The 260,634-nt window shown below is 43.5% G+C and overlaps 5 protein-coding genes across 12 annotated transcripts; 4 read left to right on the forward strand and 1 right to left on the reverse strand.

The window, feature by feature from the left end:
• Positions 1-19,456: 19,456 nt before the first annotated feature.
• Positions 19,457-41,920, forward strand: LOC311126851 (CMP-N-acetylneuraminate-beta-galactosamide-alpha-2,3-sialyltransferase 1-like; the record flags this gene model as incomplete). The annotated part of the gene is made up of 6 exons (XM_084158570.1): positions 19,457-19,747; positions 22,416-22,609; positions 35,337-35,516; positions 37,858-37,903; positions 38,127-38,246; positions 41,747-41,920. The coding sequence occupies 6 exons, from the start codon at positions 19,457-19,459 to the stop codon at positions 41,918-41,920; spliced, it is 1,005 nt and encodes a 334-aa protein (XP_084014696.1).
• Positions 41,921-55,542: 13,622 nt separating this feature from the next.
• Positions 55,543-80,417, forward strand: LOC311126805 (protein mono-ADP-ribosyltransferase PARP10-like). The gene is made up of 12 exons (XM_084158564.1): positions 55,543-55,583; positions 57,870-58,045; positions 58,291-58,533; positions 69,956-70,186; positions 70,458-71,503; positions 71,767-71,982; positions 77,464-77,602; positions 77,808-78,483; positions 78,976-79,370; positions 79,568-79,701; positions 79,802-79,976; positions 80,107-80,417. The coding sequence occupies exons 2-12, from the start codon at positions 57,871-57,873 to the stop codon at positions 80,403-80,405; spliced, it is 3,729 nt and encodes a 1,242-aa protein (XP_084014690.1). The 5' UTR covers positions 55,543-55,583; position 57,870; the 3' UTR covers positions 80,406-80,417.
• Positions 80,418-82,579: 2,162 nt separating this feature from the next.
• Positions 82,580-102,952, forward strand: LOC311126780 (cleavage and polyadenylation specificity factor subunit 1-like). Of its 3 annotated transcripts, none has more exons than XM_084158563.1 (35): positions 82,580-82,648; positions 83,204-83,365; positions 83,521-83,548; positions 83,843-83,976; positions 84,169-84,249; positions 84,349-84,497; positions 84,783-84,929; positions 85,144-85,283; positions 85,404-85,514; positions 86,515-86,608; positions 86,827-86,914; positions 87,912-88,064; positions 93,677-93,728; positions 93,883-93,977; positions 94,088-94,162; positions 94,351-94,431; positions 94,932-95,165; positions 95,380-95,521; positions 95,689-95,867; positions 96,081-96,223; positions 96,424-96,619; positions 96,924-97,130; positions 97,260-97,349; positions 97,488-97,643; positions 97,812-98,172; positions 98,297-98,381; positions 98,540-98,681; positions 98,910-99,062; positions 99,348-99,524; positions 101,257-101,323; positions 101,440-101,487; positions 101,650-101,805; positions 102,015-102,144; positions 102,326-102,464; positions 102,658-102,952. In XM_084158563.1, exons 2-35 carry the CDS (start codon positions 83,222-83,224, stop codon positions 102,703-102,705), a joined length of 4,425 nt encoding a protein of 1,474 aa, XP_084014689.1. In that variant the 5' UTR covers positions 82,580-82,648; positions 83,204-83,221; the 3' UTR covers positions 102,706-102,952. The 3 variants fall into 3 exon arrangements, with proteins under 3 accessions (XP_084014689.1, XP_084014688.1, XP_084014687.1); XM_084158562.1 differs by lacking the exon at positions 82,580-82,648 and adding an exon at positions 82,679-82,747; XM_084158561.1 differs by lacking the exon at positions 82,580-82,648 and having other exon boundaries at positions 83,112-83,365.
• An 85-nt stretch (positions 102,953-103,037) lies between these two features.
• On the reverse strand, positions 103,038-110,945 carry LOC311126816 (putative aarF domain-containing protein kinase 5). 5 transcript variants are annotated; one of them, XM_084158568.1, is made up of 15 exons: positions 110,863-110,945; positions 109,189-109,274; positions 108,815-108,960; positions 108,622-108,697; positions 108,098-108,298; positions 107,734-107,874; positions 107,443-107,556; positions 107,172-107,303; positions 106,847-106,930; positions 106,674-106,755; positions 106,382-106,460; positions 106,123-106,214; positions 105,742-105,994; positions 105,487-105,603; positions 103,038-103,950 (listed from the first exon to the last, which is right to left on the reverse strand). In XM_084158568.1, the coding sequence occupies exons 2-15, from the start codon at positions 109,234-109,236 to the stop codon at positions 103,848-103,850; spliced, it is 1,668 nt and encodes a 555-aa protein (XP_084014694.1). In that variant the 5' UTR covers positions 109,237-109,274; positions 110,863-110,945; the 3' UTR covers positions 103,038-103,847. The 5 variants fall into 5 exon arrangements, with proteins under 5 accessions (XP_084014694.1, XP_084014693.1, XP_084014691.1 ...); XM_084158567.1 differs by having other exon boundaries at positions 110,774-110,938; XM_084158565.1 differs by having other exon boundaries at positions 108,811-108,960; positions 110,774-110,938.
• Positions 110,946-111,901: 956 nt separating this feature from the next.
• LOC311123077 (RNA polymerase II subunit A C-terminal domain phosphatase-like) lies at positions 111,902-223,445 on the forward strand. 2 transcript variants are annotated; one of them, XM_084158138.1, is made up of 14 exons: positions 111,925-111,942; positions 112,081-112,409; positions 117,963-118,046; positions 118,196-118,289; positions 118,467-118,595; positions 118,773-118,923; positions 120,767-120,857; positions 121,720-121,886; positions 131,885-133,063; positions 146,621-146,762; positions 146,889-147,113; positions 152,990-153,152; positions 179,447-179,700; positions 222,768-223,445. In XM_084158138.1, exons 2-14 carry the CDS (start codon positions 112,108-112,110, stop codon positions 222,922-222,924), a joined length of 3,138 nt encoding a protein of 1,045 aa, XP_084014264.1. In that variant the 5' UTR covers positions 111,925-111,942; positions 112,081-112,107; the 3' UTR covers positions 222,925-223,445. The 2 variants fall into 2 exon arrangements, with proteins under 2 accessions (XP_084014263.1, XP_084014264.1); XM_084158137.1 differs by having other exon boundaries at positions 111,902-112,409.
• Positions 223,446-260,634: the final 37,189 nt, after the last annotated feature.

Raw genomic sequence — 260,634 nt, forward strand, 5'->3', positions numbered from 1 at the left:
CAAGTAACACTGAAACATGCATGAGAGCATCAGCTGTTCCAGACGGCTGTGTGATCACGCTCTCCGTAGCCGATGTGAGTAAGACCTTTAAACAGGTCAACATTCACAAGACGGATTACCAGGATGTGTACTCCGAGCATGCGCTGACCAACTGGCAAGTGTCTTCACTGACATTTTTAACCTCTCCCTGTCTGAGTCTGTAATACCAACATGTTTCACCATAATCCCTGTGCCCAACACTAAGGTAACCTGCCTAAATGACTACCGACCCGTAGCACTCACGTCTGTAGCCATGAAGTGCTTTGAAAGGATAGTCATGGCTCACATCAACACCATTATCCCAGCAACCCTAGACCCACTCCAATTTGCATACCGCCCCAACAGATCCACAGATGATGCAATCTCTATTGCACTCCACACTGCCCTTTCACACCTGGACAAATGGAACACCTACAGTTGAAGTCGGAAGTTTACATACACTTAGGTTGGAGTCATTAAAACTTGTTTTTCAACCACTCCACACATTTCTTGTTAACAAACTATAGTTTTGGCAAGTCAGTTAGGACATCTACTTTGTGCATGACACAAGTAATTTTTCCAACAATTGTTTAGAGACAGATTATTTCACTTATAATTCACTGTATCACAATTCCAGTTGGTCAGAAGTTTACATACACTAAGTTGACTGTGCCTTTAAATAGCTTGGAAAATTCCAGAAAATTATGTCATGGCTTTAGAAGCTTCTGATAGGCTAATTGACATAATTTGAGTCAATTGGAGGTGTACCTGTGGATGTATTTCAAGGCCTACCTTCAAACTCAGTGCCTATTTGCTTGACATCATTGGAAAATCAAAAGAAATCAGCCAAGACCTCAGAAATAGATGGTAGACCTCCACAAGTCTGGTTCATCCTTGAGAGCAATTTCCAAATGCCTGAAGGTACCACGTTCATCTGTACAAACAATAGTACACAAGTATAAACACCATGGGTCCACGCAGCCATCATTCCGCTCAGGAAGGAGACGCGTTCTGTCTCCTAAAGATGAACGTACTTTGGTGCGAAAAGTGCCAATCAATCCCAGAACAACAGCAAAGGACCTTGTGAAGATGCTGGAGGAAACAGGTACAAAAGTATCTATATCTACAGTAAAACGAGTCCTATATCGACATAACCTGAAAGGCCGCTCAGCAAGGAAGAAGCCACTGCTCCAAAATCGCCATAAAAAAAGCCAGACTACGGTTTGCAACTGCACATGGGGACAAAGATCGTACTTTTTGGAGAAATGTCCTCTGGTCTGATGAAACAAAAATAGAAATGTTTGGCCATAATGACCATCGTTATGTTTGGAGGAAAACTGGGATATTGCAAGCCGAAGAACACCATCCCAACCGTGAAGCACGGGGGTGGCAGCATCATGCTGTGGGGGTGCTTTGCTGCAGGAGGGAATGGTGCACTTCACAAAATAGATGGCATCATGAGGAAGGAAAATTATGTGGATATATTGAAGCAACATCTCAAGACATCAGTCAGGAAGTTAAAGCTTGGTCACAAATGGGTCTTCCAAATGGACAATGACCCAAGCATACTTCCAAAGTTGTGGCAAAATGGCTTAAGGACAACAAAGTCAAGGTATTGGAGTGGCCATCACAAAGCCCTGACCTCAATACTATAGAACATTTGTGGGGAGAACTGAAAAAGCATGTGCGAGCAAGAAGGCCTACAAACCTGACTCAGTTACACCAGCTCTGTCAGGAGGAATGGGCCAAAATTCACCCAACTTATTGCAGGAAGCTTGTGGAAGGCTACCCAAAACATTTGACCCAAGTTAAACAATTTAAAGGCAATGCTACCAAATACTATTTCAGTGTATGTAAACTTCTGACCCACTGGGAATGTGATGAAAGAAATAAAAGCTGAAATAAATCATTCTCTCTGCTATTATTATGACATTTCACATTCTTAAAATAAAGTGGTGATCCTAATTGACCTAAAACAGGGAATGATTACTAGGATTAAATGTCAGGAATTGTGAAAAACTGAGTTTAAATGTATTTGGCTAAGGTGTATGTAAACTTCCGACTTCAACTGTATGTGAGAATACTATTCATTGACTACAGCTCAGCATTCAACACCATAGTGCCCTCAAAGCTCATCACTAAGCTAAGGATCCTGGGACTAAACACCTCCCTCTGCAAATGGATCCTGGACTTCCTGATGGGCCGCCCCCAGGTGGTAAGGGTAGGTAACAACACATCTACCATGCTGGTCCTCAACACGGGGGCCCCTCAGTCCCCTCCTGTACTCCCTGTTCACTCATGACTGCATGGCCAGGCACGACTCCAACACCATCATTATGTTTGCCGATGACACAACAGTGGTAGGCCTGATCACCGACAACGACGAGACAGCCTATTGGGAGGAGGTCAGAGACCTGGCCGTGTGGTGCCAGGATAACAACCTCTCCCTCAACAAGACAAAGGAGATGATTGTGGACTACAGGGAAAAGAAGAGGACCGAGCACGCCCCCATTCTCATCGACGGGGCTGTAGTGGAGCAGGTTGAGAGCTTCAAGTTCCTTGGTGTCCACATCACCAACAAACTAACATGGTCCAAGCACACCAAGACAGTTGTGAAGAGGGCACGACAAAACCTATTTCCCCTAAGGAGACTGAAAATATTTGGCATGGGTCCTCAGATGCTCAAAAGGTTCTACAGCTGCACCATCGAGAGCATCCTAACTGGTTGCATCACTGCCTGGTATGGCAACTGCTCGGCCTCCGTCCGCAAGGCACTACAGAGGGTAGTGCGTAAGGACCTCTATACCAGGCGATGTCAGAGGAAGGCCCTAAAAATTGTCAAAGACTCCAGCCTCCCTAGTCATAGACTGTTCTCTCTGCTACCGCACGGCAAGCGGTACCGGAGCACCAAGTCTAGGTATAAGAGGCTTCTAAATAGCTTCTACCCCCAAGCCATAAGACTCCTGAACATCTAATCAAATGGCTACCAGACTATTTGCATTGCCCCCCCTCTTTTACGCTGCTGCTACTCTCTGTTTATTATCTATGCATAGTCACTTTAATAACTCTACCTACATGTACATATTACCTAAATTACCTCAACTATCCGGTGCCCCTGCACATTGACTCGGTACCGGTACCCCCTGTATATAGCCTTGCTATTGTTATTTTTACTGCTGCTCTTTAATTATTTGTTACTTTTATTTCGTATAATTTTATATTGTATTTTTTTGTGTGATCTGTTTTGGTATTCTTTCTTAAAACTGCATTGTTGGTTAAGGGCTTGTAAGTAAGCATTTCACTGTAATATCTACACCTGTTTTATTCGGCACGTGACAAATAAAATTTGATTTGATAAACTTTGAAACTTGAAACTATGTCCTGGTGCTCCCCAATGTGGCCGTCTTCCACCTCTCTGTCCTGCTTTCTGTTGGTAGGTTTGTTAGAAAAAGGCTAATTGTCATGCCTCGCAGGTGTGTTGTTAATTAGGAGTTATCCCTCTCAGCTCCCAGCTCTTCATATGGTCACAACTTTAATTGACAGTCAAAGCTGAGCACCACCTGTCCTCCCCTTTAAAACCCATGGTTCAGCCAGATGTTCCCCTTTAACACCCCAGCCCCAGGTGCTTCCCCAGACCTAAAGGTTCAGAGCAGATGCTGTTCTTTATATAAGGACAAATTATTAAACATCACATGCCATATCTGCCAACTGCCTCAGAAAGATGATACAAAACATGGTGGTTTCACACTGTCTCCAAACCATGCTGCCTGTGTACAAGCCATACTGCTGCCTGTGTATCTGTCTAAACCAGGAGTGGTGTGAAGCTGATGGAACAACCACTGCTGTCTGAGAGATCAATGTAATCCTATTGGTTCATCATCAAATACCTCTTCTGTGAGCTCCTATTGGTTACACACATCAAATACCTTTTCTGTGATCTGCTATTGGTTACACACATCATCAAACCCCTAGTCTGTCAGCACTCATGAAGTTAGTTTTGTGAGACTAGTTCAACTCACATGGCTGTTACATGTTTTCTGAATGGGTTGGTGACGCCCATGATAAGAACGTCTGTATTACATTAGAGTCTCTAGGCTACAAGCATGACATCCATCTGATCTGAATATTGGGTGTGTTCTATACAGCAGGCTGCAAGCAAAACCTGTTAGTTTGTGTTTGGAAGATCTGCCATTGTTTGGTTTTGTGTGGAACAAAACAGAACAAATGTTGAAGGATTTGGTAATAATGATATTATGGCTTTGTTGTCTTCGTTCTCTGTGTCAATGGACTTCACCCAAAGAAACTCAATAGGGAGCTTTGTGTCTGGGTCTGAATCCAGTGGCTTGGATCAGCAGCATCCCAAATTATAGGCCCCTATAGGTCCTGGTCAAGGAGTGTACACTATAAAAGGAATAGGGTACCATTTGGGACAGAACCCTAATGATTTCTCATCTCTCTTGCCTCTGGCCTTTGTTCTTTCCTCTTACTGTATAAAGCATACCTGGCTAACTGAAGTTTTAGGTTTGAAAAAGTAGAGACATTCAAGTAGGCTAGTTTAACTGACGCCTAGTTTTAGTTTTACACTAGAACCAGATTATGATTGATAAAAACATGTTTGGCAGAGCCCCATTTCTAAAGATCTAATGACTATTGGGGATAAAGGATTTCAGAAGTCAGACCAAGGAAGCTGACGGTGGAATCCCTATGGGTGAAATAGAGGCAACCTCCTGAACGGATCGGTCCATTGCTGTTGTCGAGGGCCTTAGTGTTGTTGTAGATTGGCCCTGTGAAGCTAGGCTGCAGCTGTTTTGGGCCCCATGGTTTGGCCCCTGTGCTGTACTACCATGTGTTTTCTCCATCTCAGACCACATACGCAGAACAAACATTCCTACCCATTAGGAGGTTTTTGTCCCAAATGGCACCCTATTCCCTATATAGTACTACTTTGATTATAGCCCTAACAAAAGTAGTGCACTATATAGGAAATAAAGTGAATAAAGGACGTAACCTAGGAGAGCAGAGGGTTCACTACCTTTCGTGGAAGGAGAAGAAAATGCCAACTCGGCACAGTACTTTTACTGCGCTGCCATGGAGTGGAGGTTGCTGTTAACATGACTTGCTTTACAACATTTACAAGATGTATTTTGCAACATTGCAAACCAATTACACAGACAACAAATGCTGAAATAAAAAAAGAGTTCACAAGAAAGGCATTTCACTGTACTTTACATTTATTATGTTCTCTTTGGTATGACTCCCAACATTCCAATCTCAGGGCAGACACTCTAATCACAAGGCCACTGAGTTGCTGCATGTTATATTATACGTCCTTATAATATGGGAACAGGTAGGAATGTATAGACCCATATGAAACAAAGTAGAAATATCAATGTCAGCAACAGCATAACGTACCGTACAATCAAAAACCCACCAACAAAACAAAACACAGTTGGTCTTCAAAATGAATAATAATAATAATATATGCCATTTAGCAGATGCTTTTATCCAAAGCGACTTAGTCATGCGTGCATACATTTTACGTATGGGTGTTCCCAGGAATCAAACTCACTATACTGGTGTTGCAAGTGCCAAAGCCAGTCTCTACCAACTGAGCTACAGAGGACCACTGTATTCAGTCAGGCTAAAACAAAACACTCACAAAGGTAAATCAATTAAAAACAAAATGAATACAGGCAGTTTACTGCAGAGTAGAGGGGAATTGCACCGTCTCTACATAATTGAAGAAAGGCTGCCACATTCGGTAGAATGTCCCATATAGTGCACTACTTTTGACCAGAGCCCTATGGAGAATAGGGGTTTATTTGGGGGACACACATAGATACTATCAGTTACTCATTATGTACAGTCTCTTGATTTCATATCCTGATTAAGACTCGTATTTTTTGTTTATCAGTGGACAAACTACATGACTTCATACTAACGTAATGGAATACTAGCATGCTAAACTCCCACAAACATTACACTACATACCTTTGGTTTTGCAACCCTCTAGGGACAATTAAGTTAGACATTTCTGTCTTTCACTCTGTTCAGCACCCTATCTTGCACAAGGTGTTACCTAAATGGCTGTTAAGCAGTGAATGTATGATACGTCTTAACTTGCTGCACTTGTTCGTTCTTTTTTGTATGGTAGCCTATCCATTGTGAACAGCAAACTTGGTTTAAAAAAACTAATAAAGCAACACCTCACGGCACAACGCCTCTGTATGTACTGACATGTATGTGTAACTGATAGATGCACACACACTACATGTTAATGTTTTTAAATGTATGTAAATTGTAAAGTATTTTGTCTGTAATGTCTTTTCGTTATGTGTCGGACCCCAGTAAGACTAGCTGTCGCCATTGGCGTCGGCTAATGGGGATCCAATAAAATAAAATCAAAACCATTATCTGACAAGATGTTTGTATTGACTGCTATGTGGGTGTAATTACGATACCAGTCATTTTAAAAGCATTACACAATGCTCTTGGGTAATTCCCAAACAACTACCATTCCAAAGTAAGCAGGTGTTCGCACTTTATGTTCCAAAGACTGAAAAAAATTCTCAAAATGTAATGTTGCCCAACAGGTTACGGCGTTAGAGTCATAGTCATCACATTAATGTTTTTAACATTGTCACTGGGAAAACGTGCTAGGCGGCCTGTAGCTGCCTGAGTAGATGTCATTCCTAAATTCTGCTCTTTCACGTCGATTACTCGTTCATTATGCAGTTGCTCTAAACACCTCCTGCTGTGTGCTGTTGGACTAAAAGAAGCTGCATTTCAGCGGGGTCAGTAATTTGATTATCTGTCAGAGCTGTATTAGCCCTGGTGTGAGGGGTGAGTGAGTGAGTGAGTGAGTGAGTGTGTAAATGTAATCTGATATAATCAAATCAAATTGTATTGGTCACATACACAGACGTTATTGCGGGTATAGCGAAATGCTTGTGTTCCTAGCTCCAACAGTGCAGTAGTATCTAACAATTCACAACAATACACACAAATCTAAAAGTGAAAGAATGGAATTAAGAAATATATAAATATTAGGACGAGCAATGCCTGGGTGTCATTGACAAAAATACAGTAGAATAGAATACAGTATATACATATGAAATGAGTAAAGCAGTATGTAAACATTATTAAAGTGACTAGTGTTCCATTATTAAAGTGACCAGTGATTCCATGTCTATGTATATAGGGCAGCAGCCTCTAAGGTGCAGGGTTGAGTAACCGGGTGGTAGCCGGCTAGTGATGGTTATTTAACAGTCTGATGGCCTTGAGATAGAAGCTGTTTTTCAGTCTCTCGGCCCCAGCTTTGATGCACCTGTACTGACCTCGCCTTCTGGATGGTAGCAAGGTGAACAGGCTGTTGCTCGGGTGGTTGATGTCCTTGATGATCTTTTTGGCCTTCCTGTGACAGCGGGTGCTTTAGGTGTCCTGGAGGGCAGGCAGTGTGCCTCTGGTGATGCGTTTGGCAGTTACTAGTTCCCTGTCCAAAATTGTAATCAGTAACATATCTTTTGGATTACCCAAACTCAGTAACGTAATCAAATTACTTGCAGTTACTTTTTCCTTTCCCCTTAAGAGGGATTAGAAAGTACTAAAATACTTTCTACTTCAATACAGATAATAAAACGAGTAGGCTATGTATTTACATTGTCAGATTTCCAATCATTCCAATTAATTAAATACCCCTTGATCTTCAATAATATGACTTGGAAATATGGAAATGTAGATTATTCTAATTGTTAATACCTGAAAATAACCCCAAACCTAAGGACTTTTTGTCATGGAGGAATGATTGGGCTCATTGCTTCAAAACATGGTTGAAAAATAAATGCTGCTCTCATGGATTGGCATTTTTTTAGCACTACTGAAAAGTGCTATTTGCATGACGTGAAAAATGAATGCCATATGCTGCATTTAGGCCTATTGTTTACGTTTTTGTTGGTGACACCATAGAATTAGGAATTAGAATATCTAATATAATAGGATCTCTATGGGTGATACTTTGATATCTCAGTAATTTGCAGATGTTGAAGTCTATCAAAAGTGCGTATGTATGGAGCACAGTACCACAGAGGAGTTTACAACATTTATATTAAATTACAAGTGCTAGTGTTAGTTCACAAAAAGCAATCTTTCTTTTTTTATTTTTTTACCTGGGAGGAACTCCCTCAAACTTTTATTCCATAGGCTGGGATCTGCACTATGCAGATGCTGCAAGAGCACATTTTTCACTAGGTGTCAATGGGTTGTAAAAACAATGATTGATGGGCAACTTAGCATACACTTCTTCAATTCAACCATTATTGGGGTAAAATACACCTATACATTTGTGAACAGCCACCCACAACAACTACAATCCCGTAAGGCGCGAATCATTGAGAGCAGCAGTGTGATTCACATAGGTAATTGCTATGTAGATATCAATAATAAGCCTAAGTGATTCCATATCGCACGTAGGCTGCACCACTGCTGTCGTCGTTACCTCAAAGCATTTATTCAAGTTGGTCGTATAGTCTTTGATGCCGACAGCAGTCGCACCATTGGAAGACATAGCTTGCACTGTAGCCTACAAAAACCTATTCCTGCTCTTTTCCCGTTTCCTGCGATCCATCAAACACATTTGATGTGTCATCATAGTGGTCTCTGGCTTGTGGTCAGACTTGCTCAGGCGGAACAAACGTACACTTTTTGTCAATGCGGATTTGAATGTCATTGAGAAAACAGAAAGGTGTCAAAGTTCTCTTTTGCAAACATCCTTTCTGAATTTAAAAGTAATCCCAGAAGTAATCATCTAGGTTTTCAAAAGTATCTGTAATCTGTTTACACTATTTTTGCTGGTAATGTAACGGATTACAGTTTTTTTGTAATCTGTTACTCCGCAACCCTGTGATATAAATACTACCCACAGTGCACAGACGTTAATTCAACGTCTATTCGACGTTGGTTCAACTTAATTTAATTGAAATAACATAGAAACAACGTTGATTCAACCAGTGTGTGCCCAGTGGGTAGGGTGTGTTTTTATGTCATTTTCTTTCCAACAGTCACCAATGTTCTGTAAATTGAAAGTCTCTTTTGGTTAACTGTGCTGCAACTGTCACCTAATGATGAAATATATAACTGTGTATTTTGTATATTTGAAGTTGACAAACGCTGGCTCATTCACAATAGGCTGCGTATGTGTAGAGCGCTGTCATGTTGCACAGGGTGGTTCAACCTCCCAGCTATGCAAAGTTCTGCCAACACCAAGCATACTCCCCCTTTCTGGGCAAAAACCTGATGAAACCTAAAATTAACATCCAATTTTGAGTTGTCAACAAACGTAAATTCAACATGATTTAAACTAACCCTTTAATTGATGTTGATCTGTGGTTTAAATCTGGTTAAAGTGACAAATAAACTGTGTATATTGGAGGTTAACGTCAGTCTGATGAAAATAACATTTATTTTTGCCCTGTGTGAAAAGACTGTTGACTACCACTCTCTAAAATGAGAGGTGTTCTCTACTCCCCTCCCTCCCAAAGATTAATCGGAAACATCCATCTTATCCTGTGTCTAAGCTGCGTCTCAAATGGCTGCCTATTCCCGATATAGTGCGCTACTTTTGACCCGGGCCCATAGTAGTGCACAATAAGGAATAGGGTGCCATTTGGGATGCAAACCTAGATCACATGTTTGGGAGGCAGCCATCTTGCTTGGTCTAAACGCTTTAACTTTGGGCAATGCTTATCATTCCTCAAACTGACCAAATTTGAATTAGCTATCAAAGCAGAAAGCACTGGAATTTTGACGGAATGTAAAAACGACCTGATCAAAGTATTGTAAATGACTGTAAGAGAATTTCATAAATCTGAATGTAATTTCCGCGAGTGAGGAAACTCACTACATACTATGTAATGTGTGTAATAGCTTTATGTTTAGGTGGGGATTATTTTTTTTATCTTTAATGTTCTGTACAGTACAGATGTGCTGTCAGACAAGTAATAAAAAAGGGATTCAAGTACTCATCTGCAGAAGTTTGAGAGCTGAAAATTGTTCACAGGAAGCAGGAGAGAAAAAACTCTCAGGACACAACCCAGAGCACTTTTCTGTTGCTCCATCCTGTAAAGTTGATGACTTGTATAAACCTGAGATTAGAGAGGAAAAGCTATAGAACTCCTCAGCCTTCCCTCCCTCTCTCTCCTGCTCGCACACTATCATTTCTTGTTTTTTTTCTCTCACTTGCACCCACCCACCCTCTCTCTCCCTCCCTCCCCCTCTCTCCCTTCCTTCCTCTCGCTCTGAAGTTTACACCACAGATGCTCTGCCGTTTCAGCTTTGGGAACTTTGATCAATGCAAAGCTGCCAACCTCCAGCAGGACAAGGTCAGGAAACTAGATGACGCACACCATTGTCAAACACAGCCAGCCACCATCTGTTATAGCATACAGCCTGTTCAGTCTGTCATCTACAGTACCTGGCCTTATGCCTCCAAGGGCTCCCAGAGTTTAATAAACCACCTCTCACATTAAAGTGTCCATTAACCCCACCACACACACCCAACTCACACACACATTAACACACACATACACACACACACACTCTTGCTCAAATACACACACACTTCTTCTGACCCACTGGAATTGTGATACAGTGAATTATAAGTGAAGTAATGTGTCTGTAAACAATTGTTGGAAAAATGACTTGTGTCATGCACAAAGTAGATGTCCTAACCAACTTGCCAAAACTATAGTTTGTTAACAAGAAATTTGTTGAGTGGTTGAAAAACCAGTTTTAATGATTCCAACCTAAGTGTATGTAAACTTCCGACTTCAACTGTACATATTACCTCAATTACCTCGACTAACCGGTGCCCCCGCACATTGACTCGGTACCCCCTGTATATAGCCTCGCTATTGTTATATATACAATAAGTCTCCCGAGTGGTGCAGTGGTGGCGCACAATTGGCCCAGTGTCGTCCAGGGTATGGGAGGGAACGGCTGGCAGGGATGTAGCTCAGTTGGTAGAGCATGGTAATTGCAACGCCAGGGTTGTGGGTTCAATTCCCACGGGGGGCCAGTATAAAATAATAATAATAATGTATGTAAGTCGCTCTGGATAAGAGCGTCTGCTAAATGACAAAAAAAAAATTTAACAAAAAAAAATATATATATAAAAAATAAAAAATATATATACAGTAAGGGGAAAAAGTATTTGATCCCCTGCTGATTTTGTACGTTTGCCCACTGACAAAGAAATGATCCATCTATAATTTTAATGGTAGGTTTATTTGAACAGTGAGAGACAGAATAACAACAACAAATCCAGAAAAACGCATGTCAAAAATGTTATAAATTGATTTGCATTTTAATTAGGGAAATAAGTATTTGACCCCTCTGCAAAACATTACTTAGTACTTGGTGGCAAAACCCTTGTTGGCAATCACAGAGGTCAGACGTTTCTTGTAGTTGGCCACCAGGTTTGCACAAATCTCAGGAGGGATTTTGTTCCACTCCTCTTTGCAGATCTTCTCCAAGTCATTAAGGTTTCGAGGCTGACGTTTGGCAACGCGAACCTTCAGCTCCCTCCGCAACATTCCTCCTCCTCCAAACACGGCAAGTTGAGTTGAGGCCAAAGAGCTCGATTTTGGTCTCATCTGACCACAACACTTTCACCCAGTTCTCCTATGAATCATTCAGATGTTCATTGGCAAACTTCAGACGGGCCTGTATATGTGCTTTCTTGAGCAGGGGGACCTTGTGGGCGCTTTAGGATTTCAGTCCTTCATGGCGTAGTGTGTTACCAATTGTTTTCTTGGTGACTATGGTCCCAGCTGCCTTGAGATCATTGACAAGATCCTCCTGTGTAGTTATGGGCTGATTCCTCACCGTTCTCATGATCATTGCAACTCCACGAGGTGAGATCTTGCATGGAGCCCCAGGCCGAGGGAGATTGACAGTTATTTTGTGTTTCTTCCATTTGCGAATAATCGCACCAACTGTTGTCACCTTCTCACCAAGCTGCTTGGCGATGGTCTTGTAGCCCATTCCAGCCTTGTGTAGGTCTACAATCTTGTCCCTGACATCCTTGGAGAGCTCTTTGGTCTTGGCCATGGTGGAGAGTTTGGAATCTGATTGATTGATTGCTTCTGTGGACAGGTGTCTTTTATACAGGTAACAAACTGAGATTAGGAGCACTTCCTTTAAGAGTGTGCTCCTAATCTCAGCTCGTTACCTGTATAAAAGACACCTGGGAGCCAGAAATCTTTCTGATTGAGAGGGGGTCAAATACTTATTTCCCTCATTAAAATACATAACATGCATTTTTCTGGATTCTTTTGTTGTTATTCTGTCTCTCACTGTTCAAATAAACCTACCATTAAAATTATAGACTGATCATTTCTTTGTCAGTGGGCAAACGTACAAAATCAGCAGGGGATCAAATACTTTTTTCCCCTCACTATATATATATATATAATTTGGACACACCTACTCATTCAAAGACATCAAAACTATGAAATAACACATAAGGAATCATGTGTTAACCAAAAAAGTGTTAAACAAATCAAAATATATTTTATATTTGAGATTCTTCAAATAGCCAGGACCCCTTGATGACAGCTTTGTACACTCTTGGCATTCTCTATACCAGCTTCATGAGGTAGTCACCTGGAATGCATTTCAATTAACAGATGTGCCTTCTTAAAAGTTAATTTGTGGAATTTCTTTCCTTCTTAATGCGTTTGAGCCAATCAGTTGTGTTGTGACAAGGTAGGGGGTGTATACAGAAGATTGCCCTATTCGGTAAAAGACCAAGTCCATATTATGGCAAGAACAGCTCAAATAAGCAAAAAGAAACCACAGTCCATCATTACTTGAAGACATGAAGGTCAGTCAAAAACCATCAAGCGCTATGATGAAACTGTCTCTCATGAGGACCACCACAGGAATGGAATACCCAGAGCTACCTCTGCTGCAGAGGGTAAGTTCATTAGAGTTACCAGCCTCAGAAATTGCAGCCCAAATAAATGCTTCACAGAGTTCAAGTAACAGACACATCTCAGAATCAACTGTTCAGAGGGAACTGTGTGAATCAGGCCTTCGTGGTCGAATTGCTGCAAAGAAACCACTACTAAAGGACACCAATAAGAAGAAGAGACTTGCTTGGGCCAAGAAACACGAGTAATGGACATTAGACCGGTGGAAATTTGTCCTTTGGTCTAGAGTCCAAATTGGAGATTTTTGGTTCCAACCGCCGTGTCTTCGTGAGACGCGATGTGGGTGAACGGATGATCTCTGCATGTGTATTTCCCACTGTAAAGCATGGAGGAGGAGGTGTTATGGTGTGAGGGTGCGCCGGAGAAGATGGCTGCCGTTTTACAGCCCTCTAACCAATTGTACTATTATGTGTGTTTTTCCGCGTTATTTGTAATTTATTTTGTACATAATGTTTCTGCCATCGTCTCTTATAACCAAAAAGAGCTTCTGGATATCAGGACAGCGATTACTCACCTCGTATTGGACGAAGATTTTTTCTTCAATGAGGCGGCCGCGAAGGATATCATACAGACACCCGACAAGGCCCAAATCCCCGTCATTCGCGTGAGGAAGAAACTGAGATATCGTGGACGTAGATCGGGGTGCCTTGTAAGGATCCGACGGCGAGTGAGTAAACTGCCTCTTCCATCAATCCTATTAGCCAACGTTCAATCATTTGAAAATAAATTGGATGACTTAAGATTACGGTTATCCTACCAACGGGACATTAAAAACTGTAATATCTTATGTTTCACCGAGTCGTGGCTGAACGACGACATGGATATCATACAGCTAGCGGGCTATACGCTACATCGGCAGGATAGAACGGCTGACTCCGGTAAGACAAGGGGTGGCGGTCTGTGTATATTTGTAAACAACAGCTGGTGCACAAAATCAAATACTAAGGAAGTCTCGAGGTTTTGCTCGCCTGAGGTAGAGTATCTTATGATAAGCTGTAGACCACACTATTTACCAAGAGAGTTTTCATCTATATTTTTCATAGCTGTCTATTTACCACCACAAACCAATGCTGGCATTAAGATTGCACTGAATGAGTTGTACAAGGCCATAAATCAACAGGAAAACGCTCATCCAGATGCAGCGCTCCTAGTGGCCAGGGACTTTAATGCAGGGAAACTTAAATCCGTTCTACCTAATTTCTACCAGCATGTTAAATGTGCAACCAGAGGAAAAAAAACTCTAGACCACCTTTACTCCACACACAGAGACACATACAAAGCTCTCCCTCGCCCTCCATTTGGCAAATCTGACCATAACTCTATCCTCCTGATTCCTGCTTATAAGCAAAAACTAAAGCAGGAAGCACCAGTGACTCGGTTAATAAAAAAGTGGTCAGATGACGCAGATGCTAAGCTACAGGACTGTTTTGCTAGCACAGACTGGAACATGTTCCGGGATTCTTCAGACAGCATTGAGGAATACACCACATCAGTCACTGGCTTCATCAATAAGTGCATCGATGATGTCGTCCCCACAGTGACCGTACGTACATACCCCCAACCAGAAGCCATGGATTACAGGAAACATCCGCACTGAGCTAAAGGGTAGAGCTGCCGCTTTCAAGGAACGGGACTCTAACCCGGACGCTTATAAGAAATCCCGCTATGACCTCCGACGAACCATCAAACAGGCAAAGAGTCAATACAGGACTAAGATTGAATCATACTACACTGGCTCTGACACTCGTCGGATGTGGCAGGGCTTGAAAACTATTACAGACTACAAAGGGAAGCACAGCCGCGAGCTGCCCAGTGACACAAGCCTACCAGACGAGCTAAACCACTTCTATGCTCGCTTCGAGGCAAGCAACACTGAAGCATGCATGAGAGCACCAGCTGTTCCGGATGACTATGTGATCACGCTCTCCGTAGCCGATGTGAGTAAGACTTTTAAGCAGGTCAACATTCACAAGGCCGCAGGGCCAGACGGATTACCAGGATGTGTACTCCGAGCATGTGCTGACCAACTGGCAAGTGTCTTCACTGACATTTTCAACATGTCCCTGACTGAGTCTGTAATACCAACATGTTTCAAGCAGACCACCATAGTCCCCGTGCCCAAGGACTCTAAGATAACCTGCCTAAATGACTACCGACCCGTAGCACTGACGTCTGTAGCCATGAAGTGCTTTGAAAGGCTGGTCATGGCTCACATCAACAGCATTATCCCAGAAACCCTAGACCCACTCCAATTTGCATACCACCCCAACAGATCCACAGATGATGCAATCTCTATTGCACTCCACACTGCCCTTTCCCACCTGGACAAGAGGAACACCTACGTGAGAATGATATTAATTGACTACAGCTCAGCATTCAACACCATAGTGCCCTCTAAGCTCATCACTAAGCTAAGGATCCTGGGACTAAACACCTCCCTCTGCAACTGGATCCTTGGACTTCCTGACGGGCCGCCCCCAGGTGGTAAGGGTAGGTAACAACACATCTGCCACACTGATCCTCAACACGGGGCCCCTCAGGGGTGCGTGCTCAGTCCCCTCCTGTACTCTCTGTTCACCCATGACTGCATGGCCAGGCACGACTCCAACACCATCATTAAGTTTGCGGACGACACAACAGTGGTAGGCCTGATCACCGACAACGATGAGACAGCCTATAGGGAGGAGGTCAGAGACCTGGCCGTGTGGTGCCAGGACAACAACCTCTCCCTCAACGTGACCAAGACAAAGGAGATGATTGTGGACTACAGGAAATAAAAGAGGACTGAGCACGCCCCCATTCTCATCGACGGGGCTGTAGTGGAACAGGTTGAGAGCTTCAAGTTCCTTGGTGTCCACATCACCAACGAACTATCATGGTCCAAACACACCAAGACAGTCGTGAAGAGGGCACGACAAAGCCTATTCCCCCTCAGGAGACTGAAAAGATTTGGCATGGGTCCTCAGATCCTCAAAAAATTCTACAGCTGCACCATCGAGAGCATCCTGACTGGTTGCATCACCGCCTGGTATGGCAACTGCTTGGCCTCCGACCGCAAGGCACTACAGGGGGTAGTGCGTACGGCCCAGTACATCACTGGGGCCAAGCTTCCTGCCATCCAGGACCTCTATACCAGGCGGTGTCAGAGGAAGGCCCTCAAAATTGTCAAAGACTCCAGCCACCCTAGTCATAGACTGTTCTCTCTGCTACCGCACGGCAAGCGGTACCGGAGTGCCAAGTCTAGGTCCAAAATACTTCTCAACAGCTTCTACCCCCAAGCCATAAGACTCCTGAACAGCTAATCATGGCTACCCGGACTATTTGCACTGCCCCCCCACCCCATCCTTTTTACGCTGCTGCTACTCTGTTAATTATTTATGCATAGTCACTTTAACTCTACCCACATGTACACATTACCTCAACTACCTCAACTAGCCGGTGCCCCCGCACATTGACTCTGCAACGGTACCCCCCTGTATATATAGCCTCCCTACTGTCACTTTATTTTACTTCTGCTCTTTTTTTTCTCAACACTTTTTTGGTTGTTGTTTTATTTTTACTTTTTTTGTTAAAAATAAATGCACTGTTGGTTAAGGGCTGTAAGTAAGCATTTCACTGTAATGTCTGCACCTGTTGTATTCGGCGCATGTGACCAATACAATTTGATTTGATTTGATTTTCTGGTGACACTGTCTGTGATTTATTTAGAATTCAAGGCACACTTAACCAGCATGGCTACCACAGCGATACGGCATCCCATCTGGTTTGGGCTTAGTGGGACTGTCATTTGTTTTTGAACAGGACATTGACCCAACACACCTCCACACAGGTGTGAGGCGTGTGTGGCCACACAGTCATGGGTAAACAGGGAGTACAGGAGGGGGCTGAGCACTTAATGATGAGCTTGGAGGGTACTATGGTGTGGAAGACTGAGCTGTAGTCAATGAACAGCATTCTTACATAGATATTCCTCTTGTCCCGATGGGATAGGGAAGTGTGCAGTGCGATGGCAAATGCATAATCCGTGGATTTATTGGGGCGGTATGCAAATTGCAGTGGGTCTAGGGTATCAGGTAAGGTGGAGGTGATATGATCCTTAACTAGCCTCTCAAAGCACTTCATGATGACAGAAGTGAGTGCTACGGGGCGATAGTCATTTAGTTCAGTTACCTTACGAGAGGGTGATGTTTTTCTCAGATTAACCCGTCCACAGAGCAATCATGATCCCTCCCACACAGCCTCAGACATCTCTCCCTTCACCCACCATCCTCCATCTCTCCCAGACACCCTTCACCACCCCTGCTCCTCCGTCTCTCCCTGCAGGGCAGACCCAGGGTTTCCTGGTCGATTCCTCATTTCACGAGTTTAAGGACCAGACATGAAATGGGTTTAGAATATTTATTGAGGAAATGGAATGGATGTGAGAATGAGGATTCAGTGGGGAAATGAGAATGGACTGGATGAAGCCGGGGGCTGCTGATGAAGGATCCGGAGGGGAATGAGAATGGACTGGATGAAGCCGGGTCTGCTGATGAAGGATCCGGAAGGGTTGACTCTGTAGGGTTTGGCTTGGAGTCTCAGGTAGACATCACCGTCAGGCCGTGGTAGTTAGGATGCTGTGGTAAAGGCAATCCCCCCCAGAAGATCCTTGAACGAAGGTGGGGAAAGGGGGGGAGAAGGGATGTGAAACAAAACAGAGAGGAGGAATGACTGTTTGGTCAGATTTAAGTAGGATGGTAGTGGTGATTAATTCTTAGAAAGTCCAATCCGTTTGGGGGGGGGGGGGGGGGGGGGGGGGGCGTGCTTTTTGTACTACAATAGCCCAGCATTGAACAACATTCATAAATGACAAAAAAGTCCAAAAATAAATAATAATAAACAAGGTTTTGAAGTGTCTGTCCTATATCTAGCAGATATAAGAAAGCTCAGGATATTTTTTATTTTTTATTTTTTACATATTTAACTACCTTCATACTTCCATAAAACATTTCTTACCGGTACCAGTTACATTCAGATGAGTCCCGTGACACTTGTGGGGGTTGTAGAGCATCTCCGTGTTCGTGAGAGTCTCCCCTTTCCATACAGTAGTCATAATAGTTTGTAGGTCAACCCATTCAGACGCTACAGACGTTTTCGTGAGAAGACTGATTTTGGGGACGTCTCATGGTCTGACAAACACCGCTCTAGCTCTGCCACCTTTCACCGCAGATGCGGAAGTGCGACATCGATTGAGACGCATCCAATGCAAGAAAACTTAGGCTGATTAGCAGTTAGTAGCAGCTGGAGCTTGTTTGAGGAGTTACGTTCAAGGCAACTAGTTAAGTGTTGCAAACAGTCGTTGAGGCTGATTGGCAATGGTTAGCGGCTGATTGGCAATGGTTAGCAGCTGCTGCTTGTTGAGTTGCTAGGGAGCTGCGTTCAAGGCAACTAGTTAAGTGTTACGTTCAACTCTGTTCCTTTCTCTTGAATTTTTGTTAATCCTTAACACCATTTAAAAAAACACCCCCAGCCTCTGGTCTCTGTGTCCCTTAGTATTGGAGATCTGCACTACATTGACATGCCACAGATTGTAAAGAGCAAAAAGGTGAAGTTAGTATGTTTTTGTGCTAATCCCTCATTTTATCACCTTGGCCTATAATTTGACGAGCGTTTTTTGGTGTGGAAAATGGCAATAGACTTGCCTTGGCTGAATGTGAATAATATTGTGAAATGTTCTGTGTTTTTGTGCATTTAACAGCCTTTCTGTTGGATGATGGAGCTCTGATGTCCTTCCATGTAGAAGTAGATCCCAGGAGGTCTTCCTGCTTCTCTGTTTTTAGCTTTTGAAGGGAAATGTTTTATCACATATGATCATTAATTTACCCAGCAATGTGTGTATTTTTTTAAAAAATTTCTTCCATTTGTTTGCTGTCTAGGTAGATGATTGACTGGACAGGCAGAGAATGCTAGACGCACCAGTCACTGATCTCACACTGTCAACAGCAGAAGAACAGCTGGATGTAGTTACCGGGCCATTGTTAAATTGACAGGACCATCCTGGATTGTGTACCACAGTGGAATTACTGTATTATTGGTCAGCAGACGAGTAATGGACATACACAAGGATTCCTCATCTATGTGATTTTTGTCTGACCTAACATTTTTCTACAGAATGCCAAGGCTTTCCTTACAAATTATAAGGAACTAGTATTCCGGTCAGCTTTTTACTCTGAGATGTTGTTGTTTTCCAACAGTGTGAAGGGGAGCCTGTAATTGTGATGAGGAAGACAGGGACTGTTTCTGTTCATCAGAGGAACCCAGCATTCAGCCTGTTAGTGCCACGAAATCTCCAGGGGAGGAAATATTCTCAGATGTCACTTGGAAATTGGAATTTTCAATAAGGGGCTTCTCTCTGGTTTTCCCTTCCCTCTACCTCCCAGACAACTGAGTTTTTAATCTACCACTACACCATGTCTCTATCGAAGTGGAGGAAGATCAGGGCATTTACTGTGTTTTCCTGCATTGTAACGTTCACCACGTTCCTCTTCAGTTACACGTTGAGAGATCCCTCTCTGTACTTCTTCAAATACGCCATCCGCAAGTCGGACAGCTTCTTCTCTAAGGGCCAGTGTGGCTGTCGACAGTGTATGACTGAGCTGGAGGACGACCCCTGGTTCACTGAGCGGTTCAACCTGTCGGTCCACCCTCTGATGTCTAGGAGGAACAGCCTGCTGACTGACGACACATACCGCTGGTGGCAGGTGAGATGTTACCACTGCAAGGGTTAGGGTTGAATTGGGATGTGGACTTGAAGCTAGGGTTAGGGTTGTGCTAGGGTTAGGGTTGAACCGGGATGTGGAAATGAAGCTAGGGTTAGGGCTGAACCAGAATGTGGACATGAAGCTAGGGTTGAACCAGGATGTGGACATGAAGTTAGGGTTAGGGTTGAGGCTAAGGTTAGGGTTGAGGTTAGGGTTCAACCGGGATGTGGACATGAAGTTAGGGTTGAGGCTAGGGTTAGGGTTGAACCAGGATGTGGACATGAAGCAAGGGTTAGGGTTGAGACTAGGGTTAAACCGGGATGTGGACATGAAGCTAGGGTTCAGGCTAGGGTTAAACCGGGATGTGGACATGAAGCAAGGGTAGGATTAGGGTTGAGGCTAGGGTTAGGGTTGAACTGGGATGTGGACATGAAGCAAGGGTTAGGGTTAGAGAGTTTGGATTAGTCCACCCTCTGATTATCTGGAGGAACCGTCTGCTGACTGATGACAGGTACAGGTGATGGCAGGTTCTGAGACTTTCAGGTGAATAACCACACAGGTGAGTTTGGTTCAGTCACATCAGGACAAGGAAGAAAACATTTTGTCCATGACATGGTTATTCATGATACTGTACCTACCAATGCCCATGAACTTTGAGGTGGCTAATTTCTAAGATTCCACCAGAAAGAACTGAATGACTACTTAATGAATACCATTCAACATTGCTAGAGAAGTCTAGATCCAATAAATATTTTTAAAAAACGTTCCACTCCCTGTTGCTCAGTATTTCAGAGATATTCTATTTTTGAACCTAATCTGTGGTATATTGAGCTCTTCATTATTCTAGCCTCAAAACCACTGCATCACAGTTTGTCAGTTTGTTCTTGGTTTTTCTAAAGCAAGGTCATATACAATGAAGAATGAGCTGCCAATCACTTAGGAACAGCCCGGTTCAACGTCAAATGGTATGCCGTCGCTCGTTTCAATTCAAACATCAAAAGTCCCCTCTTAGAAGTCAGTTAGGAACACTTTCTTGTAAATTAGAATTGATTCTGGGGCTGATTACAGGAGATACACCTTGGAGGTGGAAGGATCACATGCCCTGAGACGTGACATCGACAGCATGTCGTGTCCAATCAGAGGGTTCTATGGAGATGAGGTTATCACATTCACCTTGGCCAATTAGATGGAAGAGTAGATGGAACAATAACTAGGTAACCTCCTGTTACTCACAACTTGTTTCATAAGAGGTGAGGCTTGATGAGCACTGTCTAGGTCCAACTACTGGCTCTGTCAAAAAAAGTGTCTTGGTGTGTGCTAGGGTTGAATGGCGGGAACCCGGTTACCGAGATTTACCGGGTAGCCAGGTTTTTCCCTGAATAAATAACTGAGAAACTGGTAAGTTATAATAAATTATTTATATGAACAGCATGGCGTAAAATGGAACTATTAAATTATATGCAATGTTTAAATCGGGCTTCTCTACGGCCTCTACATGATGAATCATCAACGCTCAGGGTCTGGACAGACAGCCCATCTCAGTATGGAACGCAGTTCAGTAAGGTTGCTGGATCGAATCCCCGAGCTGACAAGGTACAAATCTGTCATTCTGCCCCTGTTTCCCGGGTGCTGAAGACGTGGATGTCGATTAAGGCAGCCCTCCGCACCTCTGATTCAGAGGGGTTGGGTTAAATGCGGAAGACACATTTCAGTTGTACAACTGACCTTTTCCTTATCATGGTAACTTTTTTTCTTGTGACAGGTAGGCCTGCATTTGCTGCAGCATAGTCTATGCTACAGTAATATAAAGACCGAATGCACGTCTAATTTATCCATCTCCATCTGGCTTTTGGGGGTCACCTTGATTTTTAATTGTAAAGATTATTTTCTTTTAATTGCAGCTGCAGAGTTTTAAAACGGCCTATTACTCAAATATTGTTGCTTTAAATCAGTGCATGCGCTAGCCCTCTCTTGCAGTCTTTCTCTATCTCCAGCAACTACAATGATGCCCTTTATCTACTTCCCTAGAGTCAGATGAACTAGTGGATACCATTTTTATGTCTCTGTGTCCAGTATGAAGGAAGTTAAGAGGTAGTTTTGAGAGCCAATGCTAACTAGCATTAGCGCAATGACTAGAAGTCTATGGGTATCTGCTAGCATGTTAGCCGACTTCCAGTCATTGTGTTAATGCTATATAGCAATTGCGTTAATGCTTCTTAGCAACTTACTTCAAACTGCACGCAGGCATACAAATGGTATCCATGAGTTCATCTGACTCTGGGGAAGTAGATAAAGTATCCCTTTAACAAGATAGAGGATACAGTTTTTTTATGCTGAGAACGGAAAGTATGTCTTAAAATAACTTTCTTAGAATGTTCTTTGAACCTTACTAACGGTTTCTTAATGTTCTGAGAACATACTTTAAATAGAACCATGAGGAAACCTGTAGGAAATGTTATGGGAAGTTTGTATGCAAAATAACCATAAGACCATCACGCTCACACCAAGCTCTAAGAAACATATGGTTCTCAGAACGTTATGTGCTAGCTGGGCTGTCTCTGCTGTGTTTCTACCTCTTCCCTGTCTCTGCTGTGTCCCTACCTCCACTGTCTCTGCTTTGTCTCGAGTGGTTGAAGACCGAGCTAAAGGCTTGACGGTCTCTCTCCAGTGGTTGCAGGCAGAGCAAGAGCCTGCCAACTTCAGCGAGGTGGTGGAGAAGTTGTTCCAGGTCATCCCTGATGCTGACCTTTACATGGACGCGGGCCCTGAGCGCTGTAGGACCTGTGCTGTGGTGGGGAACTCAGGGAACCTCAAGGGCTCCCGCTACGGAGCCCTCATCGACTCCAATGATGTCATAATCAGGTGACTGATCAAGCTTGTTTTTTGTTTATGAGTTACATATAGTATGTTGTTAGGAATGGAACTGCAAAGACAGATAAGAGTGATTTTGTTCTGTATAGCATTCATGCCTGACCAATATCTAGGCTTTGTGATGTTATTTGCAAGTGCAATCATTGTAGTCCAGTTTCTTGAGTCCCACCCCCACCTTTGATAAGATTACACCTGAGCCGGGATACAAACGGTTTTGTTCTATCAAGGCGTTTATAGCCTACAATTATCATCACAATACCTCATGAAAGGTGAAAACAAGTTTGTTCCATCGAGGTGCTTTTATATGCTATGAATATCATCTCACCTGTTGAATTATACTGTGATCTGATCATTGTGGAATGTAGGTGTGGATGCCCCATTTGGTTTGATGTCCTCAATATAATTTCACCCTAGCATAGACAGACATTCCTCCCATCATGTCACACCTGTCAGCTGCCCTACCTGTTGTTCCCATGTCAGTTTGTCTCATAGAATTTGATATGGCCCAAAGTCAAAGCCACTTGGCCCCAAAACCTGATTTAGCATGATGTGCCGCGCGATTGATTTTGTAGTAGTCAACTGGGTGGGATTTGATATAGGTTAAGGAAGGATCACAGAATTCCATCCAGGTCAGCAGAAGGGGTCAGCTAATCACCCTTGATTTTATACGTGTTCAGACTATACACACTCCAGCACATAGATGGGGGTAGGAACCTTTTCAGTTTATTTACCAAGTGCCAATTAGTCCCTCCAGGATTTTGCAGGGATTTCTTGTGATATTTGCGGGCAAAAATGCTTGATTTTGCATGGCAATATGCAATGGTTTTGGCCAATTTGTCGCAAAAATGTGCTGATGAGGGAAAAAGTTTGTTTATGTGTGGCTTGATTGAGCCATATTATGTGGTAAATGTGCAGTGATTGGTCTAAATTGCATGCCCTCTTTTTGTATTACGTTGATGGGTCGGTTTGATGCGATACCCGCGATGATTTGACTGTTTTATGCTGAAATAGTGCAGTGATTGGTCAAATTTGCAAGCCCTCACATTATATGCGATCGCAGAATCATGGAATCCTGGCGGGACTGGACAATACACTCGGAGAAGAAGAAATAGGGTGTGTTCGAGCAGTAAGTATAATGAAGCCGACTGTAAACGAAGGTTGGAGAGTGATGCCGAAAGTTGAACACTGGTGGTTTTCCAACAGCAAGGCTCAGATCAACTTGGCAGTGTCAACATACACTATATGACCAAAAGTATGTGTACACCTGCTCCTCCTTATTCTAAAATCATGGGCATTAATATGTAGTTAGTCCCCCTTTTGCTGCTATAACAGCCTCCACTCTTCTGGGAAGGCTTTCCACTAGATGTTGGAACATTGCTGCGGGTACTTGCTTCCATTCAGCCACAAGAGCATTAGTGAGGTCAGGCACTGATGTTGGGCGATTAGGTCTGGCTCACAGTCGGCGTTCCAATTCATCCCAATGAGGTTGATGTCAGGGCTCTGTGGAGGCCAGTCAAGTTCTTCCACACCGATCTCGACAAACCATTTCTGTATGGACCTCGCTTTGTGCACGGGGGCATTGTCATGCTGAAAAAGGAAAGGGCCTTCCCCCAACTGTTGCCACAAAGTTAGAAGCACAGAATCGTCTAGAATGTCATTGTATGCTGTAGCGTTAAGATTTTCCTTCACTGGAACTAAGGGGCCTAGCCCGAACCATGAAAAACATCCCCAGACTATTATTCCTCCTTTACAAAACTTTACGGTTGGCACTATGCATTGGGGCAGGTACAGTTCTCCTGGCATCCGCCAAACCCAGATTCGTCAGACTGCCAGATGGTGAAGTGTGATTCATCACTCCAGAGAACGTGTTTCCACTGCTCCAGAGTCCAATGGCATCGAGCTTTACACCACTCCAGCTGACACTTGGCATTGCGCATGGTGATCTTAGGCTTGTGTGCGGCTGCTCGGCCATGGAAACCCATTTCATGAAGCTCCCGACAAACAGTTCTTGTGCTGATGTTGCTTCCAGAGGCAGTTTGGAACTCGGCAGTGAGTGTTACAACTGAGGACAGACGATTTTTACACGCTACGTGCTTCAGCGGTCCCGTTCTGTGAGCTTGTTTGGCCTACCACTTCGCGGCTGAGCAGTTGTTGCTCCTAGACGTTTCCACTTCACAATAACAGCACTTACAGTTGACTGGGGCAGCTCTAGCAGGGCAGAAACTTGACAACTTGACTAATTGGAAAGGTGGCATCCTATGACGGTGCCACATTGAAAGTCACTGAGCTCTTCAGTACGGGCCATTCTACTGCCAATGATTGTCTATGGAGATTCCATGGCTGTGTGCTCGATTTTATACACCTATCAGCAATGGGTGTGGCTGAAATAGCCTAATCCAATAATTTGAAGGGGTGTCCACATACATTTGTGTATATATTTATATTTATATACAGTGAGGGAAAAAAGTATTTGATCCCCTGCAGATTTTGTACGTTTGCCCACTGACAAAGAATTGATCAGTCTATAATTTTAATGGTAGGTTTATTTGAACAGTGAGAGACAGAATAACAGCAAAAAAATCCAGAAAAACGCATGTCAAAAATGTTATAAATTGATTTGCATTTTAAGGAGGGAAATAAGTATTTGACCCCCTCTCAATCAGAAAGATTTCTGGCTCCCAGGTGTCTTTTATACAGGTAACAAACTGAGATTAGGAGCACGCTCTTAAAGGGAGTGCTCCTAATCTCAGTTTGTTACCTGTATAAAAGACACCTGTCCACAGAAGCAATCAATCAATCAGATTCCAAACTCTCCACCATGGCCAAGACCAAAGAGCTCTCCACGGATGTTAGGGACAAGATTGTAGACCTACACAGGGCTGGAATGGGCTACAAGACCATCGCCAAGCAGCTTGGTGAGAAGGTGACAACAGTTGGTGCTATTATTCGCAAATGGAAGAAACACAAAATAACTGTCAATCTCCCTCGGCCTGGGGCTCCATGCAATATCTCACCTCGTGGAGTTGCAATGATCATGAGAACGGTGAGGAATCAGCCCAGAACTACACGGGAGGATCTTGTCAATGATCTCAAGGCAGCTGGGACCATAGTCACCAAGAAAACAATTGGTAACACACTACGCCGTGAAGGACTGAAATCCTGCAGCGCCCACAAGGTCCCCCTGCTCAAGAAAGCACATATACAGGCCCGTCTGAAGTTTGCCAATGAACATCTGAATGATTCATAGGAGAACTGGGTGAAAGTGTTGTGGTCAGATGAGACCAAAATCGAGCTCTTTGGCATCAACACAACTCGCCGTGTTTGGAGGAGGAGGAATGCTGCCTATGACCCCAAGAACACCATCCCCACCGTCAAACATGGAGGTGGAAACATTATGCTTTGGGGTTGTTTTTCTGCTAAGGGGACAGGACAACTTCACCACATCAAAGGGACGATGGACGGGGCCATGTACTGTCAAATCTTGGGTGAGAACCTCCTTCCCTCAGCCAGGGCATTGAAAATGGGTCGTGGATGGGTATTCCAGCATGACAATGACCCAAAACACACGGCCAAGGCAACAAAGAAGTGGCTCAAGAAGAAGCACATTAAGGTCCTGGAGTGGCCTAGCCAGTCTCCAGACCTTAATCCCATAGAAAATCTGTGGAGGGAGCTGAAGGTTTGAGTTGCCAAACATCAGCCTCGAAACCTTAATGACTTGGAGAAGATCTGCAAAGAGGAGTGGAACAAAATCCCTCCTGAGATGTGTGCAAACCTGGTGGCCAACTACAAGAAACGTCTGACCTCTGTGATTGCCAACAAGGGTTTTGCCACCAAGTACTAAGTCATGTTTTGCAGAGGGGTCAAATACTTATTTCCCTCATTAAAATGCAAATCAATTTATAACATTTCTGACATGCGTTTTTCTGGATTTTTTTGTTGTTATATTGTCTCTCACTGTACAAATAAACCTACCATTAAAATTATAGATTGATCATGTCTTTGTCAGTGAGCAAACGTACAAAATCAGCAGGGGATCAACTACTTTTTTCCCTCACTGTGTGTGTGTATATATATATATTAGTGTAGCTCCTATTGTTTATAAAAGTTCCTTTAGAGGGTTTGCAGTTTTGTCACAAATCACCTAGCAACCGCACCAGGCACTGTGTTGGAAGACCAAAGTCAGTCTATTGGAAGTCCTCCAATCGTCCACATGGCTGGTTGCGTTTTGCTACCACCGGAAACTTCGGGAAGATTGCCCATTATTTAGTTTTTCTAAGGACCCAGAAAATGGAAGCAGTGATAGAACCTATTCAAGTAAGTATATATATTTTGAAAATGATCAAAAATAGTGTTATTAGCTACCTTGCTACAGAAACGTAGTGTGTAGGCTGACTCAAATGAGCTGCTAATGTAATGCTCGCTAGTTAGCTAACTTTACATTTACATTTTAGTCATTTAGCAGACGCTCTTATCCAGAGCGACTTACAGTTAGTGAATGCATACATGTTTTTAATTTATTTTTTATTTTTTTCATACTGGCCCCCCTTGGGAAACAAACCCACATCCCTGCCGGCCAAACCCTCCCCTACCTTGGACGACGCTGGACCAATTGTGCGCCGCCCATAGGTCTCCTGGTCGCGGCCGGCTGCGACAGAGCCTGGACTCGAACCAGGATCTCTAGTGGCACAGCTAGCACTGTGATGCAGTACCTTAGACCACTGTGCCACTCGGGAGTCAGGGACTGGAACTTACAAACTGTATAGCTAGCTAGGTTAATTAAATATCACCAGCTTGCTAACTTCATATTAGCTAGTTAGCTATCTTGATGTATTTATCGTTTTAACTAAATGCATTTGTAGCTAGGTAGGTAGCTATGGAAGAGGGTGAAAGGATTAGCTATCAATTCAAGCTGTCAGAGATGGGAGAGTAGGCTACTCTGGATAGGGCAGGTACCTTTGTGGGAGGACATTATGAAATTATTATTCAGTTCCAGTCCCTAGCAAGGAAAAACTGAGGACAGAGAGATATAGTAACATAATATTCAGTGCTGTCTAATTTGAGTATAATGCAACCTGTTTCTTTAGAATGTTTTCTGTTCTCAGATACAGAGAGCTGTGGAACCCTGTCTGCATATGAAGATGACGCAATGAATGTCCCAAGAGAATAAGGGTACATCCTTGTATACCATGGCTTATATGTGTACCTATGTTAGCACATTTTGTGAACAGAAATACAGTTTAAAAGTCACACAATGTGATGCGTGATTTGAAGGAGTCAGGCGCAGGAGAGTAAATCACAGTATACAGAGTTTATTCCGTAATCCAGCGCACTGGAACAAACATGCACATGGGGAAAATACCCCGGCAATACAAAATACTGAGCTCAACCGAGCTACTAATCCTCACAATAAATAATCACCCACAAGGACAAGGGGGCAGAGGGAACACTAAAACACGTACTAATGAGGGGAATATGAACCAAGTGTGTGTAATTGACAAGACAAGACAAATGTATTGATGAGATATGGAGCGGCAGTGGCTAGAAGGCTGGTGACAACGAACGCCGAAGCCTGCCTGAACAAGGAGGGGAGGCAGCTCCGGAGGAAGTCGTGACAGACAATGTATAAACCTATTACAACAGGAGCAGGCCAACCTGGGTGTGCAGGCTTCTGTTCCAGCCCAGCACTAACACACCTGATTCAATGTATCAAACCTAATTATTTAATAATCAAATGTGCTATTGCTCGGCTGGAACAGAAGTCTGCTCACCCAGTAGATCAGGGATCAGTGGAGCGAGGTTGGCCACCTCTGGTATTGACTTCTTTTTTTTAACCTGAAATTATGCTTATTTGTACACTTTTAAATTATATGAAATAGTCTTGATTCTTTGAAGTTAAGTGTTTAAACTTGTTTTAATTGTTTACTGAACTATTACTCAAGATGAACTAGTGTCAATGTTGATTAATCACAGATCACAATCCTGCAATAAAGAGGGGAAGGGAATCTGACATTTGTTTGTGTTTCTGTGTTACCTTTTTGTTTAGTCATAAGCTCTCCAATTAGTTTCATTTGATTGTCATCATTTTTTTCAGGATATCAGCCATGTGAACCCATTTTGCAGCTGATAATGGAATGCAACGCCAATGCAGCCATAGGCCTACAGCAGTGGTCCCAACTGCAGTCCTTGAGTACACCCAACAGCACACATATTTGCTGTAGCCCCGGACAAACATACCTGATTTAAATCAGAGGGCCTGATGATTAGTTGACAAGTTGAAATAGATGTGTTTAGTGCAAATCCAACCCTTGTAATCTAGGTGGTGAAATGTCTGGAAGCAGGAGAGGATGGGATCCTTCGCTTAAAACATACACACAACTGCTACCACCAAGTTCAATGCCAGAAACTTTCATCCCAGAAGGTCTGAGTGGCACTTGGAGGGGCTACTGTGATAATGAAGATGGTTTTCCTAAGACTACCACAACAATTACATTGTCTATGCTAAATGTGTTTAAATTGTAAAAGTAAGAAAATAGTTGGGCTATAAGAAATACTTTTTATTCAATGGGGCTAGGAAAAGCAGAGATGACAATACTTTTCATTTCACCCATACAACAATATAGCATATCATGTACAGTATGTTTACAATATCATAAACAATAGTATTTTACACATTCCAAACTACGTTTTATATATTCATATGGTTTAAGGGGGCACTTTTGTCATGACAAGGTGAAGGTTCTCTCTACTCAAATTGCACAACAGAATCATTGATTGACCAAAGCACAGCATATGACAACCATCTCGTATAACTGAGGAATGTCTCCTTTCATATCTGGAAAAGGACAAAGTAGTATAAGTAGAAACTGATGCTGCTGCAGCATTGCTCATCTTCACAGTGGGAATGCAGTCCAGATGGGTGTCTTGACAGAGGTCAGTTGGTGAACCTTCAGTAGTACATAAACAAATTAAAAGCACACCTGATGTTTGAATAGCACTTCTAACAGGTCACTTATACCATCAGGTCTCTTCATTTTTTGGTTGTGTTTAATTCATTCAAGTGTTTTAGTGTCATATAAAGATTAAATATATTGTTGGGCTGGAACTACCAATAGTCAACACAGCAGGTTGACCTATCCCATTGAGGCCTTTGTCCTATGCTGTATTCTCCATACATTTTCCCTCCTCTTATGAATAAAGTTCTCAACAAATTATCAATGGGTTATCATACAGTTGAAGTCAGAAGTTTACATACACTTAGTTTGGAGTCATTAAAACTAGTTTTTCAACCACTCCACTAATTTCTTGTTAAAAGAATATAGTTTTGGCAAGTCGGTTAAGACATCTGTTTTGTGCATGACACAAGTAATTTTTCCAACAATTGTTTACAGACAGATTATTTCACTTATAATTCACTGTATCACAATTCTAGTGGGTCAGAAGTTTACATACACTAAGTTGACTGTGCCTTTAAACAGCTTGGAAAATTCCAGAAAATGATGTCATGGCTTTAGAAGCTTCTGATAGGCTAATTGACATAATTTGAATCAATTGTGGGTGTACCTGTGGATGTATTTCAAGGCCTACCTTCAAACTCAGTGCCTCTTTGCTTGACATCATGGGAAAATTAAAATAAATCAGCCAAGACCTCAGAAAAAAATGTGTAGACCTCCACAAGTCTGGTTCATCCTTGGGAGCAATTTCCAAACGCCTGAAGGTACCACGTTCATCTGTACAAACAATAGTACGCAAGTATAAACACCATGGGACCACGCAGCCGTCATACCGCTCAGGAAGGAGACGCGTTCTGTCTCCTAGAGATGAACGTACTTTGGTGTGAAAAGCGCAAATCAATCCCAGAACAACAGCAAAGGAACTTGTGAAGATGCTGTAGGAAACAGGTACAAACGTATCTATATCCACAGTAAAATGAGTCCTATATCAACATAACATGAAAGGCCGCTCAGCAAGGAAGAAGCCACTGCTCCAAAACCGCCATAAAAAAGACAGACTACGGTTTGCAACTGCACATGGGGACAAAGATCATGCTTTTTAGAGAAATGTCCTCTGGTCTGATGAAACAAAAATAGAACTGTTTGGCCATAATGACCATCGTTATGTTTGGAGGAAAAAGGGGATAGCTTGCAAGCCGAAAAACACCATCCCAACCGTGAAGCACGGGGGTGGCAGCATCATGCTGTGGGGGTGCTTTGCTGCAGGAGGGACTGGTGCACTTCACAAAATAGATGGTATCATGAGGAAGGAAAATGATGTGGATATATTGAAGCAACATCTCAAGACATCAGTCAGGAAGTTAAAGCTTGGTCGCAAATGGGTCTTCCAAATGGACAATGACCCCAAGCATACTTCCAAAGTTGTGGCAAAGTGGCTTAAGGACAACAAAGTCAAGGTATTGGAGTGGCCATCACAAAGCCCTGACCTCAATCCTATAGAAAATGTGTGGACAGAACTGAAAAAGCATTTGTGAGCAAGAAGGCCTACAAACCTGACTCAGTTAAACCAGCTCTGTCAGGAGGAATGGGCCAGAATTCACCCAACTTATTGTGGGAAGCTTGTGGAAGGCTACCCGAAATGTTTGACCCAAGTTAAACAATTTAAAGGCAATGCTACCAAATACTAATTGAGTGTATGTAAAATTCTGACCCACTGGGAATGTGATGAAAGAAATAAAAGCTTAAATAAATCACTCTCTACAATTATTCTGACATTTCACATTTTAAAATAAAGTGGTGATCCTAACTGACCTAAGACAGGGAATTTTTACAAGGATTAAATGTCAGGAATTGTGAAAAACTGAGTTTAAATGTATTTGGCTAATGTGTATGTAAACTTCCAACTTCAACTGTATAATAAATACTGGAGTTTTGTCCTCCAGGCTATGGACGTCATATTGTACAATTTGCGCCTCCCCTTTTCATGGTCATGGCTAGAAGGGATCCAGCTTTTGTAAAATGAATGTCATATTCTAGATTACATGGTTGCATTCAAGACAAGGTCGTTTTTAATTATCTGTTGTCAGTGACAGTAGAGTAGGCCTTATCTACCATCGTATTAAAAAATAATCTGCTAATGTCTCCAGTCATATAAAGTGTAGTAGAATTGCATCAAATGTTTATCAAAGGCCACATTTTTCCTGTGCAAAGGAAAGAAACCTCTCTGATATAGCTTATAAACCTATGCCACTACGCTCTTATTAATAGCGTAAATTATCACTATCCAATCTACTCATCACATTAGGAATAGTAGGCTTACATTAGTCTGCAAATGCGATGATAGAGGCATGCAATCATTTGTTATAAAGGTGCCTTTTTATGGTGAAAAAATTGCTCGACACATGCTAATAGCTAGACTACAAGCTATCTAGATAGCTAATTTAGTGTTGTTGTTAACACCTGGTTAGCATAACAGCTAAACTAAACTCGAAATCGATCAGACTTGACTTACCAGTTAGGAAATGATCGTAGCAGACGATCGGGTTCAGGTCTTGACATGCAAAAAGGTTTATTTGCTTTTCTGACAGTTCTCGAGTCTTATCTTATTGGTGTCACCAATGGTGTTTCATGATTGCGGGGAATCTGTAAACATACTTTTTCCCTGTTGTCTTTCCTGCCTTGTTAGAGCAGCCAAATAATCCACAGAAAATGACTGTGGTGATGAATCAACTAGTTTTAGGCACTGTTATCATGCAGTTTGGGGAAGAAACTCGGCTGTTGTCGGAAGAATTAATGCGGTGGTCTTCCAACATGGCCGCCAGGAGGCGTCGTACATCAACTGCAAGCCCTCTATACCCCTATATCAGTAGGAAAAAAATGTATGCACTCACTAACTGTAAGTCGCTCTGGATAAGAGCGTCTGCTAAATGACTAAAATGTAAAATGGAAATGGAAATATCACACAAACTGAAAACATAACGTGTGTAGGCTACAATTAATTGGTTAGACAGATGACTCAAATATCACTTTCATTTGTATCCCCTGTAGCTTTAGAATCACGGCAACGTTGGTTCCTGTTTCAGTCACTTCTTTGGCCACGTTCGCGTGGGTCAACCAAAAGCAGCCTAATGATTGGTTGACAAATAGTGCATCCCACAATGCTGGTAATGGCTGCATGGTACAGTTGGTGAGAAGCAACCACAGCGACTTGAAGGCGACTTCATAAAAAACTGCATGACCTTTGCTCATAAGGTTTTTGTAAAGTTTATGCAGTCGACATGTAGGCGCAAGTCGGACAGTTTTTATCCCCATAATGCAACACACTGTATCCGCTCGAAGGTACCCATTGACTACTTCAAAATGGAGATAGCCCTCAATGGTGCTGGCCATGCTGTCACAGAAGCAGCCATTGGAAATGGTTCGAATCTCTGCGCTGACTAGGTGAAAAATCTGTCGATGAGCAATGCACTTAACCCGAATTGCTCCTGTAAGTCGCTCTGGATAAGAGCTAAAATGTAAATGTATGGTTTTTCTCCGCTCACCAGCAGTTCTGTACAATTTCTCCTCAATGTAAAGCTGTATTTCTGCACTTAACTTCTACAACATCCCCTGCTGTGGAGCAGCATGTTTGGTGATTTAATTACGCAGAGACTGGGACAAGAAACGCAAGACTTATTGCTTTTCTTTTAACACAATCCTTCTCTGCAGTAGAGGCTTACAAGCACAGGAATGATGTACAGTTCATATCATTCTGCATCCCCTATGGGCCCTGGTCAAAAGTAGTACACTATAAAGGGAGTACAGTGCCATTTAGGATGGAGCCCATGTGCTGCTACTACAGTATGACTTACAATTGACGCTCGATTGCCAGATCCGACACTGTAAATGAGAAACATGTCGTATGTGCTCTGCATCAAAATTATAGTACCCATCACGTTCTATGTAATGAAAATGAATATTTACCAGTAAAATCCATCACTCTTTTTTTTTTCAAGGTAAAAGCCTATTTATTCTGGTTCTATGAGAGCTGCTATATCACAGGTGTCAAGGAAGCACAGGAATATTTTATTCAAACATGACTAGCTCGTCTGGAGAATAAGATGCTAACAGCGTTGACTCACTGCCAAGCATAGCCCAAAGTAATGTAAAATCATAGTACCCATCCTGTTCCATGTACAGACCCTTACAGCATTGACCCACTGTCAAGCGCATAGCCCAAAGTAATGTAAAATTATAGTACCCATCCCGTTTCATGTAATGATAATAAATATTTACCAGCAAAACCCCTCACACTTAAAAAAAAATAATCTGGTTCTATGAGAGCTGCTATATCACAGGTGTCAAAGATGCACCAGGTTCATTTATTCAAACATAATTAGCTTGTCTGGAGTATAAAACGCTTACAGCGTTGGATGAGCGGTGGATTAAACATCAATCAACTTCTGATCCATGTATGATGGGGTAAAGCCTCAGCAAGTAACTTCATTAGGTTGGATCCTAGAGCCCAACAGATGTAGTGATAGTTATGCACCTCACATCTGTGAGTGAAAAGCCCAGCTTTAGATTGGATTTCTGCACTGTTTTTCAATGAGGAGCCAGACCAACTATCAGTGTGTAAATGAGGAGGAAAGTTCTTGTCTGAAATTGATTATACTGCTCACCCCACACTCACTTAACACACAGACACACACACATATACACACACATACACACACACACACACACACAGATCCCCTCTTGGAAGAACAAACTAACTAGATTAATTAAACGGGCAGCTAAAGCTTTGCCCTCAATGTACTCACTGTAACTGGGACACAAATATGAACTGTATGATCATGTGGAGAAGCAGGAATTACACAGACTGCCACGTGCCATTGCACTACTAATCAAATCAAATCAAATCTAATTTGTATTTGCCAAATGCATCAGAATACAACAGGTGTAGACATTACCGTGAAATGCTTACTTACAGCCCTTAACCAACAATGCATTAATTTTTTATAAAAAAGTAAAATAAAACAACAGCAACAAAAAAGTGTTGAGAATAAAAGAGCAGAAGTAAAATAAAATAACAGTAGGGGGGCTATATACAGTGTACCGGTGCAGAGTCAATGTGCGGGGGCACCGGCTAGTTGAGGTAGTTGAGGTAATATGTACATGCGAGTTAAAGTGACTATGCATAAATAATTAACAGAGTAGCAGCAGCGTAAAAATATGGGGTGGGGGTGGGGGGGCAGTGCAAGTAGTCCGGGTAGCCATGATTAGCTGTTCAGGAGTCTTATGGCTTGGGGGTAGAAGCTGTTGAGAAGCCTTTTGGACATAGACTTGGCGCTCCGGTACCGTTTGCCTTGCGGTAGCAGAGAGAACAGTCTGTGACTAGGATGGCTGGAGTCTTTGACAATGTTGAGGGCCTTCCTCTGACACCGCCTGGTATAGAGGTCCTGGATGGCAGGAAGCTTGGCCCCAGTGATGTACTGGGCCATACGCACTACCCTCTGTACTAGGATGTGGATATTCAGTAGATATTTACAGGAATGTCATGAAGACGGTTAATCCCAGAGCCTGATATTGAGAATATACAGTAAGCCTCTGATTCATCACCACATTCAAGTTCCAAATGACAGAAATGTAATTTCGATAAAATTCCAGTTTTGTACCTCCAGGCATCCCACCTTCAACAAAGCAGCTATGTTGATTAGTTTGTGAAAGCATTATCATCCATATGTTATATTACAGAACTAACCGTAAACCGAACCCTGCTCCTGCAGAATGAACATGGCTCCTACCTCTGGCTTTGAGGAGGATGTTGGGAGCCAGACTACGCATCACGTCATGTACCCAGAGAGCGCAATAGATCTGGACAACACCACCAGCCTCCTGCTCATCCCCTTCAAGACTCTGGACCTGCAGTGGATCACCAGTGCCTTGACCACAGGCTCCATCAAACAGTGAGTGATCAATGACCATGCACATTCACTACACATTCATCAAGTTCACATAAGAAAGTATGTAAGTACACCTTAGCAAACCTTCAATATGAGCTGTAGTTAATGCCTGTGGAATTGTTTGTAATGAATGAGGTCTGGTATCCTTTACGCTGTGTAAACATTATTTGTAAAAGTGCACCCAGTGCCTCCTTCAGGGCTGTTTGCCATAACCACAAGTATCCACATGTTGGCACATAATGACATAACTGTTTTTTTTGTTTTTTTCTTTTTTCTTTTTTTTTTCTTTCTTTTTTTTTCTTTTTCTTTTTTACTTTTCAACCCCACCATCCTTTCCCTACTTGGAGTAAATTAGTGAACAACAATGCCCAGGCCTCTACTTCCGGTCTATACTTACTATCTACACCTTATGGACAGAGTTAATTTTACAATAATTCTATTATATATATATATATATATATTATTTATTTTTTGCTCCTGAACTTCTTCTACTCTCAACCTCTCCGATCATTTTCATGATGTCCATCCGGTTTGCTTCTATATGCCATATCTTTCTAACTGTGCTCTTTCCCAAAAGCTCCCAACATACAACCTATATACTTATTATGGACACAGTATGCTTACATTATTAGCTATCTTTGTTATTATTTGTTGTTATTTGTTATTAGTCCCATCCTTCAACTCTATTCAATACCTCCCATCTATCTCTTAACACCATCCATATAGGATTTCTATTTGCCATATATATTTCAACCGTACTGTGATGTTTTACAAAAGTTCTGAACCTTTCTATTCTCATTGCTTCTACAGATTGTGAATTAAAAATAAACATTTTTGCTAAAAGTATTATTATATTATTGATTGATTGACTATGACTTTTCAGATCACCCAGTAATGCTATCTGCAAGGTTAGATCCAGGTAAATATTGCAATCCTTTAGCCATTCCTGGACCTGTGTCCAAAAACAAGCTACAAATGGACAGAACCAAAACAAAACAAATAATGACATAACTGTTTGCCATAACCAGAAGTATCCATATGTTGGCATATAATGACATAACTGTTTGCCATAACCACAAGTATCCACATGTTGGCACATAATTACATAACTGTTTGCTTCTAAGCATGTGGATTCTAAGTGTGTGGATTTTTAACACTCTCCTTCAACTGGGTCATAAATGTGGCTTCAGCTGGAACGCTTTTGACAGTTACATCCTTATGGTTATGTTCCTATGTTAATTATCTAATGACTGCTGAGGATGAGGAAGATGTGAGGAAGGGGAGGAGGTTGTGGAGGTGCTTAGCTGCCTGCAGGAATCTTTACTGGCACCTGGAGTATCAGCAGGGGTGGGCTGGCCCATTTTCTGCCCAGTGGGCCTGTCTAACTTGGGTTTTCTGCGCAAAATTATTATGATCTTGGTAATAATGGGGGCCTCAAGGAAGAACTGGGCCGGTGTGGGGTCCTCGAGGGTAAAAATGGGCTGGTGTGGGGGCCTCAAAGAAAAAAATGGGCCTGTGTGTTAGAAATGCCAGGGCCGATTTCTGGTCCCAGTCCAGCCCTGAGTATCAGGGTTGAACTGTAGCTTAATAATGTTATGGGTCAGATGGTCAATAATTCTTAGAGCTCTAGTTATATCACAGTACAGCTTGAATCCTGAAGAAGGTAGCATAGCTGTAGAAACGTTGGTATCTATTACACTGTGCAGCTTTTCTTTTCATACAGTCTACCCTACTGGTGGTGAATAGCCTACATGTAGTACAAATCAAATCATTCCCAAATCAACATTGGTTATATGACCTTACACCCAGCACATCATAATAGCATATGACCTTATGCACAACCCTTGACCTTGACCGTAAACAAGCCTCTGCTGTTTGCATCTGTATCTGGTCATCTTCATAATTAGTACAGCTTTGGGGCAGTGACACTGTGATCATCTGTAAAAACATAAATAATGTGACAATAGTTTGCAAACTGTTACCGTACCAACACAAACATAAAAAAAAAGTATCGAAACGGTAACTAAAACAGTATCAGTGTCAGTGTAATGTACATTTTCTAACCTAAAATCGGGTTTCTTTTCCAGACGTGACAACTTTTACTGATCATATTACTGGTATAGGCTACTAGTTTGTCGTGAGGAGCTCATAGTCAGTAGGCTAATGTTAGCCAATGCTGATAGCCAACCGGATGGCCACCACAAAGTAAACAAAGATGGCGGCGCCTGAATTTTATCAACGATGGTGGTTTATACTGACAGTACCAAAGATACTTTGGTTTCCCCTTTTATCTGTGATAATACTTTGATATTTCTTATATTATATCTTATTTTGTTTCTTGCAGCACGTACATTCCTGTCCAGTCCAGGATTAAGGCAAACAAGAATAGGGTGAGTGAACCCTTGGCTGCTTCCGAAATGGCACCCTACAGTAGAGTATTACTATTGACCAAAGCCCTATGGGTCGATCTGCTTTAGTTTACCTTACCTGGAAACAAAAGAATGCAGATTTTGAAGAGCTAGTGATTGGTTGGTTGGTTCATTGATTGATAAATGATCAAGATTAAATTCTTTCCACTTCTCACAAGGTCAAAGCTGTTGTTATGTTTTTCAGGTGTTGATATACAGCCCGACCTTCTTTAAATATGTGTATGATGCATGGCTGGAGAGTCATGGCCGGTATCCCTCCACTGGCTTCCTCAGCCTGTTGTTTGCCATTCACATCTGTGATAAGGTGAGTCCACCCACCTTCACAAGCTTTACACTTCCTTTTGTGTTTGTCTGCCAAAGTTCTGTACACTATGAGTGTGTTCTGTGACTGCAAAGCATGCGCTGGGTTTGCGTTGAGTTTGCACTGAGGTCTTACAGAGTTTAAAGCTGGAAAAAGTGTCCCAAGTGCCCAAATAATTTAACCGCTGATGGAAGTGAAGTAACCGCCTGCGTCGGTGAAATGGCCACACGCTGTGCAGTACTGTATTAGCTACCGACTGCTGCTCTACAAATAAACACATTTTGGGCGAGAAAGAGGGGCAGAGCGCCGAATGTTATGCTTATTATCGGCATCTAAACGGGAGGTGTGAATTGCAGGCAATTACCACGTACCACGTCCTACACTCTTAGAAAACAAGGTGCTATCGAAAACCCGTTTTGGTTCCAGATATAACCCTTTTGGGTTTCGTGTAAAACCCATTCCACAGAGGGTTCTACATGGAACCCAAAAGGGTCCTACCTGGAATCAAAAAGGTTCTACCTGGAACCAAAAAGATTTCTCCTCAGTGGCGATTTTAGCATGTCAATCTTGGTGGGGCAAACCCCCAAAAGAATTGGGGGATGCATGCTAGCAAAGCCACTACACTACACAACACAACACTAAACAATACATTAATTGCACTACAAACAGTGCCCACAAACTGTTAGGGCCTACATAACGCTGTCCCAACAGCAGAGTCCCAACAGCAGTCCCAACACCTTACCACTGCTAAACCTGGCTATCAGCGGAGCCTTGTCTGGCAGCGAAACAGTTCATTCAGCCTCATTTACTGCCTTTTTAGAAAAACATAGGTGATATGGCTGACTTGCTTAAACAAATGTGGTTTCTACTGACAATTGAGATGTACAAACTATGGCATAAGCGGACGAGAAGGCGATAAGAGGCAATCCGTAATTTCGATTAAGACATTAATGAGCGAGCTAGGACGGACGTAGTCAATATAACTATTTGTTCAGCACTTTTGAAATGTACAGCGACAGAATTCAAAACATGGGCCGTTCTTACAGTATTCTCCCAGCTTACTACAGTATTACTTTCTTAGCTACAGTATACATATCTCCCTGGCATATTACATAATTTATGCAGCAGCATTCAATACATTTTTGTACTCACCTTGTTGTGCTGTGCTCACTTGAACAGGAAGGTGGCGCGGCGGTCCTTCGTGGGCAGATTTTGTCATCAAACTTTGTCATCAAAGTCTGTCATTCTCTGGATTTATGGTGCTTTCAACACATCTGGGAACTCTGAAAAAAACTAGTTTGAATCATGATGACATCAGTGATCTTCAGGTCGTAGCTCTAGAAAGAGGCCCGAGTTCCCGACGTACAATTCCGAGTTGAATGACCGTTCAAAACGTATTTTCCCAGTCGGAGCTCTTTTTTTCCTGAGTTCCCAGTTGTCTTGAACTCACTGAAGTCAGATTTTAACAGTTGTTTTGAGCGCGGCAGAAATCATGCTAGATTGACAGCATGGCCCATGTTGAATGTTTATCATTTTAAGCTTGGAAAAGAGAACCTTAAACCAAGAATTGGGATCTCACACACACTCCACTGAATAGCAGGCTACTGATTGCTTTGCAATGCTTGCAGTTAGCCACTGATCCCTTCCAAACCACTCATTGTTGAATTTGCGATTTCCAACTTGTTGTGTTATGTTCAGTGGCCGAGGAGCACCAATACATTTTATCTATAATTTCTCTTCATTATTTCTCTTCATATGACAAGGATTAAAAAGGATTTGCCAGTAGATTGTCAACTTGATTCATGATGATTTTGAAAGTATGATGTTGACATGATCAGTCCAATCAAAGCTACTGTATATATAACGTGATTTGACGTAATTTTATCTGTGGCCAATGACCTTGAGCCTTCTTGGATGGGCACTTCTAATGTAACTCTATGGCAGCACCCAAGGCTCTTGAATTTTCAGCTCTACCCTTAGATTTGTCAGTGACGTAGTGTCCCCATGAGTGACAGAACACTGAGCCAATCACGGCGCAACTAGAGAACATTACCAACACCTACGCTCCGTATTTTCTGCTGGCTGCCCCACCACCACAGAAAGCACTGAGCTAGGCTGAAACACCTGCATTTTGGAGCTGCCTTACTCAAGAAAGCAAAAAAGAGACCATGTTTGTATGGAGGCTTTATTAACTCAATGATTATTTGTTTTACATTGTTTGCAAACTGATATGTGACACGTATTTATGCCAAAATAACATGCCAAACAGGCTACCCCATTTTATTTTGTTGCTAAAAATGTGGGGCTCTGCCCCACCTGCCCTGAATGACGGGTCACCACTGGTTCTCCCATGGGGACAGCCGAAGGACCCTTTTGGAACCTTTTTTTCTAAAAGTGTAATAGCTACCCACTGCTGCTCTACAAACACATTTTGGGAAGCCATTAGCCCAAACAAAGAGAAACATGTTTCAACGTTGATACTGTACATGTGCCTCCAGGTATGCTTATGTGGGTGACTGAACTTATTTTAATGACATTTATTTCATATTATTTAATACATGATTTTCAAAAAGTGTGCTCCATTTGAAGTAGAAATTGAAAATCTACTTTGTTACAGGAAACAAAATGTTTAATCATTTTAAGAGTTCAGGAAATAGGTTGACAGCAATGTAAAAAAAACAAAAATGCGGCCATTTTTGCCTTAGTTTTCAACAGCCCTTTGGCTATTAGTCTTTTGACTGTAGAAAAACAGGAATCTCTACAGTTGCCCCAAGTGATGCAGACGGCATGGGTGGGAGGGGCAACTGTGCCTGTTTTTGAACTAGACACACCGGAACAGTCCCAATGTGCTATAGTATAGCTCAACCGAGTCAGTTAGAAGAGCAAAACATTTTTTTCTAGTAACTGTATAATTAAGTTTTTCTAGTAACTGCATACTGTCATCTAGAGTTAAAGCATTGTCCTTATCAATAGGCCTATGTTTTGTACGTTTCACGAAAAACAATCTGCAAATGGATAAATTAGCTCTACAAAATCAAGTGTATGTGTCACAGTACCCGAACATCATATTACATTGTAGTCATTTAGCAGACGCTCTTATTTTTCATACTGGGAATTGAACCCACAACCCTGGTGTTGCAAACGCCATGCTCTACCAACTGAGCTACATCCCTGCCGGCCATTCCCTCCCCTACCCTGGGCCAATTGTGCGCCGCCCCATGGGTCTCCCGGTCGCAGCCGGCTACAACAGAGCCTGGATTCAAACCAGGATCTAGTGGCACAGGTAGCACTGCGATGCAGTGCCTTAGACCACTGCGCCACTCGGGAGACTCATATCAACCCATCAATCAGTACAGCAACATTCCACCTCATCAATTCTGTGGCACATGGCATTAGGCCAAAGCACATAAGTATGTGACTATAAGTCACATAGAAGAGTCAGTGCCAGTGGCAAATCCAGGGCGGACTAGTATCTCTGTATAATGGTGTATTGTATTATTTAGGTCAATGTGTACGGGTTCGGAGCGGACCAGTACGGAAACTGGCACCACTACTGGGAAGAGAATCACCAGGGAGGAGCATTCCGCCACACCGGGGTGCATGATGCGGACTATGAGTACAACGTCACCCTGCTTCTGGCCGAAAAACACAAGATCAAGATTTTCAAAGGCTTCTGATGTCTGGAGATGTCACTGGCCTGAGACCATCAAGCCACTTGAACTAAATCCTGTCCACTCAGAGGTTACCCACTGGGCATAAACTGGTTGAATCAACATTGTTTCAACGTAATTTGTCAACATATTGTGACGTGGAATCTATGTGTAAGATTAATTGGTTTGCAAAAAGTCAACGTAAACTGTTGTTTTGAGGGAGAAATTTCAACCACAGGATTATGTCATCATGGTAACCAATTTTCAACATAGACAAAGCTTGTATAAAATATGTTGAACCTTTCAAACAACGTCAGATCTTCAATGTTATATCCACTATCAGGAACAAAAGCACCTCCTTCTGGAAAATTCTACAGCTATCTATAGCTATCTCTTTGGTCTCCAATCCAGGGTTTTAACCCAGCCCTGCTTAGCTTTGATATTTGTCACTGACAAAGCCCCCCCAAAAAGCCTTTTGTGAACTAACACTCGCACTATACTCCCCCCCCCCCCTACTAGCTCCGACTTTGATGATAGCTACTTCATTGAGGATAAATGTACATTTACATTACATTTTAGTCATTTAGCAGACGCTCTTATCCAGAGCGACTTACAGGAGCAATTAGGGTTAAGTGCCTTGCTCAAGGGCACATTTACGTCATTTAGCAGACGCTCTTATCCAGAGCGACTTACAAATTGGTGCATTCACCCTATAGCCAGTGGGATAACCACTTTACAAATTTTTTTTTATTTTTTTTTTTTTTATTTTTTTTTATTTTATTTTATTTTTTTTGGGGGGGGGGGGGGGGGGGGGGGTAGAAGGATTACTTTATCCTATCCCAGGTATTCTTTAAAGAGGTGGGGTTTCAAATGTCTCCGGAAGGTGGTGAGTGACTCCGCTGTCCTGGCGTCGTGAGGGAGCTTGTTCCACCATTGGGGTGCCAGAGCAGCGAACAGTTTTGACTGGGCTGAGCGGGAACTATGCTTCCGCAGAGGAAGGGGAGCCAGCAGGCCAGAGGTGGATGAACGCAATGCCCTCGTTTGGGTGTAGGGACTGATCAGAGCCCGAAGGTACGGAGGTGCCGTTCCCCTCACTGCTCCATAGGCAAGCACCATGGTCTTGTGACGGATGCGAGCTTCAACTGGAAGCCAGTGGAGTGTGCGGAGGAGGGGGGTGACGTGAGAGAACTTGGGAAGGTTGAACACCAGACGGGCTGCGGCATTCTGGATGAGTTGTAGGGGTTTAATGGCACAGGCAGGGAGGCCAGCCAACAGCGAGTTGCAGTAATCCAGACGGGAGATGACAAGTGCCTGGATTAGGACCTGTGCCGCTTCCTGTGTAAGGCAGGGTCGTACTCTCCAAATGTTGTAGAGCATGAACCTGCAGGATCGGGTCACCGCCTTGATGTTAGCGGAGAACGACAGGGTGTTGTCCAGGGTCACGCCAAGGCTCTTCGCACTCTGGGAGGAGGACACAACGGAGTTGTCAACCGTGATGGCGAGATCATGGAACGGGCAGTCCTTCCCCGGGAGGAAGAGCAGCTCCGTCTTGCCAGGGTTCAGCTTGAGGTGGTGATCCGTCATCCATACTGATATGTCTGCCAGACATGCAGAGATGCGATTCGCCACCTGGTTATCAGAAGGGGGAAAGGAGAAGATTAGTTGTGTATCGTCAGCGTAGCAATGATAGGAGAGGCCATGTGAGGATATGACAGAGCCAAGTGACTTGGTGTATAGGGAGAATAGGAGAGGGCCTAGAACTGAGCCCTGGGGGACACCAGTGGTGAGAGCACGTGGTGCGGAGACAGCTTCTCGCCACGCCACTTGGTAGGAGCGACCGGTCAGGTAGGACGCAATCCAGGAGTGAGCCGCGCCGGAGATGCCCAGCTCGGAGAGGGTGGAGAGGAGGATCTGATGGTTCACAGTATCAAAGGCAGCAGACAGGTCTAGAAGGACAAGAGCAGAGGATGTACTATGTACTATCATACTTACTATGACTGTGATATGAGGTTGTCCCACTAGCTATTTTAAGATGAATGCACTAACTGTAAGTCGCTCTGGATAAGAGCATCTGATAAATGACTAAAATCTAAAAATGTACAAACTAAATAGATTCACTTTTGGTATCGGAAGTCATTCCAAAGGGTAGGTTTAACAAAGCAAATGAAATGTAACCATACTTTATCAATCATATACCATCAATGATGCTATTTAGGCCTATATAGCATTTGTGAAGTCATCAACAGCTATTGTTTCAATTCGACTCAGGATTCAACAAAAAATATACAATACATACAGGCATAGGGTTTAAAGCTTTGGTTGATTTTAAATTTCACCTAAAAGTTAATAATGTACTGTATATGTTGGATTCACGTCTCCATCTCAACCAAAAATCTAAGTTAAAGAATAGGACTAAATCAAATCAAACTTTATTTAAAGTGCACTTACAGTTTGATTTGATTTTGTCCTATTCTTTAACTTGGATTTTTGGTCGAGTTGGAGAAGTGAATCCAACATATCAATTATTAATGGAATTAAAGCCTGACTAAGTCAGTGGGACAGATTAAACTATTCAAGCAGTAGATACATCTCTTTTAAATGCTGATTATTTGTTGTGTTGTCAACCAAACACAATTCAATGTTACTTTTGTAATACAGTAGCCTAAAGGTAAGGCTAACTTACAGACTAATGTAACAGTATTTATTCAACCTTAAAATGAGTAACACATCCATGGCCACATTTTGACGCTGATGTAACTATAAATGTCTTATCATAAAAAGAGTGCATGTTCAAGATCGCAGGTCTGTGGAGATCTTCACAATTTTTATAATAAATGCCTATAATAAACGGCATTGATCACTTGCACCATGTACTTTTAAGGTAATCTCAACTGCAATCCAGTTCATTTGGTTCTTCTATTAGATGAAGAACAGGGATAACACATTAAGTTGTATAAATAAACAAAATATCTGACATTGTATTCCCATTTGAACTTTGTTGCGCTATTCAATTGTCTTAGGTGCAGTGATACACATTTACAGTGCCTTCAGAAAGTATTCACCCTTGACTTTTTCCACATTTTGTTGTTACAGCCGGAATTTAAAATGAATTATATTTTGTGTCACTGATCTACACACAATACCCCATAATGTCAAAGTGGAATTATGTTTTTAGAAATGTTTAAAAAATGAAAAGCTGAACTGTCTTGAGTCAATAAGTAATCAACTCCTTTGTTATGGCAAGCCTACATAACCTCTGGATTAAAAATGTGCTTAACAAGTCACAAAAGTTGCATGGACTATCTCTGTGTGCAAAAATGGTGTTCAATATGAATGACTACCCCATCACTGTACCCCACACATACAATTATCTGTAAGGTTCCTCAGTCGAGCAGTGAATTTCAAGCACAGATTCAACAACAAAAAATAGGGAGGTTTTCCAATGCCTCGCAAAGAAGGGCACCTATTGTTAGATGGGTAAATATCAAAAACAGGCATTGAATATCCGTTTGAGCATAGTGAAGTTATTCATTACACATTGGATAGTGTATCAATACACCCAGTCACTACAAAGCTACAGGCGTCCTTCCTAACTCAGTTGACGGAGAGGAAGGAAACAGCTCAAGGATTTCACCATGAGGCCAATGGGGATTTTAAACCAGTTACAGAGTTAAATGGCTGTAACAGGAGAAAACTGAGGATGGATCAACAACATTGTAGTTACTCCACAATACTAACCTAAATGACAGAGTGAAAAGAAAGAAGCCTGTACAAAAGGGTTACCCAACTGGCGGCCTGTGGGACGAATTTGGCCCGCAGCTGATTTTATTTGCCCCCCCAAGTAAATAAAAATAAAAAGCTAATCAGCTCCTTGTGATTTTTATTTTGGAAATCTGTTTGGAATTATTCCCATGCATAATAAATCGATGTGATTGTACACAAATGGAAGCAAAGTTTGAAATGAATATGTTTGAGTCAAATATATCTGTTTGGGCTTCTTGCGGTCAATTTGCAGTCTACAAATTATTTGTAATTATGTTCCGGCCCGCTGACCATCTGCTCAATAAAAAAAATCGGCCCGCGGCTGAATGTAGTTGATGATCCCTGCTGTACAGAATAAAAATATTTAAACACATGCATCCTGTTTGCAAGAAGGCACTAAAGTAATACTGCAAAAAATGTGGCAAGTAAATTAAGTTTTTGTCCTGAATACAAGGCATTATTGTCAAGGCTGAGGTGTATGTGGTGTGGGAGTCAGGCGCAGGACACCGAAGCTTAATCCAACAAAGTTTACTGTGAAACCACTAGGCAAAGATACAGTAAACGGCCTCAAAACAAAACAGAGGCGAGCAATACGCAAACTATGCGTATTACACTAAACAACGAAACAGATACAAAAACACGCAGCACTACGGACAGGCGAAAAACAACACACAACCTAACCAATACAAAACAGGCAACTTATAGGACACGTAATCAGACACAAACGGACACAGGTGTAAAAGACAGACAAAAGCAATCAAACATAGAAACATTCAACGGTGGCAGCTAGTACTCCGGGGACGACGAACGCCGAAGCCTGCCCGAACCAGGAGGAGGAGCAGCCTCGGCAGAATCCGTGACAGTACCCCCCCCCCTTGACGCGCGGCTCCAGCCGTGCGCCGACCCCGGCCTCGGGGACGGCCAGGAGGACGCGGACCCGGGCGCGTGGGATGCCCACGGTGGAACTCAGTCAGGAGGGATGGATCTAGGATGTCCCTCCTAGGCACCCAGCACCGTTCCTCCGGACCGTACCCCTCCCACTCCACGAGATACTGGAGACCACTCATCCGGCGCCTCGAGTCCAAGATGGTCCGGACCCTGTACGCCGGGGCCCCCTCGATGTCCAAAGGGGGCGGAGGGGTCTCTCTTATCTCATCTTCTTGGAGTGGGCCAGCTACCACCGGCCTGAGAAGAGACACATGGAACGAGGGGTTAATATTCTTGTACTCAATAGGCAGTTGTAACCTGTAACACACCTCGTTCAATCTTCTCAGGACTTTAAAGGGCCCCACAAACCGCCGACCCAGCTTCCGGCAGGGCAGGCGGAGGGGCAGGTTTCGAGTCGAGAGCCAGACTCGATCTCCCGGTGCATATACCGGTCCCTCACTGCGGTGGCGATCGGCGCTCGCCTTTTGTTGACGGATGGCCCGCTGCAGATGGACATGGGCAGCGTCCCACGTCTCCTCCGAGCGCCGAATCCACTCATCCACCGCAGGGGCCTCGATCTGGCTCTCGTGCCATGGTGCCAGGACCGGCTGATACCCTAAAACACACTGGAAAGGTGTTAAATTGGTGGAGGAGTGGCGGAGAGAGTTCTGGGCCATCTCTGCCCAGGGGATATACCTAGACCACTCCTCCGGCCGGCCCTGGCAATAGGACCTCAGAAATCTACCCACATCCTGGTTGACTCGTTCAACCTGCCCATTGCTCTCTGGGTGGTACCCCGAGGTAAGGCTCACCGAGACCCCCAAGCGTTCCATGAACGCCCCCCAGACTCTGGAGGTGAACTGGGGACCTCGGTCAGACACAATATCCTCGGGGACCCCATAGTGCCGGAACACGTGGCTAAATAGGGCCTCAGCGGTCTGTAGGGCAGTAGGGAGACCCGGCATTGGGAGGAGACGACAGGCCTTGGAAAACCGATCCACAACGACCAAAATGGTGGTATTCCCCTGGGAGGGGGGTAGGTCGGTCACAAAATCCACCGAGAGGTGGGACCATGGTCGTTGTGGAACGGGCAGGGGATGTAACTTTCCCCTGGGCAAATGTCTAGGCGCCTTACACTGGGCGCACACCGAGCAGGAGGAGACATAAACCCTCACATCCTTAGCTAACGTTGGCCACCAGTATTTCACGCTAAGGCAGTGCACTGTCCGGCCAATACCTGGATGTCCAGAGGAGGGTGATGTATGAGCCCAATAAATAAGGCGATCACGAACCTCGAGCGGAACGTACGTCCGCCCCACAGGACACTCGGGGGGAGTAGGGTCGGTACGCAGTGCCCGCTCGATCTCCGCATCGACCTCCCACACCACCGGAGCCACCAGACAAGACTCCGGCAGTATGGGAGTAGGCTCAATGGACCTCTCCTCTGTGTCATACCGCCGGGACAGGGCGTCTGCCTTACCGTTCTGGGACCCTGGGATGTATGTGATCTTAAAAACAAACCGGGTCAGGAACATGTTCCACCTAGCCTGACGAGGGTTCAATCTCCTAGCTGCCCGGATGTACTCCAGGTTACGGTGATCAGTCAGAATGAGGAAAGGGTGTTGAGCCCCCTCAAGCCAATGCCTCCACACCTTTAGGGCCTGGACTACAGCTAACAGCTCCCTGTCCCCTACATCATAATTACGCTCCGCCGAGCTGAGCTTCTTGGAATAGAACGCACAGGGGCGGAGCTTAGGTGGCGTGCCGGACCGTTGTGACAGGACTGCCCCAATACCGGCCTCGGACGCGTCTACCTCTACTTGGAATGGTAAAGAGGGATCCGGATGCGCCAGCACCGGAGCCGAGGTGAACAGGTTCTTCAGTTTGACAAATGCCCTGTCCGCCTCAGCTGACCACTGCAAACGAACCGGACCCCCCTTTAGCAGGGACGTAATGGGAGCTGCAACCTGTCCAAAGCCCCGGATAAACCTCCGGTAGTAATTAGCAAAACCCCAAAACTGCTGCACCTCTTTTACAGTGGTTGGAGTTTGCCAATTACGCACGGCCGACACACGGTCAACCTCTATCTTCACACCAGACGCGGACAACCGATAACCCAAAAAGGAGACTGACTCCTGGAAGAACAAGCATTTTTCTGCCTTGACATACAAGTCATGCTCCAACAGTCTCCTCAACACTCGGCGCACCAGGGCTACATGCTCGGCTCGTGTAGAAGAGTACACTAGGATGTCGTCGATGTATACTACCACACCCTGCCCATGCATGTCCCGGAAAATCTCGTCAACAAAGGATTGGAAGACTGAAGGAGCATTCATTAACCCGTATGGCATGACGAGATACTCGTAATGACCCTAGGTGGTGCTAAATGCTGTTTTCCATTCATCCCCCTCCCTAATGCGCACCAGATTGTACGCGCTCCTAAGATCCAACTTTGTGAAGAACCGCGCTCCGCGTAATGATTCTGTCATAGTCGCAATCAGTGGAAGAGGGTAACTGTACTTAACCGTGATCTGATTGAGACTACGGTAATCAATACACGGGCGCAACCCCCTGTCCTTCTTCTTCACAAAGAAGAAACTCGAGGAAACCGGGGAAGTGGAGGACCGTATGTATCCCTGTGCAAAGGACTCGGTTATGTAAGTCTCCATAGCCGCTGTCTCCTCTTGAGACAGGGGATACACACGGCTCCGCGGAAGTGCCGCTCCTGTTTGGAGATCTATCGCACAATCCCCCTGTCTATGAGGTGGTAGCCGTGTTGCCCTCGTTTTGCTGAACACCAGTGCTAAATCCTCATATTTAGGGGGAATGCGCATTGCGGGCACTTGGTTCGGACTCTCTACCGAGGTCGCCCCTAAGGAAACCCCTAGACATCTCCCTACACACTGGGCAGACCACTCCATAAGAGCCCTCTGTTGCCACGCAATGGTAGGATCATGGGCGCTTAACCAGGGAAGCCCCAGCACCACGGGATACGCAGGAGAGTCAATCAGATAAAACTGAATGATCTCCTCATGACCCCCCTGCGTCGTCATCTTAAGTGGTGCTGTGACTTCTCTGATCAACCCCGACCCCAACGGCCGGCTGTCTAGGGCATAAACAGGAAAGGGGGCTTCTACCGGCCGAAGGGGAATTCCTAACCTATAACAAAATGCACGATCAACAAAATTCCCAGCTGCGCCTGAATCTACTAGCGCCTTATGCTGGGAATGAGGTGCCACCTGTGGAAATCTCACAGGTATACACATGTGACCAACAGAGAGCTCTGGGTAAGTGGGGCGCCTACTCACCTGAAATGACTCCCCAGTGCGTGACCTGTTGTCCCCTCTCCCAGGAGACCCTCCCCAGCACCTGGCCGCGGTGTGTCCTCCACGGCCACAGTTGGTGCAGGGGATGGCCCCCCTCGGGTTCTCTCTCCTCCTCTCTCTAGCGCCAGCACCTCCGAGCTCCATGGGAATCGGCTCGGAGGTGCTGGAGGGTGGAATGGACGACCCCCACTCGGGACGTCCGCGGGTAGCCAGCAGGGTGTCGAGACGGATGGAGATGTCCACCAACTGGTCGAAGGATAGGTTGGTGTCCCTGCAGGCCAGCTCACGACGAACGTCCTCTCGTAGGCTACACCGGTAATGGTCGATGAGGGCCCTCTCATTCCACCCCGCATCCGCCGCTAGAGTCCGGAACTCCAGGGCGAACTCCTGTGCGCTCCTCTTCCCCTGTCGGAGGTGGAACAGACGCTCCCCCGCCGCCTTCCCCTCAGGTGGATGATCGAAGACAGCCCTGAAGCGGCGGGAGAACTCCGCGTAGGTGATGGTAGCGGCGTCCATTCCCCTCCATTCGGCGTTGGCCCACTCCAACGCCTTGCCGGATAGACAGGAGATGAGGGCGGAGACGCTCTCGTATCCCGAGGGCGCTGGGTGTATGGTGGCCAGGTAGAATTCCACCTGCAGGAGGAACCCCTGACACCCGGCTGCAGAACCATCATATGCCCTCGGGAGCGAGAGCCGAATGCCACTGGGTTCCGGTGCTGAGAGAGGCGGACTGGCCGTTGGTGATGGGATGGTGTGAGAAGGCGTGGGCACCTCTCCCGTAACCAACCGGCGCAGAGTGTTGGACACCTCGTTCATGGCGGCCCCAAGTTGCCGGATCATGATGTCTTGGTCGCTGATCCGCTCCTCCAGCGACTTGGGTGCCGCCACTGCTCCTGCTGACTCCATACTGGTGTGTTGTTCTGTCAAGGCTGAGGTGCATGTGGTGTGGGAGTCAGGCGCAGGACACCGAAGCTTAATCCAACAAAGTTTACTGTGAAACCACTAGGCAAATATACAGTAAACGGCCTCAAAACAAAACAGAGGTGAGCAATACGCAAACTATGCGTATTACACTAAACAACGAAACAGATACAAAAACACGGAGCACTACGGACAGGCGAAAAACAACACACAACCTAACCAATACAAAACAGGCAACTTATAGGACACGTAATCAGACACAAACGGACACAGGTGTAAAAGACAGACAAAAGCAATCAAACATAGAAACATTCAACGGTGGCAGCTAGTACTCCGGGGACGACGAACGCCGAAGCCTGCCCGAACCAGGAGGAGGAGCAGCCTCGGCAGAATCCGTGACAATTATGTTTGGGCAAATCTAACACAATACATCACTGAGTACATGGTGGTGCCTGCATCATGTTATGGGTATGCTTTCATCGGCAAGGACTACAGAGTTTTTTAGGATGAAAATAAAATAAATAGAGCTAGGCAAAGTCCTAGAGGAAAACCCGGTTCAGTCTGCTTTCCAACAGACACTGGGAGACAAATCCACCTTTCAGCAGGACAATAACCTAAAACGCAAGGCCAAATATACACTGGAGTTACTTGCCAAGACGACATTGAATGTTCCTGTGGCCTAGTTACAGTTTTGACCTAAATCGGCTTGAAAAGCTATGGCAGCACTTGAAAATGACTGTCTAGCAATGATCAACAACCAACTTGACAGAGCTTGAAGAATTGTTTTAAGAATAATGGGCAAATATTGCACACTCCAGGTTTGCAAAGACCTTAGAGACGTACCCAGAAAGACTCACAGCTGTAATCGCTGCCAAAGTTCTAACATGTATTGACTCAGGAGGATGAATACTTATGTAATCAAAATAATGTATTAGAGATTTATTTTCCATGAATACAACTTTTTTATTGACAGTATTATGTGTAGGTCATTGACAAAAAATGACAATTAAATCAATTTTAATCCCACTTTGTAACACAACAAAATGTGGAAATAGTCAAGGGGTGTGAATACTTTCTGAAGGCACTGTAGGTGACCACTCAACCAAAAATCAGACATTGTTTTTCCATTGGAATTTGGTTGTACTTTTAGATGATTGAAAGCATAGTGATAACACATTGGGAATTCAACAAACTTTCTGCTGTCTTTTTGAGAGAGTGAATTTAGGTTCACCATATATTACCTAATTTACCACGTTGAAATGATGTGATGTGCCCAGTGGGTATGGATTTGATACAGAGCTGATGCTGGTTGACACATACAGATGACTGAAACAAAACAATTTTATATTCACATTTAGCCATGTCATGTTTTATATACAGCAGTAAGCCCAGAAAACAGAAGTGTGTTTTTTTCAATGAAGTGACCTTCTGTAATGTGTTGATCCAAAACCAAAACTTGCACCCGCAAAATTTGGAAAGACAGACTTCTCCCCTCGCCCCAACCACCCCCACCCCCCTGAGACCACAGACACCTGTCTGGGATGTCAGGTCCAATGATCACAGGGATGAGAGAGGTCTCTAGCACGTTGCCTTGCAGCCCTGGCCGAGGCGAACTTCTCCAGATGGCAGGTGGTGGGAGCGTCTGTCATCTCTGTGTTGAGCTACCCTTCTAAAGTATATACAGTATTCACATCTTAGTTGGCTACTGGTTGTGGCATTGACTGAATGGCCATCCTATGAGGGAATAATGTGCAACAACCACTAGCAGTCTGCTTTATTATCAAGGCATCTTTGCTGCTCAAAGAACCAATGTCTGGTGGATCTTACAGCGTATCATTCTACAGAGTAGAAGGACTAAACGACTGACTAATGACAATGTGTCCATTTTAAATTAAGTGTCTTTTCCATGATATTCATATTACTACTTAAGCAGGTCTAAAGTGCCTATGATATTCTTGAGAGGGATCAGTGCAATATTCTTTGATAAATGATTTAACATGTACAGTATTACAAGTTGCTGCTCATGCCAGCTCTGCAATAACTCATGACCAAATACAGTATTATGTTTTATTAAAGGCTTTTCAGATGTTTGGGATTTCTCAAAATACAGCTCTACTAGTTGGACTGATACAGAGAGATGTATCAGACCTTTAACGATGATGGGAAACTGTAGTGACCTATCACTGAGGGGAATATTTGTTTGAAGTTTATTCAATGTGATATCATTGAAGGCAGTTAGATTCAGAACCACTCAACCTTTACTTTTACACGGGGTGCTTGAATCTTATGTTATTGCACTCATTCATACATTTAAAATACATTTTACACTTCTTTCTCTTGTTTACTTTCATTTAACCTTTTAGCAGCAAAGAAAATTCTCACAGAAGAAATGACATGGTAAGATAATTGATATTCCTGCATTATTGTATTTAAAGTATCATGAGATAAACTGAAGGATGCCTCTGTGATTGATTTATGTTTTGGGACATTATTACTTTAAACAGTATTTCTGTGTTATGTGCCTTGAGACAACTCGGCCAGTCAATGGATATTTCCATTGCTCCAAAGTCTTATTTCTTCCCCCCCCCCCCCCCCCCCCCCCGATGTTGGGCGATTAGGCCTGGCTCGCAGTCGACGTTCCAATTAATCCCAAAGGTGTTCGATGGGGTTGAGGTCAGGCCTCTGTGCAGGCCAGTAAAGTTCTTCCACGCTGATCTCGACAAACCATTTCTATATGGACCTCGCTTTGTGCACGGGGGCATTGTCATGCTGAAATAGGAAAGGGCCTTCCCCAAACTGTTGCCACAAAGTTGGAAGCACAGAATCGTCTAGAATGTCATTGTATGCTGTAGCGTTAAGATTTCCCTTCACTGGAACTAAGGGGCCTAGCCCGAACCATGAAAAACAGCCCAGACCATTATTCCACCTCTACCATAAATGGTTTTGAGCTGTGGGAAAGATCTCAATTGGATACTCCTCACGTCCTCTCTCCTTGTCTCCTTCTCAAAACCCATTGGATAAGAAAGCCAGAGGTCCTTCCCCTCTGACCTTCTCCTCCAATGGGTTTTGAGAAAGAAATGCGGAGCGAGGATACGAGGAGTATACAATTGAGATCTCCCCATGATTTATTTTGCACGTTTTGAGAACCTGTAACATGTTTCATTTTAATAAAAATGTGTTTGTTTAAAAAAGGAGACCAGGAACACTATGTATGAGTATAATTATTGATGATCAATTAATTGAATATCAGTGATGATTACATGCTCCACATTTTTTTTAACACACACACACAGACACAGATCACGTAACAGTACATTAGAGGACACTGTCACCTAGTGGATAATGGATAAACTGTATTATTTGCCAATGGTTCTGCTTTACAAGATCATAATGAGAATACCATCTTTGTTCTCCTGAGTCTCTCTTGTTGAAGGTATAAACATGTATGGATACATACATGAGGCTACAAATTATAGTGTAGGACTACATTGCAGTCATGAACAGACCTACTAAATAACCTAGCTAGAATCATAAGTGTCCTCTGACTCTCACCCCTCCATATGACCTCATGTTCCATGAACATTTGCATATTTAGCAAAACCGATTAGGATATTCTGACTATTTAGGCCTACTTATTCAAGTGGCCTTGCTACTGAAAATGTAATGCCAAGAGTGTGCAAAGCTGTCATCAAGGCAAAGGGTGGCTATTTGAAGAATCTCAAATATAAAATATATTTTGATTTGTTTAACACTTTTTTGGTTACTACATGATTCCATATGTGTTATTTCATAGTTTTGATGTCTTCACTATTATTCTACAATGTAAAAAATAGTAAAAATAAAGAAAAACCCTTGATTGAGTAGGTGTGTCCAGACTTTTGACTGGTAATGTATGTCAGTAGAAGTGCAGTATTTTCATAAGGAGAGTTATACTTGGAATACGGAGGAGGAATGGAGGTGAAAAGAGAGGCAGAGGAGGTCTAAGAGAGAGAGGGAGGAAGAGGGGGAGTTTGAGTCGGTTAAAAATGACAGAAAAAAGGGAGATGGTTTGTTAAAGAAGATGGGGAAAGTGGTGGTATGTGTAAATTGTAGTGGTGCCCATGTGGCTGGGGATACGAAATGTCCGGTGCGAGAGAGGCAGGTTGAGGTTTCCAGGGTTAGAGTAGTGCAGAAGTTGTCATATGCTGAGGCAGTGAAGAAAGTAGAGGAAGATGGGTCAAGTGGGAGGGATCCTGAGAGGAATGGTGTGAGTAATATATATGTACCAGTACAGAGGGATAAACCAACAAGTGATATATGTTTCAGTAAGATTGGATTTTTGGCATTTATAGCAATGGTTATCAACTGTACTGCAGGGATGGAACGTAAGTCGCAGAAAATATAGGTTGTGGTGGCAGTTGCAGAGAGGTATTTGGGTGTGCAAGACTTGACATCAGAAGAGTTACAGGGTGTGTTAAGTGGTGGTGTCCCATCCTTTCAGGCTGTTGGCCTGAAGTAGGAATAAATATATTTAAATAGGGGAGTATGGTAGATATTATTATTTATTTATTTATTTTATTTTATATGTGAGTGTAGTTTTAGATGGTAGGGTTTTGGTTGTATTATATTTTGTATTTTTAAGCGAAGTATAAGGGAGTTATACTCCAGTCTAGTAGGCGGCAGTAATGCAACATGTATTGGATGCCAACCGCCGTTAAACCTCATCGAAGAAGAAGACATTTCTGTGGTTCGTGATGAGAATGCTTGTATACCAGGTAAGTTTTCCCTATAAACTGCGAATAAAGGTGTGTTTCAAAGCTTTTTTCACCCGACAACTAAGGAGGAGCTCATATTTATACCCAGTGAGAGTTATTATTATGCAATTGTGTCATTTGCTCTCAGTGCTACTTGCAATGTTGTACGTCGAAGATGGTTTCAGTTTTGTTTCTTCCGTAATGAGTACAAATGTACAGAAAAATCCCCCACATTCTATTATATTCAGCGAAGTATTTGTTTTATTTGTATTTAAGTCAACTTAACTCATTACTTTTGTAGCCAAATAGGACACATTTTGTGATCAATGCACATTACACAGTCAATACACACCTGGCTGTAGATGTGCTCATACTAGGCCCAGTCAGTGCTGGCTATGGTTCAGTACTTGCACTACATGACCAAAAGTATGTGGACACCTGCTCGTCGAACATTTCATTCCAAAATCATGGGCATTAATATGGAGTGGGTCCCCCCTTTGTTGCTATAACAGCCTCCACTCTTCTGGGAAGGCTTTCCACTAGATGTTGGAACATTGCTGTGGGGACTTGCTTCCAGGCCTCTGTGCAGGCCAGTAAAGTTCTTCCACACCGATCTCGACAAACCATTTCTATATGGACCTCGCTTTGTGCACAGGGGCATTGTCATGCTGAAACAGGAAAGGGCCTTCCCCAAGCTGTTGCCACAAAGTTGGAAGCTCAGAATCGTCTACATTTTAGTCATTTAGCAGACGCTCTTATCCAGAGCGACTTACAGTGCATACATTATTTCATACTGCCCCCCCCGTGGGAATCGAACCCACAACCCTGGCGTTGCAAACGCCATGCTCTACCAATTGAGCTACATCCCTGCCGGCCATTCCCTCCCCTACCCTGGGCCAATTGTGCGCCACCCCATGAGTCTCCCGGTCGCGGCCGGCTGCGACAGAGCCTGGATTCGAACCAGGATCTCTAGTGGCACAGCTAGCACTGCGATGCAGTGTCTTAGACCACTGCGCCACTCAGGAGGGAATGTCATTGTATGCTGTAGCGTTAAAATTTCCCTTCACTGGAACCAAGGGGCCTAGCCCGAACCATGAAAAACAGCCCCAGACCATTATTCCACCTCTACCAAACTTTACAGTTGGCACTATGCATTAGCGTTCTCCTGGCATCCGCCAAACCCAGATTCATCGGAATGCCAGATGGTGAAGCGTTCTCTAGAGTGATGAATCACGCATTTCCACTGCTCCAGAGTCCAATGGTGGCGAGGTTTACTTTACTTTACTGACTTTATTGTTCCCATGGGGAAATTTTGTTGCAGTATCATGTACACGTTTAAAGTGGCCTTTAAATTCATTCCGGGTACAGGGGATGGCTTGGGTCTAAAATGATTTCGTGAGCCTTGCTGAGGATCTCATCCAAGCCTGTCTGTTTGACTCCAAGTACCTGACTTACTGTGGTCATAATCCTTCTCAGCATATTTTTCTGGCTGACAGTGGCATTGCCAAACCAACAGACGATACAAAAAGTTTAAATACTCTCAATGAAAGATTTGTAAAACAGTCAGTATAGTAAAGTCAACATTAAAAGATCCCAGCATTTTGAGAAAGTACAGTCTCTGCTGAAGCATATTGTAGATCAGGTCTGTACATTTACTCCACTGAAGCTTATTGTCCAAAAGGACACCCAGATATTTGTATTACACCACTCCAGCCGACGCTTGGCATTGTGCATGGTGATCTTAGGCTTGTGTGCGGTTTCTCAGCCATGGAAACCCATTTTATGAAGCTCCCTAACAAACACTTCTTGTGCTGATGTTGCTTCCAGAGGCAGTTTGGAACTCGTTGGTGAGTGTTGCAACCGAGGACAGACTATTTTTACGCGCTTCAGTACTCAGCGGTCCTGTTCTGTGAGCTTGTGTGGCCTACCACTTCGCGGCTGAGGTGTTGTTGCTCCTAGACGTTTCCACTTAACAATAACAGCACTTACAGTTGACCGGGGCATCTCTAGCAGGGCAGAAATTTGACGAACTGACTTGTTGGAAAGGTGGCATCCTATGACGGTGCCACGTTGAAAGTCACTGAGCTTTTCAGTAAGGCCATTCTACTGCCAATGTGGGTCTATGGAGACGGGTGTGGCTGAAATAGCCAAATCCACTAATTTGAAGGGGTGTCCACATACTTGTGTATATATAGTGCCTTGTACTTTGCACTACAGTAGTCTATACTCTTCCGAAGAGAAAAGTTGTAAAGATTGTCTATCAATCAATCAATCCCATTGATTATTCCTGTGCTGTCTGTATGTCAGGATGTCTGTTGAAAGCCAAGAGAACCGGACAGTGGAGGTGCTGGGAGTACCGGAGGAGGTGGAGTATGAGCTGCTGTATTTGTACTTTGAGAACAAGCGTCGTTCTGGAGGAGGTAGTCTGGTGTCTGTGAAGCTGGAAGGGAGCCGGGCTTTACTGCTGTTTGAAGAGGCAGAGGGTAAGGATAGATTCAGTCTGTGTAATTATTGTGATCTGATATAATGTTGAAGGCCAATAAGTTTCACTTTATGAACCTACACATCAGAATCTATGATTTTTTTGTTTATCTGGATCCCCATAAGCTGATGTCTTAGCGACAACTAGTCTTTCAGTGGTCCACAAATTCATGATATTATTGTACTAAAAAACTATTCATGTATTGCCATCCATGGCATGCTGATTATGTCTGTCTTTGATTGACAGTCGCATCAAGGGTCCTGTCTAAAAGACCACATGTCCTGAACAATGCTGAGCTGACCGTGAGGAAGCCTGCGTGTAAGGATCCACGGAGGTTGTTGCTGCGGGGGGTTAACCCAACCACCAGTCAGGATCTGGTGGAGCTGTATGTAGAGAACATGATGGGGATGGACATAGACGACTACACTCTCTACCCCTCACCTGGCAGGGACCTGGTCCTAGTACACTTCCATCAGGCCTTCAATAAAGGTTTGGGGTTTTCCTATTAAGTTTAACCCCCTAGAGTCGATTTCGGCAGCCCAGCGGAAATTTAATTAGCATAAACAATTAATCCCCATAAAAATCTGTCAGTTTAAGCTAGAGATGTTTTTTTGCGTTGGAAGCGTCTCAATCCACCGCATCCACCGATGTCGCATTTCCGCATCTGCGGTTAAAGGTGACAGAGCTAGAGCGACGGTGTTTGTTAGAACATGAGACCAATGTTCCCTCTAAGCTGCGCGGGCGCAGAATAAATATCAACCCGTGCAGAGAAGCACTGAACTTTCTAGAATTTTCTCCCTTAACACTATAAACGTTTCCCTTTACTGTGTCAATTGTGATCTAATCAATGCAATATTATCCACTTTCAATGCAACATATTGAAACAAAACGAACTATGCAAGAGATTTTGTAGGCAGAACGCATCTGAGTAGGATTCTATTGCATTGACACGCACGACTCAGCCTGTACTCGACACAGTCCGTTGCGACATAACCAATCAAAACTGCAGTAGGCCTATATGCAAATATACCATTGCTATATATGGATCTGTGCCATTCACTTTGAACTGGACTGTGTTTACAGCATGAGCGCTCATGAGTAGACACACTTGCTTTTAGCGAGAGCTACATGTAGCCACGTGCAGGGCCGGTCCTTGCCGTTCTGCCGCCATAGGCGAGACCAAAAAATGCCAGCCCTCCCGAAACTTGAAAAGTCCCAGTAAGCAAAATGACGTTGAAAAGACGTCTAAAATAAGTATTTTCCAGACGTTGAAGTTAGGTTCAATTAGGTTCTGAATGAAAGGTGAAAAGGTATTTTCGGTATGTTTAAAATACATATTTTCCAGGACTTTGAAAAGGCATATTTTCCTGATTTGAAAAATACTTATTTTCCTTTTTTTTTTTTTTATGAAAGTTGAAAATAAATAATTTATAGACGTCTATGTTTTGTCCAAATCAAGGCTGGTCCAGACCGGACAAAATCTGAACCAAACATAGACGTGGATGTGGAAACTGAAGTGGTCCGGAACTGCACCAAGAAGATATGTCCAAAAAGAGCCTTGCTTACTGAGGTGTAGCCTACAGTGTTGCCTGAAATTGTATTTTATGAATGCCCATCTACAGTGGGGAAAAAAGTATTTAGTCAGCCACCAATTGTGCAAGTTCTCCCACTTAAAAAGATGAGAGAGGCCTGTAATTTTCATCATAGGTACACGTCAACTATGACAGACAAAATGAGAAAAAAAATCCAGAAAATCACATTGTAGGATTTTTAATGAATTTATTTGCATATTATGGTGGAAAATAAGTATTTGGTCAATAACAAAAGTTTCTCAATACTTTGTTATATACCCTTTGTTGGCAATGACACAGGTCAAACGTTTTCTGTAAGTCTTCACAAGGTTTTCACACACTGTTGCTGGTATTTTGGCCCATTCCTCCATGCAGATCTCCTCTAGAGCAGTGATGTTTTGGGGCTGTCGCTGGGCAACACAGACTTTCAACTCCCTCCAAAGATTTTCTATGGGGTTGAGATCTGGAGACTGGCTAGGCCACTCCAGGACCTTGATATGCTTCTTACGAAGCCACTCCTTCATTGCCCGGGCGGTGTGTTATGAATGCCCATCTACAGTGGGGAAAAAAGTATTTAGTCAGCCACCAATTGTGCAAGTTCTCCCACTTAAAAAGATGAGAGAGGCCTGTAATTTTCATCATAGGTACACGTCAACTATGACAGACAAAATGAGAAAAAAAATCCAGAAAATCACATTGTAGGATTTTTTATGAATTTATTTGCAAGTTATGGTGGAGAATAAGTATTTGGTCAATAACAAAAGTTTCTGTCAGGGTTGAGTGTAGAGGGAACGTGGAATCACACGCAGGACACAGAGATTCGAAGACAGATGTCTTTAGTGAAGTCCGTTAGTACAAGCCAAACACGGCAACAGGCCACAGGCGAAAACAAACGCACACCGGACTGTCCAAAGTAAGTACGCACAACGTGCAGGACTCTCTAAACAAAACGAATACAGAGAGCACAAAACAGAGGACCAACAACAACACGTGACATCGAACAATTACACACAACACCTGACCAAACACAAGAGAACTAAATAGGGTGCCTAATGAACACTTAACAATAAACAGGTGTAACAAACAGACAAAACCAATCAAACATGAAACATCGAACGGTGGCAGCTAGTACTCCGGAGACGACGACCGCCGAAGCCTGCCCGAACAAGGAGAAGGAGCTGCCTCGGCCGAAACCGTGACAGTACCCCCCCCTTGACGCGCGGCTCTAGCCGTGCGCCGCCCCCGGAGGACGCGGAGCAGGGCGCGTAGGATGACCACGATGGAACTCGGTCAGAAGAGACGGGTCTAGAATGTCCCTCCTCGGCACCCAGCACCGCTCCTCCGGGCCGTACCCCTCCCACTCCACGAGATATTGGAGACCCCCCATCCGGCGTCTCAAATCTAGGATGGCCCGAACAGTGTACGCCGGAGCCCCCTCGATGTCCAACGGGGGCGGAGGAGTCTCTTCTATCTCAAAGTCCTGGAGTGGACCAGCTACCACCGGCCTGAGGAGAGACACATGGAACGAGGGGTTAATATTTTTGTAATCAATGGGCAGTTGTAACCTGTAACACACCTCGTTCAATCTCCTCAGGACTTTAAAAGGCCCCACAAACCGCCGACCCAGCTTCCGGCAGGGCAGGCGGAGGGGCAGGTTTCTGGTTGAGAGCCAGACTCGATCTCCAGGTGCGTACACTGGCCCCTCACTGCGGTGGAGGTCGGCGCTCGTCTTCTGTCGACGGATGGCTCGCTGCAGATGGACGTGTGCAGCGTTCCACGTCTCCTCCGAGCGCCGCACCCACTCATCCACCGCAGGTGCCTCGATCTGGCTCTCATGCCAAGGTGCCAGAACCGGCTGGTACCCTAACACACACTGGAAAGGGGTTAGTTTAGTGGAGGAGTGGCGGAGAGAGTTCTGTGCCATCTCGGCCCAGGGCACATATCTCGCCCACTCCTCCGGCCGGCCCTGGCAATATGACCTAAGAAACCTACCCACATCCTGGTTGACACGTTCGACCTGCCCATTACTCTCCGGGTGGTAACCCGAGGTAAGGCTCACCGAAACCCCCAACCGTTCCATAAACGCTCTCCAGACTCTGGAGGTAAACTGGGGGCCTCGATCAGACACTATATCCTCGGGTACCCCGTAATGCCGGAAGACGTGAGTAAATAGAGCCTCAGCGGTCTGTAGGGCAGTAGGAAGACCCGGCATGGGAAGGAGACGACAGGCCTTCGAGAACCGATCCACAACGACCAGGATGGTGGTATTCCCCTGTGAGGAGGGAAGGTCGGTAACAAAATCCACCGAGAGGTGAGACCAGGGTCGTTGTGGAACGGGCAGGGGTTGTAACTTACCCCTGGGCAAGTGTCTGGGCGCCTTACACTGGGCACACACTGAGCAGGAGGAGACATAAATCCTCACATCCCTGGCTAACGTTGGCCACCAGTACTTAGTACTAAGGCAGTGCACCGTCCGGCCAATACCTGGATGTCCAGAGGAGGGTGACGTGTGAGCCCAATAAATAAGCCGATCCCGGACCTCGAGCGGGACGTACGTCCGACCCACCGGACACTGTGGAGGGCTAGGGTCGGTGCGTAATGCCCGCTCGATCTCCGCATCGACCTCCCATACCACCGGTGCAACCAGACAAGACTTAGATAGTATGGGAGTGGGCTCCACGCACCTCTCCTCTGTGTCATACCGCCGAGACAGGGCATCTGCCTTCCCGTTCTGGGACCCAGGGATGTAAGTGATCTTAAACACGAACCGGGCTAGAAACATAGTCCACCGAGCCTGGCGAGGATTTAGTCTCTTGCTGCCCGAATGTATTCCAGGTTACGGTGGTCAGTCAGAATGAGAAAAGGGTGTTGAGCCCCCTCAAGCCAATGCCTCCACACCTTTAGGGCCTGTACCACGGATAACAGCTCCCTGTCCCCTACGTCATAATTCCGCTCCGCCGGACTGAGCTTTTTCGAATAAAAACCACAGGGGCGGAGTTTAGGTGGTGTGCCGGACCGTTGTGAAAGAACAGCCCCGATACCGGCTTCAGACGCGTCCACCTCCACTTGGAATGGTAAAGTGGGATCCGGGTGCGCCAGCACTGGAGCCGAGGTAAACAGGTCCTTCAGTCTCCCAAAAGCCCTGTCCGCCTCAGCTGACCACCGCAAGCGCACTGGACCCCCCTTCAGAAGGGACGTTATGGGAGCTGCCACCTGTCCAAAACCCCGGATAAACCTCCGGTAGTAATTCGCAAAACCCAAGAACTGCTGCACCTCTTTAACCGTGGTTGGGGTTTGCCAATTACGCACGGCTGACACACGGTCAACCTCCATCCTCACCCCTGACGCAGACAACTGATAACCCAAAAAGGAGACCGACTCCTGGAAGAACAGACATTTCTCGGCTTTGACATACAGGTCATGCTCCAACAATCTCCTCAATACTCTGCGCACCAGGGCTACATGCTCGACCCGGGTAGAACTGTACACCAGAATATCGTCGATGTACACCACTACTCCCTGCGCCTGCATGTCCCGGAAAATCTCATCTACAAAGGATTGGAAGACTGATGGAGCATTCATTAACCCGTATGGCATGACGAGATACTCGTAATGACCGGAGGTAGTACTAAATGCTGTCTTCCATTCATCGCCCTCTCTAATGCGCACCAAGTTATATGCGCTCCTGAGGTCCAATTTTGTGAAGAACCGTGCCCCGTGTAATGACTCCGTCATAGTCGCAATCAGCGGGAGCGGATAACTATATTTCACAGTCACCTGATTTAGACCGCGGTAATCAATACACGGGCGCAAACCTCCATCCTTTTTCTTCACAAAAAAGAAGCTCGAGGACGCGGGTGAAGTGGAGGGCCGTATGTATCCCTGTCTCAGAGACTCGGCAATGTATGTCTCCATTGCCCTCTTCTCCTCCTGTGACAACGGATACACATGGCTCCGCGGGAGCGCAGCTCCTGCCTGGAGGTCTATCGCACAATCCCCCTGTCTATGAGGCGGCAACCGTGCCGCTCTTGTCTTGCTAAACACGAGTGCCAAATCCTCATACTCAGGTGGAATGTGCAGTGCGGGCATCTGGTTCGGACTCTCCACCGAGGTCGCCTCTACGGAAACACCCAGACATAGCCCCTCACACTGAGCAGACCACCCTTTAAGAGCCTTCTCTCGCCACGAAATAGTAGGATCATGGGTAATCAACCAGGGAAGCCCCAGTACCACCGGATACGCAGGAGAGTCGATCAGATAGAGCTGTATCGTCTCCTCATGACCCCCCTGCGTCTTCATCCTAAGTGGCGCTGTGACCTCCCTAATCAACCCGGATCCTAACGGACGACTATCTAGGGCATGTACAGGGAAAGGATTATTAACCGGAAGGAGGGGAATCCCTAACTCTACACAGAATTTGCGATCTACAAAATTCCCAGCTGCGCCTGAATCTACTAGCGCCTTATGCTGGGAACGAGGTGCAACCTGTGGAAAACAAACAGGTATAGTTATGTGTACGACAGAAAGCTCTGGGTAAGTGGGGCGCCTACTCACCTGGGAGGACTCCCCAATGTGTGGTCTGCCGTCTCCTCCACCAGGGGACCCTCCCCAGCACCTAGCCGCGGTGTGCCCTCCACGGCCACAGTTGGTGCAGGGGACGGCCCCCCTCGGGCTCCTTCTTCTCCCTCCTCTAGCGCCAGCACCTCCGAGCTCCATCGGGCTCGGCTCGGAGGCACTGGAGGGTGGAATGGGCGACCCCCACCTGGGACGTCCGCGGGTAGCGAGCAGGGTGTCCAGCCGAATGGCCATGTCAACCAACTGGTCAAATGAGAGTGTAGTATCCCTGCACGCCAACTCTCTGCGGACGTCCTCCCGGAGGCTGCAGCGGAAGTGGTCTATGAGTGCCCGCTCATTCCACCCTGCATCTGCCGCTAGAGTCCGGAACTCCAGTGCAAACTCCTGAGCGCTCCTCATCCCCTGCCGGAGATAGAATAGACGCTCCCCCGCCGCCTTCCCCTCTGGTGGATGGTCGAACACTGCACGGAAGCGGCGGGAGAACTCCGCATAGGTGATAGTAGCGGCGTCTATTCTCCTCCATTCGGCGTTGGCCCACTCCAACGCCTTGCCGGTGAGACAGGAGATGAGGGCGGAAACGCTCTCGTGTCCCGAGGGCGCCGGGTGTACGGTGGCAAGGTAGCGTTCCACTTGTAACAGGAACCCCTGACACCCGGCAGCGGTGCCGTCGTACGCCCTCGGGAGCGAGAGCCGAATCCCACTGGGTTCCGGTAGTTGGACGGGCGGGCTGACCGATGGTGATGGTGCGGTAGGTGGGGGTGTGGGTACCCCGCTGGTCTCCCATCGATGGAGGGTGTTCATCACTCGGTCCAGGGCGTGCCCGATTTGGTTGATTCTATCCTCCTGACCACGAAGGCGCTCCTCCATGATCTCGGTGGGTGCGGGTGCTCCTGCTGATTCCATATAGATGGTGTGTAATTCTGTCAGGGTTGAGTGTAGAGGGAACGTGGAATCACACGCAGGACACAGAGATTCGAAAACAGATGTCTTTAGTGAAGTCCGTTAGTACAAGCCAAACACGGCAACAGGCCACAGGCGAAAACAAACGCACACCGGACTGTCCAAAGTAAGTACGCACAACGTGCAGGACTCTCTAAACAAAACGAATACAGAGAGCACAAAACAGAGGACCAACAACAACACGTGACATCGAACAATTACACACAACACCTGACCAAACACAAGAGAACTAAATAGGGTGCCTAATGAACACTTAACAATAAACAGGTGTAACAAACAGACAAAACCAATCAAACATGAAACATCGAACGGTGGCAGCTAGTACTCCGGAGACGACGACCGCCGAAGCCTGCCCGAACAAGGAGAAGGAGCTGCCTCGGCCGAAACCGTGACAGTTTCTCAATACTTTGTTATATACCCTTTGATGGCAATGACACAGGTCAAACGTTTTCTGCAAGGTTTTCACACACTGTTGCTGGTATTTTGGCCCATTCCTCCATGCAGATCTCCTCTAGAGCAGTGATGTTTTGGGGCTGTCGCTGGGCAACACAGACTTTAAACTCCCTCCAAAGATTTTCTATGGGGTTGAGATCTGGAGACTGGCTAGGCCACTCCAGGACCTTGAAATGCTTCTTACGAAGCCACTCCTTCGTTGCCCGAGTGGTGTGTTTGGGATCATTGTCATGCTGAAAGACCCAGCCACGTTTCATCTTCAATGCCCTTGCTGATGGAAGGAGGTTTTCACTCAAAATCTCACGATACATGGCCCCATTCATTCTTTCCTTTACACGGATCAGTCGTCCTGGTCCCTTTGCAGAAAAACAGCCCCAAAGCATGATGTTTCCACCCCCATGCTTCACAGTAGGTATGGTGTTCTTTGGATGCAACTCAGCATTCTTTGTCCTCCAAACACGACGAGTTGAGTTTTTACCAAAAAGTTATATTTTGGTTTCATCTGACCATATGACATTCTCCCAATCCTCTTCTGGATCATCCAAATGCACACTAGCAAACTTCAGACGGAACTGGACATGTACTGGCTTAAGCAGGGGGACACGTCTGGCACTGCAGGATTTGAGTCCCTGGCGGCATAGTGTGTTACTGATGGTAGGCTTTGTTACTTTGGTCCCAGCTCTCTGCAGGTCATTCACTAGGTCCCCCCGTGTGGTTCTGGGATTTTTGCTCACCGTTCTTGTGATCATTTTGACCCCACGGGGTGAGATCTTGCGTGGAGCCCCAGATCGAGGGAGATTATCAGTGGTCTTGTATGTCTTCCATTTCCTAATAATTGCTCCCACAGTTGATTTCTTCAAACCAAGCTGCTTACCTATTGCAGATTCAGTCTTCCCAGCCTGGTGCAGGTCTACAATTTTGTTTCTGGTGTCCTTTGACAGCTCTTTGGTCTTGGCCATAGTGGAGTTTGGAGTGTGACTGTTTGAGGTTGTGGACAGGTGTCTTTTATACTGATAACAAGTTCAAACAGGTGCCATTAATACAGGTAACGAGTGGAGGACAGAGGAGCCTCTTAAAGAAGAAGTTACAGGTCTGTGAGAGCCAGAAATCTTGCTTGTTTGTAGGTGACCAAATACTTATTTTCCACCATAATTTGCAAATAAATTCATTAAAAATCCTACAATGTGATTTTCTGGATTTTTTTTCTCTCATTTTGTCTGTCATAGTTGACGTGTACCTATGATGAAAATTACAGGCCTCTCTCATCTTTTTAAGTGGGAGAACTTGCACAATTGGTGGCTGACTAAATACTTTTTTCCCCCACTGTATGTGGTAAGCCTATCGTTTTGTAAAACACCAAAAAACGACGTCCAGATAGGACCAAAAAAAAAGACATCAGCTCGTGCTACCATGTAGGCCCGCAATGGAATTTTATGAATGCCTGTCCATGTGCTAGGCCCACCGTTTGTAAAACAGGCCATTGCAACTGCTTTATTAGTCCTGATTCCTGTGACTAATCAATTTGGCTATTTAAGCTCTGAATGTCAGCTACCCAACTTTATCAGGAGTTGCCACAAGCCAATTAGCAATGTGTTTACACAGCGGGAAATGCAGAAGTATTTTATTTTTAGCTATGATTAGCTTGTCAAAAATGTAGGGATACAAACTTGAAACCACTGATCATGACAATGGGGTGAAACTCCTGAACAACAGTTGTGATTGTCAATTCCATATTTATTCTCGGATGTAGGACATACACTTTTTGGGACTATCTGTTGTGCCATGTAGTGAATCTGCTATTTAATGCGTTTGTATGGGCTAATAGCAGAAAGGCCCAAAAAAGAAAATACTTAAAGGGGTCTTTAAAATTCTAGCTAAAGTAACCTTGGTATGACCTTCTTAAAACAATTCCATGTAGCTTAGTAGAACCCCCCTCCGGCTTAGACTGTACAGCGTTAAAGATGGAATCCGCAGTAGGGGAAACAGCGCCACTGGCCGCCCTACCACCCTTGTTCTTTTTTGTTGTTGCCGAGCTGAGGAGTGTCGCACAGCATGGTAAAAACACGGTAGTACATATTGTGTTCTTCTATTGCGTGTGCAATGATGTCCGAGGGGGGGAAAAGCAGTGTTCGTTGTTTGCAGTAACTTCTTTGTTGTAATATCGCAAACGTACGTGCAGAGAGCGAATTACACCATGATATTTGGGGGGGTCATTGAGTGCATGCACTTGCTCAAAGCTATTTTATAGGCCTTATAATAAAGAAGTCATTTAAACGGTAAAAATGAATTCCCTTTTTTATGTGGCATGAACACAACCAGTTATGATATTTTCATCTGATTGTCAAACAAATCACTTCAAAAGTAGGCATGTTCGTCCACTCCAAAATAACTCCAGCATCCATGTATATGCCTACTGTTACAAAACACCAAAAAGTGTGCCTAATGAAATTCAGCGATTGTCATTGATTAGGCCTACATTAATTGATGCGTCTTGCTGACTAATTGACATTTTTTGTAGCTTGAAAAGTCGGGACACCTGAAATGGGCTGAAACTGTCCCGGGAAAAATGGGATGGTCACCCTAACACACAGGGTCAACTTACTAGACTACAATGTGTATTACCATGAACTTCAAATAGGCCTACCGGTAGCCAGTGATGTAGTGTTTAACAAAATTGGTGGGGAAACTCTGATTGCCGGTTGTGGTGAAAAAAGTAATGCTCCCTATACTTTCAATGAATTTCTTTTTTTAAAAGGTGGGTAAACAGCGCTTATTTGGGTTTACCCTCCGCTAGGCCTATACCACTGACGGTAGCCTACCCTCTCAGCCAAGGCCATTGTAAACACATGAACACATGCAGAATAGGTAGCCTACATTCAATATAATACATGATTTGAATCAAAACATGTTTTACACCCTAGTTCTTGAGTTGTCCATAATTAATAGTCTTCACAGATTGTCTTCACAGATTGTGACATAAAACACTACCTTTCTTTCCTTACATTAATGACATTTGACAGTGTTATTTGTCATTATTAATCATTTAACAATTGAATTAGAAGATTGAACTTAAACCTTGTACGACTCATGGAGATCTCGGAAAATGCACTTTTAAATGTAACTATGCCTACGTAACATTTCATCCATGAAAACAGTTCTCATGGGCACACAAATCCAAAATAATGTAGGCTTATGCCATTGCAAAATTGAATGCTTCTAACCGAAAGAGTCAACCATAGGCCTACTGTTATTAACGTATAGCCTACTTGTTGGATGGATTGGATGCGCACTTCTAGCCACGGATGGCACGGAGAACACCAGTACTCACGCGCACCTGAAAGTGAGCAATGAGTGCTCTAAACAGCTGACTGACAAAAGCTAAACAATATAAATCAACGGATAAATCTAATGCATTGGAATAAATGCTATTTTTATCAAGGACGCATGGCAAACAAATGGCGAAAATGAGGAAGTACAAAGGAAAATCTATGCGTTAACATGCTGACTAGACCGGGTGCGCGCATGTTGATTTTGTCCACCCACACCAGACGACATCAGGACACGCAGGTTGAAATATCAAAACGAACTCTGAACCAACTATATTAATTTGGGGACAGGTCGAAAAGCATTAAACGTTTATGGCAATTTAGCTAGCTAGCTTGCTGTTGCTAGCTAATTTGGCATGGGATATAAACATTGGGTTGTTATTTTACCTGAAATGCACAAGATCCTCTACGCCAACAATTAATCCACAGATAAAAGGGTAAACCGAGTTCGTTTCTAGTAATCTCTCCTCCTTCAGGCTTCTTCTTGTTCTTCTTTGGACTTTATATGGCGGTTGGCAACCAACTTTAAGGTGCATTACCACCACCAACTGGACTGGAGTGTGGACCTCTGTTAATTTTTGGGTATATGCTCCTAAAAATCTATGAGGAGATGGGAGAGGTGGGACATGCTAGCAGATACCCATAGACTTCCAGTCATTGCGCTAATGCTAGTTGGCATTGGCTAGCAAAACTACTTCTAACTTCCTTCATACTGGGTAGAGAGACAAATGGTATCCACAAGTTCATCTGACTGGGGAAGTAGATAAAGAGCCTCATTGCCAAAATCCTGAAGTATGCCTTTAAGGATTCTAGCTTTAAGCCTGTCAGTATCACTTTAAAAACCTTTTTAGAAAGTTTGAAATTTGGATAAAAGTTAAGTATCATCACAATTAAACCACAGATTTTAAGTAATTGAGGACGGCTCATGATTTGGCAAACAATATAATTACAAATCTATTGTAAGTGGCTATGCTTTTGCATACAATATAGTTAATGTGTATATTCTTCCTTATTTTGCATGCACAGACTTCCAGAAGCTTTGCACAAAGATCTCTAAGAAGCCTCTGGATGGAGCGCAGATCGTTCTGGAACAGATCGATCAAACTGACTCCATCCTAATGGAGAACCTGCACCCCAGCATCACAGCAGACATGCTTAATCTGTACCTGGAGAGCCAACGGGGCGGGCGCGGTGAAGTTAAGGAGGTCACCATGAGGTCAGAGGGGGTTGCCAGGGTCTCCTTCCTGGACTTTGACTGTAAGTTTTGAACATAGACTTTTTTAATGTACTGTATCTCTACCAACTTTTTGTTTGGATGTAAGTTATGTTAAGGACATCATCATAAGGGCTTCATCTGTTTGTATACAAGCAATTCCGTTGTAGCTGTTGTATCCGTTTAAAGTAATTATGTTGTTAGATGTTGTATGTCAATGCAACATAAAAGCTATAAAGCAGAGGTATAAAGCATGCGAGTTCTATGCAGCTATTTAATGTATTTTATTCCCTTCCTTGTTATTGCATCTAACAGCAGTGGAACGTGTCCTTAACCAATCACACAAGATGGAGGAGACAGATCTAACAGTCAGTCCTTACTTCTCCTTCCTCCAATCAGAGGACAGATCCTCCTCACCTCTGACCTCTCCCCTGACCTCTCTGAATGGAACATCAGATAGTAGCACAACGAACACACAGCAGACAGTCAGTGGTGGTCAATCACAGACTGGTTCTCTCCCTGCAGCCAGTACCAGTGACCGTTCTCAGTCCTCCCACCAGGCTACCTCTGAGCCTTTGGTCCCCACTCTGTCCCATGCAGCAGCAGCCCAGGGAGGCATGGATGACCTAACGTCGACCCCAGAGCCCATGTCTAGCCACATCTCCGTCCCAGACCCCGTGAAACTCACCCTGCTCCAGCTCAGTCCCCTGCCCCAGAGCCTCCAGCTGGCCCACCAAGGCTGTAGCATCCAGATCAGGGAGGACGGGGTCCACATGGCCGGGCCTGACCGGCTAGTGTTGGAGCAGCTGAAGAATGCTGTGTTGGAGTTCCTTGGGGGCGTGACCCAGGCTCATCTCACCTTTGACCCCGAGAAGGCCCACTTCCTGGCCAAACAGGAAGTGAAGGACAGGCTGCTGCAGACGTTGAAGGAAAAGGGGCTGCCGTCCATGTACACCGTGTCGGACTGTGTCATCGTGGTAACGTCTCTGTCTCTCAGCTTGGTGAGCCAGGCATGTAGCATGTTGAAGACCCTGCTGTCTGACTTCAGTATCCCTGTGGACAGAGAGTATGAGTGTATGTTATACGCCCAGGAGTGGACTAGCTTCCTCCAGTCTCTGGGTCTCTGCTCAGCTAAGGTGTCAGAAAGAGGACAGATAGATGTCCTGACTCTGAGAGGGTTGGAGGAGGAGAAGCAGGCTAAAATAGTAGAGTTCCTCAGTACACCCATTGAAACGGAGGCTATCATCTCTATGGAGCCAGGCATGTTGAAGTACATCCAGACCCACCGTCACCAGCTACTGGCTGATATGAACCAGGTGTCTATCTTCCCTTTGGACGCACATGACATCTGTGGACTCAGAGTAGGTGTTTGACGTTTTAGAATAATCATAAAAGCATGCATTCCATTATATAAATTCTCTCATACCCTTTTCACACTACCGAATCAAGCTAAACTATACTGGTTACACATGCTGGAGAGGACAATGTGAAAAGAAAATATCTCAGTCAGCATAGTACGGCTAAAATGTGCATGCTGTCGTGAAAAGGGTATCAGATGTCTTGGTAAATGATGGTCTTATAAACTTTCCACCTCTTTAATCATCCATGTGACTGTGATTGGTAGATCCAAGGCAACGCTGGGGCATGTCAAATGGCTGATGAGGTTCTGAGGGGCGTGGTGTCGTCCACCGAGACCAGAACCATCACGGTGAAACAGCCGGGCGTGGCGCGGTTCCTCATCCAGGAGGGGGAGGGGACCAGCATCCTCAGGGAGATGCAGACTAAGTTCCAGGTCTACATAAACATGGAGAAGGTGCACTGGGAACCCCTGGAGAACGAGGTAGCTGGCTCAGTGATAAAGACATTAATATAGACTGTACCATTACTAATTAACTAGCAAATGCGGTAGCCGAATTGTAATTATTTACCACTCAGTAAAAGGCACATGACAGCCCGCTTGGAGTTTGCCAAAAGGCACCTAAAGAGAAACAAGATTCTCTGGTCTGATTAAACTAAGATTGAACTCTTTGGCCTGAATGTCTAGAGGAAACCTTCCCTACGGTGAAGCATGGTGGTGGCAGCATCATGCTGTGGGGATGTTTTTTAGTGGCAGGGACTGGGAGACTAGTCAGAATCGAGGGAAGGATGAATGGAGCAAAGTACAGAGAGATCCTTGCAGAGAAGAATGGGAGAAACTCCCCAAATACAGGTGTGCTAAGCTTGAAGCGTCATACCCAAGAAGACTCGAGGCTTTAATCGCTGCCAAAGGTGCTTCAACTAAGTACTGAGTAAAGGGTCTAAATACTTATGTAAATGTGATATTTCAGAGGGGGGAAAAACAACTTAATCCATTTTAGAATAAGACTGCAACGTAACAATGTGGAAAAAGTCAAGGGGTCTGAATACTTTCCGAATGCACTGTATACTGTATTTGTCTCTATATGTCTCTCTCTCATATATATATATATATATATACACACACACACACAGTGGGGAGAACAAGTATTTGATACACTGCCGATTTTGCAGGTTTTCCTACTTACAAAGCATGTAGAGGTCTGTACTTTTTATCATAGGTACACTTCAACTGTGAGAGACGGAATCTAAAACAAAAATCCAGAAAATCACATTGTATGATTTTCAAGTAATTCATTTGCATTTTATTGCATGACATAAGTATTTGATACATCAGAAAAGCAGAACTTAATATTTGGTACAGAAACCTTTGTTTGGAATTACAGAGATCATACGTTTCCTGTAGGTCTTGACCAGGTTTGCACACACTGCAGCACGGATTTTGGCCCACTCCTCCATACAGACCTTCTCCAGATCCTTCAGGTTTCGGGGCTGTCGCTGGGCAATACGGACTTTCAGCTCCCTCCAAAGATTTTCTATTGGGTTCAGGTCTGGAGACTGGCTAGGCCACTCCAGGACCTTGAGATGCTTCTTACGGAGCCACTCCTTAGTTGCCCTGGCTGTGTGTTTCGGGTCGTTGTCATGCTGGAAGACCCAGCCACGACCCATCTTCAATGCTCTTACTGAGGGAAGGAGGTTGTTGGCCAAGATCTTGCGATACATGGCCCCATCCATCCTCCCCTCAATACGGTGCAGTCGTCCTGTCCCTTTTGCAGAAAAGCATCCCCAAAGAATGATGTTTCCACCTCCATGCTTCACGGTTGGGATGGTGTTCTTGGGGTTGTACTCATCCTTCTTCTTCCTCCAAACACGGCGAGTGGAGTTTAGACCAAAAAGCTCTATTTTTGTCTCATCAGACCACATGACCTTCTCCCATTCCTCCTCTGGATCATCCAGATGGTCATTGGCAAACTTCAGACAGGCCTGGACATGCGCCGGCTTGAGCAGGGGGACCTTGCGTGCGCTGCAGGATTTTAATCCATGACGGCATAGTGTGTTACTAATAGTTTTCTTTGAGACTGTGGTCCCAGCTCTCTTCAGGTCATTGACCAGGTCCTGCCGTGTAGTTCTGGGCTGATCCCTCACCTTCCTCATGATCATTGATGCCCCACGAGGTGAGATCTTGCATGGAGCCCCAGACCGAGGGTGATTGACCATCATCTTGAACTTCTTCTTTTTTCTAATAATTGTGCCAACAGTTGTTGCCTTCTCACCAAGCTGCTTGCCTATTGTCCTGTAGCCCATCCCAGCCTTGTGCAGGTCTACAATTGTATCCCTGATGTCCTTACACAGCTCTCTGGTCTTGGCCAATGTGGAGAGGTTGGAGTCTGTTTCATTGAGTGTGTGGACAGGTGTCTTTTATACAGGTAACGAGTTCAAACAGGTGCAGTTAATAAGGGTAATGAGTGGAGAACAGGAGGGCTTCTTAAAGAAAAACTAACAGGTCTGTGAGAGCCGGAATTCTTACTGGTTGGTAGGTGATCAAATACTTATGTCATGCAAATTAATTACTTAAAAATCCTACAATGTGATTTTATGGATTTTTGTTTTAGATTCCGTCTCTCACAGTTGAAGTGTACCTATGATAAAAATTACATACAATGGGGAAAAAAAGTATTTAGTCAGCCACCAATTGTGCAAGTTCTCCCATTTTAAAAGATGAGAGGGTCCTGTAATTTTCATCATAGGTACACGTCAACTATGACAGACAAAATGAGAAAAAAAAATCCAGAAAATCACATTGTAGGATGTTTAATGAATTTATTTGCAAATTATGGTGGAAAATAAGTATTTGGTCAATAACAAAAGTTTCTCAATACTTTGTTATATACCCTTTGTTGGCAATGACACATGTCAAATGTTTTCTGTATGTCTTCACAAGGTTTTCACACACTGTTGCTGGTATTTTGGCCCATTCCTCCATGCAGATCTCCTCTAGAGCAGTGATGTTTTGGGGCTGTCGCTGGGCAACACGGACTTTCAACTCCCTCCAAAGATGTTCTATGGGGTTGAGATCTGGAGACTGGCTAGGCCACTCCAGGACCTTGAAATGCTTCTTCTTGAGCCACTCCTTCGTTGCCCGGGCGGTGTGTTTGGGATCATTGTCATGCTGAAAGACCCAGCCACGTTTCATCTTCAATGCCCTTGCTGATGGACGGAGGTTTTCACTCAAAATCTCACGATACATGGCCCCATTCATTCTTTCCTTTACACAGATCAGTCGTCCTGGTCCCTTTGCAGAAAACAGCCCCTAAGCATGATGTTTCCACCCCCATGCTTCACAGTAGGTATGGTGTTCTTTGGATGCAACTCAGCATTCTTTGTCCTCCAAACACGACGAGTTGAGTTTTTACCAAAAAGTTCTATTTTGGTTTCATCTGACCATATGACATTCTCCCAATCCTCTTCTGGATCATCCAAATGCACTCTAGCAAACTTCAGACGGGCCTGGACATGTACTGGCTTAAGCAGGGGGACACGTCTGGCACTGCAGGATTTGAGTCCCTGGCGGCGTAGTGTGTTACTGATGGTAGGCTTTGTTACTTTGGTCCCAGCTCTCTGCAGGTCATTCACTAGGTCCCCCCGTGAGGTTCTGGGATTTTTGCTCACAGTTCTTGTGATCATTTTGACCCCACGGGGTGAGATCTTGCGTGGAGCCCCAGATCGAGGGAGATTATCAGTGGTCTTGTATGTCTTCCATTTCCTAATAATTGCTCCCACAGTTGATTTCTTCAAACCAAGCTGCTTACCTATTGCAGATTCAGTCTTCCCAGCTTGGTGCAGGTCTACAATTTTGTTTCTGGTGTCCTTTGACAGCTCTTTGGTCTTGGCCATAGTGGAGTTTGGTGTGTGACTGTTTGAGGTTGTGGACAGGTGTCTTTTATACTGATAACAAGTTCAAACAGGTGCCATTAATACAGGTAACGAGTGGAGGACAGAGGAGCCTCTTAAAGAAGAAGTTACAGGTCTGTGAGAGCCAGAAATCTTGCTTGTTTGTAGGTGACCAAATACTTATTTTCCACCATAATTTGCAAATAAATTCATTAAAAATCCTACAATGTGATTTTCTAGATTCTTTTTTTCTCAATTTGTCTGTCATAGTTGACGTGTACCTATGATGAAAATTACAGGCCTCTCTCATCTTTTTAAGTGGGAGAACTTGCACAATTGGTGGCTGACTAAATACATGTTTTCCCCACTGTACCTCTACATGCTTTTGTAAGTAGGAAAACCTGCAAAATCGGCAGTGTATCAAATACTTGTTCTCCCCACTGTATATATACACTGCTCAAAAAAATAAAGGGAACACTTAAACAACACATCCTAGATCTGAATGAATGAAATAATCTTATTAAATACTTTTTTCTTTACATAGTTGAATGTGCTGACAACAAAATCACACAAGAATTATCAATGGAAATCAAATTTATCAACCCATGGAGGTCTGGATTTGGAGTCACCCTCAAAATTAAAGTGGAAAACCACACTACAGGCTGATCCAACTTTGATGTAATGTCCTTAAAACAAGTCAAAATGAGGCTCAGTAGTGTGTGTGGCCTCCACGTGCGTGTATGACCTCCCTACAACGCCTGGGCATGCTCCTGATGAGGTGGCAGATGGTCTCCTGAGGGATCTCCTCCCAGACCTGGACTAAAGCATCCGCCAACTCCTGGACAGTCTGTGGTGCAACGTGGCGTTGGTGGATGGAGCGAGACATGATGTCCCAGATTTGCTCAATTGGATTCAGGTCTGGGGAACGGGCGGGCCAGTCCATAGCATCAATGCCTTCCTCTTGCAGGAACTGTTGACACACTCCAGCCACATGAGGTCTAGCATTGTCTTGCATTAGGAGGAACCCAGGGCCAACCGCAACAGCATATGGTCTCACAAGGGGTCTGAGGATCTCATCTCGGTACCTAATGGCAGTCAGGCTACCTCTGGCGAGCACATGGAGGGCTGTGCGGCCCCCCAAAGAATGCCACCCCACACCATGACTGACCCACCGCCAAACCGGTCATGCTGGAGGATGTTGCAGGCAGCAGAACGTTCTCCACGGCGTCTCCAGACTCTGTCACGTCTGTCACGTGCTCAGTGTGAACCTGCTTTCATCTGTGAAGAGCACAGGGCGCCAGTGCCGAATTTGCCAATCTTGGTGTTCTCTGGCAAATGCCAAACGTCCTGCACGGTGTTGGGCTGTAAGCATAACCCCCACCTGTGGACGTCAGGCCCTCATACCACCCTCATGGAGTCTGTTTCTGACCGTTTGAGCAGACACATGCACATTTGTGGCCTGCTGGAGGTCATTTTGCAGGGCTCTGGCAGTGCTCCTCCTGCTCCTCCTTGCACAAAGGCGGAAGTAGCGGTCCTGCTGCTGGGTTGTTGCCCTCCTATGGCCTCCTCCACGTCTCCTGATGTACTGGCCTGTCTCCTGGTAGCGCCTCCATGCTCTGGACACTACGCTGACAGACACAGCAAACCTTCTTGCCACAGCTCGCATTGATGTGCCATCCTGGATGAGCTGCACTACCTGAGCCACTTGTGTGGGTTGTAGACTCCGTCTCATGCTACCACTAGAGTGAAAGCACCGCCAGCATTCAAAAGTGACCAAAACATCAGCCAGGAAGCATAGGAACTGAGAAGTGGTCTGTGGTCACCACCTGCAGAACCACTTCGTTATTGGGGGTCTCTTGCTAATTGCCTATAATTTCCACCTGTTGTCTATTCCATTTGCACAACAGCATGTGAAATGTATTGTCAATCAGTGTTGCTTCCTAAGTGGACAGTTTGATTTCACAGAAGTGTGATTGACTTGGAGTTACATTGTGTTGTTTAAGTGTTCCATTTATTTTTTTGAGCTGTGTATATATATCTGTTGTGGTATTCTAGCTTTGTCATCTCCCTACAGGACATCTTTGAGGCTGCGTGGAATATGTCGTCCCATCAGAGCTTCCAGAGAAGTTCCTTAGATGATTCCTTACAGGCCTCAACATCAATTCTGACTCACACTATCCAGACCTCCAACAACCTCTCAGCTTCAGACAGAGGTGCATACTTTCATTTTACTATTCTCATATCAATCAAATGTATTTGTAAAACCCTTTTTACAACATTTGTCACAAAGTGTTGTACGGTAACACAGCCTAGACCCTAAAGAGCATATGGAAGCACAGTGGCCAGAATAATGTTCAGTTATTCTATTGGGATTGTTGTTTTGCAATTCATCACTGAAAACGTATGTACTGATCCCAGGTCGTATAGAGGAGGCAAAGAGGCTGTTCTCAGCCATAGATGAGACGGTGGACTCTGGCCTCTCCAGTTTGACCAGAACCACTGGCATGGAGGAGGATCTGTATACGGCCAGGGAACCCATGGCCCTCAGCACTTACCAGGGCCCAGACAGAGACAGCGCTAACATCAAGGTGGAGGAAGAGGCTCCACTGCCCATGGTGGAGGGAGGGGGAAGTGACGATGAAGCTGAAGCTGCTACTGCTCCTGTGGTGACTCAGGATGGAGAGCTGTCCTGGGCCATGCAACTCTCCACTACCCTGGAGGAGGAGGCCCAGATGTCCCTGGCCATCCAGTACTCCATGGAGACCACCAAGAGGTCCCTGGCCGACGAGGAGGAGGAGCTGCAGAAGGTTCTGGAGCTGTCCAGGAAGATGACGAAGATGACTCGGCATGATGGTGATGGTTGTGCCATGCCTATCGTTTCCCTCCCTGCTGCTGGCTCCCACCTCGATCAGGCTGTCCAGGTGTCTCTGCAGGAGGCCATCCAGTCTGCCAACACGGCAACAATCTTTGTGTTTGCTGGCTACAGTTGTGACCTGATCAGAGTGGACATTGCCCTGAACAAGAGGATCACTATTAAACAGCATGTGGAGAAGCTAGAGCACCGCAGCCTGAGGAGCCTGTCTCAGTATCACAGGTATGTGTGTGTGTACAGTTATGTGTTTTTTGTAGTGATGGGCACCGATATGGAAAATCTGTATAGATTTCAGTTGCATTTTTTTAACGATTCGATATCAATATCATATCGGTTTGTAGAAAATACATTGCAACAATGTGAATGTTTACTTTTTTTGTGAAGTACAGACAACTGCTTGCAGATTGCCCATTGGGCCAGGTGTGAATATTATTGTAGCATAAACCTACAAAACCAGTTTGAATACAATGAGAAGCCCATCCACAGTTGATGGCCCATCAGCAAGAAATTCAGTATGGTAACTCTGAGAGGGTTTTGTGCATGCAGAAACAGTCAAGTATGCTTTTTACAGAATAGTGTAGGTTAACAGGAAGAATAAACCTCTATTACGATATGCCTGCTCATATCGATTATTAAACGACAACGATATCATATGGAATTTTCAATATTGGTGCCCGCCACTTTAATTTATTGTCATTTAAATCAATCAATCAGGTGGTGTCTGGACCTCATCAAGAGGAAACACGCTGTGGAGATCACCATCCAGGGAACTACGGCAACCATCTCTGGGTTCAAGGACTTTGTTATCGGGGCGATGCCGGACATGAAGCTGCTACTGAGGAGGATCTCCACGACGACATCAGACGCTGACATCCTGCGGACAGTGCAATGGGTGTGGCACGATCCGGTGTCGTCAGGGATGGAGATCCCGTATGCTCCGGAGGCGACAGTGTTCATGGAGAACGCCTGGAAGATGAGGCAGAAAAAGATTGACATCCTGCTCAACAACCAGCTGCACTTCATCAACTTTGAGAAGATGCAGGAGTACAACGTGGCCTCTGGGAAGTCAGTAACCATCTCCAGGAAGATGCTTAGCTCAGATATACAAGGTAAAGAGGACTTTGCAAATACTGTATGTGAGCTTATTGTTATGGGGGGGGATAAGAATTACATTTGTGAGATGCTATTTAATTACTGGTGCAATATCCCTGTTATCTTCATATTAACAAAGCTATTTAATATGTTGCAATGTTTTCTTTCAAGCTGTATTGCACTTATATTGTTACAATATGTTGCTGTTATTCAGATGAGGACTACAGTCTACTGTCCAACCTGCCTGAAACGTCCAGAGTGAACAAGGATTCTGATGAGTTCAAGGATGTTTTGAAAGACTTCTACGACTCCATACATGAGTACCACAACGAAATCAGAATCATTAAGGTATGTAGTATCTATCGATGTCTACAGCAACTAACCATTAACTTTGTATTGTATCAGTGATGTCAGAAGCCATTCTTCTAATGTTAATCTTATTTCCCAGGTTGAGAAGCTGATGAATAGGCTCCTGTACAACCAGTACAGACTGAAGAAGGCTAGTATAAATCAGAGTGCCACTGACCCAGAAGTGGAGCGGACTTTGTACCACGGCACAAGCGAGACCAGCATGAAAGAGATCTGTGTTCATGGCTTCAACAGAAGCTTCTGTGGAAAGAATGGTAAGGCCTTCTAATAAAACATATTTAAGTCTCAGTAGCTCATCAGCATTTTCATTTCAATTCATCATTATTTTCATTGTAGACTGTTGTAATAATGTGGCCTCTCTTGTATATGCTGATCTCTCTGCAGCCACTGTGTATGGTCAGGGGGTCTACTTTGCTGTGAACTCGGCCCTGTCCGTCCAGGATCAGTATTCTCCCCCCAACGCAGATGGACACAAGTTTGTGTTTGTGACCAAGGTGCTGACTGGGAACTTCACTCAGGGCAGTCATTCGATGAAGGCTGCTCCTCTGAAGGAGAGTGCTGACATACCACTCCGATACGACAGCGTGGCAGATAAGACGGACAACCCCTCTCTGTTTGTTATCTTCAACGACACACAGGCCTACCCTGAGTATCTCATCACATGTCAGAAGATTCACAGCTGAGGGAGTGGGAGATGATGATTGATATCCAAAGAAAGGCTAAGCACTAACTGTTTTATTAGTTATCTCCCTATTGAGAAAATAGGATTAATGGGAATTCTATTTGAAAAAGGCTTCTAAGAATATATTGTGTTACTTTAAGTGATAATGCCAGAGAAGCCGGTGTTCGGAGGATATATTGGCACGGGTTTTGCATTTGGTGCAAAGTATCCACATTTTGTTACATTACAGCATATTCTTTTTTTCCTCCATCAATCTACACACAATACCCCTTAATGACAAAGCAAAAACAGGTTTTTAGACATTTACTTAGTACTTTGTTGAAACACCTTCGGCAGCAATTACAGCCTTGTCTTCTTGGGTATGTCGCTACAAGCTTGGCACACCAGTATTCTTGGAGTTTCTCCTATTCTCTGCAGATCCTCTCAAGCTCTGTCGGGTTGGATGGGGAGTGTCGCTGCACGGCTACTTTCAGGTCTCTCCAGAGATGTTCGATCGGGTTCAAGTCCAGGCTCTGGCTGGGCCACTCAAGGACATTCAGAGACTTGTCCTGAAGCAACTCCTGCGTTGTCTTGGCTGTGTGCTTGGGGTCATTGACCTGTTGGAAGGTGAACCTTCGCCCCAGTCTCAGGTCCTGAGCGCTCTGGAGCAGGTATTCATCAAGAATCTCTTTGTACTTTGCTCCGTTCATCTTTCCCTCGATCCTGACTAGTCTCCCAGTTCCTGCTGCTGAAAAACATCCCCACAGCATGATGCTGCCACCACCATGCTTCACTGGTTTCCTCCAGACATTATGCAGGCATTCAGGCCAAAGAGTTCAATCTTGGTTTCATCAGACCAGAGAGTGCTGCAGAGATGGTTGTCCTTCTGGAAGGTTCTCCCATCTCCACAGAGGAACTCTGGAGCTCTGTCAGAGTGACCATTGGGTTCTTGGTCACCTCCCTGACCAAGGCCCTTGTCCCCCGATTGTCAGTTTGGCCGGGCGGCCAGCTCTAGGAAGAGTCTTGGTGGTTCCAAACTTCTTCCATTTAAGAATGATGGAGGGCACTGTGTTACATTTACATTTACATTTTCGTCATTTAGCAGACGCTCTTATCCAGAGCGACTTACAAATTGGTGTTGGTGTTCTTGGGGACCTTCAATGCTGCAGAAATGTTTTGGTACCCTTCCCCAGATCTGTGCCTTGACACAATCCTGTCTCGGAGCTCTATGGACAATTCCTTCGTCACCTGTGGGACCTTTTTAATAAGACAGGTGTGTGCCTTTCCAAATCATGTCCAATCAATTGAATTTACCACTGGTGGACTCAATCAAGTTGAAGAAACATCAAGGATGATCAATAGAAACAGGATGCACTCGACTTCGTCTCGGGCCTAACAACACCCGTGCCAATATATCCTCCAAACACCGGCTTCTCGTGCATGATCAAATCAAAATTTATTTGCCACATGCGCCGAATACAACACTGTACAACATTACAGTGAAACGCTTATTTACAAGCCCAAAACCAACAATGCAGTTTAAGAAAAAAAATTACCAGTAGGGAGGTCACTTAATTAATCATGCATCTTAATAACTTGTGTGTTTAAGCCGCTACTGTTTATTTATGAGACGACAATATAGCCTTCTTCTACAGTATAATGATTACAAATACTAATTATTATCCATACCAAAGCGTGCACTTCAATTCAATCATATGAATTAGACGAATGTAATGGATTCGAACCATATTATTTCCAGTATAGTTATGTTTATAATCAGTGAAACATAACGCACCTCCAATGGTATGACATGGAATTTTACCTGTGAAATGTATGCATTTAACTGGTAATGTGTCTCGTAAAGCCAAACAATTACTTTACTTATCATGATTTTTACATTTACTTTTTGTAACAACTTTTCCTTTTGTAAAAAGGTGGCAGTAATTGAAGATTTGTTAAATTAAACGTGTCCTGTCTTATTTTTATGTACACAACTGCAATGCACACATCATGGTGCGATTTCAATCTGAACACACATTTTTCTATAAAGGTAGGAACTATTGTTGTGTGGTCGCTTTTTCTTGCCGAATTCAGTTTTAGCTGCTCACGTGGGGCGAACGGCGGTATGGGAAATGATTGAATGAAAAGAATAACTTCAGACAGTTATTTATAATTTTAGCAATTGGAGCGTATGAATTATGCTGTAATAAAAGTGAGAGAAAGGCAAGACCCAAACTGGAAACTATCGTAGCTTGTTCATAATAGGTAGGTTTATGTGATAAAATACTGGAACACCTAGAAGCTAAGCTAGCTAACGTTGTTAGCAAGCTGTCCAGCTAACCGACGGGAGTGGAGCATTGGCAAGTGAGACAAACTGCTATGCTAACTAGCTAGCTAAGCTACGTTATTTTAAAATATGTAGCTATCTAGATACGTAACTCATTGGAAATATACTGTAGCTAGTATTCTCCCAAATAAAGTAACAGCAAGTAGCAGACTTGCTTTGTCCCAAAACGATACATTGTTTGGCTCGTTGCGGGACGAAGCAAGTAGACACGCGAGCCAACTAAAATCATAATTGACCCGTAAACCACTGTACTACTAGCTTGCTAACAATCATCCCTGCCTGGGTTGTATTCAAGCCTGACACCAATATGTTGATCCACGGTGTATAAAGTATCAACGTAGTTATTTATTCTAACTAGCTAAGTAGTAACGTTACTGGTGCAATATCCATAGACGTGTCTTCTAATATAATGCTTGTCCAGATTAATATCGAACGTTAGCTAATAACAGTGTGATCTCTGCTGTAACGTTAAGGTGCTGGTGGCTTGCAGGATGTATGCCGTGTACCGCCAAGCTCACTCCCCCACCGCCATCGAGTTCTCTGTCTACTGTAACTTCATCTCCAACGAGGAGAAGAACCTGGTCGTCGCTGGAACATCTCAGCTTTACGTCTACAGGATCATTCACGATGTGGAGGTAAAGTAACTCTTAGCTATGTTCATCTTTCATTCCTCGATCACTGATAAAAAGTACAATGAGAGCAATTTAAATAAAGATTGTAGCTACCTGTCGTGGGCAACTTTTCTTCTTGAAATCCAGCTTACATTCACATCTTTCTCTTCATATTTCAGAATGCTTCAAAGACAGACAAATCAACAGGTATGTCCAAAACTGCCTTGCACTCTAGCAACATTCTGATGAGAAGAGCTATTCTGGTGGAAATCCGAGACCTAGGGGCCGGGCAACAGCACTATGCTAAGTTCCACTATACTGGAACATTGGTAACATTGTGGGAGCCAACATGTCTGTCTTGAAAGACTAGTGAACCACTGACTGTATGCTATTATTATGTTGTCAGCCTTCCTTAGACATGCACGTGTCAACATTACAGACCATCTCTGACACCTGATTTCTTATTTGACACTTCCTTGATCTCTTCCTTGTCCTCTGCAGGTGTCAAGAGTCGTAAGGAGAAGCTGGAGCAGGTGGCCTGTTTCTCCCTGTTCGGTAACGTCATGTCCATGGCCTCTGTTCAGCTAGTAGGAGCCAACAGAGACGCTCTCCTGCTCAGCTTCAAAGATGCTAAGGTACCTGAGACATCTTGATTGATTGTTATACTAATCCTAAACTCACAGCTTTCATATTCCAGGTTACTTTGGCCTACTTTATTCTTTCAATATCCATTTATCATGTGTCAGTAGCAGTACGTAGTAGGTGCAAGCAGTCTACCCTATAAAATGTCTGACTGCTGTTTACAATGTCCTGGTTGTTTACTCCAGCTGTCAGTGGTGGAGTATGATCCAGGAACACATGATCTGAAGACTCTCTCGCTTCACTTCTTTGAGGAGCCAGAGCTGAGGGTAAGAGGAAATTAACTGTGCTTGAAAAACATTCAAAGACATACACTGCAAATCACTACCAAAATGAGCATATATGAAAAATTATTGTTGTATCTTCAGGATGGGTTTGTCCAGAACCTGCACATCCCCATGGTCCGTGTGGACCCAGAGAACCGCTGTGCTGTGATGCTGGTGTATGGAACTCAGCTGGTGGTGCTGCCATTCAGAAAAGACACACTTACTGATGAACAGGAGGGAGTAGTGGAAGGGTATGTAGATATATTGAATTTCATTGTTTGATTCATTTATCTAGGATAGTCCACTGAGTAACATCTGCTACAGTTTTTTTCCCAGGGAGTCCTACAATCCATAGCATCTTGTAGTGATATTTAGGATACCTATAGCAATGCACTTAGGTTATTATCAAATAAAATCAACTTTTATTATCAAATAAACTAAACATTTGAGTTGTAATAACAGTTTTTTGATGTTTTGGATTTGATAATTTCTTATCAGCCATCTTGCCTCGTGTTTTTCTTTTACCACCCATGCAGGCCAAAGTCCAGCTTTCTTCCCAGCTATATCATAGATGTCCGTGAGCTGGATGAGAAGCTTCTGAACATCGTAGATATGAAGTTCCTCCACGGTTACTATGAGCCCACATTGCTCATCCTGTATGAGCCCAACCAGACGTGGCCTGGGTCAGTACACCACAACAGCACCTGTCCTCTCTGTTCCTCCTGTCTGTCTAAGGAGACCTCCCACCCCGAAACAAAGGTCTGCTGCCGAGTTAACATGAAGAAGGCTATTGAACTTAGCCGCTTGTTGGAACTTAGCCATGTCTTGTTCAGACCTGTTTATGACTGGTAATATTGTGGTGTGTAACTCTAGTCTGACCATGTCCTCCTCCTCCAGGCGTGTAGCAGTGAGACAGGACACCTGCAGTATTGTAGCCATCTCTCTCAACATCATGCAGAAGGTTCATCCTGTCATCTGGTCCCTCAGCAACCTGCCTTTTGACTGCACACAGGTCATGGCTGTGCCCAAGCCCATTGGTAATCCCTCACTTACTGGGTTCATACTGTATGTTCAGCGTTACAGATGGAGACTTGTATGATCAGTTTATAGATCATATCATGACTCAAAATATGAATTTATTCCTGTTGTGTTTCTAGGTGGTGTGGTGGTGTTTGCTGTCAACTCCCTGTTATACCTCAACCAGAGTGTTCCTCCATATGGCGTGTCACTCAACACACAGACCACTGGGACCACCGCCTTCCCCCTGCGTAAGTACTGACTGAGGACTATAGTACACATTGTTCTCAAGCTCACTCCATATAGAAAGCAAAGCAGCCTAGTTAATATTCCTAAGAAATGTATACCATGCCTAGGAAAGTAATTTGGTCAAATCAAATATTATTTGTCACATGCGCTGAATACAACAGGTGTAGACCTTACTGTTAAATGCTTACTTACAAGCCCTTAACCAACAATGCAATTTTAAGAAAATAAGAGTTAAGAAAAGATTGACTAAATAAACTAAAGTAAAAAAGTAACACAGTAAAATAACAATAACGAGGCTATATACAGGGGGTACCGAGTCAATTTGCGGAGGTACAGGTTAGTCGAGGTAATTGGGGTAATATGTACATGTAGGTAGAGGTAAAGTGACTATTCATAGATAATAAACAGCGAGTAGCAGCAGTGTAAAAACAAAAGGGGGGGGTCAAATGTAAATAGTCCGGGTGGCCATTTGATTAATTGTTCAGCAGTCTTGTGGCTTGGGGGTAAAGGCTGTTAAGGAGGCTTTTGGACCTTTTGGAGCAGTTGCCATACCAGGCGGTGATGCAACCGGTCAGGATGCTGTTGATGGTGCAGCTGTAGAACTTTTTGAGGATCTGGGGAACCATGCCAAATCTTTTCATTCTCCTGAGGGGGAATATGCGTTGTCTTGCCCTCTTCACGACTGTCTTTGTGTGTTTGGACCATGATAGTTTGTTGGTGATGTGGACACCAAGGAACTTGAAGCTCTCGACACGCTCCACTACAGCCCCGTCGATGTGAATGGGGGCGTGTTCGGCCCTCCTTTTTCTGCCAGGTCTCCGACCTCCCTATAGGCGGTCTCATCGTTGTCGGTGATCAGGCCTACCACTGTTGTGTCGTCAGCAAACTTAATGATGGTGTCGTGCTTAAGCTGCAATATACCTGCAGGTATAAAGCTTTATAACGTGTTGTAAGCATGTATGAGCCTTTGTCTTCTAATAAGGCTGTGTGTTGGTGTTTCAGGTATACAGGAGGAGGTGAAGATCACACTAGATTGTTCCCAGTCCACCTTCATCGGCTCTGATAAGATGGTCATCTCTCTGAAAGGAGGAGAGATGTGAGTAAAGAACAGAACAGTTGCGATGGGATTTATTAGCTATATTTATTTTCCAATAATGCTTTATTAGACCTTGTTAAAGCTATGTTCTGTGCCCTCAAATCAGTGTGGTATAGTAAAAATAACTGCATTGTGTAGCTACAGCTAGAACGGCATTGTATTTAGTCATGACCTTGTAAGAGTCATGCCTTGACTATGTGCCTGTCTCCTCTCTGCAGCTATGTGTTGACCCTGATCACTGATGGCATGAGAAGTGTCCGGGCCTTCCACTTTGACAAGGCTGCTGCCAGCGTCCTCACCACCTGTGTAAGTAGCAAACAGTAGCTGTGTGTGTGTGTGGCAGCATGAGTTTACTGTGAGGACAGTGTGCTGACACAGGCCTCTGGCCCTCCAGGGGAAAGTCTTATGGACAGATGCCGTTCCAGACGCATTACACACACACACACACACACACACAGAATATGTGCTGACAGCAACCCTTACTTGACAGTTTAATGCATTATGCGCAAACTTATGTACAGCGGGAGGGGAGAGAAAGCGGGAAGAGAGCGCATTATTGAGAGAGTTTTTGGCATAGAAGGACTGGTATACACACACAGACACACACACTTAGTGTTGAAGAGAGCAGTGCAGTGATATTCTCAGTCTGCTGCCAGCCGTTGGCAAAGAGAGAACTGGTCATGGAGGAGCTGTGGAAACATAGAGGTTCCCCACCTATAACCCCTGTCTCTGCTCCTCCTCTCACCCCTGTCTCTTCTCCTCCTCTCACCCCCGTCTCTTCTCCTCCTCTCACCCCCGTCTCTTCTCCTCCTCTTCACCCCCGTCTCGTCTCCTCCTCTTCACCCCCGTCTCGTCTCCTCCTCTTCACCCCCGTCTCTTCTCCTCCTCTTCACCCCCGTCTCTTCTCCTCCTCTTCACCCCCGTCTCTTCTCCTCCTCTTCACCCCCGTCTCTTCTCCTCCTCTTCACCCCCGTCTCTTCTCCTCCTCTTCACCCCCGTCTCTTCTCCTCCTCTTCACCCCCGTCTCTTCTCCTCCTCTTCACCCCCGTCTCTTCTCCTCCTCTTCACCCCCGTCTCTTCTCCTCCTCTTCACCCCCGTCTCTTCTCCTCCTCTTCACCCCCGTCTCTTCACCCCCGTCTCTGCTCCTCCTCTTCACCCCCGTCTCTGCTCCTCCTCTTCACCCCCGTCTCTGCTCCTCCTCTTCACCCCCGTGTCTGCTCCTCCTCTTCACCCCCGTGTCTGCTCCTCCTCTTCACCCCTGTGTCTTCTCCTCCTCTTCACCCCTCTGCCTCGTCCCCCCAGATGATGACCATGGAGCCTGGGTATCTGTTCCTGGGGTCCCGGCTGGGAAACAGCCTTTTGCTGAAATACACAGAGAAGTACCAGGAGAATCCAGAGAAACCAACAGTGGAGGAGGACAAAGAGAAGGAAGAGGAGACCGATGAGGAGAAGCAGGTGAGTTGGTTTGGATTTTAGTTGATATGTAGATATTCTCTTCCGTCTGGTCCCTGTGGCATATTGCTGTGAGTGATTCTGTCAAAAATGTAAAGATTCCATAGATGTATAGATTCTAGTTGAGGCATAAGTGATCAAATTGAGCATCAAAATGTAGCCAATTGTAAAAAAAAATATTTTATTTCACCTTTATTTAACCAGGTAAGCCAGTTGAGAACAAGTTCTCATTTACAACTGCGACCTGGCCAAGATAAAGTGCGATAAAAACAACAACAGAGTTACATATGGGGTAAACAAAACAACATATGGGGTAAAAAATGCAACAGAAAATATATATACAGTGTGTGCGAATGTAGTAAGTTATGGAGGTAAGGCAATAAATAGGCCATAGTGCAAAATAGTTAAAATTTCGTATTAACACTGGAATGATAGATGTGCAAATAGAGATACTGGGGTGCAAATTAACAAAATAAATAACAATATGGGGATGAGGTAGTTGGGTGGGCTAATTAAAGAAAGGCTGTGTACAGGTGCAGTGATCGGTAAGCTGCTCTGACAACTGACGCTTAAAGTTAGTGAGGGAGATAAGTCTCCAGCTTCAGAGATTTTTGCAGTTCGTTCCAGTCATTGGCAGCAGAGAACTGGAAGGAATGGCGGCCAAAGGAGGTGTTGGCTTTGGGGATGACCAGTGAGATATACCTGCTGGAGCGCAGACTACGGGTGGGTGTTGCTATGGTGACCAGTGAGCTAAGATAAGACAGGGATTTTCCTAGCAGTGATTTATAGATGACCTGGAGCCAGTGGGTTTGGCGACGAATATGTAGTGAGGGCCAACCAACGAGAGCGTACAGGTCACAATGGTGGGTAGTATATGGGGCTTTGGTGACAAAACGGATGACACTGTGATAGACTACATCCAATTTGCTGAATAGAGTGTTGGAGGCTATTTTGTAAATGACATCGCCGAAGTCAAGGATCGGTAGGATAGTCAGTTTTACGAGGGCATGTTTGGCAGCATGAGTGAAGGAGGCTTTGTTGCGAAATAGGAAGCCGATTCTAGATCTAACTTTTGATTGGAGATGCTTAATGTGAGTCTGGAAGGAGAGTTTACAGTCTAACCAGACACCTAGGTATTTGTAGTTGTCCACATACTCTAGGTCAGACCCGCCGAGAGTAGTGATTCTAGTCGGGTGGGCGGGTGCAAGCAGCGTTCGGTTGAAGAGCATGCATTTAGTTTTACTAGTGTTTAAGAGTAGTTGGAGGCTACGGAAGGAGTGTTGTATGGCGTTGAAGCTCGTTTGGAGGTTTGTTAACAGTGTCCAATGAAGGGCCAGATGTATACAAAATGGTGTCGTCCGCATAGAGGTGGATCCGAGCGTCACCAGCAGCAAGAGCGACATCATTGATATACAGTGGGGGAAAAAAGTATTTAGTCAGCCACCAATTGTGCAAGTTCTCCCACTTAAAAAGATGAGAGAGGCCTGTAATTTTCATCATAGGTACACGTCAACTATGACAGACAAATTGAGAGAAAAAAATCCAGAAAATCACATTGTAGGACCTGTAACTTCTTCTTTAAGAGGCTCCTCTGTCCTCCACTCGTTACCTGTATTAATGGCACCTGTTTGAACTTATCAGTATAAAAGACACCTGTCCACAACCTCAAACAGTCACACTCCAAACTCCACTATGGCCAAGACCAAAGAGCTGTCAAAGGACACCAGAAACAAAATTGTAGACCTGGACCAGGCTGGGAAGACTGAATCTGCAATAGGTAAGCAGCTTGGTTTGAAGAAATCAACTGTGGGAGCAATTATTAGGAAATGGAAGACATACAAGACCACTGATAATCTCCCTCGATCTGGGGCTCCACGCAAGATCTCACCCCGTGGGGTCAAAATGATCACAAGAACGGTGAGCAAAAATCCCAGAACCACACGGGGGGACCTAGTGAATGACCTGCCGAGAGCTGGGACCAAAGTAACAAAGCCTACCATCAGTAACACACTACGCCGCCAGGGACTCAAATCCTGCAGTGCCAGACGTGTCCCCCTGCTTAAGCCAGTACATGTCCAGGCCCGTCTGAAGTTTGCTAGAGTGCATTTGGATGATCCAGAAGAGGATTGGGAGAATGTCATATGGTCAGATGAAACCAAAATAGAACTTTTTGGTAAAAACTCAACTCGTCGTGTTTGGAGGACAAAGAATGCTGAGTTGCATCCAAAGAACACCATACCTACTGTGAAGCATGGGGGTGGAAACATCATGCTTTGGGGCTGTTTTTCTGCAAAGGGACCAGGACGACTGATCCGTGTAAAGGAAAGAATGAATGGGGCCATGTATCGTGAGATTTTGAGTGAAAACCTCCTTCCATCAGCAAGGGCATTGAAGATGAAATGTGGCTGGGTCTTTCAGCATGACAATGATCCCAAACACACCGCCCGGGCAACGAAGGAGTGGCTTCGTAAGAAGCATTTCAAGGTCCTGGAGTGGCCTAGCCAGTCTCCAGATCTCAACCCCATAGAAAATCTTTCGAGGGAGTTGAAAGTCCGTGTTGCCCAGCGACAGCCCCAAAACATCACTGCTCTAGAGGAGATCTGCATGGAGGAATGGGCCAAAATACCAGCAACAGTGTGTGAAAACCTTGTGAAGACTTACAGAAAACGTTTGAACTGTGTCATTGCCAACAATGGGTATATAACAAAGTATTGAGAAACTTTTGTTATTGACCAAATAGTTATTTTCCACCATAATTTGCAAATAAATTCATAAAAAATCCTACAATGTGATCTTCTGGATTTTTTTTCCTCATTTTGTCTGTCATAGTTGACATGTACCTATGATGAAAATTACAGGCCTCTCATCTTTTTAAGTGGGAGAACTTGCACAATTGGTGGCTGACTAAATACTGTTTTCCCCCACTGTACACAGAGAATAGAGTCGGCCCGAGAATTGAACCCTGTGGCACCCCCATAGACGGCCAGAGGTCCAGACAACAGGCCCTCCGATTTGACACATTGAACTCTATCTGAGAAGTAGTTGGTGAACCAGGCGAGGCAGTCATTAGAGAAACCAAGGCTATTTAGTCTGCCAATAAGAATGCGGTGGTTGACAGAGTCGAAAGCCTTGGCCAGGTCGATGAAGACGGCTGCGCAGTACTGTCTTTTATCGATCGCGTTTATAATATCGTTTAGGACCTTGAGCGTGGCTGAGGTGCACCCATGACCAGCTCGGAAACCGGATTGCATAGCGGAGAAGGTTTGTTAACTTGGCTTTCAAATACTTTCGAAAGGCAGGGCAGGATGGATATAGGTCTATAACAGTTTGGATCTAGAGTGTCACCCCCTTTTGAAGAGGGGGATGACCGCGGCAGCTTTCCAATCTCTGGGGATCTCAGACGTTACGAAAGAGAGGTTGAACAGGCTAGTAATAGGGGTTGCGACAATTTCGGCGGCTAATTTTAGAAAGAAAGGGCCCAGATTGTCTAGCCCAGCTGATTTGTAGGGGTCCAGATTTTTCAGCTCTTTCAGAACATCAGCTGTCTGAATTTGTGTGAAGGAGAAGCGGGGGGGGCATGGGCAAGTTGCAGCGGAGGGTGCAGAGCTGGTGGACGGGGTAGTGGTAGCCAGGTGGAAAGCATGGCCAGCCGTAGCAAAAAGTTTGTTGAAATTCTCGATTATTGTAGATTTATCGGTGGTGACAGTGTTTCCTAGCCTCAGTGCAGTGGGCAGTTGGGAGGAGGTGCTCTTATTTTCCATGGACTTTACAGTGTCCCAAAACTTTTTGGAGTTAGTGCTACAGGATGCACATTTCTGTTTGAAAAAGCTAGTCTTTGCTTTCCTAACTGATTGTGTATATTGGTTCCTGACTTCCCTAAAAAGTTGCATATCGCGGGGGCTGTTCGATGCTAATGCAGTACGCCACAGGATGTTTTTGTGCTGGTCAAGGGCAGTCAAGTCTGAGGAGAACCAGGGGCTATATCTGTTCTTAGTTCTGAATTTTTTTGAATGGGGCATGCTTATTTAAGATTGAGAGGAAAGCACTTTTAAAGAACAACCAGGCATCCTCTACTGCGGAATGAGGTCAATATCCATCCAGGATACCCGGGCCAGGTCAATTAGAAAGGCCTGCTCGCTGAAGTGTTTTAGGGAGCGTTTGACAGTGATGAGGGGTGGTCGTTTGATCGCGGACCCATTACGGACGCAGGCAATAAGGCAGTGATTGCTGAGATCCTGGTTGAAGACAGCGGAGGTGTATTTGGAGGGTAAATTTGTCAGGATGATATCTATGAGGGTGCCCATGTTTACAGATTTAGGGTTGTACCTGGTAGGTTCGTTGATAACTTGTGTGAGATTGAGGGCATCTAGTTTAGATTGTAGGTTGGCCGGGGTGTTAAGCATATCCCAGTTTAGGTCACCAAGCAGTACGAACTCTGAGGATAGATGGGGGGGCAATCAGTTCACATATGGTGTCCAGGGCACAGCTCGGGGCTGAGGGGGGTCTGCAGCAAGTGGCAATAGTGAGAGACTTATTTCTGGAAAGGTGGATTTTTAGAAGTAGAAGCTCAAACTGTTTGGGCACAGACCTGGATAGTATGATAGAGCTCTGCAGGCTATCTCTACAGTAGATTGCAACCCCACCCCCTTTGGCAGTTCTATCGAGACGGAAAATGTTGTAGTTGCATCCTAAGCCAGGATTCAGACACTGCTGGAACATCAGGGTTGGCGGAGTGTGCTAACGCAGTGAATACCTCAAACTTAGGGAGGAGGCTTCGGATGTTAACGTGCAAGAAACCAAGGCTTTTACGATTACAGAAGTAAACAAATGATAACCCCTGGGGAGTAGGAGTGATACTGGGGGCTACAGGGCCTGGTTTAACCTCTACATCACCAGAGGAACAGAGGAGGAGTAGAATAAGGATACGGCTAAAGGCTTTAAGTACTGGTCTTCTAGTGCATTGGGTACAGAGAAAAAAAGGGGCAGGTTTCCGGGAAACCTAAGAGTTGGGTAACGATGAAAGAGATAGTATCACTGGAGGCATCGATTGAGTCGGTCTCCGCGTGCATGGGGGGTGGGACAAAGGAGCTATCTAAGGCAGGTTTAGCTGGGCTGGGGGATGGATGTTGACGTCGCCAAAAGAGGATGATTCATTTTGTGGTTTAAAAAAAAAGTAGCAGTCGTTGTCCTTGAATAGCTTCTGTGCTCGTGTTCCACCTATAAACCACCTTTTAGCACTTCAACTGCTGTTGTGACTATACTTTGACTATCAGATGTGGAAATATGACACTTAATATGTGATGTTTTATTGTCACATACACCGGATAGGTGCAGTGAAATGTGTTGTTTTCCAGGGTCAGCCATAGAAGTACGGCCCCCCTGGACCAAATTAGGGTTAAGTGCCTTGCTCAAGGGCACATCGGCAGATTTTTCACCTTGTCGGCTCGGGTATTCAAACCAGCATCCTTTCGGTTGCTGGCCCAACGCTCTTACCGCTAGTCTACCAGCCACCCATTGTCCATTTTGTAAATAAAAATGCTAAATGAATTGCTGATACACATTCCTATGTATGTATTCTGATATAAATTGCATAATGAACTTGATAATAATTCCAGGAGGAACCTCCGAGTAAAAAGAAGAGGGGTGATTCCTCTACCAACTTGACAGGTATTTGGACAGTTGGTGTATTACAATGTCTTGGTTGTGTGTTGCATATTACCCTTCTTTACATATGTATGGAACTAACTGAGGTGATAAGGTCACCTATAATAATGTTTTTATATTTATAAATTACGTGTTTCCTCCCATGTCCTCTGTCCAGCTGGTAAGAACCAACTGCCTGATGAGGTAGATGAAATTGAGGTGTACGGGAGCGAGGCGGCGTCTGGCACTCAGTTGGCCACCTACTCCTTTGAGGTAGGACCCCTTGTTACCCCCAGCTGAAGCTTTATCATTTCATTATTCATATTCCTCTAGTCTTGGTTATTGCAGACTTTACAATATGGTTTTGGTATGTTTGGCTCCAGGTGTGTGACAGCATATTGAACATCGGACCTTGTGCTGGTGCATCCATGGGGGAGCCAGCCTTCCTCTCTGAAGAGGTACTAAAACACTTTAACTTTCATTCCAGATCGCCAGTCTTTCCGGTCATGATGTCCATCATGGCTGTGTTGTATTTCTGAAAGCACTGATCAATATCTAATACCTCTAGCAAGGTATTTTCTCAAGCACTTGCTATGCAAACAGTAAGACCCACTAAGCCCTGTGTCTGGTGTTTCTGTGTCCACAGTTCCAGACCAACCCAGAGCCTGACCTGGAGATAGTGGTGTGTTCTGGCTTTGGGAAGAACGGGGGTCTGTCTGTGCTTCAGGTAAATACTCGACTTTTTGTATTTCTGTGCAAGTGCATGCGTGTGGCTGCACTGTTCTAAGACCTGTGGTGGCGAGGCCTATCTACCTCAGGTTCAGTGACGGTGCTACAGAGAACAACCACTCTGGGTTTACCAGGGCTGCTGCCTCAGAGATCAATGGAGCAGCTTATAAACCACCCAGACACACTTATACATGCATTCAAGTAAAGAGCATTGTGAAGAGTTATAGATTACTGCACTGATAGTTCATGGCAACGTGGCGCATTAGCATGGCGTAGCTGCCGGAAAACAATGGGAAGAGCTAATATTTTCAGAGTCAGCTTTGAGAGTGGATGATTCAGTTATTCCTTCTGGCCATTGTTCTGTAGTTATTGATGACTGTTTTGTCTGGCCCATTCCCATCCCAGAGGAGCATCCGTCCCCAGGTGGTCACTTACTCCTAGGGGTCATAGTTCTGTTATTGATCATTGATGATCGTTTTTTGTCCTGGCCCCTCCCAGAGAAGCATCCGCCCCCAGGTGGTCACCACCTTTGAGCTGCCAGGTTGCCATGACTTGTGGACTGTCATCTCCAATGAGGTCAAGGAGAAAGACAAGGAGAAAGACAAGCCTCCTGCAGCTGAGGGAGAGGGTGAGACCCCTGAGGAAGAGGAGGAGAAGACGGAGCCTGTGCCAGTGGAGGACGACAGGAAAAAACATGGCTTCCTGATTCTCAGCAGAGAGGACTCCACCATGGTACACCCACACCTCCCACCGCATCTCTACACAGTACAGTACACACGCTGCACCCCGAGACACACTCTGCTCTACACAGCAGTCTGAAAGGGAGCTTGTTCCTCTCTTACAGTGCTCCAGCATGTTTAGATTGAGCCTGTAATGTTGATTGAGTTAAGGGTAATGATGGAGGTTTATTGACGTTAACTGGAACCCCTCCTGTGTGGTTCTCTAGATCCTGCAGACGGGTCAGGAGATCATGGAGCTGGACACCAGTGGTTTCGCCACCCAGGGACCCACTGTGTTCGCTGGGAACATCGGAGACAACAAATACATCATCCAGGTCTCCCCCATGGGTATACGGCTACTGGAAGGAGGTAGAGAGATCTGTCCGTCTTTCAATAAAAGAAGAAAATAATCCATGATACTCTGTGTCCCTACCTCTAACTCATCCTCTCTTTAACTGACTGTCAAGCACTTTGTGACAACTGTCAATGTAAAAAGCGCTTTAGAATTGCATTTCATTGATTGACGTTCCTTCCAGTGACCCAGCTGCACTTCATCCCGGTGGACCTGGGTTCTCCCATAGTGCAGTGCTCCGTAGCGGACCCCTATGTGGTGATCATGACGGCCGACGGAGTGGTCACCATGTTCGTCCTGAAGACCGACTCCTACATGGGCAAGACCCACCGCTTGGCCCTGCAGAAACCCCATATAGCTTCTGTGAGTCACGGTACAACACTACGTAACACAACACATTACACTACAGCCTGGCCCTGCAGAAACCACATATAGCTGCTGTGAGTCACGGTCATATCCTACACTGTACAACTAAGTCAGGCAGTATTACAACACAACCTGATGGATGAATTAGTGAAAAAATATGATTCTCAGACCGGTGACAGACAATCTCTCTCTCTCTCCCCGCCCGTACAGCAACCCTGTGTGATCACGCTGTGTGCGTTCCGTGATGTCAGCGGGATGTTCACCACAGAGAACAAGCAGACCTGTCACACCGAGGATCAAGACACCATGTTCAAGAGCCAATCAGAGACCGAGACCATTATACAGGACCTCAGGTAAGAGCCAATCATATAGGACCTCAGGTAGGATGTTTTTGAATAAAGTATATCGTTTTGAACTGAAGAATGAGAGCTATACCAACTTTCCCTATGGACACTTTTTTTGGGGGGTGGCTGCATCTCGTCTCTTAGTCAGTGGAAGCACTGTCTCACCTCAGAGTTTAGCAGTAAACCTCTCTCCCATGTCTCCTCTTTAGTAACACAGTGGATGATGAGGAGGAGATGTTGTATGGAGACTGTAACCCAGCAGGCATCACCCCCACCAAAGACGAGTCCCACCCCGGGTACCGCCTGTCCTCCTCTGGGGCCCTGGGTGGGGGGTCCGAGGGGACGTCGGGACGAGCTGAACCCACACACTGGTGCATGATGGTCCGCGAGAACGGCGTCATGGAGGTCAGGATCAATGTCGCTAGTTTATCAGCATAATATTAACAATAGCTGTATCAATACACATTGTATTGTAATCATTTAGTTTACATACTTTACACAGCTGTTAAAATTCTAATACTGTTTAATGCCAACATTTATACTATACTATACTAGTTATTTAGAGGTTGGATAAAAGCCTGGGAACTTTAGTCTTATGCTCAGAAATCCACAGGAACTGTGGCCGTAGCAATGAGTGACACCACAACCGACAGGTGAACTTTTTCTACAGGATAGAGCTATAGTAAAACAACTTCTTCCTGTTCTCTAGATCTACCAGCTACCTGACTGGAGACTGGTGTTCCTGGTCAAGAACTTCCCTGTTGGCCAGAGAGTGTTGGTTGACAGCTCCGCCGGCCAATCAGCAGCCCAGGGGGAGGGGAAAAAGGAGGAAGTGACACGACAGGGAGAGATCCCATTGGTCAAAGAGGTGGTCCTGGTGTCGCTCGGCAACAACCACTGCAGACCCTACCTGCTGGTGAGTTTTCAGTACGGGTATTAAAGTAGAATGACTGAACACCAGAATATGTAGCAGTAGTACTTCATTGATTCCAATTTGGGAAATTGCTTTAGACATATGAGGCTGTATGTTCCGTTTCTTTCCCAGGTCCATGTTGAACAGGAGCTTCTGATCTATGAAGCGTTCCCATACGACCAGCAGCAGGCTCAGAGCAACCTGAAGGTCCGCTTCAAGAAGGTAAGAAGAGCAAGGTCATTGGACAAGAAAAGTCAACAACTTTTAGGACTGCTTAATCTGTGTCTGGGAAACCAGTCCCAAAATGTCCATTCAACACTGATTATTATGTCTACCAACTGTTCTCCTGTCTCGTCTCAGATGCCCCACAACATCAACTTCCGGGAGAAGAAGTCGAAGGTGAAGAAAGATAAGAAGGCTGAGGGTCAGGCTGGTCTCAGCGAGGAGGGGCCAACAGTGGTCAAAGGTCGCGTGGCCAGGTTCAGATACTTTGAGGATATCTCTGGCTACTCTGGGGTAAGAGGTTCTCTACTTACAAGACTATATATACATCATGGGTAACGAGGGGTACACTTTTGGATACTCAGGTTCCCTGCAAGATGCATCTTGAAGGAGAGGTACTGCTGTGTACACAGACTTTATATATCTATACTGTAGTTCTGTGTTTTCTTGTTTGTATGTCAGGTGTTCATCTGTGGCCCCTCCCCTCACTGGATGCTGGTGACATCACGGGGGGCAATGAGGCTCCACCCTATGACGATCGACGGACCAATCGAGTCATTCTCCCCCTTCCACAACATCAACTGCCCCAAAGGCTTCCTCTACTTCAACAAGCAGGGCGAGCTGAGGATCAGTGTTCTACCCACGTACCTGTCGTATGACGCCCCCTGGCCAGTCAGGAAGATTCCTCTGAGATGCACCGTTCACTATGTGTCCTACCATGTAGAGTCCAAGGTGTATGCAGTGTGCACCAGCGTGAAGGACCCCTGCACTCGCATCCCCAGAATGACCGGAGAGGAGAAGGAGTTTGAGACCATAGACAGAGGTGGGACTAGTATATGCATTAGTCTGTCTCCATGACGTGCATTTCACTTTCTCATTGGTTTATATCTTTGTTTCTTCATTCATTCTTCCACCATTAAAATTCCTTGGCGTTGTGTTCTCCTCAGACGAGCGCTACATCCCACCTCAGCAGGAGAATTTCTCCATTCAGCTCATATCTCCTGTCAGCTGGGAGGCCATCCCTAACACACGGTAACAACTGTAGCTACTGCAGCTATCTGGAGCATAGCCTCGAACATGAGGCATGTTCATTATAGATCTGATGCATATTTCTAAAGATTGATATAGATATCTATATTTAAGCATCTAGGGCGTAGTAGTGGATGTCTGACCTCCCTGCTATTAAACAGGATTGACCTGGAGGAGTGGGAGCATGTGACCTGTATGAAGACGGTGGCGTTGAGGAGTCAGGAGACCGTGTCTGGGCTGAAGGGATACATAGCTGCCGGTACTTGTCTCATGCAGGGGGAGGAGGTCACCTGTAGGGGCCGGGTGAGTCACCAACACTACTCTGACCACTGACTAGAGCCAGGACTACCTTTGGGCCCAAGGTATGTCCTCTAAGTTATAGTCTAAAGTAGGGTCCAGAGTTTTTCCTAGTCGGGTCAGGTGGTCACGAAACTCAGGACCTATTATGGAGTCCGACAGATAGATTATGCCATTTGAAATCATGATGTTGATTTAGTCTGGACTTATTTCTCTCTCTACTGTTGTGTCCAGATCCTGATCCTGGATGTGATTGAGGTGGTCCCAGAACCCGGTCAGCCCCTGACGAAGAACAAATTCAAGGTTCTGTATGAGAAGGAGCAGAAGGGACCGGTCACAGCTCTGTGTCACTGCAGCGGATACCTGGTCTCTGCCATCGGACAGAAGGTGACAGACCCACCTCTGACTATACACTATAGATGTCCCAATCTATATGTATTTCCCACCCACCTCTCGAAATAATTCTGTTCCGATTTACATTGTTTTCATTGTGTGGCCAACATGTTGCAGTTGAATGTATTTAGGATATTATTGAATTAGCCATTATTATAAGAACTGTTCAGAAAGCCCTTTTAAGGAGCACAAGTACGGTACGTCAACCATCTCTCCTGTAACCCTGAGACAAAGTCCTGGTTGTGCTTACTGCATCTGTCTATTCTGCTCTCTGTCTAGATCTTTCTGTGGAGTCTGAAAGACAACGACCTGACAGGCATGGCCTTCATCGACACCCAGCTTTACATCCACCAGATGTTTAGCATCAAGAACTTTATCCTGGCAGCTGACGTCATGAAGAGCATCTCTCTGCTCAGATACCAGCCTGAGAGTAAGACGCTGTCGCTAATTAGCAGGGTAAGACAGCAAGGCTACAGGACTACTTTAGTAGTAACACTAGGCTAAACAATGGAAGGTGCGCAATCCATTGCTACAAAGCTAGCTGGCTAGTTAGCTATAGCTATTCTGTAAGCTACCTTGACGTACTAGAAAGTAATATAAACAAGTTGAGAAGAAAGTAACTACAAGAAACATGGTTTATTATCATCTGAAGCAATTTGGTTATCCTGTCTTGATTGTGGAAGTAATATTTTGCTATCTCACAACATGAAAGTAGTCCCGTGTAGCTCAGTTGGTAGAGCATGGCGTTTGCAACGCCAGGGTTGTGGGTTCGTTTCCCACGGGGGACCAGTATGAAGAAAAAAAATGTATGCACTCACTAACTGTAAGTCGCTCTTGTATAAGAGTGTCTGCTAAATGACTAAAATGTAATGTAAATGTAAAATGAGATGTCAAACCATCAACTTCAAAGTACTGTGTTCAAGTAACACGGGATTTAGTCTCTTCTGATTGTCATTCTCTGAGGGGTTTTGTTCCATGTTAGTTTGTTGTTTATGGATTTAACTGTACATCCCAGATGAGTGTTTCTGTTCATGAATGAAAGAAAGCACCATCTGTTCTTTCCTGTGTTCCCTTGTGGGATCCCAGGGTTTCTTGTGTGTTGAGCTTATCTTCTAGAGAGCAGTGCTGTGCTGGAGGGGATATTTAAATGATCAGGGTCGTTCATGTTCGTTCCTCATGCCAGTGTTTGAGTGTCTTCTCTTAATGCAGGGTTCTTCAATATTTACCCCGCCCCCCCAAGAAAGAGGCGCAGCCATGGGTGGGTTTGGGAGGGCATAGGCCCACCCACTGGGGAGCCAGGCCCAGCCTATCAGCATGAGTTTTTCCCCCAAAAAGGGCTTTATTAAAGACAGAAATACTCCTCAGCACCCCCCCCCTCCTCAGACGATCCCGCCGGTGAAGAAGCCGGATGTGGAGGTCATGTGCTGGTGTGGTTACATATGGTCTGCGGTTGTGAGGCCGGTTGGACGTACTGCCAAATTCTCTAAAATGACATTGGAGGCAGCTTATGGTAGAGAAATGAACATTCAATTCTCTGGCAACAGCTCTGGTGGACGCTCCCTCAAGTTGAGACATCTGTGCCGTTGTGTGACAAAACTGCACATTTTTGAGTGGCCTTTTATTGTCCCCAGCACAAAGATCATGCTGTTTAATCAGCTTCTTGTTATGCCACACCTGTCAGGTGGATGGATTATCTTGGCAAAGTTGAAATGCTCACTAACAGGGACGTAAAGACATTTATGCACACAATTTGAGAGAAATAAGCTTTTTGTGCGTATGGAACATTTCTGCGATCTTTTATTTCAGCTCATGAAAAATGGGACCAACACTTTACATGTTGCGTTTATATTTTTGTTCAGTGTGTGTGTGTATATATATATATATATATATATATATAATTTTTTTTTATTTTTTCTTGGACGTAAGACTAAAATCACCAGGAAATGAGCTCTAAGCTATTTTATTTATTTTATCCAAATGTATCCCAATGTAATCAAGGTTTGAAATTATTCTGATTTTGTCAAATACTATATCTGTTTGGGATTCTTGCGGTCAATTTGCAGTGTACAACTTATTTATAACTATGTTCCGGACCCCCGACCATCCGCTCAAGGAAAAATCAGCCCGCGGCTGAATGAAATTGGGGAGCCCTGTCTTAATGGTTTTGTTTCGGTGTTTGGTTCCCTAGGATGCCAAGCCTCTGGAGGTTTACAGCGTAGAGTTTATGGTGGATAACAACCAGCTGGGATTCCTGGGTAAGGTTATATAACTTTGGTAGCTAATCAGGAGAACTCTACCAGGCTAACTCTTTGGATAGAGCCTATGTATGCCTAGACCTCGAAGTAAACCTTCTGTTTTCTCTACGTTTTAGTGTCAGACCGAGACCAGAATCTGTCGGTGTACATGTATCTGCCTGAAGGTGAGTTATAACGTAAACGTGGTAATACTTCTCCTACAAGCATGAAGAATATTGAATACTCAGGTTAACCACAAATGTTGTGATACTTATCCCACAAACATCTGAATATCAAATAAGTATTGTGTCATGATCACTGATCTGGTACTTTGTGTCCTGCTGTAGCTAAGGAGAGTTTCGGAGGCATGCGTCTCCTGAGGAGGGCAGACTTCAACGTGGGAGCTCATGTCAACGCCTTCTGGAGGATGCCCTGTCGAGGGGCACTGGACACAGCCACCAAGAAGACCCTGGCCTGGGACAACAAACACATCACATGGTTTGGTACGACACAACTTTGACTTTGTATTGACAGATACAGGGTAGGAGTAGTTGTGAAGAAAGAGTTGTCTGATGAATCTTCTTTCAATATGTCTGATCAAATGCTCCTCTTGGTATGTTGCGCCCAGAATGATCAACATGTTATAGTTAATAGCTACAAATAGGATTTACAGGCGATTTAGCAGTAACTCCTCTTCCCTCTCTCCCCACAGCAACTCTGGATGGAGGCATCGGGCTGCTGCTGCCCATGCAGGAGAAGACCTACCGCAGATTGCTGATGTTGCAAAACGCTCTTACCACCATGCTGCCACACCATGCAGGATTAAACCCCAAGGCATTCAGGTAACTCCCCACACAAGGTCACTGATAACTTTTGTGGTTTGTTATCAGTATTTTTCCCATAAATTTAAAGTTGGCTACACTTAAATACTTTTCAGGCTTTCTGATGCAACAAAGTGGCTTTTTAGAAATGTGACACTTTGGGTAAAGACTAATGCTATGTTTTTGGATCTCGTTCCACCAGGATGTTGCATGCTGACCGGCGGCAGCTCCAGAACGCGGTGCGGAACATTCTGGATGGAGAGCTGCTCAACAAGTACCTGTACCTCAGCACCATGGAGCGCAGTGAGCTGGCCAAGAAGATCGGTACCACCTCTGATATAGTGAGTATTAAGTCCCTTCTTTGGCCTAGTTCTCTCGACAAAACTAGCTACGCAAGCCAAGGCAGATGCATCTTAATAATGTAGCTAAATCCAATCTATAGTCCCCATCTTAATTATGTGGTCTAAATCAACTTGGCGCAAATAACTATTAGTTATGAGATATTTGAATCAAGTATCCCTCTGTCCATTTTAGGTCTTGGATGATCTTCTTGAAGTTGACAGGGTGACTGCTCATTTCTGAGAGCAGCATCCTTGATCAGACCCCCTCAGCATGCGCGAGACCCAGGATCTTCCCCCATTTCTATTTTATATGAAATGAAGAGGCTTTTTGTATCTATTTTCTGTATGGAAATGTGAGTTGTGTTTAATCAATTTTGTTCAGTCATAAGGAGCTTGTAATCATGTTTCTTAAAATATTTTTTCTACAAAATTGATACAATCCAGTGTTCAGAATGTATGTCTTTTTATAAAACGTTAACCATCTTGGTCTTTTAGGCTCAATAATTTTAGATACACACATGTAACTCACAAATCTGTCATGGACATCAATGCATTTACACAAGCGGCAAAAAATTCCAAGGAGAGGTAGGGCACTTTATTTAGTTGACAAACTCTTTAAAAATGATTTATGAAAGTAATTTCTTCAGCAGCGTTAGCTTTTGTTTTCGCAGTTGGAATATTGTAGCATTTTATACATTAGATTAAATTATGCTCCCAATATTTCCTAAAATTGATGAACATTTTACTTGTTAAATGACTTGACTAAACTACATACCTGCAGTAAAAGTAATCTCAGAATCTATAAGCGCTATGATCCAGGTAATGCAACATAAGGTTAAAAAGCCTGAATGTTCTATTAATAATTCTAAATATCAATCTGAAAAGGCAGACAATCAGTCAATGATGGAGCAATCTGATTTGAATCTCATTCGTAAAGATCTTGACTAAAATGAATCACTTTCGGGCTGTTTAACTCCACATACTGGCGTCAAATAAAACCCCCCAAATAAATGGCTGTGTTTAATAAAATAGTTAATGTTGTGCCAGTTGACATATTCCTTGGCAGCACGGAGACCGTGCTCCTCAATTTTTATTTCACCTGCTGGTGAGTCACGTCCTTGGCTTGGAGCTATATTTGGTGCTTTTTGTCCTCTGACTGATTAAGACAATTGTACATAAATCTTCATTCTGCCAAAGCAGATTTGGTATGTACTGTAGATGTGGGAAATGCATAGCACTATTGTGGCAGCCCATCTATCCAGATATTAAAATACTTATTCAGTAGTTATCCTCCTGTAAAACGGGTTGCATTTCTTGAGCTTTAAACAGGAGTCACTAGTATCAGGTATGCAGCTGAGGTATGGTGTGTCAGGGTGTCAGCCTCTACTTCAGGTATTGGTAAACTTCCTCGTCCAGCGATATGAGGTTAAAGTAAGACAACAGAGACAGCAGGGATCGTGTCAGACTCATCATCGCCATCTCTGACCTGGGAAGATACAATGATTGAAGTTAATGTTTTAGGCAAATCTTTGTAACTAAAAATGCTAATTGTATGTATTTTGGGGAACGTCTGAAGACCTACCCAGCTGGGTCTACTGCTATACACTGTGGCCAGTTTGAGGTACACCACCCCATTCACAGAAATGGTTTGTTCCTACAGACAGTGAGTCACGTGGCTTGGTATATAATGCAGGCAGACGGGCATCCAGTTACTGTTCATTGAACATTTAGAATGGGCAAAACGAGTGACCGTGGGTTTGATTGTTAGTTCCAGTATCGCTGAAAAGGCTGGCCTCCTGTGCCTTGCACGCACAACAGTTTCCAACAGGCGGGCCACAAATTGGGAAATAATGACGCAGTACAACAGTGGTGTGCAGAACGGCATCTCGGAACACACAGATCATTGGTCCTTGTCAAGGATGGTCTATTACAGCAGACTACCACACCGGGTTTGACTCATATCAGCTAAAAACACGCAATCACCAACACTGGACAATTGCCTGGTCTGACGAATCGCTGTTACGTTATGCTGATGGCAGTCAGGATTTGGGGTAAGCAGCATGAGTCAATGGCCACATCGTGCCTGGTGTCAACGGTACAGGCTGTTGGCGGTGGTGTAGGGGATGTTTCCTGGCACACGTTAGGTCCCTTGATACCAATTACGCAACATTTCCATGTCCCGAAGAATACAGGGTGATCTGGAGGCAAAGGGGGAGTGGGTCAGACCCGGTACTAGATGGGTGTACCTAATAAACTGATTTTTGTGCAAATATTCTATAATCTGCATAAAGAAAATATGCATTTTCCTACCAGTGGTGTGTTTCCAAACTGACTTGTTGCGAATAAAAATCAGTATGTGATGTAGTGCACATAATGTACTTTTTCACTTAAGTTTTCATGTACCGAATAAAAAGTCTGAAGTTCAATGTGTTTCCATCGCATTCAACTCTGACAGTTGTCACAAACTTGTTAAATAGCAAATGCGCCTAAACTGGTCTTGACACTTGCGCTCTAGCCAACAGCTTGCAGATACAGTGCGGTTAGGCTAGTCTACATGAGATTTATGGATAAGTGCGAGAATATTTGTCAAATGGCAGTCAAGCATCGATTATGTCACCAGAAAAGGACCCTTGATATTCATTGGAAAGGAGCATCAAGATCACCGTGCACTTTCACCACCCTGTGAAGTTAATATTTTTTCCCATCTGTAGCCTAATAAACTGCATGCTTTCCCGAGTCGTAGTGGGTAGAGCACACACACAATATCATCGCGTGACTCCAAGTTTACTTCGATATGATGGTTCAGTATTTTCACAAAGGTGTTTCCACTGCCATTTCATAGACAAAGATCCCACCACGTCGAACGAACAAATTCTGTCGCCATTTATACAATTGTACAAAAACGTCCCATTTCAATCACAGCTGTCGTGATTTATTTTGTATACTGTATGACTTTACTTGCATAAAAACTGTGGATGGAAACGTGGTTACTGAGTGTATAGTGTTGAGGATAATTCGTTACCTCAGGGCACACTCGAACTTAAGGCTCTCCCAGGTGGTCCGCACCCATCGCAACACCCTGAACCTGGGAAGAACTCCCGGCCTCTCTGCCTGGAGCCGCCCCCAGCATTGCACAGCGCTGGAGACAGGACAACCGGTTAGTAAGCACCTACAACTGCTGCTATGTGAAACAGTCGTCTGTTCACCTCTTAGCCATCACACAGTATCTGTCCACCGGAGCCCCCAGCCTGATGTTGCTGCTGATACTAATACTAACCTCTTGGCCATGACACAGTATCGGTCTACCGGAGCTCCCAGTGTGATGTTAATGCTGCGGACCGTGTTGATGTTCCTGAACACCAGCAGCATGGGGCGTGGCATGGACTTGAGCACGGCCATGATGTTGTCAAAGTGATTGACAGCCATGTCCCTCATATAGGATGTCTCTTCACGACTCAGGATGTTGGACAGGCCCACCTTCCGCATGTTGATTGGCCGTTGTAGCAGCATCTCAGAGAAGATGAAGTAGTCTGATAGGAATCAGGATATTGTAAGCAGGTTTTTATTAGTCTGTTGTGAGACTGGATTTGCTCAAGGCATGTGACTTCTGCTTAAATTAATGAAACAGTTTGAGCTTAAATGACAGTTGTCCTCGCACCTTTGACCCCCAAGATGTTGGAGTACCTCTTCATGGCAGCGTCATCTCTCAGGACTATGGACCTCCACAGTTTACACAGCGCTACCCTGTCACTACAGGGCCAAAGGTCAAGGGTTAGAGCTGATAGTAAAAGTTGTATCATTAAATATATACAGGATTACATTGCAAGGTTGTAGGATGTAAAATGTATCCACACACTACTGTGAGTTGCTTTGGATAAAAGTGTCTGCTAAATGGCATATTATCTTATGAACCTTACATTTCACTGAGGTATTCATACAGGCCGTGATCCAACAGTACTAGCTCTGCCTTCTTGTCTGGACCTCTTCTCACAAGCACTGTGACATGGTACAGATAACATGCATTCAAGGTCACCAAGTCATTTTAAGCAAATATTGTTGTACTGTACAGTTATTTGTTGTTATCAACTTGACCTATTTAAAAAGTTCTCTGAAAAACCTATTGTAAACTGGCCTGGTACAAGTTACACAAATCAATAAATGAGCATCTTAACAGTTCAGTAGAAACTGTAAACATGCCCCCTGATCTACCGTTGCCAGGGTGAGGGTCAGCGTGGATGAAGCCAGTGTAAAATATCTGCTCTGCAAACGTACGGATCAGCTTGTCAGCAGTCTGAAAAGCCAGGGAAAACTGTTTACACATTTATCTGAGTACTAATGATCATAGACAAAGGTTATTCTATTGTGTCACGATAGGCACTTACATCTCTCAAGCTAAGTCCTTGTCTTTTGATTTCTTCCAAATTGTTGATTTTGCAGCCTTCACAGAACTCTGCAGTCAACACTCTCTAAAGGAAAATGGTTTGTTTATTACAGTACAATAATACAAAAGTGGTCAAAAAGGTTTCAAAGGATGCGTTTAGACAGGCAGCTCAATACTGATATTTTTTTCACTAATTAGTGTTTTGACCGATCAGATCAGCTCAGAAAAAGATCTGATGAAAAAAGATCTGATGTGATTGGTCAAAAGATATGGAAATTGGGCTGCATGTTTGAATGCAGCCATTATGATTTTCAGCAGTCTCTCACCTTGCTGGTTTGGTCCCAGTACACTTTTGGCACGACAACAAATTTGAAGTGTTTCAGTTCCTCTGCACATCTCTCAGAGTTCCTGGCCTCATTTTCAAAGTCCAGCTCCTGAGCCAATGTCCCCTTCAAGTCCTAAAATCAGAGAATGCCAACATTAGGTTAGTTTAGGGGACAATGTCTAGGGCTGTATCTAATCATGCTCTGCGGGGTATTATCTGATGAGAATGTCCCATAAAAGTAAGACAGTTTCTTACCAAATTTGAGCCCTTACCTTGAGGACCCATCTGAAGCCGAAGCTGGGGTGCATGAACTTTATAACATCCAGAAGGATCTCCAGAGTCCTGATGTCACCATTGAACCGATCCCGGATGTCTATGTACTGCACCTGGGGAAGAGAGAGTGGTTATTATTCAGAATCAGGAGAGCTACACCTGGCCTGGTTTAACCAAAGTGTACAGTTTGGTTTAACCAGTCGTGGTGACCCCTATTTAAGAGTGTAAATCATACACAGTATACTATTAATTCTGTGGCTGAATGTGTTGTACAGTTAACCTGAACTCACTTTGACCGCAACAGGAGTCCCATCCTGCAGCTCTGCCTTGTGGACCTGGGCCAGACTGGCTGCTGCGATGGGCTCATAGTCAAACTTCTTAAACATCTTGTCTGGAGTCGTGTTGAAGTCCTCTATGAACAGAGCATCAACCTGGTAGAACGTGACAGATCATTTAATGTAAGAATGTTCCTTAACGCTTTTCATTATAAAATGGCTAGTTCTAGCCTCACATTATGAATGGTGAAGAGGCATTCAAAGCTGTGACAAAACTACAAGAATGGCTCTTTTATCACTTTCACTACAGCCTCTTGTATCTTATTTCTTCATTAACTGTTCTTCAATGTTTGACAAGACAAAGTACTGCAGGTCTCACCTCCTTGTATCTCCTGTTGAGAGCTTTATCCTCCAGGACCTGCAGTGTCTTGATGTACTCAGGAGGCAGCAGGTGATTGAACGCACACAGGCCCTGTCCCAGTTTAACGTATATCCCCCCGTTCTGCACCGCTCCCTCCACCATGCCGTCTGCTGCCCTCTGGTGGCACAACGACATCCCTGCCACAAACGATGGGCTGCTCTGGCAAAACCGGGAGGGGAAGATGATGTGATTGTTCTGACTGAACTACTGAGATGGTTTCCGACTCACGCCATTGTTTAGCAGACATACACGGACAGACAATTAGGCCTGTCACAATTCATAATGGTCGCGTTCCCCTGCTCAGACTATGCATGCGTCAACCAATGGTTGCGTGCCACGTCATCGACTGTGCCGTCGGGCACCAGATTGCTATAACATGTGGTTAGCTGATACGTAAAATACCTATCCAGGCGTTGTAATATCTGGAATGCTTCAGCAATGCCTGGGCAGAGGAACGCACCCAATATTTCTGTCAAACTTACCTCGTCCATGCCACATAATGTCACATTGGAGGTCCACCAATAATCTACTGAGATATAGAGTCCTACATATATAGACCTGTAGGGACAGAGAGAGACATGGTTTGAGTGTAACTCCAAAGGAAATTATTCAAAACATTTGATCACATGCAAAAAGGAAGGTGATATTATTATTGTGATGATGGGACCAACCTACAGAAGCGACCGACTCCCTTCACCAAGATCTTCATCTTCCGTCTCTCTCGAGGTTCCGCAAAGGCGTACTGGACCCCCACCACCGCGGGAACACCCACCACCAAGCCCAGAAACATCTTCCTGAACAACCCTTGACTCTTCCTTGGCCTGACGGAAAGAAATGTACACAGTACACACACTGTGTTGCTGAAATGCCCATGTCTTCTCCCATCTTGCAGTTGCTTTCTGGAAGTTTACAGTGTTTAAGTAACAGCATGTATAGTTCAGTGTCCTGTCCAGGAGGTGTACTTGTACATCAAGCTGACTCACACAATAGAAACAGGAGATGGACCATTCTGGCTCAGACAAGGCGTACTTGTGTAGTTAGTATAGTACCTTGGTGAGCTGAAGGATCTGTACAGTTGCAGCTGTGGATGGGGACATCTTCCCAGCTGGGCCAAATGACGCCGACACAACCTTAACTACAGAATGACAAAAACACCAACCACAATCAGTGTCACTTTGAAGCATCAACTTCAAACTAATCCACTGTTTTTGCCAGTTACAGTAGACTTGCTGGGAAAGACCTTCATCCCTAGAAAACTAGAGAAAAACAAACAAACAACAACATTGAGACTGGTGGAGGGGACTGCATCAAGGCCACTCTCCCTAGGCCAGAACACGCTGTTGTTTTCCTTAGCTGTCTATCACAGGACAAACTGTTTCCAGACTAATAGATTTACAGATAGAGCCTTTCTATGTCAGGGCCCTGACCACATACACTAGGGCCGGTCCTGGCTGTTCTGCCGCCCTAGGGTGAGACAAAAGAATTGCCGCCGCACCGCTTTTTCGCTATGATCAGCTTGTAAAAAATGTACAGATACAAACTTGAAACCACTGATCATGACCATTTAGCCCACGGGATGAAACTCCTGGACAGCAGTTGTGAGTAGCCTGATTGTCCATTCCATATTGTCCATTTTACTTTGACCTGTCCTGTTTTTAGGTTATGTTAACATGTCCGCGCATTTCTTATTTGATTGGGCGCCATTTAGGTTAGGCTATTTGATCAGGGAAACCTGCATGATGTAAAAAGTGTCATTACTTAGTCATAATTTTTTTCCTGCACCCTGTAGGCTTCATTAAAGGCCACATACTCTTTCTACCATATGCTATATCTGCTACATGATTTATGTTAGATATATATTTTTAAGGAATGTTGGTGGAGCGCTGCTTCTCTCCAACAGCACCCTGGAGAGGCACGCTGGGAATGGACAAGATAAATATTTTGCATCCCTGACTTTGACAAAGTGGGCACTTCTTATCACAGGGCGGCATTAGCGCTCACCTAAAAAACTCATATGCCACTGCTTGAGAAAAATTGACATTGTTTTGGGGCAGAATTATGTGAGGTTTTATGTCTTGGTCAGTGTAGCTCAGAAAATGCTGCCCTCATCAATGCCTAAAGAGCGGGCCAGCCCTGCACAAACACACACGTTTTCCATGGCATTGAATAAAACACGTGACAACTTAAATAATGGAGGGTAAGCCACTATCTCAAAAATAGGGCACACCACACGATCTCTTGATGTCTTTTAGCGAGATTGTACATCGATCTCTGATTTTAGTATGAAAGTTATACATTGCATCAGGGGACTTTAATGTTGTGTGTCCACGCTCATTGCCAAAGCGCATATCCTGGGAGTCAGAGAGTATTTCATGGAATGAGAAGTCTTGCTAGTGTGATCTGTAAATAAAAATGTAGCAATATACTATGCAACATTATTAACATACAAAGCGCGCACACATACATCTAGTTATTACTTTTATTACATTTAAGCCATACATGCATAAACTGTTCAAATGTCAGGTGTCGATTTTGATTGTACGGATACGCATATTTGAATTTGCTGTGGCTATATGCTGCTAGCTAGCCTAGCGGGCAAGGCAAAGATAACATTTAACAAACAGTTCAACTCACGGCTTTGAAGGTCTTCCCTGCCATGTTCAGCCTATACACACTCACTGTGATCTCTTCTCACTAATATGGAGTTAAAAATGTGTAGTCACCATTCTAATGTAACCTTGTACGTGTCACCTCCTGTTTCAGATCATTCTTGATTTCCTGAACTGCTACTGGCTAAACAGACAGTGCACGAAATTGATCACGTGACAAATGGTCCAACTCGATGTGATCAAAGCTTCTCTAGTGAAAAGATTCATGACTTGACTCGATATCCTCTTCAGGGACCGTCAATTAATCAACCCAAGTAATGACTTTTTTAATTGAAATCACAAATGTACAGAATAATGCATGTATTTGTGTGGTTGAATCAGAAATGGAAGTTGTACATTATTAATTAATGTGGCTAGTTACATTACATGTAACGGAAACGATTAAAGTGTGCCATCTCTGTACAACCTTGTTTACAGTCAGGTTTACAGTAGAGTATGGTCTGTGGAATTAAAACAATGTTGCTTTAAATGATAACGATAAAATACTACTGACTGCATCTTGACTTGAACATTTTGAGTTTAATAAACAAATATAAAACAGGCACATGTGTGATCCTCCTTCCAAGCCTCTCACCATCACATCACCAGCATAGCCTAAATAATATTTATTATAGATAACTGTTTACATTAACATCAATGTGCGAATTACTGTGATCAGGCCCTCATGTGGCTTTAGATCAGTGGTAGCAACTCTACTAGTTGTCACCAGGAGTAGATGCATGATTTATACATTACATCATCTTACATCATATCAGGTAGAGCCCATCAAGAGATGTCCCCAGAGCTTTCAAGTGGAACAAAACAATGTTTGAGTGGAAAACAAAACAGCATGATGTTTCATCTTCCATTTGATTTTTTTAGCATCTTGTTTACATGATCATCCCAACTTCAACTTATCTTTAACATGCTGTGTATGAAACTCAAACTGACACATTTATTTAAACACAAATGGATGCTAGCTGTTCCTTCCATTGATCAAAGTATTTTAATCGACTTAAATTAATGTTGTGTGGAACTCAGTGAAAGTAGAGAGGACCTCTGTCATCAGAGCCACCGGAAGCTGTCTGATTGTCGTCGCTTCAGTCTTGTGTTTCCTGTTTACGGGCGGGAAGAGCGAAAGAAGCTGAACTATCGGTCTGTGTTCTTGCGTCGTTGTGTTTTCAAACATCAGCGGCACGTTTGTTTTTGTTTCTTAACTCAGTTTCAATAATTTATGATAAACCGAATTCTACGCGACTTGGATATATATCTTTGCTTGATCTGTGCCTACAGTTTAAAGGGATTTGAAGCACGAAACCGATGGAGGAGCCCGCAGATTCCGGCGGTGGCGGGGCAGCACAGGGCCCCACGGCGCAAGTGGCGGAGATTCGCTGCCCAATAGCAGCGCGTCCTATGCGGCTGCTGGAATGGAAAGTCAAACCCGGGTCCCTCGTCAATGTGGACTCGGTGTTGGCATTATGTGCTCCCATCCCGCCGGAGAAAGAGGCCGGGTCCCATCCACCAGAACAGCCCAATCGGCTGTCAGAGAAGAAGCTGAAATCGGACCGAGCTGGAGTGGTGAAAGAGCTATGCTGTCAACTTGGACAAGTCATATCGCCTGGGTGAGTCTGCAAGCTAACCAACGTTAGCTATATAGCTTATGTTGCCTATGTCAGCAATGTTTTATACTGTGTTGTGTACTATGTTCGTTAGCTAATGTTGTTACTCATGGACCAGATTCGTAGTAGCATAGCTAACTAGCCTAGCTAATAAATGCTAACGTTAGCTAGTTATGCTAACCCAGTGCGTGTGCTGGAGCGCCAATCTCTACAACAGCTGGATGGAGCATGTAAACGGGCGAGTTCGTTTTACATGGCTCGGTGCCCTGGGTAGGCAGAGTTTGTACATTTTAGTCCATTCCATTGGTCCTTAAGTGGAATATCCACCCACAACAGGCACCGGGCCATGCAAAAAAATCGAACCCAATATTGTAGTACCACGCACATGACATCATCCAGATGGTATCGAGTCGTCGAATTTGCACGCTCGAGCGCTTTTGGGGGAACAAGAACTAAGAATACTTTGTTCCACTTGAGCCTCAGAAAAGATTTTGGTGTTATGAATTTGTGTAACAAGTAACAAAAACGTACCCAATTGTCATACTTGAGTAAATACTTGAGTAAAAGTAAAGATACCTTAATAGAAAATGACTCGAGTGAAAGTCACACAGTAAAATACTGCTTGAGTAAAAATATTTGGTTTTAAATATGCTTAAGTATCAAACTTAAAATTATAAATAATTTCAAATTACTTATATTAAGCAAACCAGACGGCACGATATTTTTGTTTTAAGAAAATTACGGAAAGCCAGCAGCACACTCCAACACTTAGACAATCATTTACAAACACAGCATTCGTGTTTAGTGAGTCCGCCAGATCAGAGTCTGTAGGGATTACCAGGGATGTTCTCTTGATAAGCGCGTAAATTTGACCATTTTCCTGTCCTTCTAAGCATTTCAAAATAAACGAGTACTGTTGGGTTTCAGGGAAAATGTATGGAGTAAAAATTACATTATTTTCTTTAGGAATGTAGTGGAGTAAAAGTTGTCAAATATAAATGATAAAGTACAGATACCCGCAACAACTACTTAAGTAGTACTTTAAATTACTTTACACCACTGTATAATAACATGACAACATTTATGGACAACTGAAAATGGCCAAATATTAACTTAGAGCTGAAGAAGACACCCCTTCTTGTTGCAGTTTTTAAAGTTTGAACGTGTCAGTAGAGTTGTCATTCTGATTTTGTAGTTCTGAAACTTATGACAGTTTATGCCCTGGTGCTTTTCAATATGGAGGCACTACTGTAGTGTCTTATAGAGAAGTGTGAGGGGAAGTTGTGTTTATGTTTAGATATAGACCTACACATGTTGGAGAGACAGTTGCCATTCTATCAGGCACCTGCACTGTAAAGCCCCTTTTTAATGGTGTTACACATGATTTGTTTTGAGTTTTGTGTTGTAATTTCAGATAATGTCCATAATAAATATATATACAGCACCAGTCAAAGTTTGGACACCTACTCATTCAAGGGTTTTTCTTTATTTTTACTATTTTCTACATTGTAGAATAATAGTGAAGACATAAACTATGAAATAACACATATGGAATCATGTAGTAAAAAAAGTGTTACACAAATCAAAATATATTTTATATTTGAGATTCTGCAAAGTAGCCACCCTTTGCCTTGATGACAGCTTTGCATACTCTTGGCATTCTCTCAATCAGCTTCACCTGGAATGCTTTTCCAACAGTCTTGAAGGATTTCCCACATATGCTGAGCACTTGTTGGCTGCTTTTCCTTCACTCTGCGGTCCAACTCATCCCAAACCATCTCAATTGGGTTGAGGTCGGGTGATTGTGGAGGCCAGGTCATCTGATACAGCACTCCATCACTCTCCTTATTGGTCAAATAGCCCTTACACAGCCTGGAGGTGTGTTTTGGGTCATTGTCCTGTTGAAAAAGAAATGATAGGCCCACTAAGCGCAAACCAGATGGGATGGCGTATTGCTGCAGAATGCTGTGGTAGCCATGCTGGTTAAGTGTGCCTTGAATTCTAAATAAATCACCAACAGTGTCACCAGCAAAGCACACCCACACCATCACACCACCTCCTCCATGCTTCACGGTGGGAATCACACATGCGGAGATAATCCGTTCACCTACTCTGCGTCTCACAAAGACACGGCGGTTGGAACCAAAAATCTCACATTTGGACTCATCAGACCAAAGGACAGATTTCCACCGATCTAATGTCAATTGCTTGTGTTTCTTGGCCCAAGCAAGTATCTTCTTCTTATTGGTGTAGTGGTTTCTTTGCAGCAATTCAACCATGAAGGCCTGAATTTTATTTTATTTTATTATTTTTATTTAAATGTAACCTTTATTTAACTAGGCAAGTCAGTTAAGAACAAATTCTTATTTACAATGACGGCCTACACCGGCCTAACCCCCGGACGACGCTGGGCCAATTGTGCGCTGCCCTATGGGACTCCCAATCACGTCCGGTTGTGATACAGCCTGGAATCGAAACCAGGGGGTCTGTAGTGACGCCTCAAGCACTGAGATGCAGTGCCTTAGACCGCTGCGCCACTCGGGAGCCCTTATCACGCAGTATCCTCTTAACAGTTGATGTTGAGATGTGTCTGTTACTTGAACTCTGTGAAGCATTTATTTGGGCTGCAATTTCTGAGGCTGGTAACTAATTGACTTATCCTCTGCAGCAGTGGTAACTCTAGCTCTTCCTTTCCTGTGGCAGTCCTCATGAGAGTCAGTTTCATCATAGCGCTTGATGGTTTTTGCGACTGCACTTGAAGAAACGTTCAATGTTCTTGAAATGTTCCGCATTGACTGACCTTCATGTCTTAAAGTAATGATGAACTGTCGTTTCTCTTTGCTTATTTGAGCTGTTCTTGCCATAATATGGACTTGGTCTTTTACCAAATAGGGCTATCTTCTATATACGCCCCTACCTTGTCACAACACAACTGATTGGCTCAAACGCATTAAGAAGGAAAGAAATTCCACAAATTCACTTTTAACAAGGCACACCTGTTAATTGAAATGCATTCCAGGTGACTACCTCATGAAGCTGGTTGAGAGAATGCCAAGAGTGTGCAAAGCTGTCATCAAAGCAAAGGGTGGCTACTTTGAAGAATCTCAAATATAAAATATATTTGGATTTGTTTAACACTTTTTTGGTTACTGCATGATTCCATATGTTATTTCATAGTTGTGATGTCTTCACTATTATTCTACAATGTAGAAAATAGTAAAAATAAAGACAAACCCTTGAATGAGTAGGCGTGTCCAAACTTTTGACTTGTACTGTATATATATGGCGCAAATAGTGTAATGATAGTGTTTCACAGTATTACTTACCTGCCAGTGTTGTGATTGGCTGTGATATTCACCTATTGATTTCTCCTGACGGAGCAGCTACTGTTGTCAAACTGGGAAAGCTGTTCTGACTTTGTGGCTGTGTTAACTACTGGAAATTTGCTCTTTCATTTCTTGGTTGCTAAAATTGTACACCGTTAGCTCAATTTCAGTTTTTGAAAAAATAAGCGCGGCATAGTGTAAGGAATCATTGTACCATCTATGATTCAAACAGAGGTTTTGGTCCACCAGCTTCAAACAGCTGTAAAAATGATATTCTTTGTTTAGATTGTACAATGATCAAATTGAGCAAACAGTGTAGAATTTTCTCAACCAGGAAATGAGCAACAACAGTACAATAGGAAATGATTAACAACAGTACAACCAAGCACATATCCACATCAGAGGTGTAGTGGAGCGCATGTTTGGTGTATGGAAGAGTAATTTCTAGTCTCTCAGAAACACATTACGCTTTCAACCAAGAAGATGCTGCATTGTCATAATTGCAACAGCAGTGCTTCACAATTAACTCAAACAGCATGGTTTTAATTCACTAATGGAAATGTCAGGACCCAAACTGGTTTGAGAAGAACATTGGTGCTGCTTCATGTTTCTCTCCTCCTCCTTCATAGCCAATTCAACATGAAGGATTTGCATCTTCATATAATGCTCCTCTTTTAAACACATTTAGTTTGCTTTCATGAAATTCCATGGCCAGTTTCTCCTGCATGCTCAGCCACTTTGTCTTTGTCCTCCGGCCTGGGTTAGTGACACAATCTTCCCTCCTGGCTGCTGCAGATGTAGCGGGCTGAACTTCACCCTGTCTTATCCCCTCCAAGCTATGGTAGTCATCTGTCTCTAGAAAATGATTACATTGCTGCATTTAAAGAACATTATTTATTAAAGAGTTGAGTTCATTACATAATTTGTATTATGGGAGTACAAGAGATGACTGACAACATTACATATTCCCTGCAGTGCTGGGATGGCACATGTTGAATGAATGTGTCCTACCAAATAAGGATTGGAACTGGGGGTCCGCCACCTGTCTTGAAATGCTCCCTACAAGCAACAGCATTTGTCTTCTTTAAGTAGATTTTTATGTTTTTCCACAGGACCTTAGAATGACAAGATGATATAGAAATTATATTAGTAATTATGTATGATATTGTTTCTGCCACACATACATTTAGGCCCCACTGTGTTGTGACTCAGATTTGTAAAAGTGGGCCAACAATAAATACAGTATCTTACCTGAAGTTGTTGTAGCGTCCTTTTGGTTTACTTTTTCATTTGAGTTGAATTCATTACCAATGGTAGTCCAGGCATTCTTTTTCTTGTTTTCTGTTGATGAATCATACTGTTTGTTCTCTCTAATTGGGTGGTTTGACACAATTTGCTTCAAGAGGGTTTTTTCAAAGTCACTGAAATGATTTGAAAATTTTATTTTACCTCCATTGTTTGGTTTAGGTGACTTGCTCCAATTCCACACAATGCTTATCTATTAGTGTCCCATCCCTGGTTTTTAAAGCGTCCTCAGTGCACATCATTAATCTAATTAGGCTTCACAAAGATTAATTGGTTAGTCCGTACTTACCTTAGTCTGGGACTCCCTAGTCTAGAACTAATTAATCTGAATTTAAGCAATGTCTCAGAAAGCCATTTTTTAAATCTGGATTAATTTAAGTAAAATTAGCCTATTCCTGATTTAACTTAAACTCTGTCAGGGAAACGGCCCATAAAACTCTTAGCTTTTCTACTAAGTTACTAAGCTAACATATGGAATTGTTTTAAGATGTCCATACCATGGATCATTTAGCTATTTGATTTTGAACTTTAGGACCTCTGTAGGTATCCCAAGAAAATACATAAAAAATATTGAATTTGGCCTTTACGACTATAGCCCAAAGAAATGCATTGCATAACACATTCATAAATGGCAAAACAGACAGTCAAAAAATAAGGAATAAGGTTTTGAAGTGTCTGTCCTACATCTAGGAGATCTAAGAAAGCTCAGGAAATAATTTGGGTTTTTTGGACAACGGAGAACACTGTGTTCGTGAGAGTCTCATCTTTGTGGTATATTTCGTGAGAATAAATTTTTTGGGGATGTCTCCTGGTCTGATCAACAGCGCTGTAGCTCGGCCACTTCCACAGGTGCATCAATAGACTCTTAAGGATTTTAAGGGGGAAACCCATTATGCTGCTGTCTGAAGTGCCTCTTCTCTTCCAGTGGTGTGATTGTCAGAGTAAAAGAATGCAGCCATCCCATTGTGATGAAGGGGCTGTGTGCTGAATGTGGCCAGGACCTCACACAGTAAGTACACACACAAACCTATTCCATGCTACAATTTCAATTGGCATATTCACAAAAAAATTAAATAGGCCTAACTCTTAGTTGTAGGTTACCTCTTATCCATTGAAGATGCATTGCTAAGTAGATTTTTCTCGCTCTCTCTTTCTCAGGATGCAGACCAATAATGGGATGCAGCAGGCTCTCATCTCCACGGCAAATGTTTCCATGGTGCACAGTGTCCCCGAGTTGATGGTCAGCTCTGAGGTGAGGCTCGGGGTGTCATGGCACTAGAAGATGAGTTTCCTCTGACGATAATGTGACCTTGTAGAAATACCTCTGTGTCGTTGGAATGCAACTTTTCAATGTAGTAGAGACAGTTTTGTTGAAGCCATGGCCCCCTTTTTATGAATGCCGGGTCTGTGTGATTTGCCCATCACACAGCAAGCAGAGCAGCTGGGCAGAGAGGACCAGCAGAGACTCCACAGGAACAAGAAGCTGGTTCTGATGGTTGATCTGGACCAGACCCTGATCCACACCACCGAGCATCACTGCCAGCGCATGTCCAACAAGGTATGTGTATCTGAAATCCTTTTCGCTGGCCTATGAAAATAGGTTGTTTGGTATTTCTATGCCCCAGGCTTTGCTGAGGGTTTGGTATTGAAAAGAGTAGATAATAAACCACTGGTGGTTATGTAGCTAGAACAAACCAATGATGGTTTTGCCCATGCCTCTGCTCTTGTTCCACAGGGAATCTTCCACTTCCAGCTGGGGCGGGGGGAGCCCATGTTACACACGCGACTGCGTCCGCACTGCAAAGACTTCCTGGAGAAGATCGCCAAGCTCTACGAGCTGCATGTCTTTACCTTCGGAAGCCGCCTCTACGCACACACCATCGCAGGTACACACACACACACTAGCAGGTACATAACATTCTCTGATAATTATCCCTATGTTGAATCACTATATAATTAGATTTACAGCAAGTAATGCAAAAAGTATCAAAAGTGTAAAAAAACTAAACAACAACAATCGCATACATGCCAAAAGTGTGAGTGCACAGACTCTAAATGCCAGGTGAATTGAAACACACGTAATCATCTAGGAGAGGGAAAGGAAAAGGTGGATACCTGGTCACTTGTACAACTGAATGCATTCTACTGAAATGTGTCTTCCACATTTAACCCAACCCCTCTGAATCGAATCCTTGAGCTAAGGTAAACATCTGTCATTCTGCCCCTGAGCAAGACAGTTAACCCACTGTTCCCAGGCCCTAGATCCTCTGTAAAATCACTACCTAATTATAGATCTAGACTTAATGCCTGAGTGCTGTCTGCATTATAGGTGAGAATTTTAATCAATACACTCCCCAGATTGAGAAATTAGACACCAAACAAGACTAACAGACATGCCTCAATGTGATTGGTCTCAGCATTTTGGAGGCAAATCCTGAGCTTGAAGTCTGAGTGGCCACTAGAGGGCAGCATTTACCTTCAGTTTGTGTCTTAGGTTCATTCTGTACTCAGATTTTCTGGGCTGCGTCCCAAATGTCACCATATCCCCTAGATAATATGGAGGTGCATCTTTCCCTTTCAAGACGATTCGATATGTATCTAGATACATGGGCTCCGATACGATATAGGAACGATTCGGTTTGATTAGAAGAACGAATCAGTGTGATAATATTCGATGCACTAACATTTGTTGCATAAACACATTTGTTTTCCATTCTAAATTAAAACCGACCGCCAGCAGCATGAACCATTCCGACCGCGTCGCACACTTCTCTGTTGGCTCCTGCGGGTAACTCGGTAGTCCCGCTGTAATACAGTGCTCTACTGTAGTTGTTTTCCAACAGCAAGGCTCAGATAAATCTCACTTTACAGTAAATTATAATGCACGTTTGAGCATTTTATAAATCTAATTATCCGCATATGGCCCGTCAAAGTTTGGAGACGATCTTTCGCTACCAATTAGAAGTTATTCTATACTGAACGTTGGAAGCGAATGAATAGGTAATGTAGTACTTAGTCTGTGGAGCAGAGAGGTCACCGTGTTTCTGACTGTTTCTCCAGGTAGATAGGTTTGCTGTTGTGTGCTTTGGTAGACGCCTGCCCACCTGTCTGCTCTCTCTTCTCTGTGGTTTAATAGCAGCCAGGTAGCGAGGTGTTTGTTGTGCAGTGGGGATGTAGCTGCTCCATCAAACCAGTCTTTGTTGCTCCTCCAGACACGTATTATTGTACAGCTTCTAAAGAGGAACTGATAAGACCCAGCCTGCATTTAGTTCTCATCTCAAAGCCTTGATGTTTTAATGAGCCCACTGAGTATACAGAGACGCCCCCCCCCCCCACACACACACACACACCGATGCCAGCAATTTCGTTTGAGATCAAATTGAAAACCTCCAGATAAAGGCACAGCAAAGGGAGAGAACTTGAGAATTGGCTCTAAATGGACTCAAAAGCTTTGTTGTACAGCTACTCTGTGTAGCGCCAGATGGCTGGAGAGTAATGGAGATTGTCTGTTTGGCAAAACGGCACCTTCACTTTGCTGAATACATCCTACTTTTCCACAGTGGTCTTTTAAATAGGATGTTTAATGCAGTTGAGTCTGCTCTCTGCTGCGGCCCAGCGTGCGGAACCGAACCCCCTGCCACACTATTAACCAAGCTCTCTCTGTCTCTCTCATAATTTATTGAGTCCATTTTAAGATGCTTTTCTTGTCGCCTGTTTCTGTGACTGCAGGCTTCCTGGACCCTGAGATGAAGCTGTTCTCTCACAGGATCCTGTCCAGAGACGAATGCATCGACCCCTTCTCCAAGACAGGGAACCTAAGGTGAGACCTGGGTCTCTGTCTCTTTGGCAGAGCTGGTAGCACATACCGCTTTGAAGCCCACACATCACACTTTGACACTCATACCAATAGCAATTTCAGCCAGGACGTTTAAGAAGAATCTGTCCAATATGAAAAGGACATAGCTGATATGTTATCTTTCATTTCGACACTTTGGAGAAAAGGCATTAATTCACTCAAGGGAGATATCCTGTGGAATTGGGAGAAATGTATTTCCGCTCAGCCACTACTGCTGAAGAATTCAACAGAGGGAATTCCTGTAATGATTGGAACTACTAGACCTTAGTGTTGATTAAAACCTGGCAGCAGTCAAGTCATCTGAAGTCACTTTTTTGCCCCCTCAGACAATACAGCACTATAAAACTGAGCCTTCCAGCTCTAGCATGACAGTGCTAGAGATGAGCAGAGGGAAAATAGCCATGCAGTATTTCTTCTAATCAGTGACTCCTGTTATAGGAAGCGTACTAGAACACCGTTCTCAAAGTCCTAATGGTAGAAACTGTGGTTCTTGTATAGTTATGATGTTCAGATAATTATTGGTAAGAGTGAGAGCCAGAATTCAGTTCTACCCTGGAGGCGTAGTCCTTCCCAAATGGCAGCATGTTCCCTTTAAATGACTTTTGACCAGGGCCCATAGGTTATAGGCTGCCATTTGGGACGTAGCCTCGGGCTGGGTAATGATCGAGAGAGAGCATAGCATTTTGCTCTGTTACTGTGGGACTTTGTTATTCCCTAAAGACACACTGCCTAAGGAGTTACACATGTAGAGGAGAGGAGAGGGAGTGCCAGTTTAACTTATATCTAACTCTCTCTCGCGCTCTCTTTGTCTCTCGCTCTCTCTCAGGAATCTGTTCCCATGTGGGGACTCGATGGTGTGTATTATAGATGATCGGGAGGATGTGTGGAAGTTTGCTCCTAACTTGATCACTGTGAAGAAATACATCTACTTCCAGGGGACAGGAGACATCAACGCCCCACCCGGGTCTAAAGAGGCTCAGCAGGGAAGGAAAGGTATGGTATATAGGGTCTGAAGACGATGAGCTTAACATGGTACAGTGGACATTGTTGTGAAGTGGTCAATAAATGATAAAGCACAGTGATCTATTAAAACAACTCTTATAAGGGCATTCAGTGCTTTGTCAGTGTTACAAACACTAAACAAAAAATTACTTCAAACTTAAACCCTCTGGTGACCAAAGTTCAGAGAGGAAGAGGAGGAAGTGGTTTGATGAGCACTTAAGGGATGTGATCTCATCCTGGTACTCTGGCTGCAAATGAAGTTCTGGCCACAAGATACCCCTCATCACGTCTCACTGTTTTGATTTCATTTGCATCAACCAATGCACCACTTTCCTTTGTGGCAGACTGCAGCTCCGCAGTGGGAGGGTGAAGCTTTTAAGAGAAATGTTTGTGATTAGTTTTAAGTTTGGTAGTTGTGATGTGTTAAGTTATGATCCTCTCAACACCGAGGGAGAGAGAGTGAGGTGACTGGGGAACACTTGGCAATCTTTCTGTGAGAATACCGTTAAAATCTAACTTTAGAACCTTTTTAGAACAGTCAGGAAAAGTATCTATCCCAAAGGCCAGGGTTGAGCAGAATCTAAATACTTTTTATCAGCTTTCTGAATTAATCGATCTGATCTGTTATAAAGATGGAATTAGAGCGACCAAGCCTTAACAAAACCCAATCATCAACACTGTATTCATACTCCGACACCAAGCCTGGGTAGCCATAATGAGATGGGTTCATCTGAACCGTTATTACCATCTCAGGCTTAGTCTCAGGAGGGAGTAGAGAAGGCATTGGGTTCTTTTCTCACAGAGAGCCTCTCATAGAGGAGATCTGTACAGAGATTTTTTGATTAGCGGTAGCGTTAAAGAGGACAAGCAACAAAGGAGGGAGAGTGCTTCTATGGGCTCCCAGGATGAGAATGACACACACACAGGCTGTTAGATCAATTAGGGAAGTGCTGCTGATTTCTGTGACATCACATGGACTAGGGTTGAATATTTTTCCTGTATTTTACAAATGTTCCATCCCGAGAATAAGTTACTTTTCTCCCGGGTAACCCGGTATTTTCCGCCAAAACAGGAAGTGTCATTCAAAAGCATTATAAAGCATATAAATACACTATATATACAAAAGTATGTGGACATCCCTTCAAATTAGTGGATTCAGCTATTTCGGCCACACCCATTGCTGACAGGTGTATAAAATTGAGCACACAGTCAAACAATCTCCATAGACAAACATTGGCAATAGAATGGCCTTACCGAAGAGCTCAGTGACTTTCAACGTGGCACCGTCATAGGATGCCATCTTTCAACAAGTCAGTTCGTCAAATTTCTGCCCTGCTAGAGCTGCGCCGGTCAACTGTAAGTGCTGTTATTGTGAAGTGGAAACGTCTAGGAGCAACAACGGCTCAGCCGCGAAGTGGTAGGCCACACAAGCTCACAGAACGGGACCGCCGAGTGCTGAAGCGCGTAGTGCGTAAAAATCATCTGCCCTCAGTTGCAACACTCGCTACCAAGTTCCAAACTGCCTCTGGAAGCAACGTCGGCACGAGCTGTTCGTTGGGAGCGTCATGAAATGGGTTTCCATGCCCGAGCAGCTGCACACAAGACTAAGATCACCATGTGTAATGCCAAGCGTCGGCTCGAGTTGTGTAAAGCTTGCCGCCATTGGACTCGAGCAATGGAAACGTGTTTTCTGGAATGATGAATCATGCTTCACCATCTGGCAGTCTGACGGACGTATCTGGGTTTGGCGGATGTCAGGAGAAAGCTACCTGCCCCAATGCATAGTGCCAACTGTAAAGTTTGGTGGAGGAGGAATAATGGTCTGGGGCTGTTTTTCATGGTTCGGTCCAGGCCCCTTAGCTCCAGTGAAGGGGGGAGGGGGGTGTTTCACTGGCCGACTGGGTTTGCAGGGACTTCACCCATCCAGGAGCAGTGCTGGTCTCTATGGAAACAAAGCCGAAGGAAAGAAATTCAGATGTTTTTAGAGATGACTTCCACAGGTTTATTGGGATGAATTACTTCAGAATCTCCGGGTGAACCAGATTCAAGTCACTTCAGGCTACATTTATTTTCTCTCTCATCACACCCCAACAAGTCTTGCATCAGCAGGAACCCCGATGCAGAGAGAGGAATTCATTAAGTTGTGGTATTTAACGCATCGCTGAGGCCCTAAATTAGATGCTTCTCTTTAAAGGATTGTTTATCAAGGTTCACTAAATGACATTAAATACAGCGCAATTAGCTGTGGAATGTCGACAAAGAAAAAAACAAACAGGTTGGATATACAGTGAGGGGGAAAAAGTATTTGATCCCCTGCTGATTTTGTACGTTTGCCCACTGACAAAGACATGATCAGTCTATAATTTTAATGGTAGGTTTATTTGAACAGTGAGAGACAGAATAACAACAAAAAAATCCAGAAAAACGTATGTCAAAAATGTTATAAATTGATTTGCATTTTAATGAGGGAAATAAGTATTTGACCCCCTCTCAATCAGAAAGATTTCTGGCTCCCAGGTGTCTTTTATACAGGTAATTAGCTGAGAGTGCTCCTAATCTCAGTTTGTTACCTGTATAAAAGACACCTGTCCACAGAAGCAATCAATCAATCAATCAGATTCCAAACTCTCCACCATGGCCAAGACCAAAGCGCTCTCCAAGGATGTCAGGGACAAGATTGTAGACCTACACAAGGCTGGAATGGGCTACAAGACCATCGCCAAGCAGCTTGGTGAGAAGATGACAACAGTTGGTGCGATTATTCGCAAATGGAAGAAACACAAAAGAACTGTCAATCTCCCTCGGCCTGGGGCTCCATGCAAGATCTCACCTCGTGGAGTTGCAATGATCATGAGAACGGTGAGGAATCAGCCCAGAACTACATAGGAGGATCTTGTCAATGATCTCAAGGCAGCTGGGACCATAGTCACCAAGAAAACAATTGGTAACACACTACGCCGTGAAGGACTGAAATCCTGCAGTGCCCGCAAGGTCCCCCTGCTCAAGAAAGCACATATACAGGCCCGTCTGAAGTTTGCCAATGAACATCTGAATGATTCAGAGGAGAACTGGGTGAAAGTGTTGTGGTCAGATGAGACCAAAATGGAGCTCTTTGGCATCAACTCAACTCGCCGTGTTTGGAGGAGAAGGAATGCTGCCTATGACCCCAAGAACACCATCCCCACCATCAAACATGGAGGTGGAAACATTATGCTTAGGGGGTGTTTTTCTGATAAGGGGACAGGACAACTTCACCGCATCAAAGGGACGATGGACAGGGTCATGTACCGTCAAATCTTGGGTGAGAACCTCCTTCCCTCAGCCAGGGCATTGAAAATGGGTCGTGGATGGGTATTCCAGCATGACAATGACCCAAAACACAGGGCCAAGGCAACAAAGGAGTGGCTCAAGAGGAAGCACATTAAGGTCCTGGAGTGGCCTAGCCAGTCTCCAGACCTTAATCCCATAGAAAATCTGTGGAGGGAGCTGAAGGTTCGAGTTGCCAAACGTCAGGCTCGAAACCTTAATGACTTGGAGAAGATATGCAAAGAGGAGTGGAACAAAATCCCTCCTGAGATGTGCAAACCTGGTGGCCAACTACAAGAAATGTCTGACCTCTGTGATTGCCAACAAGGGTTTTGCCACCAAGTATTAAGTCATGTTTTGCAGAGGGGTCAAATACTTATTTCCCTCATTAAAATGCAAATCAATTTATAACATTTTTGACATACGTTTTTCTGGATTTTTTTGTTGTTGTTATTCTGTCTCTCACTGTTCAAATAAACCTACCATTAAAATTATAGACTGGTCTTTGTCATTGGGCAAACGTACAAAATCAGCAGGGGATCAAATAGTTTTTTCCCTCTCTGTACTTGGTAAAACTTCCTGTGATGAATCTTTCATGGGCCATTGACTTTGTTTATGACAACAGAAAAAGGACAATTAATTCTGCAGCAATAATGTCTTGTTTTAATCTTCTTATTCCAACACAGATTTTTACATCAGTATAACCACAGCTTCAGCTGATGAAACAATCCCCTAAAATGTGGCACTTTCCAATGGCACCTTCAAGTCTTAAAACTGACAGAATGCAGCTCTGCGTAGCGAGGGTTAAATAATTAATACAAAGCCAAATTAGATCTCAGTGAACTACTGTCAGCCACAATACTCCTCTTCATGATGCATCATCACACTAAAACTTTAATCAGTTTAATTCACGAGAATGTTCTGAACCTCAAAACAGGAAACATTGTGACTATTGGTGGATAAGAGTAAAACAAACTCTTACGAAACCTTTTGAGAAACTATACACACTGAACAAAATTATAAATTCAATTTACAGCAATTTCAAAGCTTTTACTGAGTTAGTTCATATAAGGAAATCAGTCAATTGAAATGAATAAATAAATAAGGCCGTAATCTATGGATTTCACATGACTGGGAATACAGATATGCATCAATTGGTCACAGATACAGTACCAGTCAAACGTTTTAAATAAGGTATTTCAGTTTTTTGTTGTAGTTTCTTTTGTGCAAAAATGTCAACCTGTTTTCACTTTGTCATTATGGGGCATTGTGTGTAGAATGATGAAGGAAAAAAATATATTTAATCGATTTTCGAACAAGGCTGTAATGTAACAAAATGTGGAAAAAGTGAAGTTGTCTGAATATATTCCGAATGCACTGTTTGTGTGTATGTACAGTGGGGAGAACAAGTATTTGATACACTGCCGATTTTGCAGGTTTTCCTACTTACAAAGCATGTAGAGGTCTGTAATTTTTATCATAGGTACACTTCAACTGTGAGAGACGGAATCTAAAACAAAAATCCAGAAAATCACATTTGTATGATTTTTAAGTAATTCATTTGCATTTTATTGCATGACATAAGTATTTGATCACCTACCAACCAGTAAGAATTCCGGCTCTCACAGACCTGTTAGTTTTTCTTTAAGAAGCCCTCCTGTTCTCCACTCATTACCTGTATTAACTGCACCTGTTTGAACTCGTTACCTGTATAAAAGACACCTGTCCACACACTCAATCAAACAGACTCCAACCTCTCCACAATGGCCAAGACTAGAGAGCTGTGTAAGGACATCAGGGATAAAATTGTAGACCTGCACAAGGCTGGGATGGGCTACAGGACAATAGGCAAGCAGCTTGGTGAGAAGGCAACAACTGTTGGCGCAATTATTAGAAAATGGAAGAAGTTCAAGATGACGGTCAATCACCCTCGGTCTGGGGCTCCATGCAAGATCTCACCTTGTGGAGTTGCAATGATCATGAGAACGGTGAGGAATCAGCCCAGAACTACATGGGAGGATCTTGTCAATTATCTGAATGCAGCTGGGACCATAGTCACCAAGAAAACAATTGGTAACACACTACGCCGTGAAGGACTGAAATCCTGCAGCACCCGCAAGGTCCACCTGCTCAAGAAAGCACATATACAGGGCCGTCTGAAGTTTGCCAATGAACATCTGAATGATTCAGTGAAGAACTGGGTGAAAGTGTTGTGGTCAGATGAGACCAACATCGAGCTCTTTGGCATCAACTCAACTCGCCGTGTTTGGAGGAGAAGGAATGCTGCCTATGACCCCAAGAACACCATCCCCACCTTCAAACATGGAGGTGGAAACATTATGCTTTGGGGGTGTTTTTCTGCTAAAGGGACAGGACAACTTCACCGCATCAAAGGGACGATGGACGGGGCCATGTACCGTCAAATCTTGGGTGAGAACCTCCTTCCCTCAGCCAGGGCATTGAAAATGGGTCGTGGATGGGTATTCCAGCATGACAATGACCCAAAACACACGGCCAAGGCAACAAAGGAGTGGCTCAAGAAGAAGCACATTAAGGTCCTGGAGTGGCCTAGCCAGTCTCCAGACCTTAATCCCATAGAAAATCTGTGGAGGGAGCTGAAGGTTCGAGTTGCCAAACGTCAGCCTCGAAACCTTAATGACTTGGAGAAGATATGCAAAGAGGAGTGGAACAAAATCCCTCCTGAGATGTGTGCAAACCTGGTGGCCAACTACAAGAAACGTCTGACCTCTGTGATTGCCAACAAGGGTTTTGCCACCAAGTACTAAGTCATGTTTTGCAGAGGGGTCAAACACTTATTTCCCTCATTTAAAATGCAAATCAATTTAACATTTTTGACATGCGTTTTTCTGGATTTTTGTTGTTGTTATTCTGTCTCTCAATGTTCAAATAAAGCTACCATTAAAATTATAGACTGATCATGTCTTTGTCAGTGGGCAAATGTACAAAATCAGCTGGGGATCAAATACTTTTTTCCTTCACTGTACACTACCAAAAGTTTTAGAACACCTACTCATTCAAGGGTTTTTCTTTATTTTTACTATTTTCTACATTGTAGAATAATAGTGAAGAGATCAAAACTATGAAATAACACATATGCCGTCAGAACCGCCTCAATTCGTCAGGGCATGGACTTTACAAGGTGTCGAAAGCGTTGCACAGGGATGCGGGCCCATGTTGACTCCAATGCTTCCCACAGTTGTCAATTAGCTTTATGTCCTTTGGATGGTGGACCATTTCTTGATTCACACAGGAAACTGTTGAGCGTGAAAAACCCAGTTGCATTGCAGTTCTTGACACAAGCCGGTGTCCCTGGCACCCACTACCATACCCCGTTCAAAGGCACAAATATTTTGTCCTGCCCATTCACCTTCTGAATGGCACACATACAGTGGGGGGAAAAAAGTATTTAGTCAGACACCAATTGTGCAAGTTCTCCCACTTAAAAAGATGAGAGAGGCCTGTAATTTTCATCATAGGTACACGTCAACTATGACAGACAAAATTAGAGAGAAAAAATCCAGAAAATCACATTGTAGGATATTTTATGAATTTATTTGCAAATTATGGTGGAAAATAAGTGTTTGGTCACCTACAAACAAGCAAGATTTCTGGCTCTCACAGACCTGTAACTTCTTCTTTAAGAGGCTCCTCTGTCCTCCACTCGTTACCTGTATTAATGGCACCTGTTTGAACTTGTTATCAGTATAAAAGACACCTGTCCACAACCTCAAACAGTCACACTCCAAACTCCACTATGGCCAAGACCAAAGAGCTGTCAAAGGGCACCAGAAACAAAATTGTAGACCTGCACCAGGCTGGGAAGACTGAATCTGCAATAGGTAAGCAGCTTGGTTTGAAGAAATCAACTTTGGGAGCAATTATTAGGAAATGGAAGACATACAAGACCACTGATAATCTCCCTCGATCTGGGGCTCCACGCATGATCTCACCCCGTGGGGTCAAAATGATCACAAGAACGGTGAGCAAAAATCCCAGAACCACACGGGGGGACCTAGTGAATGACCTGCAGAGAGCTGGGACCAAAGTAACAAAGCCTACCATCAGTAACACACTACGCCGCCAGGGACTCAAATCCTGCAGTGCCAGACGTGTCCCCCTGCTTAAGCCAGTACATGTCCAGGCCCGTCTGAAGTTTGCTAGAGTACATTTGGATGATCCAGAAGAGGATTGGGATTTGTCAGATGAAACCAAAATAGAACTTTTTGGTAAAAACTCAACTCGTCGTGTTTGGAGGACAAAGAATGCTGAGTTGCATCCAAAGAACACCATACCTACTGTGAAGCATGGGGGTGGAAACATCATGCTTTGGGGCTGTTTTTCTGCAAAGGGACCAGGACGACTGATCCGTGTAAAGGAAAGAATGAATGGGGCCATGTATCGTGAGATTTTGAGTGAAAACCTCCTTCCATCAGCAAGGGCATTGAAGATGAAACGTGGCTGCGTCTTTCAGCATGACAATGATCCCAAACACACCGCCCGGGCAACGAAGGAGTGGCTTCGTAAGAAGCATTTCAAGGTCCTGGAGTGGCCTAGCCAGTCTCCAGATCTCAACCCCATAGAAAATCTTTGGAGGGAGTTGAAAGTCTGTGTTGCCCAGCGACAGCCCCAAAACATCACTGCTCTAGAGGAGATCTGCATGGAGGAATGGGCCAAAATACCAGCAACAGTGTGTGAAAACCTTGTGAAGACTTACAGAAAACGTTTGACCTGTGTCATTGCCAACAAAGGGTATATAACAAAGTATTGAGAAACTTTTGTTATTGACCAAATACTTATTTTCCACCATAATTTGCAAATAAATTCATTAAAAATCCTACAATATGATTTTCTGGAGAAAAAAAATCTCATTTTGTCTGTACCTATGATGAAAATTACAGGCCTCTCATCTTTTTAAGTGGGAGAACTTGCACAATTGGTGGCTGACTAAATACTTTTTTTCCCCACTGTACTCACGTGTGTGTATGTACAGTATATGATATAGGCTACTGCACTTTACGCACGACAGAAAAACATAAAAGCCCATAGATGTAGCTTGCTATATGTTTTCTTGGGTAAATAAATGAAACTAGCTCCAGTAGGCTAATTATTTTGAGTGTGAACTGTATTACTGTACAGTATTGTATTATACTGTATTATATGGACTGGAATTACGCACATCGTTCAAACCATGATAAAGCAGGAGAGAACATGCGATTCTGGTGCAGCACATGCGGCCTACAAAGTTACAAGTATAGGCTAGCGAATTTGATTTTAATTTTGAAATATAATAGGGCCTATTTGTATATTTAGTAGGCTGACGCGTATATACCTTTCATAATATTTCCCCTAATGTTATTAGCCTTCCTCTTTCTCTCTCTATTGTTGCTTCATTCCTTCCTCGCTTTCAAATTAAATTAAATAAGTTTCGATGTCCTTATCTTCATCATTCTAATGACATCCTTGAATAATATTTGACTAGAATTAGATGCAGAAGGCTTTCACTTCCCTTCACGAAGATTGATTGAATGGTTATGGGTCAGAATAAATAATTATTTAACTGTTCTATTGGCTGCTCTATTTAACATTCAGCAAAAAAAAAGCGCTTGTGGCCCTCTTCGAATATATTGGCCCAATAAAATGTCCAGCAAGCTATTCTAGTCTAGCTTTTCCTGCATAGGACTAAGGACCATTTTTTTTAAGGAAAGGCCAGTGGAGCACAGGTGCGTGCGTATTGCGCAAGAGACAGAGGCTATAAGTTAGATGCTTATTATGCATAACCCATCATTAATTTTCTAAATATAAGGCTAATACGGCATTGAATTTATTACCTGAAAGAGGTCAGCTAGGACATCTCTATATATTGCTATCAATCTAGATCAGGATTAACTATTTTGGATGCAATTTGAATAGAGTTGATGGAGAGAGAGAGAAAGACTGCGAGAGTGCTTGCGCCTGCAATGATGATTTTAAAGCAACGATATTCGAGTGATGGGCTGTTTTAAAATTTGTATTTATTTTTTTAAAACAAGGTGACCCCCGAAAGCCAGATGGAGATGGATAAATTAGACATGCATTCGGTCTTTATGTTACTGTAGCATAGACTATTCTGCAGCAAATGTAGGCCTACTGTCACAAGAAATGTTTTTACCATGATGAGGTAATACTATAGGTCTACATGCATTGTGAACTGCGCTCCATACTGAGATGGGCTGTCTGTCCCCACCCTGAGCGTTGATTCATCATGCAGAGGCCGTAGAGAAGCCAGATTTCGACATCCAATTCACGCCATACTGTTCATTATAAATAATATATGATAATTTACCGGTTTCTGCTGCCAGACCCAGTGATGGGCATATTTATGTTTTCAAAATAGTTTCAAAATAGTGAGTAGATTTACTGAGAGGATAAAGTGCTATGGAGAACATTGTCTTGTTGAGGCATGCACTTTAACCATAGTTTTGAAGCAGACAATGTTCTCAATGCTGTGGTTTAATACCTCAGTGGCCACAGGTCAGCTTGCCTTCATTCAGTTACACCTCCTAAAACAACTTCAATGAAAGGTGTTCACAGACACCTAGTAGTCTAGCGATTTAAGTTGCAAAATGTCTGTGCATGTTTTTTAATGTGCTTATGGGTCTGCCTGTGATGTTGTTTTACCCTAGCAGGCAGCCAGGCCAGCCGACCGGCAGAGGCCTCAGAACCAGCAGTAACGTCAGGGACAACGGGGCCTACAGCAGGGCCATCTGGGGGGTCGTCGGCATCAGAGGAGCAGAGTAACGGTCTTAAGAAACAGCGGACCAAAGACTACAACAATGGAGGAAGGGAGGAGTCAACAGCCCCTTCAGTCACTCAGGGAGCAGCAGCCAATGAACGGACTCAACCGGACGGTGGCGAGGCTGTGGAGGAGGGGCGGGGTCAGGGCGAGGGAGCCGAGGCCAGCACGGCAGCACAGGTGAGCGACAGGACGAATGTGAAAGATGAGGGGAAGGATGGCAGCAGGACATTGGGCTCAGGGGAGGAAGCTCCCCTTCCGGGTGGGCTGAACTCATCCACTCCTCGTCCTCAATCCTCCACTCCTCCAGACCTCCATGAGCCCAACAGCAACCTAGACTTTGACCTGTCCAGCGACAGTGACTCTGACTCTCTTAAGGGTAAACCACCCTCATCAGACAACGAGAGGGAGGGGGTGTCCAGCCAGACCAAGAAGTCCAAACAGGAAGGGGCGGAGCAGGCGGCAGTAGAGGAGCCTTCAGGCGGGGCTGGAGGAAAGAAGGGGGAGAGTAAGGAGAAGAGCACTGGGGAGAACAGCTCAGCGGTAGTAGGGGTGACCTCAGAGGAGACGTCAGGGTCAGGGGTTGTCTTCCCTCCAGACCCGGAGCAGGAGAACGGGCGTTCAGAACGGAGGGAGGCTGAGACAGAGTCCCAGAACAGTGAACAGTCAGGAGTCACCATGGGGGAGGAGTCTCTGGACCCGAGCATGGAGGAAGAGGAGGAGGAAGAGGAGGAGAAAGAGGAGGTGGATGTGGACAAGGATGACCACCTCATCTACCTAGAAGAGGTGTTGGAGCGTATCCATGGAGAATACTACGCCCGCTACGATGCCTTCCTCAGGAAGGAACGCCAAGAGACGCCTGACATCAGGAAGATCGTCCCGGAGCTGAAGGCCAGGAGCCTGGAGGGCACCACCATTGTTTTCTCTGGACTGTACCCCACCAACTACCCCATGGAGAGAACCAGGGAGAACTACCACGCCAAGGCCCTGGGAGCAAAGCTAGGCAAGGGCCTCCTTCTCAGCTCTAAAGACCCAGGCAGAACCACGCACCTCATTGCTGCTAGAGCAGGTGAGTTACTACCTACAGTGCCTTCAGAAAGTATTCACACCCCTTGACTTTTTCCACATTTTGTTGTCTTACAGCCTGAGATTTTGTGTCACTGACCTGCACACAATACCCCATAATGTCAAAGTGGAATTATGTTTTTAGAAATGTTTACAAATGAATTAAAAATGAAAAGCTGAAATGTCTTGAGTCAGTAAGTATTATACCCCTTTGTTATGGCAAGCCTAAATACGTTCAGGAGTAAAACTGTCTTTAACAAGTCACGTAATAAGATGCATGGACTCTGTGTGCAATAATAGAGTTTAAAATGCTTTTTAAATGACTACCCCATCTCTGTACCCCACACATCTCTAAGATCCCTCAGTCGAGCAGGGAATTTCAAACACAGATTCAACCACAGACCAGGGAGGTTTTCCAATGCCTCACAAAGAAGGGCACGTATTGGTAGATGGGTAAAAATATAAAAAGCAGGCATTTAATATCCCTTAGATTATGGTGAAGTTATTAATTACACTTTGAATGGTGTATCAATACACCCAGTCACTACAAAGATACAGGCGTCCTTCCTAACTCAGTTGTTGGAGAGGAAGGAAACCGCTCAGTGATTTCACTTTGAGGCCAATGATGACTTTAAAACAGGTACAGAATTTAATGGTTGTGATATGATAACTGAGGATGGATCAATATCATTGTAGTTATCTCACAATACTAACCTAAATGACAGAGTGAAAAGAAGGAAGCCTATACAGACACAAAATATTCCAAAACATGCATCCTGTTTGCAATAAGCCACTAAAGGAAAACTGCAAAAAAAAATGTGGCAAAGAAATTAACTTTATGTCCTGAATACAAAGTGTTATGTTTGGGGCAAATCCAACACAACACATAATTGAGTACCACTCTTTTTTTCAAGCATGGTGGTGGCAGCATCATGTTATGGGTATGCTTATAATCAGCAAGGACTAGGGAGTTTTTTTGTTGTTGATAAAAAGACACAGAATAGAGCTAAGCACAGGCAAAATCCTAGAGGAAAACCTGGTTCAGTCTGCTTTCCAACAGACTGGGAGACAAATTCAAGAGCAAATATACTCTGGAGTTACTTACCAAGATGACATTCAATGTTCCTGAGTGGCCTAGTTACAGTTTTGACTTAAATCGGCTTGAAAATCTATGGCAAAACTTGAAAATAGGTGTCTAGCAATAATCAACAACCAACTTGAGAAAGCTTGAAGAAGTTTAAAAATAAACATTAGCAAATATTGTACAATCCAGGTGTGCAAAGCTCTTAGAGACTTACCCAGAAAGACTCACAGCTGTAATCGCTGCCAAAGGTGATTCTAACATGTATTGACTCAGGGGTGTGAATACTTATGTAAATGAGATATTTCTGTATTTCATTTTCAATGCATTTGCCAAAATTTATAAAAACATGTTTTTACTTTGTAATTATGGGGTATGGTGTGTAGATGGGTGAGATTTTTTATTTTTAAATTAATTTTGAATTCGGGCTGTAACACAACAAAATGTGGAATAAGTCAAGTGGTATCCAGGCTCTGTCGTAGCCGGCCGCGACCGGGAGACCCATGGGGCGGCGCACAATTGGCCCAGCATCGTCCAGGGTAGGGGAGGGAATGGCCGGCAGGGATGTAGCTCAGTTGGTAGAGCATGGCGTTTGCAACGCCAGGGTTGTGGGTTCGCTTCCCACGGGGGGCCAGTATGAAAAATAAAAAAATGTATGTATGCACTCACTAACTGTAAGTCGCTCTGAATAAGAGCGTCTGCTAAATGACTAAAATGTAAATGTAAATGGTATGAATACTTTCTGAAGGCACTGTAAATACACTGAATATACAAAACATTAAGAACACCTGCTATTTGACAGACTGACCAGGTGAATCCAGGTGAAAGCTATGATCCCTTATTGATGGCACTTGTTAAATCCACTTCAATCAGTGTAGATGAAGGGGAGGAGACAGGTTAAAGAAGGATTTTTAAGACTTGAGACAATTGAGACATGGATTGTGTATGTCTGCCATTCAGAGGGTTAATGGGCAAAAAAAAGATGTAAGTGCCTTTTTGTTAGGTTCTAAATAAACAGAGTAAAATTCACGGACGAATAGGAAAAGCTCAAACCGAGTTTGTTCACCCACTGGGTCAAACAGCTGCATAAGACAAAGACATGTTTACACAAGCACGTATATTTATACCTTCCTCCTATGCTGAGTCTTCTCCTTGCACATCTGGACAGCCAATACATCTCTGTTGCTAGACAGGACTTTAGTGATGCCTGTACTTTCTCACTTCACCTGACCTGACCTCGGCCCAAATTCCTCACTCCTCCCCAACTCACGGCTGTCCTACCTTATCTGTTGACTGAAACCAGACTGTGGCCCTTCTCCTCTCCAAAGGACACCTGAGATTTAACAATAACATGTTCATCCTGCACTCCCCTTTCTCAGTAGATTCCATACCCTCAGTTCTAATATGGTAACGTGAATAACGATATTTCATATTTCAAGTTTAGAATTTAGTACCCAACACTTTGAATGGGGTATGGTAGTAGGTGCCAGGCACACCGGTTTGTGTAATGAACTGCAATGCTGCTGTGTTTTTCACGCTCAACAGTTTCCCGTGTGTATCAAGAATGTTCCTCCACCTAATGGACATCCAGCCAACTTGACACAACTGTGGGAAGCATTGGAGACAACATGGGCCAGCATCCCTGTGGAATGCTTTTGACACCTTGTAGAGTCCATGCCCTGACGAATTGAGGCTGTTCTGAGGCGGGGGGGTTATACTCTGTGTACCTGCATACCTACCCGAGTACCTTCCTGTCTGGTAAAGGCACCGTTTTTAAATGACTAAGTCTGTATCAATCATTGTAACAAACATCAACAGCCTGACTTGCCACTTTGTTTGGTAAGCCAAGTGGTGGGGCTGGGTAAGTGCATGTAGTTGTTTTAGAGCGTAGGCCTATTTGTGGTCCCCTCAGATTTGGGGTAAGCTTTTTGTATCCTATCTGCATAGAGACAGGTACAGGGATTCATGGTTTGTCCTCTGCTGAACTCTTGCCTACAAAGAAACAAAGTTCAGTTACAGCTTCATCAGTTTGACATAATGAGGGGAAGTCAGATCAGTGACCTGAAAACTAATAGAGGAAAGTCTGTATTCATTTGTTAAAGTCAATACTCTGCTCGTTGAGATGCAGCCTAATCAAACTTTATGATTTATCTGAACAGAATTAGATATTCAATCCATAGCCTTGGATATTATTTAATAAGAATAACAAAACCTTATTCTGAACTTTGGTTTATTGCATTTTAATCAGATTTCTCATTAAGTTTATTTATAATAGAGAAACATAACTCTGTTTGGGGAAAAGCAGGACATCTCTGAAGTGTCTCGAGGCTCCACAGTAATCTGTGTCTGTGGTCCGACAACACAAATCTTCATCTCATTCTGCAGACTTTCTCTGGAGTCCAGTTATTATAGCTGCTCATGTCCAAGCAGGGCTTATCCTCTTTACAGAAACACATCTTTAACAATTCCATTCAACTGTTATTCTGTGTAATAGCCTAGGCCTAACTAGAAATATGCGTTTTTGATATCCAACATGATGTAGCCTATCATTTATTCCTTATTTTAATTAAGGTTGAATCCATTAACATATTTGGCTTTTGTATAATCAGATATTGTTCAGTGATTATTCCACAGGGATGTCTAGCGGAAACAGAAGTGATGGATGCTCATACATAATGTTGTGGTAGAGAGGAGGTAGGGTCAGGTGAGACCGGGTCAGGTGAGACCGGGTCAACGTTGTGTTTCTTTCTGCTCTGCTGATTAGGGCTTTGGCTGTTATGGTATTTTGGGTAACGATTAATTGTCATTTTCATAATTGAAATGTTTGTTGATTTAAAAACAATATTGTGATGCATCATAATGCATATTTTTAAAATTAGCTACAACTTACTTAATGAATACAACATACAGCTTTTGTGACACCCCTGTCTCAAAAACAAGTGGTTTTGACTGGTTGGAGCTTTTGGAAATGAAGCTTCTCCTCCCGACCTTGCCGTTTGTAAAATAATTACCAACTTTACCCTTTTCATGTAACAATTTAAAACTGCTATTGGGTCAACTATATGCCCCTAAGTCACTCAGCACAACCTGTTGATTCAGGAGCTCAGGTGACACCATACGTCCAAAATGACACAGTCACCTCTCAACCACGTCACATCCTGTCCCCGGTGCATCAGAGCTGGTCTCCTTTTCACCTGGTTCACCATCCTCTCCACCGCATCAGAGCCAGTTCACTGTCTCCAGTGGTTGTCAACCTTCTGTTTATTAGTGATGGGGAGAAATAATTACATATCGGGATATTATTTTTGACGATATATCGGATCATTTTGACAATATCGCAATATTATTTTTGCTCTAGTTGGCTGTACCTGCACCAATACTCCAGTATTTTTCCTCCATAGCTTGTTCTCCATCTTTTTAAATAGGGAGACAATTTGTTTCCAGCACTTTTATTTCAATTACTGATCAAAGCATGTTTTCTCATGGCTTTCTTGTCCATCTGCAGCAGACATGGTGAGCAATATGTTTGGAACATCGAATCGCAATATAATCACAGTATCGAATCACAATACATATGGAATCGCAATACATATCCTATCGGCACTATAGGATCATGATAATATTGTATCATGTGGTCCCTAGCAATTCCCAGCCATACTGTTTATGCCGTCGTTAATTGAAGTCTGAGTGGTGAGGTAAAATCATAGGCGGAACACAACGCAGATGGATTAAATGATTAGTTGGAAACATATTGACTCTCTTGTCAACAGTGGAGGTCAGGTTACCGTCAACACAGGGAGAATCTCAATTGCATACTCCTTGCCTCCTTCTTAAAGGCCATTGGAGGAGAAGGTCAGAGGGGAGGGATCTTCCCCGTAGCCTGTTGATGCAGCATGTCAGATCAGAGTAGCACTACAGGGCCAGCCGTGTCAGACTCATTTACGTCCATAATGACATGATGATCACCTCTCAAACGCATCTGAGCCTGACCCCGGTTCACAACTCAAACACATTAGAGCCCGCCCCCCTGGTCCATAATCCTCTCAAACACATCAACCATCCCCCGCCCCCTGTTTCACTGGTCCAGGTCATTTCAAACGTCTGTTTATGCGGCTGTTAATTGCTCTTTTGGTAGAATAAAACAGTTGGCTTGTTCATAATCACCATCATTATCAGGTAGTGACTGGACTAGTGAGCGAGAGGACCGTTGGGTTCTGAGGCCAAACGAACAAGAGAAGAGCATAAAAAGCACACAAACTGCCTAAAGTAAAAATGTTTTCACTGAAAAGTCAAGTGATTTTCCTTCGCTAAGTAGATAATAATTAGCAAAGGAAAAAGCTGCTAATATCATTGCAAGTGTGTTTGTCTTTGTTAGGAAACATCAGGAGGAAGAGCACAGTATAATGGTTGTTGCTCACTGAGTCAAATCACATTTAAACAAGGCAACAGCAAACATGTCGGCCCCCACGAATGAGGACGATTGAGATATCGCGTGTGACTGACTTAACAAACTTCAGTTAATTACTATAGCGCCAATCAGTGTAATTTTGTAAATGCCAGATCTCTATGGCAAGACGCATCATTCACCCAAGTTTTGACAAAATCGTGCAAGTGCCATCTGAGATATCGCAGGTGACTAACGTACAAACACACTAACGTACTAACGTACTGAGACAGATCCACAGTCATCGTGGGGGGACAATTATGGTTGGAAACTACACTACATGACCAAAAGTATGTGGACACCTGCTCATTGAACATCTCATTCCAAAATCATTAATATGGAGTTGGTCCCCCGTTTGCTGCTATAACAGCCTCCACTCTTCTGGGAAGGCTTTCCATTAGATGTTGGAACATTGCTGCGGGGACTTGCTTTCATTCAGTTGGGCGATTAGGCCTGGCTTGCAGTCGGTGTTCCAATTCATCCCAAAGGTGTTCAATGGGGTTGAGTTCAGGGCTCTGTGCAGGCCAATCAAGTTCTCCACACCGATCTCGACAAACTATTTCTGTATGGACCTCGCTTTGTGCACGGGGGCATTGTCATGCTGAAACAGGAAAGGGCCTTCCCCGGACTGTTGCCACAAAGTTGGAAGGACAGAATCGTCTAGAATGTCATTATGTGCTATAGCGTTAAGATTTCCCTTCACTGGAACTGAGGAGCCTGAACCATGAAAAACAGCCTCATACCATTAGTCCTCCTCCACCAAACTTTACAGTTGGCACTATGCATTGGGGCAGGTAGCGTACTCCTGGCATCCGCCAAACCCAGATTAATCGGACTGCCAGATGGTGAAGCGTGATTCATAACTACAGAGAATACGTTTCCACTGCTCCAGAGTCCAATGGCGGCGAGCTTTACACCACTCCAGCCGACACTTGGCATTGCACATGGTGATTTTAGGGTTCTGTGAGCTTGTATGGCCTAGCACTTCGCGGCTGAGCCGTTGTTGCTCCTAGATGTTTCCGCTTCACAATAACAGCACAATGTTCCATTATGGTATCAGGTTTCTAATGGAGAAAGCAATGCTGTGTTGATGACTGTTGATGAATGCCATGGATGCATCCTTAATGGTACCCTATTCCCTTTATACAGTACACTACTTTTGACCAGAGCCCCAAGGGCCAATTTGGGACTCAGGCCATGTTGGGAAGAAACAGGCTGGAATAGGGGGCGAAAAGATAATGGCACTTCTAACTGTTCCAGGAACATCATCTGATCGACACCTTCAACCTCAACATCTAGCAGAGAGAAAGGTTTAATGTGATGGTGAAGTGATACTATGATGTTTTCTCTCTGTTCATCCCTATTAGCCTATTAAACAAGCTAACTGTAAGTCGCTCTGGATAAGAGCGTCTGCTAAATGACTTAAATGTAAGCTATAAGACTCATCACTGTACATCTAGATTATGACGTCTCTCTCTAGCGAGCTAAGCCATCATGAATATTAGGCCTACTTAAAGGAAAATGTCACCCCAAAAATATATTTTGACATTTGTTTCATTAGTCCATTGTTGATATAGCCCCAAAATGTTTTGCATGTTAGTAATCAAGTTTTCAAGATGTATAACTTTCAAAATACCGAAATACAACGGTATTTCTCTATTTTGAAAGTTAGATATCTTGAAAACGTGGTTGCTAATGTCGTAGAAATATTTGACTCAAAAGACTGGAGCTTGTGAATCCAAAAATGTGACTTTATTATTTGCGTAACAAAGCCGAGCCACTCCATGGAACGGCTGTCTCTCTTTGGCTTAGAGCTCCCTTTTATACACATGCATAATCATGTTACATAGCATATACAGTCACTCCCCTTAGGGCAAATGATGAACTTATTTTAGTGTCACTCTACCCTTATCTTTCAACGTCCAGATGTCACATGTGGTTTACTCCAAAAAGCCATTGGCGCTTTTCCATATGAGGCCTCTCTCATATCTCATTATATTGGTGGCAGACCCCCTCTTAAAAATAATGCACATACATACATTAAGGCATGGTTACACACTGTATTGGCTATTTCCTTATTTAAACATGCATCTGGATTATAGAATGTCAATCATGTTTACTATATTTTACCTTTGACATTTCCCAACATTTTGCCTTAATGATACATCATCATTTATTAACATACTAACATGCAAAACATTTTGGGGCTATATCAACAATGGACTAATAAAACAAATGCCAAAATATAGTTTTTGGGTGGAGTTTGCCTTTAAGTGATGAACCCAGAGAGCCATATAACCTACAGTACATATTCTGTTCTGAATTTAATCAACCGAACAGAGAATAGCCTAAGCTGTTTCTTTATTGCTTTTCTCAGCTTTAACATTAGCATATTCTGGTCCCTAATGGGCATAGAGGCTATCATACTAGCCTCTTTGAGATATTAAACTGTCATTTGGATTGTGAAATGGATTCTAGTGTAACCGATCATCAGCATGAGGGTCTTGGGCTATTGAATCTGTTCATGGCTAGTTATGGCTTGCACAGTGAAGACACTGTGACCAAGTAAGCTGTACAATTACCAGGTGTTACTGATTGATGAACACATACATCTATAAGACAGACATCACTAGCTTGTTGTTCCATTAAAATCCTGTCACGATAGCTGTGGTTTCAATTTGGTCTAGCTAAGCACTCTGTTGGCGTTCAATCAAATGGCACTATCAAAGTTCCTACTGACTGAAATGAGGTTTGGTTTGTATTGCTAACATGGCCAAGCCTTCTAAAGATAGAAGACCAGTGTTCTCTTTTCAATTATAAAGGTGTGAAGATTCCATTAACAAGACAAGCAGGCCTGGACAATGAATACAACTTTGTTTTTAGATTATCCTGGAACATTCATGTACTTTAAGATGGGAGACTGGTTTCACATGTCTAGTATGCAGGGAGGTAGAGGGGCAGACGGACCCTTTCAGTCCCATTTAAAAGTAACTCACATAGGCACCTCTTCAGCCATTACAGAGACACGTGAACAACCTTTCTCTGCAGGTCTGAGAGACACAGGCTTTATAGAGCCACCTCACCTCCTGACTCTACAAATGTCACAAGTACCTTCCTGCTCTTGGAAACACATTGACTTCAATGGTGCTACTCTGAAAGAGGAGCAGGGAAGAATAGTCTGGCTGGGCCAACCAGCCAAACAGATGATCTTCCTTCTGGTCTTTCGATGTAGCATCAATGTGGCTGGCTGGCTGACTGACAGGCGGATGTCATGTCTCTAAAGGAATAATAGCCCAGCATGATAATGTTGTTCCTCATCCAATCCAACGTGCCCTCAGACATCATCAAGCACAGGAAGTGGCAGGCAGCATTGCCGTCAGCTGCACTTTGCAATCAACTGTATCTGGAGGCTCAACAAGCTCTGTACGTCAGAACTGGACAAAATCAACCACAGAGAGGAGGAGGGAGAAGAAGAGAGAGCACGTAGGGCACAGCAGCATACAGGGGCCCACTTCATGTGAAGAGGAAATGTTAAGAAGATGCCACTGTGTGGGCTGTCGGTACAAGGGCCTGAGTGACACAGTCATTGTGTGGGCTTTCGGTACAAGTGCCATTCATTGTACTGGGATTGATATAGCTTATTGATTAGGTGATTGGTTATTTAATTGCATCTTAAGACACTGGTCAAGACCACCATGCCATGAAACACAACAATCCAGACAGGGCAGGGAGACACACAGAGCAGACGGGCAGGGAGGCAGACTGGGTAGGGAGGCAGGGAAGGGTGCTCTGGAGCAGGCAGCTGAGAGCATGCACCGCATGACTAGAAAAGCACTGCCAGGCCTATGGGAAATGGTTTATTTTGTAGTGATTTAAATAAAAAAGAAGGGAGAGATTCTGCTGTAATTTTGAGAATGGTTGACCTCTTCTGATTTCCATGTAGTCCATGGGCTCGGGCTCACTCTGGGTGACAATGTCTCATAGTGATTTTCTTGAAGGTCTATGTCGCTAGAGTTGGATGATGTGTAATAGCAGTGTAGCAATGGTACTTTTCTCTGTTTTCACTCTTTCTTTCATTCCTCCATCCCATTAACTTTTCCCATAGGGATTTTCCCATATGACAAACAATGTCAGTATACAACAAGTTATTGCTCATTTAGTGCCTTCAGAAAGTATTCACACCCCTTTACTTTTCTACATTTTGTTGAATTTACAATGGCTACAATTATGATTTTGTGTCACTGATCTTCACACAATACCCCATAATGTCAAAGTGGAATTATGTTTTTAAAATGAAAAGCTGAAATGTCTTGAGTCAGTAATTATTTAACCCCTTTGTTATGGCAAGCCTAAAGTTCAGGAGTAAAAGTGTGCTTAACAAATCGCATAATAAGTTACCGGAGAGGAAGGAAACTGCTCGGAGATTTCACCATGAAAGCCAATGGTGATTTTAAAGCCGTTACAAAGTTTTTAATGGTTGTGATATGAGAACTGAGGATGGATTAACAACAATGTAGTTACTCCACAATACTAACCTAAATGACAAAGTGAAAAGAAGGAAACCTGTACAGAAAAAAAATATTCCAAACATGCATCCTGTTTGCAACAAGGCACAAGTAATACTGCAAAAAAATGTGGCAAAGAAATTAACTTTTTGTCCTCAATACAACAGCGTTATGTTTGGGGAAATCCTAGAGGAAAACCTGGTTCAATCTGCTTTCCAGTAGACACTGGGAGACATTCACCTTTTCAGCAGGACAATAACCTAAAACACAAGGCCAAATCTACACTGGGGTTGCTTACCAAGACGACACTGAATGTTCACGAGTGGCCTAGTTACATTTGTCAAAGTTTAAAATGTATCAGGGTTTCCATTTTAAAGCAATTTATATTCTGATATGTAAAGAAGTCAAAGTTCTGTTGACCTCAACATTCTGTAATTGTGTCTGATGGATACTGTAAATCTAAGCTTTCCAATGATATATGATTAAAGGGTATACATGAGCAATAACTTGCTGTATACTGACATTGTTTGTCATATGGTAAAATCCCTATGGAAACATGGAGGGATGAAAGAGGGTGATAACAGAGAGAGCTGCCATTGCTGCACTGCTATCACACATTTTCCAACTCAAGGGACAAAGACCTTCAAGAAAATCGTCACCCAAATTGTGGGGTCTGGCCCATGGGCTAATTGTTTTAGCTTCCTTTTTATAATTTATTTTGTTCAGCAATCTCAAATCTCAGCATTGGCAGTCAGATCATATTCAGAGGATTTGGCTGTCTGGCCGCTCTTGCTATGCAGTCTCAAGGCTGACCTCTTGTTGTTCTGGATTACTGGCTTATAGCTAGCTACACAGTCAGTATTAGTTTGACACACCTAATCAATTTGGGGAGAATATATGGCAAAAAATAAAAGGCATTCGATGTGCAGAGCAGAGTCAGTATTTGCTGTTGTGGGATGGGCTAACCTTGTGTTAATTAGGTACGGTGCTCTGATGATGTACAGTGCTGCGCTGAGATGCAGGTCTCTGTCTCTGTGTGTCAGACAACAATAATCCGTCTGAACTGACTTAATGCCAATAAAACAGAAACTGGTTGTCAGTGGAACCTAATGGATTGGTGAAAAATGAAATTCTTCAGGACAATTGTTAATTGGCTTTGAATGTATGGTTGAGGTTACACCCCGAAAGTGTTGGTTTTAACAATAAAATCGACTTCCATTTGCATCCGAGAGTTGCTGTATATTTCTCTTTTCAGTTTGCTCCTCTGTTTATGCAGCTTGGTTGTTAAAGTGGAACTGACAGCATTGTAACTACTTTGCAGATATGAAACAAACAGAATCATATTAGTCAAAAATATTAAATTCCCAGTTTATGCTTCGAAACCAACTTTCTAAGAGGGTTTAAAAATAGGTTATACATTACTCAAAATTCCATGACCTGTGCAGTAAGGCATTGTTGGCAGAATAAATGAATGCAGTTCAATGCATGATTAATGTAATTCACCAATACATTTCTTGGTAGTACCAAAAATATTGCTTTCAGGTTGTAAATCACAGCTGGCCTGGTACATTGTTTGCTGCCTCCACCCATTCGGGATGCACCGTTTCAGTTTCAATGACTCAATATTTTGAACAAAAGTGGACGACTGTAACTAAGGCTGGGAATGTCAATACAATCAAACTAGCAAGGCCAATGATCACAAGTCAGTCATAACGTGGCTAGTAGTCTAGCTCATGCGTCAAACCCAAGGCCCGCGGGCCGAATAGGACACAATGAGTCAACATTACAGCCTGATGGGCTCGCATTGGTGAATTCAACTTCAATTGCGCTGCTTTCGTGTGTCCTGTTTACAGTACGCAGCGGAGGGAAAGTGTACAGACCCGTGCCACAGTCCTAGCTAGGCTACTAACATGTTGCAGTCTGGCTTCGGTTTTTAAAGCTTGACAATGAATAACCAAAAACCAAAACCTGCAGCAAAACACCATTCAAAGGAGAAATATGTAGGTCTATTACAGCAACATTTGAGCAGCAGGCTACTCAACTACAATACATTTTGAGTGCACCATCCAGCAATGCTGCATTCAATTGCACAGGTGATCCATGCAGTGCAAAAAACATGTTACAACAACCTATAACTACGTTTTTGTTATGCACATCTGCAAGCATAGCAGCAAAGGCTGGACAAATATTGTTTATCTCTTTTTGTTTTAATATGTTCAAATGCTATATACAGCATCCTATGTACTTAAGTGGATGTTATAAAACCATATATTTTCTAATAAAACAATGCCCAGTTTGGGTCGCAGTTGCAAGTTCTTTTTGTAAAATCAAATAAGCTATGTCTGGCCCGCAAATTAGTTTAGTTTTTTCAATATGGCCCGTGCGCTGAATGAGTTTGACACCCCTGGGCTAGCATATCTATTTATGTAGCTTTTTATTTAGCAAGTTAAAAACACAGAGCGTAACTTTTGCTAGCTAGCTATGTCATGCCACCTCTTTAAGGAACACCTGGGATAGGATAAAGTAATCCTTCTAACCCCCCCCCCCCCCCCCTTACCCCACCCCAAAAAAAAATATATTGTATTTGTAAAGTGGTTAGCCCACTGGCTATAAGGTGAATGCACCAATTTGTAAGTCGCTCTGGATAAGAGTGTCTGCTAAATGACGTAAATGGAAGAGTGAGTGAGTGACTAACTTTTTCCCCTCATATCGTTTTTGGGTGGCATTTGGTTAGCTAGCCAGAAATGTGAATCGCTTTGCTAGCTAGTTAGCTATGCTGAACTTGAACTCTCTCTTAGTTGTCAATCAAATGTATTTTGCATCGATCAAATGGGCGGGCAGGTAAGTTCCCATTCAGTTGTCAGAACGTGGGTTGGGACAAGCATGCATTGGCAAGCAAGCTGAACAAGTTTGAGAGGGTTTAGCTAATGTTCCCTCGTTAGATTTTAGCTCATCTCGCTCTGGCTAGCATTAGTTGTTGATCTTGTTGTTGTTGATGTGCATAGGCAACTGAGGGAGAGAGAGCCTACCTTTTCATGGTTGTTTCATCAATAGGACTGTGAAGTTCCCAAATGTAAGAGGACTCCTGTGGTATTTACATATTTGCAGAAATCCATTTGGGTGTGTTTTGTGGCTCTTGGTGAATACGTTTGTAATGATCTAAAGTCGCGCTGTTGCTACTGCTTGTAAACACACAGTCCAGTTCAAAGTTAATCATGTCCGGCCCATGTGGCAAATGGTTTATTTGCATATAAGCCTACTGTAGTGCTCTGATTGGCTATGGCGCAACGGTCTGCTTTGACTCCGGTCCTGGACAAAACCTATGTTTTTATTAGGTTTTATTTACTGCAGGGTCTATTAATTGTTCAAACACACGCCCGCTTTCCCTCTCTATATTGCTACAGAATTTTCACAAATGCCTTACCATACACTTTAAGTTTGGTATCTAGCAACAGACAGTATCCTGTTTTCTCTTCTTGATTGACTGATTGGTTGATTGACCCTCTCTCTCTCCTCGTCTCTCTCTCTCAGGTACCGAGAAGGTGCGTCAGGCCCAAGGCTGTAAACATCTACATGTGGTGAATCCTGACTGGCTGTGGGGATGTCTGGAGCGCTGGGAGAGGGTGGAGGAATCACTGTATCCACTGAAGGAGGACTACACCAAAACCCAACGGTATACAGACACACACACACACACACACACACACAAAGTCTCACACACACACACACACACACACAAAGTCACAACAGTACACACACTCGCACATTTATCTGATGGTGTTTGTCTTTCTGTCTTTAGGAGCAACAGCCCAGCCGCGTTCCCTGACCTCCAAGGGACCTTCCAGAACCCCCTGTTCCCCCCCGCTCCCCTCCACCACCACCGCCCCTCTCCAGCTGCCCCTGAGGTGCGGACGTACGACCCGGTCACAGGGAAGCTGATTCGCCGCGGGCCTCAGCCCTCCAGACCACCATCTTACCTCCAGGCCTCCATGTCTGCTGCCCACTGCGACCAGACCTCGCTCAGGTACTGACCTGGCAATTCAACTGTGTTCACAACTGTGCGTGGTGTGTACTTTTTGACTTTTTAACAAAGTGCACACATCAGCCATGGTGATCACAGATGATGATGGATGACATGCGTGTTCAGATCTGTCCTCTTTTTCTGTGGTGCTCCATCAGATGTATTGATATTTGGGATCGATGGTTGGCTTTTCAGTGATTCTAAGTACCTAGTAAGTCTTCTTGCCCCCGTCATGGCTAGATGAGCAAGGACACCGGGTCTCGTACCAGTTACAACGTTCTGGAACGCAGCTTGTGTCTGACCTGTCTGTCTGTCTCTTTGCTCTAATGGCTGCTATAGGACGGCAGGTAGCCTAGCATTTAAGAGCGTTGGGCCAGTAACCGAAAGGTCGCTGGTTTGAATCACCGTTCCGAATAGGTGAAAAATCTGTCTATGACCTTGAGCAAAGCACTTAACCCTAGTTCAGCGTTTCCCAAACTCTGTCCTCCGGACCCCAAGGGGTGCACGTTTTGGTTTTACTCTAGCACTGAACAGCTGATTTAAAATAATCAAAGCTTGATGATGAGTTGGTTATTTGAATCAGCTTTGTAGTGTTAGGGCAAAAACCAAAACGTGCACCCCTTGGGGTCCCGAGGACCGAGTTTGGGAAACCCTGCCCTAATTGCTCCTGTAAGTCGCTCTGGATAAGAGCATCTGCTAAATCAAGGTTTCACAAACTCAGTCCTGGGACCCCCCCTGGGTGCACGTTTTGGTTATTGCCCTAGCACTACACATCTGATTCAAATAACCAACTCATCATCAAGCTTTGATTATTTTAATCAGCTGTTTAGTGCTAGGGCACAAACCAAAATAAGTGCATCCAGGGTGGGCCCCAGGACCAAGTTTGGGAAACCCTGTGCTAAATGACTAAAATGTAAATGTATTGCCTTACATTTAGTAGACGCCGGGCCCTGTAGACAGACGAGCTCTGAAAACTCTGTCAGCGTTCAGAAGCTGTAACACTCAAAACGACAACTCTGGCAACGACAACTCTGGCAGCGCTTACAGCTGTAACGTAGAGAACAATGTCTGGCCTGTTAATCATATTTCTATTAGGAGGCCGGGAACCACCTGTCTGTCTAGGAGCCGAGCAGCAGGTGTTTATGCTGCACGGCGGCTCCCCGACCGACCAAACCAGCCATCTCTGAGCATTAATTTAGAGTTGTGTCGAAAGTGAGAATATATTTTCTGTTAGAGGGAGAAGTGCCTACCAGTCAAAAGTTTGGACACACTTACTTATTCAATGGTTTGTCTTTAATTTTTTTACAATTTCCTACATTGTAGAATAATAGTGAAGACATCAAAACTATGAAATAACACATACGGAATCATGTAGTAACCAAAAAAGTGTTGAACAAATCAAAATATATTTTAGATTTTAGATTCTTCAAAGTAGCTACCCTTTGCCTTGATGACAGCTTTGCACACTCTTGGCATTCTCTCAATATATATATATACAGCCCTGGTCTGAGAGGCCCACAGCCTGTATGCTGTGTGTGCTCTTTTCCTTCTATTGCCAAATGGGATTTTCTCCTAAAATCCATCTATACATGAATCTCAGGCTCTAAATACAAATCTGAGCGTCGTATAGTCAGGTGGGCGTTGGCAGCTTTGGGATTGTTCTCCTGGAATTAAATGATTAGACGATTCCTGCTGGAGTTTCTGCCTGTTCATTATGTTCTACAGCTAGAGGTGAAGATAAATTCACATGTTAATGCTGGAATGGTCTGTTTTGGCGGAGAAATAAAACACTGGGGTTATGATGAATGTGAGGGGAAACTGCTCATAAGTCAGCGAGCAGCTACAATAAGTTTTAGTTGTAATAACAGATTTTTACTTCCCAGTCCAACGTAAAGGTTGTGTATTACTTGCGGTATTTGCATGTATTTCTGTTTTCAGTAGTGTAGGTAGCTTCTTTACCCATAGTTTGTCAAGATTCAATCTGTCTCACTTTAGAAAACCCTCTGTCCCTCCTATGTGAGTCACCAAAAGCTTCTCTGTCACCTCAATTGGCAGGTACAAAATAGTTAACATCCTAGGCTTGGTGTTGATGGTCAAATGTTTTCCTTTGAGCTGGCTTCAAATGTTGTGAAAAGTTTTCATCTCTAAATTGGCTGGCATCTGTTTACCAGACGGTCTCTCCCGGTGTCTCCTTAACTTTCTGCTTTGAGACAGATATGTCATGTTAATAACATCATAATGAAACTTCGCAGCAGAGCATGGTGCTGTATTATGCATGCTGAGTCACAGGGAGGCAGAGTTTTAGTCACACACATACACACACACACAGTGAGGCACAATGCTGAATTTTTGTTACATAAAACCCAAATTAGAGTGAAATCATCAAAGAAGCTCAGCGCCCAATTAGAGACTGCCAGGAGGAAGTGCTGCCGCCTGCAGTGCATACTGGGTGATGTGGAGTGTCGTTCCCCTCTTAATCGCTCAATACTTTCTTGGTTTCTGAACTAAATGTTCCTCTCTACATCACCACTCAGTGGGACCAGCCAGTCTCGCCTATTTATCCTCAGCTAGCTACACCCCTGTTCTCAACAAGGTCCTCTAACCAGATCTAACATGACAGTAGTGAGACGTGCCAACCTCAGGGCTGTCTACCCTATCCCAAACAGATATTATTTTTAGAGCCCAACCTATATTTTTTTGTATCCGATAACGATTCCGAATTTTACGGGGGACTAACGTACCGATATATCTGCCGATTTACTTTGGGGATTTGAAAAAGTTTTGTTTTTCAACACTAAATTCTCATAAATTGCCATCTAAAAGAGCAATTGCCAATAACTATGCTTCAAATGTTGATGTCATACATTGTGACAATAATGACACATCGTGAGAATGGCCGCACGTGTTCAGATCAGCATGAGATTCTCTTTTTGCATCCTATTTATTGAATATCGGTTATCGGTGGAATTATTGGCCGATACCATTATATCGGTAAAAGGCCAATATCGGCCAATTTAATATCGGTGAACCGATTTTATATCAGTCGGGCTCTAATTATTTTCCTAGCCTCACCTTGGCTCCACACACACAGCCTCATATTGGCCGTCCTCAGATATCCTATAGCCTAAACATTCTGCCAAACATGCTTTCTAAGCCTCACTCCTTAGGAGCTCCTTGTAGCGTATCCAAGGACGCTTCTGGGTTCTCCTTCATCTGTAAAATGCTAAACAGTAGCAAATACCAGTCATGTGGTCCTCTGTAACTCAATTGGTACAGCATGGCGCTTGTAATGCCAGGGTAGTGGGTTCGATCCCCGCGACCACCCATACGTAAAAATGTATGCACATATGACTGTAAGTCGCTTTGGATAAAAGCGTCTGCTAAATGGCTTATTATTATTATTATTATTATTATTATTATTATTATTATTATTATTGGGAGAAGTGTTGTACAAACATCCTTCACAATGTGACTGGACAGGAGGAGTTTGCTTAAAATAGACTAATCAGATTCGTCAATGAAGGGCAATATTATAAGTATTTTGAGTAGACCTCATTTAGAACGTGTTATGTATCCTGTTTGGCTTTAAATGAAGGGAATATATCTGTAATTTCCTACTATCCCAGTCGATCTCTCTCTGGTCTGCAAACCACTGGGAAATGTCTAATTTTCACAGCGTTTAAAGGCCCGGAAGTTGCACCCCTCCTCCCGTCTTCCCTCCCTCCCTCCTCCTCCTCTCCCTCAACCCTCCTCCTCTTTCCCTCCTTCCCTACTTGTTCTCCCTCTACACTCTGTGGTACACATCACAGATGCGTCCTGCTACGGGTCGACGTTGTCCTAGATTAAAAACGGACAGTTTAATACGTAACACCATATCTTTGAAAACACACACACACACAAACTTGGAGATTACTGTCCGCTCCAGCCTCAATAATGTGTTTGTGGCCAACCACATTTCACCTACCTTTTTAACAGGACTTTTATATACACTACCGTTCAAAAGTTTGGGGTCACTTAGAAATGTCCTTGTTTTTGAAAGAAAAGCACATTTTTTGTCCATTAAAATAACATCAAATTGATCAGAAATACAGTGTAGACATTGTTAACGTTGTAAATGGCTATTGTAGCTGGAAACGGCTGATTTTTAATGGAATATCTACATAGGTGTACAGAGGCCCATTATCAGCAACCATCAATCCTGTATTCCAATGGCACGTTGTGTTTGCTAATTCAAGTTTATCATTTTAAAATGCTAATTGATCATTAGAAAACCCTTTTGCAGTTATGTTAGCACAGCTGAAAACTGTTGTGCTGATTAAAGAAGCAATAAAACGGGCCTTCTTGAGACTAGTTGAGTATCTGGAGCATCAGCAATTGTGGGTTCGATTACAGGCTCAAAATGTCCAGAAACAAATAGCTTTCTTCTGAAACTCGTCAGTCTATTCTTGTTCTGAGAAATTAAGGCTATTCCATGTGAGAAATTGCCAAGAAACTGAGGATCTCGTACAACGCTGTGTACTACTCCCTTCACAGAACAGCGCAAACTGTCTCTAACCAGAATAGAACGAGGAGTGGGAGGCCCCGGTGCACAACTGAGCAAGAGGACAAATACATTAGTGTCTAGTTTGAGAAACCGACGCCTCACAGGTCCTCAACTGGCAGCTTCATTAAACAGTACATGCAAAACACCAGTCTCAACGTCAACAGTGAAGAGGCGACTCCGGGATGCTGACCTTCTAGGCAGAGTTGCAATGAAAAAGCCTTATCTCAGACTGGCCAATAAAAAGAAAAGATTAAGATGGGCAAAAGAACACAGACACTGGACAGAGGAAGATTGGAAAAAAGTGTTATGGACAGACGAATTGAGGTGTTCGGATCACAAAGAACAACATTTGTGAGACGCAGATCAAATGAAAAGATGCTGGAGGAGTGCTTGATGCCAACTGTCAAGCATGGTGGAGGCAATGTGATGGTCTGGGGTGCTTTGGTGGTGGTAAAGTGGGAGATTTGTACAGGGTAAAAGGGATTTTGAAGAAGGAAGGCTTTCACTCCATTTTGCAACGCCATGCCATACCCTGTGGATGGCGCTTGATTGGAGCCAATTTCCTACTATAACAGGACAATGACCCAAAGCACAGCTCCAAACTATGCAATAACTATTTAGGGAAGAAGCAGTCAGCTGGGATTCTGTCTATAATGGAGTGGCCAGCACAGTCACCGGATCTCAACCCTATTGAGCTGCTGTGGGAGCAGCTTGACCGTAAGAAGTGCCCATCAAGCCAATCCAACTTGTGGGAGGTGCTTCAGGAAGCATGGGGTGAAATCTCTTCAGATTACCTCAACAAATTGACAACTAGAATGCCAAAGGTCTGCAAGGCTGTAATTGCTGCAAATGGAGGATTCTTTGACGAAAGCAAAGTTTGAAGGACACAATTATTATTTTAATAAAAAAATCATTATTTCTAACCTTGTCAATGACTACATTTCCAATGCATTTTTCTATATTTCCTATTCAAACTCATTTAATGTATGTTTTCATGGAAAACAAGGACATTTCTAAGTGACCGCAAACTTTTGAACGGTAGTGTATGTCTAGTAGGGTTGTATATTAGCTGTGTACTCCTGCTAGCACATAAGGCTGATGGGCTGTAAGCCTGAGCCTCTACTGAAAGTTAAGAACATAATGGAAAAGTATAGCTGTTTTGGAGGCTGAATGTAACGATAAGACACACAAAGGCAGTTTCTCTTCCTCTTTCACACCATCGGTGATAACAAGGCACCGGTTTTCTCATGGTGAGTCACAATGAGTTTATGGCTAAATAGGTAATAGTTGAATATGTTTGTGTCTGGCTGATGGTTGTTTGTTGTGGTGTGACCAGGGGGGGTCAGAAGGACCAGCAGGGGGAGACGGCGGGTCCCTCCAGTCGAGACGAGGAGCAGCCTGGACCCTCCTGCCGCCGGAGGGAACGCCAGCCCAGCATGTCAGAGACCAACCCCCTCTACACATTCTGTAAAGAAGACCTGGACAGCATGGACAAGGAGGTGAGGAACACACACACATACATACATTTTAGCTACTAAACATTTTAAAAATATTTATGCATACTGAAAGAAATACTAACTGATCTGGTTGGAAGGACCATGGAAAATGCATTATGTCACAAACACAATACCTTTATATGTGTCTCACATGGACTCTGTGTGAATACAGATACTATACACTCTCCTGGCAGGGTTAGAGCAGTACGGTGGACTCTCTGCGTCATGTGCTATTTTGAGCTCCTAATATCTGCCGTACACAGACAGAACTACACACACACACACACACACAGAACTAGACAGAACTACACTCAGACATAAAAACATCAGTACATCCTTTGATGTTCCATCTCTCTCTTCAAGGAAAGTATTCTGAGAATATAATCATTACACACACACGCGTTCAAACAAACACACACGCACAAACACAAAGTGGTTATAGTGCTATTTTTCCTAGCACATCCACTGTGTGCAGGCTGTGCACCTTCAGCCTCCAGGCTAGATAATGGTGTTTAATGTTGTTTAATGGTGATTAATGACGTCTGAGGGCTGCTAATGTGTCAGGGGACAGACTCCTGGGTCCTCTCCAGCAGCCTCTATTTGTCTCAGTAGGGCTGTCAAGAGTATGCCTGACTGGAAAAGCTGTCAGTTCTCTGCTTGTTCAGAAAATGACAATGGACAATAAAAGTATTCTTCTAAGTCAAGTTCCTCTACCTCCGCCACTCAGTGTTGATGATTATGTTCTCTGCTCTCTCACTCACTGGTCTTACGTGTTGTATGACTGTGCTCTTTGCATTGTTAATGAGGATGATGGCACCACATAGTTTGAATTCATTCCCCAGGGAGCCCAACTCTTTTTCCTCCTACATCTGTCTGGCTGCTAAGAGAAGTTCCTCGTCACACAACACGCTCTAATTGACAGGGCTGGTTAAATGGAGTCTGAGTGATGCCTCTACGTCTGTTTGAGGTTGAGCTGTCTCGCTTTCAGCCATGCTTATTATTTACCCAGACACGCACTGAGACACACACACAGACAGAAATAATTTGTATATATAGAGCTGTTTTGAACTGTATTCTGTCCCCTCTCTAGTCATTTTGTGGACATGTGGATTTTTAGGGGTTTGGAGAGCGACGAGGTGAAAGAAATTAGAATCTGACGAATGATGGCTGAATAAAAACGGGAGCAACACTCATTACAGAAATCTGTGTGATGTCTTCTCTCTCCTCTTCCTGACCTGGAAGATTATTATTGACATATAGAATATGACTGAAGGCACTTTTATGATACTCTTCTTTATGACCTCTCTCTCTCTCTCTCTCTCTCTCTCTCTCTCTCTCTCTCTCTCTCTCTCTCTCTCTCTCTCTCTCTCTCTCTCTCTCTCTCTCTCTCTCTCTCTCTCTCTCTCTCTCTCTCTCTCTCTCTCTCTCTCTCTCTCTCTCTCTCTCTCTCTGTCTCTGTCTCTATCCTTCTCTCCACCTCTCACTCTCTCTCTGTCCCCTTGCCACCAGTAAAGGTCAACACAGCTTGTCATGGAAAATGGGTTCCAGTTATGAGTTTTAATCTAATGATTTAGATATCACTGTGACTGGTCACACTATGATTGACGAAGGGCTTGTTTTGCAGAAATGGATTATGGCTGTGTTTAGAATAGCACCCTATACCCTTTATTGAATTTGCCTTTAGGTACATCATTGAGAACACATTCTCTTTAGAGGGGTACCATGAGCTCTGGTCAAAAGTAGTGCACTGCATAGGGAATAGGGTGCCATTTCAAACACACATTAAGAGAGACTACGGGCTACGGTTCTGCACTTCTGCTGTGGCTCAGAGAAACTGCTGTGTCAGGATCATCCATGAAAAGAGACATTTATTATTTATTTATTGTCTTTGGTCCTTTTTAGTTTTAAGTGTTGATGGGAGAATGAAGTCTCAGGCTGCACCACGTGCCCTTTTTTAAGAAAGAAATAAAATGCCAAAGCAAAGCCTATAGCCCTTGTTACTTCTCTCTTTTTGATTGGTAACGTTACCCCTCTATCTTTCTGTTTTCCTGTTACTGTCTACAGTATATCTCTGTTCTGAGTAGGTGTTCAGAATGGCTGTGTGTGGATGAGGATAACTGTTTTAGTAATGTTAATACATTACGTCCATGAACCATGAGATGCCTTCCCATCGAAGTACAATTTGCAACTTTTGCCACATGCTTTTTATCATTGACCACACGTACAGGGGTCAATAACATAACTAGATGTTTAATGGTATATTTCACATCCCATGTCCAATATCATACCATGTTCATTCATCTCCATGTCTCTGAAGTAATTTCAGTATGTATGGTGTTATTAACGCCTGTTTTAACCTATCTCACTGTGTTGTTATAAACCATCTCTGTTGTCCCATTTTACAATTTTCCCATAACGTCCTTGAACTGTTGTTGTAGGTCTGTTATCTAACATCACCCAGCCTGTTTTCAGTGTTCTCTCTTATCGGGTGTCTGAACCAATTGGTTTGTTCTTATCAAGCTTCACTGAGCCCGTGTTAGAATGGTCATTAAGCCACTCCCATCCTTCTTTAATGTGGCTGTTTTCTTTAACATACCTGTTTTCTCATTCAAAGAAAAGAACAGCCTCCCTACAATCAAACATAATTTGATAATGCTGTGGGCTTGCTTTGCTGCCTCTGGTACTGGGGGCCTTGAACATGTGCAAGGCATCATGAAATCAGAAGATTATCAGGTGTTTTGTTGTCCAATGTTCAACCCAGTGTCTAAAAACTTTGTCTCAATTGAAGGTTGTTGGTCTTTCAGCAGGACAACGACCCCAAACACACAGCAAAAAGCACCCAGGAATGGTTAAGAAGAGATGCTGGACTGTTCTGGAGTGGCCAGCAAAGAGTCCATATCTGAATGACATCCAAAACCTATGGCGAAATCTGAAAACAGTAGTTGGTGGAGGGAACCCCTAAAATATTGAATAATTAGAGCAGTTTGCTGCTAAAAAGGTCGGTCAAATTGTCAGTAGAAAGGTGCAGCAACCTCATTGATGGCTACAAAAAGCTTTTGTCTGCGGTTATCTTGGCCAAAGCATGTGCAACCATGTACTTGCTCCGGGGGCCTTTCTTTTCTTAATTAAAATGGTAAACTTAAGTTTACAAAAATAAAATTGGTTCCACAAAGTTGAAAATCCAATAACAAGGTGTGGTGACCAAAAGTTTTTTTCAATTTAAACTTATTTTAGAAGAAATATGGAATTATTTTTTAAAAAGTGCAAGGGTGCCAATGTATTTGGCCGCAACTGTAGGCCTACATAGCTTTATTTATGCATTTGCCATTAATACTGATTTGAATATCTCCCTCCAGTATTTGGCAGACGGTTAGTGTTTTTAAAGCAGGTAAATGAGTGGTCATGTCAACATCAATATATCACTGGGTCTGGCTGCCCTGTCACTCACTGAGCTACTAGCCATTTCATGACTGTCAATAATCTGCCTGCATTAATGTGTTAAATATTAGTGGTTGGCTTGCAGAAAGTCAAATCATTAATAATAAAGTAAAATCTTACCTGATTTGACTAGAGTTGATGTTGCCAGGGAAGCATGTTAAAATGTATGGATTACTACAGCCGAACCGAGAGGAGGAGTGTTTTATTAACAGTCTGTTCTCAGCAGCATATGGCATCAGGTCTGTCAGACAGGCTGAGGAATGGGCTGACTACTGTGGTGATCACTGTACGCTCCTACAGAGTGACAGGTACTGAGCTCCTATGGAGATGGAAAGAGGACTGAGAGAGGAACTGGGCTATCCATCTAACACCTATCGTTCCATAACATGGTAGAAGATCAGGTAGCAGGGGCTGGTTACATGTAACAGACAAAACAAGTGAATGAGCTAAGGACGTAAGGTTAATTTGCAATTCATTTAATTCTGTCTGTCTCAGACATAAGACGTAGGCTAACGTCCTCATGTGTGACTTGGGTGGAATAAAAGGTTTTTCCCCCTTTATCTAGCATTCTGGGGCTTTTTGGCGCCTTGGCGGTCAACTAAAGGTTGTTTCATGGTAATCGATTCCATGGCCATATTAAAACACGTGCTCAAGACGTTCAGACCGGCCATTGATTTTCTATTGTGACTCAAAGCCAGTCTTCTCTGCTCACAGACCTCAGTTATCACTGTAGATGGAGTGCTGTGATTGGTTGTGTGATGGACCATGAACTGGAAGGAATGCGGACGCTGGATATTGTGGGTATTGTTCCCTAAAGACCAGCAGTGTTGTTGTGTAAATGTGACATTTTGGATGGTAGGACTTAAAGCTCAAAAGGCTTCAGGAGCCAAAAGCCAGAATTCGAGCAGACAGATGCATTCTCCCAAAGTGTAGCTGCTTTGAGATTATACATTCATCAGGATTCCACGATTTTTGCGATCGCATAATTCTATGCAAAATCAACCACTCCACGTATATGTGAGAGCTCGCAATTTTGACCAGTCACTGCACTTTTACCGCATAAAAGGGTCCAATCAAAAGAGGGTTCGCAATTTCGACCGCTGTTACCGTGGAGAACATCCCAATCAAACCACACGTGAATAAATGTTTTTTTTCCCCCTGTCAGCGAGTGAAGCTGAAGGTTGATGACTGACAGATTACGACTGACACAGGCAGAACAATGAAACGGAATCCATCTCATTTACCCCCCAAAAAAAATCACAGCTAAAGACCGTGCAAACTATTTCCAAATGTTTTACATCAGGGATGGGCAACTTGGGTGGGGGTGGGGTCCACAAAAAATATGGACTCATGAGGGTGGCCACAGTGGCTCGTGGGTCTGCAATTCTACAGCGTTGCAGTTTTAAAGCAAGTTTGCTGCGGTTCTACACATTTTGCCATAGGGTGGAGAGAAATGTTTGTAATCGGAGTGACTAACAAAATCGGTAATTTGACCATTATTACTACAACTGCTGATGCACAACCAAGTTTGGAATGTGTACCTGTGCTACCTACTAACAGTAAGTTCAGACCCCGACCTGAGTTTCGAAATCGATCCGCGGGCCTGCAAAAGGTGGGCCGCCAGTTGCCCATCCCTTTTTTAAACTAAACAAAAATATGAATGCAACATGCAACAATTTCAACGTTTTTACTGAGTTACAGTTCATATAAGGAAATAAGTAAATTGAAATAAATGCATTATCCCCTATTCTATGGATTTCACATGACTGGGAAGGGGTGCAGCCATGGGTGGGCCTTGGAGGGCATAGGCCCACCCACTGGGGAGCCAGGCCCATCCACTGGGGAGCCAGGCCCAGCCAATCAAAATGAGTTTTTCCCCACAAAAGGGCTTTATTACAGACAGAAATACTCCTCAACACCCACCCCCCCCTCAGACGATCTCGCAGGTGAAGAAGCCAGATGTGGAGGTCATGGGCTGGTGTGGCTACACGTGGTCTGCGGTTAGAAGCAACAGCTCTGGTGAACATTCCTGCAGTTAGCAAGCCAATTGCATGCTCCCTCAACTTGAGACATCTGTGGCATTCTTGTGTGACTAAATTGAACATTTTAGTGGCCTTTTATTGTCCCCAGCACAAGGTGCACCTGTGTAATGATCATGCTGTTTAATCAGCTTCTTGATATGCCACACCTGTCAGGTGGATGGATTATCTTTGCAAAGGAGAAATGCTCACTAACAGGGATGTAAACAAATTTCTGCACAAAATTTGAGAGAAATACGCTTTTTGTGCTTATGGAAAATTTCTGGGATTTTTTATTTCAGCTCATGAAACATGGGACAAACACTTGTTGCGTTTATATTTTTGTTCAGTGTACATGAAAGTGTGGGCAAATTGTTTTGCAGTCACATCGAATCAGCAAAGTGAAAAGAATGTCTGAACAGCCACCGCAGCAGCAGTCAGCAGATCACCGTGACCGACGCGATAGCAGGGAAATCTGTGGTAGTGATTTTCAGTTTGCAAACGATTAGTTATTTTTGAACTACTCTTTACTGACTCAAAAAGAATCGTTATTCTTTTTTTGTTTGAACTGCTGGCCGCAATGAATCAATGAATCGCAGTGAAGGGTTGATACACACTCCTGCGGCTCAACACAGCAGCTCCAGAGACGTGCTCAAACCAACAACTGTCTATCATATGTGTGTGCTAGAAAATAGATCAAGCTGCAGGCAGCATAGAGACATATTCTGCTTGAAGTCGTACTATAATCTAGCACATGCTTTCTATTGCTTTATTTGAAATTAACATGATAAAAAAATATATATAAAGCCGCCGCAAAATCAAGCATTCTTGGCTGCAGCTATCACCCCCAAAAATATGGCAGAATCCTGTAGAGATTCATTGTGTGTCCGTGCGCACTTCAGAAAGAGCATATAGATTTACATTTTAGTCATTTAGCAGACGCTCTTATCCAGAGCCACTTACAGTTAGTGATTACATATATATATATATTTTTATACTGGCCCCCCGTGGGAATCGAACCCACAACCCTGGCGTTGCAAACGCCATGCTCTATCAACTGAGCTACATCCCTGCCGGCCATTCCCTCCCCTACCCTAGACGACGCTGGGCCAATTGTGCGCCGCCCATGAGTCTCCCGGTCGCGGCCGGCTGCGACAGAGCCTGGATTCGAACCAGGATCTCTAGTGGCACAGATAGCACTGCGATGCAGTGCCTTAGATCACTGCGCCAAGATTGAGCGGTTAGCCTAACTAATGATCTCTTCAGAGTCCCCTCGCCTCTCAGTCCAATGCTTATTCTGTCCCCTGTGTTTTAACAATGTATTTATTCTGCTCTGTATTGGATTGGTGTCCCTTAGGAGGTACTCTGTAGAATGTGTCTTTCATGGTTCAGTGGTATTCATTTGTTTTAAGCAATATTTCTTTTACTGGATTTCAGTAGTTCTATGATAGTTCTGTGGTCTTTATGATGATGTGATGGTGGTTTAGTTGTTGGGGGGGATTAGTTCTCTGTTATGCAGGACGGGAGCATCTAGGATATGCTGCATATCAATTAATCTGTCCACTTTAATTGGTGCATTATGTACCCAATGGGTTTAAAAGTTAGCCTATTTGGCAACTGCCATGATTAGGCCATGAAGTGAAAATAGACTGTACCCTTTAATGCGTGCTTCCGAAAGAGCAATAGCATTAGGCGGTTGAGTGACAAAACCAACCACTGGGGTCCCCTGTAATAATGTTTTAAATGTCATCCTCTTCACTCTTCCCACTTCTCTCTCTCCTCTCCTCATTTTCCTTTCCCTGCCTCTTCAAAAAGGCCTGCTCATGACATTCTTAAACATCTGAAAACTTTGGAGGAAGAAACACATTAGGTGGTGTTGGCCTTGCGTCCCAAATGGCACACTCTTCCCTATAGAGTGCACTACTTTTGAACTTGGCCATAGGGCTCTGGTCAAAAGGAGTCCAGTATATACAGGGAATAGGGTGCCATTTGGGACGAAGCCTGAGTCCTGTCTCAGTCAGGTTGTCTTGATGCTGGCTCACATTTAAATGTCAGGGCTGGTTCCATCCCTGGATGTGTCAGTTTACGAGGAGTAGCTAAATGTGTACGGTTGCCTGGTGACGTGTTGTAGCGGTGTATGCCAACTGGGTGACCTTTACTTTTGAACCCATTCAGCCTTGTTAGCACTGTGATTACAGAGCCTTTAGCATTCTGCCATAAACCACTGCTAGCAGTTATGCTAACATCTGCTTTAGCATATCTGGTATAGGTGACATTTATTTTATGTCCTTTGACCATTCAGCCTTGTTAGCGTCTTAGCAGTGTAGTTACCCAGCCTTACGCCACCATTTCATTGGCCTTGTGGTTTGTGTTCGCCCTGAGATTGGAAGGTTGGGCGTTCGATCCCCGGCCGAGTCATACCAAATACTTTAAAAATGGGACACAGTAAGTCTCTGCTTGGCACTCAGCTTTTTATTTTTTTTATTTAACCAGGTAAGCCAGTTGAGAACAAGTTCTCATTTACAACTGCGACCTGGCCAAGATAAAGCAAAGCAGTGCGATTTAAAAACAACAACAAAACAGAGTTACATATGGAATAAACAAAAACAAAACGTACAGTCAATAACACAATAGAAAATCTATATACAGTGTGTGCAAATGTAGTAAGTTATGGAGGTAAGGCAATAAATAGGCCATAGTGCAAAATAATTACAATTTAGTATTAACACTGGAGTGATAGATGTGCAGAAGATGATGTGCAAATAGAGATACTGGTGTGCAAATTAGCAAAATAAATAACAATGTAAATAACAATATGGGGATGAGGTAGTTGGGTGGGAGATAGATTGGGGGTAAGGCTCTGCTATAGACTAGCGTCCTGTCCAGGGGGTGGACTTTGTACATCAAGCTGCCTCACGCTACAGAAACAGGAGATAGGTTCCTGCTCCAATGAGCCGTTCCAGCTTGCCCAAGCCAAGGCTCGTGTAAGGCTACTTAGCATTACACCATAGGACACTGCTTGCACCTCCCGACCATTAAAACTCTTCTAACCCGTTTGGCATTGTGCACCTGATCAATCCTACACTGCCTGCGGTCATCCTAACCCCTGTGCTATCTATTCGATCTGAGCAGACATTGTTTTATGTGTCTGTAAAAGCATAGGACAGACAGGATTCATCCCCCTGTCTGTTATTGGTTCTGGAGGTATTCTGCTGAGCTGTAAACATCTCATCAGTACAGATCAGATTAGAACTCCTGGGCTGAGTTCTAATCAGATTTGACTGGCCACAGCAGCAAGATTTCGAATACGATTTGAACCCATGTCTTCTTCCTCTGACGAATTAGAATGGTTCTGGACTGAGTTGCAGTATATCCTATGTTCTCACCCAGTCAGCACCTTCTCCTGGAACATCCTGCACTAATGAATGCTAACGAACTACGCTATGTCGTTATGTCCTTCAAGGCCAGGGTTTTTTTGACTTAGTGTTGACTCCTTCAGGAGAATTGACTGTTACTGGTGTTCCCGTAAGGTTGCACCGGAATCACATCAGAGCTACACAACGGTGAGACAAAGACAGTCCAGCTGCTCATTAGTCTGATCCCTGGGTAGATGGTTGGTTTTACCCTCCCGGTAAAAACATGGCCCACCCTGCCGGTAATGACCACCACTGTATAGTGCTACCTCTGATCTGGAGGGAAGGGAAAATTATGCCACAAGCCACTTTTCCCCTCGTTTATGCATTTTGTTCCCCTCCCCTTCCATCTTCTTCACACAACAAAAGTATTTCCGACGGTCTTGAATAATTCATGAAAGGGAGAGCCAGAGAGCCGAAGGGTGTAAATCTGCTCTGTTCCCAATAATCAGAATGTTTAGATTATTCAACCCCCTCCATCTAGCCATGTGGACAAATAAGGGCTTAAACCAATTAAAGGAGTAGTTCACTATTTTACAACATGATGTTAGATGGTTCCTCACCCTGAAAGTAGTCTATAGGTCAGGAGAAATTGTAATCCGTGGTTCGGTTTTCTTTAAACAGCCACTACAAACTACGAATATCTATAGCCACTGCTAGCAAAACATATATGGTAATGATTGGGGCATGTGAATGTGTTTTTTTTAATTTTTTTATGGCCACGAGTTCATCTGACTCTGAGTAAGTACAGAAATGGCTTCATGCAAATTGTCTCGGGAGCTATTTGATTAGATGTTCAGGAATCTTATGGCTTGGGGGTAGAAGCTGTTTAGAAGCCTCTTGGACCTAGACTTGGCGCTCCGGGTACCGCTTGCCGTGCGGTAGCAGAGAGAACAGTCTATAACTAGGGTGGCTGGAGTCTTTGACAATTTTTAGGGCCTTCCTCTGACACCGCCTGGTATAGAGGTCCTTACGCACTACCCTCTGTAGTGCCTTGCGGTCGGAGGCCTAGCAGTTGCCATACCAGGCAGTGATGCAACCAGTTAGGATGCTCTCGATGGTGCAGCTGTAGAACCTTTTGAGCATCTGAGGACCCATGCCAAATCTTTTCAGTCTCCTTAGGGGAAATAGGTTTTGTCGTGCCCTCTTCACGACTGTCTTGGTGTGCTTGGACCATGTTAGTTTGTTGGTGATGTGGACACCAAGGAACTTGAAGCTCTCAACCTGCTCCACTACAGCCCCGTCGATGAGAATGGGGGCATGCTCGGTCCTCTTCTTTTTCCTGTGGTCCACAATCATCTCCTTTGTCTTGATCACGTTGAGGGAGAGGTTGTTGTCCTGGCACTACACGGCCAGGTCTCTGACCTCCTCCCTCTAGGCTGTCTTGTCGGTAATCAGGCCTACCACTGTTGTGTCATCGGCAAACTTATTGATGCTGTTGGAGTCGTGCCTGGCCATACAGTCATAAGTGAACAGGGAGTACAGGAGGGGACTGAGCACGCACCACTGAGGGTCCCCCGTGTTGAGGATCAACGTGGCGGATGTGTTGTTACCTACCCTTACGACCTGGGGGCGGCCTGTCAGGAAGTCCAGGATCCAGTTGCATAGGGAGGTGTTTAGTCCCAGGATCCTTAGCTTAGTGATGAGCTTTGAGGGCACTATGGTGTTGAACGCTGAGCTGTAGTCAATGAATAGCATTCTCACATAGGTGTTCCTTTTGTCCAGGTGTGAAAGGGCAGTGTGGAGCGCAATAGAGATTGCATCATCTGTGGATCTGTTGGGGTGGAATGCAAATTGGAGTGGGTCTAGGGTTTCTGGGATAATGGTGTTGATGTGAGCCATGATCAGCCTTTCAAAGCACTTCATGGCTACAGATGTGAGTTCTACAGGTCGGTAATCATTTAGGCAGGTTACCTTCGTGTTCTTGGGCACAGTGACTGGTGGTCTGCTTGAAACATGTTGGTATTACAGACTCAGACAGGGAGAGGTTGAAAATGTCAGTGAAGACACTTGCCAGTTGGTCAGCGCATGCTCGGTGTACACGTCCTGGTAATCCGTATGGCCCTGCAGCCTTGTGAATGTTGACCTGTTTAAAGGTCTTACTCACATCGGTTACGGAGAGCGTGATCACACAGTCGTCCGGAACAGCTGATGCTCTCATGCATGTTTCAGTGTTACTTGCCTCGAAGCTAACATGGAAGTAATTTAGCACGTCTGGTAGGCTCGTGTCACTGGGAAGCTCGCGGCTGTGCTTCCCTTTGTAGTCTGTAATAGTTTGCAAGCCCTGCCACATCCGATGAGCGTCGGCGCCGGTGTAGTACGATTCGATCTTAGTCCTGTATTGACGCTTTGCCTGTTTGATGGTTCGTCGGAGGGCATAGCAGGATTTCTTATAAGCTTCCAGGTTAGAGTCCCGCTCCTTGAAAGAGGCAGCTCTACCCTTTAGCTCAATGCGGATGTTGCCTGTAATCCATGGCTTCTGGTTTGGGTATGTACGTACAGTCACTGTGGGGACGACTTCATCAATGTACTTATTGATGAAGCCAGTGACTGATGTGGTGTACTCCTCAATGCCATCGGAAGAATCCCGGAACATATTCCTGTCTGTGCTAGCAAAACAGTCCTGTAGCTTAGCATCTGCTTCATCTGACCACTTTTTTATTGACCGAGTCACTGGTGCTTCCTGCTTTAGTTTTTGCTTGTAAGCAGGAATCGGGAGGATAGAATTATGGTCATATTTACCAAATGGAGGGCGAGGGAGAGCTGTGTACGCGTCTCTGTGTGTGGAGTAAAGGTGGTCTAGAGTTTTTTTCCCTCTGGTTGCACATTTAACATGCTGGTAGATATGAGGTAAAACAGATACATTTCTCTGCTGTAAAGTCCCCGGCCACTAGGAGCGCCGCCTCTGGATGAGCGTTTTCCTGTTTGCTTGTGGCCGTATACAGTTCATTGAGTGCGGTCTTAGTGCCAGCATCGGTTTGTGGTGTTAAATAGACAGCTACGAAGAATATAGATGAAAACTCTCTTGGTAGATAGTGTGGTCTACAGCTTATCATAAGATACTCTACCTCAGGTGAACAAAACCTTGAGACTTCCTTAGATATCGTGCACCAGCTGTTGTTTACAAATATACATAGACCGCCACCCCTTGTCTTACCAGAGGTTGCCGTTCTATCCTGCCGAGGATATTCGTGCCTGTTGTTTGTCCACTTTATTATCAAGCAATTGTAAATTGGCCAATAGTATCGATGGCAAAGGCAGATTAGCCACTCGTCGCAGGCTCCTTACTAAGCACCCCGATCTCCTTCCGCGATATCTCCTTTTCTTTCTACTGCGAATGACGGGGATGAGGGCCCTGTCGGGTGTCCCTCTCGTCCAACTCATTAAAGAAAAATTATTTGTCCAGTTCAAGGTGAGTAATCGCTGTTCTGATGTCCAGAAGCTGTTTTCGGTCATAAGAGACCGTAGCAGCAACATTATGTACAAAATAAGTTACAAACAATGCGAAAAAACACACAAAATAGCACAGTTGGTTAAGAGTCCATAAAACGGCAGCCATCCCCTCCGGCGCCATCTTAAAGTAGTGTAATGCTGGTGTTGATGCAAAGGGACTCCTGTGAGACCTAGTAGCACATCAACATCTAGTAGAACTCATCAGTCACCATGGTGATTCATGCTCACCAAATGTTCTCTCAATGCTACAGGCTATTGATCACATGTATCCATATCCATCAGTGGGGTCCGACCCTAGTGGACAGTCTGGCCTGGAAGAGAAAGTAAAATGTTGCTGCCTCGCAACCAGAAATAACCCGATGAAGGCTAGACGCTGAGATGGGTTGTTATTAACAAAAAGAGGTTTAAGTGGAGAAATGTTTTAACACTGCTGCAGTGCTACGCGAGGGAATGGACACGACACAGCTCTTTTCTTTACCTTGATTGGTAGAATCACATTATGATTGAAATTGGACAGCTCCATCTTTCACAATAGAAATGCCAGCTCATTCATGCTCTCTGCTCTCCCCTCAACAGCTTTCTGAGAAATTAATGCTCTACCCACACACTTTCCGTGTGTGTATGTTTTTCATATAACTCATTTTGTCAGTGTGAATCTGTCGGATGTTTGGGGTGATTACACAACCAGAAGTGATGATAATTATTTAGAGTTCGTCCTTGTTTCAATGGACGGCCAACTCCGCTTTTCAGCTTTCAGCTCTCGCCTCTTCAAACCAGCACAAAAGCCCAGCATCACTAAGAGCAGAGCCTTCTGAAAAAGAAATGAAAAACATGACCAGCACTCAGAATGCTGTGTCCCTGAAAAACGTTGAGACACATCATCTGGCTCCAAGCGAATGAGAAGCCTTTATCTTTGAGATTAGAGTCTCATTGTATCTCCTCTCAGTATGGAACAGAAGGGAACGGGGCAGTCAAGGTATCTCTCCCCAAGAGTGTGTTGTAATGAGATGGCCATTGTGTCTCTCTGCCTTCACAGATAGAGGATAGAGACAGAAAATCTTTGGCGATTGGGCTGCTGTGTCTTCTGCAGATTACAATGACTAAGCCCCCTGCTTCCCCTTCTCACCTCCCCTCCTCTCCACGCTACCAACTGAACGGAAAGGAGTCTGCTTGAAGAAGACATCATATATAACAAGAGCCAGTGGGTACAAATTATTCAGCAAAAGAATGGTTCGTCCAAGATTTCCATGTTTCTACAATATAGGAAGAAAAAGTGTCTGGCAAGCTTTTTGTCTCTGTGAAAATGTGTTGTTTCTAGCTTTCTGAGTAAGCTCTGTGATCAGACAGTATGAATACCTGTGAGTGGCTCTCCTTCCTCTGCCTGGTTGGCTCTGTCCCAGCCGGACAAGGTTAAGCTGAGGCTTGTTCCTAGATTGTTCCTAGATTGTTCCAGTATTGGACTGTGTTCTGAGTTCCGGTCTGGGGAACAGGCCAGGCTGTACCAATCAGCCAGCCACGGGCGAACAGACCAGACCAGACCAGCATATGCCAGCCAACCAACCTGCCAAACAGGGAGTAGGAGAGCCTTGATCACTCAGGGTGCCACTGCCTGGGGCGTATGACTGAAACAGTTCCCAGGTTGTGGGTGGGGAATCACAGCAAAGCAGAGGAGTTTCCCGTCTCCCCCACCTTCACCAAAATGGCAGACGGTCCAGAGACCAGTCACCTGCCTGTGATAATGACGATGATGATGAAGAGGTTATAGAAAGGTTTGAGGCTCTGTTTATTTGGTTTATTTGCCTGCATGCAAACAGGCTGTTAGATTTATTTAGCTGCCGGTCTAAAGCCTCCCTCTGAGCTCACCAAGGTGCCGGGGCCAGATAAGAGAGGATGCTATTCGATGTGTGATTCCAAAGGCTCAATAATCAATGGGTGTCCTTAATATGGAGTTGTGGCTATGGGTAGCGTGAACAGTCTTATGGTTGGCTATGCAGTGATGTGGAGTGGATTGCCATGCAGCTTAAGAGCAAGCAGTGGGTGATGTTTTTCTCCATTTTGAGAGCTTAGTCCTCACTGTTGGGTTTATAACTAGCAAATAAATAGTCTATGGGAAAAGTTGACTGATTTTACAAAACACCAACCACCTTGTTTAATTACATCCCATCACCAATCTTTAAAAGGACAAACTCAGCCGTGACAGTCTCATGTTGACCCTTAACATCAAGCAGACAGACATCACAGTGGATTAGAGCAGAGCCGGTGCTAAAATGCCACACCGCTGCAGGACGTCACCCTTTCCTCTCCCAGGGTACACCTGGGGCAATTGCCACAGACCACCTACAGACACAGTTCTTCATCTCACCCCATAATCCTTTGTGTCTGATCAGATTAAAGTGATGGTCATTGCTGCACTGCTGACTTCATTGCTTGCTTTGTCCCTAGCTCAGTCTGTTGACCTTTTTCCTTGGTCCACGTCAGAAATCATATGTCCTTTTCAGGAGTAGACTTGTAGAGGTTTCACTTCCAATCACTTTGATCTGTTTCCCTGTAGGAGTTCTTCACTTCTATTATGTCTGCTACAGAGAGTATAACTATTACTCTCTGATGACTGCTTAATATCCCTGTCAAGGTGCTGAAACAGGCCACACAGGGTTAGCTGTCCTCTCACAGATTACTTTCCCCACAGCAGTCTGAGTTATGTGAGGTCTGTACTGTAGGGTCAGTTGCTGTCAGTGATCAGTAAATTACAACTGTCCCTGGCCCATGCCAGACCACTCCATCACCAGGTGTGCGACGCCATCATCTGTCCCAAAACCTGGAACCCTGAATATTCCCTCTGATCAGTTCCTCATTTACACAGAGTCCTTGGCAACCTGACAGCAACACTATCAGTCACTCAACTGTCTGTCTGGAAAAGCTACCAGGACGGGGGACTGTTTGGAGCTGTACCCCTCTGTTCTGTTTCTTGTGAGGAGGGAGAGGAGATGGGTTTGGAAAGATGTCCTCTTTCTATACTTCAATGTGCATATTTGTATCTGTTTTAGTTGGTATTAAATGTCAAGTGAATGAATCCTTGTCGGTTACTTATCTTTTCTTTTGATTTCCTACAACTTTTCACTTTTGCCAAAACACAGTATTTTTTGGTTAACCTATAGTACTGCAGGTGCATTCTTATTTATCTTGGTAAGATGGAGAAAATAAGTTGTCCTGTCCTTTGCTGTTCATATGTGCCTCTTAACAGTGTAAATGTTAACAAAATCTCAGAGTCAGAGTTACATGCCCTTTGATTTTAGATTTTTATTTCTCTACCTGAGAGCAGAATGTTTCCTGAGGGTTGGGCTGGGTGGTATACCATATTTTACGATATATCAGTATTGATGCACGGACCGGTTTGGTGTTTTAACTTCACCTTCTATAATGGTATTTGAATGTTTGGTTTGTTAAATGTGATACACCGTGTGTAAAGTCCATTTTTATAGTTTACTCCGCTACTTGAGATTTCTCGCTCCGCTTTCTCTCTCTCCATGCCGCTTTCCTCACAGACCTAGCCTCACTCCCTGTCATTCAAGGAGCGCATTTGTTGTTCCTCAACCACGAGACACTTGCATTCAGTCTGCATGGTCAATGCAGCACATGCAACAATGTTGATGACAACTATGCTGTTTTCTCTTTGCTTCTTAATATAAATCCATTAGCGTTCTACAATTACACTATTCGTTTGTGTTTCTTACATCTGCAAACAACTAGTTTGTCTTTTCTTAGTAAGTTGGGCCTAAATCGTGTTAGCCGCTAATGCTAATCACTAGTTAGCTGGCTGGCAAGCTAATAAATGTCAGAGCAAACGTAACTACCTATACAGCCTGATAATATCAGTGATGGTGTAGACCTAAATCAGCATGTTGTTTGTGCAACAGTATCTCCTAAATCAAAGATGAATATGCGAAGCATGAGTATGTTAGCTACATGAAGTAGCTACAGTAAGAGAAAACATTAAATGTAGCCAAAGATTATAGGGTCCCCTAGGAAACACTTATCAACACTTTGGTTCCTACCCTGTCACAATAACTCCTCCCTGGCATTTTCCCAAGGGTCACGCACTACTCATAAAGCAAATGTAGAACTTTTATTATTCTAAAACATACCGTCATAAATATTTAAATGCCCTGATATGATATTTTGGCCATATCGCCCAGCCCTAGGTCGGGCTAAGAGCAGACAGACAAGATGAGACTGAGCTGCTTTGAAGATGTATCTTCCTTCTGGGAAAATTACTCCTATCAGAATAGGACTGGCTCCTGGCTGCTGTTGGCTGTGTGACAGAGGAAGGATATGGTCTTCGATCTGGCCCTGGCCCCAAGGAGCACAGTGAATGGACTGATGGAGAGAGAAGTGGCAGTGTAGCTCTCTGTCTGTCAGAGAGGCTCAGTTGTAGCGTGGGTGTCTGTCGCTTCACTAGTCTCACTCTACCTCAGGTACATTTTCTTCTTCTCTTACTTTCCCCAGTATGTACTTGTCATTCTTGTATTTTAGTGTTTATTTATTGATGATATATCCATGAATTTCATGGTGTGACTAACATGTGGTATTGATAAAAAAAAAACTTTTCTGAGTCTGGGGAAGTGGACTTGCAGTGAAATCCAATAAGCACCCTGGTAGTGTCAAGTGTGATGTCCCTGCTAGGAGAAGCACTTCTCTGTGTGTAATTTGGGAGTGAACTAAAAGAGCTAAACAGAGAGACTGTGGGAGATTGTTTTAATGAGTTTACGCTGCATGAAAGAGTTTGATTATCTACAATAATTGTCTAAGCTGGCGACTTGCCCAAAAAAACAAAGTTGAATTCATGGACATGATAAAAAGGTACTGATTTTTTGTTCTTTGCTCCCAGTATTTAGTGTTTTCTTTTCAATCAATAATCTTCTCGTTCACTACATTTGGGCTCTTCCCTTGCTCAAGCAAAGCAGCCAATCATCTGGGCAGCCAGTAAAAATGGTAAATCCCCTCAAGTATGTCAGTGTGTACATTTCCCTTTAGACTGCTCAGGTCTGAATTTCTCTCTCCAATAACCTAGAGCAAACAGCAGTGGTTCAGGAAGTTGAGCTCTGATTGACTGACCCTCTGAACTCCTGAACCTGGGCAGTGGGAGTAAATCTACCTCTATCCAGTCAGTCTATCCACCTTACTCTGTCTGAAGGAGAGAGTTCAATCTACCTCTACGCAGTAAGTCTGTTTTCCTGTGTCTCTGTCAGTTCGCCTCATGTTGACTTCACCTCTGCCTCTAGCAGCAGTATGACCCAGTCTGTGGGTAAATGGCTGAGCCTGTCCAGTCTCTTAACAAATAGCAATGTTTTTTTCTTTCTCAGCCAGACTCCACAGTACTTAAGATGACATCCTGGAGATATTTAAAAAGTTTCCCTCCACCTGAAACGGTTTATTTTCAACTCCAAGGACAGAGTTTTTAAAGCTAGTTTTGCTATTGATTTGAGCCCCATTGTGAAGGAATCTCACCAGCACTGAGCTGGTGAATGGATAATAATTTGACATGCATTAACAATGTGTCATCTCCTCTCTCTGTGGTGCTATAGAACTGTGCTTTCTTCCCTTCAGCACACTGTGCTGCTCACTCACCCCCTCACCCCTTCAGGAGTTGAAGTTAGACTTCAAACTTTAAAAGTCTTCACACTCTGCCGTCCTGAAGTTTATCTCAACAGTCATCCATATTTATATCTTAAATATAATGGTAATTCATTCACTTATGCTTCTTTGTAAAGCAAAAGTCTGCCAAGACAAAAACTGAGCCAGGGCTTCTGCCTTAAAGAGACAGACCATGTGGGACTCAGAGACACGCGGTACAGTACAATAGCTGCTCCGTCCTATCTGGTTCAAGACAGTGAATGATTAGGACGAATGTTTCAGGTTCCTGTTCTCAGATTACTATCAAACACATTTCATGGTGACACCTCACCAGTTCTGCTTTCAAACAGTACTACAGGTGACACCTCCCCAGCTAAAGGCATTCATCACAGTGATAACACTGAACCTGGAGTTCCCTGCAGCTCCCTTGGGATCCACCTGTGCCCCTGTTGAGCATCATGACCCATCATATCACATTCACTTCTTCCTATAGCAGAATATTGTATAAAGCCATCTAATTATAAGCCTTCAAATCAGCCTTATAAGCCTTTTAAGGCCTTCTTATAAGCTCTCTTATAAGCCTTCATTCTTCTTCTTAAGCTGAGTCACTGTACTGGTAATGTAATTCAGCCGTGATGTCCAGATATGAATAATAAAGGTGCATTATGGGTAATGAGGTCAAACCAGAAGTGAAAGGTCTCATAACTCTTTGTAAAGCCATGCTATTTCCAACTCCAAGGTTGTGTAGCTGTTTAGACAGCTTAGGTCACAAACTCAAGATCTGCATGTAGTTTCCTATGAGGAATATGCATTGAATTTCATATCAGGTTTTTGCCTTGGGTGAAAATTTCAATTTCTGCCTCCTAATTTGACTCTTAAGTATATTTATAGCTCTCATGTCTAGGAGTAAACTCTGTGATACTTTTCCTCTCAGTTCTGGGTCTTTTGTTTCTGACAGCCATGTGTGTCTAAGCTGGCTCTCGTCTGCCTGTCTGTCAATCACTCTGATTGACATGTCCTCTGACCAATAGCTGTGTCACTGTGTCTCCCATTACAGGTTTGGCTGTGAGCCTTCCCATCTTTCAAGCCCAATCGCAACAAAGTAGTAGACTGTGGGTGGGTGTAAAATAGCACCCTATTCACTAGGTGTGTCCCGGTCAAAAGTAGTGCAGTGTATAGGGAGGAGGGTGCCATTTCAGACACAACTAGTGTCCTCTAAGGGATGGATTAAAGCTATGCAGTGTTGTCTAGAACATATTGAGCTGATGTTGTTCTCTTATTATGGACATTGACAGATCCAGCTGATCTGTTCTGCTTGTGTTTCATCAATACACATCCATCCACACGTCCACTGCTTTTCATCCATGTCCTTTCATTAGAACTCAAGCAGACAGAAGTGAATTGACTGAAAGGAAATCGTGTTGAGTCCGAGGGAGAATGATAGACGGGAAGAGCTGTACATCTCTTTGTCTGTGTGGGCGTCAGATCATTCTAAAGTCCTGCTGTCAATTTTCATGACTGTCTCTGTCTGGATCGTTGCGTTTGAAGTGGCCAGTAACCAAGGTAACTTATGAAGAACAGATTTAGCTTTAGGGGTGTGTGTGCCTGGCTCATGGTAAAGGTAGCCAGACTGAATAGAGTCTGAGATGCAGTCCAACAAGTGGATCCAAACTACAATCCAATCCACCTAAGTAAACCTTCAGAACGTTTTCTGGCTCTGTTAAGCCAGAGTGGGCTCCCGAGTGGCGCAGCGGTCTAAGGCACTGCATCTCAATGCTAGAGGCGTCACTACAGACCCTGGTTAGATTCCAGGCTGTATCACAATCCGGCCGTCATTGGGAGTCCCATAGGGCGGCGCACAATCGGGTTTGGCCGGGGTAGGCCGTCATTGTAAATAAGAATTTGTTCTTAACTGACTTGCCTAGTTAAATCAAATTAAAATAAATAAAAGCCAGGCATTACTGGAACCATGTCGTCCAAAAATCTGTCCATAGAACATTCTTCCAAGAGTCTTGATGATCATCCAGGTGCTTTTTGGCAAACTTGAGTCAACTTTTTGGACGAGATGGGTCCCATTATGCCTGGCGAAAACCAAACACTGCATTCCACAGTAAGAACATCATACCAAAGGTCAAGCATGGTAGTGGTGGTGTGATGGTTTGGGGATGCTTTGCTGCCTCAGGACCTGGACGACTTGCCTTAATAGAAGGAACCATGAATTCTGCTCTGTATCAGAGAATTCTACAGGAGAATGTCGGACCATCCGTCTGTAAGCTGAAGCGCAGCTGGGTCATGCAGCAAGACAATGATCCAAAACACACAATCAAGTCTACATGAAAATTGCTAAAAAGCAACACATTTGAAGTTTTGGAATGGCCTAGTCAAAGTCCAGACCTAATCCCAATTGAGATGTTGTGGCAGGACTTGAAACGAGCAGTTCATGCTTGAAAACCCACACGTCACTGAGTTAAAGCAGTTCTGCATGGAAGAGTGGGCCAAAATTCCTCCACAGCGACGTGAGAGACTGATCAACAACTACAGGAAGCATTTGGTTGGAGTCATTGCAGCTAAAGGTGGCACAACCAGTTATTGAGTGTAAGGGGGCAATTACTTTTTCACACAGGGGAATTGGGTGTTGCGTAACTTTGTTTATGAAATAAATATGTAATTGTTGTGTTATTTGTCCACTTATGTTCCCTTTATCTAATATTAGGTTTTGGTTGAAGATCTGATAACATTCAGTATCACAAATATGCAAAAGTAGAGAAAATTAGAAAGGGGGCAAATACTTTTTCATAGCACTGTATATTCCGGCCTCACTGCTCCTCGTAATGGCGAGGCCTCCGGAACACTCTGGCTCCCTGCAGCCTCCATGCAGTGTTCTGAGAGGCTGTGCTGCTGCTGCGGCATGTTTCTCTCTGCTTGGGCCCTTATTACCGACAGGAACATTACATTGTGTGAAGTGAAATGCCTCTATGTGGAGAAGACCATGACTGCACCTTAAATGATACCATATTTCCTTTGTAGTGCACTGCTTTTGACCAGGGCCCATATGGTCGGGTCTAAAGTAGTGCACTATGTAGGGAATAGGGTACCATTTCGGACACACCCCATGCTGGTTCTGGGGATTGCCCCATGCTGGTTCTGGGGATTGTTAAATGACTGCCACTCTGCAGGAGACCGATATGAACCACTCTGACGTTCTGAACTGTGTTCTGTCTTCTGGTAGGGTAGTGATTTGAGCCTATCACTAGGCAGGCCTCAGGGCACGGCCACACTGCCCACTGCAGTTTCAGAGATGGGTTAAGCTGAAAGTATTCAAGTTAGGCCTATGTTTTTGCAAACAACAGGTGGTGGTGGGTGAAAGGGGAGCATGTTTGGTCGTCTGTGTCAGTCTGTTCAAGGATTACAGTGGTTGTGTTTCTGAGCCATTTTAAGAAAAGCCAGAGACCATTGTATTTGTTTTATCAGTCCCTGTAATCCCTATTGATCTCAGCATGACTCTCCTTGGAGATTTGGGGGTTTATTTGTCTTCTTAGTCTTGCCACCGAGGGACCCACAAACAGCCAGAGGGGATGACTGTTCTTATTGACTCAGTGCAGTGTGTGGAGATGATTCTGTGATGTGAGGGCTTACATTGATTTTAAGTTGTCAATAATATGTGTTGCTGAAATGTGCTTTAGGGGGTCATAGAAAGACTTGTTGATTTGTGTTGATGGTAGTTTATGCTTGGTTTGATATTGAATATCTGTAATATACTGCATTTCACTGTCGGCATTCATTTCACACCATTTCACTGTTGGCATTCTTTTTATCGGCAGAATTAGAGTGCATGGATAAGGTAAGTACTATTTATTTTACATAAGCACATCCCAGTGCCTCTTATATTGATAGATTATAACTATTAAACTGTCTGGAACAAGTCAGCTGAAACACCAATACCCTGCTGCCATTATGTGATGCAGAGCTCTCCTATCTGAATACTGGTGCGTTGTGATATATCGGCTACACTAGTTTAAAGTCCCACTCTGTGATATATACAGTACTTTAACATCATGTCTGACAGAAAGATGGCCCCTGCCTTCTTGAAATGCATCAGGACCTGCCACAGCCCCACTAAATTCACACCGTTATCGATCATGTGGGAAAAGGGAGAAAATACTGCTCGTCAAGAGACTCCTGAGGTATTCTGCAAAGTGCTGTTAAAAAGCAAACTTCTTCAAAGACAGAAACAGGCAGGCCAGTGTGTGTTTGGGAAACATATAGTTGTTCTGCAACAGGAATCCATAGGCTTACACTTGGTGTTAGGCTACTTTCTTTCAATGAGAAAAAAACACAAAACCCTTCTACCAACAGTCATTTCATCTACATTCCCAATTCACAGGTGCCTTAGGGGCTTGAGCTAATTGTATTAGATTAAAACACCTAATAGCAGGCCAGTAAACATATAACATTTTGATTGTTTCCTTCTGGTTCCAGATCAACACCATGCCTCAGGCTATTCTGTATTTGTTCTCTGGCTGTCAACAACAACAACAGTTGGTACCTTAATGAACCTGGCCAGACCCCAAAAATTAACCCAGCTCTGGGGATGTCCCCTTTGCCGTTATCTGAGATCTCCGCTGCTCTGACAGTGTAGCGCCATGCTAATGAGTTAAATGATGAAAGTCTACATGTTAGTTCTTCTGGGACTAAGACGTAGACTCTCCATCCGTTTCCAAATCAATTTAGTTTTACCTCAGGTTAATGTGGGAGGGGTCTCACCTTATTTTAATTGGCCCAAATGGCCCTCATGGTACAGGGGATAATGAAGACTAGAGGACTGCTGTAATAGGAGGGCACTAGGGGTGAGGGGGGAGGGCATCTGTAAATGACTCATTTGATTGTCCTTTTCTAATTTGTGTAGGTCACTCCTGTGTCCAAGGCCTGGGTTTCAGTTTGTAGCCTAAACGCTGGCTTCTCGTTGAGGTGTACTCTCTTAGGCTGAGTCCCAAATGGCATCCTGGTCAAATGTAGTGCACTATATAGGGAATAGGGTGCCATTTGGGTAATTAACCTTAATCTATCTGCATCCAGGTTAGGAGTATAATTCTTCATGACATCCACAGATGGCTATTTTTTATTTTATTTTTATTTAACCTTTATTTAACCAGGTAAGCCAGTTGAGAACAAGTTCTCATTTACAACTGCGACCTGGCCAAGATAAAGCAAAGCAGTGCGATTAAAAACAACAACAACACAGAGTTACATATGGAATAAACAAAACGTACAGTCAATAACACAATATAAAATCTATATACAGTGTGTGCAAATGTAGTAAGTTATGGAGGTAAGGCAATAAATAGGCCATAGTGCAAAATAATTACAATTTAGTATTAACACTGGAGTGATAGATGTGCAGAAGATGATGTGCAAATAGAGATACTGGGGTGCAAATGAGCAAAATAAATAACAATGTAAATAACAATATGGGGATGAGGTAGTTGGGTGGGCTAATTACAGATGGGCTGTGTACAGGTGCAGTGATCGGTAAGCTGCTCTGACAACTGATGCTTAAAGATAGTGAGGGAGATGGGTGTCTCCAGCTTCAGAGATTTTTGCAGTTCGTTCCAGTCATTTGCAGCAGAGAACTGGAAGGAATGGCGGCCAAAGGAGGTGTTGGCTTTGGGGATGACCAGTGAGATATACCTGCTGGAAAGCATGCTAGGGGTGGGTGTTGCTATGGTGACTAATGAGCTAAGATAAGGCGGGGATTTGCCTAGAAGTGATTTATAGATGACCTGGAGCCAGTGGGTTTGGCAACGAATATGTAGTGAGGGCCAGCCAACGAGAGCGTACAGGTCACAATGGTGGGTAGTATATGGGGCTTTGGTGACAAAACGGATGGCACTGTGATAGACTTAGATAGTTTTGGAAGCTATTTTGTAAATGGCAGCGCCGAAGTCAAGGATCGGTAGGATAGTCAGTTTTATGAGGGCATGTTTAGCAGCATGAGTGAAGGAGGCTTTGTTGCGAAATAGGAAGCCGATTCTAGATTTAACTTTGGATTGGAGATGCTTAATGTGAGTCTGGAAGGAGAGTTTACGGTCTAACCAGACACCTAGGTATTTGTAGTTGTCCACATATTCTAAGTCAGACCCGCCGAGAGTAGTGATTCTAGTCGGGAAGGCGGGTGCAAGTAGCGTTCAATTGAAGAGCATGCATTTAGTTTTACTAGCGTTTAAGAGCAGTTGGAAGCCACGGAAGGAGTGTTGTATGGTATTGAAGCTCGTTTGGAGGTTTGTTAACACGGTGTCCAATGAAGGGCCAGATGTATACAAAATGGTGTCGTCTGCGTAGAGATGGATCTGAGAGTCACCAGCAGCAAGAGCGACATCATTGATATGCACAGAGAAAAGAGTCTGCCCGAGAATTGAACCCTGTGGCACCCCCATAGACTGCCAGACACAGGCCCTCCGATTTGACACATTGAACTCTATCTGAGAAGTAGTTGGTGAACCAGGTGAGGCAGTCATTTGAGAAACCAAGGCTATTTAGTCTGCCAATAAGAATGCGGTGATTGACAGAGTCAAAAGCCTTGGCCAGGTCGATGAAGACGGCTGCACAGTACTCTCTTTTATCGATCGTGGTTATTATATCGTTTAGGACCTTGAGCGTGGCTGAGGTGCACCCATGACCAGCTCGGAAACCGGATTGCATAGCGGAGAAGGTACGGTGGGATTCGAAATGGTCGGTGATCTGTTTGTTAACTTGGCTTTCAAATACTTTCGAAAGGCAGAGCAGGATGGATATAGGTCTGTAACAGTTTGGATCTAGAGTGTCACCCCCTTTGACGAGGGGGATGACCGCGGCAGCTTTCCAATCTCTGGGGATCTCAGATGATACGAAAGAGAGGTTGAACAGGCTAGTAATAGGGGTTGCGACAATTTCGGCGGCTAATTTTAGAAAGAAAGGGTCCAGATTGTCTAGCCCAGCTGATTTGTAGTGGTCCAGATTTTGCAGCTCTTTCAGGACATCAGCTATCTGAATTTGGGTGAAGGAGAAGTGGAGGGGGCATGGGCAAGTTGCAGCGGAGGGTGCAGAGCTAGTGGCCGGGGTAGGGGTAGCCAGGTGGAAAGCATGGCCAGCTGTAGCAAAATGCTTATTGAAATTCTCGATTATTGTAGATTTATCGGTGGTGACAGTGTTACCTAGCCTCAGTGCAGTGGGTAGCTGAGAGGAGGTGCTCTTATTCTCCATGGACTTTACAGTGTCCCAAAACGTTTAGGAAGAAGCCTTTCACTGTCAAGTACTGATTGATACTATTCCCCCTAATAAATATGGTGCTGTGTCAATGTATTCATACGATTCTCCACAATTAACTGTGATGATCGTCGTAGCAACAGTTAATCTCCAAGGTATAGGCTATATCCTCTTTTAACCAATTTTGTTATCAAGTAAAATACAGTATGCAAATGCTTTCTGATAGAATCGAATATTCATAATTAAATTATGTAGTGCACTAATGGAGTTCTCCTTCATACCTCCGAGGTGTAAATTCCTTCTTTATAATAATCTCTGTGAACGTTATGTTATTTTAATATAACATTGATCTCATTAGATAATAATATATCAGATTAAATTGAAAGAAAAGTTTTACTCAGCCATTTTGTTCAGGAATATAAAGCCTTTGCCTAATGTGCATTATTCTCAGCTTGGATAGCCTACATTCCTGTAGACCACGTGTCAAACTCATTCCACAGAGGGTCGAGTGTCTGCGGATTCTCGCTCCACCCTTGTACTTGATTGATGAATTAAGGTCACTAATTAGTAAAGCACTCCCCTCACCTGGTTGTCTAGGTCCTAACTGAAAGGAAAAACCTGTGGGGACACGGCCCTCCATGGAATGACTTGGACACCCCTACTGTAGACTTTCCACAGGTTCATTTTCCTCTCTGAATAACGCAGCTCCAAACAGCACGTGATTGGTGTTCCCTGCAGGCAGAGAGGCATCTGATTTGGTTATTCCCTGGAGAATAGACAGTAACTTGGTAGCAGGCAAGAACAATCCATATGTGAAGAGGTGGCATGTCATTTTCTGCTGGGCCATGTTAACTGCTGTTGTTGGGCCATGTTAACTGCTGCAAATTTGATTTGATGTGCAAGAGAACAAACTGAAAGTAAATAGTTAAACTAAGGGGTTGGTTCAGTGTGTACTCTAATGATCTGATGGGATCTAGGTGAAAGGTTGAGGTGTTGTCTACTGTATGTAGCACTCTGGTAGACAATGAGAGACCTACTGTACTGTATTGACCACCCTACCCTGTGGGAGCCAAGCCTCACCGAACCACTTCTCTGTTGACAGGTGGACGACATGCTAGATGAGGAGAGCGATGAGGATGGAGAAGGCCGGGGGAAGAAGACAAGGGAGATGGAGGAGGAAGATGAGATGGAGGACGAAGAAGAGGGGCAGCGGCCACAGGGTAGCAGACAGAGCACTGAGGGAGAGAAGCAGCACCACCACCAGCAGCAGGGTCTGGCCACCGTCGTAGAGGAGGCAGAGAAGACACAGACGCCCCCTAGTGACCAGGGCGATATGACGCTGGGCAGCGTGCAAAGGTAAGGCCACCAGCGCACCATCTTTAAACCAGGCAAGGAAGTGTTATGTAACCCATTACCAGATTAGCAGTTTTCTAATGGAAGTGTAGAAGTGTTTCATCAACCAGCCTTATGATGAGAGCTTAAAGACGTCTGTAGCTAAAGGTAAGGAAGGACTATGACGATACAGGGTAAGGACTATGAAGTGATGCGGTCATATTCACGGTCGCAGGTTTGATTCACCACAGAACCACCACAGTGTAGGGGTGGTAATACCTAGGTAGCCATCCTCTCCTTCAATATTCCAGGCTTGGTCTGTTCCCATGGTGATGTTTCCAAGCTGTGAACAGAGCAGCCAGATGGAGAGGGTTAGGGTTACAGTCTCCTACTGCTGCGGGACAGGGTAGCGAGTCTAGACTTCCAGAAATGTGCCTCCCAGATGCTTGTCCTGCCCTGCTCTGACGCTGCCCAGTTTAGAGCCTGGAGACAGGGTGGAAAGACCTCCGTCTGTGTCCTCCACCTCTACCACAGGAAGGCCAGGTGGGACAGGAAAGCTCCCTGGTCCTCAGTCATATGGTGTCCCGCCTAGGGATGTGCACGATTTTTCAAATATCCAAAAGGAGGTTAGTTTTTAAATACTTGTGTGAGTATATTTATTTGCGAAAATAAAATGATAGGCCTATGTTAACACTGAAAAGGCTTTTTCTAAATTAGCTAAATGTGTAGCAAGTGGAGTGAGAGGGAACTAATGCAATGTAGGATGGAATAAAATTATGGAATTAAAGGTTTGCAAAATGAGAAGGAGTAGGCTACAACGAGCAACCAAAAGGAGGTAGGCTATTGTTTTATCTGAATGGGGTTGGGGAGAAACGCAGCATGTAGCCTTAATTAGCCTAGCTAGCTTCTCTCGGCTACTCCAGTCAAGATGGCCACTGTTATATAGGATATGATGAATAACATTGTGGCTGCTACAAGTGAGCTAATATTGGCTGTAGCCGAGTTGTCTTGGTTAGTGGCTACTGCGTCTCTCTCTCTCAGTCTGCTCGCTCCCATCTCTCACGCCGCAGCTGCAGCAATGGAGCGCCAGCCTCTCTCCCTCGCGCAGCAGTGCTCAGGTTCTTTAAAAAAAATACGTATTTCGATATCCGACAAAAATTCATGATACTATTCCAATAGAGAAATTATTTCAAACCCCTATCCCATATGGGTTAGGGTTAGTGTGTGTGACTGCCTGGCTCTGTTAGCAAGCTAACGTTAAGAGAGAAAAAAATATTGTTAGAACAACTCTGATGAAAAGGGGATGAATTACACCGGCAGAAGTGCCCTCTTTTTCACCCCTTTTTTTTGTCACGGAGGTCCGTGCTCTCTGATTGGCTCAAAGTGAAGTTGTCGGGCGATGACTGGCAGGCCGATTCTACATGTAGAAATGCCTGATTCGACAGTACCAGGTCGGTACCCAGCAGGCGGTGTCTTTTGTTATAGGCCGCAGATTGTTTTCACCCCGCCCCTCTGGAAACCTCTTTCTCAAAGCTAAGGATCCGGATCACGTTCTGTGCATGTTATTTACCGCACAAAAACAAACAGCGTTTTGTGTGATAATGTAGGCTAATCTTTATAGTTGCTGCCATATCGTAGCCACTAGCCAGAGTTCCTGAAAAAAGAATACTACTATGTTGACTGCCTGTGTGCCTCCTAGACCATTTTTTGCAATGATGAGTCACTCCATTTGTTCTAGCAAGAAAAGGAACAGCCTCCTACTGTGCTAAGTACCTATCGGCCGTTAGTTTTCTCAGGGTGTCTGACCTCTTAGGTCTAACAAGGAGCAGCATATCTTATCACAGCAGCCCTAATGCTCCACCTCCTATCCTCTTCTATTTGTCCTATTTTTCTGGCCATCAGTCTCCTCATCCTGCTTCTGTCTCTGGGTCCAACCTGGCAGCTCTGATTGATAAAGTTACATAAAATAGTTTGTCTGCTGGTTCTGTGTGCTTATACACAGGCAGGCAGTCACATTATGGTGCCTTAGCCCCTCTGTTTTCTCCTTCTTCCTGTTTCTGTGCCCGTCTCTCTTTCCATCCCATGTCTAATCTCCACAACAAATGTACTGTTTGTTGAGCTGAGTCAACTACAGGATTTTGAACGGTTTAACACCAGGAGAAAAGCTAGTGGTGGAGAACCCCAGCTAGTCTGGAATACATACTTCAAGTGGAACAGAACAAAATTCTGCTTGACGTTCAGGCTACCAGTCAGCTGCCTGGTTCCGGCTCTCATGATCTGGGTCTTTTCTCCCCATGTCTGCCTGAGCACTGCCTGTTTGATTTGTTCCTCATGGGTGGATGGGGCACTGGTCTGTTGGGGGACCTGGCCCGTGTTCAGCAAGGCACAACATTGTGGATTGTTCAGAGAAATATATTATGTAGAACAAACATGCCTCTCTGACATGTACATTAGCTCTTTTCATAAAAGAGCATTCTATCAGTGCCACATCTGGCAGACTATGCTACAGTAGTTCACTCCACCAGCGTCTCCTCAGAGCCCTGACACTGCTGGTAGACATGCAAATGAAATCCACGGATGAAAAGCAGCTTGCCTTGTTAACGCTAGCTTTCTCTCTCTCCCCATCTATCCATCCACCCCTCTCTCCATCTCTCTCTCCTCTACTGATTTAATGTGTAAAGATGTCTGTTTCCAGGGCATTTAAGGTAACATCGGGATACAATACCTCTGAATACAACACCCTGGTGAAACAATTAGCTTAAAAAGTATTTGAAGAAGCCTGTTATTTATATATGAGTATTTATTATAAAACATTTATACAACATTAAATATCCCTCAGTGATAGTCTAATAATGTTGTGGTACTGTTAAATAAATAAGGAAAGTGCGTCAGGCAAAGTGAATATGATTGTTCCGTGCCACTTTACCATCTACGGAATGACCGGATGGATGTACATGGGACTGGTTGTATTTGGGACTAAGAGGTGACCACTTTTCCATTTTAGCCTCTAAACTGACAGGAAACTGTTGCTAAGCTACAGTAGCACTAGAGAGCCATAGAACCAACATTTCTGTTCTCTGAGACTTCCAGCCCCTCTGGCGTCCTGGTCCCCTGAGAAGTTATTTTAATTAAAGTAATTTTTTTCATTTTGTATCTATGGCAATACCCCTCACCCCAGCACTATATTTTCAATATAATTAATGACAGCTGATGTTTACTTCAAAAGCTCCCTGTAGGGATACAGAAGAAAATAGTTTTTCATCCAAGTCTGACAACAACATCAAAAACACATTGATGAATTGAAAACTCTGTTTCTCACTCTATTATCTTGAATGAAGGTCAGTGTTTGCCCAGTAATTTCTTGTCTGTGCAGCTTTTCATTCAGTTGAATGCACACAGGCATATGTGGAATGCCAACAGACCTGAAAACGAAATAAAGAATGCACCTTGCCTTCCTCCCCTCCTGTTGGTTATTCTCCTTCACCACAGGAGTAGAATAACAATTATCAGAATCCCTGTGGGATATAAGCCGACTGTGCACTCTGTTTACTAAATGGTTATTCAGAAAGATGCCATTGACTGGGACTTTTGTGATCTGCGATATTTAGACTATACATTTTTATTTCCACCAGTTTGTCAGAACTGTTTAATATTGTTCTGTGATTGATGTGGATGATTGAATGTGAATGGCCGTAGTAAAAACAAAAAACAAACAGCACTTACAGTTTCAAGTAGTTTTTTTGTCAATGAAAGTACAGCACTTTCACCTCTGCGGGAGATGGTCCATCTTGGGAAGAGGTGAGAGGCAGCCTGGGGGGAGGAGGGAGGTGGGAGGCAAGAGACAGGGGAGTGACTCGCCCTCCTCTACCCCCTCCACTCTTCATTATGCCATGATTGCAATCAGCCATCACTCCAGGTCATGTTATGTTGCTCTTGTCATCTGGTGGTGTGGTCTGATTCTTGGTTTCCGCAGCGGCTAAGAGCTTTCTTCACTAAGTCAAGGCGTTTTCAGGATAATAATAGACTTGTGATTGGCTACTAATGCCGTCACGGTCCCTAGCTGTGTTGATGTATCAGATACAGGAAGGAACCAATCTCTGGCCATGAAGTTGATGGTAGTTGAGTGGCTGTAATAGTGGGTTATGATGGAAGTGACGCCCAGAATCATCAGCACACTCTTCTAGACAATGAAGAATTTTCCCCTCACACTGCAACCGAACGGCCTGAGCAAAATGTATGTGATATATAGTATGTGACATTGTCACAAAGTTGAGCTTTTTTAACTTGAAGCACTGAGGGACGGAGATCCATTGAGCTAGCACCACCATACATTGGCTGAATTCTTCTCCAACTCTCTGTTCGTGTTCTGACTCTCCAACGCTACTTTACTGGGCAGGGTTTTGACCTTTCTTCCTGGCACGCTCTCTCTATTTTCTTGTGGTTGAAAATGTCACTTAAGCTACCGTCTAAACTGGAGCGAGTAACGTGAGCGATTTTCCCGCCATGTTGCTGTAATTAAGTGTGTGTTTTCATTCCATTAAGTTCTGTTTTGTCTTGGCACCACTGCCACCCATTTCTCTCAAGACAAATGGAGGAGAGCAGAGTCCTTTATCATGCTGTTGAGTTTGACAACTCTGTTTTAAAGTCTAGAACCACTATATATAAAGTATATAAGCACTGACTCTGAGCTTCAGAGGTTTCAGACATGCATAGCCACCACAGTGATGACCCTGCTGTGACCACAAACACTGATAGGAAACCAAACAAATAATTTGCGCATGACAATTACAATACTTGCCATTTCCCAATCAATAATGGTTAATAGGAATTTGTTTTGGTGCTCAGCACTGTTACAGACATGTGGGAAATTGGAATCTCAGTATAGAGCTGCTAGACAACCCAGTCATTGATGAATATCACACATCTCCATGTGGGGCTTAGTGTCGGTCTGTCTGGCGCTGTCAGAGACAAGTCATGCCTGGCTGTATGCCTCAGGGTAGCGGGGATGCGATGAGTAAGATGACGTGTGTCCGTGTGGCGGGTGCCTGTTTGTTTGTATAAACTGTCAGTCGACATCAAAGAGCTGACGGCCTGCCGCTGGTTCTCTTTCTGGTCTGTGTTATGATGACCTGGAGACTCAGCATGCCAGACGGGGATCTCAATAGTTCCTTGGCGCTTCAGCAATCAGGAATATGCATTAATATGTGTAATAAGTCATGACTGAACTTGAGCTCAACGTGGAAGAAATAACAGCTCGCTCTTGCATTTTCTATCTCACCCTCTTCCCTTTTCCTTTGTCTCACTCTCTCCTTCCTCATACTTTGCGTGTATTGTATGTCATACATTGACTTTTGGCACATGGCTTTTACAACAGTTAGGCTAACCTTATTCATTTCCTAAATGCTACAGCCTGTTGTCTGCTGTCCTCTCTCCTCTCTCTCTCTCTCTCTCTCCTCTCTCTCTAATGTTCCTTCTGTCCCCGGCTGCTCTGTGTGATTCTGTAGAGTATTGCCAAAGTGGAAGTAAAACTGGGGAGTTGTCAGCTAGAGTGAGTGTATGATGATATTGTCAACTAGAATGAGCCTGTTACTATATGATTAGAATGGGGTGATGTGGAGGGAAGCGGGAAATGTTCTTTTTTTTTTCTAACTCTGGTATCACAGTGGGAGATTCATCTGGATGGAGTAGGCCTGTTTCTTTAGCTGATAGCCTCTCTTTTCCAAAGATGTGTTAGATGCTTATTTCCTATAGATGTAGCCTGATGTAGCCTAATGATGCTTATTTCCTATAGATGTAGCCTGATGTAGCCTAATGATGATGTGTCTGAACAGCCACATTCCCATTATGGATTATTTACTGTAGAATGAAGTCATGGGTGTGAGAGTCTCTAAAAACTGCAGTGATGGTCTGTATCTAGATTAGTTCTTAACACGTAGCACTTTTCATTTAGCCCTATGCACTGTAGCAACCTCCTTAGATATAGTCAATGTAACCAAGACTATCCATATTCATACAGTGAGGGGAAAAAAGTATTTGATCCCCTGCTGATTTTGTACGTTTGCCCACTGACAAAGACATGATCAGTCTATAATTTTAATGGTAGGTTTATTTGAACAGCGAGAGACAGAATAACAACAACAAAATCCAGAAAAACACATGTCAAAGATGTTATTCATTGATTTGCATTTTAATGAGGGAAATACAGTAGGGGAAAAAAGTATTTAGTCAGCCACCAATTGTGCAAGTTCTCCCACTTAAAAAGATGAGAGAGGCCTGTAATTTTCATCATAGGTACACATCAACTATGACAGACAAATTGAGATTTTTTTTCTCCAGAAAATCACATTGTAGTATTTTTTATGAATTTATTTGCAAATTATGGTGGAAAATAAGTATTTGGTCAACTACAAACAAGCAAGATTTCTGGCTCTCACAGACCTGTAACTTCTTATTTAAGAGGCTCCTCTGTCCTCCACTCGTTACCTGTATTAATGGCACCTGTTTGAACTTGTTATCAGTATAAAAGACACCTGTCCACAACCTCAAAAAGTCACACTCCAAACTCCACTATGGCCAAGACCAAAGAGCTGTCAAAGGACAACAGAAACAAAATTGTAGACCTGCACCAGGCTGGGAAGACTGAATCTGCAATAGGTAAGCAGCTTGGTTTGAAGAAATCAACTGTGGGAGCAATTATTAGGAAATGGAAGACATACAAGACCACTGATAATCTCCCTCGATCTGGGGCTCCACGCAAGATCTCACCCCGTGGGGTCAAAATGATCACAAGAACGGTGAGCAAAAATCCCAGAACCACACGGGGGGACCTAGTGAATGACCTGCAGAGAGCTGGGACCAAAGTAACAAAGCCTACCATCAGTAACACACTACGCCGCCAGGGACTCAAATCCTGCAGTGCCAGACGTGTCCCCCTGCTTAAGCCAGTACATGTCCAGGCCCGTCTGAAGTTTGCTAGAGTGCATTTGGATGATCCAGAAGAGGATTGGGAGAATGTCATATGGTCAGATGAAACCAAAATAGAACTTTTTGGTAAAAACTCAACTCGTCGTGTTTGGAGGACAAAGAATGCTGAGTTGCATCCAAAGAACACCATACCTACTGTGAAGCATGGGGGTGGAAACATCATGCTTTGGGGCTGTTTTTCTGCAAAGGGACCAGGACGACTGATCCGTGTAAAGGAAAGAATGAATGGGGCCATATATCGTGAGATTTTGAGTGAAAACCTCCTTCCATCAGCAAGGGCATTGAAGATGAAACGTGGCTGGGTCTTTCAGCATGACAATGATCCCAAACACACCGCCCGGGCAACGAAGGAGTGGCTTCGTAAGAAGCATTTCAAGGTTCTGGAGTAGCCTAGCCAGTCTCCAGATCTCAACCCCATAGAAGATCTGCATGGAAGAATGGGCCAAAATACCAGCAACAGTGTGTGAAAACCTTGTGAAGACTTACAGAAAACGTTTGACCTGTGTCATTGCCAACAAAGGGTATATAACAAAGTATTGAGAAACTTTTGTTATTGACCAAATACTTATTTTCCATCATAATTTGCAATTAAATTCATTAAAAATCCTACAATGTGATTTTCTGGATTTTTTTTCCTCATTTTGTCTGTCATAGTTGACGTGTACCTATGATGAAAATTACAGGCCTCTATCATCTTTTTAAGTGGGAGAACTTGCACAATTGGTGGCTGACTAAATACCTTTTTTCCCCACTGTAAGTATTTGACCCCTCTGCAAAACATGACTTAGTACTTGGTGGCAAAACCCGGCAATCACAGAGGTCAGACGTTTCTTGTAGTTGGCCACCAGGTTTGCACACATCTCAGGAGGAATTTTGTTCCACTCCTCTTTGCAGATCTTCTCCAAGTCATTACGTTTTCGAGGCTGACGTTTGGCAACTCGAACCTTCAGCTCCCTCCACAGATGTTCTATGGGAATAAGGTCTGGAGACTGGCTAGGCCACTCCAGGACCTTCATGTGCTTCTTCTTGAGCCACTCCTTTGTTACCTTGGCCGTGTGTTTTGGGTAATTGTCATGCTGAAATACCCATCCACGACCCACTTTCAATGCCCTGGCTGAGGGAAGGAGGTTCTCACCCAAGATTTGACGGTACATGGACCCGTCCATCGTCCCTTTGATGCGGTGAAGTTGTCCTGTCCCCTTAGCAGAAAAACACCCCCAAAGCATAAAGATCTTGCATGGAGCCCCAGGCCAAGGGAGATTGACAGTCATTTTGTGTTTCTTCCATTAGCGAATAATCGCACCAACTGTTGTCACCTTCTCACCAAGCTGCTTGGCAATGGTCTTGTAGCCCATTCCAGCCTTGTGTAGGTCTACAATCTTGTCCCTGACATCCTTGGAGAGCTCTTTGGTCTTGGCCATGGTGGAGAGTTTGGAATCTGATTGATTGATTGCTTCTGTAGACAGGTGTCTTTTATACAGGTAACAAACTGAGATTAGGAGCACTCCCTTTAAGAGTGTGCTCCTAATCTCAGCTCGTTACCTGTATAAAAGACACCTGGGAGCCAGAAATCTTTCTGATTGAGAGGGGTCAAATACTTATTTCCCTCATTGAAATGCAAATCAATTCATAACATTTTTGACATGTGTTTTTCTGGATTTTTTTGTTGTTATTCTGTCTCTCACTGTTCAAATAAACCTACCATTACAATTATAGACTGACCATTTCTTTGTCAGTGGGCAAACGTACAAAATCAGCAGGGGATCAAATACTTTTTTCCCTCACTGTACATACATACATACATTCAAAATATTTAGCCTTTGATTAATTAGCCTGTGTAGATCTGTTGTTGGTCTCATCTTTCCCCTTTAATCTTCACATTTCTATTATTTGATGCACTTTGTGAATAACATGTATTTCCTAGATGTATTCAGCTGCTTGACTCTAATTAAATACTCTGTCTCATAGCCGATCAAAGCAGTGCATCACCAGCCGTGTGTGTGTGTGACTGCATGTGTGTGTGACTGCGTGTGTCTGTGTGTCATCACTAGAGGGATATCATCAAGCCTCATAATTGTTATTGTCAGATTGAGTGCATCTTTAATGTAGTTTTATTCTCATTTCATCACTCCCATTATATATTCTGTTCCTCATCCCAGATTTCACACCATGGTGCCACCCAATTCATTGGCACTTATCACAACCTAAACCAGTTTTTATACAGTGTACTGTTTACACCGAGAGAAGAGGAACAGAAGGGAACATGGAGGCGACAGCTCTACCCAGGATTTAAACCTAAGAAACGCTGTCTTTCTGCCTTCAGAGTGTCTTGGCCTCCAGAAGGCTCTGCAGAGGCCTGATAATTGTTTAATCACGTTAGCACCTCTGCAGGTCGTGTGTTTGGAACCATGAGGAGATGAGCACCATGCACCGTGTCCCAGCCATGTCTGACTCAATCAAGAATAAATATGGAACCAACCTTTCTGCTCTGCTCTGAACAGGGCTGTTGCTTTATCTAACGCTGCTCTGAAATGAACTGATTTACAAAAACAAAACAGGAGTTTGGGGCAGGATCAGTGCTGTTATACTGTATATCGAGGTTATGCTCGTGAATTACTACAATTATCACGTTTCACATCTAAAACCAGGGTATAGACATACTGTTCAATATGTTTGGCAATCTGGATTTGATGTATTCCCCACTCCTGCTGTTTTCTACCTCCACCATGTTGCAAACCCCCCCAGCCCAAGGGGTAGCTAAGCCTATGTGTTCCTGTTTGTTTGGCCTTAGTACGACTGCACAGGATAGGCTTTTCCAAATGGTATACATCTCTCTCGTTAGGCATGGAGGAGAAGAGAGGAGCCGAGAGCTGCCCTGGAGCAGTGGTGTGATGATGTGGAGTGAGATCTTTCTATCCGTCTCCGTTGAATGGTTGTTGATATCAAAGCAGCTGTAGATCCACACCATGTTTTACTATCTGATAACCGATTAAATATGAATCACTGCGAAAGCCCAAGGGACAGTACTAAGGCGCTTGATCGCACACTCACTCATTCTTTCTCTTGTTTCCCCTCTCTCTCTCTCCCATTCTCTCTCTCTCTCTCTCTCACACTCTCTCTCGCTCTCGCTCTCTCGCGCTCCCTCCCACTCTCTCCCTCTCTCCCACTCTCTCTCTCTGCCTCCCACTCTCTGTCTGCCTCCCACTCTCTCTCTGCCTCCCACTCTCTGTCTGCCTCCCACTCTCTCTCTGCCTCCCACTCTCTCTCTCTGCCTCCCACTCTCTGTCTGCCTCCCACTCTCTCTCTCTCCTCTCGCTCTCCTCTCTCTCCCTCTATTACATGTATACACACACTCGCAATCTCTGTGATCATGCTGTTTAATCAGCTTCTTGATATGCCACACCTGTCAGGTGGATGGATTATCTTGCCAAAGGAGAAATGCTCACTAACAGGGATGTAAACACATTTCTGCACAAAATTTGAGAGAAATAAGCTTTTTGTGCATATGGAAAATTTCTGGGTAATATTATTTCAGCTCATGAAACATTGGACCAACACTTTACATGTTGTTTTTATTTTTTTGTTCAGTGTATATCCCATCCTAGCAGCACCTAGTAGCTGTGAGAGTCAGTCTCTTATTGATGCAGGACCGGGATTCATATTCCAGATCTGTCTCCAGAGGCTTTATATCTCTCTCCCCCTCTGGAGTATTATTGCTACTTTTAAAGTGGAAATCCATGGGTTGGGACTTACTGGGTGTTATTGGCATCTATCTGCTCGTCTCTCATCACATCTGGAGCTGCAGTCTCACCATAGCAGAGGCTTACAGTACAAATAATGAGGATATCATCTTACTGTGGGTTTCTCCTCCTCTCCCTGGGGTCATTAAGGACATAGTCTCTGGCCCGGGGTTTGATGGACAGACAGACAGGATAATGAAAGTACTCTCTTCTGAAAATACATTGACTACTTCTCCTCTCCGTTAAATATTCACCAAGTAAAACCCTTGGCCTGATGGAGAGGGAGTGTTGGAATTATTCATTTCTGATATCTATGGTATGTTTAACACCGAGAGGTGTGTGGGTGGTGTGTGTGGCTAAACTCAGCAGTGGTTCAGTGAGTGTGGACACAGTTAATTTTATGTCTGTATATAGTATAGTATATTCTCCCTGGCTGTTTCTAATACAAATGTCCCATTTCTGCTTCCTGATTATTCAATCACCAAACTGAATTTGCACACTAATTTAGCACGGCCTTCAATTGCAACGCTTGCGTAATATACTGCTCTCTCTCTCTCTCTCTCTCTCTCTCTCTCTCTCTCTCTCTCTCTCTCTCTCTCTCTCTCTCTCTCTCTCTCTCTCTCTCTCTCTCTCTCTCTCTCTCTCTCTCTCTCTCTCTCTCACCTCATCTCATTTTCTTGCTCTTTCTGTGGGTTTCTATAGCATGACCGATATTGTTTTACATTTATGAATATTGACATTGTAATGTCACGCTTGTGAATCTGATGTAAATGTCTTGAAGTCAGTCCTTCAGGCTCTATAAAACGGAGAGGGGAGATGGAGAGGAAGGATTTTGCAGAAAGTGCATATTTTCGGGTGCTTTGTTAGCCAGGGTTGTTGGAGGGAGGTTCATTCAGAGGTTGTTGTTAAATAAGATACATGAGGGGAAGTGTTATTGTGTTCTAAAAAGGCCAATACCCAGCTCTCCAAGGGGGGTTGTTGTGGGGAGTAAAGGATCCAAGTCAGGGAACATTTGGAAATTGGGCACTGGGTAGCTTAGGGGTGTGATGGTAATGATGGAGTGGATTTATATAGCTTATTTTTTTCTAATTGTAGAACACTAATTAATGTCACTAACAGTTTCCATCCACAGTTTCTATGCGAGTAAAGTCATACCGTCAACAACAACAAAAAAATCACGACAGCTGTGATGGAAACAGGAAGTTTTGGTACAATTTAATACATGCTGACAGATCATTTGTTTGTTCGATATGGTGGGATCTTTTTGTGTCTGTAAAATTAATTATGCGAGAAATGGTGGTGGAAATGCCTTTATGCGCAAATATTGATATAATAACCATCACATCGAAGTAAACTTGGAGTCACACGATGATAGGGTGTGTGGTCCTCCCACTACGACTCGGGAAACAATACAGTTTATTAAGCTACAGATTAAATAACTTACAGTGCCTTCAAAGTATTCACACGCCTTGACTTTTTCCACATTTTGTTGCGTTACAGCCTGAATTTAAAATGGATAAAATTTAGATTTTTTGTCACTGGCCTACACAAAATACCACATAATGTCGAAGTGGAATTATGTTTTTTCGAAATGTTTACAATTAATAAAAATGTAAAGCTGAAAGTCAATAAGTATTCAACCCCTTTGTTATGGCAAGCCTAAATAAGTTCAGGAGTACAAATTTGCTGAATAAGTTGCATGGATTCACTCTCTGTGCAATAATAGCCTCAACTAACCCGTACCCCCGCACATTGACTCGGTACCGGTACCCCCTGTATATAGCCTCGTTATTGTTATTTTATTGCGTTACTTTTTATTTATTTTTACTTTAGTTTATTTAGTAAATGTTTTCTTAACTCTATTTCTTGAACTGCATTGTTGGTTAAGGGCTTGTACAGTGAGGGAAAAAAGTATTTTGATCCCCTGCTGATTTTGTACGTTTGCCCACTGACAAAGACATGATCAGTCTATAATGGTAGGTTTATTTGAACAGTGAGAGACAGAATAACAACAACAAAATCCAGAAAAACGCATGTAAAAAATGTTATACATTTATTTGCATTTTAATGGGGGAAATAAGTATTTGACCCCTCTGCAAAACATGACTTAGTACTTGGTGGCAAAACCCTTGTTGGCAATCACAGAGGTCAGACGTTTCTTGTAGTTGGCCACCAGCTTTGCACACATCTCAGGAGGGATTTTGTCCCACTCCTCTTTGCAGGTCTTCTCCAAGTCATTAAGGTTTCGAGCCTGACGTTTGACAACTCAAACCTTCAGTTCCCTCCACAGATTTTCTATGGGATTAAGGTCTGGAGACTGGCTAGGCCACTCCAGGACCTTAATGTGCTCCTTCTTGAGCCACTCCTTTGTTTCCTTGGCCGTGTGTTTTGGGTCATTGTCATGCTGGAATACCCATCCACGACCCATTTTCAATGCCCTGGCTGAGGGAAAGAGGTTCTCACCCAAGATTTGACGGTACATGGCCCTGTCCATCGTCCCTTTGATGCGGTGAAGTTGTCCTGTCCAGAAAAACACCCCCAACGCATAATGTTTCCACCTCCACCTCCATGTGGGGATGGTGTTCTTGGGGTCAGGCAGCATTCCTCCTCCTCCAAACACGGCGAGTTGAGTAGATGCCAAAGAGCTCGATTTTGGTCTCATCTGACCACAACACTTTCACCCAGTTCTCCTCTGAATCATTTAGATGTTCATTGGCAAACTTCAGACGGGCCTGTATATGTGCTTTCTTGAGCAGGGGGACCTTGCGGGCGCTGCAGGATTTCAGTCCTTCACGGCGTAGTGTGTTACCAATTGTTTTCTTGGTGACTATGGTCCCAGCTGCCTTGAGATCATTGACAAGATCCTCCCGTGTAGTTCTGGGCTGATTCCTCACCGTTCTCATGATCATTGCAACTCCACGAGGTGAGAACTTGCATGGAGCCCCAGGCCGAGGGAGATTGACAGTTATTTTGTGTTTCTTCCATTTGCGAATAATCGCACCAACTGTTGTCACCTTCTCACCAAGCTGCTTGGCGATGGTCTTGTAGCCCATTCCAGCCTTGTGTAGGTCTACAATCTTGTCCCTGACATCCTTGGAGAGCTCTTTGGTCTTGGCCATGGTGGAGAGTTTGGAATCTGATTGATTGATTGCTTCTGTGGACAGGTGTCTTTTATACAGGTAACATGCTGAGATTAGGAGCACTCCTTTTAAGAGTGTGCTCCTAATCTCAGCTCGTTACCTGTATAAAAGACACCTGGGATCCAGAAATATTTCTGATTGAGAGGGGGTCAAATACTTATTTCCCTCATTTAAAATGCAAATCAATTTATAACATTTTTGACATGCGTTTTTCTGGATTATTTTGTTGGTATTCTGTCTCTCACTGTTCAAATAAATCTACCATTAAAATTATAGACTGATCATTTCTTTGTCAGTGGGCAAACGTACAAAATCAGCAGGGGATCAAATACTTTTTTCCCTCACTGTAAGTAAGCATTTCATTTTTAAGCTGGGTATTCCTGTTGTATTCGGCGCATGTGACAAATAAAATTTGATTTGATTTGGAAAAAAATAATAGTGGTTAACCTGATTTTTGTATGACTACCTAATCTCTGTGCCCCACGCATACAATTATCTGTAAGGTCCCTCAGTCGAGCAGAGAATTTCAAACACATATTCAACCACAATGACCAGGGAGGTTATCCAATACCTCATAAAGAAGGGCACCTATTGGTAGATGGGTAAAAAAATAAAATAATAGCTGACATAGAACATCCCTTTGAGCATGGTGAAGTGATTAATTACACTTTGGATGGTGTATCAATACACCCAGTCACTACTAAGATGCAGGCGTCCTTCCTAACTCAGATGCCGGAGAGGAAGGAAACCGCTCAGGGATTTCACCATGAGGCCAATGGTGACTTTAAAACAGTTAGAGTTTAATGGCTGTGATAGGAGAAAACTGAGGATGGATCAACAAAATTGTAGTTACTCCACAATACTAACCTAATTGACAGCGTGCAAAGTTGAAAATGCGATAGAAACGTTTTATTTTTATTCGATACATGAAAACTTAAGCGATAAAGTACATTTTGTGTGCACTACGTCATCACACACTGAGTTTGTTTGGTGAAAACACGACTGGTGGGAAAATGCACATATTTTCTTTATGCAGATTATTTTATATCTGTCACCAATTGGATGGAAACTTTGCTTATGATGATGGATAGCCATCCAAAACCTAACCTAGGTTTGTTAACAAACTAGCCTCTGAGGTTGTTCTTTGTTCCTCTACATTCATTAGTCAACGTCAGCTTGGTTTCTCTAGGGATAGAATAAGGAACAGAAAAAGTTACTTCTGAAGCCTTCAACCTGGAGTCCTGGAAAATTGGTTGATTCAGAAGAGTTGGGGGAATGTCCTAGATGTTTGATCAGCAATGTATTTTGTGTGTAAAGCACCCAGCCAGACCTCTAAAGGAATGACAGTAGAGCTGTAGCCTTATAGTCTCCTAAACTCTACAACTACTCTCTCTGCTCACCAGATTGTGTGTGTGTGTGTGTGTGTGTGTTTGTGTATGCGTGTGTGTGGGCTGTTCAGACAGAAGGTGGGCTGTCCTCTCGTCTCCTTCAAGGGGGTCTTGTCAGGGTCTATGTCCCAGCTGTCAGTCCAATCTGGCCACCTGTCACTTCCTGCTTCCTGTGTCTCCAGCAGACTCCGCCTCTTACTGGGGATGAAGACCATTGCCAATACAGAGCAGGGATTGGTTCTTCTGGTGGATCTTAGCCAATCACTGAGCATAATCAACCTCCTTTAGCGAGCTATATACTGTAGCCTTTTAAATCCATTAATTTGTCCTCCCTTGTAAAACTAGCTATTGCTCAAGCTGTTCCCAACTGACTAGAACATAAGCATTTTAAGTCTCCGTGTTGGTTAGTGATGATAACCTTTCCTCTGCTCCACAGTGAGCTGTAGTTTCCTCCAGGGTAGAGGAGAGGGACCTGCTATCTCCTCATACACACGTCTGTAAGCTCATTTAAAACAACCATGTGTGTATGGTTAATATTAAACCCACCCTCTCTTCTCACTTAACACATAAGAGAGGGTCTCTGGACAATGCTGTTCTATACTTATATTTTTCTCATTTTGACTTGTGTGATTGTGTTACGCCAGCCACATATGAGTGACTTGTGTGATTGTGTTGAGCTACACACCAGAACATCTGCAGTAGCTAACTATGCTGTGCTGGGTTAATTCATGTTAATTGATGTCTATTTTGAAAGCATCAAAGACTTCTCAGTATGTTGATACAGTGTAGACACATCTTCAGAACACTGTGCTGCTTTCTGCCTTCCACGGCATATTTTAGTCTTTAATTCATCAAAATTAATCTCCTGCATTAATTGACTGGCATTATGCAAAACCAAGCTAAATGTTAATATAGATGTAAGAGAAGTCAAACTGGGACACAGATCTCCAACTTAAAACACTATGTACTCATCATACTGTTGCCAAAGCTATTCTCTTGATAAATAGGTATCCATATTTGGGGTTTTAGTGTTGTGAGTTACTGTTGAAAGGTAAAGTAGTGAACCAGAAGGAATGAAACATTAGATATATGTTGTTAATTTTTCTCTATGGTATCAGGACAGTACGGTTAGTAAGAATGAGTGGCTTTGGGTTTTGTAGGAATCATGTTTTTCTATGTATGCGCTTAGAATAGTTTAGCCACTAGCTCATCAATGTTTAGAGAACTTCTGTGTAGACGTTGATGTGAACACTCATGGAGCAAACCACGCCATGCTTGTACTGTACTGTACTGTATTTTGTTAGGGTGTTTTTCTGTATCGTCATTGCCTGCCTTTCCTTCCCAACCACCTCAGCCCTCAGGAGAAGAGGGGGTTTGTTATGTAATGCAGTATTTAGGTTTTAGGTGCTGCATGCCCTACTTAACTACTGTATTCCTCCTCAATGTATCTGCATCAGTTAGGATGATCACACTATCTGCGTCAGGATGATGACACTATCTGCATCAGTTAGGATGATCAGACTATTTGCATCAGTTAGGAGGATCAGACTATCTGCATCAGTTAGGAGGATCACACTGTCTGCATCAGTTAGGAGGAACACACCATCTGCATCAGTTAGGAGGATCACAATGTATCTGCATCAGTTACTGTATTTATTAGGATCCACAGTCTCATGAGCCAGAGCTTATTAAAAGCACTTATACAGAGAATCATTATGAACATATTTAACAGAACATATAGACTGAATCATAATTAACATATTACAATAACTTATACAGTGAGGGGGAAAAAGTATTTGATCCCCTGCTGATTTTGTATGTTTGCCCACTGACAAAGACATGATCAGTCTATAATTTTAATGGTAGGTTTATTTGAACAGTGAGAGACAGAATAACAACAAGAAATCCAGAAAAACGCATGTCAAAAATGTTATGAATTGATTTGCATTTTAATGAGGGAAATAAGTATTTGACCCCCTCTCAATCAGAAAGATTTCTGGCTCCCAGGTGTCTTTTATACAGGTAACGAGCTGAGTGCTCCTAATCTCAGCCTGTTACCTGTATAAAAGACACCTGTCCACAGAAGCAATCAATCAATCAGATTCCAAACTCTCCACCATGGCCAAGACCAAAGAGCTCTCCAGGGATGTCAGGGACAAGATTGTAGACCTACACAAGGCTGGAATGGGCTACAAGACCATCGCCAAGCAGTTTGGTGAGAAGGCGACAACAGTTGGTGCGATTATTCGCAAATGGAAGAAACATAAAATAACTGTCAATCTCCCTCGGCCCGGGGCTCCATGCAAGCTCACCTCGTGGAGTTGCAATGATCATGAGAACGGTGAGGAATCAGCCCAGAACTACACGGGAGGATCTTGTCAATGATCTCAAGGCAGCTGGGACCATAGTCACCAAGAAAACAATTGGTAACACATTACGCCGTGAAGGACTGAAATCTTGCAGCGCCCGCAAGGTCCCCCTGCTCAAGAAAGCACATATACAGGCCCGTCTGAAGTTTGCCAATGAACATCTGAATGATTCAGAGGAGAACTGGGTGAAAGTGTTGTGGTCAGATGAGACCAGAATCGAGCTCTTTGGCATCAACTCAACTCGCCGTGTTTGGAGGAGGAGGAATGCTGCCTATGACCCCAAGAACACCAGCCCCACCGTCAAACATGGAGGTGGAAACATTATGCTTTGGGGGTGTTTTTCTGCTAAGGGGACAGGACAACTTCACCGCATCAAAGGGACGATGGACAGGGCCATGTACCGTCAAATCTTGGGTGAGAACCTCCTTCCCTCAGCCAGGGCATTGAAAAGGGGCACTGAAGGTTCGAGTTGCCAAACGTCATGCTCGAAACCTTAATGACTTGGAGAAGATCTGCAAAGAGGAGTGGGATAAAATCCCTCCTGAGATGTGTGCAAACCTGGTGGCCAACTACAAGAAACGTCTGACCTCTGTGATTGCCAACAAGGGTTTTGCCACCAAGTACTAAGTCATGTTTTGCAGAGGGGTCAAATACTTATTTCCCTCATTAAAATGCAAATCAATTTATAACATTTTTGACATGCGTTTTTCTGGATATTGTTGTTATTCTGTCTCTCACTGTTCAAATAAACCTACCTTTAAAATTATAGACTGATCATGTCTTTGTCAGTGGGCAAACGTACAAAATCAGCAGGGGATCAAATACTTTTTTCCCTCACTGTATACAGTGAATGATAATCAACCAAGCAGAATTATTAATACAGCATCAAGCATAATTTTCATAATAATAAACATGTTGGGCGTTTATGCCTTTTTCTTTTGGGTAAAAGAAGACTACGGAGACTATTTAAATCTTGCTGCTGCTTTGGGCTTCTTCACTCTGCTCAGTGCAGAACTAAAACACAGAGACAGGCTGTCATCAGCCTTCGCTGCCTTTTGTCAAATCTGTTCCTTTGACTGGAATGGAAAGACAAGGCAAATGTATCGCAGCATGCTTTGGCTGTTTTCTCTAACTCTTTTTTTCTCTTTCTGTCGTTGGGCGGCAGGTAGCCTAGTGGTTAAGAGTGTTGGGCCAGTAACCGAGCCGACTAAGTGAAAAATTGGTCTGTGCCCTTGAGCAAGGCACTTAACCCTATTTGCTCCTGTAATTCGCTCTGTATAAGAGCGTCTGCTAAATGACTAAAATGTTAAAATATATACAGTACCAGTCAAAGGTTTGGACACACCTACTCATTCCAGGGTTTTTCTATATTTTTATTATTTTCTATGTTGTAGAATAATAGTGAAGACCTCAAAACTATGAAATAACACATATAGAATCATGTAGTAACCAAAAAAGTGTTAATCAAATCAAAATATATTTTATATTTGAGATTCTTCAAGGTAGCCACTCTTTGCCTTGATGACAGCTTTGCACACTCTTGGCATTCTCTCAACCAGCTTCGAGGTAGTCACCTGGAATGCATTTCAATTATGATGAAACTGGCTCTCATGAGGACCGCCACAGGAAAGAAAGACCCTCTGCTGCAGAGGATAAATTCATTAGAGTTAACTGCACCTCAGATTGCAGCCCAAATAAATGCTTCACAGAGTTCAAGTAACAGACACATCTCAACATCAACTGTTCAGATGAGACTGCGTGAATCAGGCCTTCATGGTCGAATTGCTGCAAAGAAACCACTACTAAAAGGACACCAATAAGAAGAAGAGACTTGCTTGGGCCAAGAAACACGAGCAATGGACATTAGACCAGTGGAATGTGTCCTTTGGTCTGATGAGTCCAAATTTGAGATTTTTGGTTCCAACCGCCGTGTCTTTGTGAGGCGCAGAGTAGGTGAACGGATGATCTCCGCATGTGTGGTTCCCACCGTGAAGCATGGATGAGGAGGTGTGATGGTGCTTTGCTGGTGACACTTAACCACCATGGCTACCACAGCATTCTGTAGTGATACACCATCCCCTCTGGTTTGCGCTTAGTGGGACTATCATTTGTTTTTCAACAGGACAATGACCCCAAACACACCTCCAGGCTGTGTAAGGGCTATTTGACCAAGGAGAGTGTTGGAGTGCTGCATCAGATGACCTGGCCTCCACAATCACCCAACCTCAACCCAATTGAGATGGTTTGGGATGAGTTGGACCACAGAGTGAAGGAAAAGCAGCCAACAAGTGCTCAGCATATGTGGGAACTCCTTCAAGACTGTTGTAAAAGCATTCCTCATGAAGCAGTTTGAGAGAATGCCAAGTGTGTGCAAAGCTCTCATCAAGGCAAAGGGTGGCTACTTTGAAGAATCTAAAATCTAAAATATATTTTGATTTGTTTAACACTTTTTTGGTTACTATATGATTCCATATGTGTTATTTCATAGTTTTGATGTCTTCACTATTATTCTACAATGTAGAAAATAGTATAAAAAATAAAATAAAAACTTGAATGAGTAGGTGTGTCCACACTTTTGACTGGTACTGTATATTATTTTTTATTTTACACGCTCTCCATCCTTCCTTCCTTCCCTCCCTCTCTCTTTCACTTTGTCTCAATACTTATTCTCTCTTTCTTTTGCCTCTCCCCCTTCCTCCCTCCATCTCTCTTCCCTCCCTCCCTCGCTAAACTGTAGCTAGAGATGTTTATGTCTGGCACTCTGCCCTTTGTACAGGGGATTAACTAAATGCCTCATATCCATGTTGTCATGAAATATAGAATTTAAAACAAGAATGTTCCGTTCATTTATATCTACAAGGTGTTGCTAAAATAATTTGTGTTAGCTGCTAATGCTAATCGGTAGTAGCTGGCTAGCTAGCTTGCTAAATGTACTGAGAAAATGTAGCTAGTTTGCTAATACTGCCTGGTGCTAGTGCTGGTGTAAGCCTAGAGAAGCATGTTTGTGCAACAGTATATTATCAGAGAGGAATAGGCGAAGCATGAATATTGTGGCTATCTAGCTAGATGAAGTATGAAAACATATATAATCTAACAACTAATTAGGGTCACCTGGAAACACTGATGAAAACTTTGATACCTACCCTGCCAATATTTTTTTTCATTTTTTTCATTTTTTACCTTTATTTAACTAGGCAAGTCAGTTAAGAACAAATATTTATTTACAATGACGGCCTACGCCGGCCAAACCCGGACGACGCTGGGCCAATTGTGCGCCGCCCTATGGGACTCCCAATCATGGCCGGTTGTGATACAGCCTGGAATCGAACCAGGGGGTCTGTAGTGACGCCTCAAGCACTGAGATGCAGTGCCTTAGACCGCTGCACCACTCGGGAGCCCACTGGCTTATTCATTTGTTGTCATGTCAAACAACAATGTAATGTATCAAGGTGTTGCCCACTATATTCTAATTATAGAATTAGAATAATCATTATTTCCATGAGTCCAACAGTTCAATTAACTAGGCCTGGATTTCTTTGTCCATATCATGCTGTGTGGCACAGTGTGGAAATAATAAAAGTGCAGAAATTGATGAAAATGCTGAATTTTTGGGGGGGGAGTTGGATTGAACAGTATAAATGGAGAAAGCCCCATTGAAATCACTTTATAATGTATGTGTTGCCACCCCTATGGTCATTAACTACTCAAAGCATATTTAGAACTTTTCATAAACATAAAATACTGTCATACCGTGAAAAATATTGTGATGTGATATTTTGTCCATATCGCCCAGCCCTACCTACCTGGGGAGGGAGAGGGGTAGATCAAGAGTGTGACACGTGTTTGACTGCCTTCCTTCCTTCCTGCCCCACTGCCCCTGTAGAGATATTGAGTCTGCGTTCCAAATGGCACTCTATTCCCTATGTAGTGCACTTCTTTTTACCAGCGCCCTATAGGAAATAGGGTACCATTTGGAACACAACCTCAGCCTACTGTGGCCTGCACAGTGCTGCTGCTGCCGTCCTGAGCAGACAGCAGAGACGTGACAGGCTTCTTCTCACCAGAGTAGCATAGCAGACCAGGGGCGTACAGCAGACCAGGGGCGTACAGCAGACCAGGGGCGTACAGCAGACCAGGGGCGTACAGCAGGAAGATGTAGTATAGTACTAGGCAGCGTGTCCAGAGTTAGTCACGCTGCTAGCCAGGCGCTGCTTCTCTCCGTCTCAGAGTTGTTGCTGTGGGATGAACAGAGCTGTACGTGGGGGAGGAGATGGAGAGAAGAGGCAGACTGACTGTGAGAAATGGGAATGCTTACTCAGGCTTTTCACAAATACTAAAAAGGAAGAGATGAAAATGCACAAAGAAAAAAACTGTAATCTGACCTAGTTTCCAGTTCTCTTCGCTTCTCTTCTCTGTTCCAAGCCGGTGGTGCAGGAAGCAGATTTATTTTTATTCTCTTAACCCTATCAGTCCCAAGAACCCAGCAAAAGTTGTATTTTCATTTATCTGACTTTCATTTATCTGCATGTTCAGCCCTTATATTTAGCCTCACAATGAAGTATTTTACCATTTTATTTTCAGGACAACCAGGGCTACAATTTGTCAAACATTTGCAAAACCTGATAAAAATGAATTGCTGTAAGTACATACATTGTTTGCTCAATGGGAAATGAATATCCAACTAGTCAGTGACAACTGTGTGGATTTTGGAGTTTGTGACAGCAACTTTGTGAGCTGATTACAGTATTATAGACACTATGTCCTGGATTTCCTATGACCTTCTATGTAGAAGAACCCCTAACCTTCTAACGACTCTTGTGTAGTTTGTGAGGGTGATAGTCTCAACTTTTCATAGAGAGCTTTTGATAGTTTGTAGCTCAAACCATTCTAACTCTACAGACGTTTTTCTAAAAAAAGACCTGGCCCTGGCCCCTTCGGGAGCCGCCCTTGTCTCACAAAAACCGCTCTAGCTCAGCCCCCGTTAAACACACAATTTGAAATACTAAATCATTCCGGCGCGATGGTGGAACTCATTGGGTTAATGCGATTGATCTGCCGGTTCAAACCCAGATCTCCTGTGTGCCACAAGACTGTGTTAGCCCGCTAAGCCTTTGGGTATCAGGCCAGGTTACTCATTGCACAAGTGTGATTTGCCAAACCACCTCCAGTACACATGATTGGGCCACATATCAATAAAGGACAGTATGCGATTATCCTTCCCACACAGTCAGTGGGAGCTTGCCATTAGTATGACTGGTGGCTCCATGGTTACTGTAGGGGAGGACTGTCTGATACCATGGTGTAGAGGAGAGTGTCAGAGAGTCCATTAGGAATGATGCATCACACAGGGCCGAACAGGGCAATTAGTTGTCTGACGAAGGACACGAGGGGAGGGGGGTGTTGGAGTAGGAGGGGGGTGGTGGGAGGCAACATGTTCTTGGCTGAGTGGTGTTATAGGCTGGTGGTAAAAGTACCTCTCCGACGGTACCTTCATTATCTCTACAAGCCAAGTCTTACATCTGAGAATATACAGTTTTCCCATCGCCAAACAGTAGGTCTGTTTTTCCCATGTTTCTTTTTTTTTTTTTTTTTTAAGTACTCTTTGTAATCTGAGCAGCATTCTGTTGAAGATGCATTCTTTTGTCTTGTGCCAATTTCACCACCTGGGACAGTTAATGAGTACTGAAGTTGAAAGAAACTCTTTGAAGTCGGCGTCTGAGATTGGATCCAAGTATCTCTGTTGGTTTGTGTTCTCTTAAAGCTGTTGATGTGAAGCAGCTGCCTTCTTGGACACCAGGAGAAAAGTTCATTTTAAAAACACACCTCTGCAAGTTCTGTACATCCTGCTGCTTTTCCTCCATCATACTGGCTTGCTGGGCCTTTTTCTCTCGTCTGCCGAGAGTTAAGATGAGAGTATTATTCTATTTCTCGTGGAATCCAATGTTTTCTGTCTCCGTGTTAGCTCTGCTGCCCAGCATGCAGTCTTCTACAGGTGACAGGATCAGACTCCCAGTATGCATTCTGCTACAGGTCACAAGGTCAGACTATGTCTGTGTACTAGTCTGCTGCATTTAAAAAACATCACAACTGCCCGCTGTCTGCTCTGCACTGTATCCTCCTATATAATAATGTTATACTGTGTTACCGCGCTATAGCCGCTCCATAGCCTTAGAAATAAAGATTGTTTTCTCTTTTGAAGAAATTGAGTTTTTATTTTACCTTTATTTAACTAGGCAAGTCAGTTAAGAACAAATTCTTATTTACAATGACGGTCTACACCGGCCAAACCCGGACGACGCTGGGCCAATTGTGCGCTGCCCTATGGGACTCTCAATCACAGCCGGTTGTGATACAGCCTGGAATCGAACCAGGGTGTCTGTAGTGACGCCTCAAGCACTGAGATGCAGTGTCTTAGACCGCTGCGCCACTCGGGAGTTCTCCTCGAGGTAGTGGTGGTTTGGTGTTTATCTCCAGAGGGAGATAGAGAAAATAAGAATTACTTTCTCTATCTATGATAATCCTGTTTATATTGATACTTTTATCCATGTGGTTTATCCCTTGATCTTCACCTCATCTATATTTTGGTGGTGCCTCATCCTCCATGGATACATTTCCTTAGTAGTAGACATATGCTTTCCTGTGTGTGTGCTTGTCTGTGCCCGTGTGTGGGTGTCTTTGAGGTGGTGTGGAGGATATGGTCACACTTTATTTGGATAGTCTGGATTTTTCATCTGTAGATGCGCTACAGATGGTCATACTATCAACATGCAACTGCTTGCTAAGGGTACGGCTAGGGTAAGGGGTACGTTTAGTGTTAGGATAAGGGTTAGGGACTGTCCAAATAAAGTGTTAAATTACTTGGAAGCCTGTTCCATTAGATAGCCTAATGAAACCTTATAACCTGATATTGTGGCCAGTAAAACCTTATGGCCTATGATGTTGTGGCCAGTGTGAACCCATTACAGCCATGTTAATAGCATCATTACAGAGCAGAATCAAACAGGCCCAGGTCAAAACAGCTTATTGAGTTACAGATAGGAGACAATAAAGAAGTATTTGTTTAATTACCCTCCATCTTGAAGCTGTGATTGGTCCTCAGGGAAGCCTGATGCTCGGATTGGTCGGTCCTCAGGGAAGCCAGCGGAGTCGAGTGTGAAGTGAAACATCTGTGCTATTGGAAACAAACGGCTTCAAAGCAGGCGGCACGTGTTGCATTGAAACGGATTACTTTGTGTCCTGAGCTGTTGTCAGTGATGTTGTTGCTCATAAAATACATTGCTGAACACTTAAATGTCTTTATTATACCTGTAAAAATTTTTTAAAAAAATAAGGTTGAGGTTCCAGTCAGATTCAGTTCCCCCATGGGATCTTGGTTAGAATGCTGATTGTTTGTGGCAGGCATCTAGTTTTGAATGCTTCCTCTTCGTTTATAATGATACGGACTCTTATCACACTGCAGATTTTTGACTATTCTGTGAATCGATGGATGCTAATCTATAAGGTAAGCAAAGCTACATACATTTCCTTAATTGTTCTACTTTATATTCACCCTCTCCAGCACTACCCCAACATCAACATATGTGAAAATGTTTTTTGTGAAAAATATAGAGGAAGATTGTGTTTCCAATGACATCAACCAATTAGTAGGCAATGCCTACTCATAATTGGTTAAAATCACAGGATGCACACCGATGATGTCATTGGAAACACTTTATCAATATGTTTTACTACAAAACATAGAAACACACCATTTTCACATATTTGGATGTTTTGGTGGTGCTGTAGAAGTAGAACAATTTTGACATTTCCATTTAAATAGGCTATGCAGTAAGTAAGGCCAGGGTAATACAGTAGTAGAAATATGTGCTTGCATATTTTTGGAACATGAACTAGATTACCTCTAGAGACCGAAATCCCCAAACCAAAACTAATCTTTAATATGTTCAGGAGGATGTCAAGAGGCTTGAATCAATGAATTAGCAAGGTTTGGCAATTTCAAACTCAATGAATAAATAATGAGTTATCAAAGATAAGGAAGCTGACTTGGTACTGAACAGTGTTAGACCTGCATCAAGTATAGTGTAATCCTCTGGGCTCAGCTCCCAGTGTGCGTCCCACTGGAACCCTATTCCCTAGTGCACTACTTTTGGCCAGTTGCATTTTGGACACAACCTAGTGTGAAACCACCACCTCTGTTAGCCACAGAACTCGACGACAGTCCTGCCAGAGATGTGTCTATGTCTTCAAGAGGAATAGAGAGAAAAAAACAGACTCATATGAAAGGAAGCCAGGAGCCTTTAATCTGGTTGTGACGGACGTGGGAGGGCTAAGGGACTGTGTGGACCGGGGGGGCAGGAGACCGTGACACTCCGGTGAGGACACACTGGTGACTCCACACACACACACAGCTCTCACGTTCAGCTGAGACTGAGATTGCTTTGGCAACCTCAGCAGTTTTGCACTGTGTTTGTTCTGTTGATGACACAACTTTGTGGGAAAAGAGAAAGCACTTGGGTAAAAAAAGATGTCTGTTATGAAGAATGTTGTTATTATGTGGGTGCGTGTTGTCGTGCTGTTCTGCATTTCTGTATTGAAACCATGATTGTGGTTTCAGCATGGCTAAGCAAAGCTCCCCAACAAATCCCTCACAACTTGTCCTCTCCTTCTATCCCCTCCTTCTCCTCACCAAAGGACGTTCTTTCATCTTCCTCTGTGTGGCTCTTTAATTAGGTTACAGAAGAAACAGGATATGCCCCAAATGCCACCGTATTTCATATATAGTGCCCAACTTTTGATCAGAGCCCTATGGACATGGGCAAAAGTAGTGCACTATAAAGGGAATATGGTGCCATTGGGACCCAGTGTTAATAGAAAGCGTATTTCTGTAGTGTTATGGTGTTTTTAATCAGCTGTTCATATGGTGACTACAGCTGCTCATATGGAAATTGCTTGTGCACTGTGACAAGTTCCGTACTCTGCATTCTCTGTTTGCACTGGCAATACACCTTAGCAGAAGGAGAGCCCCCCTTTTATCTCTTTAGTGTACTTGAAAAGGTTCAATCTCTCTTTCTCCCCTTCCTCTATGTATTAAGTCTTGCCACTTTCTTTCCCCCCTGTTTTCTCTGTCTCTCTCTAGCTCTCACAACCACTCTCTGTCTCTCTCACCCTCTCTCGCTCTCCCGCCCTCTCTCTCTGCCTCTAAGAGGTGTGTAACTCTAAGCTGTCAGATGTGTTCTCAAGAACAGCTCAGAGCTGCTTCAAGTCTCTGCTGCCGTGTCAGGGCTTCCACCACACTTCCTTTTACTCTTTCGCTCTTTCTCTCTCTGTTGCTCTCTCTCCCTTCTTTCTCTCTCTGTTGCTCTCTCTCCCTTCTTTCTCTCTCCTTCTGTCCCATCATCACCATCTCTTACTCTGTATTGCATAACCTGAATTTGCTTTGAAGAGACCGACACACCAAGAGAGAAAAAAAGAGATGTATCTCATATTTTGTTTTATTTGGAGTTATTTAGCCTAGTCATTAGCATTTGCACCCATCTCTTCTCCTCAGGTGAACTGCACTACCACTCTCTCTCTCTCTCCTCTTCTCCCTTCTTCACTCCCCCTTTCTTCTCTGCTGGTGTTTCCCTTTAGCGTCTCCCTGCACCACAGGACACAGGATTGTGGGAAGAGTTTGGAGCCCAGGAGACTCACACAGAGCTGCTACTGCTCCTAACTACTGGCTGCCCTGCCCTGCGCTTATCTGTGGGGGAAGTTAACTCCCAAATACATTTACATTTTAGTCATTTAGCAGACGCTCTTATCCAGAGCGACTTACAGGGGCAATTAGGGTTAAGTGCCTTGCTTAAGGGCATATCGACAGATTTTTCACCTAATCGGCTCGGGGATTAGAACCAGCGACCTTTCGGTTACTGGTACAATGCTCTTACCCACTAAGCTACCATACTGGGTTGTGGGTTCCCCCCCTACCCAGCTCTCCCAATCCCAGACCCCCTGTAGCCTGTGTTATGATTGTCTGGACTGTGTGACTACAATACACAACAAAGAAACACTAGATTGTATACTGCTGCAGCACGCCAGCTTCTGCAATACCTTTCTCAGCCCAGTTCATCTTGTCTTATCCGCAGGCTGTGTTTAGTGTTGTCTGGACTGTCTGCGTGACTAAAATACACAGCTCTGAGACAGGACAGAGCGCTTCAGGTCCTCTTTATCCTCCCAGTACTGTTTTCTCTCCTCAATATGTGCCGTTTATATCAGTTACCATCAGACTAATAACATTGTGTGGAGCTGGAATGGCCTGGTGTGGCCCACGGCTGTTAGTTCACCATCACTAGGGCAGGGGGCTGGGGAGCATGTTCTGTTGACGCCCTGAACATAATCACAGCACACACACACTCACTGCCTCAGCAAACACACACACACACACACACTTATTAATCACAGTGCGCGCACACACACTCCCTCAGGACACACACTGCCTCACCACAGCACACACACCCAGCCTCGTCACAGCCCACAGATAATAGCATTAGGAAGTGATTTGAGATGTGCCTTGTGTCCGTAACACCAAGTAAAAAGAGAAAGCTGTTTGTCTTCTGTTCTGAATCATCCATGTGTGAAGCAGTCTCTGACAGTGTGTTTAATTAGATCAACCAGACCATAATGTTATTGACATGTGGGACAGACACAGGTTCGGTAGATTATATTTAGATGAATGCACCAATCTCATTTTAAAGATGACTGAGGTTTTGATTACTTTTAAAAAGATTGCTTTCTCGACCTAACAGTGGTAATTTAAAGAGGCATGCCATGCAGAATGAGTTGTTAATAGTTCTGTAAATGACCATGATAACAGCCAGCCATTATTTCTACTCAAGTGTTCATTTGACAGTTGTTTTTTATTTATTTTTATTTCACCTTTATTTAACCAGGTAAGCCAGTTGAGAACAAGTTCTCATTTACAACTGCGACCTGGCCAAGATAAAGCAAAGCAGTGCGATAAAAACAACAACACAGAGTTACATATGGGGTAAAAAAAACATAAAGTCAAAAAAATACAACAGAAAATATATATACAGTGTGTGCAAATGTAGCAAGTTATGGAGGTAAGGCAATAAATAGGCTATAGTGCAAAATAATTACAATTAGTATTAACACTGGAATGCTAGATGTGCAAGAGATTAATGGGGTGCAAAAGAGCAAAATAAATAACAATATAGGGATGAGGTAGTTGGGTGGGATAATTTCAGATGGGCTGTGTACAGGTGCAGTGATCGGTAAGCTGCTCTGACAACTGATGCTTAAAGTTAGTGAGGGAGATAAGAGTCTCCAGCTTCAGAGATTTTTGCAATTCGTTCCAGTCATTGGCAGCAGAGAACTGGAAGGAATGGCGGCCAAAGGAGGTGTTGGCTTTGGGAATGACCAGTGAGATATACCTGCTGGAGCGCAGACTACGGGTGGGTGCTGCTATGGTGACCAATGAGCTAAGATAAGGCGGGGATTTGCCTAGCAGTGATTTATAGATGGCCTGGAGCCAGTGGGTTTGACGACGAACATGTAGTGAGGACCAGCCAACAAGAGCGTACATGTCACAGTGGTGGGTAGTGTATGGGGCTTTGGAGACAAAATGGATGGCACTGTGATAGACTACATCCAATTTGCTGAGTAGAGTGTTGGAGGCTATTTTGTAAATGACATCGCCGAAGTCAAGGATCGGTAGGATAGTCAGTTTTACGAGGGCATGTTTGGCAGCATGAGTGAAGGAAGCTTTGTTGCGAAATAGGAAGCCGATTCTAGATTTAACTTTGGATTGGAGATTCTTAATGTGAGTCTGGAAGGAGAGTTTACAGTCTAACCAGACACCTAGGTATTTGTAGTTGTCCACATACTCTAGGTCAGACCCGTCGAGAGTGGTGATTCTAGTCGGGTGGGCGGGTGCCAGCAGCGTTCGATTGAAGAGCATGCATTTAGTTTTACTAGTGTTTAAGAGCAGTTGGAGGCTACTGAAGGAGTGTTGTATGGCATTGAAGCTCGTTTGGAGGTTTGTTAACAGTGTCCAATGAAGGGCCAGATGTATACAAAATGGTGTCGTCTGCGTAGAGGTGGATCTGAGAGTCACCAGCAGCAAGAGCGACATCATTGATATACACAGAGAAAAGAGTCGGCCCAAGAATTTAACCCTGTGGCACCCCCATAGAGACTGCCATAGGTCCAGACAACAGGCCCTCCGATTTGACACATTGAACTCTATCTGAGAAGTAGTTGGTGAACCAGGCGAGGCAGTCATTTGAGAAACCAAGGCTATTTAGTCTGCCAATAAGAATGCGGTGGTTGACAGAGTCGAAAGCCTTGGCCAGGTCGATGAAGACGGCTGCACAGTACTGGTGCTGTGGTCTCTAAGTCCATTTCAGAAAGCTTTGTATGTTGAAGGAAATGTAAGGAATCCATGTGTGTGTCTATTGGGCCCTGCTACTACTACATTGCATAGTGATTTCTAGGAGTTCTACAGTATTAAGCCAGATGTAGTCGTTTCTCTCCGTCTCTTGCTTCCCTAGCTGAGTGGCTTAGAAGCACATTAGTGGCTCTGTCATTGGCTGATCTCAGAGGTTCTAATGAGGAAATGCAAATTAAGGAGCTGTTTCAGAGGGTTCCATCATTTTCGTCTAGTCTAGCAGCGCCTGGGAGGAATAATGGGAAAGTCTCCATTTAGAGAGTTAATTAACCCTGCTGCAGCAGGCTGTGAGACAGACAGACACAGAAGAGAGACAGGTAAACAGATCAAGCCTCCATCTCTTCTCTCCATTGTCTTTCTCCCCTGCCACCCTCTCACTCTGGTTGTCTCGCTCTCTCTCTGTCTCTCCTTCTCCACTCCTCTCCCCTTTCCCTCCATCTGTCTCTCTCACCCTCTCTCTTTTTAATAGAATCATGCTGATTGGTCATCTCCCTAAGTTGATATAGTGTATGTAATACAGAGGAGACATTGTGTTTAGAACTGGCATTATTCTCTATGTGTTCAACTGAATTGAACGCTGTCCTTCCCTCCCTCTGCCTGGACTGAACCCTCAGAGGAACCAGAGTTAGACTTTAGCCCCTGACCTTTCTGTGGGGACCTTCAGATGAATAGATTACTGGAGCTTTAACCATAGCCACCATTTCTCAATATGTAGCAGGCTGTTAGAGAGCTGAATACCACAGTGTTTGGGCTAGTTAAGGAGTACTTTAAGGGCAGAGTTCCAAGCCCCTCGCTAATTTGAGATGCTAATGATGAGATAGAAAGGGATAGGGAGGAAAAGGAGAGGAAGAACTGGGAAAGGAGAGAAAAAGATGAGTACTAGGTAGAAAATGCAATATTGTCTAATGAAATATTACAAAGTAGATTCCTGATTTAAAAACCTGTTTAATTGATGGGGAGTTGGTTTGAAAGGGTGAGGTGGTGCTTGTGGGTGTTGGTACGGTGTGTGTGTGTTGGATTAATAGCCATGGCGCTTGTGTCTGGGCTTGGTGGTGATCATAAGGAGAGCAGTGAAGGAACTCCCCCCTGAGCCTGCTTATTCATGTCTGAAGGTAGAGCGGGTACACAGATAAACTCACACACACACACTTCGCTGATGGGATCAGTTTCATAAACCCACTCCTCAGATGACAGCCTTCTGAGATGGCCTTGTTTTGATAAGACAACAATAATAAAACCTAATGTAACTGCTGTGATAACACAACTATAATACTAGATATCATTCAACTCTACTCTGAGTCACTACATGACCTTGCTATTACCTCCTAATGTGTTCTATGGTTGCAAACCAAACAGCCTGATGCCAGTAAGTCATTCAGTAGGAAGCTAGACAAGACTATTCCTACATCATTAGGTGACACCTATAGTGATTGAGGTTCAGTTTAGAGACAGTAACATTTTACACAGCAGGCTACTGTACTAGAACTGAGCTGCCATTTTATTAGCTTTTCCTTCGCTAATGTTAGATGACCTGCGCATCAGATTAATCTACTGTGTTGTTATCAGCCTAATAAATACCATCGTAAAAACTACTGCAACATGTATTTTCATTTCTCTTGTAATAATAACACCAGAATGTAATACATTTTATAAATTGTATTTATAGATTTGATTATTAATAGTAAGTAATAGAATCCAGTGACAGCTTCTTTTCACAAAGTAAAAAGGATATCAACCCGCAAGCGTGCACAGTCAAATGATTTGCCATAAACATAAGCACCTACACTTGATAAATAATGCAAAACACAAATGTAAAAAATTAATTGCGTAAAGAAACCTTTTGTGGAAATTTCCTTGAAACTATATAGAGAGAATAGTCATTTATTGATGTACAAAAGTGATTTGTTGATGTATGTAGGTTACTCTATAGGCCTAAAATGTGTTTTCCTTTCTCTCGCAATGAAAACAACACAATGTAATACATTTGATAAATGTAATTTGTAGATTCGATTAGTTATAGAGTAGTAGTAAATAATAGAGTCCAGTAATAGTTTATTTTTACAAAGTTTCACGTTTCAGGTTTTATTGTCACATGCACAGGATGGAGCAGGTGTAAAACAGTACAGTGAAATGCTTAACCAATAATGCACAGTAGCGGTAGTGATATGAATAAGAATAAAACACAAGAAATGCAGGGAAAAAAATAAACACAAGAATGCCGTTATATACCGGTCTTCTATACAGGTCAGTGCTAGTACTAGGCTTGGGCCGTATACCATATATACCTTATACCAGGGTATCTGGAAAAAGCCAGGGGATGGTTTTTCAATACCATGGAAATAATAAATAAACATTTTATACATTTGAATATTTGTAGGTACTTTTTAAGTAAATACCTGCAGTCAACTTGTGCAATACGTTAGGAGATAAAGTAAATTGCATTCTTAATTTCACCTGTCACATACTTTTTCATTATGAAGCTTAACGGTAGTCCCCAGTCACTGTCACGTGGAGTTGGTTTACAAACTCACAGTGACGAGAGAACGGAGCCTTTTGAGTTACTCAAATGATCTAATTTCAGTATGGAATTCACAATTAAATGTTTGCCAGCTAGATATCTTATAACTATTAAGTTAACTGTCTAAAATGTGCTAAATGCTCTGCAGTTGTATATTTGTTTTGCTAATTTAGTAGCTAGTTAGCTATCTAGCTAAGTAGTTAGCGTCTTCCAAAATCAAGCATTCGCTTGGTAACAGCAGAGAATCCACTCCTGGATCAAGAGCCTTGCTGGCTAATATTTGTTTTGTGCGTGCTGTGAGTAGTATTTTTGAGTTACTTGTATACTTGTATAGTTTAGGTCAGACAATGTATAAAATGTTTGTGACGCGCTCGTTAGCATTCTCTATGGGATTTTACATGTATTTGTTAGCATTGCTAACCTTTGTATTACAGAGTATCAGTGTGGTTGGAAAAACAGTGGCCCTTGTGTTCAGTGCCGGTATTACAGAATATCTCGGTATGGCACAAGGTCGGTATGAAGGTATGACAATCTGGAGACCGCCCAAGCCTAGCCAGTACCGTTATTCCAATGTGCAGTTGTACTTGAGGGATTGAGGAAGGAAGTCTCTGGTAGCTGGATAAATACTAATTTAAATGTGTTCCACCTGAACGAGTCTGACCACAAGTCAGAGACCACTGTGATGACACAACAAATGCGTTTGATGGATCCTTTTTGTCTTCTTCTTCTAATGCCTGTTAAGGGGAAAGTAATCCGAAAGTAATCCGATTACGTTACTGAGTTTGGGTAATTCAAAAGTAACCATACTTGGACAGGTAACTAGTAACGGATTACATTTAGAAAGTAACCTACCCAACCATGAGTAAGTAATACAGTCCAGTAACAGCTTCTTTTGATGAATTAGAAAGAAAAGAGATTCAAATCAACCCGCAAGGTGTGTGGTCAAATGATTTGCGGTAAACATTAGCACCACCACTTGTGGTGCTTATGGTGAACCACAAAGTCAAACGGCAGTGGGTGTCGGCCTTTGGCAGTTGTAGTTTTAATGAACACACTAATCAAGAGTGTTGCTGCTCTGTGGGGGTGGGGAAAGGGGTAAGGGGGGCAAACTGACAGAAGACCACTAATGAGAGAGCCCCCTTCTCTCTCTGTGGAGGTGTGTGTGGTGTAATCCTACTGTACACGCTCCCCTGCCTCATTAGCATCATGCTAACAAGCCCTCTGCTGAGGAGGTGTCACTGGGTGGAGAGGAGAGATGCCACAGAGTGAGGGGTGGAGGAGGGGAGAGATGGGCATGTTTAACCCTTCACCCCCCTGGAGGGAAATCTGTGGGCAGAGAGAGGAGTGTACCTCGGTCTTGAATACACATGGCATCCTCTCACTCTGTTTGGTCTCACCCCTCTGTCTCTCTCTCTGTCTCTCTCTCAATTCAAATCAAAGGGCTTTATTGGCATGGGAAACATATGTTTACATTGCCAAAGCAAATGAAATAGATAATAAATAAACAATAAAAAATAGATAAAGTACAAAATGGAAAATAAATCAACATAAATAAGGGTTGTATTTACAATGGTGTTTGTTCTTCACTGGTTGCCCTTTTCTTGTGGCAACAGGTCACAAATCTGGCTGCTGTGATAGCACACTGCGGTATTTCACCCAATAGATATGGGAGTTTCTTTTTTTTCTTTTCTTTTTTTTTGGGGGGGGGGTAGATCAGCTTAATATTGCAGATAGATTGTAACTTCCATCAGTGTAATTGCCTGCATCACTTCCAATCCCCCATGTTTTATATACATACATACATACATACATACATACATATATATATATATATATATATATATATATATATATATATATACATACATACATACATACAGTGAGGGGGAAAATGTATTTCAAATCAAATTTTATTGGTCACATGCGCCGAATACAACAGGTGCAGACATTACAGTGAAATGCTTACTTACAGCCCTTAACCAACAGTGCATTTATTTTAAACAAAAAAAAAAGTAAAAATAAAACAACAACAAAAAAAGTGTTGAGAAAAAAAAAGAGCAGAAGTAAAATAAAGTGACAGTAGGGAGGCTATATATACAGGGGGGTACCGTTGCAGAGTCAATGTGCGGGGGCACCGGCTAGTTGAGGTAATATGTACATGTGGGTAGAGTTAAAGTGACTATGCATAAATAATTAACAGAGTAGCAGCAGCGTAAAAAGGATGGGTGCAAATAGTTTGCAGTGCAAATAGTCCGGGTAGCCATGATTAACTGTTCAGGAGTCTTATGGCTTGGGGGTAGAAGCTGTTGAGAAGTCTTTTGGACCTAGACTTGGCACTCCGGTACCGCTTGCCGTGCGGTAGCAGAGAGAACAGTCTATGACTAGGGTGGCTGGAGTCTTTGACAATTTTGAGGGCCTTCCTCTGACACCGCCTGGTATAGAGGTCCTGGATGGCAGGAAGCTTTGCCCCAGTGATGTACTGGGCCGTACGCACTACCCTCTGTAGTGCCTTGCGGTCGGAGGCCAAGCAGTTGCCATACCAGGTGGTGATGCAACCAGTCAGGATGCTCTCGATGGTGCAGCTGTAGAATTTTTTGAGGATCTGAGGACCCATGCCAAATCTTTTCAGTCTCCTGAGGGGGAATAGGCTTTGTCGTGCCCTCTTCACGACTGTCTTGGTGTGTTTGGACCATGATAGTTCGTTGGTGATGTGGACACCAAGGAACTTGAAGCTCTCAACCTGTTCCACTACAGCCCCGTCGATGAGAATGGGGGCGTGCTCAGTCCTCTTTTTCCTGTAGTCCACAATCATCTCCTTTGTCTTGGTCACGTTGAGGGAGAGGTTGTTGTCCTGGCACCACACGGCCAGATCTCTGACCTCCTCCCTATAGGCTGTCTCATCGTTGTCGGTGATCAGGCCTACCACTGTTGTGTCGTCGGCAAACTTAATGATGGTGTTGGAGTCGTGCCTGGCCATGCAGTCATGGGTGAACAGAGAGTACAGGAGGGGACTGAGCACGCACCCCTGAGGGGCCCCCGTGTTGAGGATCAGTGTGGCAGATGTGTTGTTACCTACCCTTACCACCTGGGGGCGGCCCGTCAGGAAGTCCAGGATCCAGTTGCAGAGGGAGGTGTTTAGTCCCAGGATCCTTAGCTTAGTGATGAGCTTAGAGGGCACTATGGTGTTGAATGCTGAGCTGTAGTCAATGAATAGCATTCTCACGTAGGTGTTCCTCTTGTCCAGGTGGGAAAGGGCAGTGTGGAGTGCAATAGAGATTGCATCATCTGTGGATCTGTTGGGGCGGTATGCAAATTGGAGTGGGTCTAGGGTTTCTGGGATAATGCTGTTGATGTGAGCCATGACCAGCCTTTCAAAGCACTTCATGGCTACAGACGTCAGTGCTACGGGTCGGTAGTCATTTAGGCAGGTTATCTTAGAGTCCTTGGGCACGGGGACTATGGTGGTCTGCTTGAAACATGTTGGTATTACAGACTCAGTCAGGGACATGTTGAAAATGTCAGTGAAGACACTTGCCAGTTGGTCAGCACATGCTCGGAGTACACGTCCTGGTAATCCGTCTGGCCCTGCGGCCTTGTGAATGTTGACCTGCTTAAAAGTCTTACTCACATCGGCTACGGAGAGCGTGATCACATAGTCATCCGGAACAGCTGGTGCTCTCATGCATGCTTCAGTGTTGCTTGCCTCGAAGCGAGCATAGAAGTGGTTTAGCTCGTCTGGTAGGCTTGTGTCACTGGGCAGCTCGCGGCTGTGCTTCCCTTTGTAGTCTGTAATAGTTTTCAAGCCCTGCCACATCCGACGAGCGTCAGAGCCAGTGTAGTACGATTCAATCTTAGTCCTGTATTGACTCTTTGCCTGTTTGATGGTTCGTCGGAGGTCATAGCGGGATTTCTTATAAGCGTCCGGGTTAGAGTCCCGTTCCTTGAAAGCGGCAGCTCTACCCTTTAGCTCAGTGCGGATGTTTCCTGTAATCCATGGCTTCTGGTTGGGGTATGTACGTACGGTCACTGTGGAGACAACATCATCGATGCACTTATTTGATCCCCTGCTGATTTTGTACATTTGCCCGCTGACAAAGACATGATCAGTCTATAATTTTAATGGTAGATTTATTTCAACAGTGAGACAGAATAACAACAAAAAAATCCAGAAAAACTCATGTCAAAAATGTTATAAATTGATTTGCATTCAAATGAGGGAAATAAGTATCTGACCCCTCTGCAAAACATGACTTAGTACTTGGTGGCAAAACCCTTGTTGGCAATCACAGAGGTCAGACATTTCTTGTAGTTGGCCACCAGGTTTGCACACATCTCAGGAGGGATTTTGTCCCACTCCTCTTTGCAGATCTTCTCCAAGTCATTAAGGTTTCGAGGCTGACGTTTGGCAACTCGAACCTTCAGCTCCCTCCACAGATTTTCTATGGGATTAAGGTCTGGAGACTGGCTAGGCCACTCCAACAACCTTAATGTGCTTCTTCTTGAGCCACTCCTTTGTTGACTTGGCCATTTGTTTTGGTTCATTGTCATGCTGGAATACCCATCCACAACCCATTTTCAATGCCCTGGCTGAGGGAAGGAGGTTCTCACCCAAGATGTGACGGTACATGGCCCCGTCCATCGTCCCTTTGATGCGGTGAAGTTGTCCTGTCCCCTTAGCAGAAAAACACCCCCAAAGCATAATGTTTCCACCTCCACCTCCATGTGGGGATGGTGTTCTTGGGGTCAGGCAGCATTCCTCCTCCTCCAAACACGGTGAGTTGAGTTGATGCCAAAGAGCTCGATTTTGGTCTCATCTGACCACAACACTTTCACCCAGTTCTCCTCTGAATCATTCAGATGTTCATTGGCAAACTTCAGACGGCCCTGTATATGTGCTTTCTTGAGCAGGGGGACCTTGCGGGCGCTGCAGGATTTCAGTCCTTCACGGCGTAGTGTGTTACCAATTGTTTTCTTGGTGACTATGGTCCCAGCTGCCTTGATATCATTGACAAGATCCTCCCGTGTAGTTCTGGGCTGATTCCTCACCGTTCTCATGATCATTGCAACTCCACGAGGTGAGATCTTGCATGGAGCCCCAGGCCAAGGGAGATTGACAGGTGTTTTGTGTTTCTTCCATTTGCGAATAATCGCACCAACTGTTGTCACCTTCTCACCAAGCTGCTTGACGATGGTCTTGTAGCCCATTCCAGCCTTGTGTAGGTCTACAATCTTGTCCCTGACATCCTTGGAGAGCTCTTTGGTCTTGGCCATGGTGGAGAGTTTGGAATCTGATTTGATTGATTGCTTCTGTGGACAGGTGTCTTTTATACAGGTAACAAACTGAGATTAGGAGCACTCCCTTTAAGAGACACCTGGGAGGCAAAAATCTTTCTGATTGAGAGGTGGTCAAATACTTATTTCCCTCATTAAAATGCAAATACATTTATAACATTTTTGACATGCGTTTTTCTGGATTTTTTTGTTGCTATTCTGTCTCTCACTGTTCAAATAAACCTACCATTAAAATTATAGACTGATCATTTCTTTGTCAGTGGGCAAACGTACAAAATCAGCAGGGGATCAAATACTTTTTTCCCTCACTGTACATACACATATATATATATATATACATATATACACACATACATATACATATACACACCCACATATCCTTTAAAAATATATATATATATTCCCCTTTATTACTTTCCAACCCCGCCACCCTTTCCCCACTTGGAGTAAACTAGTGAACAACAACGCCTAGGCCTCTACTTCCAGCCCATACCCACTATCTACATTTTATGGACACAGTCAATTTTACAATAATTACATTTTGTTTGTTCTTTCTCCTGAACTTCTTCTACTCTCAACCTCTCCGATCATTTTCAAGATGTCCATCCGGTTTGCTTCTATATGCCATATCTTTCTAACTGTGCTCCTTCACAAAAGCTCCCAACCTACAACCCATACACTTATTATGGACACAGCGTGCCTACATTATTAGTTATCTTGTTATTATTTGTTGTTAGTTTTTATTAGTCCCATCCTTCAATTCCATTCAACACCTCCCATCTATCTTTTAACACCATCCATATAGGATTTCTATTTGCCATATATATTTCAACTGTACTGTGATGTCTTACAAAAGTTCTGAACCTTTCTATTCTCATTGTTTCTACAGATTGTGAATTGAAAAAAAAAAAAATTTGCTAATAGTATTATTATGTTATTGATCGATTGACTATGACTTTTCAGATCACCCAGTAGTGCTATCTGCAGGGTTAGCTCCAGGTAAATATTGCAATCCTTTAGCCATTACTGGACCTGTGTCCAAAAACAAGCTACAAATGGACAGTACCAAAACAAATGATCTAATGATTCTGTCTCTTCACAGCAAAATCTGCAGAGCTGGGAAGATTGTATCCCCCATATAAATAACATTCTATTGGTAGCAAGAATTTTATATAATAATTTAAATTGAAAGATTCTAAGTTTTGATTCCGGTGTCGTTTTGCGTATCAGTTCATAAACACTATGCCATGGGATCGGTACGTCAAAAATCTCTTCCCAACTATTTTGCAATCTATATGGGACGGCTGTCAATCCTTTGGTCCTTAAATGAAACTGATATACTTTTTTATTTATCACAGTTTTCCTTAACCAATTATGTTCTTTAATGCAAGGCCGACAGACAAGTTCCTTACTTTCTCCTCCTTCCACTTTCCTCTTCCATTTTTGTGGTAAGGCTGCAATTATTACCACACTGTGGTATTTCACCCAATAGATATGGGAGTTTGTCAAAATTGGATTTGTTTTGGAATTCTTTGTGGGTCTGTGTAATCTGAGGGGAAATATGTGCCTCTGATATGGTCATACATTTGGCAGGAGGTTAGGAAGTGCAGCTCAGTTTCCACCTCATTTTGTGGGCAGTGTGCACATAGCCTGTGCCTTACTCACTCTGTACATAATGAAAGCTTTCCTTAATTGTGGGTCAGTCTCTCTGTTTAGAACTCTCTGTTTAGTGCCAAATAGCATTCCAGTTTGCTTTGTTTTTTGGTAAATTTTTCCAATGTGTCAAGTAATTATCTTTCGGGCTCTGTGAGGTCTGTTCTCTAGGTTAATCTCTCTGTAGGTGATGGCTTTGTTATGGAAGGTTTGGGAATCACTTCCTTTTAGGTGGTTGCAGAATTTGATGGCTCTTTACTGGATTTTGATAATTGGCGGGTATCGGCCTAATTCTGCTCTGCATGCATTATTTGTTTTTTACGTTGTACAAAGAGGATGTTTTTGCAGAATTCTGCAGGCAGAGTCTCAATTTGGTGTTTGTCATATTTTGTGAATTCTTGGTTGGTGAGTGGACCCCAGACCTCACAACCATGAAGGGCAATGGGTTCTATAACTGATTCAAGTATTTTTAGCCAGATCCTAATTGGGATGTCGAATTGTATGTTCCTTTTGATGCCGTAGAAGGCCCTTCTTGCCTTGTCTCTCAGATCATTTCAAACTTTGTGGAAGTTGCCTGTGGTGATGATGTTTAGGCCGAGGTAGGTATAGTTTTTTGTGTGCTCTAGGGCAACATTGTCTAGATGGAATTTGTATTTGTGGTCCTGGCAACTGGACCTTTTTTGGAATACCATTATTTTAGTCTTACTGAGATTTACTCTCAGGGCCCAGGTCTGACAGAATCTGTGCAGAAGATCTAGGTGCTGCTGTAGGCCCTCCTTGGTTGGGGACAGAAGCACCAGATCATCAGCAAACAGTAGGCATTTTACTTCAGATTCTAGTAGGGTGAGGCCTGGTGCTGCAGACTGTTCTAGTGCCCTCCCCAATTTGTTGATATATATGTTGAAGAGGGTGGGGCTCAAGCTGCATCCCTGTCTCACCCCACAGCCCTGTGGAAAGAAATGTGTGGGTTTTTTTGCCCATTTTAACTGCCCACTTGTTGTTTAATCATGGATTTTATAATGTTGTATGTTTTTCCCCCAGCACCACTCTATCAATTTGTATAGCAGACCCTCATGCCAAATTGAGTCAAAAGCTTTTTTGAAATCAACAAAGCATTGAGAAGACTTTGCCTTTGTTTTGGTTTGTTTGTTTGTCAATTAGGGTGTGCAAGGTGAATACGTGGTCTGTCTTACCATCATTTGGTAAAAAGCCAATTTGACATTTGCTCAGTACGTTGTTTTCACTGAGAAAATGTACAAGTCTGCGGTTAATGATAATGTCCTTGGTTACAAATATTGTGGAACATCAGTCCTTGGTTACAAATATTGTGGAACATGCCAGAGCTGAGGATGATGTTAGAGTTTATTTAGTGGTCTATATTTTATTTCATTTAGGATACCATCAGTCCGGTGGGTTCTGGTAGTCTTTAATAGCTGATTCTAAGATTTGTATGTTATATGTTTATATGTTTTTGCTGTTTGTTCTTTGTTATAGAGCCAAAAAGATTGGAGAAATTGTTTATCCATACATCTCCATTTTGGATAGATAACTCTTTGTTGTTTGTTTAGTGTGTTTCAATTTTCCCAGAAGTGGTTAGATTCTATGGATTCTTCAATTACATTGAGCTGATTTCTGATGTGCTGTTCCTTCTTTTTCCGTAGTGTAATTTTGTATTGTTTTAGTGATTCACCATAGTGAAGGTTTACACTCAGGTTTTCTGGGTCTATGTTTTTGGTTAGATAGATTTCTCAATTTTTTTCTTAGGTTTTTGCATTCTTCATCAAACCATTTGTCATTGTTTTTAATTAGGTTGTCTGCTTGAAATTTTTAGATTTGATAGGGAAGCTGAAAGGTCAAATATACTGTTTAGGCTTTCTACTGCCAGGTATTACTATTACAGTGAAATGTTTTGTCCAGGAAGTTGTCTAAAAGGGATTGAATTTGTTGTTATGTAATTTCTTAATATTGTGCAGTTCCTTTGGCTTTGATGCCATGACTGAGTATTGCTCTGTTCAAGTAGACTGTATTTTGCTGTGATCTGATAGGGGTGTCAGTGGGCTGACTGAACGCTCTGAGAGACTCTGGGTTGAGGTCAGTGATAAAGTAGTCTACAGTACTACTGCCAGGGGATGAGCTGTAGGTGTACCTACCATAGGAGTCTCCTCGAAGCCTACCATTGACTATGTTACAGACCCAGTGTGCGACAGAGCTGCAGGAGTTGTGACCCGTTTTTGTTTGTTGTTTTGTCATAGTTGTGTCTATGGGGGCATATTTGGGAGGGGGCATATTTGGGAGGGAATACTGTCACCTCCAGGTAGGTGTTTGTCCCCTTGTGTGCTGAGAGTGTCAGGTTCTTGTCCAGTTCTGGCATTTAGGTCGCCACAGACTAGTACATGTCCCTGGGCCTGGAAATGGTTGTTCTCTCCCTCTAGGATGGAGAAGCTGACATCATTAAAGTATGGGGGATTCTATTGGGGGGATATAGGTAGCACACATTTGTCTCCTTATTAATTTGTAGCCAAATGTAAAATGTTCCTGTTTTGACTAATTTAATAGAGTGGGTTAGGTCTGCTCTATACCAAATTAGCAGTGAGTGTCTTCCCTGTTTCACACCTGGTAGTTTGGTGGATGGGACTACCAGCTCTCTCTAACCTAGAGGCCAACCAGTGTGTCCGTCTCCTCTATACCTCTCGTAGGATGACAATGTCTGTTTTTCCAATTTCTTTGAAGTCTGGGTTCCTGCTCTTTAGGCCAAAGGCAGATGACCTCAGACCTTGTATATTCCAGGATGAGATAGTAAAAGCTTTGTGTTCCATAGTGTCTAGTGGTGTTTCTCTCTCTCGCTGTATCACAGACAGTGTGCTCTGTATGTGTGACTTTCTATTACTGCCTCTTTTTTTTCTCGCCCTCTTTTCTTTTTTTCTTTCTCCTTTGTTCTCTGTCCCTCATCACCACAGCACAGTTTGGTTCTTTTAACAGAACATCTCCTAGTAGTTGTCTTTATCTCTTTCTTTCTCAGCCATTTGTGAATGGCGTCGGCTGGGGGAGAATGGAACTACAGTAGCAGTAACTAGACAGCTCCAGTAGCATAAAACTAGCTGCAGCTCTGTGGAGAAGAGTCCTACTCTCTCATTACATCAGACGTGTTACTGTTAGAGCAGTCTTATGTGGAACAAGGCAAACGATTAATGTAGTGATAAATCTTTTTCATGTTGGATAGGGAGATATGAGGTTTGGTACATCTAACTCCCTGTTCTGGCTGAATATTGTTGCGATAAGATCTTGCATGCAATAGTTACCAAAGACCACCACATGGCTGCAATACTGTTCATTCTTTAAGTCTGTTTGTTTCCTCAACATGGTTGCCTTTGTGTTTTACTGTATTGCTCTTTCTGCTAATGGCTAAATGACATGCCTTTAGTGTTATCTATACACATGATATAACATCATGCATATTAGTTGAATATTCAATTTGTAACAAAAGCAGTATGTGAGTGTCAAGACAAAAGGTTTTACTAGTTTTACTCATCAATCAACCATTCTCTCCCTCTTTCTCCAGGGGACAGAAGCGCAAGCTTGCTGAAGCCAATGAGGAGGAAGAGGGGCAGTCGGCGGACGAGTCCACCAAGGATTCTAACGAGGAAGAGGAAGGAAGCAGCTCAGAGGCTGATGAGATGGCCGCTGCCCTGGATGCGGAGCTTAACGACTTCATGTGACAAGGATGAAATTGTTTGGACAAATTAACTGGACGTTTGATTGGACGTTTGTGAACAATAACTCACAGAAACACTCCCCTGAGTTATCCCAGCAGCTTTTCAACCACGTGGTACCTGAGAACCTTTCTGTCTCTACGCTGTGTGCGTGCGTGTGTTTTAACGAGGTGAATGTGTTGTACAGAATGAAAAGGTAGGCTAGTACAGTAGGAAAACGTTGGTGTGTAAATATAGTTGTAGATCATTTTTAGGGTTAATATAGAAACTTTCGACAAACACATTTGTGGTGTTTTATTGTGAGATAAAAATAGGATGTTTTACTTGAGTTTGTTTTTCTATGAAGACTTTTATATAAATTCAACAAATTATTAGATTTATTCATTGGTCATATGATGCCAAAGAGTTTGAACTAGGCCAATCAGAGCCTGCAGCTAAACATTTTACTCTGACGTCACATCCTGTGTTCCTATTTCCTGTTGTTTTTTAGGGGTTGATCATTAAAACGTTGTTACCAGCTGAAAGACTAAGATTCCTGAATGTGTCCCATTGGATAATTTCCTCTTCTTCTCTACCGTGGCGTTGGTACCAAAGCCATATACAGTGGCTTGCGAAAGTATTCACCCTCCTTGGCATTTTTCCTATTTTGTTGCCTTACAACCTGGAATTAACATAGATGTTTTGCACTTTGAAGATGCAAAATACGTTTTTTTGTGAAACAAACAAGAAATAAGACAAAAAAAACAGAAAACTTGAGCGTGCATAACAATTCACCCCCCCTAAGTCAATACTTTGTAGAGCCACCTTTTGCAGCAATTACAGCTGCAAGTCTCTTGGGGTATGTCTCTATAAGCTTGGCACATCTAGCCACTGGGATTTTTGCCCATTCTTCAAGGCAAAGCTGCTCCAGCTCCTTCAAGTTGGATGGGTTCCGCTGGTGTACAGCAATCTTTAAGGAATACCATAGATTCTCAATTGGATTGAGGTCTGGGCTTTGACTAGGCCATTCCAAGACATTTAAATGTTTCCCCTTAAACCACTTGAGTGTTGCTTTAGCAGTATGCTAAGGGTCATTGTCCTGCTGGAAGGTGAACCTCCGTCCCAGTCTCAAATCTCTGGAAGACTGAAACAGGTTTCCCTCAAGAATTTCCCTGTATTTAGCGCCATCCATCATTCCTTCAATTCTGACCAGTTTCCCAGTCCCTGCCGATGGAAAAACATCCCCACAGCATGAAGCTGCCACCACGCTTCACTGTGGGGATGGTGTTCTCGGGGTGATGAGTGGTGTTGGGTTTGCGCCAGACATAACGTTTTCCTTGATGGCCAAAAAGCTCAATTTTAGAGTACCTTCTTCCATATGTTTGGGAAGTCTCCCACATGCCTTTTGGCGAACACCAAACCTGTTTGCTTATTTTATTCTTTAAGGAATGGCTTTTTTCTGGCCACTCTTCCATAAAGCCCAGCTCTGTGGGGTGTATGGCTTAAAGTGGTCCTATGGACAGATACTCCAATCTCCACTGTGGAGCTTTGCAGCTCCTTCAGGGTTATCTTTGGTCTCTTTGTTGCCTCTGATTAATGCCCTCCTTGCCTGGTCCGTGAGTTTTGGGGCCTTTCAGAACAGGTGTATATATACTGAGATCATGTGACAGATCATGTGACACATAGATTGCGCACAGGTGGACTTTATTTAACTATTTATGTGACTTCTGAAGGTCATTGGTTGCACCAGATCTTATTTCGGGGCTTCATAGCAAAGGGGGTGAATACAAATGCACGCACCACTTTTCCGTTATTTTTTTTTTTTGTATTTTTTTTAAACAGGTAATTTTTTTCATTTCACTTCACCGATTTGGACTATTTTGTGTATGTCCATTACATGAAATCCAAATAAAAATCAATTTAAATTACAGGTTGTAATGCAACAAAATAGGAAAAATGCCAAGGGGGATGAATACTTTTGCAAGGCACTGTATAAAGTCAACTGGGCTATCTGAGACAAACACCCAGCTTGCACTGCAATATCAACATCATCCTCATCTTCATCATACAACCATTAGTGATCAGCCGTCTATCTTTTGACTGACCTGGCTGAAAGCTCAAAACAGGAAGTATATGAGTTGCACTGTGGCAGTCCTCCTGGCTCCACCAATCTGAGGTGCCGGTCATCCTGGCTCCACCATTGAGTGGCTCCACCAATGAGCGGTGCCGGTCCTCCTGGCTCCAACAATGGTCTTGATGAACATTTCCAACACCAACTAATATGTGTTTTACTTCGAAAGGTGAAAGGTTAGCTTGTCTAGACCATAGAGATAGAGGACTCTAGTGCCCAAAAGGCCATTTTAACATTGACGACTTTCACCATTTTGAAGTAGTCAACTGGGTGGGACTTCCTATGGGTTAAGGAAGGATCACATAATGCTGTGTACTACTCCCTTCACAGAACAGCGGGGCCTCCCCACTCCTCTTTCTATTCTGGTTAGAGACAGTTTGCGCTGTTCTGTGAAGAGAGTAGTACACAGCGTTGTACGAGATCTTCAGTTTCTTGGCAATTTCTCGCATGGAATAGCCTTCATTTCTCAGAACAAGAATAGACTGACGAGTTTCAGAAGAAAGTTATTTGTTTCTGGCCATTTTGAGCCTGTAATCGAACCCACAATTGCTGATGCTCCAGATACTCAACTAGTCTCAAGAAGGCCAGTTTTAATGCTTCTTTAATCAGCACAACAGTTTTCAGCTATGCTAACATAATTGCAAAAGGGTTTTCTAATGATCAGTTAGCCTTTTATAATGATAAACTTGGATTAGCAAACACAATGTGCCATTGGAACACAGGACTGATGGCTGCTGATAATGGGCCTCTGTACGCCTATGTAGATATTCCATAAAAAATCAGCTGTTTCCAGCTACAATAGCCATTTACAACATTAACAATGTCTACACTGTATTTCTGATCAATTTGATGTTATTTTAATGGACAAAAAAAAATGCTTTTCTTTCAAAAACAAGGACATTTCTAAGTGACCCCAAACTTTTGAATGGTAGTATGTGTGTGTATATATATATATATATATATATATATATATATACACATTATTTGCGAGAAAAAAAATATGGGGGATTGGAAGCAATGCAGACAATGACATTGATGGAAGTTTCAATCTATCTTCAATATTAAAGCTGATCTACCCCCTAAAAAATAAATTTAAAAAACTGTAGTTACTCCATAATACTAACCTAATTGACAGAGTGAAAAGAAGGAAGCCTGTACAGAATAAAAACATTCAAAAACATGCATCCTGTTTGCAACAAGGCACTAAAGTAATACTGCAATAAATGTGGCAAAGCAATTAACTTTTAGTCCTGAATACAAAGTGTTATGTTTGGGGCAAATCCAATACAACACATTACTGAGCACCACTCTCCATATTTTCAAGCACAGTGGTGGCTGCATCATGTTATGGGTATGCTTGTAATCGTTAAGGACTGGGGAGTTTTTCAGAATAAAAAAGAAACGGAATGGCACTAAGCACAGGCAAAATCCTAGAGGAAAACCTGGTTCAGTCTGCTTTCCACCAGACACTGAGAGATTAATTCACCTTTTCAGAGGACAAAACCTAAAACACAAGGCCAAATCTACACAGGAGTTGCTTACCAAGAAGACCGTGAATGTTCCTGAGTTCCAGTGTAGACAAGTTACAGTTTTGACTTAAATCTACTTGAAAATCTATAGCAAGACTTGAAAATGGTTGTCTATCAATGATCAACATCCAATTTGACAGAGCTTGAAGAATTTAGAAAATATTAATGGGCAAATGTTACACAATGCAGGTGTCGAAAGCTCTTAGACTTACCCAGACTCACAGCTGTAATCGCTGACAAAGGTGTTTCTACAAAGTATTGACTGAATACTTATGTAAATGACATATTTATGTTTTTCATTTTCAATACATTTGCTACAATTTATAAAAACATGTTTTCACTTTGTCATTATGGGGTATTGTGTGTAGGTGGGTGTGATTTTTTTTGTATATTTAATCAATTTTGAATTCAGGCTGTAACACATCAAAATATGGAATAAGTCAAGGGGTATGAATGATTTCTGAAGGCACTATATAGGTTATTCCAAGTTTCCGTGTGGCCTTTGAGTTGTGTTCGTTTAAACAGCGCTACACCCGAACGTTTGCCCCGTCCTATTGATTTCAGCGTGATATCAATGGAAGTGATTAACAAAAAAAGTGTTGCGTTACACTTACCGTGTTGGCGACCCACTTGAATCAAAATGCAACACTTCAAAATGTAGCTAGCTGTCTTCTACAAATTGTCCTCTAACCAGTGATGTACAGTGGCTTGCGAAAGCATTTACCCCCCTATTATTTCCTATTTTGTTGCCTAACAACCTGGAATTAAAATTGATTTTGGGGGGGGTTGTATCATTTGATTTAAACAACATGCCTACAACTTTGCAGATGCAAAATAATTTGTTTTGTGAAAGACAAAAAAACAGAAAACTTGAGCGTGCATAACTATTAACCCCCCCCCCCCCCAAAGTCAATACTTTGTAGAGCCACCTTTTACAGCAATTACAGCTGCAAGTCTCTTGGGGTATGTCTCTATAAGCTTGGCACATCTAGCCACAGGGATTTTTGCCCATTCTTCAAGGCAAAACTGCTCCAGCTCCTTCAAGTTGGATGGGTTCCGCTGGTGTACAGCAATCTTTAAGTCATACCATAGATTCTCAATTGGATTGAGGTCTGGACTTTGACTAGGCCATTCCAAGACATTTAAATGTTTCCCCTTAAACCACTTGAGTGTTGCTTTAGCAGTATGCTTAGGGTCATTGTCCTGCTGGAAGGTGAACCTCCGTCCCAGTCTCAAATCTCTGGAAGACTGAAACAGGTTTCCCTCAAGAATTTGCCTGTACTTAGCGCCATCCATCATTCCTTCAATTCTGACCAGTTTCCCAGTCCCTGCCGATGGACGAACATCCCCACAGCATGATGCTGCTACGCACCATGCTTCACTGTGGGGATGGTGTTCTCGGTGTGATAAGAGGTGTTGGGTTTGTGCCAGACATAGCGTTTTCCTTGATGGACAAAAAGCTCAATTTTAGTCTCATTTGACCAGAGTACCTTCTTCCATATGTTTGGGGAGTCTCCCACATGCCTTTTGGCGAACACCAAACGTTTTTACTTGTTTTTTTCTTTAAGCAATGGTTTTTTTCTGGCCACTCTTCCATAAAGCCCAGCTCTGTGGAGTGCACGGCTTAAAGTGGTCCTATGGACAGATACTCCAATCTCCGCTGTGGAGCTTTGCAGCTCCTTCAGGGTTATCTTTGGTGTCTTTGTTGCCTCTCTGATTAATGCCCTCCTTGCCTGGTCCGTGAGTTTTGGTGGGCGGCCCTCTCTTGGGAGGTTTGTTGTGGTGCCATATTCGTTCCATTTTTTAATAATGGATTTAATGGTGCTCCGTGGGATGTTCAAAGTTTCAGATATTTTTTTATAACCCAACCCTGTACTTTGTCCCTGACCTGTTTGGAGAGCTCCTTGGTCTTCATGGTGCCGCTTGCTTGGTGGTGCCCCTTGCTTAGTGGTGTTGCAGACTTTGGGGCCTTTCAGAACAGGTGTATATATACTGAGATCATGTGACAGATCATATGACACTTAGATTGCGCACAGGTGGACTTTATTTAGCTAATTATGTGACTTCTGAAAGTAATTGGTTGCGCCAGATCTTATTTAGGGGCTTCATAGCAAAGGGGGTGAATACATATGCACGCACCACTTTTCCGTTATTTATTTTGTAGCATTTTTTGAAACAAATTATTTTTTTCATTCCACTTCACCAATTTCGACTATTTTGTGTATGTCCATTACATGAAATCCAAATAAAAATCCATTTAAATTACAGGCTTTAATGCAACAAAATTGGAAAAGATGCCAAGGGGGATGAATACTTTTGCAAGGCAAAATACATATTATACCCTGATTCAGTGTGGTTTTTGAGCTGTTCATTTTCATCTCCCCTCTCTCGTGCAATTGTGTTTTCCGGGTTGTCCTTTAACCAGTGATGTAAAAATATCTCCAGACCCCCACCGATCTATGAGTGATTTATTGCAAGTAAAATACAAGTAATATGATTACTATTGTTGCAGATGTATGTGAAGGATGATCAATGGAAACAAGATGCACTGGAGCTCAATTTCGAATCTCATGGCAAAGGGTTTGAATACTTATGTAAATAAGGTGTGTTTTTTATTTAGTATAAATTAGCAAAACATTCTAAAAACCTGTTTTCGGTTTGTCATTATGGGGTATTGTGTATAGATTGATGAGGAAAACATTTATTGAATTCATTTTAGAATAAGGCTGTAACGTAACAAAATTTGGAAAAAGTAAAGGGGTCTGAATACTTTCCGAATGCACCGTATACCAGAAATCACCAAAACGGGTTTGCCCTGCCTACTCTTAGGTAGTGTTAGAATCCAGGGCTGCGATTGGTCAAGGGTGAGAGGTCATGTGTCAGGAGTTAAAGCACTGTGCCACTGTGATGCTCGGTCCTCACCCAGAACATTAACTGCCACTTCATTATTAACCTGATTAGATAGATAAATATGAAATAGTTTGTTTTTCATTGTGGTTAAGGCATTCACCCCACCCTTGGTTTTCTCTATTCTGTTTTTGTTTGTTGTGTTATTATTTTAAATGAAAAGACTGATATGTAAAGTATTTGTATATTCTATTTCATACTTCACCTGACAGAAAATATACTTTTCATTGAATAAATATTTGTTTTTTAAATTGTGTTTGAAGTGGGTCTCTCTTGCTCTCTCTCTCGCGCTCTCGTGTGTGTGTTGAGAAAAAATAATGAATAACGAGTTACCAGAATTAAAGCTGGTTGGTGCCCAGCCCAGTGGTAGCATTTAGCAGCAGTCGATAGAGATTTGTTTAGCCAGTCAGACTAACAGATTTACAAACAATGTCTCTGTTGGAGGAAGAGCAGGCAGTCCATTACCTCTGGATGAACTGCTGCTGGCCCAGATATGGAGCGTACACACACACTAGTGTTGTTTTACTTCACATCTCTGGGCCTCATTTCCCCCACCACCATGTCACAGGAAAAAATAAACATATGATCATAAGATGTGAGTTGATAGACTGGCAGTGAGCCACGTGACTTTATGATAAGATGATTGGATATGAACTGAGACGTTGTTGTTGTGGCTTCTTCGGTAGTGAACTAATTCTCCCTAGCTTCACTGTCAGTATGTCTACTGATGCTCTGTAGAGTCTAATATTCCAATTAGACAGACGTCTATCTACCTATACATGCTACTGAAAAATACCTTGACAGCAAACTACTTTTTCCTCAGTATTCTGAAGTTCGGCTGATTATAAGTATTGATTTGGGACTTTTTTAATTAGTAATATTAAAATTAAATCAGTCTTAGAGATGCTTACTCACTAATATACCTGTATGCACATGATTTTAATTGCACCTTTTGACATTGTTGATCAATGGAAAATGGATTGAAAGAAATCCATTTCCAGCAACCATTAGCCCTGTGCCAGACATCCCTCTCACACCACTAATAATTGATACATGTGTAATAATGTGTAACGAATGGAGTGTATTGTACCGTATGCTTCCCAAATGGCACCCTATTCCCTATATATAGTGCATTACTAGTACACTAAATAGGGAATAGGGTGCCATTCAAGACAACCATCTTCTCATTCTAATGTATGGAACCTGAAATGCACCTCTGGATTTCTCCTTCTCATCATCACAGAGACAGTCTCATTATCTGAATGTACATCCCACAGCAGGAGTCATCATGTAGAAGTTGATTAGTTGTTTGTAATGATAGGATGGAGACCAAGGTACTGTAACTGGGGAGAAAAACATGAGACCTTAAAAGCATTTTTAGTATCATTTTCCTTTTAACCACATTCTTACTCTCCAGGCAAAGAGCATAGAATTTAACGTAGTATTTTTTTGTAGCTAATAATCTTCTTCAGAGATGTTGATCTCATTTATTCAAATGTTTTATTCAGTGTGAAATTATTATTTGACATTAGGAGTGATGTAAAATACAATATAGAAATCTCTATACAGGTATGCTATATACAGGCTTTACAGTTGTCTGTTTTATGCCATTAAGTCAGTTAAATGGGTGTCCAGGTGAGATGTTGGTTATGGTTCTCCATCTCTCTCTCTCCATTCCTCCATCCCTCTCCCTCCATCCCCCTCAGTTGGGAGAGTGGCAGGGTAGGTGAGGAACAAGATCACTCAGACAAATCCTCTCTTTCACACCGGAATCCCTCCATCCCTGAGGCCTCATCTCCTAAGGTCTGTGAAATGCTTCCTGTTCCAGATGATTGACAGATGGTTCATCGTTCATTCCACGTTTCTGCCGAGTTGGCTTTTCCGCTGCCATCTTCTGTTCTGCTGTATTTTCTCCTGTTTTATCCCTGTTTTAGGTGTCACTCACATCTGTCTCCAGCCTAACTGACAGAACTCCCAGCCAATGGTTGTTCTGTCTGGTTGACAGGTGAAGACCAGCCTATCTCAGCAGGTTTAGGCGCCCTGGGGGCGGGAGTGTATGAGACGGTGAATCACTGTGGAGAGGAGAGAGAGGAGACCACAGAAGAAGAGCTTCTAACCTCAGGGTTTTTCTTGGATAAATACTGGTTATATAAGAGAAGAGGAGACTACATAAACTATCATTGATGAAGGTTAGGTTTCACAGATTAAAACATGAGGAAGTCTCTCAGGGCGTCTCTGTTTCTACATACCTTCGCTTCTTCCTTTTACCTTCTGTACTGCCTCATCAACCTGCTGCTGTCTCCATATACCTGTAGTTGTAAACTGGACAGGTTACCATTTCAGAGATTAGTTCAAGGGAGGCAGATTTGCTACATGAGCTGTAGTCTTTCTGGGTTCCGAGATTACATGAGCTGTCAACTATGATATGTTTAGCTTTTGTAACAAGGGGGTATCTCTACTCTTTTTATATTATATTATCCTCTACTCTTTAAAGGTAAAAGTTTCCCCTGTGAACTTAAACCTTTCCTGAAGGTGAAGACATATCGTTGGTGAGCAAGTCAGCCATCCTACAGCTCTCCTACATCTCACAGCTCTCTCCTATTCCCACGACACCACCCTAAAACAGGGTTGTTAGAATGTCAGGCTTTGCTCTCCTGTATGTAGGCCGGCAAGAGGAAGCTGAACTGGCTGTTAGTGGAAAGGTCTTCAAACAGAAAGGTTCTGTTAACGGGAGATTGAGGATGACAGATCACGCTGAATTCACCAATAAACAGTGGGGGAAAAAAGTATTTAGTCAGCCACCAATTGTGCAAGTTCTCCCACTTAAAAAGATGAGAGAGGCCTGTAATTTTCATCATAGGTACACGTCAACTATGACAGACAAAATGAGAAAAAAAATCCAGAAAATCACATTGTAGGATTTTTAATGAATTTATTTGCAAATTATGGTGGAAAATAAGTATTTGGTCAATAACAAAAGTTTCTCAATACTTTGTTATATACCCTTTGTTGGCAATGACACAGGTCAAACGTTTTCTGTAAGTCTTCACAAGGTTTTCACACACTGTTGCTGGTATTTTGGCCCATTCCTCCATGCAGATCTCCTCTAGAGCAGTGATGTTTTGGGGCTGTCGCTCGGCAACACAGACTTTCAACTCCCTCCAAAGATTTTCTATGGGGTTGAGATCTGGAGACTGGCTAGGCCACTCCAGGACCTTGAAATGCTTCTTACGAAGCCACTCCTTCGTTGCCCGGGCGGTGTGTTTGGGATCATTGTCATACTGAAAGACCCAGCCACGTTTCATCTTCAATGCCCTTGCTGATGGAAGGAGGTTTTCACTCAAAGTCTCACGATACATGGCCCCATTCATTCTTTCCTTTACACGGATCAGTCGTCCTGGTCCCTTTGCAGAAAAACAGCCCCAAAGCATGATGTTTCCACCCCCATGCTTCACAGTAGGTATGGTGTTCTTTGGATGCAACTCAGCATTCTTTGTCCTCCAAACACGACGAGTTGAGTTTTTACCAAAAAGTTATATTTTGGTTTCATCTGACCATATGACATTCTCCCAATCCTCTTCTGGATCATCCAAATGCACTCTAGCAAACTTCAGACGGGCCTGGACATGTACTGGCTTAAGCAGGGGGACACGTCTCGCACTGCAGGATTTGAGTCCCTGGCGGCGTAGTGTGTTACTGATGGAAGGCTTTGTTACTTTAGTCCCAGCTCTCTGCAGGTCATTCACTAGGTCCCCCCGTGTGGTTCTGGGATTTTTGCTCACCGTTCTTGTGATCATTTTGACCCCACGGGGTGAGATCTTGCGTGGAGCCCCAGATCGAGGGAGATTATCAGTGGTCTTGTATGTCTTCCATTTCCTAATAATTGCTCCCACAGTTGATTTCTTCTAACCAAGCTGCTTACCTATTGCAGATTCAGTCTTCCCAGCCTGGTGCAGGTCTACAATTTTGTTTCTGGTGTCCTTTGACAGCTCTTTGGTCTTGGCCATAGTGGAGTTTGGAGTGTGACTGTTTGAGGTTGTGGACAGGTGTCTTTTATACTGATAACAAGTTCAAACAGGTGCCATTAATACAGGTAACGAGTGGAGGACAGAGGAGCCTCTTAAAGAAGAAGTTACAGGTCTGTGAGAGCCAGAAATCTTGCTTGTTTGTAGGTGACCAAATACTTATTTTCCACCATAATTTGCAAATAAATTCATTAAAAATCCTACAATGTGATTTTCTGGAGAGAAAAAATCTCAATTTGTCTGTCATAGTTGACGTGTACCTATGATGAAAATTACAGGCCTCTCTCATCTTTTTAAGTGGGAGAACTTGCACAATTGGTGGCTGACTAAATACTTTTTTTCCCCACTGTAGCAGCATCAAAGTTATTACTTGAATCCATTACAATCAGTGTGGTTTGTCATGAAAATATATGCGGTGATGTGTGGCATATACTTTTGATTAAAGCATCATTCTTCTTTATTTTCAATTATCAAAACTCTAATAATCAACGATTTATTGCATAAAAGTTCACGACTTCCTAGTGAAATTATTGACCCAGTGAGAAGGAACAGGCATTTCATTTCATGAAGCGATCTCTTCACGAGACGGAGAGGAACTCAACCCTGTCTTCAGATACTTACTCTCTACTTTAACCATACGTTCGATTCTAAAGTGTGTCTGTAGAAAGTTTGAATTTTGAATATTTGCATGTTTTGAGATGCATCATCCCTCAGCGTCTTCAGGATCCATTCCCAGTGCGGGCGTTGGCAGAGGGTTGGCAGGGCGTTGGCAGAGGGTTGGGAGGGCGTTGGCATGGGTGCGTGAGGGTACTACAGTAAATCAACTCTATGAGTGTTGCTCCCTTAACACAGCAGATGATGGAGGGATGCTGTTCAGACGCATGACAGAACACATTCAATCATCATGCAGTGGTGTTCAAACTGCCCGGCCGGGCTTTACTGTCATAGATCAGTAATATATTGCCGCCATGCAAGTTTCTCAAGTTCTGATTGAATGATTTTTCAAGTTAACTTCAGGATTAGACTAGTTTCTGAGTGAACCTCCAGCTGCCTCTCACAGGGGGCTGTGTATGTGTCCCAAATGGCATCCTATTTCCTATATAGTGGGACCCCTATGGGCCCTGGTCAAAAGTAATGTGAGCTTTTAAGGGAATGTTGCCTTTGGAGACAGCCTGTGTCTTGGTTGTCCTGCTTGCAGACTGAGTAAAGCCAACTTTTGAAAACATAGTTTTGGAGCTATTGAGTGCTTCCCAGTCTTAGGTTCCCAAAATAACTCATGGACTGTATTTCAATAGCTGCAGTGTAAATCTGATAATGTGTTTAGTGATGCTGGTAATAACTGGGTCAGTTCAACAAGACAAGACAGCAGCTCGTGTATGTGTGCATGCGTGCCTTCCTTCCTTCAAATTCTGGTAGCTTTAGGTACCATGTTGAATTTGTACACTTTTCAACACTCATTTTAAAGTGCTGGTTCAGGAGCAACTATTCCATGCCAGCGGTGCTACTGTCAAAGTGAATGAAAAATGACTGTTATTTTTGCTCTGTAACTCAGTCATGTCCCTCTCACAAGCTTATTACATATCCCTTTTTGTCTGTTAGCCTGTGACTCTGTCCCTTGTGTCAGCCGTAGTGACGGGGCATATTATTCAGAATCCCAGACCTCAACCGCCAATTTCCGCTCCTCCAGTCTTACAGCGGTGGGTTGTTAATGCTGTGGGTATTTTTGTCCAACGGCAGAGTAGAGTTTTAGCTGCTGCTTATTTTAAATATTAAAGTGGAGTATATTATGGCAGCATGCACCTATGTGACTTTATAAATCCACCAATGTGAATTGACAGTGTAATGGAGGATTTAAAATAAAAGAACGCCACCAGAGCTCACGAAGAGGTGGAAAGCCTGAGTGGACCCCTTGTGACATCACAGATGGAACTGGGAATAACACTAGATGTTGTTGCAGTATACATTTTTTATCTGAACCATACTGTGTACAGTAAGATATAGTTGGACTTCGAGATTTGACAGTGCTGTGGAGATCCCATTCTTCTCTCCATCTCTGTGACATTAGGGGATCACTGGTCTCAATATTACCTTCTAGGAACATTGGGTTTCTTTATAGTAGCTATGTAAGTTTTCAACCGAAATTGTCTGGATGATTTGTGCTGCAATTTCCCTCTCACTGTAGAAAATCAGTTCAAAATTGCCTTAGGTCTTTGCACTATGCTCTATGCTCTTTAAAATGAGAGAAGATTTTCTAGCCTTGAAGCAAAATACCAGGAACCCTGTATTTTAGGTAATAGCTGGAACCATGTATTTGATGCCCCTTCTGAACTTGACCTTTAGAATCATTAAGTTTATCACAAAGCAGAACCAGAGGTCTGAGGGGTCCTGTACATGTCCTGATGTCCATATTCCACCACACAACAACAACCAGCCAGTGGCCTATCACCATGCCTCCCTGGGCTGCTTCACAAGGATTCTGACAGAGCTAACAAGCTACACAACAACCTTCCCTTTAAATAACCTCTCTCTCAGATGGCTTCTGTGTTTTTAGCCTCTAGCTGTTATGAGGCTAGCTCATCATCTATGAAGACCATTTCATTTTATAGTGTATATATTAATTGCCTTATAGATATTTAAAGAATCCCTAAATCAATAGTGGGAATAATCATATTTTCATTGATGGTGAGATAATATACATCGAGGGAAGTGCTATTTTACATATACTGTATCTCTGTAATTTAGACACATTTGGTCCACGTCAAGTAGGGAACTTCTAACAGCAACATTAACAGTTGTAGGGATTCATGAATGATCACGTGTGACTGTAAAATGCATCCCCTATCCAATCAGACAGGGCTCCAGAGCCATGTGATGTAAATGTCTTCCCCTATTTCCTTATCTCTATCTGCCTTCCCCTCGTTGCAATGTGAACAAAGGTTATATAACTTTCATGAAGAGAATTTGTGGACTTCCTAAAGATTCCAACTCTACCCCATCTATCTGTGGTTGTATGATTTATTACAGTCATAAGACCTCTCACAGGCCCCGAGCCTCACTGCGGCCGGTTTGTCTTTGTTGGCTCTTTGTTTCCAGTGTTGAGAGGACATGATAACATTTAGCTACTATAGGAAATGATAACATTTAATGCACTACTCAGGAGGGAGTCAGGGGGTGTCACGATCGTTCATAGACGGGACGGACCAAGACGCAGCGTGAAATGTTTATTGAACTGAATAAACATACAAAAACAACGAAACGTGACGTCGGAAGGCTAACACTAACCGAACACAAACAAAAACCCACAACACAGGCAGGAAAACTGGCTGCCTAAGTATGATCCCCAATCAGAGACAACGAGCGACAACTGCCTCTGATTGGGAACCACACCCGGCCAAACATAGAAATACAAACATAGATTATTCACACCCTGACCAAACTAGCTAGAGTTATATAGGCCAGGGCGTGACAGTACCACCCCCCCAAAGGTGGGGACTCTGGCCGCACAAACTTGACTGAATAGGGGAGGGTCCGGGTGGGCTTCCAGCCTCGGTGGCGGCTCCGGCTCCGGAGTGGAGCCGCTGACCGGAGCTGGATCAGGCACCGGTGGAGCGGACTGCTCTGGCTCCAGCGTGGAGCCGCTGACCGGAGCTGGATCAGGCACCGGTGGAGCGGACTGCTCTGGCTCCGGAGTGGAGCCGCTGACCAGTGCCGAACCAGGCACCGGTGGAACGGGCACAGGCCGTGCCTGGACTGGCGACGCGCCCCACTGGCTTGGTGCGACGAACAGGAACAGGCTGGGCCGGACTGGCGACGCGCACCACTGGCTTGGTACGAGGAGCACGAACAGGCCGGGCCGGACTGGCGACGCGCACCACTGGCTTGGTGCGAGGAGCAGGAACAGACTGGGCCGGACTGGCGACGCGCACAACTGGCTTGGTGCGAGGAGCAGGAACAGGCCGGGCCGGACTGGCGACGGGCACCACTGGCTTGGTGCGAGGAGCAGGAACAGGCCGGGCCGGACTGGGAACACGCACCACTGTCTCTCCACCTTTCAGGGCCTCCATCTGCCTTGCCAGATCCTCTCTTATCTCCCGCCAGGTCCATCCTCTCTGCTCCTCCTGGGCATGCTGCTTGGTCCATTGGTGGTGGGTTCTTCTGTCACAATCGTTCATAGACGGGACGGACCAAGACGCAGCGTGAAATGCATCCATGTTTATTGAACTGCATAAACATACAAAAACAACGAAACGTGACGTCGGAAGGCTAACACTAACAAGCCACACTAACCGAACACAAACAAAAACCCACAACACAGGCAGGAAAACTGGCTGCCTAAGTATGATCCCCACTCAGAGACAACGAGCGACAGCTGCCTCTGATTGGGAACCACACCCGGCCAAACATAGAAATACAAACATAGATTATTCACACCCTGACCAAACTAGCTAGAGTTATATAGGCCAGGGCGTGACAGGGGGGAGATATTGTGTTGCAGAACTGGGTTCAAAAAGTATTTAAAATACTTTAGCTGGGCTTGGTTTACACTGGAAATATATATATATAAACGCAACATGCAACAATTTCAAAGATTTTACTAAGTTACAGTTCATTTAAGGAAATTGGTTATAAATTCATTAGGCACTAATCTATGGATTTCACATGACTAGAATACAGATATGCATCTGTTGGTCACAGATACCTTAAAAAAGGTAGGGGCGTGGATCAGAAAACCAGTCAGTATCTGGTGTGACCACCATTTGCCTCATGCAGCATGACAAATCTCCTTCACATAGAGTTGATCAGGCTGTTGATTGTGGCCTGTGGAATGTTGTCCCACTCCTCTTCAATGGCTGTGTGAAGTTGCTTGATATTGGCAGGAACACGCTGTTGTACAGTTGAAGTCGGATGTTTACATACACTTAGGTTGGAGTCATTAAAACTCATTTTTCAACCACACCACACATTTCTTGTTAACAAACTATAGCAATTTTTCCAACAATTGTTTACAGACAGATCATTTCACTTATAATTCACTGTATCACAATTCCACTGGGTCAGAAGTTTACATATACTAAGTTGACTGTGCCTTTAAACAGCTTGGAAAATTCCAGAAAATGATATCATGGCATTAGAAACTTCTGATAGGCTAACTGACATCATTTGAGTCAATTGGAGGTGTACCTGTGGATGTATTTCAAGGCCTACCTTCGAACTCAGTGCCACTTTGCTTGACATCATGGGAAAATCAAAAGAAATCAGCCAAGACCTCAGAAAAAGAATTGTAGACCTCCACAAGTCTGGTTCATCCTTGGGAGCAATTTCCAAACGCCTGAAGGTACCACGTTCATCTGTACAAACAATAGTACACAAGTATAAACACCATAGGACCACGCAGCTGTCATACTGCTCAAGAAGGAGACGCGTTCTGTCTCCTAGAGATTAACATACTTTGGTGCGAAAATTGCAAATCAATCCCAGAACAACAGCAAAGGACCTTGTGAAGATGCTGGAGGAAACAGGTACAAATGTATCTATATCCACAGTAAAATGTGTCCTATATCGACATAACCTGAAAGGCCGCTCAGCAAGGAAGAAGCCACTGCTCCAAAACCGCCAGAAAAAAGCCAGACTATGGTTTGCAACTGCACATAGGGACAAAGATCGTACTTTTTGGAGAAATGTCCTCTGGTCTGATGAAACAAAAATAGAACTGTTGTGCCATAATGACCATCGTTATGTTTGGAGGAAAAAGGGGGATGCTTGCAAGCCGAAGAACACCATCCCAACCATGAAGCACGAGGGTGGCAGCATCATGCTGTGGGGGTGCTTTGCTGCAGGAAGGACTGGTGCACTTCACAAAACAGATGGCATCATGAGGAAGGAAAATTGTGTGGATATATTGAAGCAACATCTCAAGACATCAGTCAGGAAGTTAAAGCTTGGTCGCAAATGGGTCTTCCAAATGGACAGTGACCCCAAGCATACTTCCAAAGTTGTGGCAAAATGGCTTAAGGACAACAAAGTCAAGGTATTGGAGTGCCCATAACAAAGCCCTAACCTCAATCCTATAGAAAATGTGTGGGCAGAACTGAAAAAGCATGTGCGAGCAAGGAGGCCTACAAACCTGATTCTGTTACACCAGCTCTGTCAGGAGGAATGGGCCAAAATACACCCAAATTATTGTGGGAAACTTGTGGAAGGCTACCCGAAACATTTGACCAAAGTTAAACAATTTAAAGGCAACGCTACCAAATACTAATTGAGTGTATGTAATCTTCTGACCTACTGGGAATGTGATGAAAGAAATAAAAGCTGAAATAAATCATTCTCTCTACTATTATTCTGACATTTTACATTCTTAAAATAAAGTGGTGATCCTAACTGACCTAAGACAGGGAATGTTTACTAGGATAAATGTCAAGAATTGTGAAAAACTGAGTTTAAATGTATTAGGTGTATGTAAACTTCCGACTTCAACTGTACATGTCGATCGATAAAATGCAATTGTGTTTGTTGTCCGTAGCTTATGCCTGCCCATACCATAACCCCACCGACACAATGGGGCACTCTGTTCACAACGTTGAAATCAGAGAACCTGAGGGGGCCGAAACTGTGGACATTTTTTAAACAGATATTAAAAAACACATTTTTCGCTTTGCTTTTCCTTAGGGTGCTTTTTAGTCGTTCAGTTTTTATTGTTATTCTTTCGTTTTTTACCCTCTTTTGTTTGTTTTGTAGTAAAAATGTCCGTTTTTATTTTCCTTGCTTTTATTTGTTTTTTCCTGTGACCACATTGTGTTGCATTCCATGTATGAAATGTGCTGTATAAATAAAGCCTGCTTTGATTTGATCAGCAAACCGCTCGCCCACACGACCCCATATGTGTGAATTGCCATCTGTCAGATACAGTTGAAACCGGGATTCATCCATGAAGAGCACACTTCTCCAGCATGCCAGTGGTCATCGAAGATGAGCATTTGCCCACTGAAGTCAGTGAGGACGACAAGCATGCAGATGAGCTTCCCTGAGATGGTTTCTGACAGTTTGTGCAGAAATTATTTGGTTGTTCAAACACACAGTTTCATCAGCTGTCCGGGTGGCTGGTCTCAGACGATCCCGCAGATGAAGAAGCCAAATGTGGAGGTCCTGGGCTGGCGTGGTTACACATGGTCTGCGGATGTGAGGCCTGTTGGACATACTGCCAAACTCTCTAAAACGACATTGCAGGTGGCTTATGGTAGAGAAATTAACATTCCATTCTCTGGCAACAGCTCTGGTGGACATTCCTGCAGTCAGCATGCCAATTGCACGCTCCCTCAAAACTTGAGACGTCTATGGCATTATGTTGTGTGACAAAATTGCACATTTTACAGTGGCCTTTTATTGTCCCCAGCACAAGGTGCACCTAAGTCATGATCAGTGGTAGAAAAAGTACCCAATTGTCATACTTGAGTAAAAGTAAAGATACCTTAATAGAAAATGACTCAAGTAAAAGAGAAAGTCACCCAGTAAAATACTACTTGAGTAAAAGTATTTGGTTTTAAATATACTTAATTATCAAAAGTAAATGTAACTGCTAAAATATACTTAAGTATCAAAAGTAAAAGTACAAGTATAAATCATTAAAAATTCCTCATATTAGCAAACTAGACGGCACGATTTTCTTGTTTTTATTAAAGTACAGATACCCAAAAAATCTAATCTAATCAAATTGTATTTGTCACCTGCGCCGAATACAACAGGTGTAGACCTTACAGTGAAATGCTTACTTACAAGCCCTTAACCAACAATGCAGGAAGATACTACATTATTGTGCTCCGTATCATGGAAACAAGGGTTGTGCAGGGAATTCAGTTATCTAGTTAGGAAATACTGAGATGGGGGGGGGGGGGGAAGGGGGTGGTTGTCCCACTGGCTATCCTAAGTTGAATGCACCAATTTGTAAGTCGCTCTGGATAAGAGCGTCTGCTAAATGACTTAAATGTACATTTAAATGTAGCAGTAAAAATTGAGGAACATAGATTTAGCTACCACTTACCTGTTCATTTCTACTATACATTTGCACTTCTATTCTTAGGTTTGACAATATAGAATCTATACATGGTACCATGTTAGTGAAAGTGTGTTTGAATGTGTTTGCCTTCTTTTAATCAAGTAAAGTTTCATGGAATTGGATGGAGTGCATTTTTTATGAGGCATGTTTACAAGGGTCATGGATTTATATGCAAAGCTGGTCTCTGTTAGAGGTTGGTCCCTGTTGGGTCTTTATCAATATAACCAGAGAGGCAGAGGCGAAGCCAGAGATTTCACTCTCGCCGAAATCTGTCCAAAATAAGACCAATGCGTTCCTATGGGCTTATATTGGACCTAAACTTGTCGCCTGCCTTCCTGCCTTTGGGACAATGACTCCCATTGTTAGGGCAGAGACATGAGCATCTCGTCATTATATACAGATCTCAGATATAACCCACAGGGGATTCCTTCTAAGACCTCTATAGTAGCCTGGTTGCCAGTCTCTGTTTAACTAACATTCCACTCCTTGTACTTTGTGTTATGTGACCAGTCTTCCTCTATAGACCAACAGTATGTCATTGGATTAGATCCTAGTTGAGCTCCAACCTCACAGCAGGCTATGAAAGGAAAGACATCCTATCATGTATGCATCCCTCTCTTCTCTTCTTGTCTCTCTCTCTTCTCTGCTGTGGGGAGGCAAGGGTTAATATGACTAATATAGCTGACTCAGAATCTGTCAGTCATATTACCTTTTCTCTCAGCACCCTTAAATGTATCTCTGATGGAAGGAGAACTTGAGTAAAGAGCAGGAATTAACATTTCTCACCTCACCTCCACTCCACTCAGCTCCACTCAGCTCTCTTCTCCAAGGTCTGTCTATGATGGAACCCTGCTGAATGCACTCCCAGCTCCAAATCATTAGGGAGGTAACATTTCAAAGGAGAGCAATTGAAAATGAGACATTTTCTATGATTCAGACTTACATTATCCAAATGGGCACTTTATTCAAATGGTTGTGACTATTAATTTTTATTATCTCGTAATAATTAAGTTGAATGCTGCCTTTAAGTGATAGTTTCTCTCCATGCGTTTCCCGGGGAAATATTATTATTTTAATGAAGGAAGAAGGCAATAAGGTTGAAAGCTTAGCCAGAATAAAAGGCAGATATGGTAATAAATGGTATTTAGAATAGAGATTTGTACTTTTTACGTTTGTGTGGGTGTCGGTTTATTTTTGTGAATATTTCTCATTGTTATGTGTGACCATAAAATGCATTTGTGAAATATTGACTATGTGAGTGTGCGTGCGTGTGTGCATGTCCGCCTGCGTTCGTGTGTGTGTGTGTGTACAGTATGTGTACATAGAGAATAAAGCAACCCAATAATACAAACTAAACATCCCCCGGCTTAATAATGCAGAGCCAGACTGTGTCGGCACTGCTCTGGAGCTAATTATGATTGTGTCAATTTAATATGGGTCAAGAGCGCCACAATTACAGTGATATTGTGGTCATAGTGTTTGTGCCTCTCCATTTCCACAGATCAGAAGTTATGTTTTGACATCCTACTAATGAGGGCATGGTTTGTCCAAAACAAATCTCTTGTGGATAGACTACGTAAACATCTGACAAAATTACACAAGATTTAGTTCTGGATTAACCGGGATTAGTCCAAACAGCAAGGGTGGTGGTTCAGTGACCCAAGCTTTTATGATGCGTAACTTTGTCCGTGACCTGAACACTTGCGTTATCTCCCCAAGCTAATGCTTCGTCTTTAGTATTTTCCTTGATTATTCCTAATCTGGAGATGTTTCCAGTGTGGTTGGCCAGCATGCCTGCTGTGGTAGTTCCATTCTAAAGGTTTAAACTACCCTCATCCTGTGTATCATTGATCCGTAATGGCTGGGAACAGCCTAGTCTGGTTAATCAATACGTGATACTGAGAGCAGCATCATTATGAATCATTAGCTCAGAACAAACAGAGCTGCATTTTTAACCTCAGTGGAAACACACTGGTTTAAATGGCACCCTGGTCAAAAGTAGTACACTATATAGGGAATAGGGTGCCATTTGGGACTCACAACAGACTATAAATTAATAGGTAGGTAGCATAGAGGTTAGAGCATTGTGCCAGTAACCGAAAGGTCGCTTGTTCGAATGCCTGAGCCGACAAGGTGAAAATTCTGCCGATGTGCCCTTGAGCAAGGCTCTTAACCTTAATTGCTCCAGGGCCGCCGTTGATAATGGCAGACCCTGTCTGTGACCCCACTCTCTGGGATATGCAAAAAAACACATTTCCAATTCACACCTGTGTATTAATACACACTTGTACATGTGAAAATAGGACAAATACGGTATAAGCACCCACCAAAATAATAATAATAATGATATATGCCATTTAGCAGTCACTTCTTCATGGTGCTTCATCTTGTCCACCAGTCGGCTCTCTCTTAACAATTCAAACCTGGGGACGAGGTTAGCTCAAGGCAAACCCAAGCAAACTTTTATTTTTGGGAACAATCTCTGGAACTTACCATCTTTACCACCAAAGTTGAGACATACAGTGGGGAAAAAAAGTATTTAGTCAGCCACCAATTGTGCAAGTTCTCCCACTTAAAAAGATGAGAGAGGCCTGTAATTTTCATCATAGGTACACGTCAACTATGACAGACAAATTGAGAAAAAGAAATCCTGAAAATCACATTGTAGGATTTTTAATGAATTTATTTGCAAATTATGGTGGAAAATAAGTATTTGGTCACCTACAAACAAGCAAGATTTCTGGCTCTCACAGACCTGTAACTTCTTCTTTAAGAGGCTCCTCTGTCCTCCACTCGTTACCTGTATTAATGGCACCTGTTTGAACTTGTTATCAGTATAAAAGACACCTGTCCACAACCTCAAACAGTCACACTCCAAACTCCACTATGGCCAAGACCAAAGAGCTGTCAAAGGACACCAGAAACAAAATTGTAGACCTGCACCAGGCTGGGAAGACTGAATCTGCAATAGGTAAGCAGCTTGGTTTGAAGAAATCAACTGTGGGAGCAATTATTAGGAAATGGAAGACATACAAGACCACTGATAATCTCCCTCGATCTGGGGCTCCATGCAAGATCTCACCCCTTGGGGTCAAAATGATCACAAGAACGGTGAGCAAAAATCCCAGAACCACACGGGGGGACCTAGTTAATGACCTGCAGAGAGCTGGGACCAAAGTAACAAAGCCTACCATCAGTAACACACTACGCCGCCAGGGACTCAAATCCTGCAGTGCCAGACGTGTCCCCCTGCTTAAGCCAGTACATGTCCAGGCCCGTCTGAAGTTTGCTAGAGTGCATTTGGATGATCCAGAAGAGGATTGGGAGAATGTCATATGGTCAGATGAAACCAAAATAGAACTTTTTTGGTAAAAACTCAACTCGTTGTGTTTGGAGGACAAAGAATGCTGAGTTGCATCCAAAGAACACCATACCTACTGTGAAGCATGGAGTTGGAAACATCATGCTTTGGGGCTGTTTTTCTGCAAAGGGACCAGGACGACTGATCCGTGTAAAGGAAAGAATGAATGGGGCCATGTATCGTGAGATTTTGAGTGAAAACCTCCTTTCATCAGCAAGGGCATTGAAGATGAAACGTGGCTGGGTCTTTCAGCATGACAATGATCCCAAACACACTGCCCGGGCAACGAAGGAGTGGCTTCGTAAGAAGCATTTCAAGGTCCTGGAGTGGCCTAGCCAGTCTCCAGATCTCAACCCCATATAAAATCTTTGGAGGGAGTTGAAAGTTTGTGTTGCCCAGCGACAGCCCCAAAACATCACCGCTCTAGAGGAGAACTGCACGGAGGAATGGGCCAAAATACCAGCAACAGTGTGTGAAAACCTTGTGAAGACTTACAGAAAACGTTTGACCTGTGTCATTGCCAACAAAGGGTATATAACAAAGTATTGAGAAACTTTTGTTATTGACCAAATACTTATTTTCCACCATAATTTGCAAATAAATTAATTAAAAATCCTACAATGTGATTTTCTGGAGAAAAAAAATCTCATTTTGTCTGTCATAGTTGACGTGTACCTATGATGATAATTACAGGCCTCTCTCATCTTTTTAAGTGGGAGAACTTGCACAATTGGTGGCTGACTAAATACTTTTTTTCCCCACTGTATTGGTATCACCATAAAGTTAGAGACATTTAAATGTCTGAGGGACATTATGAATCAAGCTTAGACAAAGGGAGGCATTTGCTCCAGATCTCATCTAACTACTTATTATCTCTTGCTGGATACTTCTGAGGGAGGTTTTCTTTGAGATGAGACTTTGAGATGTCCCAATGTAGAAAATCCAATTCACTTTTTCCTCAACAAAGTTTAGCATTTAATCAGTCAAATTATTCCACTGGGGCTCACATCTTCAGGTGAAGCTAAATTACATCATCCTTCACTCACAAAAGGCTTTTGTGTAATTGATATGCCATAGTGCAGTGGTGGAAAAAGTACTCAATTGTCATACTTGAGTAAAAGTACAAGTAAAAATAAATACTATACATAAGCAAACCAGACGGCACCAAAAAAAAAAAAAACTAAGGTCAGCCAGGGGCACACTCCAACACTTAGACATAATTTATAAACACAGTATTTGTGTTTAGTGAGTCCGCCAGATCATTGGCAGTAGGGATGACAACGCGTTATATTGATAGGTGCGTGAATTTGACCATATTGCTGTCCTGCATGAGCATTTGAAATGTAATGAGTACTTTTTGGTGTCAGGGAAAATGTATGGAGTAAAAAGTACATTATTTTCTTTAGGAATGTAGTGGAGTAAAAGTAGTCAAAAATATAAGTAGTAAAGTAAAATACAGATACCCCCAAAAAACTACTTAAGTAGTATGTCATAGTATTTTTACTTAAGTACTTTACACCACTGCCATAGTGGTAACAGCTAGTTGACACTTTTACGCATCACTGAACGGTAGGATAGACTTCTCTGTCTCCCTCTAGAGGTGAGGGGCTAGGACCTGTCAGCTGCTGACTGATTACTTTACAGTGAATAGTACCAATGTTCAAGCTCTCATAGTTAGACCTCATCATAACTAGGGTTCAGAGTTTTACCTGGGTCACCTGGTCAGGAAAAACTCCTGGCCCCAACTCTCTATTTCTATATTTGTATTTACTGTAATATTTCTTGAGAGGCTAACTCAATCCAGTCATCACTGAGTGTGGCAATTGTTCATTCCAGTCAGTGGCGTTTTGGTGAATAGGCCTAACAGTATAAATGTAAAAATGTAATCACCTTCCCTGTGTCAACCCTCATCTGTTACCAGGCTGTTCATCTACAGAGGTCCATCCTTCAGACCCTCATTAGTGATGTCATCATTACCGCGTTTGCTTTGTTTCTTCATCCATCAAACACATGAAGCAATTACAGCCTTGTGATGCAGATGAGCCTATTGATATATGTTGTGACAGACACGAGCACTGAAATGAACAGACAAATGATGTATTACCATGCCTGGCTGCTACCTGCTTTGTAAATTAAGCGTCGATCATCACACCTATCAATCAAGGAGGACTAACTGCCTCATCATCCTTCACTTCCCCTCATCCTTAGGTTTCCCTCAATTTTGTGGACTATCACTCAAAAACCATTTATTTCATAGGCCTACACCATAGTCTACGGTAGGCCTACACCATTATAGGAAATTGAGAGGAGGCTATAACCATGTAATAATGCAGTAGCATAATTGTAGTAGTCCTAGCTGTGTTTATCCCGTCAATCTTTTATAACTCAAAGAAAGTTCCAAACTCAAATTATGCATAACCTATATTTTATTTGTGCGCATACAATCAATTTGTGCGCATTTAATCATTTGTATGCCTCATGCTTTTTTTCCTTCTGCAATCACAGTGTGACCTACTTGAATTGGCTGTTGGACGCAGGAGTCAATTCGGGGAAGAAGCTGAGCAGGGCGCAAACCGTGGAGCGCGATTTTGCGCGTGAGCAGAGCAGTCTGTCCGACTCCAAGACAGTCAGAGAAGAGCCGTAAAATTGGAATTATCACAGAGCGGCAACACCAATTCATTCACGCTGGGCTCTTCTCAAATCCGCGGCGTCTTTTCCAACTGTTCTGTCGTGAGTCTCGTCCAGTTAAGTGAGTTATTTTGTTAATTTCAGTTCCTTCGACTTAAAACAATCAAAGTCGTTTTCAGTGTTTTGATTCTCCCCTTGATTCTGCTATGCGGGTGTGCAGCAAGTTTACATACTCCATATAGTTCGGAAGTAAAGCACGTGACATTACCTGGGATTGAGTGCACCTGCCCTGGTATAAAGTCAATTACCATGGTAGGACCATTTATACAGAGGACGGAGGCGATTGGAACGTGTATTTCATGTTGACCAATATGCGCTTTCATAACTGATATCGAAATGTGGGGAAGTTCTCTGCGGATGGACACAAGCCGAACACAGCGGGTAGGTGTGATAATCATGAATGGTATTCCAATGTTAGTACAGACACTTTGAAAAATATTTATTCAGCATTTATTACGTAGTAGCCAAAATGTTTCTAAATGTTGGAGTGCGCGGCGCACGTAGGCTAGCCGGCTTTGTCACAAGTAAGACAATGCTCTAATGTCCATCCATATTTAGGCGCGCTAGCCTAATGTTTATTCACGGTGCATGTTGTGTGGAAGAAATTGTGATGCATTTTAAACCATCCCTCACAATTAACTACTTGTCCAACGGTCTCTCTCTCTCTCTCATATCCCAAAGCACCGTAGGCTATGGCAGCGGGTTATTTTTTGCAAAATGTGCAAAATCTTACAGAGACAGGTTGAAAGTTGTCTCATAAAATTCATCTATATATTATTTCAAATATAGGCTTTTAAACCGGAGTATTGGGTATTTGACCAACTTGGCTCATTGCAAGCATTCTGGATGCCAATAATTGTATAACCCCAAAACAAATGGGGCTATGACTGTATAAAACGCAATAGAAAGGATGTTTCTATTGTAGGCTACTGAATTTTACCCTCTCAGCTAAGCTCTTTCTTGAACCTATCATGGACCCTTATCAGAGGATTCACCATATAGACTATTTGTTTTTACAGGTGAATAGGCAATACCTGGGAGATTGAGTTCCATGCAAGTCAATGGGTTATACACCCTTTTAAAACAGCACCTACCCTCTTAAAGGGCTCTCCTTTTACTGCCTGTATGAATGATCTATATGTAGGTCTATATATTATACACTCCCGCATCTCATTAACTTGTTGATTTGTGGACTGGGGGTCGGGTTAGGGTGGAGGTATAGAGATGTGGACTGGGGGTCGGGTTAGGGTGGAGGTATAGAGATGTGGACTGGGGGTCGGGTTAGGGTGGAGGTATAGAGATGTGGACTGGGGGTCGGGTTAGGGTGGAGGTATAGAGATGTGGACTGGGGGTCGGGTTAGGGTGGAGGTATAGAGATGTGGACTGGGGGTCGGGTTAGGGTGGAGGTATAGAGATGTGGACTGGGGTTCCGGAGGCTGATACACATGACACTATTCTCCCATTTCTCCTATGTGTTTCCTGGAACCACACAGACAGACTATGTAATACGTGAGGACTTACAGAGAGAGATGATTACCTTCAATACAGATGCTATAGGCGAGATCAACTTTATTTCCCTCAAGGGGGAAATTAGTCTTGGACATCGTAGCTGCACTATCTCTAAACTCTATGAAGGACATGATACAGCCACTATAGACCACCTACATTTCATACATCAAATTCTACCAATAGAAAAGCAACCACTGCTCTGTGTGGTTGTGTAAAGATGCAAACGTATGGAAAAATAGAGAGACTTGCGTGTTATTGTTGATGGACTTCTCATACCGGTGCCTGTACAGAAACAAGTGCTCTACTGTGCATCTCAGTGGGCATCAAACAGCCTCTCTAAGTCTTTACCTTGAGGTTATTTATCTGATACTGTACCTTGCATTCTCTCTAAAGCCCTTTGCAAATTAACAAAGTACCACATTTTTTATAACAAACTACCCAACTTTACTAAGATTTAATTCCTTTCTGTTTGAATAGACCATCAAGCTCTTTTTACAGGAGCTGTTTTGTCTTCCTCATGGGGCATGAATCCGTCCCTGAATGGCTACAAACATTATTCTGTCACAATTTCCTATCTTCACGTTATCATACTCCTCTTCATCTTGAAAGTGTATCTCCCATCTACGGCTGTAAGGACAAACCATCCTATGTATGTTGTAGGTTTTTCACACTCACGTTCCCCAGCGTCACATGCAGCTTCACACATGGGCTATATATTGAACAAAAATATAAACACAACATGCAACAATTTCAAAGATGTTACTGAGTTTCAGGTCATATAAGGAAATCAGTCAATTGAAATAAATTCATTAGGCCCTAATCTATGGATTACACATTACTTGGAATACAGATATGCATCTGTTTATCAGAGATACAGTACCTTTAAAAAAGGTAGGGGTGTGGATCAGAAAACCAGTCACTATCTGGTCTGTGTGACCACCGTGTGACCACCATTTGCCTCATGCAGTGTGACACCTCCTTCGCATACAGTTGATCAGGCTGTTGATTGTGGCTTGTAGAATGTGGTTCCACTCCTCTTCAATGGCAGTGCGAAATTGCTGGAATTGGGGGGAACTGGAACATGCTGTCGTACACGTCAATCCAGAGCATCCCAAACATGCTCAATGGGTGACATGTCTGGTGAGTATGCAGGCCATCGAAGAATTTTCAGCTTCCAGGAATTGTACACAGATCCTTGCGACATAGGGCCATGCATTAAGATGCTGAAACATGAGGTGATGGCGGCGGATGAATGGCACGACAATGGGCCTCAGGATCTTGTCACGGTATCTCTGTTCATTTAAATTGCCATCAATAAAAGGCAATTGTGTTCGTTTTCCGTAGCTTATGCCTGCCCATACCATAACCCCACCGCCACCATGGGGCACTCTGTTCACAACGTTGACATCAGCAAACCGCTTGCCCACACAACGCCATACACGTGGTCTGCGGTTGTGAGGCCGGTTGGACGTACTGCCAAATTCTCTAAAACTACGTTGGAGACTGCTTATGGTAGAGAAATGAACATTCTGGGATCTTTTATTTCATCTCGTGAAACATGGGACCAACACTTTACATGTTGTGTTTATATTTGTGTTCAGTGTAGCTGGCAAGGGACCTTGGCAAAGGTCAGGACTGGAGCTTGGTTGTTTTTTGAGTATTGGTCCACTAGATGGCTCACATCTGATACACGTCACATTTCTAGAATACCTATTTTCAGCTGGTGCAGTTTATAATTGCTTTCATTAATGGTGTGTTCGTAAATTCAATCTGGAGTGCTAAAGTGCGCTCAGAGTGCGCTCTGGGCGTTCGTAAATTCAGAGCATTGTCAGAGCGCACACTGGACGCTCTGGCTGAGGAGTAGGGTTGATCTGAGCGTTCTGACCTCACAACAGCAGTCAAGCACCCACGCTAACTGGCTAACGTTGACTAGCTTGCGAGCTACTTCCAGACACAAATGAGAGAACACCTCACTCTGACCATTTTACTCACCGTACCAGAGCTGGTTATCCAGAGCGTTGGGGACTGTAACTATGCCGCTGGCAACAATTTAATTGCGCTTTTTGGCCGACGTTTATTGACACCGGGCATATTCAACGGGTGTTGAGCGTTCATAAATTCATCAGTTATTCTGCGCTCTGGCACACTCAGACGAGAGTGCTCTGAAATCGGAGTAGATAGCCAGAGTGAATTTACGAACGCACCCTAAAGGGCTGCCTAAATTTGTCACAATTTTCATGCAGCCAAGGAAATGAGTGACAAACCAATTTCTATAACCCCCCGGGGCAAGAGATGGACTTTAGAAAATACGTTTTATAACCTGCAAACTTTTATTTTATTTTGAGTGAATTCATTAGAATGGATTTTTGGTTTTATTGTCAAGTCCGGCCCACTTTCATTACCCGTCTTGAGCTTTCAGAATGTTTATGGTAATGAAAGGTGGATTTGTGAAAGTGGTTAGTGAAGCAGGACTATGCTTCCATGTTTCAGTAGTTCAGTCAAACACACCGGCAGCACTAAGGGAAGAATCAATTCCACAATGTTAGAACAGCTTTCCATGAATGAAAGAGCAGCGCAGCAGCTATGCTCTGTTATCTCTGCAGATAAAAGTTTAGTCCTTCAAATATGGGTATAGGCTTCTTTACATTTTTTTTTTCTTCATTTTTTTACATTTTAGGGCTTCTTCCCCAAACCATCAGAGCACTGTTACAGACACTTTCACAGATTAAGTTGGAAGCCCAAATCACTCTAGTATGGCAGGATATGTATAGTAGACATGTTGCTATGATACAATATCTTACTACAGAGAATACACAGGACACATTTATTAGAAGGATGGTGTAGTTCCTCCAGCGGTCACCACTGGTGAGCACTACCTGAGTGAGGCTACTTATAGCTTGTCATCAGTTCGAAGTCACAGAGGACTAACTTGTGTTTCACATCTCTCAGCAGTCCTGTATGTAGGACCAAGCATTGTACTACCCTCAGATTGATGATCTGCCTAACTAGCAAGACGGCACAAACTGATCTGGGACCAGGCTACTGTCTCAGCATTCATTATTATGCTGACTACTAGTCAAAGGCCCTATATGTATGAATACATGGTCCATCATACAGATGTAGGATCTTAATTTGACCAATGTTGTCGTAGCAAAATAATCCTGCAGCAACAGGATTCTAGCGTTTAGTCCATAATGTTGCTTGATCGATGGTTAGGCTATTAGCTGGACAAAAGTAGGCTACATGAAAAGTGCAATTCTGTTAATATAACCGTGTTAGTGCAAGTTTTCAGTTAATTTACAGTTGAAGTCGGAAGTTTACATACACTTAGGTTGGAGTCATTAAAACTCGTTTTTCAAGCACTCCACAAATGTCTTGTTAACAAACTATAGTTTTTCAAGGCCTAACTTCAAACTCAGTGCCTCTTTGCTTGACATCATGGGAAAATCTAAAGAAATCAGCCAATACCTCTGAAAAAAATTGTAGACCTCCACAAGTCTGGTTCATCCTTGGGAGCAATTTCCAAACGCCTGAAGGTACCACGTTCATCTGTACATACAATAGTACGCAAGTAAAAACACCATGGGACCATGCAGCCGTCATTGCTAACAAATGTTGTGTACACTGCACAGAATACTTTTATCCACCTGCTTGTATGTTGCAAATCTATTGACATATGCAGGGTTGGGAGTAACTGATTACATGTAGTTACATGTAATCTGATTACAAAAAAACTAATTGTAATCAGTTATGTTACCAGGAACAATATTGTAAGCAGATTACAGATACTTTTGAAAAACTAGAGTATTACTTCTTGGATTACTTTTAAAATCAGAAAGGATGTTTGCAAAAAGATACATTATGACACCTTTCTGTTTCGTCAATGACATTAAATTCAGCATTGAAAAAAGGCGTAAATGTAAGTTTGTTCCACTTGAGCGAGTCTGACCACAAGTCAGAGACCACTATGATGACAGACCAAATGCGTTTGATGGATTGTTTTTCTTCTTCTAGTCAAATGGTGGCTATTTGAAGAATCTCAAATATAAAATATATTGTGATTTGTTTAACACTCTTTTGGTTACTACATGATTCCATATGTGTTATTTCATAGTTTTGATGTCTTCACTATTATTCTACAATGTAAAAAATAGTAAAAATAAAGAAAAACCCTTGAATGAGTAGGTGTGTCCAAACTTTTGACTGGTAGTGTATGTGAAAATGGCGCGTTTCTATGTTTTGTAGTAAAGAAATGACATCAACCAATTAGTAGGCAATGCCTACTCACAATTGGTCAAATTCACACGATGCTCGCCGATGTCACTTATCTTCCTCTATCTTTTTTACTACAATTTTCACATATGTAGATGTTGGGGTGGTGCTGGAGATGAATATGAAGTTAGAAAAATGGTGAAATTTCCCTTTAAGGGGAAAGTAATCCAAAAGTAACTGAAAGTAATCAGATTACGTTCATGAGTTTGGGTAATCCAAACATTACGTGATTGATTACAATTTTGGACAGGTAACTAACTAGCAACTGTATCGAATTAGAAAGTAACCTACCCTACCCTGGACATATGCACCATAGGACAAACACACTCAATTATCTGCGCTTGACCCTGGATCCATCCCCATTTGTGTGCCCCCTTTTGCCCATTGTAAAATAAAACAAAGAGAATGTGGTAAACCAAGTGGGAATTACAATAGAACACATAAGGCTTCAGCAGAAGATGTGACCTTTTATCTGGAGCTTATTTTCCCCTTGGTTGTCACATCAGTATGTGTGAAAGGAGCGTTACTGAGCCAATCCACCCAGGCACTGGAGCACACTGACACATTTCACTGTGTTTAATCAGCAGGTGATTAATACTCCTGGCTCAACCTTGTTTTTTGGGGGGACTGCAGTTGTCTTTCATGCATAAGCATAACCGCATTGATAGATACAGTATCTCACAAAAGTGAGTACACCCCTCACATTTTTGTAAATATTTGAGTATATCTTTTCATGTGACAATACTGAAGAAATAACACTTTGCTACAATGTAAAGTAGTGTGTGTACAGCTTGTATAACAGTGTAAATTTGCTGTCCCCTCAAAATAACTCAACACACAGCCATTAATGTCTAAACCATTGGCAACAAAAGTGAGTACACCCCTAAGTGAAAATGTCCAAATTGGTCTCAGGTGTGAATGGGGAGCAGGTGTGTTACATTTGGTGTCATCGCTCTCACACTCCCTCATACTGGTCACTGGAAGTTCAACATGGCACCTCATGGCAAAGAACTCTCTGAGGATCTGAAAAAAAGAATTGTTGCTCTACATAAAGATGGCCTGGGCTATAAGAAGATTGCCAAGACCCTGAAACTGAGCTGCAGCACGGTGGCCAGGACCATACAGCGGTTTAACACGACCGGTTCCACTCAGAACAGGCCTTGCCATGGTCGACCAAAGAAGTTGAGTGCACGTGCTCAGCGTCATATCCAGAGGTTGTCTTTGGGAAATAGACGTATGAGTGCTGCCAGCATTGCTGCAGAGGTTGAAGGGGTGGGGGGTCAGCCTGTCAATGCTCAGACCATACGCCGCACACTGCATCAAATTGGTCTGCATGGCTGTCGTCCCAGAAGGAAGCCTCTTCTAAAGATGATGCACAAGAAAGCCCGCAAACAGTTTGCTGAAGACAAGCAGACTAAGGACATGGATTACTGGAACCATGTCCTGTGGTCTGATGAGACCAAGATAAACGTATTTGGTTCAGATGGTGTCAAGCGTGTGTGGCAGCAACCAGGTGAGGAGTACAAAGACAAGTGTGTCTTGCCTACAGTCAAGCATGGTGGTGGGAGTGTCATGGTCTGGGGCTGCATGAGTGCTGCTGGCACTGGGGAGCTACAGTTCATTGAGGGAACCATGAATGCCAACATGTACTGTGACGTACTGAAGCAGAGCATGATCCCCTCCCTTCGGAGACTGGGCCGCAGGGCAGTATTCCAACATGATAACGACCCCAAACACACCTCCAAGACGACCACTGCCTTGCTAAAGAAGCTGAGGGTAAAGGTGATGGACTGGCCAAGCATGTCTCCAGGCCTAAACCCTATTGAGCATCTGTGGGGCATCCTCAAACGGAAGGTGGAGGAGTGCAAGGTCTCTAACATCCACCAGCTCCGTGATGTCGTCATGGAGGAGTGGAAGAGGACTCCAGTGGCAACCTATGAAGCTCTGGTGAACTCCATGCCCAAGAGGGTTAAGGCAGTACTGGAAAATGATGGTGGCCACACAAAATATTGACACTTTGGGCCCAATTTGGACATTTTCACTTAGGGGTGTACTCACTTTTGTTGCCAGCGGTTTAGACATTAATGGCTGTGTGTTGTGTTATTTTGAGGGGACAGCAAATTTACACTGTTATACAAGCTCACTACTTTACTCACTACTTTACATTGTAGCAAAGTGTCATTTCTTCAGTGTTGTCACATGAAAAAATATACTCAAATATTTACAAAAATGTGAGGGGTGTACTCACTTTTGTGAGATACTGTATATTCTGTCCTGCTATCACCTTGTCTGTCGTTCTCTGTTTCTCTCAGTCCATGCACCTCTCTGTCGGTCTGTCTGTCTGTACTGTCACAGCAGTAAATTGTATCCAAGGTCAAATCATTCTTGTCTGTTTGAAGTCTTGTCCCTAGCTCGTTAGGTTGTCATCTTTTTTCATTAGGCTAGCAGCTTTCACCACTCTACTTTAGTTTCAGGAGAAAGGACTGAAATGTTTTCACCGATCTGAAGCAACATAATGTAAAATACATCACATTAAATCAATACCTCATGAAAACTCTCTGGAGACTTTGGAGTGCTGTATTATTGGACACAAGATGAGTGATTAGGGCTTGATGAAGGTCATACAGTGCCTTCGGAAAGTATTCAGACCCCTTGACTTTTTTCACATTGTTATGTTACAGCTTTATTCTAAAATTGATTAAATAGTTTTTTCCCCCTCATCAATCTACACACACTACCTCATAATGACAAAGCAAACACAGGTTTTTGTTTGCTAATTTATAAAAAAACAAAAATGGAAAAATTACATTTACATAAGTATTCAGACCCTTTACTCAGTACTTTGTTGAAGCACCTTTTGCAGCGATTACAACATCGAGTCTTCTTCAGTATTAAGCTACAAGCTTGGCACACCTATATTTGGCGAGTTTCTCCCATTCTTCTCTGCAGATCCTCTCAAGCTCTGTCAGGTTGGATGGGGAGCGTCGCTGCAGAGCTATTTTCAGTTCTCTCCAGAGATGTTGGATCGGGTTCAAGTCCGGGTTGGATCGGGTTCGTGGTCACCTCCCTGACCAAGGCTCTTCTCCCCCGATTGCTCAGTTTGGCCGAGCGGCAAGCTCCGGAAGAGTCTTGGTAGTTCCAAACTTCTTCCATTTAAGAATGATGGAGACCACTGTATTCTTGGGGACCTTCAATGCTGCAAAATATTTTGGTGCCGTTCCCCAGATCTGTGCCTCGACACAATCCAGTCTCGGAGCTCTACGGACAATTCCTTCAACCTCATGGCTTGGTTTTTACTCTGACATGCACTGTCAACTGTGGGACCTTTTATATAGACAGGCGTGTGCCTTTCCAAGTCATGTCCAATCAATTTAATTTACCACAGGTGGACTCCAATCAAGTTGTAGAAACATCTCAAGGATGATCAATGAAAACAGGATGCACCTGAGCTCAATTTCGAGTCTCATAGCAAAGGGTCAGAATACTTACGTAAATAAGGTATTTCTGTTTTTTGTTTTTAATACATTTGCAAAAAGTTCTAAAAACCTGTTTTCACTTTGTCATGATCGGGTATTGTGTGTAGATTGATGAGGAAATTGTTTTATTTAATCCATTTTAGAATAAGGCTGTAACATAACAAAATGTGGAAAAGGTCAAGGGGTCTGAATACTTTTCCGAAGGCGCTGTATATGTACAGTACCAGTCAAAAGTTTGGACACACTTACTCATTCCAGGGTTTTTATTTATTTTTACTATTTTCTACATTAAAGAATAATAGTGAAGACATCAAAACTATGAAATAACACATGGAATCATAACAGCTTTGCACACGCTTGGCATTCTCTCAACCAGCTTCACCTGGAATGCTTTTCCAACAGTCTTGAAGGAGTTCCCACATATGCTGAGCACTTGTTGGCTGCTTTTCCTTCACTCTGCGGTCCGACTCATCCCAAACCATCTCAATTGTGTTGAGGTCGGGGGATTGTAGAGGCCAGGTCATCTGATGTAGCACTCATCACTCTCCTTGATAAAATAGCCCTTACACAGCCTGGAGGTGTGTTGGGTCATTGTCCTGTTGGAAAAACAAATTATAGTCGCGCTAAGCCCAAACCAGATTGCGTATCACTGCAGAATGCTGTGGTAGCCATGCTGGTTAAGTGTGCCTTGAATTCTAGTAAATTACATAGTGTCACCAGCAAAGCACCCCCACACCATAACATCTCCTCCATGCTTTACGGTGGGAAATACACATGCAGAGATCATCCGTTCACCCACACCGCGTCTCACAAAGACAGGGCGGTTGGAACCAAAAATCTCAAATTTGGACTCCAGACCAAAGGACACATTTCCACCGGTCTAATGTCCATTGCTCGTGTTTCTTAGTCCAAGCAAGTCTCTTCTTCTTATTGGTGTCCTTTAGTAGTGGTTTCTTTGCAGCAATTTGACTATGAAGGCCTGATTCACACAGTCTCCTCTGAACAGTTGATGTTGAGATGTGTCTGTTACTTGAACTCTGTGAAGCATTTATTTGGGCTGCAATTTCTGAGGCTGGTAACTAATGAACTTATCCTCTGCAGTAGAGGTAACTCTGGGTCTTCCATTCCTGTGGCGGTCCTCATGAGAGCCAGTTTCATCATAGTTCTTGATGGTTTTTGCGACTGCACTTGAAGAAACTTTCAAAGTTCTTGACATTTTCCGTATTGACTGACCTTCATGTCTTAAAGTAATGATGGACTGTTGTTTCTCTTTGCTGATTTGAGCTGTTCTTGCCATAATATGGACTTGGACTTTTACCAAATAGGGCTATCTTCTGTATACCCCCTACCTTGTCACAACACAACTGATTGGCTTAAACGCATTAAGAAGGAAAGAAATTCCACAAATGAACTTTTAAGAAGGCACACCTATTAATTGAAATTCATTCCAGGTGACTATCTCATGAAGTTGGTTGAGAGAATGCCAAGCGTGTGCAAAGCTGTCATCAAGGCAAAGGGTGGCTATTTGAAGAATCTCAAATATAAAATATATTTTGATTTGTTTAACACTTGTTTGGTTACTACATAATTCCATATGTGTTATTTCATAGTTTTAATGTCTTCACTATTATTCTACAATGTAAAAATAAAGAAAAACCCTGGAATGAGTAGGTGTGTCCAAACTTTTGACTGGTAGTGTATATACACACACACACACACACACACCGAGTATACAAAACATTAAGAACAACTGCTCTTTCCAGGACAGACTGACCAGGTGAATCCAGGTGAAAGCTATGATCCCTTATTGATGTCACTTGTTAAAGCCACTGCAATCAGTGTAGATGAAGGGGAGGAGACGGGTCAACATTTTTTTTACGCCTTGAGACATGGATTGTGTATGTGTGCCATTCAGAGGGTGAATGGGCAAGACATTCAGAGGGTGAATGGGCAAGACAAAAAATGGGGTATGGTAGTAGGTGCCAGGTGCACCGGTTAGTGTCAAGAACTGCAACGCTGCTGGGTTTTTTATGCTCAAAGGTTTCTTGTGTGTACCAAGAATGGTCCACCACCCAAAGGACATCCAGCCCACTTAACACGACTGTGGGAAGCATTGGAGTCAACATGGGCCAGCATCCCTGTGGAACACTTTAGACACCTTGTAGAGTCCATGCCCCGACGAATTGAGGCTGTTCTGAGGCCAAAAAGGGGAGGTGCAACTCAATATTAGGAAGGTGTTCCTAATGTTTGGTATACTCTGTGTGTGTGTGTATATAAAATGTTGGTCCCATGTTTCATGAGCTGAAATAAAAGATCCCAGTAATGTTCCATAAGCACAAAAGGATAATTTCTCTCAAATTTGTGCACAAATTTGTTTACATTCCTGTTAGTGAGCATTTCTCCTTTGCCAAGATAATCCATCCACCTGACAGATTTGACATATCAAGAAGCTGATTAACAGCATGATCATTACACAGGTGCATCTTGTGCCACTCTAAAATGTGTAGTTTTGTCACACAACACAATGCCACAGATGTCTCAAGCTTTGAGGGAGCATGCTATTGTCATTCTGACTGCAGGAATGTCCACCAGAGCTGTTGCCAGAGAATTGAATGTTAATTTCTCTACCATAAGCCGCCTCCAACGTCGTAGAGAATTTGGCAGTACATCCAACTGGCCACACAACCGCAGACCACGTGTAACCACGCTAGCCCAGGATCTCCACATCCGGCCTCTTCACCTGCGGGATCGTCTGAGACCAGCCACCCAGACAGCTGATGAAACTGTGGGTTTTCACAACCGAAATATGTATGCACAAACTGTCAGAAACCATCTCAGGGAAGCTCATGTGCGTGCTCGTTGTCCTCACCAGGGTCTTGACCTGACTGCAGTTCGGCGTCGTAACGGACTTCAGTGGGCAAATGCTCACCTTCGATGGCCTCTGGCATGCTGGAGAAGTGTGCTCTTCACGGATGAATCCCGGTTTCAACTGTAGCGGGCAGATTGCAGACAGCGTGTATGTCGTCGTGTGGGCGAACAGTTTGCTGATGTCAACGTTGTGAACAGAGTGCCCCATGGTGTCAGTGGGGTTATGGTATGGGCAGGTATAAGCTACAGACAATGAACACAATTTAATTTTATCGATGGCAATTTGAATACACAGAGATACCGTGACATTGTCGTGACATTCATCCGCCGCCATCACCTCATGTTTCAGCATGATCATGTACGGCCCCATGTATCAAGGATCTGTACACAATTCCTGGAAGCTGAAAATGTCCCAGTTCTTCCATGGCCTGCATACTCACCAGACATGTCACCTATTGAGCATGTTTGGGATGCTCTGGATCAATGTGTACGACAGCGTGTTCCAGTTCCCACCAATATCCAGCAATTTCGCACAGCCATTGAAGAGGAGTGGAACAACATTCCACAGGCCACAATCAACAGCCTGATCAACTCTATGCGAAGGAGATATATGTCGCGCTGCATGAGGCAAATGGTGGTCAGACCAGATACTGACTGGTTTTCTGATCCACACCCCTTCTTTTGTTTTAAAGGTTTCTGTGACCAACAACTGCATCTGTATTCCCAGTCATGTGAAATCCATAGATTAGGGCCTAATGAATTTCTTTCAATTGGCTGATTTCCTTATGAACTGACTCAGTAAAATCTTTGAAATGGTTGCGTTTATATTTTTGTTCATTGTGCGTGTGTGTGTGTGTGTGTGTGTGTGTGTGTGTAGTTTCCTCTTATTCACCAACAGTCACAATGTGTCCTGTTTTG

The sequence above is a fragment of the Coregonus lavaretus genome, assembly GCF_964263955.1.
Source record: "Coregonus lavaretus genome assembly, chromosome: 3".
NCBI classification, from domain to species: Eukaryota; Metazoa; Chordata; class Actinopteri; order Salmoniformes; family Salmonidae; genus Coregonus; species Coregonus lavaretus.

Bases quoted from the DNA above. Each gene is read 5' to 3' on its own strand.
- LOC311126805 (XM_084158564.1), top strand. From the start codon at position 57,871: ATGTCTGTTGAAAGCCAAGAGAACCGGACAGTGGAGGTGCTGGGAGTA. The intron at 70,187-70,457 runs GTAAGTTTTGAA...TGCATCTAACAG, and splicing joins CTCCTTCCTGGACTTTGACT to CAGTGGAACGTGTCCTTAAC. The intron at 79,371-79,567 runs GTAAAGAGGACT...GCTGTTATTCAG, and splicing joins GCTTAGCTCAGATATACAAG to ATGAGGACTACAGTCTACTG.
- LOC311126780 (XM_084158563.1), top strand. From the start codon at position 83,222: ATGTATGCCGTGTACCGCCAAGCTCACTCCCCCACCGCCATCGAGTTC. The intron at 84,498-84,782 runs GTATGTAGATAT...CCACCCATGCAG, and splicing joins CAGGAGGGAGTAGTGGAAGG to GCCAAAGTCCAGCTTTCTTC. The intron at 86,915-87,911 runs GTAAGTAGCAAA...TCGTCCCCCCAG, and splicing joins CCAGCGTCCTCACCACCTGT to ATGATGACCATGGAGCCTGG.
- LOC311126816 (XM_084158565.1), bottom strand. From the start codon at position 110,797: ATGGCAGGGAAGACCTTCAAAGCC. The intron at 108,299-108,621 runs GTAAGTTTGACA...CGGTTTTGCCAG, and splicing joins CATTATGTGGCATGGACGAG to AGCAGCCCATCGTTTGTGGC. The intron at 103,951-105,486 runs GTAACGAATTAT...GTATCTTCCCAG, and splicing joins AAGTTCGAGTGTGCCCTGAG to GTCAGAGATGGCGATGATGA.
- LOC311123077 (XM_084158137.1), top strand. From the start codon at position 112,108: ATGGAGGAGCCCGCAGATTCCGGCGGTGGCGGGGCAGCACAGGGCCCC. The intron at 118,924-120,766 runs GTACACACACAC...CTGTGACTGCAG, and splicing joins CTACGCACACACCATCGCAG to GCTTCCTGGACCCTGAGATG. The intron at 179,701-222,767 runs GTAAGGCCACCA...CTCTTTCTCCAG, and splicing joins ACGCTGGGCAGCGTGCAAAG to GGGACAGAAGCGCAAGCTTG.